The sequence below is a fragment of the Oncorhynchus clarkii genome, chromosome 8 (genome assembly GCF_045791955.1).
Source record: "Oncorhynchus clarkii lewisi isolate Uvic-CL-2024 chromosome 8, UVic_Ocla_1.0, whole genome shotgun sequence".
Taxonomy (NCBI): domain Eukaryota; kingdom Metazoa; phylum Chordata; class Actinopteri; order Salmoniformes; family Salmonidae; genus Oncorhynchus; species Oncorhynchus clarkii.
Genome location: NC_092154.1, coordinates 10,900,992 through 11,173,491, shown reverse-complemented (window position 1 = coordinate 11,173,491; position 272,500 = coordinate 10,900,992). Strand labels below are relative to the sequence as shown.

General features: G+C 43.1%; 3 protein-coding genes across 7 annotated transcripts; 1 reads left to right on the top strand and 2 right to left on the bottom strand.

Annotated features, from left to right (window-relative positions):
* Nucleotides 1-3,683: 3,683 nt before the first annotated feature.
* Nucleotides 3,684-9,630, bottom strand: LOC139415503 (major royal jelly protein 5-like). Of its 3 annotated transcripts, XR_011634963.1 has the most exons (6): nt 9,577-9,630; nt 8,715-9,122; nt 6,970-7,074; nt 6,399-6,504; nt 5,471-5,566; nt 3,684-3,881 (listed from the first exon to the last, which is right to left on the bottom strand). XR_011634963.1 is itself a non-coding variant. In XM_071163609.1 (3 exons), exons 2-3 carry the CDS (start codon nt 9,051-9,053, stop codon nt 6,988-6,990), a joined length of 426 nt encoding a protein of 141 aa, XP_071019710.1. In that variant the 5' UTR covers nt 9,054-9,122; nt 9,577-9,630; the 3' UTR covers nt 6,911-6,987. The 3 variants fall into 3 exon arrangements, 1 of the variants encoding a protein (XP_071019710.1); XR_011634964.1 differs by lacking the exon at nt 6,399-6,504; XM_071163609.1 differs by lacking the exons at nt 3,684-3,881; nt 5,471-5,566; nt 6,399-6,504 and having other exon boundaries at nt 6,911-7,074.
* A 36,792-nt stretch (nt 9,631-46,422) lies between these two features.
* On the top strand, nt 46,423-232,688 carry LOC139414938 (kinesin family member 26Aa). Of its 2 annotated transcripts, XM_071162584.1 has the most exons (15): nt 101,907-102,149; nt 113,188-113,652; nt 126,757-126,917; nt 188,007-188,202; nt 199,143-199,352; nt 201,903-201,996; nt 204,094-204,356; nt 205,232-205,415; nt 210,824-210,983; nt 211,806-211,968; nt 213,668-216,815; nt 217,607-217,803; nt 219,259-219,279; nt 220,289-220,439; nt 230,380-232,686. In XM_071162584.1, the coding sequence occupies exons 2-15, from the start codon at nt 113,350-113,352 to the stop codon at nt 230,568-230,570; spliced, it is 5,442 nt and encodes a 1,813-aa protein (XP_071018685.1). In that variant the 5' UTR covers nt 101,907-102,149; nt 113,188-113,349; the 3' UTR covers nt 230,571-232,686. The 2 variants fall into 2 exon arrangements, with proteins under 2 accessions (XP_071018686.1, XP_071018685.1); XM_071162585.1 differs by lacking the exons at nt 101,907-102,149; nt 219,259-219,279 and adding an exon at nt 46,423-46,665 and having other exon boundaries at nt 230,380-232,688.
* On the bottom strand, nt 52,869-61,976 carry LOC139414939 (uncharacterized). 2 transcript variants are annotated; one of them, XM_071162586.1, is made up of 6 exons: nt 61,755-61,976; nt 60,787-60,932; nt 55,508-55,569; nt 55,200-55,307; nt 54,923-55,021; nt 52,869-54,589 (listed from the first exon to the last, which is right to left on the bottom strand). In XM_071162586.1, exons 1-6 carry the CDS (start codon nt 61,863-61,865, stop codon nt 54,444-54,446), a joined length of 672 nt encoding a protein of 223 aa, XP_071018687.1. In that variant the 5' UTR covers nt 61,866-61,976; the 3' UTR covers nt 52,869-54,443. The 2 variants fall into 2 exon arrangements, 1 of the variants encoding a protein (XP_071018687.1); XR_011634917.1 differs by lacking the exon at nt 61,755-61,976 and adding an exon at nt 61,543-61,623 and having other exon boundaries at nt 54,373-54,589.
* Nucleotides 232,689-272,500: the final 39,812 nt, after the last annotated feature.

Here is a 272,500-nt window from a genome sequence, read left to right as displayed (position 1 = left end):
TGATACCTTGTGGGGCGGACACAGCGAGACTCAACTTATACATTGTGGGGCGACCACAGCGTGACTCAACTGATACCTTGTGGGGCGAACACAACGAGACTCAACTTATACATTGTGGGGCGACCACAGCGAGACTCAACTGATACCTTGTGGGGCGACCACAGCGTGACTCATCTGATACCTTGTGGGGCGAACACAGTGAGACTCAACTGATACCTTGTGGTGCGAACACAGCGTGACTCATCTGATACCTTGTGGGGCGAACACAGCGAGACTCAACTGATACCTTGTGGGGCGACCACAGCGTGACTCAACTGATACTTTGTGGGGCGAACACAGCGAGACTCAACAGATACCTTGTGGGGTGAACACAGCGTGACTCAACTGATACCTTGTGGGGCGAACACAGCGAGACTCAAGTGATACCTTGTGGGGCGACCACAGCGTGACTCAAGTGATACCTTGTATGGCGAACACAGCGAGACTCAAGTTATACCTTGTGGTGCGAACACAGCGAGACTCAAGTGATACCTTGTGGGGCGAACACAGCGAGACTCAACTGATACCTTGTGGGGCGACCACAGCGTGACTTAAGTGATACCTTGTGGGGCGAACACAGCGAGACTCAAGTGATACCTTGTGGTGCGAACACAGCGAGACTCAAGTGATACCTTGTGGGGCGAACACAGCGAGACTCAAGTGATACCTTGTGGGGCGAACACAGCGAGACTCAAGTGATACCTTGTGGGGCGGACACAGCGAGACTCAACTTATACATTGTGGGGCGACCACAGCGTGACTCAACTGATACCTTGTGGGGCGAACACAACGAGACTCAACTTATACATTGTGGGGCGACCACAGCGAGACTCAACTGATACCTTGTGGGGCGACCACAGCGTGACTCATCTGATACCTTATGGGGCGAACACAGTGAGACTCAACTGATACCTTGTGATGCGAACACAGCGTGACTCATCTGATACCTTGTGGGGCGAACACAGCGAGACTCAACTGATACCTTGTGGGGCGACCACAGCGTGACTCAACTGATACTTTGTGGGGCGAACACAGCGAGACTCAACAGATACCTTGTGGGGCGAACACAGCGTGACTCAACTGATACCTTGTGGGGCGAACACAGCGAGACTCAACTGATACCTTGTGGGGCGAACACAGCTGAGACTCACTCTGGTGCAATAACAGCAGCACTCGCTCTTTTGCACACCGTGAATGTAAATTATACAGAACAAGCATCGTAAGTGGACACATGTTATTTGCTAAATTGCATGACACTTAACGTAATTGGCTAAATGTGCTTTCTCTCTTCGTCTTTCGAACAAACAAGCTCGCACACACACACACACACACACACACACACACACACACACACACACACACACACACACACACACACACACACACACACACACACACACACACACACACACACTGACCAGTTCATCCTGGCCTGGCAACACATCATGTCCTCCAGACTGGTTCTGAAGGCCAACACAGCCATCACCTCACTGGCCACAGACCCACTCAGCTGTTCCTGCTGCTTGGACTGTTAATACATCATCTAACGATACACCTACAGGCTGAGTCCCTGCAGAGAGGTTAGGTTACCTCCCATTCCATTTACAGTGCATTCGGGAAAGTATTCAGACCCCTTGACTTTTTCCACATTTTGTTACGTTACAGTCATATTCTAAAATTGATTACAATGTTTTTCTTTCTTATCAATCTACACACAATACTCCATAATGATAAAGCAAAAACATTTTTACATTCAAAATAAAAATAAAACTTAAAAAAAACTGAAATATCAAATTTACATAAGTATTCAGACCCTTTACTCAGTACTTTGTTGAAGCACCTTTGACAGTGATTACAGCCTCGAGTCTTCTTAGGTATGATGCTACAAGCTTGGCACACTTGTATTTGGAGAGTTTCTCCCATTGTCCTCTGCAGATCCTCTCAAGCTCTGTCAGGTTGAATGGGGAGCGTCGCTGCACAGCTATTTTAAGGTCTCTTCAGAGTTCGATCGGGTTCAAGTCCGGGCTCTGGCTGAGCCACTCAAGGACATTCAGAGACTTGTGCCGAAGCCACTCCTGCATTGTCTTGGCTGTGTGCTTAGGGTTATTGTCCTGTTGGAAGGTGATTCTTCGCCCCCAGTCTGAGGTCCTGAGCGCTCTGGAGTAGGTTTTCATCAAGGATATCTCTGCACTTTGCTGCATTCGTCTTTGCCTCGATCCTGACTAGTCTCCCAGTCCCTGCTGCTGAAAAACATCCCCACAGCATGATGCTACCTCCACCATGCTTCACCGTGGGGATGGTGTAAGGTTTCCTCCAGACGTGATGCTTGGCATTCAGGCCAAAGAGTTCAATCTTGGTTTCATCAGACAAGAGAATCTTGTTTCTCATTGTCTGAGAGTCCTTTAGGTGTCTTTTGGCAAACTCCAAGTGGGCTGTCATGTGCCTTTTACTGAGGAGTGGCTTCTGTCTGACCACACTACCATAAAGGCCTGATTGGGGGAGTGCTGCAGAGATGGTTGTCGTTCTGGAAGGTTCTCCCATCTCCACAGAGGAACTCTGGAGCTCTGTCAGAGTGACCATCGGGTTCTTGGTCACCTCCCTAACCAAGGCCCTTCTCCCCCGATTGCTTAGTTTGGCCGGGCGGCCAGCTCTAGAAAGAGTACCAAAACATGAAAAAATGAAAGGGGTCTGAATACTTTTCGAATGCACTGTACCTCTAGTCAAGCATGACCATTCACAGTTGTTTCAGGGGATATTTAGTGTCTGTGTGATACATTGGTATATTCACTGTGGCACGATTAGGTGACTTTTTTCAATTCATCACATCCTCTAGCCTCGCCTCCTTCTCAAAGGGCATTGGAAGAGAAGATCCAAATCTCCACCCCTCGGACCTCCTCATCCAATGCCTTTAGAGAAGGAAGTGAGGAATAAAGGAAATACAACTGAGGCTCATGTGCCCTTAGGGTCTGTGCCAACCCCAGTGTGGTGGTGGTCTTGCCCTCATCCAGTGTAGTGGGTGTTATCCTGCCAAGAGGATGTCAGAGGTCAAGGGCAGTTACAAATTCAATGTAGTGCCATTTGGCATACAATATGTGCCCTTCGATTCACATGCCAGACAGTTCTTTGGGATAGAGGCCAGTACACATTGGCTAGTTCTTCTGTCTGTCAATAAATGGTGTGGGGTAATGATTGGATTAGAACAAGCCACTCTCCCAATGCTCTTGTTTCCCCAGACAGACACACACGTTTCACTCACTCACAGGCACTCGTCTCAGGGCGCAAGTCTCCCCTTTCCAAACATTGTGTATGAATCAGAATCCATAGCTAGTCATTGTTGTTCAATCTTTTCCTGTCTACTTTGCTGAGGCCATATGGTTGTTTTAGTCTGTTTACTTGACGTTGTTTAGTAGGCCTACTTTGTCTGTCCGTATAATTATTCCATTGCTGACATCTGTCTTTATGTCGTGATCCATGCCCATGCTTGTTTGTTATAATTATTTATTCTCACACAGACATGTTTAATAAAATGACACATTTAGTTTATTTTGATTGTATTGTACAAACGTTGGCATAAGTGTGTGTGTTTGTGTGTGTGTGCATGTGTCTATGTATATGTGTGTGTTTGAGTGTATGTATGTGTTTGAGTGTATTCGTGTGTGTAATGACCTTACCACGTGACCATCACGTATTTCCCATCAGGCTGTGCCTTGAGGAGGTCCATAACCTCCAGACAAACTTTGGCTCGGGTCGTCCCATAGGGCTCCACCTCCCCTGAGAAGAGGCCAACCCTGGCCAGATAGCCAATTGTCTTTGGTGTGCAGGAGTGTCTGATCACGGCATCACTGAAAAAGATCACAGTAGCTAGAGCATGTGGAGCGCTTCTCTCATAAATGACAATATACTGATGTAGGCCTACAGTGATGCCAATTCTCCCCTGTTCTCTTTACTAATGTGGTTGTATCCTTATGGTGACTACTGCTGTTCCTGGTACGTGTGTTGGGACTTGGTCCTTGGTTACTGTTCAATTCATACTGTGGGAGCAATTTAAAGATATAACTACAACGGTTGTATTGACTGACTTAGTAACTGTCTGACTGTCTGACTGACTGAGTAACTGACTGACTGACTGACTGACTGACTGACTGACTGACTGAGTAACTGGCTGACTGACTGACTGAGTAACTGACTGAGTAACTGGCTGACTGACTGACTGAGTAACTGACTGTCTGACTGACTGAGTAACTGACTGACTGACTGACTGACTGAGTAACTGGCTGACTGACTGACTGACTAACTGACTGAGTAACTGGCTGACTGACTGACTGACTGACTGAGTAACTGGCTGGCTGGCTGACTGACTGGGTAACTGGCTGACTGACTGACTGACTGAGTAACTGGCTGGCTGGCTGACTGACTGGGTAACTGGCTGACTGACTGACTGACTGAGTAACTGGCTGGCTGGCTGACTAACTAATTGACTGATTGACTGATTATCACCGGGTCACCTTTATGAAACCCAAATTAACTTGAGATAAATGTAAAAGGCACAAGTCTTCTAAAGTGAAGACTATACCAGAGATATCAAGACTATACCAGAGATATCAAGACTATACCAGAGATATCAAGTCAAACCAGAGATATCAAGACTGTACCAGAGATATCAAGTCAAACCAGAGATATCAAGTCTATTCCAGAGATATCAAGACTGTACCAGAGATATCAAGTCAAACCAGAGATATCAAGTCTAAACCAGAGATATCAAGTCTATTTCCAGAGATATCAAGACGATACCAGAGATATCAAGTCTAAACCAGAGATATCAAGTCTATACCAGAGATATCAAGGCGATACCAGAGATATCAAGTCTATTCCAGAGATATCAAGTCTATACCAGAGATATCAAATCTCTACCAGAGATATCAAGTCTATACCAGAGATATCAAGACTATACCAGAGATATCAAGTCTATCCCAGAGATATCAAGACTATACCAGAGATATCAAGTCTATACCAGAGATATCAAGTCTATACCAGAGATATCAAGTCTATACCAGAGATATCAAGTCTATACCAGAGATATCAAGTCTATTCTAGAGATATCAAGTCTATACTAGAGATATCAAGACTATACCAGAGATGTCAAGTCTATACCAGAGATATCAAGTCTATACCAGAGATATCTAGTTTATACCAGAGATGTCAAGTCTATACCAGAGATATCAAGTCTATACCAGAGATATCAAGACTATACCAGAGATATCAAGTTTATACCAGAGATATCAAGACTATACCAGAGATATCAAGTTTATACCAGAGATATCAAGTCTATACTAGAGATATCAAGACTATACCAGAGATATCAAGTTTATACCAGAGATATCAAGTCTATACCAGAGATATCAAGACTATACCAGAGATATCAATTCTATACCTAGGTTGAGGTTCCTGTGGCTTCAGCTTAGCGTCGGAAATGTTCCACTTTCCTGGCTGGTACGTCTTGAGAAACCACTTCACACTGGACATTGTTCTAGAAATGACAAAGAAAGAAAATACAAGATTAAACATATTTTTTTTTCACCCCCAAAAATATGTTCAACAGCTAAAGTGATAATATAAACGTCCTCATTTAAAACTACAAAAAAAAAAGAGTGGTATTTTTTTTAGAACTGTAAGTGAACATGGACCTTTATGGGGTTTGTGTTTCTGATAGAACCATTACAACTAAATTAGAAAACAAGAAAATTACTTCCTAAGTGAACATTGATCTTTATATAGGTGTGTTTCTGATAGAACCATTACAACTAAATGAGAAAACAAGAAAATTACTTCCTGGGTAAAACGAGACACTCAAAAGCAATTAAAGAGAAAGACAGTGATGTGTCCCAAATGGTACCCTACTCCTTATTTAGTGCACTACCTTTGATCAGGTCCAATAGGGAATAGTGTGCCATTTAAGACGTACCCAGTAAATGCATAACTAGCACCTCCCTTTTAGTCAAAGCCCCAAGGCTTAATCTCAGTAAACAATAGTAGATTTACTTCTGTTTGTTGGCTGCATGAAAAAAAGAACAGCCATAGAGGGGTTCACGTCAAGATAATTATGTGACCATAAAATAGACAATTAAAAATTAGTCCAATCTTTTATCATGTGTGGGTTTTAGTATCATTATCTTAGAGAGGAAAATCAGGAAGGTAATTGTCCCCCATGGCTCAAAACGAGTGACTGTGCATTATATTATTAAAGTATGAATTAGGCTGTTTGAGAAGGTTTGAATCCTAAGCAACCTGCATACACATTGTTTCAAATACAATAGGCCAACATAGCTACTGTAGTAGGTTAAAGCTGTGTGCTTAAAAACCTTGGTAGAGCATGGGTGGAGTAGCCATGAATTTTCATTTCTTTTTTGGCTTCAGACCAATGCCTTCTTCTCACTTCATTAACCTTCTTGGTAGTCTTAAACAAATCTACTTTGAAACAAAAGTAAACATCTTACACACATGGTTATGGGCTTAAAAAAAGAAGACACCTGTTGAAATGTATTACATTTTGAGTTTGCATCCCAATATGAAACTTTATATACATCACAGAAGACTGAAATATAACATAACCATTTGACAAAGAAACACTGGATTTTCAGCTTATTTTTGAAAAAGTATTAGGAATGAATTATTTAAAAAATCTTAAATACTATTCCACCCATGAGGCCACTAGAGGGCGATATGGTCATTTGACTTCAAGAAGCATACATATACACAGCATCATTAAAAAAAAAATTTTTTTTTTTTTTTTTTTTTTTTACACTAGAAGGTGATTTTCTGTTAAAAGTGCATTACACAACATTTCTACATGCAAAGCCAGATTTGTTTGGAGTAACCAAGTCTGCCATTGACAGTGCTATTACAACCTTTAATGTGGAGTGTGACCCTCACCTGTCTAGCTAATGCGCTCTATGCAGCTGTTAGGAGTACTGTACAGTGGATGAAACATTCTCCCAGGTCGCCCGAGAGAGCTTCACCACATTGATACTGGTCAGCCTGGGAACACACACACACAGACAAATCTATAGCAACACATTTCACATGCAACGGATGCTAGGAATAGGTAGAGAAAGGCACACCTTCGGAGATGTCATGTCTGACATTTCAAAGTGGAAATTACAAACCTTGAATACCCTACAAGTTTGAAGGAAAATTCTCAGCAATAAAAGAGTGATCAAATTAAGGTCCGACATCGGAACAGTATATGCATTGCACGTGTATCATCAGTCTCACTCTTTATGTCTGTCTCTCTCTCTCTCTCTCTCTCTCACACACACACACACACACACACACACACACACACACACACACACACACACACACACACACACACACCTTTGACAAATTTGATTTGACACACACAAGCACACACAAAACAAATGTAGACTGGGCCAGACACACACACTCCCACAAACTGAGAGCTTCCTGAAATGTTCTAAACTCATAATAGACAGAAGGTGTTTTGGGGACAATGGATTGATATTGGGGTCTCCTCTGGTTTGAGTGATAGCATCTCCCCAGAGCTGAGGCAGAGTGTATGACTTGCAGAACAAATCACTACTCCCCTAAGCTGTGGACAAGGAATTGGTTTTCCTCATCACTCGCTTTCACAGTCTAAATTGCAGCAGCCCCATTTCCAAGCTCTCCCACAAGCTGAGAAATGATTTGTACAAATGTGCTTTAACACTATCCTTAAATAGTTACTGATGTCAGCAGGTCATGTGACTCTCAGGAAAAGAAAGGTCAACAGAGTTCATTATGCTAATAGTTAGCAGGAATTGGAAGTGCAGTATAATGACATGTTTTTGTCTTCGATACAATCTACACTGAGCGTATGAAACATTAAGAACACCTTATAATATTGAGTTGATTGTGAGAGGGTGTGACCGTGTACCTTAATATTAGTAGTAGAACTAACAGTACTAGTATACTAATAGTACTAAGAATAGTAGTGGTGGTCGGTGTCATTTAAGATGAGGGAGGAGGATTTGTTTTTTAATGAGCATGGCCTTATTTCTATTACAGCATATTAGATGATTATCATTCATATTTTATTTACCCAGCTCAATGTAACATCGATAAGTTTTAGGTTACTACATGATACTCCAATGTTTCCTATACCCAACATGAGGTTGCTACAGCCTAGCCTATGAATGAAAGTTTACAATGTATGTGCACACAGGACATCCTGTGTAAGTCTATGGAAGGGGGTGAGAATCAGGTTCCTCCTAGGTTTGTATTAAAGTCATTACACCCAGAGGAGGACGGAAACTAGCTGTCCTCCAGCTACACCACGGTGCTAACCCAGAGAGTGCTGTTGAGGCGACTGTAGACCTTCATTGCAAAACAGTGTGATTTAATCAATAATTTGGTAAAGTAAATATATTTAGTATCATTTTATTTAAAAAGAATAATTTTGTTGGAATATTTTTATGAAATTCACTGAGGGGGAAGGTCCTCCCCTTCCTCCTCTGAAGAGCCTCCACCGAGTGGTAGTATGTTTACATGTTAATATAGATAGTAGCGTATAAGTACCCGGCTTCCTGTCAGTCAGTTACTCACCCATCCTTACTCACTCACATAATTCCATTCACTCACCCATCCGCATCCTTCTCTGGGGTCACAGCATTAGGCACCTTCTCTGTGTCCATGGGGTTGATAGAGTCCAGGTGCAGCTCTGTGTCCATGGGGTTGATAGAGTCCAGGTGCAGCTCTGTGTCCATGGGTTTGATAGAGTCCAGGTGCAGCTCTGTGTCCATGGGGTTGATAGAGTCCAGGTGCAGCTCTGTGTCCATGGGGTTGATAGAGTCCAGGTGCAGCTCTGTGTCCATGGGGTTGATAGAGTCCTGGTGCAGCTCTGTGTCCATGGGGTTGATAGAGTCCAGGTGCAGCTCTGTGTCCATGGGGTTGATAGAGTCCAGGTGCAGCTCTGTGTCCATGGGGTTGATAGAGTCCAGGTGCAGCTCTGTGTCCATGGGGTTGATAGAGTCCAGGGAGGGGCCTCTGGGTTCTCATTGACCGCTACAATGCAGGCTAAGGCAGACCTGTCCATGCCAAGATTTTAAAGCGGTGGTCAGGGATTGGTGAGGAATTGCTCGTACATACTAATAACATAGCCCTATTATTACAATGCTGATCAAATCATCTTCACATCTAGGGGTTAAGCACCATATCAAACTTGTTTAAAAACTGTATTTTGAATGCTTTACAAGGCCTATATATTGTTTGCTTAGCTAAAGGATTCAATGGCCTTCTGGGGCAAATGTGGCCAAAGCTGTATCCATATCAATGTTTTTGTTGTTGTTGTTGTTGTTTTTATTTCTAACTGTGTGTGTGTATTTGAATAAACCGAACAAAGAATGAGAGCTTCTCCGTTCTTGTTCGTCTATTCAAATACACACCACTCTGGCAGTAAGGGCATGAATGTAAAAACATACACGTAGAACGCCATTACAACACTGGTTCTAGTAGCTGTATTTCTAGGCCAGTTCTACTCACCTCATCCGCTGTGGCAGTCTGGCAGTCAGACATGGTTGGCATTAATTCCAATCTATGGAAATGGTGGCTGTGATTAACATTAGCATGGTATTCTCATTGCAAGTGTAAAGAGAGGAAACCTCATAGTTTGAAAACTAATCAACGCTTCCAAGCTGCTTAGCCCCACATACTTTGAGTAGGCGGCGTCAAGTAGCCTAGAGTTAGTAGGGAAAAGCAAACAAATTAAACTCACACCTTCTAGCGAGCAAACAATCAACACATTTACCTAAAAGTCATCTGAAGAAGTGTGGGAGAAGAAGAAGAGAAAGACCCTTAAGAATTACAGAAAATTTATTGAAGACACTCTTGGAATAACATGAAGGATACACAAAAGGGCTTTTCACACTACTGACCAGAGCTGAACTCAGCCCAACTGAAACAAGCTGTACTGAGCTGACCCGGCTACGCCTCCAACACAGTTGCTGGAACTGTGCTGGAAAGGACATCATGAAAAGAACATATCCAAGCCTGGAAGATACAGTTTGGGTTAGTGCGAAAAGGGTAAAAGACACACCTGCAACACTACCAGACCTGGCCAGAAGCCAGGGAACTGACCCCTCATCTAGGGGTCCAGGACCCTAGACGAAGGGTGAGGACCCTAGACGGAGGGTGTTGACCCTAGATGGAGGGTGTGGATCCTAGACGGAGGGTGAGGACTCTAGACGGAGGGTGAGGATACTAGACGGAGGGTGTCGACCGTAGACGGAGGGTGAGGACCGTAGACGGAGGGTGAGAGCCCTAGACGGAGAGCCCTGTTGACCCGTGATGGAGGGTGTGGATCCAGGACCCTAGACGGAGGGTGAGGAACCCTAAACGGAGGGTGAGGACCATAGACGGAGGGTGAGGACCCTAGACGGAGGATGGGGACCCTAGACGGAGGGTGGGGACCCTAAACGGAGGGTGTGGATGGAAAAGGAAAGCATGGCTGACAACTGAGAACAATTGATAACATCACAAGTGCCATTGTTACCACAGCTACAAATATAGAGCAAGCTATATCACTGCAAACCTTTAAAACATATGAATGAAGATATGAAGAGTGAGAGATGGAGAGATGGTAGATGGAAAGATGAAGAGACGGAGAGACGAAGAGATGGACAGATAAAGAAATGAAGACATGGAGAGATACCCAGATGAACATTTTATTTTAATTTGATCACATTGTGATATCAAGTTCCATCCCATCTGAACAGGCATTTTTCTGAGTGTTATTTCTACCTCATGGTGTGGAAATATCACAAAAAAACAGTAAATTCACATTTTTAAATGCACTGGCCCTTTAAACAGAAACCCAGAGGTTGTGGAAGTGTCGAGGGCCTTCCCATTACTGGGTCTACTCCCAGCCAATCAGAATCCATTCTGACATGGGAGAGTGTGGAATGTTTTTGGAATCATACCTTGTTTTCCTCCTCCTTTGCTACCAGAAGTGGCTACCTTTCCCTTTCCTAGGAGTAGGAACATGGGTAGCTTTCTCTTCAGGAATGAGCCAAGTCAGTATGCTTGCTTTCACAAACGTTACTGAAAAGCCTGACCCTCTGCTCTCGCACTCACTCTTCCTCTTCCTCTCTCTCTCTCTCTCTCTCTCTCTCTCTCTCTCTCTCTCTCTCTCTCTCTCTCTCTCTCTCTCTCTCTCTATATATATATATATATATATATATATATATATATATATATATATATATGCCAAGGAAAACAACAACCAAAGCATGCCAAGAAAAACAACAACCTCCTGTGAGAGCTCCGCTTTGAACAGAGATGAAAGACCTTGGCCATGTTCATTAGGCACCAAACGGGAAATAAACAGACTGGAACAGTGAGGGACCTCCTGCGCTTATCCAGTCAGAAATGCCAATTTTACTTAACTGTTGAAAAGCATTTTTTTTTAATCATTGTGTGTCCTGATGAATACTGTCCTGCTAACCCTATCTATCGCCTTCTGTGCTGAGTGGACTATAGTCATATAAATTGGACTCGGAGTCTGACTCAAATCACAATTTTGGTGACTTGAGACTTGACTTGATACAAAATCCAACTTGACAGTTGACTTGGACTTGGAGCCTCAAGACTTGGCTTTGACTTGAGACTGATGACTTATTATCTGGCCAGGTTTGATATGTTTTGTCACTCATTTTGTGGCACAGAGTCTACGTGGATTACTCTCCATGCAACCAGAAACAGTAGCCTCAGCATAGCTCCTGCAGGAAAAGAAATGCTAGTAAGACGCCCAATCGGCACTCTGATTGGACCAGCAAAATGTCAATCAACACAGGTCGGGTGAGCTAGCGAACAGATTGCCGATTTCCTATACAGCTATATATATATATATATATTTACCTTTATTTAACTAGGCAAGTCAGTTAAGAACACATTCTTATTTTCAATGACGGCCTAGGAACAGTGGGTTAACTGCCTGTTCAGGGGCAGAACGACAGATTTGTACCTTGTCAGTTCGGGGTTTTGAACTTGCAACCTTTCAGTTACTAGTCCAATGCAATATGATCGGGTCAGTAGTGGGAAAAGCACCCAATGGTAAAGATACCTTCATAGAAAATGACTCAAGTAAAAGTGAGTCACCCAGCAAAATTCTACTTGAGTAAAAGTCAAAAAGCATTTGTTTTTAATTATCCTTACGGATCAAAAGTAAATGTAATTGCTAATATATACTTAAGTATCAAAAGTAAAAGTATAAATAATTTCAAATGTCTTATATTACGCAGGTCAGATGGTACAATTTGCATGTTCTTTTAATTTACAGATAGCCAGGGGCACACTCCAACACTCAGACATACTTTACAGATTAATCATTTGTGTTTAGTGAGTCCAGCAGATCAGAGGCAGTGAGGATGACCAGGGATGTTCTCTTGATAAGTATTTTATTTATTTTATTGTTGTCTCTGTATTTATGTATTTATTTAACCTTTATTTAACTAGGCAAGTAAGTTAAGAACAAATTCCTATTTACAATGAAGGCCTACCAAAATAGAAAAGGCCTCCTGCCGGGACGGGGGATTGGATTAAAAATACAAATAAAATACATATATAGGACGAAACACACATCAATCAGTATGTGAACTGGACAATTTTCCTGTCCTGCTAAGGATTCAAAATGTAACGTGTACTTTTGGATGTCAGGGAAAATGCATGGGGTAAAAAGCACAATGTTTTCATTAGGAATGTAGTGAAGTAAAAGTACAATTTCTCCAAAATATAAATTGTCAAATAAAGTACTGATACCCCCAAAAACTACTTAAGTAGTACTTTAAAGTATTTTTTACTTAATTACTTTACACCACTGAATCGGGAGCAGCGCAAGCGTTACATTGCAGGGAGAGAGGATTTCCATAATAAATAAATATCCAGCTCCAAAAATGTTTTGGTGATCAAGAATATGAAATGTTTACTTTGCAAGCTCACCAGCAATGGGGCAACAAGTACTAGCAATGGGCATACTGGTCTTTTGATATGTAGCCTAACAATTGCTTATAATTATAATAATTTACTTATAGAGCTTGCATTTGGAAAGTGGTGTTAAAATGAATTATTAATGTGGCAAAGACGCACCATAGAATTGGAGCGATTTTTTTTCTGTTGTTGAAATGTTTGCTGTTGCTTTCACACATGTAAACGCATAGGCCCTACCTACATCTATATTCCATCTAATACTACAATATTGCTAGCGATTCATCATTCCATCCCCGTACTGTTTATTGCACGACGTAGACATTTCTGTTTCATGTTTGATAGGCCTACGATACATTTTCATTAGCCAACCATTTATTACCCTGCTCTGAGTGGGCGCAATGTTTATAGTACACATTACTTTCGCTAAAGTCACGAGGTAGAAGTTCTGTGTATTTAATTCAATGTATGGTTTCCTTTGTTCATAGTTACAGTATTTCCCTTTCGTGGGTTGTGCCGGATTTCCGTGTGTCTGTTGCCACGTTAAAATCAACTGAGAAATCGTAAACCTCCGACTGACGCCTTCAGTGCGTTCAAAACAACAGGGAACTCGGAAATAAACGAGCTCCGACTGGGAAACATCGATTTGAACGGTCATCCAACTCGGAATTCTAACTCGGGAACTCGGGCCTCTTTCGAGAGCTCTGACTTTCCGACCTGAAGATCACTGACGTCATGATTTGACATCGTATTGTTCCGAGTTCCCAGTTGTTATCAACGCGGCATAAATCCTACGTGTCTGTCATTTTTGTTGCGCGTAATAGGAGCGCGCGCCTCTCAGTGCGCATAGAAATAGGCTACGTGGCCAGCGCTCCACGCTTGACCCGTTCTACTTGGGACTCGATTTGAGAGTCGGACCTTGTGACTTGAGACTTGCTTTTGACTCTAATAATAGTGACTTGGTCACACATCTCTGCTTCTGTGTGTACATTGCAATAAATGAGTCAGTCTGACCTACCTTTGTACAGTGAGTGTTTCATAACAGGGCAACGCCAAAGCCTCATTGTTGACCACTATGGATGTTAATAATCCCACTACTACAGCCAACACACACATTCAATAACTAAACTAGATTTACTGGGGTGTATTTTTTTAATTATTATTATTCAGGGGCAGAACGACAGGGGCAGAACGACAGGTGGGTGCAAGAGTTATTTTGAGTCACAGAGAAACTGTTGCTGAAAAAACAACTTGATTTTCCATGAAATCTCTGGAAAAACAAATTAATCAACACTTTGCATATTAATTATTAGGACGATTAAGCCATGACTTGAAGACTGCTAAAAAACTGTTTTCTCAATCAGTTTTTGCCTCAGCTGTACTGTATGTGCAGTTTTCTCAAAACCTTTTTGACCCCATTTCAAATGTATCTTTGTATTAGTAGTACTCATTCAAAGGAACAGAACACACTTACAAAATGGAGCCATGACGCGAATTGTACATCAAAGCCAGAATATTTTAGTTACATATTGTTTATTCATGTGTTATCAATTATTATAAATATTATAAAGGATAATGCTTAGAATGCTTAGAAATGCTTAGAAATTTTTATAAGTGTTCACAAATAATCACAGCTAACCTTCAAAAGAGACACAATTAGCCTACTTGTAAAAAGAGTGTTCAATCTGGTTCTTACATATAAACAGAACTCCATTGCCTCTGGTTTTGCTTGGTTTCAATGCCTTTCTTTCTCATGTGCTGTCATCTCCCACTCCTGCTGTTCGATAGAGATAGTGGCTCTGTGTTGTTTAAAGAACCATGGCGCCCTCCAGTGTTAATTTACTGAATTACAATGGTTGTTCGAAGCAGTTTCTATATTTCTTTGGTTATGCAAATATTTGTTTATTAGGTCATATTAGGCCATTTAGAATAACTTCATTTCATTTCTATATAAGGTGTATATATTAATTTGGCTATGTGGTCTTATGATTTGGATGAGAATAGGCCAATTACGCCTATGTGGGTGCCGGCCCAGATAGGTTAATTGGGTAGGAAGTAATGCCTGCTAGCGATGGCAAATGTTTGGGATACCGAGAAGGCATACCTTATTTATATATATATTTTTACATTTTTAAAAATGTATTATTGAAATCTTTGTTTACCTTGCACTTATCATTTTGGAATCTATTATAAAACATTTAAAGTTTTATTCTTCAAGCCATTGGATTCTTGACTTTCACTGGGATTTTGGATGTGCGATCTCAAATCTTTCAACTGGTGTCCCCATGGGTATTTGAAAGCCACTACAATGGTTATCTGGGGTGTATTCATTAGGAACCAAACCAAACGGAAGCGGGACCTAACTTGAATTTGGCTAATAGAAACTCGTTTTTACAGTAAAACCCTTTTCCGTTGCGAACTGTTTTCTACGGTGTGCACTAATGATTGCACACTTGGACTGTCTTATAAAACAGGTTGAGTGACATATTTAACTAGGAAAGTCAGTTACTAAGAACATATTCTTATTTACAATGATGGCCTACCCTACACAACACTGAGCCAATTGTGCACCAACCTGTGACTCCCAATCACAGCCAGATGTGATACAGCCTGGAATTGATCCAGAGACTGATGTGACACCTCTTGCACTGAGATGTTGTGCCTTAGACCGCTGCACCATTCGGGAGCCACATAGACCTACATAAATTACCAAATATGTTTCAGCCTTTGGATAGATATTAACGATTGCTTCAATAGATCAATAAATTACTCTTAGTGTCAAATGTGACACAAACAGTGCAGTAGGTTTTCCTACACACAGATTCATAGGATTCCAAATAAAAAAACTGACATGTTGATGTGCATCAATATAAAAACAAATTATCAAGTTAAATTTCAAAAGAGTAATCCACACTATTGTCTTCATCAACTGACGATTGTTGTCAAGTTTGTTGTTCAAAAGGAGTCCACTAGATGGAAACCAAATATTAGAAATGAATGTTTCCCGGTTTTAACCGAAAGGAAAATCTGTAAACAGATAAACACACAAAAGAGACTTGGCTGGGATAAATAATTATAAGGGTACATAAAAACAGTGAAACTGAGAGATCTTTCAATTTAATTAGAGATTTAAAGAGTCCAAGATACCCTTTGTTTGGACCAAATGCATTCCCCATTCCCTTAGTCTGCTGGCTCAATAACCTTTTTGCTCCCACAGCTCTCTACACCCCTCCAAGGAAAAAGTGGGAGTGGAGAGAATTTCTCATTAGCCAGCGTATTGGATCAAATGACTTTAGGTTTGTATTGATTTGCTGACCGGCTGGCTGTCAAGGTAAAATCACAGCTCAGACTCCCATGGCTGTCATCAATACTTCAAAAAGTAGATTCCTCAAGCCCCTCGGCTTTACTGGGGTGCTGCTAGGCCAAACAATAGGCAATACCAGGGATTGACCATCCCCTTCAGGCCTTGTCTAAACCAGGCATCTCAGTAGCCCTGTCAGTTAATTGGCTAATTATGTATTTATCAGAAGGGGCAACATTAGGCGTACAGGCCACAATAATGTGCTATGTTGTTGAGTTACTCCATACAACGTACTGTAAAGCTTTCCAAGATGTAGTGAAACTCCATACAATGTACTGTAAAGCGTTCCAAGATGTAGTGAAATTGCAACCTGAACTGATCAACTGGCTGGAAATTGTGTTGTAATGTGGTAAAACAATAACAATGTGTGCACTATAAACCAATAGTTGCTATGGAGTTGGTGCGTCAGCCTAATTCCTGTTATCAACATGTTTCACGTGGTAGAAGGACGATACCACAGGTTTTTTTTTACAACCAGGCAGTATGCAGTACCTTCTCTGTGAAACACAAAGATGGAGGATTCTGATTCCTACTACCCAAGAAATTTACTGGAGGGGGGCCATATTATCACTGGAGGGAGGTCATATATTGGATGGAGGAGTCATATTTTTGCTGGAGGGGGGCTATATTTGGTTGGAGGGGACCATATATTGTCTGGAGAGGGGTCATATTGGTTGGAGGGGGGCTATATCTTGGTTGGGGGGGGCATATATTGGTTGGAAGGGGGGCCATATATTGGTTGGAGGGGGGCCATATATTGGTTGGAGGGGGGCCATATTTTGGTTGGAGGGGGGCCATATCTTGGTTGGAGGGGGCCCATATATTGGTTGGAGGGGGGTCATATATTGGTTGGAGGGGGTTCATATATTGGTTGGAGGGGGGTCATATAGTGGCTGGAGGGGGGTCATTTATGGTTGGAGGGGGGTCATAAATTGGCTGGAGGGGGGTCATATAGTGGCTGGAGGGGGGTTATATGTTGGCTGAGGGGGGGCATATGTTGGCTGGAGGGGGGGGTCATATCAAATAAAATAAAATTTTATTTGCACCTACACATGGTTAGCAGATGTTAATGTGAGTGTAATTAAATGCTTGTAGAAATAATACATTAAAAAAAACAAAATACTACACAGCTTCCTAAGAACTCGAATATGCACACTAGGTTCTCATTGGCCCTGTCAGGTAATTGGCTAATTCAATTTTATCAGAAGCTGTTGTTTTTAAACTGATCACTCTACAGTCGTAGCCAAAAGTTTTGAGAATGACACAAATATTAATTTTCACAAAGTTTGCTGCTTCAGTGTCTTTAGATATTTTTGTCAGATGTTACTATGGAATACTAAAGTATAATTAAAAGCATTTCATAAGTGTCAAATGCTTTTATTGACAATTACATGAAGTTGATGCAAAGAGTCAATATTTGCAGTGTTGACCCTTCTTTTTCAAGACCTCTGCAATCCGCCCTGGCATGCTGTCAATGAACTTCTGGCAGCCCCTTCTTGCATAATCAATGCTTGGAATTTGTGGGGTTTTGTTTGTCCACCTGCCTCTTGAGGCTTGACCAAAGTTCTCAATGGGATTATGGTCTGGGGAGTTTCCTGGCCATGGATCCAAAATATTGATGTTTTGTTCCCCGAGCCACTTAGTTATCACTTTTGCCTTATGGCAAGGTGCTCCATCATGCTGGAAAAGGCATTGTTCGTCACCAAACTGTTCCTGGATGGTTGGGAGAAATTGCTCTCGGAGGATGTGTTGGTACCATTCTTTATTCATGGCTCTGTTCGTAGGAAAAATTGTGAGTGAGCCCACTCCCTTGGCTGAAAAGCAACTCCACACATGAATGGTCTCAGGATGCTTTACTGTTGGCATGACACAGGACTAATGGTAGCGCTCACTTTGTCTTCTCCGGACAAGCTTTTTCAGGATGCCCAAAACAATCAGAAAGGGGATTCATCAGAGAAAATGACTTTACCCCAGACTTTACCTTTGCAGAATATCAGTCTGTCCCTGATGTTTTTCCTGGAGAGAAGTGGCTTCTTTGCTGCCCTTCTTGACACCAGGCCATCCTCTAAAAGTCTTTGCCTCACTGTGTGTGGAGATGCACTCACACCTGCCTGCTGCTATTTCTGAGCAAGCTCTGTACTGGTGGTGCCCCGATCCCGCAGCTGAATCAACTTTAGGAGACGGTCCTGGCGCTTGCTGGACTTTCTTGGGTGCCCTGAAGCCTTCTTCACAACAATTGAACCGCTCTCCTTGAAGTTCTTGATGATGCGATAAATGGTTTATTTAGGTGCCATCTTACTGGAAGCAATATCCTTGCATGTGAAGCCCTTTTTGTGCAAAGCAATGATGACGGCACGTGTTTCCTTGCAGGTAACCATGGTTGACAGAGGAAGAACAATGATTCCAAGCACCACCCTCCCTTTGAAGCTTCCAGTCTGTTTTTCAAACTCAATCAGCATGATAGAGTGATCTCCAGCCTTGTCCTCGTCAACACTCACACCTGTGAGAGAATCACTGACATGATGTCAGCTGGTCCTTTTGTGGCAGGGCTGAAATGCAGTGGAAATGTTTTGTGGGAACTCGATTCATTTGCATGGCAAAGAGGGACTTTGCAATTAATTGCAATCGATCTGATCACTCTTGATAACATTCTGGAGTATATGCAAATTGCCATCATTCAAACTGAGGCAGCAGACTTTGTGAAGATTAATATTTGTGTCATTCTCAAGACATTTGGCCATGACTGTACTATCTGCAGGTGTCACGATCGTCATAATAACACTCAGACCAAAGAGCAGCGTGAAATCTGTTCGACATCTTTTATTTGAAGTGAACCACACAAAACAATAAAGAATAAACTAAACGTGACGTTCTGGAGTGCTCACAGGCAACAACACAAAAACAAGATCCCACAAAACACAGTGGGGAAATGGCTGCCTAAATATGATCCCCAATCAGAGACAACGATAAACAGCTGCCTCTGATTGGGAACCATACCAGGCCAACATAGAAATAAAACAACCTAGGTTGCCTACCCTAGTCACACCCGACCTAACCAAAATAGTGAATAAAAAGGCTCTCTATGGTCAGGGCGTGACAGCAGGTGAATCAACGTCTGCCCTGGGTTGTGTTCATCAGGGCACGCGTCTTGCAAAATGACTTGCAACGGAAAATGAAAACGTTTTTGTTATTAGACAAGTTCAGATAGTAGCTCCCTGTTTTTGAGTGTTTTGTTCTATTTCATGCCTACTGAACACAACCCTGTATGTTGAAAAATCTATTCTTAGAAACTTGAGGATGTCTTAGTTAATGGGAGCACCTTGTCTGTCCTCTCCAGGGCTGTTGACAGAGGAATGTGAGGTGCGGTTGTGAGGCTTCCTTGCACTGTTTCCCTTGGGTAGCACTGAAAAACACTGAGTAGTACTGTTGCCCCTGAGTAACACTGAGTAACACTGTTGCCCCTGAGTAACACTGAGTAGTACTGTTGCCCCGGAGTAACACTGAGTAGTACTGTTGCCCCTGAGTAACACTGAGTAGTACTGTTGCCCCTGAGTAACACTGAGTAGTACTGTTGCCCCTGAGTAACACTGAGTAGTACTGTTGCCCCCGAGTAACAGGGGCAACAGAGTAACACTGAGTAATGTCGTTGCCCCTGAGTAACACTGGGTAGTACTGTTGCCTTTGAGTAACACTGATTAACACTGAGTAGTACTATTGCCCTTGAGTAGCACTGTTGCCCCGGAGTAACACTGGGTAGTACTGTTGCCCCTGAGTAACACTGGGTAGTACTATTGCCCTTGAGTAACACTGAGTAACACTGTTGCCCCTGAGTAACACTGGGTAGTACTGTTGCCCCTGAGTAACACTGAGTAACACTGTTGCCCCTGAGTAACACTGGGTAGTACTATTGCCCTTGAGTAACACTGAGTAACACTGGGTAGTACTGCTGCCCCTGAGTAACACTGAGTAACACTGTTGCCCCTGAGTAACACTGAGTAACACTGAGTAGTACTGTTGCCTTTGAGTAACACTGGGTAGTACTGTTGCCCCTGAGTAACACTGGGTAGTACTGTTGCCCCTGAGTAACACTGGGTAGTAATGTTGCCCCTGAGTAACACTGGGTAGTACTGTTGCCCCTGAGTAACACTGGGTAGTACTGTTGCCCCAGAGTAACACTGAGTAGTACTGTTGCCCCTGAGTAACACTGAGTAGTACTGTTGCTTTTTAGTAACACTGAGTAGTACTGTTGCCCCTGAGTAACACTGAGTAACACTGTTGCCCCTGAGTAACACTGGGTAGTACTATTGCCCCTGAGTAACACTGAGTAACACTGTTGCCCCTGAGTAACACTGAGTAACACTGTTGCCCCTGAGTAACACTGAGTAACACTGGGTAGTACTGCTGCCCCTGAGTAACATTGAGTAACACTGTTGCCCCTGAGTAACACTGTTGCCCCTGAGTAACACTATTGCCCCTGAGTAACACTGTTGCCCCTGAGTAACACTGAGTAACACTATTGCCCCTGAGTAACACTGTTGCCCCTGAGTAACACTGTTGCCCCTGAGTAACACTGTTGCCCCTGAGTAACACTGAGTAACACTATTGCCCCTGAGTAACACTGTTGCCCCTGAGTAACACTGAGTAACACTGTTGCCCCTGAGTAACACTGTTGCCCCTGAGTTGCTCTCTGTTCATGTCATACAAAGCACCGGTTCCAATACAAACTGCAGGCATTTACATTAGTTGGATGACGTGAAAATAGAGCTCTTTAGCCATGCTGGGGTGTGTCATTGAAATGAGAATGCATGAGCAGAAAGGAAGGCCATACCTACTGTGACATGTAGTTGTGGATCTTTGTTGTTATGGGGTTATTCTGCTTCCCTCGGGGCCCTTGTCATGAACTTCACCCAGTACCAGGACATGTTAGCCAAAAACCTGGTTGCCTCTGCTAGGAAGTTGAAACTTGGCCACAAGTGGATCTTCCAGCAAGACAATAACCCCAAGCACACATCAAAATCCACAAAGAAATTGTTAATTGGCCACAAAATCAACATTTTGCAATGGCCATCTCAGGCTCTGGACTTGAAACCCATTGCAAACCTGTGGTTTGAATTGAAGAGGACAGTCCATAACTGCAGACAAAGGATCTGTAAGGGTTCTTACAACATTAAGCATGAACTGATTTCTCTATGTTGAGAGCTCACTGCAAGATGAAACTGTGCAATCGCTATGGTGTCCAGTTTCATTTGCCATATTGTAAGCAGAGCTTCGAGGTTCACAGTCAGGGGAAATCGATCCTTTGTCTGGATAGGCCAGAATATGTGAAATGACGCTCCCTATGCAAATGACGGAGCGATATGAGAGCTGAGAGCGGCATGCGAAGCGGGACAACCAGAACTGTCTTGGAGTGCACAGCAAAATGATGTTGCACCGTTCACAGAGTGCTCTGTACTGAAAAATGTCAGTTTTGTGAGTTGGAGAACCTATTAGAAGTGACCTTAGACCTAGTCAGCAGCCATTTGAATAGTGTCTGTGCATCGTTCAGAGGATGCTGGGCAGAAAATGCTCTGTCATCTGTAATATGGTGCCAATTTTGTACTGTCACTAAGTATGATCATATTTATTTCAAAGTTATTAGAACAATTGGAACAGTGTTGTCCGGGTTAGGAGAGGGTTTGGTTGGTGTAGGTCGTCATTGTAAATAAGAATATGTTCTTAACTGACTTGCCTAGTTAAATAAAGGTAAAAAATACACAATAATAACTGATGGGGTTGTTTATTATCAATGGGCAATATGCTTTGAATGTGGAATACTTGCTCAATGTACCAATCATTTCACATTCCTGACCCTTTCATGAATGCCAGAACAAGGCAATGCGAAACCACTGTGTGTAAACTCACATTCGCAATCAAGCCTACAACACACGACACAATCCCACCTAAACCGATCGCATCCCCTGACAATTTGGGCTGCCACCATCCCCCACTGTTACCACCCCATCACCCACCCTTCTAATCCCATTCGGATATATAAACCGTCCATCCGTTCCGTCGTGCCACTTTAATCACTAATTAAAGAGGCAGTAAGATGGAGTTGCCCCTGAGTAACACCAGTGGTAGGGGGAGACAGATGGGACATTACCCAGCTTTAAACTGTCAATTTAAAAGTGCATTTAAAACCCAATGCATTTCCACTTGCTTTCGGTGCACATTTGGTTCCGAATCGCTGAATGGCCCACGCAGGTACAAATGGAGAGTATTCATTAGTGCACACTGTAGCAAACCATAGCAAAACATTTTTGTAATGAAAACAAGGGTTTTGTTATTGGACATGTTCAGGTTAGTCCCTTCTGCCTGTTTCGGGCCTATTCGTTTCCATTTGGTTCCTTGTGAATACACCAATGTTCTCCTCAAACAAGCGCAGTTGGCTCAGAGAATGAATAGAATGTGAAAACGTGATTGTTTCCGCCTCGGGTAGATCTGCCCCTGCGGCATTCCTACAATAGTTCTTTGTTTTTTGTTTTAGTTTGTTTTAAAGGCAGTAATTAGGTTGTAGAGGGGGTTTCAGTCAGAATCTGTTCAACCTGTTCGGCATCTGTCTGTTGAGTTGTCAGAAAGATACACGTATCCTCTTATGCAAAATCAAAATAAATTACCATTTTGTTGTTAAAATCAAGTACAGTGCTCATTTGTGTATGTGTATTTGTACAGTACAGGTGTTTAAAAACGTTTCATGTCATAAGGAGGAGACCAAGGCACAGCGTGATAAGAATACGTTCTTCTTTTATTCCACAAATGCCGCTAATCGCCACGAGTGCTGACAGGAACTACACATAGACAATAACCCACAAAAACCAAAATGGAAAATGGCAACCTAAATAGGATGCCAAATGAGAGACAACGATAAACAGCTGCCTCTGATTGGGAACCAATTCAGGCCACCATAGACTTACATTTACCTAGACAAACCAAAACCCCATAGATGTACAAAAAACCCTAGACAAGATGAAAAACACACATACCACCCTCGTCACACCCTGACCTAACCAAAATAATAAAGAAAACAAAGATAACTAAGGTCAGGGCGTGACAGGTGCATTTTATGCATTGGTGAATTTCAGCAGGTTACAACAATGATTATGGACTTGCCATTGTTACATCACTTGCAATAAAGATTCATCTTCAGCACGCCTTCACTTTCTCTACACTGCTATAATGTAGACCCAGTGCTACATTTCAATGTGAATTGAATTTCTCTCCTTGAATGTAAATATAATCCCAATTTAGTTTCCTAACACAGGGTTGACTTGTGAAACCTTGTACTAACAAATAGGCCTGTTTTCATAACCTGTTTTTACCACATCGCTACCTTCAAAAGGAATGCTGCTACTGTATACGTTATCATTTGGAACAAAACTTTTAGCATACAGAAGATTATTTTGACCCGTAGATATCAACACTTCTAAGTATATTTTTTATGGTGTAATTGGTTTATAAGTGGAGTCCGGGCTATCGCAGAAACGATCTGTCAAATAGTCAGATAGACATGTTACCTTATTATTGGAAAGTCGTCATTCACTTTCAGCACATCTGAAATTCAAAATGAGACACTGAAAACTTTTGTTGGTCTGACAACCTGTGCCAAAGCACAACAGAATAATACATACAGCGTTTGTGATTAACCCGTGTGCACGTTTGAATTAGCGAGATTCTTCGTGTGAATTATGTTTTGTCCTCAAATACACTGATAACATGCATCGCTTGTCAATAATATAGGCACAATTCACAGTTGAGATAAGCACCAATCATTCACTGATGTCAATTGGAGACTGAAAATACTGCCCATACAAAAGGACCAAACATTACTCAGAAACCTACATTCCAAATGTTCACCCCTCCCCTCACCAATGGTTTCTCTTCTCTGCCAGTGCCAGTACAGCAGGCCTGGCGTTGGTTGGCGTTGGCAGCCCTTAGTGGTGACAAAATGACAAGGTTACGAGGAATGCCTAATCAGAGACAAAGGGGAGCTGTAGCTGAAACCTGAATCCTCGCCCCACCATCCGTAAAAATCCAAGAGGGAACGTTTTAAATCTCCCGAGTTGGCAACCAGCCAGAATCACTCTTGTTACGGTTGTCCAGGTCTTCACCACAGAGAGGTAATGGGCCTTTAACGGTTGACTAGATGACATCACTCTTGGTCTACTTTCCCCTGTAATTTATGGGATTGATGTTGGGCAGATGATCTACTTTATTTTCTCAAATTAAAACAACATGCAATGCAATATATTATATACAGTACAGGTAGTATCCAGTTTATGATGTTGGATATTGATGTTGAAAATATATGATGACAGACATATACTGTAACATGTCCAAACATTTTACTGGAGAATGGGAAGAAGGGGATGAATGGGATAACTCGAGGAGGAAGAGGATGAATGGGATAACTTGAGGAGGAAGAGGATGAATGGGATAACTTGAAGAGGATGAATGGGATAACTCGAGGAGGAAGAGGATGAATGGGATAACTTGAGGAGGAAGATGATGAATGGGATAACTTGAGGAGGAAGATGAATGGGATAACTCGAGGAGGAAGATTAATGGGATAACTTGAGGAGGAAGATGAATGGGATAACTCGAGGAGGACGAGGATGAATGGGATAACTTGAGGAGGAAGATGAATGGGATAACTCGAGGAGGAAGAGGATGAATGGGATAACTCGAGGAGGAAGGGGATGAATGGGATAACTTGAGGAGGAAGATGAATGGGATAACTCGAGGAGGACGAGGATGAATGGGATAACTTGAGGAGGAAGATGAATGGGATAACTCGAGGAGGAAGAGGATAAATGGGATAACTTGAGGAGGAAGGGGATGAATGGGATAACTTGAGGAGGAAGAGGATGAATGGGATAACTCGAGGAGGACGAAGATGAATGGGATAACTTGAGGAGGAAGATGAATGGGATAACTTGAGGAGGAAGAGGATGAATGGGATAACTCAAGGAGGAAGAGGATGAATGGGATAACTCAAGGAGGAAGAAGATGAATGGGATAACTCGAGGAGAATGAGGATGAATGGGATAACTTGAGGAGGAAGAGGATTAATGGGATAACTTGAGGAGGAAGATGAATGGGATAACTCAAGGAGGAAGAGGATGAATGGGATAACTCGAAGAGGATGATGGGATAACTCAAGGATTAATGGGATAACTCGAGGAGGAAGAGGATGAATGGGATAACTCGAGGAGGAAGAGTATGAATGGGATAACTCGAAGAGGAAGAGTATGAGTGGGATAACTTGATGATGAATGGGATAACTCGAAGAGGAAGTGGATGAAGAACACGAAAAGAAGAATCACATTTCATACAGATGAAGTATTTTTTCGCACGTGTCACAGCACATCACAGCGTGCCTCACTCACCAGGGTCACAATCCGTGAGAGAAAACAAATGTTATTTTCCTGTTGATGATGGCATTTGTTATTTCAATGTAATGCAGTAAAATACGTTTCCCCAGGCAGGTGCAACATGCTGTGCTGTGATGAGTATCAAAACAAGTATCTAATGATGAATACAACAAAGAAAAAACATTACGGAACCAAGCCATTAAACACTTTATCCCCCTTCCAGGGGTTCAACACATTCCGCTAAGAAGTGGTGCAAAGCCATTGTGCATTCCATTTCCCCATATACCACTACCAACATTCCTTATGGCCTCTGTGTCCTCGTAAAACATCAGCCACTTAATATCCAGATGCCAGCTTCCACGCTCTGAGATGAACTGGGGGGGCTTCCACACTGGTAAATTACCCACAGTCTGTTGGGAGACACTGTACTGGCATATGGGATGTTAAAGTGTGGCACGGGTCATAAAAGCGATATCTGCATTATGTTCCTCTAAGGTTAAATAACATTTAGTGAGCAAGAACATGGTTTGGTATGGTTAAATGTGGGTTGTTGTTTGGTTGGTTCTTGAATGTAGTTTGAATGTTGCATTTTGGTTGTGTGTTGATTGCGAGCAGAGATTTCTACCAGATCCACAGCATGAACTGATTCGTCCGGAGTGCAGGCACCTTGTTGGCTCTGCATCTTACACACAGACACACACTAACACACACACACACACACACACACACACACACACACACACACACACACACACACACACACACACACACACACACACACACACACACAAAAGCACACACAGATGTACGCACATCTATACACATACACACAACCCTCCACAGCATCACTTCAGATCTCCAAACGGGTTTTGTTCGCCAACCCCTTATGGTTCATGAAATGCAATCTTTTCAGCTCCCAATTGTCTTCACATTGCAAAGAATGGGTGCCATTTAAACCGGGTGACCAGGTTTCCGGGATCAGTCAAAAACTTCACTAGTAGAATGCAAGATTGGGTTCATGTACTCAGCAAAACAATGCACAGTATACATTGTGAAAACAAGGAACTAGTCAGTAATAATCGGAGAGCTACAGATGTAGGATCTTAAATTGAGCCAGTTTGCTACAGCAGGACAATAATCCTGCAGCAACAGGAAATGTGAGTTATTATGTGGATTATAATGAATTAAAATGTTGTAGGGGTTACTACATTTTTCATTTCCTCTGAAATGTCTGTGTAAATTACACTTATCAGAAGCCTTTTTTTAACCTAAAATACACTACAAGTTTTACATTTTCTGCATTACAGGAAAATTCTCCTGCTACAGGGTTATCAAATTTAGATCCTACATCTGTACAAAGCTGCAAAGAGCTAAATATGTAAAGTATCTTCCTACAGATTGCTCAGCAACATATCTGAGTAGACACCACATACATTACCTGTATCAGGGATATGGCTGAAACCCTTGAGGGTGCCAAGCATGAGATCAAAACAGATCTAGAATAGAGAATTATAGATCAGGGAAAGACAATGATATGTGGAAAAAGCTTTACTTTACCAAACAATTGGTCACAGTAATTAGAGGGCATGATCTAATGTAGCAATCTGGTAATAGACTAGTAATACCATGCTAATTATAAGTTTGAAATGGACATATGCGGCTAAATCAAAATCTGTGAGCCATTGTAAAAAAGCAATAGTGTCAGCATGTATGACGAAGCCCAAATCATAACAATTAGAAAGATCTGGGCAAACAGAAGAGTTGAAGGTATTGCACTTACATAATCATAAACCCTTTTTGCTAACCACAGAGGTTTTCTGGAAGACAACTCTGTCTCAGTGATCACTAATAAAATAATAGATATAGCAGTGCCGCCTTAGAGCGCTTGGCCCGCGCTACCGTACCTCCTTGACCGTGCAAATACCATATTGAAATATTGATCATTTACTTGACATGCGCTAACAGAAAGACTCCTTAATCTCAGATAAAGCATGAGAAGGAACGGAACAGCGCCCCTCTGTCTCTGTATGTGTAAACCATGTATCTGATTCTGTCTGGACAAAAAGAGTATGGCATGTCATATTATTTCTGGCCAGATACATGGGTTACATATATATATAGTAAGACAGTGCGGCGCTGTTTCGCTCACTCGGATGCTTTCTCCCGTGAAAGATGGTATAAACATAGTCAATGGTAGGCTTCGATGGGACTCCTATAGCTCATCTCTTGGCAGCAGCACTGTAGACTACGGTCGTGACGTTGTATTGATTAATGTGACAACTGCTGTTCATCGAATGATTAACGGTTTATAATTACGTGATTAAATGAATAGGTCATTATTAACCTGGGGCACCATGGGAAGGTTTTGGCTTTATCGAGTTTTTATTTCCACAAAATAACTCAAAGAATATCAGAATATTGATTTTACAACAGTCGCTAATTAATCGAATCTGCACAAACCTGAGTCTCACCAAATAAATCTGTAGCACACCAATTTAGTTAATTATTTATTTGCTAACAAGCTAAAATGATAATAAAAGACACATACAGTTGAAGTTGGAAGTTTACATACACTTAGAGTCATTAAAACTCATTTTTTAACCACTTCACAAATTTCTTGTTAACAAACTATGGTTTTGGCAAGTCGGTTAGGACATCTACTTTGTGCATGACACAAGTAATTTTTAGAACAATTGTTTACAGACAGATTAGTCTGGTTCATCCTTGGGAGCAATTTCCAAATGCCTGAAGGTACCACGTTCATCTGTACAAACAATAGTACGCAAGTTTAAACACCATGGGACCACGCAGCCGTCATATCACTCAGGAAGGAGACGCGTTCTGTCTCCTAGAGATGAACGTACTTTGGTGCAAAAAATGCAAATCAATCCAAGAACAACAGCAAAGGACCTTGTGAAGATGCTGGATGAAACAGGTACAAAAGTACAGTGGGGCAAAAAAGTATTTAGTCAGTCACCAATTGTGCAAGTTCTCCCACTTAAAAAGATGAGAGAGGCCTGTAATTTTCATCATAGGTACACTTCAACTTTGACAGACAAAATGAGAAAGAAAATCCAGAAAATCACATTGTAGGATTTTTAATGAATTTATTTGCAAATTATGGTGGAAAATAAGTATTTGGTCACCTACAAACAAGCAAGATTTCTGTCTCTCACAGACCTGTAACTTCTTCTTTAAGAGGCTCCTCTGTCCTCCACTCGTTACCTGTATTAATGGCACCTGTTTGAACTTGTTATCAGTATAAAAGACAACTGTCCACAACCTCAAACAGTCACACTCCAAACTCCACTATGCCAAGACCGAAGAGCTGTCAAAGGACACTAGAAACAAAATTGTAGACCTGCACCAGGCTGGGAAGACTGAATCTGCAATAGGTAAGCAGCTTGGTTTGAAGAAATCAACTGTGGGAGCAATTATTAGGAAATGGAAGACATACAAAACCACTGATAATCTCCCTCGATCTGGGGCTCCACGCAAGATCTCACCCCGTGGGGTCAAAATGATCACAAGAACGGTGAGAAAGAATTCCAGAGCAAAATAGCCCGCCTCCGTGGCCTCTTTAGAGCGGGTCCCGAATGGACGGGAGATTCCGTCAGCGCCGGACAGGCGGGGGACTCCGGCAGCGCTGGACAGGCGGGAGACTCCGGCACCTCCGGAGTGAAGGGCGATTCTGGCATCGCCTAGCTGACTGACGGCTCTGGCAGCTCTTGGCTGACTGACGGCTCTGGCGGCTCTTGGCTGACTGACGGCTCTGGCGGCTCCTGGCTGGCTGACGGCTCTGGCGGCTCCTGGCTGGCTGATGGCTCTGGCAGCTCCTGGCTGACTGACGGCTCTGGCGGCTCCTGGCTGACTGACGGCTCTGGCGGCTCCTAGCTGGCTGGCGGCTCTGGCGTCTCCTGGCTGGCTGGTGGCTCTGGCGGATCCTGGCTGACTGGCGGCTCTGGCGGCTCAGGACAGACTGGCGGCTCTGGCGGCTCAGGACAGACTGGCGGCTCTGGCGGCTCAGGACACACTGGCGGCTATGGCGGCTCAGGACAGACGGGAGACTCTGGCGGCTCAGGACAGACGGGAGACTCTGGCGGCTCAGGACAGACGGGAGACTCTGGCGGCTCAGGACAGACGGGAGACTCTGGCGGCTCAGGACAGACGGGAGACTCTGGCGGCTCAGGACAGACGGGAGACTCTGGCGGCTCAGGACAGACGGGAGACTCTGGCGGCTCAGGACAGACGGGAGACTCTGGAGGCTCAGGACAGACGGGAGACTGGCGGCTCAGGACAGACGGGAGACTCTGGCGGCTCAGGACAGACGGGAGACTCTGGCGGATCAGGACAGACGTGAGACTCTGGCGGATCAGGACAGACGGGAGACTCTGGCAGCGCTGGGCAGGAGGAAGGCTCTGGCAGCGCTGGACAGGCGGGAGCACCTGTAGGGAGAAGACGGAGAGACAGCCTGGTGCGGGGGGCTGCCACCGGAGGGCTGGTGCGTGCCGGTGGCACCGGATAGACCGGAGCGTGAAGGTGCACTGGAGCTCTTGAGCACCGAGCCTGCCCAACCTTACCTGGTTGAATGCTCCCCGTAGCCATGCCAGTGCGGCGAGGTGGAATAGCCCGCACTGGGCTGTGCTGGCGAACCGGGGACACCATGCGTAAGGCTGGTGCCATGTACGCCGGCCCAAGGTGATGCACTGGAGACCAGGTGCGTAGAGCCGGCTTCATGGCACCTGGCTCGATGCCCACTCTAGCCCGGCCGATACAAGGAGCTGGAATGTACCGCACAGGGCGATGCACACGCACCGGGGACACCGTGCGCTCCACCGCATAACACGGTGCCTGCCCAGTCCCTCTCGCTCTCCGGTAAGCACGGGGAGTTGGCTCAGGTCTCCTCCTGACTTAGCCACACTCCCTGTGTGCCCCCACCCAATACATTTTTGGGGCTGCCTCTCGGGCTTCCAGCCGCGCTGCCGTGCTGCCTCCTCATACCGGCGCCTCTCTGCTTTCGCTGCCTCCAGCTCTGCTTTGGGGCGGCGATATTCCCCTGGCTGTCCCAGGGTCCTTTGCCGTCCAGAATCTCCTCCCAAGTCCAGTTCTCCAAATATCGCTGCCACTCCTGCTGCTGCCCGTTACCACGCTGCTTGGTCCTCTGGTGGTGGGTGTTTCTGTAAGGGTTTTCAGAGGTGGAAGAAGGATCGGACCATGCGCAGTGTGGTAAGTTTTCATGATGTAATATTTAATGAAACGAACTGAACACTGAAATACAAAACAATAAACGATGTGAACAAAACGAAAACCGAAACAGTACCGTGTGGACCAAACACTCACACGGAAAACAAACACCCACAAACCAAAAGTGAAACCCAGGCTACCTAAGTATGATTCTCAATCAGGGACAACAATTGACAGCTGCCTCTGATTGAGAACCATACTAGGCCGAACTCAAAAACCAACATAGAAAAACTAACATAGACTGCCCACCCCAACTCACGCCCTGACCAAACTAAAACAAAGACAAAAACAAAGGAACTAAGGTCAGAACGTGACACCAATCCACAAAAGTGGAGACAAATTTGACCCCAATAACTACCATGGGATATGCATCAACTGCAACCTTGGGAAAATCATCTGCATTATTATTAACAACAGACTTGTACATTTCCTCAGTGAAAAAAATGTACTGAGCAAATATGAAATTGGCTTTTTACCAAATTACCTTACAACAGACCACATTTTCACCCTGCACATCCTAATTGACAAACAAACAAAACAAAACAAAGGCAAAGTCTTCTCATGCTTTCCTGGCATGAGGATCTGCTATACAAATTGATGGAAAGTGATGTTGGGGAAAAAACATACGACATTATAAAATCCATGTACGCAAACTACAAGTTTGCAGTTAAAATGGGCAAAAAACACACATTTATTTTCAAACGGCCGGGGGATGAATGAATTAGCGAAGGCACTAGAATAGTCTGCAGCACCCTACTAGAATCTGAAGTCAAATGTCTACTGTTTGCTGATGATCTGGTGCTTCTGTCGACAACCAAGGAAAGCCTACAGCAGCACCTACATATATCTTCTCCACAGATTCACACCTGGGCCCTGACATTAAATCTCATTAAGACAAAACTTATGGTATTCCAAAAAGGTTGAGTTGCCAGGACCACAAATACAAATTCTATCTAGATACCATTACCCTAGAGAACACAAAAAACTATACATACCTCAGCCTAAACATCAGCGCCACAGGTACCTTCAACAAAAATGTGAACAATCTGAGAGACAAGGCAAGAAGGGCCTATTATGCCATCAAAAGGAACATCAAATTCGACATACCAATTAGGATCTGGCTAAAAAATACTTATAAAACTCATTGCTCTTTATGGTTCTGAGGTCTGGGGTCCGCTCACCAACCAATAATTCACAAAATGGAACAAACACCAAATTAAGACACTGCATGCGAATTCTGAAAAAATATCCTCAGTGTACATTGTAAAACACCAAATAATGCATGCAGAGCAGAATTAGGGTGATTCCCGCTAATCATCCAAATCCAGAAAAGAGTTGTTAAATTCTACAACCACCTAAAAGGAAGCGATTCCCAAATCTTCCATAACAAAGCCATCACCTACAGAGAAATTAACCTGGAGAAGACCCCCTAAGCAAGCTGGTCCTGGAGCTCTATTCACAAACACAAACAGACCCCACACAGCCCCAGGACAGCAACACAATTAGACCCAACCAAATCATGAGAAAACAAAAAGATAATTATGCTGTAAGGCTGTATCGTAAAAAAATAAATAGGAAAGAGGGAACGGTTCTGAATACTTTCTATAGCTATAGTGCCTTCAGAATGTATTCAGACCCAATGACTTTTTCCACATTTTGTTACGTTACAGCCTTGTTCTAAAATGTATTAAATCGTTTTTTCCCCTCATCAATCTACACACAATACCAGATAATGACAAAGCTAAAACATTTTTTTTTTGCTAATTTATAAAAAAGTAAAAACTGAAATATCACATTTACATAAGTATTCAGACCCTTTACTCAGAACTTTGTTGAAGCACCTTTGGCAGCGATTACAGCCTCAGGTCTTCTTGGGTATGAACATACAAGCTTGGTACACCTGTATTTTGGGATTTTTTATTTGATTTAATCCATTTTATAATAAGGCTGTAATGTAACAAATGTGGAAAAAGTCAAGGGGTCTGAATACTTTACGTAGGCACTGTATAAATAAACATGGACACATACCAAACTCTTTGTCAGTCATTGTCATGGCTACTTTTACTACTGTCATGGTGAATTTTTTTATTTTTTTATTATTGGAACAAGGGAGACAAGTTTCGCCCTACCTTGTTCTCTCACTATGTCCTTTTAAAACGTGTAAATCACCTCTTTCAATGACACCTGACTACATGACTGCAATTTCCCCATCAACCTTTCTTTCTCTAACTGACAACTATCACAAACGGAATGCTGTCGGTACAGTTCGAAGTAAACCTAAGACAAACAATAGCGAATCTGACGCAGGCAGACAGGCTTATTGATTGGCTTATTCACAGGTATTGTAAGGGCATCAGGCACCATGTTATATCAGACTAATGATGAAATGTGTGGTATGAGATGCCATGGCAGGGGTGATATAAAAGATTTCCAATATCAAATGTGAACAACTAATGGATTCAAATGAAAATCCACTGTAGCTGTCCAATGAGAATTGCTATAAGACAAATTATATTTAATTAGATCCTTGTGAAAACTCATCTCATATTTTGACTTCTAATTAACATTGCAATTATAAAATCACCGCAGGTTGAGCCACCTGCTGACACCATGGTAACACCATGTGGTAAATACTTTGCCTTAGAAGGGAAACCCCCATTCTATGTTCTATGTACTTTGCAGCCTTCTCCCTTTTCTACTGCTTCAGTGCATCATAAGCAGTGTTTTTCTTTCGTTTTTTTCTTTAAGTGAATTATTTTATTGATAACTTTTGTGCAGTATCTTGTATTTCTTGCAATAAATAAAATCTATACACAAAACTGCTGACAATCTTGTAAGGAGGTTTAGGGGAATTGGACAGCATAACCATCTATTAGCAAATGCTAGCAAACCCCATACCTGACTGTACCTGTTTCCAGATCTTGATGCCTTCTTGGAAACAAGAGACACTCATGACACAGACAGATACTGTCTGTGCCCTGCTCTGTCTCTCCTGAAGCCGTGGGTGGTATGACTTCCTCCTCCGAGCTGCAGGTTCAACTAGCTCAACTAGTATCACAGACACTGACAGGAATTCTCACTGGGTGATTGGAAACCATTGAAACAAAAATTACTTGCTGATAGCAACACCCTCTCCAAATCAACACTATGTAACTGACATGATATGTCAACATTCTTTTTACATTATTTTGGTTGGTGGGGGGAACCAACCATTAAGTTGGTTGGTGCCCTCTATTGTTTTCATTAGTGATGCTGCTTAACAAAATCATGTGTCCTCCAGATATACAGTGCATTAGGAAAGTATTCAGATCCCTTGACCTACTCCACATTTTGTTAGGTTACAGCCTTATCCTAAAATAGATTTTTAAAATTATCCTCCTCAGTCTACACACAATACCCCATAATTACAAAGGAGAAACATTTTTTTGTACATTTACATAAGTTTTCAGGCCCTTTACTTTGTCCTTTGTTGAAGCACCATTGGCAGCGATTACAGCCTTAATTCTTCTTGGGTCTGATGCTACAAGCTTGGCACACCTGTATTTGGGGAGTTTCTCCCATGCAGATCCTCTCAAGCTCTGTCAGGTTGGATGGGGAGTGTTGCTGCACAGCTATTTTCAGTTCTCTCCAGATCAGGTTCAAGTCTGGGCTCTGTTTGGGCCACTCAAGGACATTCAGAGACATGTCCCGAAGCTCCTGCATTGTCTTGGCTGTGTGCTTAGGGTCATTGGAAGGTGAACATTCACCGCAGTCTGAGGTCCTGAGCGCTCTGGAGCAGGTTTTCATCAAGGATCTCGCTGTACTTTGTTCCGTACATCTTTCCCAGTGGTGGAAAAAGTACCGAATTGTCATACTTGAGTAAAAGTAAAGACTCCTTAATTGAAAATGACTCAAATAAAAGTGAAAGTCACCCAGTAAAATTCTACTTGAGTAAAAGTCTAAAAATGTTTGGATTTAAATATACTTAAGTATCAAAAGTAAATGTAATTATTAAAATATACTTAAGTATCAAAAGTTAAAGTTAAAGCACAAATAATAAATACAAATCCTTAAATTAAGCAAACCAGATGGCACAATTCTCTTCTGGCACACTCCAACACTCAGACATAATTTACAAACAAAGCATTTGTGTTTAGTGAGTCTGCCAGATCAGAGGCAGTGGGGATGACCAGAAATGTTCTCTTGACATGTGTGTGAATTGAACCATTTTCTGTCCTGCTAAAGGCCTGATTGGTGCAGTTGTGCTGGATTTCTGTAAGGGAAATCACAGAGGAACTCGAGAGCTCTGTCAGAGTGACAATCAGGTTCCTGGTCACCTCCCTGACCAAGGCCCTTCTCCCCAAATTGCTCAGTTTGGCTGGGTGCCAGCTCTAGGAAGAGTCTTGGTGCTTCCAAACTTCTTCCATTTAAGAATGATGGAGGCAACTGTGTTCTTGGGAACCTTCAATGCTGTCAAAGTGTTTTGGTACCCTTGTGCCTCGACACAATCCTGTCTCAGAGCTCTATGGACAATTCCTTTGACCTCATGACTTGGTTTTTGCTCTGACATGCACTGTCAACCGTGGGACCTTACTGTACATAGACAGGTGTGTGTCTTTCCAAATCATGTCCAATCAATTGAATTTACCACAGGTGGACTCCAATCAAGCTGTAGAAACATCTCAAGGATGATCAATGGAAACAGGATGCACCTGAGCTCAATTTTGAGTCTCATAGCAAAGGGACTGAATAGTTATGTAAATAAGGCATTTCAGTTTTTTATTTGTAATACATTTGCAAAAATATCTAAAAACATGTTTTGCTTTGTCATTATGGGGTATTGTGTGTAGATTGATGAGGAAAAAATTGTTATTAATCAATTGCCTTAATCGACATCCACGGCAACCATGAAGCAGATTTTGGGAGATTAACTACCTTGCTCAAGGGCAGAATGGCAGATTTTCCCAGTTTGCCGGCTCCAGATTCAAACCAGCGACTTTCAGTTGTTGACTCAACACTCTAAATCGCTAGGCTAGCCACCTCACTCTCAGAAATACGTAGTACTGATAGCTTTTACTCAGTCAAATGTAACAAATAACTACATGTTTTATAAAGAACTTTGCAAACCATAGTCTGGCTTTTTTATTCCGGTTTTGGAGCTGTGGCTTCGTCCTTGCTGAGTGGCCTTTCAGGTTATGTCGATATAGGACTTGTTTTACTGTGGATATAGATACTTTTGTACCTGTTTCCTCCAGCATCTTCACAACGTCCTTTGCTGTTGTTCTGGGATTGATTTGCACTTTTCGCACCAAAGTACGTTCATCTCTAGGAGACAGAACGCGTCTCCTTCCTGGGCAGTATGACGGCTGCGTGGTCCCATGGTGTTTATACTTGCTTACTATTGTTTGTACAGATGAACGTGGTAGCTTCAGGCGTTTGGAAATTGCTCCCAAGGATGAACCAGACTTGTGGAGGTCTACAACTTTTTTTCTGAGGTCTTGGCTGATATCTTTTGATTTTCCCATGATGTCAAGCAAAGAGGCACTGAGTTTGAAGGTAGGCCTTGAAATACATCCACAGATACACCTCCAATTGACTCAAATGATGTAAATTAGCCTATCAGAAGCTTCTGAAGCCATGACATCATTTTCAGGAATTTTACAAGCTTTTTTAAGGCACAGTCAACTTAGTGTATGTAAACGTCTGACCCACTGGAATTGTGAAACAGTGAATTATAAGTGAAATAATCTGTCTGTAAACAATTGTTGGAAAAATTACTTGTGTCATGAACAAAGTAGATGTCCTAACTGACTTGCCAAAACTATAGTTTGTTAACAAGAAATTTGTGGAGTGGTTGAAAAACAAGTTTTTTAATGACTCCAACCTAAGTGTATGTAAACTTCCGACTTCAACTGTATGCGTATCTTGTCTGATTTTGAGATAATGGTGATAGACACATTTGACAGTCGATGAACCCAGCCTGGTCTCATAGACTGGACGTAACATTGTAAATGTAAATCCAGGACACTCAAATGAGTATGATCCGGTATGGTTACATAAGACAGATGGTTACTAAAGGCAAAGTATGAAATTGGTGATGGACATTCACAAATGAATATATCCCATACAAAACGTATCATACTAAAAGGAGTGTCTCGGATTTACGTACAGGATAATCCAAAATGCTCTGAGACCAGGTTGGTAAACCAAATCCTATAACGATGATTAACGTCGCCAGACAGAAGTAGGATCTCCCTCACAAATATTCTAGGACTACGGACAGACCCACACGAATTTAGCTGAAGCATACAGGTGTGTCCTCTCTGGCTTTAGACCGGTTGGACAGGTAAACAGAAGGCGACCTTGGAATGCCCCTGCCCGCGTGAATGGACCTGAGCTTGACTGGTCGGACCGGTAAGAGCTTCATTCCTTACTGGATCATCAGACCTGTTTGAACAGTCAACCACCAAGTTGTATAGATAAATAGAGCACCTTGTTGGTGAGAGGCACAGTCGGGATTTGAGAGCTGGAATTCACTGTCTCCAGACGAAGGTGAAGGTACTAATTCTGTACTTTACTACAGGATGCCAACTTTAGAAAACCTGGATTTGTGATATTTTTCCTCTTTTTTTTGTGCATGTATTTTTGTGCCTGAAGAACATTAATGATTGTACCTCTTTGGTCCAGTGGTTCTTGACAGTTCAACAGTATTTACCGAAATTGTGAAATGTTTAGGACCACTCGATCAGCGCAAGGGAACTTTCTACCCCAGCCGTTGAACTTTCGTCACTCCAAAAAAGGACGTTTCCAAAGACCAACGGGACAACAGAGGTAGACTGCTGTATAGGCCTATCTGTGAAGTTTATTGACACTGTCCACTATAACATGTTTGTTTGTTTTTGAACGCAACAGTCACTGTTTAAGACGTGCTACAATTATTTGCAAATGCATTATCAGAATAGGTTAGGACGGTTTTTTGTATGGGCCTCTCACAGTAGGTACACATTCTATTTATTTTCCCCATACTAGAGTAGGCCTATTTGTATAGGAACATAATGTATGCTTGTGAATGTTTATGTTTATTGATTTACAACATACATTTAACTATTGTAAAGTGAATTGTTATTTTCTAAATAAATGTAAAAAAATTGGTCAATAAGCCTAAAATTATTTTTTGTTTGTTTCTATAATTGCATGGTTGAAGCAAAATGAGATGTATTGTCTGTGTCTAACCCTTTCCATTGTACCCATTTTATGTCTTTGCAAGACAATATAATGTTGCATCTAATAGTCTACAACATGAATCTATGTTGTCCAAGCCTCAGGGCCTCTTTAAAAAACCTTCTGTCCACATTAGCCTTTCTGACACAACAAGGGCTTCATTTTTTTCTTCATAAACAAGCGAATTGCCGATGGTTCATTGGGATACAGTCCGCTTCCCCTCTCATGTCAACGGGTTAAACAGATATTTCTGGATCACTGAATGTCGAGTGCGGTCGTTTCTAGTTACCACAGCTGCAAGGCAAGGTATACCCCACCTATTTCTACAATATGATTTTAAACCATTTTCTACCAGACACTCTTACAGTATTGAGTAGATACATTTTTGTACCTTTTCCCCCATCGTGGCACCCCATGGGAATCAAACTCACAACACTGGCATTACCATGCTCTACCAACTGAGCCAAATCTAACCCTAACATTTAAACGTTTTTTAAGTCAGTTAAGAAGAATTTCTTATTTACAATGACAGCTTACCATAGACAAACACTAACCGGGACAACACTGGGCAAATTGTGCACCGCCCTATGGGACTCCCAATCACAGCCAGTTGTGACACAGACTGGAATCGAACAAGGGTCTGTAGTGATGCCTGTAACACTGAGATGCACCACTCAGGGGCCTGTTAACCACACCGCTAACCTTATGCATAACCTTAACCTTATTTGTATTCATGAACTTTTATGATAGGCTTCTAGACAATTTTGACTTGGTTCAGAGCAATGAACGGCGAAAGCCTGAAAGCTTACGGACACGCTCTGTTTTGACCCTGGGACATTCATGAGGACATTATACGCACCCTGGGACATTACACGCACATGCACGTGCGGAGGCAGGCAACCACTCACACACACACACACACGAATACACACAGGTGACTTACCTTTTTTCGAAAACTGCAATCTTTTTGAAAACCTTAGCATATTTCTGGACAAATTCGAAGGTTAAATATTGTTGTACTATAGCCTAGGTCTATATGCCTACTGTGGATATAGGCTACGATAGAGACCACATTCCTCAACCATAGTGCCTACCTCTCTTGTCTTTACTGTCTGACGTCAAACACTCATTGTAGATTAATGTTTTTTTTTAATGTTTAAATGGATTCAGCCAAGCGCGGCCTTCAACCAACCAAAACCCCAAGGGTTAAACCCGATGAATTAGAATGGAAAACAGCCCAGCCAAAGGGCCTTCCATCATCATACCTTGCAAATAGAACTTGGAAAAAAGCTAAAACTCCAAGATCTGCACCCTTGACACGGTCCACGGACCAAATGATTGCACCCAATTGTTTTTCCATTTGTACCAGTCAGTCAACTGTCTCCAAATGGCTTTTCTGTGGTAGGCTGTCTGGTGTGAATGAGGGTCCAAATCACAGGGAACATTAAGAAATAATGTTGTTGTCATCTCAAAGCACCAAGTGTGATTATATAACTGGTTTGGAATTTATTTCCATTTAATTTTACGTTTCACCTCACTTCCCACTTTCCATTGCGCATGGAGAAAAGGCCTTAAAACGATGATTAAATTCTAAAATGGATAAGAAATAACATATGGAAAGACTGGGGACAGTTTTTGCAACAGGCTATCAATCAAGGGTACATGAATAGAGAATAGGTTGGATTTACCCCACAAGCTTTCAATTTCCCTATAACTGGGCCAACAAATACCTTTAACCTTAGGCCTACATAGATGTGGTAAAGAGATCAATGGTATGCAGACCGAGGAGGACAGAATGACACCGGATTGGCGTACATTCAAACAAATCTTATTTTACAAAGTGGATATTCATCAAATCTGTCATGATTGATGTATTGTAACAGGCCCACAATGTGGTTACTAAAGTCAGATTTGGATACATGTTCCTGTTTTCACTGCATAACATTTAGAAGTAGTCCCTTTTCAGGTTTAGAAGAAGTGACTGCTAAATTCTAACTCCCCGTTCATAAAAACTGGTACTGTAGCATAGCTAGCATAGAGAAATCGGTGGTAGTAGCCAGTTGTTTTTAACTGTAATGCAGTTGATTGGTGATGATGACATGAACATGTCCAATTTTTACCTCAACATAGTGTGATATAGCCTACACATATAAACAACAGCCTAAATGTTGGCTAATTTTGCTGGGGGGACAATGAGGAGATTCGGGATCTTTCCCCTACAGCATCTTTCCCCCAAGCGTTTCCATGGCATTTCCATTGTTTTGGTCGAATTCCATTTAACCTTTATTTAACTAGGCAAGTCAGATAAGAACAAATTCTTATTTACCACATCTATAGGCCTAACCTACAATGTGACTCTCTTGTTGTCTAAAATAAGTGAAACAGTCTAAATCGATCGACAGAAGCAAACATGACCTTTGGCTCTATTTTACCAACTGTTTCACTGTGCTTTCTTTCCCGAGGAGAAGCTAAAGGTTAAGAAGTTGGACAAAACATTTCTATCCAGAGCTTCTCTTTGTATTAATTAAAGGGAAATACTTGACTGGCGAGATTACACAGGCTGGTTAACATCTGAGATGTCCCGTGGGACACTTTCTTTGGGATTTTCGTCACCTTTCGGGGCAGACCAAGCCTGCTCCCACAGATGGGTGCCCATGTAAAAAAATTTTTTTTTTACAATGGCATATAATGATTGCCTCTGGACCCTGACAATTCCTTAAAATATAATTTCTAAGGCCTCGATCCAAAAAAAATTGAAAATATTGTTCATACAAATGTTCCTTACAAAAGACTTAAAACTGAAGCAATTTCGATTTCCAGGAACTGAGGTAAAAATTCAATATCCAATTGAAAGCTGCATTTTCCTTGCAGCATCGCGTTGCAGAGGCAGTTGTAGTGCATTCTGTGTGGTGCATACGTTGGATTTATTATGCATCAAACTGAATGTATATATATATATATATATATATATATATAACAAAATAGATGGCATGAGGGAGGAAAATGGACATTGGAATGGAGTCGTTGAAAAGATGGACAGTTGTCTTTACTGTACTACAGGAACTGATTCACATCCCATTTAAATACATGAAGAAATCCAGAGATTAAACTGTTGATTTAGGCTGGACAGAAATGGTAGCAGAAGGTGAGTGTTGAACTTTTGTTGCACACACATCCAGATGATGATGCGTACTATTTTGCGCAAATGTATATACTGTCTGTGTGTTCTAGGCATAACCCTCTTGACAGGTGTATTGCTGTTTGAAAGTGTGTTTAACCTATGGTTTGACACTGGCATAGGCCTAATCCAAATACTGGCATAGGCCTAATCCAAATACTGGCATAGGCCTAATCCAAATACTGGCATAGGCCTAATCCAAATGAAAGAATGCGAGGAAAGGAAGTGTTTTCAAGTTTCTCTGGATTGTCTCATTGATTGTGGGTGGTATATGTAGGTGAACACGTAACCTAAATTCATGTTAATATGCATGCATGGCTATCAGTTTATTGGATCTCTGCTTTTTGGCCAACATTTCCAAAGGGATGCGAGAGACTTCACCACAGCACCCATTGATATGAAATTCAATCGTCCCTCTCACTCCTCTTAACTATTCTGCTGGTTAAATCAATGCATGCATACAATTGTGATTGGATCCCTAGTCTAGACACGTCTTAATCTCAAAGGGTATAGGCCTATAGTTCTCCATATGGAAAAGAGTATCTGGAAACAAGCATATAACTCTGACCAAAGGCACAAGCCTCAGTTGTAGTCTTCCTTAATCAGCTACAGGCATCATTCAGCACTAACTACATATTACTCCTTCATAAAGGGTCACACATTTCCAACTGAAGGTTTCACTTTATTAAAAGCCATTTAGTCAAGGTCTTACAAGGAGAGTAATTGACCCCGGCTTCTTGGAACAATCAGACAAACCAACCCCTAACTTCTGGGAGATGAAGCAATAGAGCACATTTGACAGAAAGGACTTTGTTTTCGCTCATAATGGCCGCCTGGTTATCTGAAACGAGCTTTCTGTGTTCAGAAGATAAGATTTTTTTATTAGGCGTCAGGATGTAATGTCTTACAATTCGCCTCTAAAGCGCCAAAGAAAAATAGACGTTATCTACTCAATTAAGCATTGTGATGAAGTCACTCGTGGATATTCCTCCATCTCTGGCAATACAAAAAGCCCCGTCTGCCCTGATAGGATTGAAGTCATTTTCCGTTTTATCTGTGGGTCAGGTGGCTTTGGCGTGCATCAATCAACATAGACGCCCAGAAAAACAGGTTGTTAAAAAACCCACACAAGGAGAACGCTAATGGGCAACCCCTACATGAACCGGTTGATTAATTTCAGAGGCCATCTCCCTATGGGTAGGTAAAGGTTATCCACCAAACAGGCACATAATGATGGTCAAATAAAGGTGAAGTGGGCTATGACTAAGCTAGAAGGGCTGCGGCGCATAGGTAGGTAGGTATATTACACGAATATGAAAACAGATGAGAGCGCACTACTGTCACTTTTAAGCAAGTACAGGCCTACACCATATAGGACTACGAAGGCTAATATTTTTCTTTAAAAAAATAATCTAATGAAAACATCAGGCGATCTCTACGGCACTGACAACAGAACAGTCTAATGTTGTACTCATTTCAAAAAGGTTGGTCATTTTGTCCCATGACTGCCGATCTATGCATTGAAATATTAAACTCAAGAAACATAGTTGCATTATTACATTACTTATGCTTGAGAATATGAAATCAGTCTTCCGACCAAAAGGACACACACACACACACACACCAATAGAGCAATGGAGACAAACCAATATTAATATGTCAATAGACGACATGAGAGCTTGTGGGGGCCTATGTGTCCGCTGGTGTGGCCACCGAATGCGGCGTGAGCGCGCATTCAAAAACCAGCGTTTGAAGACGCTGAGTGTGAGTGAACGAGTGAATGGCAGGGGGCGGATGCTTTCAGGTGGTCCACGCGTGGTACGCTCATATGCTTTCATTTGGGACTGATGGAATGAGCGCGACCGAATATGATCCGATTCCAGCGCCACTGTGAAAGACATGATAGCCTACGGACTTGGGATATGCAAATGGTTTGTTGTGGAACTTTCGGAATCGGACAAGAGAAAGCTGCTTTTGTCATGATGGGAATATAACGTTGAAAATATGAGATGATGCCTGGTGCGTGTCGGTTTAACATAATTATAGAGACTTGAGGGACTTTCCATGGCTTTATATAATTCCGCTGGGACCTCCGAGGTGGAAAAAACGATGTCCACATATGAGGATCTGGGTGCGTTCTATGTGGATACCGATGGCTATCCACATGGCTATATATTTGGATATACCAGTCATCTAATGCGAAGAAAAGCTCAGGTAAGCTCAAGACAAATTTAAAATATTGCATATGCAACTAAGGTATTGCAAGTGGTTATATTTTGTTGTTGACTGAATGTTAAAGAAGTCTGCGTCTTTATCTGAAGATACGTTTACTTTTGTTTGTTGATGACTCGCCGACGTTGTCCAAGATTCAGCACGGTGAACAGCGCTCGTTCTTCCGTGGATAAGATGTTACTTCGTTGTCGTGATGAAGTTAACACAGACGGGCTACGAAAATATACTGTCAGAGTAGGTTATCATGTCTACGAAAGTATACTGTCAGAGTAGGTTATCATGTCTACGAAAATATACTGTCAGAGTAGGTTATCATGTCTACGAAAGTATACTGTCAGAGTAGGTTATCATGTCTACGAAAATATACTGTCAGAGTAGGTTATCATGTCTACGAAAGTATACTGTCAGAGTAGGTTATCATGTCTACGAAAATATACTGTCAGAGTAGGTTATCATGTCTACGAAAGTATGCATCTGAAAGTTAGCAAAAGTTTTAGTGCAACATGCATAAAGCCTATTGATAAATGTCGGTTACACTAAAAGGAGTCACGAGACCAGACTTTCCATTTTTTTGCTGAACACCTTTTTATATACTGGCGCTTTTGAGTGGAACAAACTACCACAGCAACTCAAAGCCATGCCACCCATAACTTCATTTAAAAATAATGTCAAGAGCTGGCTAATGATCGAGCTATAGAAGAAAGGAAAACATTTCTGTATGTAGTAATACTCTAGACTATGACAATGTCGTCCTTTGTTTTGTTATGTTATCTGTGTAACCAATGTATGCCCAGTAGGCTAGGTATACTGTGTAACCTAGGATTACTACGCTTATGTTTCTACTTGTTTTTTTTTTTTACCATTTAAGAGGACCACAGTGGAAATACGTGTTCAAACTTGTTTTGTGTCATCCTCGATGATTGTAAATGCATTATCCGCATGTGTGGCTGTATTGTGTTTAACATTGTCAAATACATCAATATTTCTATTGTCAAATCAAACTAATTAGTCATTTTCAGTAGACTTGTCTATCCACGCAACAGCAGCAGTTGTTTGACGATAATGCATATGAGAAACACAGATAGGCTACGGACGTGCTGTCATCACTCCTATGTCAGATATCAATGTCTGTACTGTGAGCGGACATCAACAGCCTAATCTATAACGAGTAATTGTGTCAGATAATGGTCAGGTGAGGGCGCCAGAGCAATACGAACCAGGGCCTTCGTCTTGTTATAAGAGGTGGTGTTAGCAGCAATCCCAACCCGAGTACAATAGCCTACTGTGGGGCGAGCGTGAGTTCTTGACTATAAATCATTTCGATCACACAGGCGCACAAAATACATCCAAATGATTTCTTTGTATAGGGGACTTGACTGTAAACGAGTAGCTTCGATAATCCTTCCGACCAAGCACTCTCCATCCTCATTGTTGGAAATGTGCGGACTTTGTTATGCAAATGCATGCAATTAAAATGTCGATCACAAAGCCTAGCAATTTTTTAAAGATGTCGTTCATAAATTGAAACAGTAGCCTAATCCTTGTCATCAAGAGTGAAAATAAGTGCTGAACGTTTTGGCAAAGTAATATGAGGTTTATTCCAGTCAACCAATACAAATTATACAATTGAATCTCCATTATGATCTATTTTAGGCCTATGTGCAGTCATTGTGAAACTGAACTTGTTTGACAGAGCGCCCCATATCCCCTAGTCAAACGTCCCATCACAAAGTTAGAACAAGTTGAAACGGAGAGCTCCACCCATCCATCCCATGTAGGCTAGTGCTTCATCCGAACAGTCCACCAAATTGAATTCTGCCGCTGTCAGACGCGCTGTGGGTATGAGTTAAACTGCCAAGGGACTACTGCAAGGACTATTTTATCACCATACATTGTTCTGGGCGATTTACCAAGATATGGAAGGGCCAAATCGTCACCAATAAATGTGGGAACTGTAGGCAATAGCGTTAGATAGGCTGGAGGTTCGATCGAAAAAGTGTGTGAGTTGGTAGCATAGACGAGATGTACTCACAGTATTGGAATACGGCTCGAGGACGCAAACCAGACTACAGGAGATATACGGTGAGGTCCCTTGAGTAAATCGATGGATGATATTTCAGATGTCTGAGATGAGTTAACTATACAACTTTATTTGCTATTGCATTGTGTAAAGTAAAATATCAGTCCCTGACTACTTTTGTTTATATGGAGACCTTTGCATATCACTTTTAAGGGGCAATCAGATACATACATTTTTGTACTTCTAAATGAATTACATATATATATATATATATATATATATATATATATTACCCATTGATTTTGCAAGAACGTAACTTATAAATGCCTCATGAGCTTAGTTCAACTGTCATACCCCATCAGAACCCCAAATTTAAGCCTTTACTACTTTTGTTTTGTAAACAAACACTGTATAGCCTGAATACATGATTAAAAACATGATTTAATCTGATGGATGGCCACTCCTACAATCCAACCATAGCTGTGTCTATGCATTTGAGAGTGGCTACGTTTCTTCAGCCACATTCTGCAGCTGTTTACCAAATCAGTGGCGGGGTAACCGGCTGCTTTGTTGTTGTTTGAAGTGCAGATTGCCCCTTTAACCTATCACCTTTATCCTAATTTCTCATTGGGGGGGGGAGTGTCTGTTGAGTGTGATTACCACCACCATTACTATCAGTTACAATCCTCCATCATTCAGGTGTGCATATGTGTTTTCGCTATATTGGTAACTTTTGGTAACTTCCCTGTTTTATAAGGTTGTTGAGGGAGAGACCCTGATATCTCTGGGAGTCAAAGCAAGGAGGAGGCTTCAGTCGGCGCCGGTGGAGGAAGTCGAATGCGGCGGCCGGCCGAACCCTGAGGGCGCTGGGTCAGTGTCTGTGACGGAGTTGAGTCACTACGGGGAAAAGGGAGAAGGCGAGGGGCCCTTGTGCCAACGATGCCAGATCATCGCTACAGAGCTGAACAGGCAAGCGCTTGCTTTGGCCGATCCTGCGTCCCTGAAGGTTTGTAACCTTGAACGCTCCCCTCTTCACCAATAAACAACTACTTAAGGCAACCGTCCCAACAGTGTAGTCGGACAAACAATTCTGCTTTTATATATATCTTTTTTTCATGGTTTTAGGCTTATAGATGCTGTAACTGCATGGTTTAAACACCCAGAACAAAAGCCCAAGTAGGCCTACAGTTAAAAGATTATAACTTCAGATAGACATGTCTTTGGTTCAGATAGACATGTCATTGAGGTCTCCTGAGTGGTGCATTGGTCTAAGACACAGCATCCCAGTGCAAGAGCCCTCACTGAAGCACCTAGTTCAAATCTAGTCTGCATCACATCTGGCCATTATTGGGCGGTGCACTTTTGGCCCATCGTTGGCAGGTAGGGCGTCATTGTAAATAATAATTTGTTCTTAACTGACTTGCCTAGTTAAATAAAGGTAAAATCATTTTAAAAAATTGGTTCAGATAGACATGTAGCCTATGAATGAAACGCACACAAATACCAGATAAATCTACAAAACAGCTGATGTTACAAATTATTTTTTACCTGTAGGCTATATCACAACCTGGCTATTGCTTTGAGGAAAAAACAGGGCATAAAAGGCTGCTGGTGTCCCATAACCTCTCATGGGCCTATCCCATGATTTCCCATGTGACTGCCATGGGACTTTTGCATAAGAGTTATTTTTAAGGCTTAGAACCACGATCATAGGACAATGTAGAAGTGTGGAGAGGCATTTGATACTGAGGTCTTTTGTCAGGTTTGTATTGCTGAGAATAATCCTCAAAGTGCACTCCTGTCCCAATTGTGGTCGGGGACATTGCTCTTGGGCCTGTTGCCAATAGTGACAGCGCTCTCTTCCCATCCTATCAGAGCAAAAGTAGAACTTGGCGGATTCGCTAGATGCACCCAGCTATGATACAGTATGCGCTGTGCTGTGCATGTGTGTGAGAGATAGTCACAGAGGAAGTCAGAGAGTGAGAGAGAGAAGCAGAGAGTGATAGAGAGAAGCAGAGAGAGAGAGAACAATAAGCAGAGAGAGAGAGAGAGAGAGAGAGAGAGAGAGAGAGAGAGAGAGACAAGGGCATAAGCAGAGAAAGAGAGATAGAGATTGTGAGAGAGAGAGAAGCAGAGAGAGAGAAAGATAAGCAGAGAGAGAGAGAGAGTGAAGCAGAGAGAGAGCGAGAGAGCGAGAGAGAGAGAGCGAGAGAGAGTGAAGCAGAGGGAGTGTGTGTGAGAGAGAGAGAGAGAAAGATAAGCAGAGCGAACGAGAGAGACACAGAGAGAGAGAGAGAGAGAGAGAGAGATGCATAAGCAGAGAGAGCAAGCGAGAGCGAGAGAAAGTTTTGGTAACATTCAGACTACCTACAGACTATCAGTAACATTTCAACTACTAATCCTAACCCTTATCCGAGCGAGAGAGACAGAGAGAGAGAGAGAGAGAGAGATGCATAAGCAGAGAGAGCAAGCGAGAGCGAGAGAGAGAGAGAGTGTGTGAGAGAGAGAAAGAAAAGCAGATCGACCGAGAGAGACAGAGCGAGAGAGAGAGAGAGATGCATAAGCAGAGAGAGCAAGCGAGAGTGAGCGAGCGAGCGAGAGAGAGAGAAAGATAAGCAGAGCGAGGGAGAGAGAGAGAGAAATAAAGTTTTGGTAACACTTTATTTGGATAGTCTATCTGTAGATGCTCTTCAGACTACCTACAGACTATCAGTAACATTTCAACTACTAATCCTAACCCTAATTTTAACCCTTATCCTAACACTAAACTTAACCCTTACCCTAACCCTAAACTTAACCCTATCCCTGGCCCTAAACTTAATCTTTATCCTAACCTTAACCTTAACCGTTACCCTTAGGCTCATTTATACTTTGTCTATCGACATGTCTGTAGACAATTAGTGTGCGACAAGTGTCGTTGGTCAAAACTACATTTAATGTATACTCTGGTGGACTGTTTGTAGACCGTCACTGCGACTGTCGGTTTCCTTGTCGCAGACAGATGAAAAAGTTCAACTTTGACCTGTAACGACTGTAACGACCCTGGGTTTATAAGCGCGGATATCGACTCTGCCGCTTGAGCATGCTTTTGTGGCACAGTCAATAATGCGCTGAACTTCGGGCTAGAAGGTAGAGGGTTCGGGACCTGCTCCCTGCTGTTTCATTGCAAGACTATAAACACCAGGAAATATTCCCACGCAAAACAGAGAGATATGACCCCCCCCCCCCCCCCCCCGGATAGTCGCTCTGTAGAGTGACTACAGAGCGACTATCCGGACTATCCAGACTATCCCAATAAATGGACCAGATTTTTTGCCCTGCCCATTGAGACAATGGACCCATCCAGTTTTCAGAACTTGAACAGTTCACACCCTGGTAAAAAAAACTCTGTCTTCTGTACTTGTCAACACATTTTCAAACTTGCGCACTTCCTATGTCTGACCTTCTCCTCCTCTACCATGGTACATTTTAATGTAACCCGCTTTGGCTTACATGCATGTGATTTCTCCTACTCTTAGCAGTCAAGATATTCCCTATTATAAATACATTACTGTTGACCAGTGGCCATAGCTAAATGTAATGCACTATGTAGGGAACAGGAGGCCATTTGGGACGCGACCAAGTTATTTGCCCAGCATATAAAGGGGACCTATAGTCAGCACTTTGAGCTCATCATCATGAGCGATGGCTTTCATCGGGATCCCCATCAGCCACGGAAGAAGGAAGTGCTGAACATCAGAAATGGAGCCAGTCATGTCCATTATTATTATTATTATTATTAAGTGTATCCAGATAGTGTTCATAAAACGCCACTCTTCCGTACGTTGTCCAGGGCAGTTTTATGTTCACCTTCTGAGAAAACCGCTTTGGTTATGGAGTTAGTCGAATTTTTGAATAGGATTTGACAGAACATCTTCAAGCTGAATTTATCACCATTTACCACACACTTCTCAGTAACACACCCCACTGGGCACACACTGGATGAGGGTATAATATAATATAACCCGAGTATAATTGAATATAGTATAATATAATAACAATATATCCCAAGTTTCCCTTGGCTCTTTTGTTAGATCATGTGGAAATCCATGCCAGATCACGCTCGCTCTATCTGTGAGATCGGCATGTCATTCCCAATAACCAAATCTGAAATGAAGTCCACCTTGACTCCACGCTGTAATGGTGGTACGGGCCGGCATACTCTCTCATGGGGCGTGGGTTTCTGCCCATGCGTGATGGTATAGGGGCATGTCATGTATCAGGCAGAGATTTGATTATCACCCCCCTCCCTGGGCCCATGGATAGTTTAGTCTGGGGAGCGCCATTTTGTTTCCGGGAGCTCCAATACTGTACCATGCCATTGCATTGTGTGTGCTGTATGTATCGCGCTGTTTACTAAATCTCTGTTTAAGTTTGTCCTCATGGAAATTGTTCAAGAAAAGTTACAATATTTAAAAAAAAACAGCTGCAGATTAGAATTGAATTCATCCTATATATTTTAAATATTACAATGCATTTGTTCACAGCGCAATTGCGGATAAAAAAATGTTGCCCTGGGCATGTGCCTAACTAACCGTAACCCCCAGGTCATTTGGCTTGGTGTGATGTAGTTTCAGCTCATACCTCATGGCCTGCCTGCCTGCCTCAGACTATGGCTGGATTTCAATGGCTTTTTCTCCCTCCTTTACTTTGTGACCATTGGTATCAGTTTGAACCAAATTGCTTTTTCACCCCATCATGTCATTTTAGATCAGTGTTCAAGGAAAAGAGATGAAGACAAGAGCCTATTCTAGATTATTGGGAAATGGCCTACAGCGCAGTCTGTGTCAGAATGGCACCAGCCACATTGAAGGGATGGCTGTTTCCTTGAGTCTGTTTAGTCCTCACTTGGTTTTCATGTTTCCACAACTTTTATATTATAAACACAGGGTCGTGTAGTTGTCTATACACAGGGTCGTATAGTTGTCTATACACAGGGTCGTATAGTTGTCTATACACAGGGTCGTATAGTTGTCAATACACAGGGCCGTACAGTACACAGGGTCGTATAGTTGTCAATACACAGGGTCGTACAGTACACAGGGTCGTATAGTTGTCTATACAAAGGGTCGTATAGTTGTCTATACACAGGGTCGTATAGTTGTCTATACACAGGGTCGTATAGTTGTCTATACACAGGGTCGTATAGTTGTCTATACACAGGGTCGTATAGTTGTCAATACACAGGGTCGTATAGTTGTCTATACACAGGGTCGTATAGTTGTCTATACACAGGGTCATATAGTTGTCTATACACAGGGTCGTATAGTTGTCTATACACAGGGTCGTATAGTTGTTTATACACAGGGTCGTATAGTTGTCAATACACAGGGTTGTATAGTTGTCTATACACAGGGTCGTATAGTTGTCTATACACAAGGTCGTATAGTTGTCTATACACAGGGTCGTATAGTTGTCTATACACAGGGTCGTATAGTTGTCTATACACAGGGTCGTATATTTGTCTATACACAGGGTCGTATGGTTGTCTATACACAGGGTCGTATAGTTGTCTATACACAGGGTCGTATATTTGTCTATACACAGGGTCGTATAGTTGTTTATACACAGGGTCTTATAGTTGTCTATACACAGGGTCATATAGTTGTCTATACACAGGGTCATATGTACTGTATAGTTACACACGTGTGAGAACTATGAGTTTCTTTAGAAGTTGGAGAAGCCATTTGTCGACGGGCCAGTCTTTGCTCAGAAGTTTGTGGTTGGAGAGCTCTAGGGTCCATAAAATTTTTTTACAAATAAATTGCATAGACCAAGGTCTGAGCATCAAATTGAATTTACTTAGCTTACTTCAACTGTTTCCCAGGACCTCCAAACTATAAACAGTTCAGATGGTGTCTTAGGTAGAGGGATATGACTCATGTATCATATTTAATTGTCAACACATGTGCAGAATTTTTCTCAACTAGAATGATATCATATGAAAGGGAGTGTGAATGTATCCACTCTCTCCTTGATGTTTACTTTTACCTAGTCATAGTTATATACAACAGCAAGTGCCTCATTGTCTTTGAAAACAATGCCAGTCGCGGAGTGTTAATAACGGAGGACAAAGAGGAATTGAGCCTTGTTGATCTTCGCTCTGCGCTGAAAGTCTATTCCTTTAGACATCTTTGGTTCAATTCAATCAAACCCGCAGTGCACTGCAGTATTTAACTGTGATTATGCTACCGCCACCATCCTGGTAGCATAATTAGTATAACTCATGTAACTACAAACATTTGTTTACAAACAAAAAACTGGTTTCTCATGACATCATGCCACCCTCAAGCTCTGGGAGAAAATGCTCCCACTTTACCCAAGCTCCCACCAGGCAACCACCTAGAACTGTTGGTGTTGGTTTTCAACCCTGCCTTGTCTGAATGCCACCGTTGAGAATGGGGAATGTGTTTTGCCATAGATTAGACAGGGATGGCATTTCTCATAGGGTGCTGCGGGTCCTGGTCGGATGTTATCGGCTTCTTGGCAGAGAAAAGTAGCATGGGTTTGTCCAAGATTGACCAAGTTGTGATGTTAAGATTGCCAACATCCTCATGGGAAACATACTGGAATATATGCAGGTGCTTGCTAGGAGTCCAAACACAGAAGGTTTAGAGTCTTAATGTATTAAAAACAAAAACAAAGTGAGAAGTAGGCATTGGTCTGAAGCCTAAAAAGAAAGGAAATTCACATGAGCAACACACTACTCCACTCAAGGTTTTCCAGCACACAGCTTTGACCTACTGCAGTAGTTATATTGGTCTATTGTACTTCAAACAATGTGTATGCAGGTTCCTTAGGATTCAAACCTTCTCACACAGCCTAATTCATCCTCTTAGGAGGAGGTGTTCCCACAATAATGTCATTTGTACCGCATACAAGTTAAATTATCGGATTCTTCACACACCACACTAACCCAATTGCACTAACTTTTCAAGCTTGTTTTTTTAGTATATGAAAACAAGCTTTCTTTTATACTTCCAAGACCATCATGCCTGATTGAGCGAGCTGTTTTTTCTTGTAGTAATGTGGTGCCTGCCTGTATTTCCTTAAAGCTCTTTATTTAGCACGACGTAGGTGACAGGTAGCCCTAACAGTTAAGAGAGTTGGGCCAGTAACCGAAAGGTTGCTGGTTCGAATCCCAAAGCTGAATACAGTAGGTGAGAAATCTTTCATAGTTTTGATGTCTTCACTATTATTATATAATGTAGAAAATAGTAAAAATAAAGAACAACCCTTGAATGAGTAGGTTTGTCCAAACTTTTGACTGGTACTGCATATTATTTTAATAGCAGGACACGAGTGTCGCAGCGGTCTAAGGCACTGCATCTCAGTCCAAGAGGCGTCACTACAGTCCCTGGTTCGAATCCAGGCTGCATCACATCCGGCTGTGATTGGGCGGCGCACAATTGGCCCAGCGTTGTCCGGGTTTGGCCATTATTCCAATGAAGAGTATGAATTAGGCTGTTTGAGAAAATTTGAATCCTAAGAAACTTGCATACTTGCATATTATTTGAAGTAATAGACCAACATAGCTACTGTAGTAGGTCAAAGTACGGTAAATCTGCAGATTTTGAGGTGGTGAATCGAATGTTTCCCAGGACAACGGTGGTCTTCTCTGATATCGCGCAGCGAAGGAGCTGGATGTTCGATTGGGACCAGAAGATAAACGTGCATAGAGAGGGCCCGGCCCGGCGCTCCGTCAATCAGCTTGTCCATTTCAGGGAACACAATCCACCACAATGCCATTAAGCAATGTGTCCCTGGGATGTACCGTAGGGGTGGAGAGCATTTTTAAGCTAGGACTCCGGGACACAGGCAGGAGTGCTCCACTATAGGTGGCCGAAATGCACAATAGCGTTGGGTGCCAACCAACGATAAACACCACAGAATAAGAGGCGTGGTGACAACGCCAGTAACTAGCTAGCTAGGGACACTGTAGATAGTGTCCCAGTGTCCCCCCCCCCCCCCCACCTGTCAGGCATTATTTTCCCACAGTTCTGTTAACGAGGGCAGAAGTTTGGCAGGCGTTAGCGATGGATACTGGGTGCTAGCTAGCTAGGACTCTGGTACACAGCAGGAAGAATAGGTAGCCAGCTAGCTAACTATAGCTAGGACACTGGTAGACAGTATCCTTTGCCCCCGCCTGTCGATCACTGTTTCCGCAGTTCTGTTAACAGTGGCGAGGGCAGGTGTTTGGCAGGCGTTAGCGAAGGATACTGGTTGCTACTCCGGTGCACTGCTGGCAGGATAGGTAGCTAGCTAACGATAGCTAGCACACTGGTAGACAGTGTCCTTCGCCCCCACCTGTCGGACTGCTTTCTGTCACTTCTGTTAATGACGGTGAGGGCAGGTTTTGACAGGTGCGAGCAAAGGACACTGTGTGCTCTGGCATACAGTAGGCAGGATAGGTAGCTAGCTAGCACACCGGGAGACAGTGTACTTCGCCCCCGCCTGTCAGCATTGTTTTCCTGCAGTTCTGTTAACAACGGCGAGGGTAGGTGTTCGGCAGGTGGCCGCGAAGGACACTGTGTGCTAGCTAGGGTTAATTCTCTAAAGGTTGAAACACTGTTTGACTGTAGGAGAAATATGTTGTCGAATGGTCCCATGGTGGCGATATACCAACCATTAAAACAATGAGTATGAAAAAATACAAATCTATTTCTAAATATAATTTTTTTAATCTATTTTTTAAATGTATTATATGAAAAAATACATAATAGGCGCCACTTGACATTTTGACAATTAATCGGCCTTATTACTCGCTAGTTGTAATTTACTTATCATCTCTTCTAAAGTCTTCTTAAAATCAATCTTGTCACTCAGCAATTCGATCACTTTCGACAGGTCCAGAGTTTTGCTGTTGTCCTGTGTCGGATCTGGACAGGAATCTATGCCGCAAATTATGACAGTCTGTGAGTAAATGAACATTTACATCATCACAAGGATACAACATTTAGTTTTCCCCAGAAGCTACTTTGCAGTAAGGTATTGCTTATTTCTCCCCATATGGGTGCATCTTCCTGAACAGCATGCAAAACAGCACGTTGTTGTTGGCCTATCCAACAGTGTCAAAGCACAATGGCAAATCTAATTCGCTAGCTTATCATGCAGTTGGCGCTTCATTGATAACATTGCAAACTTTGGTTGAATCATTCTAAAATGGTAGCTTGGTCGCTGAAAATAATTTCTGGTGAAAACTCTAGGTAAGGTAAGATGCTTACCTTTCTGTGGGTTTGTGAACACAGCTGGTGGCAAATTGAGACAGTCCACCTGTTTCTTAAACACTTCCTGTTCAGCAGAGGTCAGCTCCTTTCTCTTGCCTGTTCATCACAGGGAATAGCAAATATATTATGAGCCAGAGGGCCCAAAGGAAACATATTTTCAAATACATATAATCCACTTATTGTATATCATGTCCCATTAGTTAAGTAGTAATACATTTTTAAACAAGACTATAGTACTGAATTTAGCATGATAGTTGAAATGTAATGTTCTTACTGAAGATAGACAGAGTGCTGTATTTGCTAACCAATGACAACTTCTGTTGGACAAGGAGGCAGTCAGGGCAGGTATTCAGGTAGGTCAGGGAATAGGGCAAAGGTCCCGCTATGGCACACACACACACACACACACACACACACACACACACACACACACACACACACACGCACACACACACACACACGCACACACACACACACGCACTTTTTTTTAACATGACATACCACATTGATTCACTATCCTTTAGTGCAAAGTTATATTCTTATTTTGATGATTAGTAATAGTATTGTTATGTCTTTACTCACTTGAGGTAAATGTGTTGTTCTCCATGGTCATTTCACTGGTCATGCTAATGCATTTGCCTCCACTGTTGAGTAATGAACTGAGATGAATATACTACAGTATTCAACTACAAATTAAATTATAAAAAACACATTCATCACATTACACTCAAAACACATTTATCTAAGTTGTCTTTGTTCTGAGAACATTCCTAATGTCACACAATTTGACAACCTTCGCAGTAGAGGTCAACCGATTAATCGGAATGGCCGATTAATTAGGGCCGATTTCAAGTTTTCATAACAATCGGTAATCTGCATTTTTGGACACCGATCATGGCCTATTACATTGCACTCCACGAGGAGACTGCGTGGCAGTCTGACTACCTGTTATGTGAGTGCAGCAAGGAGCCAAGGTAAGGTGCTAGCTAGCATTAAACGTATCTTATAAAAACAGTCAATCTTAACATAATCACTAGTTAACTACACATAGTTGATGATATTACTAGTTTATCTAGCTTGTCCTTCGTTGCATATAATCGATGCGGTGCCTGTTAATTTATCATTGAATCATAGCCTACTTCGCCAAATGGGTGATTTAACAAGCGCATTTGTGAAAAAAGCACTGTCGTTGCACCAATGTGTACCTAACCATAAACATCAACACCTTTCTTAAAATCAATACACATGTATATATTTTAAACCTGCATATTTAGTTAATATTGTATACTTCCAGCGCCAACAGAGATGGCCGCCTCGCTTCACATTCTTAGAACTATGTAGTATTTTGTTTTTTTTTACGTGTTATTTCTTACATTGTTACCCCAGGTAATCTTAGGTTTTATTACATACAGTCGGAAGGAACAATTGGATATAAGAGCAACGTCAACCCACCATCATTACGACCAGGAATACGACTTTCCTGAAGCCGATCCTCTGTTTTGCCCACCACCCAAGACAATGGATCGGATCCCAGCCGGCAAACCAAAACAACGTCGCCGTAAAAGGGGCAGACGGAGCGGTCATAAAAAAATTGGCTGATTAATCGGTATCGGCTTTTTTTGGTCCTCCAATAATTGTTATCGGTATCGGCATTGAAAAATCATAATCGGTCGACCTCTAGTTCCCAGAGTATACCCAGCAAACCAAAACTGATTCTGTGAATGTTCCCAGACCATTTTATTAAGTTGTGTGAAGGGTGTAAGAACATTCCCCTAAATGTTGTAATAAAGCAATCTGTCCAGTTGTGTTGATGATTATAGAATGTTGGTATTTATGTGGAAAAAACATTCCTCTGATGTTGCAAGAATGTTAACAGAACATTCATTAGGTTATTTTAAAGTTTACAAAACATTTCATTATGCTGTGAGAACAATGTGGGGACATTAGCACTCACAATCGTCGTCACGGAAATGACCGGACCAAGGTGCAGCCAGGTATGCGTTCATTCTCATTTATTATAAATGTCGCCAACAAAACAAGAAACAACTAAAACGAACGCGTATTGGCAGCCTGGTGCGTGGACCTGCCATAGGGCTTACCAGGCTGCGGAGACATACAGGAGGCCTGGTTCTGGGAGCAGGCACAGGACTCACCAGGCTGGGGAGGCGCACTGGAGGTCTCGAGCGTAGAGCCAGCACAATCCGTCCTCGCTGGATGGTTACTTTCGCCCGGCAAATGCAGGGAGCTGGCACAGGACGCACTGGGCTGTGCAGACGCACCGGAGACACAGTGCGCAGAGCTGGCGCAGGATATCCTAGGCCAAAGAGACGCACCGAAGGCCAGGCGCGCTGAGCCGGCACCATCCGTCCTGGCTGGATGCCCACTCTAGCCCGTCCAATGCGGGGAGCTGGAATGTAGAGCACCGGGCTGTGAACACGTACTGGAGACACCGTGCGCTCTAGCGCATAACACGGTGCCTGACCAGTACCACTCTCCCTACGGTAAGCAAGAGGAGTTGGCTCAGGTCTGAACCTTGACTCTGCCACACTCCCCGTGTGCCTCCCCCTTAATAATTTTTGTGAGCTGCCTCTCGTGCTCGCGTCGATGGCGTTACTCCTGGTATCGCCGTCGTTCCTCCCTTGCTGTTTCACCTGTTTCCACGGCAGGGTCTTGTCCCTTGTCATAACCTCCTCCCATGTCCATGAGGTCCTCCACTCCTTCTTCTCCCGGGCCCAGAAACCCTGCTCCTCCTGGCCACGCTGCTTGGTCCTTTGGTGGTGGGTAGTTCTGTCACGAACGTCGTCAGGGAAATGACCGGACCAAGGTGCAGCGTGGTGAGCATACATTTTCCTTTATTAAAAATGTCGCCAACAAAACACAAAAAATGACCGTGCAGCTTACTAGAGCTATACAGGCCACTAACAAAGACAACTACCCACCAAACACAGGTGGGAAAAAGGCTGCCTATGTATGATTCCCAATCAGAGACAACGATAAACAGCTGTCCCTGATTGAGAACCGTAGCCGGCCAAAACATAGAAATAAAGAAACTAGAATGCCCACTCTAGTCACACCCTGGCCTAACCAAAATAGAGAATAAAAGCCTCTCTATGGCCAGGGCGTGACACATCTGTAATCATAAAGAGCTTTGGAAGCCTGGTTATGGCACATATTTTGCCTTGAACAGATGGTCAGGGAACCAGAACATAATGACAATTAATTTGTAGACTGCATATTAACCGTAAGAAGCCCAAACATATACGTGTATAATATTTGATTAAAACAATAATTTCAAACCTTGCTTGGAAATAGAAGCTGTTCAGGAGCCTGTTGGTGTCAGACTTGATGCTCCAGTACCACTTGCCATGTGGAAGCAGAGATAACAGTCTATGGCTTGGGTTGCTGGAGTCTTTAACAATTTTCCTAGCCTTCCTTTCACACCGCCTGCTATAGAGGTCCTGGATGGCAGGGAGCTTGGCCCTGTACTGGGCTGTCCGCACAACCCTCTGTAGCGCCACCCTCTGCTGCCAGTCAAGATGCTCTCAATGGTGTAGCTGTAGAATTTTTGGAGGATTTGAGTGTCCATGCCAAGTCTTTTCAGCCTCCTGAGGGGGAAGAAGGGTTGTCATGTCTTCTTCATGACTGTGTTGGTGTGTGTGGACCATGTTAATTCCTCAGTGATGTGGACACCGAGGAAACTCTCGACTCGCTCCACTATAGCCCCGTCGATGTGAATGGGGGCAAGCTCGGACCTCCGTTTCCTGTAGTCCACGATTAGTACCTTTTTCTTGCTGACGTTGAGGGAGATGTTGTCGTTGTCCACCACGGTTGTGCTATCAGAAAACTTAATGATGATGTTGGAGTCGTGCGCTGCCACGCAGTTGTGGGTAAACAGGAAGTGCAGGAGGAGAGTAAGCACGCACCACTGAGGGGCCCCCGTGTTGAGGGTCAGCGTGGAAGATGTGTTTTTGCCTACCCTCACCACTTGGGGACGGCCCATCAGGAAGTCCAGGATCCAGTTGCAGAGGGAGGTGTTCAGTCCCAGGGTCTTTAGCTTAGTGACGCGCTTAGAGGGCACTATGGTATTGAAGGCTGAGCTGTAGTCAATGAACAGCATTGTCCAGGTGAGAGAGGGCAGTGTGAAGAGCAATCGAGATTGCGTAATCGGTGGATCTGTTGGGACTGTATGCGAATTGAATTGGGTCCAGGGTGTCTTGGATGATGGTGTTGATGTAATCCATGTGAGCCAGCCTTTCAAAGCGTTTCATTGCTACAGATGTGAGTACTACAGCCATAGTCAATTAGACAGGTTACCTTGGCATTCTTGGGCACAGCAACATATTAATAATATTCCACCCATCAAGCCACAAGAGGGCGATTTGGTCATTTGACTGCAGGAAAGGGCTACAAAATCTGTAACTATGTTTGGACAATACCCTAATATAATGATGTAAGATGATTGAAATGGCATTTGTTTAAAAGTTTGGCAACTTCAAGCAGTAATGTGACACTACACATTAGCAGAACATTGCACCAATGTTTTCACAATTTTTTAAAACTTTGATACCATTGAGAGGGTGGCATGTAGCCACATTTTTTTTGCACCAAGGTTTTCACAATTTTTTAAAACTTTGAGACCATTGAGAGGATGGCATGTAGCCACATTTTTTTGTGGCAGTATATTGTAAAAACATTACAGAAACATTACATCCCTGGCAACCTGTGGTAGTTTTTACAGATGTTGTGAAGAACATTTTAGTAAATGTTAGGAGAACATTTACTAAAATGTCTCCCTTTCACCTAATATATCATCTGATTTATTTAAAAGGCACAGTACAGTAAAGAAACTTGATTTTCCTATGTTTTATTTACAGTATATTTCCTCACTGAGGTTGGAATAATACTGTGAAATTGTGAAAATTATGATAATTCCCTTTTAGTGTAAGAGCTGTTTGAAATGACCGCCTGTAATTTCAGCCTGTTTTGGTGGGATGGAGTTTTGGCATGGCTGGTGACATCACCAGGAGCTAAATTAAATAGACCAATAAAAATGAGTTCCACTCCCCAGTCATAGCAAAATACTTGCTTTAGAAATTGCTTGTGGAGAAGATTTTTGTATATTTGAATTGAAAACAATTACAGTGAGGTACTTCATTGTTAACCAGAAATGATTTTATATTGAGATTAAAACAGCTGCATTGGATCTTTATTAAAAAGGTAAACTCTTCTGATATTTCTTTCATTAGTCCACTGTTGATACAGTCCCACAATGTTTTGCATGTCAGCAGTCACGTTTTCAAGATATTGGATATTCAAGCTATTCATTAAGTAATGTGTCATCGGCCACAATATCATGATGATCAAAAATGCAAAAATAATAATTTTGTTTAAATGTTTCAAGAAGTCCTCTGAACTCCCATAATATTATGAACTATTATATTAACATTAAAATAACTATGTGTGAACTTATAGGACATTTTCTGCTAAGGTAAGGAAATAGTAAGAAAAGTTTTTTGTGTGAAGTTCCTAAATGTGCTGAGAATGTTCCAAAACAAAACAACTATCCTGCAACATTCCCAGAACGTTGTGGGAAGGTATGTAACCAAAAATAACCGTAGGACAACCACACTCTCACCATGCTCTAAGAAACATAGAGTGTTTTGTGCTAGCTGGGTTTTCAAGTGTTTGTAGAAGCAAAGACGGGGGTCATTTTTACGTGTTACAATTACAATTTGTGTTACAACGATGTTTGTTATTATTTCATTTTCAACACGTTTTTCACATTCACATTTCTGGTACGGTGTGCATACAGTCAACATACAATAAACATGAAGCGCATTGAAAGTGAATCATTTTCTTACATGTTTATCATCTGTAATTCTTTGACAGTGTTGTTCTGGAGCCCAGGAGAGATCTGAAGCCAGCCTGTGATCCATTCTTTTGCAGCATACTCCCTGCCGCCAGGGACCTCAGTGCTCTCCGCGATAAAAATCCACTTACCCAAAATCTGCAAGATATATAGGACCCAGAGATACTGTATATACCAGTGTTTCCCAAACTGTTTATAATCCTGTACCCCTTCAAACATTCAACCTCCAGCTGAGTGCCCCCTCTGAGTAACCTCTCTGGCAAAACTTTAAGAAGAAAAAAAGTATTATATATATATATATATATATAATAAAAAAAATATTTTATATATATATATATATATGAGACTTTTTTTTCTTACATTTCTTATATATATATATAATAAAACAAGTATTTTTTATATATATATATATATATATATATATATATATATCAGACTTTTTTTTCTTACATTTTTGCCAGAGGTTACTCAGAGGGGGTATATGGCATACCCCCGACTGCATTGCGCGTACCCCCTACCCCAGTTTAGGAATACCTGGTATATACCGAACAATACAAACTTAGATGGATAAAAGCAGTAGTTAGATAGGCAGGCAGAAAGACAGATTTTCTAACCAAATGTCTTAACAGATAGATAAACAGATACAAATGTATGGATAGATAGACAGACAGACAGACAGACAGACAGACAGACAGACAGACAGACAGACAGACAGACAGACAGACAGACAGACAGACATAGTACTAACATGGTTCGTGCTGTTCATCTTTAGGGGTCTCAGTAGATCCTCACAGGATGGACAGACAGACAGACAGACAGACAGACAGACAGACAGACAGACAGACATAGTACTAACATGTTCATCTTTAGGGGTCTCAGTAGATCCTCACAGGACAGACAGACAGACAGACAGACAGACAGACAGACAGACAGACAGACAGACAGACAGACAGTACTAACATGGTTCGTGCTGTTCATCTTTAGGGGTCTCAGTAGATCCTCACAGGACAGAGGAGCTGCCAGTCCCACTGAGAGAAGGCTGAGGACAGAGATGACACACAGGACCAACATGTCTGACTCCTTGTCACTAGAGTATATCTCCTGTAGTCTACTTGAAGCCTCGCTATATCTTCCTATGTCTGCCCTGTGGTGCACTAGCTGGATTAAACAACAGTGCCAGGGCAGCAGAAGAGTGCCAGTCTTATACCCATGAGGTTGCCCTCCCCTGGCCTGTGTACTCTGCAAACCATGTCTGTTTATGGGAACAGTTTCTGTTTGCATTGGCTTTCCCACCATTGATAAATAATTACTGGGCAAATAAGGCTTGGATATTAGGTAGGTAGCCTAGCGGTTAAGAACTTTGGGCCAATAACCGAAAGGTTGATTGTTTGAATCCCCGAACTGACTAGGTGAAAAATAGGTTTATGTGGCCTTGCGCAAGGCACTTATCTCTAATTGCTCCTGTAAGTCGCTCTGGATAAGAGCGTCTGCTGAATGTAAAAAAACGTAAATATTAGAAATGGAGTCGTACTGAGAGCAGAGCACACAGTGCTTCTGAGAGTGGAGGAGTGTGTTGGGCCACAAGACTTTGACCGCCCCTTTATTTTGCCCAAAACAATGTAAACAAAGTAGAATCGTTCCCATTATGCAAATACTTCACATGAATGTGAATTTATTTATGGTAAATGTATCTATCTTGTTTCTTTTCTGCTTGTATATTTTACAAATAGTCAGTTATCGCAAAAACAAAACCACAAGAATATGAATAGTGAAAACAACATAATCAAACACACTAAAAATAATAATAGATTGGCCAGTCATGATAACATTATACTACAGTTTTGATGCTGAGGCCAGTGGATTTATGGTGTGACGTCTGTCTGGTCAGATGTTGCATGAACTTTGGATCAGTGTTTCATGTTTGGTGTTTCATGTTTCATGTTTGGTGTTTTATGTTCGGTGTTTCATGTTTGGTGTTTCATGTTTCATGTTCGGTGTTTCATGTTCGGTGTTTTATGTTCGGTGTTTCATGTTTGGTGTTTCATGTTCGGTGTTTCATGTTCGGTGTTTCATGTTCGGTGTTTCATGTTCGGTGTTTCATGTTCGGTGTTTCATGTTCGGTGTTTTATGTTCGGTGTTTCATGTTTGGTGTTTTATGTTCGGTGTTTCATGTTCGGTGTTTTATGTTCGGTGTTTCATGTTCGGTGTTTCATGTTCGGTGTTTTATGTTCGGTGTTTCATGTTCGGTGTTTCATGTTCGGTGTTTCATGTTCGGTGTTTTATGTTCGGTGTTTCATGTTCGGTGTTTCATGTTCGGTGTTTCATGTTCGGTGTTTTATGTTCTGTGTTTTATGTTCCATGTCAAAATCATCCCAATGTCTCTACACTTGATTGTGGAACGCAATAAAGTTACTTTAAGATGATTTGGACATGGGAAACTATAATACTGTTTAGGGGATACTGACTTGCCTTGATTTTTTTGGGACAAAAATGCTAAACAGTTGCCAAGTAAACACCAGACAGTGGTCAGGTAAACCAAACCAAAACATGGATTGCTGTCTTACCTTGTCCATAGACTGCCTACAGGTTAAGGAAACTAATATGCCATTTTGTAATTTGGATGAAATATCCCTTTATTAAGGCTAACATGTTATTTGAGAATATTTTTTTACTTTATTTATATTGACCTGTTCAAAAGCAATCGTGTTTGAAACTGGTTATGAACACACCTAGAATAGGTTGTTGCATTTATGTCATAATGTAAAACTATGCTAACGTAGAGAATGAAAGACTCTCTTTGAAATAATCCCACTGAATGGTATACGATACACCCAGAATAGAGAGGTGAAATATCATTCAACACTTAGTTGAAGTAAAGCCAACTCATTTTCTATCACTAGGATATCTGTCAGTAGAGCCCCACATTTAAACATCCAGCTCAGTGAAACAGTCGTTTCTTTTTCATCTCTTTCAAGCAGTGAATAAGCAAAACTTTTGTCTTTTTTGTCAGTGTTGTATTGGACACGTCTGTGTCTTCTGTCAGCCATCTTGGACAGAACTTAACTGGCTGTCTGCTTAGACTCGCCTGTCAGTTGTCTCCACAGACGACAGACCACTTAGCGTTGTCATGCCAATATGCTAAGTCTTTTACAAAAGAGAGAGGGGGGGTAACAAATAAGGCTTTTGCTAGATGGCTGTCATGACTCGACGTCCCAATTTTTCTGCATCATCCTGAAAGGACTCAAATTACTGCAGACATTTGGGTGGCAGCTGTGAAAGCACTCAGACTTTTGTATGGGAAAGTTCTAGAAAAAACATTTCAAGGCTAGCCACTACTTAAAACTCTCCACCAAGCAAAAACATCTTACAATGACTCAAATACATTATATCACAACCGTATGAAGATCGTCTTTCATTTATTTTTTACGAAGCCTGTTAAACAAACCTTCCTTTGAAAATGTGTGTGTTGAGGACTGAAGCAGTACACAAATATTATCCTGTAACAAATAGAGCAATGGGTGGTTGGAGTGAAATGTTTATTTTTATTTCTTTTTTATCTACTGTAGGCAAAACCCTAACCCGGACGACACTGGGCTAATTGTGGGCCGTCCTGTGGGACTCCCAATCATGGCCAATTGTAATACAGCCTGGAATCAAACCAGGGTCTGTAGTGATGCCTCTAGCACAGATGCAGTGCCTTAGACCGCTGTACCACTCGAGAGCTCATAATAACCAGTGACTCAGTAATTTAGCATTTCATCAAAACCCCTCAGAGTCAGGCGGTGATAATTACTTAGAGAGAGAGAGAGAGTATCAGGAGGGGAAACTGAGAGGTGCTGAACCATATCACAGTGAACTATATAGTGGGAGTGAAGGCCAAAATGTCTGCTTACTTGTCTGCCAAAGTGATTGTGTAACAAATAACCCATGTCGTGTTTGTGTGTAGATCTCTGTTTATGTGTCACACCACTGGCCTCTGTGAGGGGTATGACCCTATCTTGCTGCCTCAATGTTTTGGCCCCACCGAAATGACTGGTTTCATAAGAGCTGGTGTTGGGTGTGTGGGGGTAGGAGTGGGCTCTCCTGAGTGTGTGTGTGTGTGTGTGTGTGTGTGTGTGTGTGTGTGTGTGTGTGTGTGTGTGTGTGTGTGTGTGTGTGTGTGTGTGTGTGTGTGTTAGACCCAAGGTGACTGTTTGGGGCATCGCCAATGAAAACAACAGATAGGAGCCTGTACATGGGGGTCAGTGATTACTCTGGTAGATGAGTATGCCTGGGAGACATGCAGTACCAGCATGAATGACAGACAGACGGACGTGGAGACAGACATGGAGACGGGCCTCAACAACTAGCCTGACTAGTATTCAAGAGTTAATCTTTGTGTGTGTGTGTGTGTGTGTGTGTGTGTGTGTGTGTGTGTGTGTGTGTGTGTGTGTGTGTTTGTGTTTTTGTGCACGTGTGTGTGTGTGTGTGTGTGTGTGTGTGTGTGTGTGTGTGTGTGTGTGTGTGTGTGTGTGTGTGTGTGTGTGTGTGTGTGTGTGTGTGTGTGGCGGAGAGAAAGGCACAGAAAGGTTTGTGCCGTAACAGATTATTTTGCCCCAAACATAACGCTGACAGTTGAGTTAAGGAGGGAAATTCATCTCTACAGTTTTCAGACCTTCTAAAAAGTTAATCAAACTCTGGTCATAGGACTAACAAACTGTTTGTGTGTATCTGTCCGTATGCATTTGTGCCTGCACATACTGTGTGTGTGTCTGTGTCTGTGTCTGTGTGTGTCTGTGTGTACTGTCGTGTCTCTACTATGGTTAAATGAGATGAAATGCTATTTTCAAATCGATTACCTAACGTTTGATTGATTACGTGATTGAATTAAACCATTAATTAAACAATTAGCTTGTTAAGATCCTGGGGCACCACGGAAGAGTTCGTTTATATAGAGTGGCTATCTCCCAAATCCACTCTTAAAGATCTGAAGATATTTTATATCAATAGCAGTCAATCATGAATTATTCTTTACCTTCTGTCAGTCTCATCTGAATGTCGTAAAATTGTTAGTTATCTGCACGAACCCTAGTTTCCATAATGAATCAGGAATATGTAAATTGGCTTAATTATTTATTTACTAACTAACTAAATAATCATAGAAATACATAGCAAGCAAACAGTAGATATTGGTTACTAAGAATGATAGGAAAGTCCTTAGTGGGCTAAGACGATATGAACGCTTGATAGACAAAAGGGAAGGGGTGGGACTGAGAAAGAGCGGGAAAGACAAATGGATTCATTACACACAGTCTATAATTATATTCATTGATATGCTAATCCTTTGCCCATGCTCATTCAAAAATAAATTGCAATCCTGTCCGTCTACTGGTTATTTCATCTGAGTCTTTTCTGGTTAACTTTCATTGAAGTCACAAAGTCTTTCGTGGTTAAAATGGCTACTTCAGAGTACCATTCAGAAATGTTCTATTAGAATAGATGCTTTGGCGGTTGTCTGTATTGTCGTTCTAGACTTACGCGATTTCTAGCTGCAGAATAGTAATTATACGTCTAAGATTTGCTCTTATTCTGTAGTGATCAATCGTCTCAGAGTTTAACCATTTCCATCCGTGTAGCCAATGCTCCACGTGGTATAGTCTTGTCCTTTGGTAGAGTTATAGTTTAAACCACTTCACAAACCAGCGTCACCTGGTTTGTTTTGGTCTTAGAAATTCAACCATTTGCAACCTTAGCTTACACTGGGGTTTGCGTGGTCTGGTGTGAATTTCATCAGGAGTGGGTATCAGTAGAAAAGTGCGGTCCATGACGCCTAATGTGATGTCTGGGCTCACGGGGGTGTGGCCACTGACTAGTTAATCTTTATATGAAAATCCATACTCTCATTTAGAAGGTTGACATCACATTACATCTTCATCTTTAGATGTAAATCAGACAGCTGGGAAAACTACACTTTAAGAGAAACAGTTATGTGTGTTTCCTGTCCTTCATGAGATCACAAATGAAACACACTCGTCATAACTGTCCCTTAAGTGTCCACGGACAATTCCCACACTCTCAAAAGATTAAGAGTTTGGCCAAGTCTCTGTTCTGGGAGACTCTCTCCCTCAATACTGCATGGTAGTCGCTACCCAATATTTACGACCGGGGGTAATAAACCTGGGTTAGGAGTGAGAGTGGAGAGAGTGGGGAAAGCTATGATCTACATCCAGAAAGGGCCACGTCATGACAGTGCCTTTGTGTAGGAATGTGTTTGTGTGCACATAAGTGTGTGCTTCAGACTGCTGTCTGGACAGCAAGCTCCTATAATCAAAGGTTAGAAGGGACACAGACATTCCCAGTAGATCTAACAAGGTTTCATTACATCTCTCCAAACCTTAGTGTAAAAGTAGAGTACATAGTAGGTCTCTGACACAGAAGTCAAGCCCATTAATTTCTGCCCAATACACCAACACAACAACAAGCATTGTGGTACAGAGGAGTTGGCTGACAACCTCACAAAAATGATCTGTGAGCATCGATGTGGCTGGAAGGCAAGCATTGTTATGATTCTGAACAGTCAGATAGCTTGCAACAATGACAAGAAGCTGACGTGGGGAATCGTAGGTGGCTCGTTTCAGCTCGTTGTATCTTCTTATTTGATACCATGTCTTGTTTTGAGGTGTTTTGACATAATGTCTATTGTAATATGGCTAAAATTGGCCGGCTAGTTAACCCATAACTGTAATGATGTACAATGTCTTCAGAAAGTTTTCACATTTTCCAAATGTTGTGTTACAAAGTGGGATTAAAATGGATTTATTGTATTTTTATGTCAACAATCTACGCAAAGACAAATTCTAACGTTTGTAAAAAAATATATAATGACAAATAAAACACTAATATATCTTGATTAGATAAGTATTAAACCCCGTGAATCAATACATGCTAGAATCACCTTTGGCAGAAATTACAGCTGTCAGTATTTCTGGGTAAATCTCTAAAGAGTTTTACATACCTGGATTGTGAAACATTTGCCTACTATTCGTCTCTAAATTCTTCAAGATCTGTGAAATTGGTTGTTGATCATTGCTAGATAACCATATTCAGGTCTTGCCATAGATTTTCAAACAAATTTAAGTCAAAACTGGTGACTGTAACTTGGATGAAAGGTGAATTAATCTCCCAGTGTCTGGTGGAAAGCAGACTGAACCAGGTTTTCCTCTAGGATTTTGCCTGTGCTTAGCCCCATTCCATTAGTTTTTTATCCTGAAAAACTCCCCGGTCCTTAATGATTACAAGCATACCCATAACATGATGCAGTCACCACTATACTTGAAAATATAGAGCGTGGTACTCAGTAATGTGTGATTTGCCCCATACATAAAACATTGCATTCAGAACAAAAAAATGTATTGCTTTGCCACATTTCTTGCAGTATTACTTTATGACCTTGTTGCAAACAGGATGCATGTTTTGTAATATTTTTATTCTGTACAGGCTTCCTTCTTTTCAATCTGTTAATTAGGTTATTACTGTGGAGTAACTACAATGTTGTTGCTCCATCCTCAGTTTTCTCCTATCACAGCCATTTAAATCTGTAACTGTTTTAAAGTAACCATTGGCCTCATGATGAAATTCCTGAGCAGTTTCCTTCCACTCCGGCAACTGAGTTGAGGAAGGACGCCAGTATTTTTGTTGTGACTGGGAGTATTGATACGCCATCCAAAGTGTAATTAATAACTTCAGTTTACAGATAATTGTATGTGTGGGGTACAAAGATGAGATAATAATTCAAAATAGTTAAACACTATTATTTTACTCCGAGTGATTCCATTGAACTTATTATGCGACTTGTTATACACATTTTTACTTCTAAACTTATTTAGGCTTGCCATAACAAAGACCATTTAATTTCACCATTTCATTTTTAATTTATTTTGTAAACATAATTCCACTTTGACATTATGGGGTATTGTGTGTAGGCCAGTGACACAACATCTCATTTGAATCCAATTTGTATTCAGGCAGTAACACAACAACATGTGGAAAAAGTTAAGGGGTGTGAAGACTTTCTGAAGGCACTGGTATTTGAGAGACAACAAGTGCTCATTGTGAAAATGTATTTATGTTTTCAATAAACATTGAGACTACATTTATTTAAAAACAATTATATATACAAGTTGCAAAAAAAAGTATGTGAACCGTTTGGAATTACCTGGATTTCTACATAAATTGGTCAAAAAAATTAATCTGGTTTTCCTCTAAGTCACAACAATAGACAAGCACAGTGTGCTTAAACTAATAACACACAAATGATTGTATTTTTCTTGTCTATATTGAATACATAATTTAAACATTCACAGTGTAGGTTGGAAAAAGTATGTGAACCCCTAGGCTAATGACTTTTCCATTGCTGCACATCTGTTCGCAACAGTTCCACAGCGCTACTGGCAAAATTTTCAGTGAACAGATTAAACTAAAGTTGAGTTGTTTGGAAGGAACACACAACACTATGTGTGGGGGGAAAAGGCACAGCACACCAACATCAAAACCTCATCCCAACTGTAAGGTATGGTGGAGGGAACATCATGGTTTTGGGCTGCTTTGCTGCGTCAGGGCCTGGACAACTTGCTATCATCGACAGAAAAATGAATTCCAATGTTTATCAAGACATTTTGAAGGAGAATGTAAGGCTATCTGTCCACCAATTGAAGCTCAACAGAAGTTGAGTGATGCAACAGGACAACGACCCCAAACACAGTAGTAAATCAACAACAGAATGCCTTCAACAGAAGAAAATACGCCTTCTGGAGTGGCCCAATCAGAGTCCTGACCTCAACCCCATTGAGATGCTGTGGCATGACCTCGAGAGCGGTTCACACCAGACATCCCAAGAATATTGCTGAACTGAAACAGTTTTGTAAAGAGGAACGGTCCTAAAATTCCTGACCGTTGTGCAGGTCTGATCCGCAACTACAGAAAACATTTGGTTGAGGTTATTGCTGCCAAATGACTGGCAACCAGTTATTAAATTCAAGGGTTCACATCGTTTTCCCACCCTGCACTGTGAATGTTTACACGGTGTGTTCAATAAAGACATGAAAACATATAATTGTTTGTGTGTTATTAGTTTAAGCAGACTGTTTGTCTATTGTTTTGACTTAGATGAAGATTCGATTACATTATTTGACCAATTTATGCAGATATCCAGGTAATTCCTAAGGGTTCACATACTTTTTTTTGACACTGTCTATACAGAAGTTTGGTCACACCTACTCATTCAAGGGTTTTTCTTTATTCTACATTGTAGAATAATAGTGAAGACATCAACTATGAAATAACACATGCTTTTCTAACAGTCTTGAACACAGATGTGCATCTGTTGGTCACAGATACTGTACCTTAAAAATGTAGAAAATAGTAAAAATGAAGAAAAACCCTTGAATTTTTGACTGGTACTGTATATATAAACGCAACATGTAAAGAAGGCACGACAACGCATCTTCCCCTTCAGGAGGCTGAAAAGATTTGGCATTGGCACTCAGATCCTCAAAGTTCTACAGCTGCGTCATTGAGAACATTTTGACTGACTGCATCACTGCTTGGTATGACAACTGCTTGGCATCCGAACGCAAGGCGCTACAGAGGGTAGTGCGTACAGCCCAGTACATCACTGGGGCCGAGCCCCCTGCCGTCCAGGACTTCTATACCAGGCGATGTCAGAGGAAGGCCCCTAAAATTGTTAATAGTCATAGACAATTCTATCTGCTACCATATGGCAAGCAGTACAAATTCACTAAGTCTGGAACCAACAGGGCCATGAACAGCTTCTACCCCTGAGCCATAAGACTGCTAAATAGTCCAGGTAGCTATTGGATAACTATTTAAATATCTGTATTGACTCATCTCTGTTTATTATCTATCCTGTTGCCTAGTAAATTTATTCCCACCTATATGTGCATACTTACTTAAATTACCTTATGCCCCTGCACATAGACTCAGTACTGGTACCCCGTGCCAAGTCTACACCAGTTTTTTACGAAGCATGTGACAAATATTTGATTTTATTTGATTATAGAGAATCAGCCTGTCCCTTGGTTCATCCATTGGGTATATTGAGGCTCCCACCCCTCAGGTGGTGGGATGGGATCTACTGGGGGAGTCTTGTCAATATATTAGTGACACTCATCGCAATGTTTGCTCTGTCGGAACATACATTGATGATGAGTGAAGTGTTAAGCTGATGTGGGTGTAAGAGGAAGTAGTCACATGCCTTTTTCCCAACACTGTAGCAACCTTAACTCAACACCTAGCGATCTGGTCGAAAGGTTTGTATCTCTTGGCGTAGTCGCTAAGGTGTTGGGTTGACAGTAATGGGAGACGAGTTCCAGTCCCTGTTAGGGCTACCCCCAAATTCACCATAAATTGAAGGCTATTGTCAGAGATGATCCCCATTGGAATAAATGGGATACCAGATGCTGTTGTACTATTCATTTAATCTGACGTTTACAAAACCTTTACAATGTTTGGACCATACTAATGGTACCATGAGCTGTACCAGGGCCTGTATTTTACTTGAACCTTTAGTCCCAGGTTTAGTTACAAACAAAGCTACGGTGACTAAGATAAATCTATTTTGCATTTGTGTCGGACCTGGGCGTCAATTTTCATAGTTCATCCCTGTTACTTCAATGACCAATACAGGACATCACACCAACGCTAAATCACTTTACACCTTCCTGTCCTGATTTCTCACCATCACTCCTGGCTCTTTCTCTCAACACCCACTCCCTCTCTATACCCCTATCTGCCTCTCTCTCCATCCCTTCCTATCTCTCTATCTGTAATCTTCTCTCTGTTTTGACTCGCAGTGCCACAGGAGGCGCTGTCGTCTGTCCTTCCTTACTTCAGTTACCTCAGCTGTAGTTTAGGTGTGGATTCAGTGATGTGTGGCTTTGACTTTCTGGTCTGGTTTCAGGTTCAGACAGTATTGGACTATTCATCATTGGAAAACAAAGATCTAGACAGAATTGCTTCCTTACTACAAGCTTACTCTGGTGTAATAATGTACACTGATCAAAAATATAAATGCATAATGTAAAGTGTTGGTCCCATGGTTCATGAGCTGAAATAAAAGATCCCAGAAATGTTCCTATACGGACAAAACGCTTAAATCTCTCAAAGATATAAGCGTTTGTTTACCTCCCTGTTACAGACCATTTCTCCTTTGCCAAGATAATCCATCCACTGACAGGTGTGGCATATCAAGAAGCTGGTTAAACACCATGATCATTACACAGGTGCACCTTGTGCTGGGGACAATAAAAGGCCTTTCTGAATTGTTCAGCACGATAATGCACGGCCCCATGTCGTAAGTATCTGTACACAATTCCTGGATGCTGAAAATGTCCCAGTTCTTCCATGGCTTGCATACTCACCAGACATGTCACCCATTGAGCTTGTTTGGGATGCTCTGGATCGACGTGTACAACAGCATGTTCCAGTACCCGCCAATATCCCCACAGCGACTTCGCACAGCCATTGAAGAGGAGTGGGACGACATTCCACAAGCCACAATCAACAGCCTGATCATCTCTATGTGAAGGAGATGTGTCGCGCTGCACGAGGCAAATGGTCACATCACTCACTGACTGGTTTTCTGATCCATGCCCTTACCTTTTTTTTTTAAGGTACAGTATCTGTGACCAACAGATCTGTGACCAACAGCACATCTGTATTCCTAGTCATGTGAAATTCATATATTAAAATCCATAGACTAGGGGCGAATTAACTGATTTAAATTGACCGATTTCCTTATATATGAACTCTTTGAAAAATCTTTGAATTTGTTGCATGTTGCATTTATATTCTTGTTCATTGTACATTGGAAAAGATGGCATCTGAGATGTAATCCTATGTAGGCTGATGATGGTGAGGTCAAGAGAAGCCAAATGAAAGGAAAGACGTTTAGAGATTCTAGCGTAAATCCTTTGGTAACATTATTTTCTGTACATTTCTGTGAAGATTTCCATACTGTACGTAATTCACTTTTCTCATGCATATGCATACACTATGTATCTGTGTACATGTGTATCCGTATCTCTCCACATAACCTCACCCTTTTCTGGTCAGGCATTCTGTGGGCATCCCCATGCAGAGTGCTGCTCCACTGTTCTCTGTGCACCCAAGGACCCCTGTGGAGTGAGCAGCTGAGAGTGTGACTTCATCCCCGGAGGCAGAACGTGGAGACTGGCTCAATCAGCCGGAGCGAGCTCGCGCTGTGCTCAACTTCCCTTAGCGATCTTAGCCTTCACGCTAACATAGCCAGAGCAAGAGCCCAAGACCTGTCAAAAAACATCTCTCTCAAAATGGTTGCCCCGAACAAGCTACGGTACTGCGTGAAGAAGTGACTTATAAGAAAAAGTCACTATCTGGTAGCCTAATAGGCATCTTCTCCCTCCGAGGAGTCAAAGTGATTTTTTTTCAGTAACTTGACGAATGTCTTTTAAAAACACAAAGCCCAGGCTGTAGATATAAGACCATATTGAGTCATTAGGCTTTTTAAATGGTGAGTCATTCTATTGTATTACATTGCCCTCTACAAGACGACAATATTACATTAATACCACCATGGCTAGTAGTTAGTGATTATCTAACTAGTGAGAAGTATTGGGGTAGAACATTTCAAAAGGCTATGGAGGTCATTTGTGCCTCTTCTGTACCTCTGCAGCCTCTTGTGACTGATGCAAGAACATAGCCAATTTCCCAGTGCTTTAAAAAAAACTACTTTTCACACCTTAATTGCATGCAATTACAGAAAAAGGTTGACAAGGAAGCTGCTTCCTGGGTAGACACTCTCAACCTTTATTTTTCTCTATATGTCTATATCTATCTCTCCTCTTGTCTCTCTCTCTCTTCTCTCTCGCTCTCTTTTCTATTCTCTCTCTCCTTTCTATTCTCTCTCTCTCCTCACCTCTCTCTCCTTTCTTCTATGGCCTGCATACTCACCAGACATGTCACCCATTGGGTTTGTTTGGGATCTCTCTCTCCTTTCTCCTCTCTCTCTCTCCCCTCGCCTCTCTCCTCTCTCTCCTCTCTCCTCTCGTCTCTCCTTTCTCGTCTCTCTCTCTCCTTTCTCGTAGCTCTCTCTCTTTCTCTCTCTTTCTGACACTTTTTGTTTTGGTTTCACACACAGCCATCCTGTGGAGTTACCTCCTCTGCCTTTGTCTACCTCGCTGAGGTCTGAGTAAAAAACAGTTGACAGAACCCAATAATTCAGCTAGGCAGGGGCTACACACACACACACACACACACACACACACACACACACACACACACACACACACACACACACACACACACACACACACACACACACACACACACACACACACACACCTACCTCCTACTTCCACTAAGGTTGTCCCAGTGTGTTTTATGGCACGGCTGCTGCATTAAACTAGACAGCGTTAATCTGGTGTCAGGGGGCAGTATAGACACAATAATCTATCAAAGTGATCTCTCACATAGAGAACATACACTCTCGTGTGTGAAGCCTATCCTCTTGAAAATAATAGTGTTCAGTGGTGCTCGTTTGTTTGTTCGTTTGCGTGTGTGTGTGACACAGAGGTAGGGAGGGGTTTATATATATATATATATGTATGAGGACCCTGAATAGGTTCATACTGAAGGATTAGGCTGAATACAAGGCTGAAAAAACGTGCAACAGGGTTAAAGGAACTACTTTGAATGGGGCATAAATCCATACGAGCCATGTGCACTGCTTCACACAATGCTGTACATTATGCTACAACGGCACATCAGCAACAGCATTGTAAACGCCTGTAAATGCCTCGGGATATTTGGGGGGGTTTCAGCAGTGGCAGCATTTTGTTTTGGTGGCATGGAGGAAAACACTTGCACTCAATCACCAGTCATGCTGCTACTTAAGGGAGGTTCCTCGACAGACCCTCGGGCCTGATGGGACACTCTTGCTCGATGCAAGTCCTTTCTTTGTCCACCCCTGTCCATACAGAAGCATATCTTTCTAAATGCACTTAGTGTCTTAGGTTTTGACGGGAGCATGCTTGGATGGGTTCACCTCAAGCGTTAAAGGTTGTTCCCCTTTGACGTCTTTGTTTGCCTTGTAATGCATCCTGGGTATGCAGCCTCTGACTTTGCCCTGTCAGATGCACAACATTGGCGTTGTTCATCTTCCAAGGCTGTGGATTTCGATTGACATGAATAGCAGGTAACAAACTCTAATACATCACAGAGAATCAACAGACACATTAAGCTGAGCCTTTTTGATGTTTAACAAAAGCTCACACCTAACATTTATCTATCGCACTGCCGTGTTTCCAATGTGTGTGAAGGAGAGTAATTCAGCTCAGCCCGGCTTCCTCTGGATCTCTGTGTCTGTCACACCACTGGCCTCTGTGAGGGGTATGCAAAGGACCTTGGCTTGCTGCCTCAGCGTTTTGGCCCCACCGAAATGACAGGGGTTTTATAGGAGCTTGTGTTGGGGGTGTGGGGGTAGGAGTGGGCTCTAATGTGTGTGTGTGTGTGTGTGTGTGTGTGTGTGTGTGTGTGTGTGTGTGTGTGTGTGTGTGTGTGTGTGTGTGTGTGTGTGTGTGTGTGTGTGTGTGTGTGTGTGTGTGTGTGTGTGTGTGTGTGTGTGTGTGTGTGTGTGTGTGGGTGGGAGGGTGGGTGTGTGTGTGTGCGCATGTGTGTTTGTGGGTGGGAGCGTGGGTGCGGAGGGTTTGTGTGTGTGTGTGCGCATGTGTGTGTGTGTGAGAGAGAGAGAGAGAGAGAGCGCTCACGTGTGCGGACACCCATGGGCTTCGCTTGGTCGGATACACCTTCACTAAGGATCTTCTTACTCCTCAGCTCAGCTCTTCTATTGTCACTGTTTGTTCTCTCACTGCAATGGCTTCTGGGAACCTTGCTGTCCCTGCCTGCTGAATGAATGCTGGCCGTGCTCTTTTTGTGTTCTTCCGTATACACAACACCCAAGGACAAGGTTGCAGTGACCCACAGCCTGTACACGAGGTTTGGAGAACAGCTGGGCTGCTGTTGGGTCATCGTCCCTTGTCTCCCATGGAAACTGTTTGGAACCCAATTGGAGTGAATTTAATTAAAATGTTCCATCAATGCAACAAAATGACCTAAATTGCAATTCATGATTCAAAATGCTGTTTTTAATCAAACATAGGAAGATTTTTGTTCTGAGTTATCTAATTGAATTTCCTTAATTTGCTCTAGTATAAAAATGGAATTGTGTAAACCAGAGTGCTCAGGGTTGGGTGGGGCATAATTTACGCAGCGTTCTTTTTCTGTCAAGCTAGATGCTTGGCTTCACAGTTTCAACGGTGCGCTTGAGCAACGGCCATGTGAACCGCTTAATAGGTTGACCCCGCTGTGTGCGACCGGTGACTCGCAGATTAAGAGCCTATCAAAATGCATTAGCCCTGGAGCCAGAATACTTTGATTGGTCCAGATCAGTGAGTCATGCACTGCTCGTGGTAGGTCCGTCAATTAATCGGTCCATAAAGTCTCCCTCAGCCATTACCACTGTTCGTCAGGACTGTTCTGAGAGCAGTGATGGGTCTTTTAATTGCCACTCCAGTAAACAGTTGTTGAGTAACAAAGATGTCAGTAACAAAGTCGCTGGGTTTTCCCCCCGCATAATTAGTTACAGTTTAGGTGGCTGTTAAACAAGGTTTGTCTTACACTACATGATCAAAAGTATGTGGACAGCTGCTCGTTAAACATCTCATTCCAAAAACCATGGGCATTAATATGGAGTTGGTCCCCCCTTTGCTGCTATAACAGCCTCCACTCTTCTGGGAAAGCTTTCCACTAGATGTTGGAACATTGCTGCTATAACAGCCTCCACTCTTCTGGGAAGGCATTCCACTAGATGTTGGAACATTGCTGCTATAACAGCCTCCACTCTTCTGGGAAGGCTTTCCACTAGATGTTGGAACATTGCTGCGGGTACTTGCTTCCATTCAGCCACAAGAGTATTAGTGAGGTCGGACGATAAGGCCTGGCTCACAGTCGGTGTTCCAATTCATCCCAAAGTTCTTGTGCAGTCGTTGCTTCCAGAGGCAGTTTGGAACTTGGTAGGAAGTGTTGCAACCAAGGACAGACAATTTTTACATGCCGCGCGCCTCAGCACTCGGCGGTCCTGTTCAGTGAGCTTGTGTGTCCTACCACTTGAGCAGTTGTTTCTTCTAGATGTTTCCACTTCACAATAAAATAACTTACAGTTGACTGGGGCAGCAGGGCAGAAATTTGATGAACTGACTTGTTGGAAATGTGGCATCCTATGACGGTGCCACATTGAAAGTCACTGAGCTCTTCAGTAAGGCCATTCTAATGCCAATGTTTGTCTATGGAGATTGCATGGCTGAGTGCTCAATTTGTTTACACTTGTCAGCAATGGGTGTGGCTGAAATAGCCGAATCAACTCATTTGAAGGGGTGTCCACATACTTTTGTATATACAGTGTATGTCATGTGATTGACATTGTTTTGATATACAATACCAGTCAAACGTTTGGACACACCTACTCATTCCAGGCTTTTTATTTAGTTGTATTATTTTCTACACTGTGAAGACATCAAAACTATGAAATAACACATGGAATCATGTAGTAACCAAACAAGTGTTAAACAAATCAAAATATATTGTATATTTGAGATTCTTCAAAGTAGCCACCCTTTGCCTTGATGACAGCTTTGCACACGGTTGGCATTCTCTCAACCAGCTTCATGATGTAGTCACACGGAATGCATTTCAATTAACAGGTGTGCCTTGTTAAAAGTTTATTTGTGGAATTTCTTTCTTTCTTAATGTGTTTGAGCCAATCAGTTGTGTTGTGACAAGGTAGGGGTGGTATACAGAAGATAGCCCTATTGGGTAAAAAAAACAAAAAAAAACTGGAATGAGTAGGTGTGTCCAAACTTTTGACTGGTACTGTATATCTTTTTAAAGTATTATCACCAGTTGTGCAGCTTTTATAGTGTCTTTTTATTATTTTGGTGGAAATATCTATATAATATTTGTTGTGAATCCCTGCTAGATGAGGTTTCTAGGACCTCCCTGACATATTTTCCACCACACATCTATAGCTGAAAAGACGACTAGCCCAAAAGGGGGCCGAGTTACGTCCATCAGAGATCAGTCAATCCAACATGTCGCCTGTGATTGCTGGTGCTGTCATCTCCATGGTTACACTTATGACGGACAGGGGCTTGACCCCGATGCTACCGGTGTCTCTAGCTTGTCTCCTGTAGTTTCCACAGAATTGTAGACTGCGTGAGGTAGAGGCGGGTAGGTGGACCCACCTCTGTGAGGTCATTCGTTTACCCATGATTAGGGCAGATGATTGGCGGCGTGCCGGCTGGGGTGCTTTCAAGGGGTTTATTTGTGCGAGTGTATAAACGGGAGGGTTACTGACAGTCACTGCCAAAATTAACAAGATGGCTCTCATTTTCCAGGTAAACTTGACAATAATTTAGGGGAGTGGAACGCGCATGAAGGGCGGTTTCAGGTTTGATGATAGCGGTGCCAAAAAAGAGACACAAAGAAAAGCTAACAGGTGTTGTGTCTGTTCTGAAAAAAACTGAAGTTACCTCAATGAAATGAACAAAAGTCTTACATCTAAGGTGGACTCTTACACATGTGGTTACAGCCAATGCTGGTGATTGTTCTGAATGTTCATTATAGCATCTTGCCTCCGGGTTGTTTGTATGGACTATTGAGTTGTTGTGGAGGATTTTCCTTTAATTCTTTCACTAATATGGCTTTAAAACAATTATGTTAAGTGTTTGATGAATGAACTTCTGTTCCTGTTTTTTCTCCCTTAGTGTTAATCCAGTTCCTTTATCAAATCGGCTTTCAGGAAACACTTTAGTTTGAATGTTTTTATATAAATCAGATGATGCAAGGCTCTGCGGGAACTGGACACTTGGCCTTAAACACGATAGGAACGGTTTTACACTTTGAAATGGGCAATTCCACGGCCAGAGTGATGCAGATGACAGGGGGAATGCCTTGTGATGCTCTCCGTGAGTGTTTCCAAGGACGAGGCACGAGTGAAATGACGAGAAAGGAGAAAGCAAAAGAAGAACACACAGAGGGTACAGAATTAGAGTGATTCAGGGGAATGGAGAGAGTGGCAGTGAGAGGCTGAGACATTGGAGAGGAGACAGAGGCTGAGGTAGAGAGACAACTAGTCAGGCACGACAAAACAGACAGAAGGGAGAGCAACAGGGATAGAGAGAGAGAGAGAGAGGAAATAGAGAGGGGCGAGATGGAAAGGTCTGTAATTGCTACCATCAGAGCCTGTCATTAACCTGGGGCTGAGGGGAGTGAGGTGGGGGGGGGGGGGGGGGGGGGGGTGTCTAGTCTGGATGTGGCTGCCAGGACCTAGGGGGTTTGGGGTAGGGATGTGGAGGGAGGATAGGGGGCTGGTGGGGTGTTGGAGGTGGATGAGGGAAGAAGAGTGGAGACAGCGAATGAGTAGACGATAGATAAGCCAGGGCCCGAAAACTCCAGCATTTGACTGACAAGCTAAGTGAGCCGTGAGGCAGATCAATGTTGCCCCGTTTTCATGGTCTTAATTCTGGACTGTCAAAAAGCCCAAAACTCCATCATCACTCTTCCCTCCCTCCTCTTCCATCTATCCCATCCGTGGAATGAATGGGCCTTCGATCGGTCCCAGCCTCCATCTGTCTTTGATAGGGGACATTGAGCAAAAGTCTGTGTGCACAGAGGCGGACAGAGGTGAAAAGAGGATAGGGGGGCTGTGGAGGATCTAAAACACATGCTGGTGTCCCTTTTTCTATATGTTCTCTTTAATGCGTGTGAGAGAGAGTGCATCTCGGGGAAAATAAAGTGATGTTTAATCAGTGCACATTCAATCTTCAATTTAATAACATTCAATAACATTTTATTTGTATTAGTCATTTTATTTTATACAAATATACAATATATGGAGATGTCACCTACCTACACACCCAACCCTCCCTAACCCAACACACCCTACCCTCCCTAACCCCCACACACCCTACCCTCCCTAACCCCCACACACCCTACCCTCCCTAACCCCCACACACCCTACCCTCCCTAACCCCCACACACCCTACCCTCCCTAACCCCCACACACCCTACCCTCCCTAACCCACACACACCCTACACTCCCTAACCCAACACACCCTACACTCCCTAACCCAACACACCCTACCCTCCCTAACCCCCACACACCCCCACACCCTACCCTCCCTAACCCAACACACCCAACCCTCCCTAACCCCCACACACCCTACCCTCCCTAACCCCCACACACCCTACCCTCCCTAACCCCCACACACCCTACCCTCCCTAACCCCCACACACCCAACCCTCCCTAACCCCCACACACCCAACCCTCCCTAACCCCCACACACCCAACCCTCCCTAACCCAACAGACCCTACCCTCCCTAACCCAACACACCCTACCCTCCCTAACCCCCACACACCCAACCCTCCCTAACCCCCACACACCCTACCCTCCCTAACCCCCACACACCCTACCCTCCCTAACCCCCACACACCCTACCCTCCCTAACCCCCACACACCCTACCCTCCCTAACCCCCACACACCCTACCCTCCCTAACCCCCACACACCCTACCCTCCCTAACCCCCACACACCCTACCCTCCCTAACTCCCACACACCGTACACTCCCTAACCCAACACACCCTACCCTCCCTAACCCCCACACACCCTACCCTCCCTAACCCCCACACACCCTACCCTCCCTAACCCCCACACACCCTACCCTCCCTAACCCCCACACACCCTACCCTCCCTAACCCCCACACACCCTACCCTCCCTAACCCCCACACACCCTACCCTCCCTAACCCAACACACCCTACCCTCCCTAACCCCCACACACCCTACCCTCCCTAACCCAACACACCCTACCCTCCCTAACCCCCACACACCGTACACTCCCTGACCCAACACACCCTACCCTCCCTAACCCCCACACACCCAACCCTCCCTAACCCCCACACACCCAACCCTCCCTAACCCCCACACACTCAACACTCCCTAACCCCCACACACCCTACCCTCCCTAACTCCCACACACCGTACACTCCCTGACCCAACACACCCAACCCTCCCTAACCCCCACACACCCTACCCTCCCTAACCCCCACACACCCTACCCTCCCTAACCCAACACACCCTACCCTCCCTAACCCCCACACACCCTACCCTCCCTAACCCCCACACACCCTACCCTCCCTAACCCCCACACACCCTACCCTCCCTAACCCCCACACACCCTACCCTCCCTAACCCCCACACACCCTACCCTCCCTAACCCCCACACACCGTACACTCCCTGACCCAACACACCCAACCCTCCCTAACCCAACACACCCAACCCTCCCTAACCCCCACACACCGTACACTCCCTAACCCAACACACCCAACCCTCCCTAACCCCCACACACCCTACCCTCCCTAAACCCCCACGCACCTTACACTCCCTGACCCAACACACCCTACCCTCCCTAACCCCCACACACCCTACCCTCCCTAACCCAACACACCCAACCCTCCCTAACCCTCCCTAACCCAACACACACCCTAACCCAACACACCCAACCCTCCCTAACCCCCCAACACACCCTACCCTCCCTAACCCAACACACCCAACCCTCCCTAACCCCCACACACCCTACCCTCCCTAACCCACACACACCCTACCCTCCCTAACCCAACACACCCAACCCTCCCTAACCCAACACACCCAACCCTCCCTAACCCCCACACACCACACTCCCTGTAACCCAACACACCCAACCCTCCCTAACCCAACACACCCAACCCTCCCTAACCCCCACACCCTACACTCCCTGACCAACACACCCAACCCTCCCTAACCCAACACACCCTACCCTCCCTAACCCCCACACACCGTACACTCCCTGACCCAACACACCCAACCCTCCCTAACCCAACACACCCAACCCTCCCTAACCCAACACACCCTACCCTCCCTAACCCCCACACACCGTACACTCCCTGACCCAACACACCCAACCCTCCCTAACCCAACACACCCAACCCTCCCTAACCCCCACACACCGTACACTCCCTGACCCAACACACCCAACCCTCCCTAACCCCCACACACCCTACCCTCCCTAACCCAACACACCCAACCCTCCCTAACCCAACACACCCAACCCTCCCTAACCCCCACACACCGTACACTCCCTAACCCAACACACCCAACCCTCCCTAACCCCCACACACCCAACACTCCCTAACCCAACACACCCTACCCTCCCTAACCCAACACACCCAAACCTCCCTAACCCCCACACACCCTCCCCTCCCTAACCCAAAACCCCCAACCCTCCCTAACCCAACACACCCAACCCTCCCTAACCCCCACACACCCTAACCCTCCCTAACCCAAAACCCCCAACCCTCCCTAACCCAACACACCCAACCCTCCCTAACCCGACACACCCAACCCCCCTAACCCCCACACACCCTAACCCTCCCTAACCCAACACACCAAACCCTCCCTAACCCCCACACACCCTAACCCAAAAACCCCAACCCTCCCTAACCCCCACAAACCTAACCCTCCCTAACCCAACACACCCAACCCTCCCTAACCCCCACACACCCAACCCTCCCTAACCCAACACACCCAACCCTCCCTAACCCCCACACACCCAACCCTCCCTAACCCAACACACCCAACCCTCCCTAACCCCCACACACACCCAACCCTCCCTAACCCCAAACCCAACACACCCAACCCTCCCTAACTCCCACACACCCTCCCACCCCTAACCCCCACACACCCAACCCTCCCTAACCCAACACACCCAACCCTCCCTAACCCCCACAAACCCAACCCTCCCTAACCCAACACACCCAACCCTCCCTAACCCCAACCCTCCCTAACCCCCACACACCCAACCCTCCCTAACCCCCACACACCCAACCCTCCCTAACTCCCACACACCCTCCCACCCCTAACCCCCACACACCCAACCCTCCCTAACCCCCACACACCCAACCCTCCCTAACCCCCACACACCCTCCCACCCCTAACCCCCACACACCCTATCCTCCCTAATGGCTACACACCCTACCGTTCCGCTGGCGATAGGTCGTATGAGCAGGGGTTCAAATGTGATGTAATGAAGTTCCGCCATTTTAGGATACTTTGCATATTATGGTGGACTGAATGTAATTCTGTAGAAAATGACCATTGCCATTTCTGGGGACGGTTCCATCACCTATGATAGGCTGCATCGTACATCTCTATTCTAGCCATTCTGTAAGGTGCTGTATTCATTTTCTTAGTCAACCTTGTGTTCTGTTTCTTTGTGTTCTTGAACGTAGCCCTGTTTCTTTGTGTTGAACGTAGCCCTGTTTCTTTGTGTTGAACGTAGCCCTGTTTCTTTGTGTTCTTGAACGTAGCCCTGTTTCTTTGTGTTGAACGTAGCCCTGTTTCTTTGTGTTGAACGTAGCCCTGTTTCTTTGTGTTGAACGTAGCCCTGTTTCTTTGTGTTCTCGAACGTAGCCCTGTTTCTTTGTGTTCTCGAACGTAGCCCTGTTTCTTTGTGTTCTCGAACGTAGCCCTGTTTCTTTGTGTTCTCGAACGTAGCCCTGTTTCTTTGTGTTGAACGTAACCCTGTTTCTTTGTGTTCTTGAACGTAGCCCTGTTTCTTTGTGTTCTCAAACGTAGCCCTGTTTCTTTGTGTTCTCGAACGTAGCCCTGTTTCTTTGTGTTGAACGTAACCCTGTTTCTTTGTGTTCTTGAACGTAGCCCTGTTTCTTTGTGTTGAACGTAACCCTGTTTCTTTGTGTTGAACGTAGCCTGTTTCTTTGTGTTCTTGAACATAGCCCTGTCTGTCATTTTTGTTCATTGTTTTTACCTGTGTTAGTTACTCACCTGGTCTCATCAGCTCCTTATTTAGTTCAGTTCATTCTGTTTGTGCCTTTGTGAGGTATTGTTCCTTATGACTCTACTAAGCCTTTTCCCAGCTTGTTTGTGAGAACCAGTTATAGCCTTCAGTCCTAGTTTTGATTCACCTGCATGTTTGCCTACCTGTGCATGACCTTTGCCTGCCTGTGACCACAATTTCTGCCTTCTGCGAAGGAGAAATAAACACCTGCCACGCTCTGCGCGTGAATCTACACCTTTTTCTCCCTGGGTATTCATTACACATTCCTTATGACTGTTGTCGATAAGGAATGAATAAGCCCAATAGGTTCATGTTGATGTGAAAGCACCATCATTCAGCTCAAGTAGCCTTCACTCAAGTACTCACTTTACTTCAAGTTTTACAATCACGTATATCAAGCTGTCTTCATCCCCTGTGGGTACAAGGCACTTAAAGTCACACCTCCTTTCACAGCCGTCATCATCCCTTCTCTCTTTCCCAATCCCTCTACTGCTAATAGAAACCAATTTGTAAGGTCTTAGTTTATGCTTTTTCCTTGACCACTACCACAACAACACCATCAAATGGCCTAGCCATTAGCAGTGAGTAAGAAGCATTGGAGACTTCAGTCGACTCTGTTCTGTCTGTGGTGACATTTCTCAACCTGCTTTAAACTTTTGGTCTCTGTGAGTGCCGCTGACTCACTTTTGGTCTCTGCCAGTTGCCTGCTTCAAAATCAGCCTCGTTGTCACCTAACCCCCATTACCACGCTCTCATACTTTCTGCCCCCTTATCTTCCCATTGCCTCAGGCGGTCTGGCTGTTATGCCCTCAGATTGGATGTCATCAGTGATGCCTCAGATTAGACCGTTGGCATTTGGGGTTTATGTTGCGGCTGTTTTGAGGAGATAACAAGATGTTTTTTCACCTACTTTTTGATCTGTTAAACATGGTCTTAGATGTTGCAGTTTGGGATGCTGGCCGAATTTCAGCGGGCGATGCTCAAATGTTTCTGCATACTTTGTTGCACAGTGTCAAATGACCCGAGTGTCGGTGAAGTCATCAGGAAGGTGGCTCGACAGGAAAGTTCTGCAGTAGGCCCACATGCAATCAATCCTTGTAGTTATAGTTAGCACATTGTATATGTACAGGTGAAGTCGGAAGTTTACATACACCTTAATCAAACACATTTAAAATCAGTTTTCACAATTCCTGACATTTAATCCTGTTAAAAATTCCCTGTCTTAGGTCAGTTAGGATCACCACGCTATTATAAGAATGTGAAATGTCAGAATAATAGTAGAGTGAATTATTTGATTTCTTTCATTACATTCCCAGTGGGTCAGAAGTTACACTCAATTAGTATTTGGTAGCCTTCCATAAACTTCCCACAATAAGTTGGGTGAATTTTGGCCCATTCCTCCTGACAGAGCTGCTGTAACTGAGTCGGGTTTGTAGGCCTCCTTGCTTGCACACACTTTTTCAGTTCTGCCAAAAATAATTCTATGGGATTGAGGTCAGGGATGGCCACTCCAATACCTTGACTTTGTTGTCCTTAAGCCATTTTGCCACAACTTTGGATGTATGCTTGGGGTCATTGTCCATTTGGAAGACCCATTTGCGACCAAGCTTTAACTTCCTGACTGATGTCTTGAGATGTTGCTTCAATATATCCATATAATTTTCCTCCCTCATGAAGCCATCTATTTTGTGAAGTGCACCAGTCCCTCCTGCAGCAAAGCACCCCCACAACATGATGCTGCCACCCCCGTGCTTCACGGTTGGGATGGTGTTCTTCGGCCTGCAAGCATCCCCCTATTTCCTCCAAACATAACGATGGTCATTATGGCCAAACAGCTATATTTTTTGTTTCATCAGACCAGAGGACATTTCACCAAAAAGTCCCATCTTTGTCCCCATGTGCAGTTGCAAATCGTAGTCTGGCTTTTTTATGGCGTTTTGGAGCAGTGGCTTCTTCCTGGCTGAGTGGCCTCAAGGTTATGTCGATATAGGACTCGTTTTACTGTGGATATAGATACTTTTGTACCTGTTTCCTCCAGCATCTTCACAAGGTCCTTTGCTGTTGTTCTGGGATTGATTTGCACTTTTCTCACCAAAGTACGCTCATCCCTAGGAGACAAAACACATCTCCTTCCTGAGCGGTATGACGGCTACGTGGTCCCATGGTGTTTATACTTGCGTACTATTGTTTGTACAGATAAGCGTGGTACCTTCAGGCGTTTGGAAATTGCTCCCAAGGATGAACCAGACTTGTGGAGGTCTACAATTTCATTTCTCTTGATTTTCCCATGATGTCAGGCACTGAGTTTGAAGGTAGGCCTTGAAATACATCCACAGGTACACCTCCAATTGACTCAAATTATGTCAATTAGCCTTTCAGAAGCTTCTAAAGCCATGACATTATTTTCTGGAATTTTCCAAGCTGTTTAAAGGCACAGTCAACTTAGTGTATGTCATTTTCTGATCAACTGGATTTGTGATACAGTGAATTATAAGTGAAATAATCTGTCTGTAAACAATTGTTGGAGAAATGACTTAAAGGCACAGTCAACTTAGTGTATGTCATTTTCTGATCAACTGGATTTGTGATACAGTGAATTATAAGTGAAATAATCTGTCTGTAAACAATTGTTGGAGAAATGACTTGTCATGCACAAAGTAGATGTCCTAACCGACTTGCCAAAACTATAGTTTGTTCTCAAGAAATTCGTGGAGTGGTTGAAAAACTAGTTTTAATGACTCCAACCTAAGTGTATGTAAACTTCATACAACCTAAGTGTATGTAAGACTTATCTGTATATATCATTCAGATAGGGTTTTCACACATAACATCTTCATATTGTGAAAGCTGAGAAGGAGATGAAATAGGCTCAAACATTCTTCGACTTCAATGTAGTTGGGAATATTTTGAATTACTCCTATGCCATTTATATCAAATCAAAATAAAATTGTATTTGTCAAATGCAACAGGTCCTAGACCTTACAGTGAAATGCTTACTTACAAGCCCTTAACCAACAACGCTTTAAGAAGTGAGTAAGTGTTAAGTAAAAAATAGATAAATAGAAAATAAAAGTAACAAATAATTCAATAGCAGTAGTAAAATAACATTAGGAGTGTATACATCAACACACATTGAAATGCTATAGGCCTCTTCTATGAGTGTCTCTTAGGAACTCCTAATGGCCGAATACCGTCCCCGTTCCGTGTCAGCTCCTTTCACAACTGCCTCACATTGGCTTTGTGGGATCCTTCCTCAGTCCCCTTTCACCAACCTCTGAAAATGAAGTAGCCAGTAAACAAACAATCCAGGCCAGTCTCGTAGAACAGGTGAATTTGTTGTACATTTAGTAATTTAGCAGACACTCTTATCCAGAGCAACATACAGCAGTGAGTGCATATGTTGTCATTCATACTGGTCCCCCGTGGGAATCAAACCCACAATCCTGGTGTTGCAATTGCCACGCTCTACCAACTGAGGCACACAGGTCACCTTAGGCTGCAATGCATATATTTACACTATGATCATAACCAACATTTATTTTCTGTTCATGCCTTGACACTACAAACTCTTTACGATCAGAGTCTCTTTAATACAAGATCTTTTACATGTACAGGAAATCCTGAAGTCGTTCTGTTAGCGCTGTCACCAAGTAGCGAAGACACTAAGTAGTCAAACTTTACCGTTCTGGGGAAGTAGACAAAACAACACTTGCCTTGGTGTATTATATTATATTATATTATATTGTCTCTTCCCAGATGTCAGAATTGCCACATACATTTTTTTTTAGAATTTGTATTTTTCTATAGATCTTTCTAAGGAAGCTAGCGGTCCAGTCAAGGTGGGATATGAGTCTAGAAGTGAGGTGAGGATGTCAACATTTGACACCAGAAGACATATCCTGCCTATATTGTCGACACAAAGAGTTGTCCGTGCTATTATGGCCCTGCTTCCTGTCAAAACAGGAAACCGAAAGGGGCAAAAGGGAGGATAGGAACGTGTTGTAGGCCTATTTGAAGTGTAGTCGGCTCGAGGTCCATAGTGTTCTGCTTTGACCTTCCTGGCTTTAAAAACAAGTCCATAAAGGCTGGGTCTTGCTGCTGGGATACACCTGATGGGGATGTTTTCATCTCTCCACCACAGCATGTCGGAATATTTCACCCCTGCTTTTGACACTTGTTTTCTTTTTGGGAGAGATTCCACCTCCCAGCCCAAAACAGAGCCTAGGATCAGGGGGATTTGGAGTGGAACATACGCTGGCCCGTTGACCACTCTTGTCAGCATTTGTTTTGATTGTCCGTTTAGGAGGGGAAGGCCCTGTTAGTTGGGTTTGATGGTTTGATGGATTTTTTCCACGAGGCTATCTATTGCTTGATAACCTTGATGCATGTTAGTTTTTCCTCAAAGTTCTGTCCTGTTTTTACAGCCCACATTGTTTATTAGCTTTTGCCCACCAGGGACAACAATTGTGTCAACACCTTACAAGTGGGTTAAAATAGTTTGGCATGTTGGCAGTGGCACACTGGCTGCCCAATGGGCAACAACATAGAGTGCAGTGAATTGTGTGGCAGCCAGCGTAAGAGGTTACAGCAGGCGTGCACTGACATTGACAGAACTGTGTTGGCATTAACCCGAACTAATGTTTTAAATTCGATAGACAGAGGGAGAATAACGCATGACGAGTTCAACAAACGCTGCTAATTATCAGGCGAAACACAAACCGTCTGGAAAAATGACGACAATGCTTTGCTGCTGGCAAATACGCCACGGCTGTGCCGGCTTTGCCTGAGGAGGAACTGTCCTAGAATATCAATGAGGCATTAGTTTAGCTGGTGTGTGTGTGTGTGTGTGCGTGTGTTTGAAGCCTGTGGTGTTTGATGTTGTTTGCCATGGCCGTCTGTTTGGTTGAGGCATTCATGGTTAAGCAGATAGGGTTGTCCTCATGGGCCCTCTTCTCTGGCCTCTTGCTGTGATTGATGTTACTCACAAACCCATAATGCACTGGCTCATGGGTTCATGGTAGCGTTACACTTATAATATAGATTCTCGTGCTGTGGTGGTCTTATCGAGTGTTAGGTATTGTATTTCAGCAAGGAAGTAGCCTGTCATACATAATGAAAACTGCAGTGGTTCATGTTTGTTCTTAAGAGTATATAAACGACAGTATAGTCCTTCGCCGTCTAAGCATAACTTGGAGGAGTTGGAATCCGATGAATTGAGTGCACAACCTACAGTGGGGAGGAGTATTTGATACACTGCCGATTTTGTAGGTTTTCCTACTTACAAAGCATGTAGAGGTCAGTCATTTTTATCATAGGTACACTTCAACTGTGAGAGACGGAATCTAAGACAAAAATCCAGAAAATCACATTGTATGATTTTTAAGTAATTAATTTGCATTGTATTGCATGAGTATTTGATGACCTACCAACCAGTAAGAATTCCCGGCTCTCACAGACCTGTTAGTTTTTCTTTAAGAAGCCCTCCTGTTCTCCACTCATTACCTGTATTAACTGCACCTGTTGGAACTCGTTACCTGTATGAAAGACACCTGTCCACACACTCAATCAAACAGACTCCAACCTCTCCACAATGGCCAAGACCAGAGACCTGTGTAAGGACATCAGAGATAAATTGTAGACCTGCACAAGGCTGGGATGGGCTACAGGACAATAGGCAAGCAGCTTGGTGAGAAGGCAACGACTGTTGGCGCAATTATTAGAAAATGGAAGAAGTTCAAGATGACGGTCAATCACCCTCGGTCTGGGGCTCCATGCAAGATCTCACCTCGTGGGGCATCAATGATCATGAGGAAGGTGAGGGATCAGCCCAGAACTACACGGCAAGACCTGGTCAATGACCTGAAGAGAGCTGGGACCACAGTCTCAAAGAAAACCATTAGTAACACACTACGCCGTCATGGATTAAAATCCTGCAGCGCACGCAAGGTCTCCCTGCTCAAGCCAGTGCATGTCCAGGCCGGTCTGAAGTTTGCCAATGACCATCTGGATAATCCAGAGAAGGAATGGGAGAAGGTCATGTGATCTGATGAGACAAAAATAGAGCTTTTTGGTCTAAACTCCACTCGCTGTGTTTGGAGGAAGAAGAAGGATGAGTTTACCCCCAAGAACACCATCCCAACCGTGAAGCATGGAGGTGGAAACATCATTCTTTGGGGATGCTTTTCTGCAAAAGGGTACAGGACGACTGCACCGTATTGAGGGGAGGATGCATGGGGCCATGTATTGCGAGATCTTAGCCAACAACCTCCTTCCCTCAGTAAGAGCATTGAAGATGGGTCGTGGCTAGGTCTTCCAGCATGACAACGACCCGAAACACACAGCCAGGGCAACTAAGGAGTGGCTCCGTAAGAAGCATCTCAAGGTCCTGGAGTGGCCTAGCCAGTCTCCAGTCCTGAACCCAATAGAAAATCTTTGGAGGGAGCTGAAAGTCCATATTGCCCAGCGACAGCCCCGACAACTGAAGGATCTGGAGAAGGTCTGTATGGAGGAGTGGGCCAAAATCCCTGCTGCAGTGTGTGCAAACCTGGTCAAGAACTACAGGAAACGTATGATCTCTGTAATTGCAAACAAAGGTATCTGTACCAAATATTAATTTCTGGTTTTCTGATGTATCAAATACTTATGTCATGCAATAAAATGCAAATGAATTACTTAAAATCATACAATGTGATTTTCTGGATTTTTTCCCCCACATAGTTAAAGTGTACCTTTGATACAAATTACAGACCTCTACATGCTTTGTAAGTAGGAAAACCTGCAAAATCAGCAGTGTATCAAATCCTTTTCTCCCCACTGTATATTGCTTTTCAAGGTTTTGACGCTGAACTCTAAGAATGTGAGGCAAATATAGAATCGTCAAGAACTCCAGTGTGTGAGAAATTCATTTGAGGGTTAGAATGGCCCTATCACTGGCTCGTCCTTTGGAGTGATGCAAGATGAAGCTCTTACTGTGAATGTCACATGTCCTCTATAGTGACAGGAGGTGTCAAAGACGTCAAGGAGTCTGGAAACGACCTTGAGGAGAGTGCTGATGGCCTATAGAGTGTCAGAGCTGGGCTGCATTTGAGTGTCTGTCTGTCTATCTAGAGGCTGTGGGTGGAGTGGATTTTCCGGAAGAAGGAAAATCTGCAGGCTATGCTGACATTCCTAGCTGACATATCTAGCACTGAAGCGGGGGGTGAGTCATCAATAAATAGTGCAAATAAAGAAATTAACACTGACTAGTTTGTGATAGTAAAGATGTTTGTCCTCAATTTGAATCAAGACTTGATGTGACGCTGAATTAATTTGACAAAGTGGGGTATCATTTTAATGGGAAATGTTTCAGTAACTTAACTCAATCAATCAATCAAATTTATTTTATATAGCCCTTCGTACATCAGCTGATATCTCAAAGTGCTGTAACTCTAGTGTCCTTAGTCACCCTGACAAGACTGTGTCAACAATTGGTTTAGTCAGGGTGACATGACATAGGTTATCCTTTGACAGCCTACACAAAATGCCAAGAAACAATATATGCACCTGGACAGCTGCATAAATACTGTATTTCTATCTAACACTTAGCACCTCTGCTCAAATTTTTTTTTTTTAAACTGTGTTGTATTTATATATTTGGTTATAGTTCCCCTCCTGTAGCAGCTGTAAATGTACATTTTCTCCCGAGAAGACTATCAGTGCTTTAAATGGAGTTGTTGCCTACATTGTAATTGTGTTCCTTTTAGATATCAATTTGAACAAACATGAAGAGAAAATCATACAGTACATCTACTTGGGAGGAGATTATTTCAGCACTGCTTATAAAATAAAATATCTCAGTCGACTTATTCGAGACGCTTCCATTGATCAATGTACTAATTTGCTTCCCTGATAAGCAGGTTTTTAATCCTAATTATTCTTTGAAGTGTATTTGATATTGTGAAAGGGAACTGCTTCATATCCTCCTCAAGCTCTAATTACCACATATATTACAACTATTCTCCTTTGTCCGTTCAGGCGTTGACGAATAAGTCAAATCTTTCTTTTATATCTGGTTTTCATCCCTCAAATGAATTCAGCCCCAATTAGCAACTTTTTTTTCTCTCTCAGGTGCTTGTTGCACAGGTCACCTTTTTTGTATGGAAAGTGACCCTACCTTGTCTGCTAAAAGCTCTGTCTGTGCCGCCTGTCTCATTTGAATGTAAAGTGGACCAGCGAAAGTGGCTCCCTGACTCTGTTCTTTATGGCAGCAAGGCTGGGGGCCATTGTCAATCTCGTGCCGGCAGACAGATTGTGACTGAGCGACCATTGTCACCATGTTTGATAGGTTGAGCGCCTGGCAACAATAAGACCCCATTTGCTCTCAAATACGAGGATCATCACCTTCTGAGCTTTCGCAATATGAATACATTATGTATGAAACCCTATCAGAATTCTATCTACATGTACAATGTACTAACTACAACCCATATTTTACGGTGCATTCGGCATTACGTTACAGCCTTATTCTAAAATGTATTAAATCTTGTTTTCCTCATCAATCTAGACACAATACCCCATAATGACAAAGCAAAAACACATTTTTAGATATTTTTGCAAAAAACCCCTGAAATATCAAATTTACATAAGTATTCAGACCCTTTACTTAGTATTTTGTTGAAGCACCTTTGGCAGCGATTACAGCGTCAAGTCTACTTGGGTATGACGCTACAAACGTGGAACACCTGTATTTGGGAAGTTTCTCCCATTATTCTCTGCAGATCCTCTCAAGCTCTGTCAGGTTGGATGGGGAGCGTCGCTACACAGCTATTTTCAGGTCTCTCCAGAGATGTTCGATCGGGTTCAAGTCCGGGCTCTGGCTGGGCCACTCAAGGACATTCAGAGGCTTGTCCGCTCCTGCGTTGTCTTGGCTGTGTGCTTAGGGTTGTTGTCCACCCCAGTCTGAGGTCCTGAGCGCTCTGGAGCAGGTTTTCATCAAGGATCTCTCTGTACTTTGCTCCGTTCATCTTTCCCTTGATTCTGACTAGTCTTCCAGTCCCTGCCACTGAAAAACTTCCCAACAGCATAATTCTGCCACCACCATGCTTCACTGTAGGGATGTTGCAAGGTTTCCTTCAGACGTGACGCTTGGCATTCAGGCCAAATAGTTCACACTTGGTTTCATCAGACCTTTAGGTGCATTTTGGAAAACTCCAAGGGGGCTTTCTTGTGCCTTTTACTGAGTGGTGGCTTCTGTCTGGCCACTCTACCATAAAGACCTTATTGGTGGAGTGCTGCAGAGATGGTTGTCCTTCTGGAAGATTCTCCCATCTTCACAGATGAACTCTGGAGCTCTGTCAGAGTGACCATTGGATTCTTGATCACCTCCCTGAGCAAGGCCCTTCTCCCCAGATCGCTCAGTTTGGCCGGGTGGCCAGCTCAAGGTAGAGTCTTGGTGGTTTCAAACTTCTTCCACTTAAGAATGGAGGCCACTATTTTCTTCAGGACCTGCAGACATTTCTTGGTACCCTTCCCCAGATCTGTGCATTGACCTCATGGTTTGGTTATTGCTTTGACATGCACTGTCAACTGTGGGAGCTTATATAGATAGGTGTGCCTTTCCAAATCAGCTCAATTTCGAGTCTCAAAGCAAAGGGTCTGAATACTTATGTAAATAAGGTATTTCTGTTTTTTAGTTTTTATAAATTTGCTAATAAGGCTGTAACGTAACAAAATCTGGAAGAAGTCAAGGGGTCTGAATACTTTCCGAATATACTGTATAATGGATTGACTGCAATGCAAATAATGGTACTTTAACTTAGCATGAGAGTCAAGCTAAACAAAACCGCTACGCATACCTCAACATTAACATTAACAGGGTCAGATGGCTTTCGCAGTGTTGCTGCTGTTAACAAGCAATCAGCAGCAGCCAATCATATCCAGCGCGTGTGCAATTCCATCAGCCAGCCCTGCCTAGTGTGCTACCGGTGCTAACACTCAACATCCATGTTTACCTGTCTTCACTCCTGAGCTGCATGGGATTGAACCTGCTGTGAATCACAGCGTTGCCCCGGACTTGGGAAGTGGAGGAAGGCGAGGCGGAGGGGTTATAATTTCTGAATAGACGGATCTCATATCTGGGGTTGTGAGTCACCTTACCCCATTATGACTACCATTAGCTTTGATAAAAGGCAGGACGTGACTGTAATAGGGTGTAATGGCTCTATTAAGATGCTCCATTAGCGTCCTCCCCCCTCTTCTTATAGTCAATTACGTCTGTATCATTATCATCGTTATCCTTCCGTCGCCTTGTTTCTTGCTGTTGCCTGGATTTGTGTGACAGTCGAGCCGTATATATTGCTTGTTCAGTCAAACCAGGGATGCCGTACTTTCATATGTCTATCAACTAAAACTGCACTGAATTGCTCAGTTTATATGCCGTTTTTGATTAATGGATTCCATTTCCATTACAACAGGTTGTATTGTATAAACATGTCCTTCATGCACTTACTATAGTTGGCAACATTGTGCTCAGTACATTTAGGGTACTGCAATGTTTTATCGGAGCTCGAGGCTAATTGGTATCCATGCACAGTTTAAGAACCTACACATTAGGAGAGAGAGAGAGAGAGAGAGAGAGACTTCAGGGGGTCCTCAGTATCTACATCCTGCGCTGAGGCAGTGCCTCCAATGAAGTTCGATGAAAGAAGGATTCTCAGAATAAACAAGGAGAGTGGTCGTCTTTGAGTGATGGTATACTTATGTCATAATGATTCAAACTCAATTCAAATGTGTAGTCATCTACCCACAACAAACACGGTAGTCATCCTTTCGGTCTCACACTGGCCCAACGCCACAGTTCTTCTAGGGGCAGTAAAGAACAAGGAAAGGGTGTGCCCCATTGTGCAAAGTACTTTAATTGGAATTTCCTCTGAAACTGGAGCCACAGTGTAAAACATCCTTTGGTCAATATGCTCTTTAAACGCATCAATGGGTGGTTTTAAGAACACAACAGACCACAATGTGAATCTGTGGGATTGGCTTGTTTCCTGTTTCTTTCATATCTTGCTAAAAGGAAGGAAGATGGTTATTCAATTATCTTAAGACTTCTGCTAGGAACCTTTCATGTGGACAGTCCTGTTAACCCACTGGGAACACACTGTTTGAATCAACGTTGTTTTAACATGATTCATTTATAAACGTATTGGGACCCTGGCTTCAATGTGGAAAATACATTGGGACTTGAAGAAGTCATCAACCAGTAGTGTTTTCATCTCATTTCAACCAGCGTTGTAAACATTGAAATTAGGCTAAAACATACATTTAAATACATTGACTTTACCTGTCTAACAGGTTGTTGCTTCAATATAATCTCAACATAATCATCGGAATTATGTATACGTTGAAATTGCGTAAAGTTCCACCTAGAACCTAACGCAATTCAATATCCTATATTCAGTATACATACAGTATATTGAGTGGTTGAAAATATGTTGAATTTCATATTTGATTCAACATTTTATTTGACCTTGTTTCAATGTTGATAGAATGGTATGTTTGAATAAACGTCATTGTTTCAACGTCATGCTATCAACCTAAATAAGGAGGTATATTGAAATAGAATGTGAAGCCACAGTCCAATGATTTCTGCCTGTACAGTGACTCCTACTGGTAATGCACTTTGTGGAGAAAAAGTCTACCATTCAGATGCCTTCCTGAACCCTGCTTAGCTTCAGAAACGAGCTGTGTTTGATTTAGCTGACATCACATCTATAAACGTATCAGCTTCCATACTCATTTACATAGACTACCTAAATAACATTGAATAGTTGAAAGTAACCTCTAACTTTTCTTACACAAGGTGTATGTGGGAAAAAAAACATTGGAGTGAGGTTGGGTTTATGTAGGCTGCATTGACTTCTGATTTGCCATGTTTAATATCATGGAGTAGGTTTACATGTACACCTATGGATAGTCAGATTAATATAATAGTTTGTTTAAAACGTTTACATACTGTACATAGTTCTGATGATTATGTTGAAATTACATTGACGTAACAAGCTGTTAGTCAGGTTAAGGTAATGTATTTAAGTTAAAGTTTTATCCTAATTTCTATGTTTACAACGCTGGTTGAAATGAGATGAAAACACTACTGGTTGATGACTTCTTTCAAATCCAATGTATCGTCCACATTGATTCCACATCACACTACGTTGACAAATGATGTTGAAACAACGTTGATTCAACCGGTGTGTGCACAGTGGGTTGGGTCTAGGTGAAATTGTAAAATAAGTAGATTTTACAAAAGGAGTGTGGGCAAATTGAAAAGGCGACAATCCTTGTCAACAGAGGAGGTCTGCTGAACATAACTAACATGCTCCGGATTTTGTTTGGAAATTCTCTCTCTGTTTAGAAGTGTTTCGAAAAGAAGGCTGGCCATTCTACACATCCTGCGCACCTCTTTGTCTGTGTGGAGTGAGCCTCTCTCTCACGATGTGCTGTCTGTTTAGGGACTTGGGTCTCTGCTTTGCCCAGCTGGAACCTGTCCTCCCCTGAGGGCTTTCAGGCCGCTGTGCTGCACTCTGCCAGAGCGCTCGTACACATTTGTTAGCATATAAACTACAAGCCGATCGCTTTGCTGTTGCACACGTCTCCACTGCACTCAAAAGTGATTTATTTTCCAACTGTGGGAGGGAACCTTTGAACGATTGGTCATTTCAACTGTAGTTGGGGTGGTTACGGTATATCTTCCACATTTTCTCTTCAGCTACTTTTTATTATTTTATCATTTATGTGATGACACTTGTTTATGATGAGAGAAGGAGTGTCGGGCAATACAGTCAAACAATGAAAAACTCCATTAGAAAATGACACTTGGCATTTGCCTTGACGGCGGCCACCAACTGTAGCGGTGCTGCCAGAACATCAGTCACAGTCCAAGTATAGCCGGAGATGGAGTGACACGTTTGACAAAGGACCCTCCGGCGAAGATCCCCTCTCCCAACTAACCACCCATCTCCCCCCATTTCCCCTAAATCCTGTGTGAGGTCTACCGGTTGTATGGCGAATTGTATATTGTCTTCTCTGACAGTATAAGTGAGGGTTTCAGTACCCCCCCCCCCCCTCCCCCCAGCACCGCAGAGCTTTTGGACGGCTGCCAGGGAGTTCTACACAGCGTTTTTAATTAGGATCTGGCTGGCCCTATGAATATGCACAACATGGCTGCTCTATGTTTCGACTATGATGTGGGGGTGGCTGGGGAGCGAGGGGTGGGTGTGTGGGGTGGGGTGGTTGGCATTATGGAATTCACCTTCCTGTTTGCAGTGAGACCTTGGAGCTACAGGCAAAAGAAAGGGGAAAAAAACACTGGTATACCAGGACACAACCAATCATCCAACAATATTAACCTGTCTGTGTGTGGCTCTGACCCACTTTCTCAAAGCCTGAACTTGTTCTCTTTACGGCACACAATGAATTGCATTTCGCTGCACCTGCGATAACATCTACAAATCTGTGTACGCGACCAATCAACTTTGATTTGATTTTAATTCTATTTTACAATCGACTCAGTCTCATAATAGCTTACCACATTGTGAAAAGGACCTGTCAACATTAGAGAAGACATCTCCTGAAGTGCACCTAGCTAATCCCCAAAACCCTCACAAACTCATCCATCACCAGCCTTATTCTGTAAGCTCTGGGGTAGAGCACACTGAGCTCCCATCAGCTCCCCAACAGCTCCCAACAGCTCCCAGCAGCTCCCAGCAGCTCCCAGCAGCTCCCAACAGCCATCCTTATGAAGGGGGTCCTAGATCAGTAGACTAGATGAGATTTTGATTCTTTCATCAGCTTGCTGTACAATCGCCCGTCTGCTGCTATGGGACAGGGATACCACCATGCCTTGATTAGTGACTGGTCCCGATTAATGAATAGCATTATGAGCCTGTGAGACCGGAGCGTGGGCTTTAAACCCCCAGCCAGACAGAATAAGAGCGGATACAGGCCTGTGGCACCATGAAGATGCATCTGCGGGCAGATTGCTGACTTTATGTTCGGAGCATACATTAACCCAAAACTTTGGAGCAGTTTCACTGCTGGCCAAGTTTCTCCACTGCTTGACATACTGTAGACTAACCTTGTTTCTCCACTGTGCAGTGTCCTTACAGCGCAGTGTCCTTACAGCGCAGTGTCCTTACAGTGCATACTGTAGTCTACAGCGCAGTGTCCTTACAGCACAGTGTCCTTACAACCTCGCCAAGCAGTGTCCTTACAGCGCAGTGTCCTTACAGTGCAGTGTTCTTACAGTGCAGTGTCCTTACAGCGCAGTGTCCTTACAGCGCAGTGTCCTTACAGTGCAGTGTCCTTACAGCGCAGTGTTCTTGCACTGTGCAGTGTCCTTACAGCGCAGTGTTCTTTCAGAGCAGTGTGTCCAGTGTTCTTACAGAGCAGTGTCCTTAGTGTCCTTACAGAGCAGTGTCCAGCAAAGCAGTGTCCTTACAGCGCAGTGTCCTTACAGTGCAGTGTCCTTACAGCGCAGTGTCCTTACAGTGCAGTGTCCTTACAGTGCAGTGTCCTTACAGCGCAGTGTTCTTACTGTGCAGTGTCCTTACAGCGCAGTGTCCTTACAGCACAGTGTCCTTACAGCGCAGTGTCCTTACAGTGCAGTGTTCTTACAGCGCAGTGTCCTTACAGCGCAGTGTCCTTACAGCGCAGTGTTCTTACAGCGCAGTGTTCTTACAGCGCAGTGTCCTTACAGAGCAGTGTCCTTACAGCGTAGTGTCCTTACAGAGCAGTGCCCTTACAGTGCAGTGTCCTTACAGCGCAGTGTTCTTACAGCGCAGTGTTCTTACAGTGCAGTGTTCTTACAGTGCAGTGCCCTTACAGAGCAGAGTCCTTACAGTGCAGTGTTCTTACAGTGCAGTGTCCTTACAGTGCAGTGTCATTACAGTGCAGTGTCCTTACAGCGCAGTGTCCTGACAGAGCAGTGTCCTTACAGCGCAGTGTCCTTACAGCGCAGTGCCCTTACAGAGCAGTGTCCTTACAGTGCAGTGTCCTTACAGTGCAGTGTTCTTACAGCGCAGTGTTCTTACAGCGCAGTGTCCTTACAGAGCAGTGTTCTTACAGTGCAGTGTCCTTACAGAGCAGTGTTCTTTCAGAGCAGTGTCCTTACAGCGCAGTGTCCTTACAGAGCAGTGTCCTTACAGAGCAGTGTTCTCACAGCACAGTGTCCTTACAGAGCAGTGTTCTCACAGCGCAGTGTCCTTACAGAGCAGTGTTCTTACAGAGCAGTGTCCTTACAGAGCAGTGTCCTTACAGAGCAGTGTCCTTACAGCGCAGCGTTCTTACAGAGCAGTGTTCTTACAGAGCAGTGTCCTTACAGAGCAGTGTTCTTACAGAGCAGTGTCCTTACAGAGCAGTGTCCTTACAGCGCAGTGTCCTTACAGAGCAGTGCCCTTACAGCGCAGTGTCCTTACAGCGCAGTGTTCTTACAGCGCAGTGTTCTTACAGTGCAGTGTTCTTACAGTGCAGTGCCCTTACAGAGCAGAGTCCTTACAGTGCAGTGTTCTTACAGTGCAGTGTCCTTACAGTGCAGTGTTATTACAGTGCAGTGTCCTTACAGCGCAGTGTCCTTACAGAGCAGTGTCCTTACAGCGCAGTGTCCTTACAGCGCAGTGCCCTTACAGAGCAGTGTCCTTACAGTGCAGTGTCCTTACAGTGCAGTGTTCTTACAGCGCAGTGTTCTTACAGCGCAGTGTCCTTACAGAGCAGTGTTCTTACAGTGCAGTGTCCTTACAGAGCAGTGTTCTTTCAGAGCAGTGTCCTTACAGTGCAGTGTCCTTACAGAGCAGTGTCCTTACAGAGCAGTGTTCTCACAGCGCAGTGTCCTTACAGAGCAGTGTTCTCACAGCGCAGTGTCCTTACAGAGCAGTGTTCTTACAGAGCAGTGTCCTTACAGAGCAGTGTCCTTACAGAGCAGTGTCCTTACAGCGCAGCGTTCTTACAGAGCAGTGTTCTTACAGAGCAGTGTCCTTACAGAGCAGTGTTCTTACAGAGCAGTGTCCTTACAGAGCAGTGTCCTTACAGCGCAGTGTCCTTACAGAGCAGTGTCCTTACAGCGCAGTGTCCTTACAGCGCAGTGCATTTACAGAGCAGTGCTCTTACAGAGCAGTGTCCTTACAGAGCTGTGTCCTTACAGAGCAGTGTTCTTACATCGCAGTGTCCTTACAGAGCAGTGTCCCTGCAGAGCAGTGTTCTTACAGTGCAGTGTCCTTACAGAGCAGTGCCCTTACAGAGCAGTGTTCTTACAGTGCAGTGTCCTTACAGCGCAGTGTTCTTATAGCGCAGTGTTCTTACAGCGCAGTGTCCTTACAGAGCAGTGTCCTTACAGAGCAGTGCCCTTACAGAGCAGTGTCCTTACAGAGCAGTGCCCTTACAGAGCAGTGTCCTTACAGAGCAGTGTCCTTACAGCACAGTGTTCTTACAGAGCAGTGTTCTTACAGAGCAGTATCCTTACAGAGCAGTGTCCTTACAGCGCAGTGTCCTTACAGAGCAGTGTCCTTACAGCGCAGTGTCCTTACAGCGCAGTGCCCTTACAGAGCAGTGTTCTTACAGAGCAGTGTCCTTACAGGGCATTGTCCTTACACAGCAGTGTCCTTACAGAGCAGTGTCCTTACAGCGCAGTGTCCTTACAGAGCAGTGTCCTTACAGAGCAGTGTCCTTACAGAGCAGTGTCCTTACAGCGCAGTGTCCTTACAGAGTGGTGTCCTTACAGCGCAGTGTCCATACAGAGCAGTGTCCTTACAGAGCAGTGTCCTTACAGCGCAGTGTCCTTACAGAGCAGTGTCCTTACAGAGCAGTGTCCTTACAGCGCAGTGTTCTTACAGAGCAGTGTTCTTACAGAGCAGTGTCCTTACAGAGCAGTGTCCTTACAGTGCAGTGTCCTTACAGTGCAGTGCCCTTACAGCGCAGTGTCCCTACAGAGCAGTGTTCTCACAGCGCAGTGTCCTTACAGAGCAGTGTTCTTACAGAGCAGTGTCCTTACAGAGCAGTGTCCTTACAGAGCAGTGTCCTTACAGCGCAGCGTTCTTACAGAGCAGTGTTCTTGAAGAGCAGTGTCCTTACAGAGCAGTGTTCTTACAGAGCAGTGTCCTTACAGAGCAGTGTCCTTACAGCGCAGTGTCCTTACAGAGCAGTGTCCTTACAGCGCAGTGTCCTTACAGCGCAGTGCATTTACAGAGCAGTGCTCTTACAGAGCAGTGTCCTTACAGAGCTGTGTCCTTACAGAGCAGTGTTCTTACATCGCAGTGTCCTTACAGAGCAGTGTCCCTGCAGAGCAGTGTTCTTACAGTGCAGTGTCCTTACAGAGCAGTGCCCTTACAGAGCAGTGTTCTTACAGTGCAGTGTCCTTACAGCGCAGTGTTCTTATAGCGCAGTGTTCTTACAGCGCAGTGTCCTTACAGAGCAGTGTCCTTACAGAGCAGTGCCCTTACAGAGCAGTGTCCTTACAGAGCAGTGCCCTTACAGTGCAGTGTCCTTACAGAGCAGTGTTTACACAGGTGCAAATGTATTATATTTAGTCCATTTTGGGTGTTCTTTTTTGTTTGTTTAGTTACTCCATTTATTATTATGTATTGTAGATCACTGATATATTTTTTTCGCATCACCCTTTAACATAATATTTCATTTTATGCATTTAATTTGCTGTATATGACATTTAAATGTGTATGAACCTTTTTTATAGGTGAATGCTGTGTGTGTTTAACAATAAAAGATGCAGGTAATTCTGTAGGCCTAGGTCTATGCAGCCTGAAAGACAAGACTAGGAAAACAATTTAGAAAGGGTAGAAATAGAACTACCCAACAAATATCATTTAACCTCGAAGAAAATACTGGTAGGTAATCAAATTATATATCCATTATTAAGTCCAACTCAGTGAACATGCAATTACTTTTTAACCTACAGTTGTATCATGTGTCCAAGGACATATTGGCAAATTGCCGAGACACTCGCGAGAGACAACATTCAGCAATTTCTCATACGATAGTCTAGGTTAGAATAAACGAGTGACTTCGCGGTAGAAGTGGACTTTGGATAATCTTTGTTCATTGAAGTGTCAACAGCGGCACAACTGCTGCTGGAACGCCCAACTGTCATCTGTGAATGAGAGAGGCTATGTGATTTACATTGTGAGAGAGTAGAGAGACCACTATGTTCGTCTCTGTTTAGTTAGTTTTGGAAAAGTTAAGAGAGCACGCTGAGGAACTTCTTCCCGCGCTTGGAAAAGGTCCTTGCTCGCGATTGTGGGCCCATCTGCCTGCTGGTGTTTTTGGAGAGGAATACTGTCGGGAGAGAAAATAAGAGCTGGTATAAGACCTGGTAGGGCCGAGAATTTAAGGTAAAAAAAAATACTTGATTCTCTAATGTTCAGTTCAGGTGCAAATGTTCGCTGTTTTACTTGACATTGAATGCAGTGATATAAACTATATTATAAATTGGGTGGTTCGAGCCCTGAATGCTGATTGGCTGACAGCTGTGGTATATGTATGACAAACGTTTATTTTTACTGCTCTAATTATGTTTGTAACCGGTTTATAATAGCAATAAGGCACCTCGGGGGTTTGTGGTATATACCACGGCTGTTGTGTTGTGCGTAAGAACAGCCGTTAGCTGTGGTATATTGGCCATATGCCACACCCCCTCAGGCCTCATTGCTTAAGTGTACTTAGTTGTCCATGTTCAAACATTTTATAAATTACATTTAGGTGGGAAATTATCCTTCCACGTGCTGAACCATATGCACTGCCATGTGCCATAATGATCACAGTTGAATGCAATCCTAGTATAAAGGCCTATGGCTCTATATGTGTATATAAATGTGTATATGTATAGAAATGTGTGTGTGTGTGTATGTATATATATATATATATATATATAGTTGAAGTTGGAAGTTTACATACACCTTAGCCAAATACATTTAATCTCAGTTTTTCACGGTTGGGATGGTATTCTTCGGCTTACAAGCCTCCCCCTTTTCCCTCCAAACATAATGATGGCCATTATGGCCAAACAGTTCTATTTTTGTTTCATCAGACCAGAGGACATTTCTCCAAAAAGTGCCATCTTTGTCCCCATGTGCAGTTGCAAATTGTAGTCTGACTTTTTTTATGGCGGTTTTGGAGCAGTGGCTTCTTCCTTGCTGAGCGGGCTTTCAAGGTTATGTCGATATATAACTTGTTTTACTGTGGATATAGATACTTTTGTACCTGTTTCCTCCAGCATCTTCACAAGGTCCTTTGCTGTTGTTCTGGGATTGATTTGCACTTTTCGCACCAAAGTACCATCATCTCTAGGAGACAAAACACGTCTCCTTCCTGAGCGGTATGACGACTGCATGGTCCCATGGTGTTTATACTTGCCTACTATTGTTTGTACAGATAAGCATTTGGAAATTGCTCGCAAGGATGAACCAGACTTGTGGAGGTCTACAATTTTTTTCTGAGGTCTTGGCTGATTTCTTTTGATTTCCCCATGATGTCAAGCAAAGAGGCACTGAGTTTGAAGGTAGGCCTTGAAATACATCAACAGGTACACCTCCAATTGACTCAAATTATGTTAATTAGCCTATTAGAAGCTTCTGAAGCCATGACATCATTTTCTGGAATTTTCCAAGCTGTTTAAAGGCCCAGTCAACTTAGTGTATGTAAACGTCTGACCCACTGGAATTGTGATACAGTGAATTATAAGTGAAATAATCTGTCTGTCAACAATTGTTGGAGAAATGACTTGTGTCATGCACAAAGTAGATGTCCTAACCGACTTGCCAAAACTATAGTTTGTTAACAAGACATTTGTGGATTGGTGGAAAAACAAGTTTTATTGACTCCAACGTAAGTGTATGTAAACTTCCGATTTCAACTGTATGTACTGTGTATGCATGTGTTGTTGTTTTTTTTATTTTTTTACAAATGATATGTTTCTATAACAAGGACTATATCTTTAGCCACTATGTGATGGAAGAATGTGATCAAACCTTAGATAAAGTAGAGCAAGTATTATTGTACATTTGTGTAACTTTTACATATAGGTTATTCAGTTGTAAAGACAGCTCTCCAATCCAAAATGTTTCCATGCTCTTTAACAATATTCCATATGCTACTGGTATTTAGATTTCATACTTTTGTTTTGTTTATAACCAATTGACCTTCCAAATGTATTGATTTTTGGGGGAAGAAAGTATTTGGGCTTTGTGTGGTATAAGATAGGGCTATTATTATGGTTTCCTGACCTCCATCTCTACATCTGATAAAACATGCAAAATGTAATTCTGTTGGCCTCACAGTAGGCCAAGCTCTCTCAGTAGCTGTGGGAAAGTAAGGGGCAAGGAGGTTAGAAGTCGCACAGACTCCAGCTGGTCCACTGTAGAACCACTGTACCAGGGGCCAATTTAGAAAGAATAGTCACATCTGTCTCAACAGTTTCTCAAGCATTAGGAGAAGGGAGAAAGGAGAAACACCATTGTTTTGTTGTTTAAACACCCTGGGCATCGACCGTTAACGACGCAGTACCCGCATTTGTATGTGTAGGCGTTTAGGAGTTTAAGAAAACATGGCCGCATTGTGTGGCTAGTTAACGTCTTAACTCAACAGGCTGTGGTAGGAAGTCCATAAACTGTGCAGGAGACACACTTGTGTGAGAAAGTATAGATTAGAATTTGCTGTTGTATCCTTGCTGCTGTATAGTGTAAACCTTCTATTTCCCCTCTGGTCTGTTTGTAAAGAGAAGGAAGCGGACAGAAAGCAGAGAACATGAAGACTGGGATTGAATGTATGTTGGAAATAGTAGTCTTCTCTTAGTCCCTGTCATATCAGTGTAATCAGAAACATCTCTTAGTCCCTGTCATATCACTGTAATCAGAAACATCTCTTAGTCCCTGTCATATCACTGTAATCAGAAACATCTCTTAGTCCCTGTCATATCACTGTAATCAGAAACTTCTCTTAGTCCCTGTCATATCACTGTAATCAGAAACATCTCTTAGTCCCTGTCATATCACTGTAATCAGAAACTTCTCTTAGTCCCCTGTCATATCACTGTAATCAGAAACATCTCTTAGTCCCTGTCATATCAGTGTAATCAGAAACATCTCTTAGTCCCCTGTCATATCACTGTAATCAGAAACATCTCTTAGTCCCTGTCATATCACTGTAATCAGAAACTTATCTTAGTCCCTGTCATATCAGTGTAATCAGAAACATCTCTTAGTCCCTGTCATATCACTGTAATCAGAAACATCTCTTAGTCCCTGTCATATCACTGTAATCAGAAACATCTCTTAGTCCCCTGTCATATCACTGTAATCAGAAACATTTCTTAGTCCCTGTCATATCAGTATAATCAGAAACATCTCTTAGTCCCCTGTCATATCACTGTAATCAGAAACATCTCTTAGTCCCTGTCATATCACTGTAATCAGAAACTTCTCTTAGTCCCTGTCATATCACTGTAATCAGAAACATCTCTTAGTCCCTGTCATATCAGTATAATCAGAAACATCTCTTAGTCCCCTGTCATATCACTGTAATCAGAAACATCTCTTAGTCCCTGTCATATCACTGTAATCAGAAACTTCTCTTAGTCCCTGTCATATCAATGTAATCAGAAACATCTCTTAGTCCCCTGTCATATCACTGTAATCAGAAACATCTCTTAGTCCCCTGTCATATCACTGTAATCAGAAACATCTCTTAGTCCCCTGTCATATCACTGTAATCAGAAACATCTCTTAGTCCCTGTCTTATCACTGTAATCAGAAACATCTCTTAGTCCCTGTCATATCAGTGTAATCAGAAACATCTCTTAGTCCCTGTCATATCACTGTAATCAGAAACATCTCTTAGTCCCCTGTCATATCACTGTAATAAGAAACATATCTTAGTCCCTGTCATATCACTGTAATCAGAAACATCTCTTAGTCCCTGTCATATCACTGTAATCAGAAACTTCTCTTAGTCCCCTGTCATATCAGTGTAATCAGAAACATCTATTAGTCCCTGTCATATCACTGTAATCAGAAACATCTCTTAGTCCCTGTCATATCACTGTAATCAGAAACATCTCTTAGTCCCTGTCATATCAGTGTAATCAGAAACATCTCTTAGTCCCTGTCATATCACTGTAATCAGAAACATCTCTTAGTCCCTGTCATATCACTGTAATCAGAAACATCTCTTAGTCCCTGTCATATCACTGTAATCAGAAACATCTCTTAGTCCCTGTCATATCACTGTAATCAGAAACTTCTCTTAGTCCCTGTCATATCACTGTAATCAGAAACCTATACAGTTTACACACAGTATTTGTATGTATGTCTGAGCATAACTTCCAATACTGTTTGAACACAGATGTATTGTCCTCAGAGAGTCTATAAAGAGAAGACACTCCTAACCCAGGTGTATTGTCCTCAGAGAGATCTATAAAGAGAAGCCTCTCCTAACACAGGTGTATTGTCCTCAGAGATATCTATAAAGAGAAGCCTCTCCTAACACAGGTGTATTGTCCTCAGAGATATCTATAAAGAGAAGCCTCTCCTAACCCAGGTGTATTGTCCTCAGAGAGATCTATAAAGAGAAGCCACTCCTAACCCAGGTGACAGTACTGCAGGTCTCATTCTCTACACTGTTGACACTGTCATCAATAACCATAAGTCATTCTCTCCTGGTTGTTTTACAAGTTAAGTCCCATGGTGTAAATTCATTAAGGACGTTTCCTCCAGAAGGCGTAGAAATGGGATTATTTCAAGAGGTGTACTCTGCTAATAACTATCCTTTCAATTTCAGTGTGATATTAGAAGGATAATATTGGACTGTCTTGTGTCAGTTCAAATGTGGAACCCATGTTTCAGCAGCGCCACCGTTGATAGCGTCACTGACACTTGTTGAACAACCTCACTCGCATCTTTGGTATCCCTTCAAGCAGATGTACAATATTACGCCTTTATCCTCACCTCTTAACAGACTCCGCAGTCTGTCTCTTTCAATGGGCCGTGAGACAAAGGTAATGATGAGCAGGTTTGGGGTTGTAAACTATCGTAATGTTCCCCCAAAAGCCTCTTGTCTGGAGTGTTTCCAGAGTGTGCCTGGCTGCTGCCACCCGGGTCTGGGTCTATGGACATGCAGGGCCCAGCGCAAACACACGGAGCAGAGACCTGGAGATATGCTCCTATTCAAAGGCATTGACTCATTACAAAGGGAGGTCACAACCCTGCTCTTTCTTCAGGCAAAGGACTCCGGCATCCATTTTGACGGTAGGAACCACAGCCAACGGCATGCTCTTAAATCTCTGGACAAAGTGAGAAGACCTTCCAATGGTATTGTTTTTGGGCCTGCTGTATTCAAGTGGGTATTGATGAGTCAGGGGGAGGGTGGATGGTCTTCAAGAGACTCGGGGTCTTACCGGGAGCTTACATCTGTGTGCAGGACTTTTAGAAGCTCGACAGCTGTTAAAACGTAGGTTATAGACTGACAAAAGCCAGACCGTTTTGTATCATTGTTATGGGAAATGCTTGTTATGCATTACCATACAGACACACCAGTGCTTGTTATGCATTACCATACAGACACACCAGTGCTTGTTATGCATTACCATACAGACACACCAGTGCTTGTTATGCATTACCATACAGACACACCAGTGCTTGTTATGCATTACCATACAGACACACCAGTGCTTGTTATGCATTACCATACAGACACACCAGTGCTTGTTATGCATTACCATACAGACACACCAGTGCTTGTTATGCATTACCATACAGACACACCAGTGCTTGTTATGCATTACCATACAGACACACCAGTGCTTGTTATGCATTACCATACAGACACACAAGAACTGATATACAAGAATTTGAGTCCAGACTCCAGACAGAAGGCAATAACTAACTCAATTGGGCTTTTTTAAAGTTTGGGTCCCATTGGATTTGGTTTCTCATCCACCAGTCGTGTCTCATGTGATAAGGCTGTCTATTTATGAAGAACCACTCATTCCTCTCGCATGACATTCTGCACAAAAACACGAGAGACATTCTCAACAATGTTTTTTTTTATCCCAAAAAGTTATCAAAGTCAGATAACGAACTGGTCGTTGGAACGCAGAGCTCCCTGGAGCCTTGAACAGATTGCAGCATCTGGCAAAGCCTGTCCACCAGACCCCAACCTCCTGTCAGTCCACTCCCATGCTCCCCTGCCTCAGACAAAAGCACTCAATCACCGAGCACTGTTGCTGAGGATGGCTCTTTCTACTCCTGACCTCCGGCTCACTCCAACACAACATAAACCTCAGTGACATATAGGAGGGGAACTCCCGCTCACACCCCCCGCCCCTGCACCCACGCCTGAGACACAACCGCAGGCAGGGCCAAGCGCAGTTTATTACCAACCTTAAATCAACTTTTATACAATGTCCAGTGCGAGGATAGAGAAGTTGTGCATTGTGTGTTGTTGAGGTACTGCGAGCAGCTGTCGTGAGTTCAGTGTGCGTTCAAGTTCACTGTTCAGAATCAGGACTTCTTGGGAAGGTGTTTGAATAATGATTTAAAAGGGAAACGTTTCACTCACAGTGTTTGAATGTTGGTGATGGTAATGGATGTGTTCAGCTGCGTTTATTTCCTTTATAAAAGGTGTCTAGTGATGAGTTCAGTAATCTATCCTTCATGACTACTCAACAAACTGTTGATATTACTAGACATTGTTGAACTACCCTATTCTGTAAAAAGATGTTCTCAATCGGATGTTAAGGTAGTACAGTACAGCGGGTGTTTTTCAGGTCTTTCTCTTGGCTCACGCTCATATTTACCCCTGCAGATATCTTACACCACCCATCAAGGAAGGAAACCTTTGAGCAAAAAAAATCTTTGTTGCCTGTGTTCCTCTCTGCCTCATCCTATCTTTTCTGCTAAGGAAGGATTATTTTTTTACCGATCTGAGCCCTTAGGTAGTCTCTAAATGTCTTGGTCTGAAAAGTTTTCTGTTAGAGTAACGTCCTTTAGTGATGTGCGGGTCAGATGTTTGTTCACCCTCACCTGCCCACAATTACTGTTAACCATCTGCGGATATAGAAAATGCGCTGTACAGTCAGAGATGGCGGAGATATTTTTTTGTCAGGCTTTTAGGTAGGCCTATGTTCTGCTTAGGATTTCCAACATTTTGGTAGGCTATTTGTTAGTCAACTTTTCTATAATTAGATACATGAAATACATTTGTATTGGTCACGTACACATATTTTGCAGATGTTATCGCGGGTGTAACAAAATGATTATGCTCCTAGCTCCAACAGTGCAGTAATACCTAAACAATATAAACATTAAAAAAAGAAAAAGAAAGGAATGAAGACAATTTGAAATATTAGAACGAGCAATATAAATGTATATGTATATGATTGTGTGTGTAGACATTCGTATTATTATATTCATAAAAAAGGTGAGTACAGCAGTAGTTATATAGGATGAGCCTTGACTAGAATACAATATATACATATAGGCCTTCAGAAAGTATCCCCTTCACTTTTTACACATTTTGTTGTGTTACAGCCTGAATGTAAAATTAATTAAGTTGAGATTTTGTGTCACTGTCCTACACACAATATACCATAATGTCAAAGTAAAATTATATATATTTTTATTTAAAAAACAAACATATTTATTAAAAATGAGAGGCTGAAATGTCTTGAGTCAGTAAGTAATCAACCCTTTTGTTACGGCAAGCCTAGATAAGTTCAGGAGTAAATATTTTCTTAATAAGGCACATAATAAATTGTATGGACTCACTCTGTGTGCAATAGTGGTGTTTAACATGATTTGTTTATGACTACCTCATCTCTGTACGCCACACATACAGTTATCTGTAAGGTCCCTCAGTTGAGCAGTGATTTTCAAACACAGATTCAACCACATATAACAGTGAAGTTTTCCAATGCCTCAAAAACAAGGACACCTATTGGTAGATGGGTAAAAAATCAGACATTGAATATCCCTTTGAGCATGGGGAAGTTATTAATTACACTTTGGATGGTGTATCAATACAGCCAGTCACTACAAAGTTACAGGCGTTCTTCCTAACTCAGTTGCCGGAGAGGAAGGAAACCGCTCAGGGATTTCACCGTGAGGCCAATGGTTACATTAAAACAGTTACAGATTTGACTGTGATGGCTTTGATAGGAAAAAACTGAGGATGGATCAACCACATTGTAGTTACTCCACAATCCTAATCTAAATGACAGAGTGGAAGCCTGTATAGAATAAAAATATTCCAAAACATGCATCCTGTATGCAATAAGGCACTAAAGTAAAACTGCAATAAATTTGGCAAAAAAATTAAGTTTATGTTCTCAACACACACTGTTATGTTTTGGAGAACCAATACAACACATCACCGAGTACCACTCTTGTCACGTGTGCTCCCTCTCCTGCCTTTAGGTCACCAGGCTCCTCGTTAGGGCACACACCTTTCACCAGCGTTAGCCGCATAATGACACTCACCTGGACTCCATCACCTCCTTGATAACCTGACCTATATATGCCACTCCCTTTGGTTTCTTCCCTAGTTGTCATTGTTTCTGTTCCTGTGTCAGTTCTGTGCGTTATTCGTGTGTTCTTGTTTTGTGTTATTTTACTTTTATTTATTAAAACACTCACGCCCTGAACTTGCTTCCCGACTCTCAGTGCACATCATTACAACTCTTCATATTTTCAAGCATGGCGTTGGCTGCATCATGATATGGGTATTCTTGTAATCGGCAAGGACTAGCGAGTGATTTAGGATAAAAATGTATGGAATAGAGCTAAGTACAGACAAAATCCTAGAGGAAAACCTGGTTCAGTGTGCTTTCCACCAGAAACTGGGAGACAAATTCACATTTCAGCAGGACAATAACCTAGAACACAAGGCCAGATATACACTGGAGTTGCTTACCAAGATGTCATTGAATGTTCCTGGGTGGCCTAGTTGACTGAAATCGTCTTGAAAATCTATGGCAAGACTTGCAAATGGCTGTCTAACAATGATCAACAACCAACTTGACAGATCTTGAAGAATTTTTTAAAGAATAACGTGCAAATATTGTACAATCCAGGTGTGCGACTTACCCAGACTTACCCAGGAAGACTCACAGATGTCATCGCTGCCAAAGGTGATTCTAACTCTATGTATTGACTCAGGGGTGTGCATACTTATGTAAATTAGATCTTTTTTTATTTCATTTTCAATAAATTTGAAAGCATTTCTAAAAACATGTTTTCACTTTGTCATTATGGGGTATTGTGTGTAGATGGGTGAGAAACATGTATTTTATACATTTTAATTTCAGGCTGTAACACAACAAAATGTGGCATAAGTCAAGGGGTATGAATACTTTCTGAAGGTACTGTACTTTATTTTGTATGTATTTATTTTACATTTATTTAACTAGGCAAGTCAGTTAAGAACAAATTCTTATTTTCAATGACGGCCTACCAGGGAACAGTGGGTTAACTGCCTTGTCCAGGGGCTGAACGACAGATTTTTTTTACCTGTCAGTAAAAAAATCTGCAACCTTTCGGTTACTAGTCCAATGCATACTGTATGAAGTGGGTAGAACAGTATGTAAACATTATTAAAGTGTCCAGTGTTAAATGACTATGCACATAGGGAAGCAGTCCCTAAGGTGCAGGGTTGAGTACCGGGTTGTAGCCGGCAAGTATAGTGCATTCAGAAAGTATTCAGACCCCTTGACTTTTTCCACATTTTGTTACGTTACATCCGTATTCTAAAATGGATTAAAATATTTGATTTCCTCATCAACCTACACATAATACCCCATAATAACAAAGCAAAAAACAGGTTTTTAGAAATGTTAGCAAATTTATTACAAATAAAAAAACAGAAATACTTTATTTACATAAGGTTTCAGACCCTTTCTTTATTCAGTGCAAATATTCAGGGCTTGCTGCTTCTCTTCTGTTAATACTTCTTGCCCTAGAATACTAAATTAACCCCTTGCTCACCAGAATAATGTCATAAATCAATAGAATGAATGCTTCAATCTAGTTGACATCTGTAAAGTTTTATCTTTCATCCCTGCTTCTCTCGGGCAGCAAAGATGTTTAGGGACCGGGGAGAAAATTAAATAACTCTAAACATTACATCAGTTTGGCCGCTTTTAAGGAAATAAAAGCTGTGAAAACTACCCAACATGTACATTTAAGTGGCTAAAATACTATCAGCTTTTATGATGCCGATTAAAATAGTACCTTTACAGACAGTCCCTAACCGTGGTTGAAATACTATCAGTTTTTATGATGCAGATTAAGATAGCACCTTTACAGACGGTCCCTAACCGCACATTCATTCTGTCAAGATGCTGAATTAAATAAATTATATTTCTCCACTCCTTTTTCAGAGTTAAAATGTACATTTGGTATATCATTTCACTGCAATAAATACTTAATTCTGCAGGAGTTAATATTATATTAGACTATGTGAGAGGTTATCAGTCAGCGTCAAGATTTCAGTTCGGCTATTCAACCCATCTGAACAGCACAATTCCCTTGACGTGTCATTTTGAGGTCCTCCTCTTGTGACTCTCAAATGTGTATGTCGCCTCACAATCACCACACGTGACATAGCCGGCACCGCTATCATTCTATTTTCACCACTTTTACCAAATCTTTCCCAAACATTAGGTTACTGTTCTGGCCCTCCCTTCAATTTATTTTAAACTCTCTATTTCGCAGCTTTTCTCTTATTGAATTAAACTCTGTTTTCCTTTTTGCCTCACCGGATCAACGTAAACTTTTGCTGCCCCAAATTATTTGGCAATTGCCGTGTATTTGGTGCGCTACAGTTAGGCCTTAAAACTTAGACTATGCACTAACGCCAGATAAAAATAATGAAAGAAAAACCTCAATGTAGCCTATAGATATGAATTGAGCAAGAATTGTACATTTATGGATTTTCAATGCATTGTTTTCTCTCAATATTTCATGACCCATATCCACGGGGACTGCAGGTTATGAGTCAACCCTCGCATCACATCCTTATACAGCTAACTGTTTCCTGAAGCTGTGTTGTATTCGTTGAGACTCTTGGATACCCATCTTCCATTGAGGCCATTGAGTTCATCAGTGGATATGGTAGTCATGACTACCCTAGCTCTTGATGGTGTGCACTTCTCTGTGATGGTATCCGCCTGGAGCCTGTGTGTGTGTGTGTGCTTGCATGTATGTAGGCTATGTAATGTGTTTGTCTTTTAATAGAATACTGCAATATATGTTTTCGAATAAGTAGCAGTATGGCATATCAGAAATAAGAGAAATTAACTGAAATGAAATGATCTTGAACAAACCTGAATATTTGAGATCTGACTCGTGGGTTGACTCTAATCTCGTTGTTTCTCCACAGGACCCGGGATTCGCCGTGTTCCTGTTCGACAAGCTCCAGCACCTCCAGTGTCCACATAGGGGCCCGTATGCTAGAGAGGACAGCACCTGCCAGGTCTGTGGCACTGCCCTCCACCAACTGAGACGCCTGGCCCTGCAGAAAGCCTTGGGCCTCACCGGAGACATGCCCGACCTGCATCCTGGAGCCTTCTCCTCAGGGCTGACCCCCCGCCCTGCCGCCCACAGCGTGGGCACCCTACCCTGCCAGGACTGGTCCATGGAGGACTCGCCAGCCAAGCAGCCACCCAGGTTCTATGATCAGATTCCTGGGGAAAGGTTCAGGGGGGGACTCCAGGGTTGGGGTGGGATCCAGAGCAGCTACATGGGAGGGTCCAAGTCCACGGTGAATCCCATACCACAGCACTTTCTGGAGGGAGTGTGGAGAGTCTCTCGTGTCAGGAGGGATCATCACCCTCATTCTGCTATGGTAAGTTCATATTCTCTTTTGTTTTCTTTAGGTTAGGGTATTTTGGGCTAGACTTCATTCATACAGTTTCGGTCTTTTAAGCATTATGAAATGTATTCAGACCTGTGTTTGTCCTTCATCTGAAAGCTACCCAGCAAACACTTTCAAGCCGAAATGCATGATTTTTTTGGCAAAAAAGACACCTTGAATTTGTCCTCCATTTTCATTTAAGAATGGCTACCATTTTCATTCACTTTGGTTAGTGCTGCACGGTAACAAGAATGGCTACCATTTTCATTCACTTTGGTTAGTGCTGCACGGTAACACATTCTACTTTTTTATACTCCATGTGCTATGACAAAACCATTCCGGTCTGAGAAAAGACCTTGGTTTTGCTGTTACCTTGGCAACGCAGAACAATTTGAATTGCTGTGACTCTAGAAAGAGTTAGGAGTTGTGACCAGGGTCAATGGGAAAGGACTTATTTCTCCATCCATGGCTTCTGTTAGGAGTTTGGTTGCCAAGCATGACATTTCCAGCTCTCTGGAATAGTGTGTATTTGACTGAAACTACTGTAGTTTCTGTATTTTTTTCAGGCCACTTATTAATTAGGCTTTAGACCCAGTGTCAATTTTATGGCTGGCTCTATAATCATATCATCATGATTCACACTCCTAGATCATGGCTGAGGTGTCTTGAATACCACTCCAGTTAAGTGGCATGACAGGGTTGCCACCACAGGGGGCCTTCATCTGCCTGAATGAGATGTCACCCTCTGATGATGTCATTTGGGGTGTTAATCAGGACTCGGGGGCGACATGACCAGTGTCAAGGCAGGTGCCTGCTCATAGCTCAATATAAACAGTGGAGTTGGGAGTCTCTGTCATATAACTTATTTTAGAGATGATATTTTTAACATTTACCTCATACTCCATTCATAGCAGAATAGTAGTTAGTCAGATAACTTTTAATCCACCTTGTACTGTTTTGGGCATCCCTCTCAGGACATTATCTGATCTAGAAAAATGAACTATCCATATATTGGCGAAATGAAATTAACACACCACTACATCATCTAGCCTGTACAAAACTAAAATGCCATCCCCTCTGACTCACAGTCCACTGAGGAATACAGAAGGTAAACAAAGCCGAGGTTCATATAACCGGAGAGTTACAGGCAACACAATTCAGCTTATTTTTTACACTTTTCTTATAAACAACTCTAAAGGTTGTTTGGCTAGTGCCAATTCAAGTGACGGACTGCATCCCCATGAAAAAGGATGACAGTAGTTAGAGGCTGCTGAGGGGAGGACGGCTCATAATAATGTCTGGAACGGAGCGAATGGAATGACATCAAACCATGTGTTTTATGTATTTGATACCATTCTACCTATTCCGCTCCAGCCATTACCACGATCCCGTCCTCACCGATTAAGGTGCCACCAACCTCCTGTGATGGCAGTCCAGTTAGTCCTAGGTAAACCCAGGTAGATAGATGTCGGCCATGACAATAAAGTACACCCCAAGGCTGCATCAGTAGTCATTAAACAAGCAGATTGCCCAGCACAATGCCCTTCGAGCCGGTATCACAGCCTTCCAAACACCACTTGACCTTCCTATCCGGAGATTGAACATTAGGTCATCTCCATGTGGAAGGATTATCACGCTGATGATGTCCATTGTTGACCTCACCGCCACACAAGTACCATCCATCCATGTGCCAGCTAACTCCAGTGACGGGCTGATTAAACTTGGGAACACGGGAATGGCCTCCTGGCTGCCACACGCCCCCATTCCAAGTGAGTCTGGATTCGTTTCAGACACATGGGATCTAAAGCATAACCATGCTTTAAACTGTATACCCCTCCATAGAGGCACTCCTATAGATTAGGCATCACAGTCCTGTTTGTAATGGGGTTGTAATGAGGGCCAGAAATCAATGGGGAGAGGATTGGATATGCAAATGTTGTCTGAGGTCATTGTAGAATCTACAGAGAGAATGGTCGCTATTGATCGCGGGCGAGATTTGTGAAGTGCTGGACAACGGCATTAAGTGCGTGTTGCGGCGAAGTGGAGGAGGAGGCTGTGGGTCAGAATGGGATTAATGCCAATTTCTCTTGATTGAAGAGAAGAAACGGATGAGAAACTGAGTGGTTTGATTGATTGGACGATTTGGGTGTGGAGGATGACATCGAGACGACTGATGGACCAGAGAACAGCTCTGATTGGCTTATCTTCTGTCTTTTGTGTCGATTGACAGCTACAATAGTTTTAAGTGAGGGCTGACCTCTATGCCTAATGGTAGCCTCTGATCAGAGCTTGTTTTACAGCGGATAGAACTGAGCTCTGTATATAATTACGAGATGCTCTTGTCTCCGCCCCAACAATGGGAGTCGTTGTCCCAAAGGCAGGAAGGCAGGTGACAAGTCTAGGTCCAAAATAAGCTCAAATGGCTTATTTTAGACAGATTTTTGGCAAAAGTGAAACCTCTCGCTTCTCCTCTTCCTCCCTGGAACCTCTCTACCCAGTCAGATACCTTTTAATAATGTATTTTCTGATTGAATAGAATTGCTTTGAATTTCACAATACAAGAAATGGAGGATGGTTTGACTACTATGGTAATTTGTCTCTTAACATCTCACCTGATATCCCAATGTGTGTTCTAAAAACCTAAGAAAATATTTGTCTCCTTTTGAAAACAAGAGTATGAACGTGTATCCACCCAGTATGTATTGTATAATAATGATCCTAAGTATGTTGTATGTTCATTTGCTATGCTGTTGGGACTTACAGGCAATCTGTTCTCAATGTTTATTTTCTGTGTATCTGTTAGCATCCACTCCCTCCAATGTCAACAAGTGCCTCTGTGCTGCCAAGAGTTGGACAGCTAATGCTTTTGATTGAACGTGTGCCGTTTAAGGCAGCCAATCGTATCCCCTATTCCTCTTCGGTGTCTGAAAGCAATTAGACCTTGAGCTGGCACATCGCATCCCAATTACACAAAAACCTGAGTTGGACACCTCAGAGAATTGAGTGCCCCTGTAGGGACCTTTCAGTGGACGTATGGCAGGTGTGTGTGTCTGTGAGCGGGTGGTGTGTGTGTCTGTGGGTGGGTGGGTGGGGGCCATGTGGGTGCGTGTACGTGAGTAGCTGTGGGATGTGTCTGTGGGTGGGTGGGTGGGGTGTGTGTGTATGGGTGGGGTGTGTGGGTGGGGTGTGTGTGTGTGTGTGTATGTGTGTGTGTGTGTGTACACTCAGCAGACAGTTTTTAGGTACACCACTCGTTCACAAAAATGGATCGCTCCTACAGACAGTGAGTCAAGTGGCCGTGGCTTGCTATATAAAGCAGGCAGGCATCAAGACATTCAGTTACTGTTCTATTGAGTGTTAGAATGGGCAAAATCAGTAACCTGTGACTTTGACAGTGGTATAATTGCCGTTGCCAGGCGCGCCGGGTCCAGTATCTCAGAAACGGCCGTCCTCCTGGGCTTTTCACCCAGGACAGTGTCTAGGGTTTACCGAGAATGGTGCAACAAACACAAAATATCCAGCCAGCGGTGACCCTTTGAGCCAAAACAGCTCGTTGATGAGAGAGGTCGAAGGAGAATGGCAAGAATCGTGCAAGCTAACAGGCGGGCCACAAACAGATATATAACGACGCACTACAACAGTGGTGTGAGCACGGCATCTCGGAATGCACAACTCGTCAATCCTTGTCACGGAAGGGCTATTGCAGCAGACGACCACACCCGGTTCCACTCCTATCAGCTAAAAACAACAAACAAGAAGAAGAGTGGAAAAACATTGCATGGAACATAACAGCGAGCTCAGTTTACCTGAGTGGCCTGGTCAGTCCCAAGACCTCCACCCAATAGAGCATCTTTGGGATGAGATGGAACGGGCTGTTCGCAGCATGAATGTACCGCCATCCAATCTGTATCAACTGCATGATACCATCGCTTCAGCATGGACCAACATCCCTGTGGAACGATTCCGACACCTTATAGAATGCCCCGAAGAATTCAGGCTGTTCTTGAGGCAAATGGGATCCGACCCGGTACTAGAAGGGTGTATACTCTGTATGCCTGTGTGTGGGCTGTTAATTTCAAAATGTTCTCCTCCCATTTCAAGCAAAATAACTACAGAAGCCATAGGATTTGGGAGGCCTAAGAATGAAAGATGGGTACTTGATTTAATTAGGGAGGGGGTAGGCGAGGGCACTGGAGACAAGGAGACGTGTCAGTAACGCTCTAAGGAGACACCACCCCATTCGGCCGAGCCAGATGGTTCAATGCCGTCTGCAGCCTTCGAATGCTGCGCCTACCAGAAAAGTGACTCACCAAATTCTCGGAGGAGAGGGAAAGGTGTTGGTTTATGTTGAGACTGAGAGAAACAAGGGAAGGACAAATGGAAGAGAACACAAAGGAAAAGGAAGCCAGGATCATGCCTCCCTCCTCTCTGTGCTGACAGATGGGGCCTGGTTCTCACCTGAGGTGAATAAGCACGTCTGACATCCATCTGGGAGGCTTGGCTTGGGTTGAGTGGAGGAGTGGGCACACCTCACGCATCACTGCCTTCCCCCATTTTGGACTGGGCTCTGATTATGAAGGACAAGATCAAAGATGAGGATTCAGAGAAGGGTCTGTAGTCATTTCAGTGTACCATGCTGAAATATACAGACAGAAATAGGAGTATTAATTAGATGAATATAAGCATTTTCCATCAAAGAAATTGTTCCATTCACTAAACATTGAATTTACTAAGACTAAAATGTTTGATTACTTGGAACAGAGAAGGACTAGACACATACCAACAAAGCAAGCTATATTATTAGTTTAATTTCTATTTTGTAGCCTACACCTGGGTTTTTTATCAGACTTAGTTGACAAGCAGAAAAGGATCAAGAGGGTGAATTGCCGATCAAAGATGTCTTTTTTGCACAATGTTGAAAACCAGGTGCAGACAAACAGCCTCACAATCTGTGAAAGGTTTGATCGACAAAAAAAGTTGTTTCGCTTTCTGCTTCAAATCACCAACAGGTCACTTTGAGCCAACCCAAATGGCAGGCACACTGTAGGGTTCCTCCCTCTCAATTAGTCCCATAGGCATCACATTTCGTGAGCATTTTTTTAAGCGTTTCTTGTTTCCCAGAGTGACCTTCCCGCTGTCATCAGTACCTGGGTCTGCCCTGGAACAGCCGTGCCAATATTGCACACCTCCAGGGTTGGGTAGGTTACTTTCTAAATGTAATCCATTACAGTTACTAGTTACCCGTCCAAAATTGTAATCGGTAACATAACTTTTGGATTACCCCAAATCAGTAACAGTAATCTGATTACATTCAGATACTTTTAGATGACTTTCCCGTTAAGAAGCATTAGAAGAAGACAAAAATGTATGTTACCAATTGAATGACATCTATTGCAGGATAAATCAATGTTAAAGTTTACACAGCTGGCCATATATGGATGTACATTTTACTTTATGGGTTGGTTATGTAGGCTTCTTCTAACCCATCGCTTTCTACTACATATAATAATACGATTCAATTTATATTTACATTAAAATCCAAAGTCTATCACAATTCCAGTCATTCCAATATGTTATACCCCTTGATCTTCAAGAATAGGATTCAGAAATATGGAATTATAGATGAACAAAATTGTTTAACCTGATCATAACCCCAAAACTAAGGATTTATAAGACAGCCCTACTCTGTTGTTTATGATTTTGTTGTCCTGGAAGACTGATTGGGCTCATTGATTCGAGTCGAAAAATACATGTTACACTCATGGAATGGCATGCTTTGAGCACTAGTAAAGTGAAAAATGAATACCACATGCTGCATTTTCTATGGGCCTATTGTTTACCTTTTTGTTAGTGACACTTTGATATCGTGATAATATGCAGCTCTTTAAAAGGGCAAATCCACAGATGAAAGAATTACAAAATGTCACCCCGCCTCGGTTTTATTAAAAGCTGAGGGATGGGCCTGGAGAAATGTAACCCCTCTCAGATGAATAGACAGAGCTATGGATGCAAGGACTGATCAAATGATTGTTTTAACCATGTTACGAGGTTATACAGTGTTTGTTACATTTACAATTGAACTAAGCTCATGAGGCGTTTGTGAACTGCTGTTCACAAATGCTCTCCATCCAACCAAAAAATTCAGTCTCTCGATGTGCAAAACTGATAGAGACCTACCCCAAGCGACTTACAGCTGTAATCGCAGCAAAAGGTGGCGCTACAAAGTATTAACTTAAGGGGGCTGAATAATTTTGCACGCCCAATTTTTCAGTTTTTGATTTGTTAAAAAAGTTTGAAATATCCAATAAATGTCGTTCCACTTCATGATTGTGTCCCACTTGTTGTTGATTCTTCACAAAAAATACAGTTTTATATCTTTATGTTTGAAGCCTGAAATGTGGCAAAAGGTCGCAAAGTTCAAGGGGGCCGAATACTTTCGCAAGGCACTGTATATATAATTTGTAAGTCCAAAAATGGGATAAAACTACAGATTGCCCCTTTAAGTCTATCAACAGTGTGTGAGTTTGAGCATGTGTCCATTAGGCCTATGGATATATATATTTTTTAAATCAGCATGAATTAGATTGAGCAATAAAAGCCTCACTTTTGTTCTATAGGCTGGGGTCCACACTATGCAGCTGTTATTCCATAGGCTGGGATCCACACTATGTAGCTGTTATTCCATAGGCTGGGATCCACACTATGCAGCTGTTATTCCATAGGCTGGGATCCACACTATGCAGCTGTTATTCCATAGGCTGGGATCCACACTATGCAGCTGTTATTCCATAGGCTGGGATCCACACTATGCAGCTGTTATTCCATAGGCTGGGATCCACACTATACAGCTGTTATTCCATAGGCTGGGATCCACACTGTGCAGCTGTTATTCCATAGGCTGGGATCCACACTGTGCAGCTGTTATTCCATAGGCTGGGATCCACACTATGCAGCTGTTATTCCATAGGCTGGGATCCACACTATACAGCTGTTATTCCATAGGCTGGGATCCACACTGTGCAGCTGTTATTCCATAGGCTGGGATCCACACTGTGCAGCTGTTATTCCATAGGCTGGGATCCACACTATACAGCTGTTATTCCATAGGCTGGGATTCACACTGTGCAGCTGTTATTCCATAGGCTGGGATCCACACTGTGCAGCTGTTATTCCATAGGCTGGGATCCACACTATACAGCTGTTATTCCATAGGCTGGGATCCGCACTGTGCAGCTGTTATTCCATAGGCTGGGATCCACACTATGCAGCTGTTATTCCATAGGCTGGGATCCACACTATGCAGCTGTTATTCCATAGGCTGGGATCCACACTATGCAGCTGTTATTCCATAGGCTGGGATCCACACTATACAGCTGTTATTCTATAGGCTGGGATCCACACTATGCAGCTGTTATTCCATAGGCTGGGATCCACACTGTGCAGCTGTTATTCCATAGGCTGGGATCCACACTATGCAGCTGTTATTCCATAGGCTAGGGTCCACACTATGCAGCTGTTATTCCATAGGCTGGGATCCACACTATGCAGCTGTTATTCCATAGGCTGGGATCCACACTGTGCAGCTGTTATTCCATAGGCTGGGATCCACACTATACAGCTGTTATTCCATAGGCTGGGATCCACACTATACAGCTGTTATTCCATAGGCTGGGATCCACACTATGCAGCTGTTATTCCATAGGCTGGGATCCACACTATGCAGCTGTTATTCCATAGGCTGGGATCCACACTATGCAGCTGTTATTCCATAGGCTGGGATCCACACTATACAGCTGTTATTCCATAGCCTGGGGTCCACACTATGCAGCTGTTATTCCATAGGCTGGGATCCACACTATGCAGCTGTTATTCCATAGGCTGGGATCCACACTGTGCAGCTGTTATTCCATAGGCTGGGATTCACACTGTGCAGCTGTTATTCCATAGGCTGGGATCCACACTGTGCAGCTGTTATTCCATAGGCTGGGATCCGCACTGTGCAGCTGTTATTCCATAGGCTGGGATCCACACTGTGCAGCTGTTATTCCATAGGCTGGGATCCGCACTGTGCAGCTGTTATTCCATAGGCTGGGATCCACACTATGCAGCTGTTATTCCATAGGCTGGGATCCACACTGTGCAGCTGTTATTCTATAGGCTGGGATCCACACTATGCAGCTGTTATTCCATAGGCTGGGATCCACACTATACAGCTGTTATTCCATAGGCTTGGGTCCACACTATGCAGCTGTTATTCCATAGGCTGGGATCCACACTATGCAGCTGTTATTCCATAGGCTGGGATCCACACTGTGCAGCTGTTATTCCATAGGCTGGGATCCACACTATGCAGCTGTTATTCCATAGGCTGGGATCCACACTATACAGCTGTTATTCCATAGGCTGGGGTCCACACTATGCAGCTGTTATTCCATAGGCTGGGATCCACACTATACAGCTGTTATTCCATAGGCTGGGATCCACACTATGCAGCTGTTATTCCATAGGCTGGGATCCACACTATACAGCTGTTATTCCATAGGCTGGGATCCACACTATGCAGCTGTTATTCCATAGGCTGGGATCCACACTATACAGCTGTTATTCCATAGGCTGGGATCCACACTGTGCAGCTGTTATTCCATAGGCTGGGATCCACACTATGCAGCTGTTATTCCATAGGCTGGGATCCACACTATGCAGCTGTTATTCCATAGGCTGGGATCCACACTATGCAGCTGTTATTCCATAGGCTGGGATCCACACTATGCAGCTGTTATTCCATAGGCTGGGATCCACACTATACAGCTGTTATTCCATAGGCTGGGATCCACACTATGCAGCTGCTGCTAGAGCACATTTTTCACTGGCTGTCCACTGGTTTCAAAAACAATGATTGACAGGCAGCTTAAACTTCTTGAATTCAAACATTATTGGGTTCAAATAAACATTTAGATTTGTGAACAGCCATCCACAACAACCACAATCCGTAAGGCACAAATAGTTAAATGAGAGAGTAGCATTGTTTCACATCAATGCGCTATGTACAGTATATATCAATAATAAGTGATATCCGTATCATCGTAGACTACACCACTGCTGTCATCCTTACCTCCAAGCGTTAATTAAAGTTGGATAATCTTTGGATGCCGACAGCAGTCGCACCATTGGAAGACATGGCTTGGACTGTAGCCTACAAAAGCCTATTCCTGCTCTTTTCCCGTGATCCATCAAACCCATTTGGTGTGTCATCATAGTGGTGTCTGACATCATAGTGGTCTCTGATATCATAGTGGTCTCTGACTTGTGGTCAGACTCGCTCAGGTGGAACAAACTTAAACTTGCTCCTATTTTCAATGTTGATTTGAACGTCATTGAGAAAAACAGAAAATTTACAAAGATTATATCGCAAACATCCTTTCTGAATTTAAAAGTAATCTTCAAAGTAATCATTTAGTTTTTCAAAAGTATATGTAATCTGATTGCAATATGTTTGCTGCTAACGTAACAGGTTACAGTTATCGTTTTAAAAAAACATGTAATTGGTTATTCTCCAACCCTGTTGGACAACAACCTCCCAGGGGTAGGGAAGGAGTGAGAGAGAAAGAGAATAAGAAGAGAATGGAAAAAAGAGAGAAACATTTTCTACTTATGAATGCTAAAACTACAAATCTCAAACCTCATACACTAACAACAAGGAATTATAGCAAAGCACGCTCACTGAAAAGATACTAGTCTCGTAAATGATATATTCTGAGCTGAAAAAATGTAGAATTGACTAACGGGTGAACCACAAGGCCAAACAGCCGCCATAGCACCGTATATGACCCAGTTCCATAATTCATTAAGTCATGTGACTTGACTTATTGCTTTTAGTTCCTCGAGGTGCAAAGGGCCAGTACTGTATGGATTTGTCAGACTGGTTACACCTCAGCCACCCCGGTAACATCTCAGCCACCCCGGTAACATCCCAGCCACCCCGGTAACATCTCAGCCACCCCGGTAACATCTCAGCCACCCCGGTAACACCTCAGCCACCCCGGTAACATCTCAGCCACCCCGGTAACATCCCAGCCACCCCGGTAACACCTCAGCCACCCCGGTAACACCTCAGCCACCCCGGTAACATCCCAGCCACCCCGGTAACACCTCAGCCACCCCGGTAACACCTCAGCCACCCCGGTAACACCTCAGCCACCCCGGTAACATCCCAGCCACCCCGGTAACATCCCAGCCATCCCGGCTCTTCACACCCACTGCCTTACCCTAACACCATAACCTAGCCGTAACATCATAAAAATATGGACCTCCAATTTAGACCCAAATGTAGATCTCCTGCTGGCCATTAATAGGCTACTGCTCTGCTGGCCAGCCTCTACATTTGAATTATTATAGGATGTGTGAGAGGAGTTTTTGGTAATATATACAGTCGTGTTCAGTGGGATGTGGGTGTTTGAGTGATTCTGGATCTCTGTAATCTGTTCCACTGCGAGGAAGAGACAACATTATTCTACAATCTACAGCTCGTTATCTACCCATCAGCCATTTGGGTCTGACTTCCAAGTTGCAACATTCCTCCTAGTGGCTTATTCACTGTGACTTCCATTGAAGCTCGGAAACAAAAATAGCGAAGCGTAATGCATCTGGGTTACTTGTTGCCATTATCTTATATGTAGTTTAAGCACACGCGTGTCACGTACAGGTACGCTCACTCAAACTGCCATGCTATAGAATGAGAAAAAAACGTGCTACAGCGTCTATGAGTGGCACCCTGGAGATGATTAAAACGCGAGTGTGTCACGAAGGGCACCTTTGAAGCCATACTGAAGGTGCCTCTTCCCATGGTCACATGTGTCTGTCAGACTAGTGTGCTCCTGTTAGGGGTTATATAAATAGCACTGCTATCAGGTGTAGTCGGCAGATGGTTTACCCTTGGGGTGGATAAACAAGTTACCAAACAAATACTGTTGTTGTTTGTACTGTAGACATGCTTCAACAACCATATAGATACGTATGTTTGCAGTCTTTGTGGGGGGTGATTGTGGGGGATGATTGAGGGGAGGGTGATTGGGGGGGTGATGATGATGTAACCAAAGATGATGCCAAAGATTAACAAAGAAATAACAGGTTGCTCTACCTTTTTCATAAGGTATTTAATTCTATAAATTATCTCAATGCAAATACTATATATAGATTGGGGGAAGACCCTGTTTGTTAGGAAGAACCCCCCCCCAAATACTGCTCTTTTCATTAGGATTGGAACAATTTTAAGGAAAATAGAACTTGACCTATGAGAAATGTGGTCAGGGAAATGAGTCCCTGACCACTGTTATGTTTGAGTCAATTTCACTGTTACTGCCGACAGAAAAGCAGTAGATCGGGGGTAGGCAACTAGGTTCAGTCGCGGGCCGATTTTTGTCAGAGAAGGTGGTTCGGTAGAACACAATGATAATAATTTGTACACTGCAAATTGACCACAACTAAGCCCAAAAAAGAGGTTGTATTTGATAATAACAATCATTTAATTCCTTTATTACATTGAGACACGACCACGTCTCTTTTTTTAATTCATGGGAATACTTGGGAACAGTTTCCTGAATTAAACTCATTTTACAGTCAAAAATGTCACTTTGGGGGGCCAAAATAAATCACTCCGGGGCCGGGAATTGGTCCGCTGGCCGCCTGTTGCCAGCCCCTGCAGTAAATCGAATTGCTAGCCATCAACAATTATAGTTGTCTGTATTAACATACATTTTACATATACTACTACCAGGTACTGGCCCTTCTTTTACTCAGAGACCTAGAATCACTTTAAGAGCAATAAGGGGGCATCTGTGACAATGTGGCAGCTGGGGGCATCTTGGCTGTGTCAGTGTGGCAGCTTTTTGTTGTTGACTACTTCCGTCCTCTCTCTGTGTGGCGGCGCTTCCGTGGAGGGGCGAACGGCGTGCGTCTCTGTAATCCTGTTAGCTACCGCGCCAACGCCGCAGTCAAAGAACTGAATAATGGACTCCCCGCCAAATGTCGGCACTCCGCAGACATCGCCACGATAATCCACTGTGATGAGTACAGAGTGGATGCCTGCCCCAGTTTCTTCATTTCCTTATAGACTAAAGGGATGAGAGAGAGAGAGAGAGAGAGAGAGAGAAATTAAAAGAGAAAAATGAAACAGAAAGAGAAAAATGAAACAGAAAGAGAAAGAGAAAAATGTCACATCCCCAACAACAGGTGTCACCAGAAAGCAGACAGCACATTAAGAGATGCATCTGGCTCATTTGAAAGAACAAGGCCAAATGGAGATTGTGGGAAGGGCTGTGTTGACTTGTGAACGTACAGTAGCCTATGAGATGATTGGCACAAGTGGTTTATCTCTTGTTAAATCAAATGGCATACAAACGACTGCTGTGTTTTGTCCAACACTCAAAAGTTCAGTCATTCTCATATTGCGCGTCAATCTGGTTGAATTACATATCCTATGTCATCTCATATTTTAGTCACAGATGATTAGAACAAGTGATAGTGGATGGGACTCTATCAGTTTTTCAACGCTAACCATATTGTAGCACAGTGTGAGTCGGTAATCAGGCCAAAGCTAATGACCAAAGCTAACGACCAAAGCTAATAAACTAATGACTAGCAGTGAGCAGTGAGAGTAAAGGACCAAGATTACCAACCTGCAGCTGCAGCAAATGGAGTGACAACGAACGGTAGCATTGTTACACAGGTCATTTCCTGCTGTGGAGTGGCCTGCGTGATGAGTTTTCCCTAAGCTTTTTGGTACTCCTGCTCACAAATGCAGGAGCCACATCAACCAAAGCAGTCGCTCAACTGAGTTCCCCAACAGTCTTCTCTGACCTGTGAGAGCATATTATGCAATTTGTTTAGTTTTTTTGAAAACATGCAATTATCTTGCAATGTTTGGTTTTTACTTCACTAAATGTTTTGGTTTGTTGAAAGCAAGTGATGGTCATACACATTGAAGTTGGATGCAGAATTTGTATACTTTTTTTGTCACATTGGTTGATGCTCATGTCTCTCTCTCCATCTCTCTCTCTCCCCACCCACCCACCCCCTCCCTCTTCTCTCCCTGTCCAGACGCAGGGCTTGGCTCCTGACCCATACAGGAACTACATGCCCATTGCCCCTGGGAGCCCCATCTACGACTATGCCACCATCACTCCTACCGTACCCCAGCCCCAGCCCACCCCCACCCAAACCAGCCACACACCCTCCGCTGCAGCCTCGTTCTTCATCAGGTAAGTCAAAGCCATACTTTACCCTAAAGAGCCTTGTGGGTGATATATGCATATGTAGATTTCAGAGACTTGTGAACTTGTGGCTTGATCGATGATGCAATCCACTTTGAAACTGCTGCCTCTTTCCACATATCAGGGCAGTCAATTCAGGAAGTGAACTGAAATTTCAATTCAATAATAAAAAAATGGCATATATTTTCAATGACTCATTCAATTGAAGAGTTTTTACATTTTTACATTTAAACCACTTCCTAAATTGACTGCCCTCAATTCGAATTGACCCCAAACCTGCTACACATCATACAAATAATGGTTATATCCACCTTTGTCTTGGATTGGACCCATCCAATAGGGCATATGTGACCAACATCCTCGATTCGGTCTTATGTAGCAAAATTAGAAATTCAGATTTTTACATTGGATTAAAGTAGAGACTCAGAGCTAGGAAATGGTATATCAAACACTGCTGTTGAGAAACAATGGGAAAGTAATTCTGCCTCGAAAGCTGATAAACTTCTATCCCCACTTTTGAGAAAATGGCACTTGAATGTTTTGTGTTTTGGTATTCCTACTGGAGACCTCTTCTTTGTCTACATCCATTCAGCATTGTTCACACCCTCTTATGCCTTAGCCCCACCCACCTCTTTAAGGATTCACATGAGACCATGTGCTAAACAGAGTGAGTAGTTTAGTAAACAACCACATATTTCAAGACTAAAAGTGGTAAAAGTAGTAGCCTACAATAAGTACAAACTCCAGATAAAAATCCATGTTATCTAGTCCTTGGCCTATATCCTAATCTGGCTTTGGTGCAGGTCATGTTATTCTTCACATTAACGTCTCTGGTAAACACACACTATATCAAATCAATTCTACATTTATTTGTCACATGCACAGGATTCAGAAGGTGTAAACAGTACAATGAAATGATTACTTGCATAGTAGCAATATCAAAAACAGAAAGTGTACAGATATAACTATTTTATCATTATTAGATGACCCTTACCTAGACACACTTGTCTAAATTGAATGGTCATGTGAAGGAAATGCTATAATCAACCCCCCAGCCACATCTAGCTAAGTGGATGGGTCACTGTTGTCTAGACATGTACACATGTTCATTAAATACAATAGATGGTCGTAACCACCCCCAGACATAACTGGCTATCTTGATGGGTCATGTGATCATCTCTCTTGTTTAGACATGTAGAGTCTTGTTTAGACATGTAGATAGATAGCTGGCTAGCTAAACAATGAACCGGAATAATCCCAACTCACACTACTACCAATACAAAATTGTCATAGCTGTAGTATGAATCTGCAGGTAGCTGGAACTATTTAACTCTGTTTTGTTTGGCCAGTGTTGTGTCAAGTAACATTGGTTCACACTGACCACAGAAAGTAGCCCATCACTTTATTCCAACTGATCTGTCGATAGAGTCTGCTAAATTCAGGGCCTCAATGTTGTTGAGAAATGTAGCAAAACTTTTGGCCAGGTCACAGTTGCAAATGAGAACTTGTTCTCAACTAGCCTACCTGGTTAAATAAAGGTGTTCTCAACTAGCCTACCTGGTTAAATAAAGGTGTTCTCAACTAGCCTACCTGGTTAAATAAAGGTGTTCTCAACTGGCCTACCTGGTTAAATAAAGGTGTTCTCAACTAGCCTACCTTGTTAAATAAAGGTGTTCTCAACTAGCCTACCTGGTTAAATAAAGGTGTTCTCAACTAGCCTACCTGGTTAAATAAAGGTGTTCTCAACTAGCCTACCTGGTTAAATAAAGGTGTTCTCAACTGGCCTACCTGGTTAAATAAAGGTGTTTTCAACTAGCCTACCTGGTTAAATAAAGGTGTTCTCAACTAGCCTACCTGGTTAAATAAAGGTGTTCTCAACTAGCCTACCTGGTTAAATAAAGGTGTTCTCAACTAGCCTACCTGGTTAAATAAAGGTGTTCTCAACTAGCCTACCTGGTTAAATAAAGGTGTTCTCAACTAGCCTATCTGGTTAAATAAAGGTGTTCTCAACTAGCCTACCTGGTTAAATAAAGGTGTTCTCAACTAGCCTACCTGGTTAAATAAAGGTGTTCTCAACTAGCCTACCTGGTTACATAAAGGTGTTCTCAACTAGCCTACCTGGTTAAATAAAGGTGTTCTCAACTAGCCTACCTGGTTAAATAAAGGTGTTCTCAACTAGCCTACCTGGTTAAATAAAGGTGAAATAAAAATACATAAAAAATAAATAGTTCTTGATGACTAACGTTATATCTTTAAAAACTGTGCAGTAGAAATGACTATCAACACATAATGAGCAGCTCACGTTATAGACAGAAGCATGCTGCGTCCAGACCATCCATTATCTCAGCAAATCATGGCTAGCAGGAAAGTCCCTGTCTCTTCCGTGGCTAAACCAACTAGGCTTGTAATTTCAACAGTTTTACTGGTATTTACGGATAGAATACAAGTTTGTTATAAAGCACAGGAAAGTTAATATGTTCCAGAAGGCATTTCTGCCCAAAAAAATCATTTTGATAAAAAAAGACTTGTTTACTTTCAAATGCCTCTCCTGTTAAGTAGTGATGTGCGACATACGCCTAGTTTCCTCAAACTAGTTACATGACCAGAGACTCAACACATTCCCTCCCCCCATCTGGTTGTTTTAAGGCTATATACTATATACTAAATATACTAAATCTATATACTAAATCTTTAAATGCCAATCGCGCTATAACGCAGATCTTCCTCGGTGCAGATGAAATCTAAGCCTTAGTCTCCTTCTCCACTTCCAAGGGGAAGGCAGGATACAGTCTGCCCCATTACTTATTCAGCCCTCCAGTAGTGTTCGTGTCAAAATCTCGGAGCCTTTTCCCAGGCTACCAAAATACTCTGTCGCTGCTGGCAATCCATATATATTGCCAGTATTGCTTGTAGCCCTAGCCGAAGATGTCAGTGATGGATGCCTGGGTTAGTCACTTGGAGTGGGGAGATAAGTAATTTATATATAATTTTCACACATTAGCTACTATTCGACAGCCTATGGAAATGATGATGCAGATGTTCCTTAGCTCTGGAACACGACATTGGAAACTAAAAGCATAACAACCTAAAATGAAAGCCTCAGAGTGAACTTTTCTGTCTAGAATGAAGTTTGAGCAGTCTACATGCTGACTAGGTTAACTTCCTACGTTGTAGTATTCGGAGGTTGTTTAGAGTGCATCCAGAAAGAAGGGTAAGAAGACAGAGAGAAGACAGAGACAAAGTTAATACCTGAGCGAACCTAGGAAATTTATTGAGAAAGATTTCACACTCTGACACTGAGGATATTTTCTCCCAGCACTGTGGAATAATAATCTTTATCTAGTGTAAGAGAACATACCTCAAATGTCAAGCGTAACGTTCACTCGTATGCTCCAGTTTTTATTTGTTGGACTACTATTTTCATCCGGGTGAGATTGACACACTTGTCATGAATCTTTGTCTCAGGGATTAATATAGAGTTGCTAGTTTGTGTCTGACAATTATGCGTATAGCTAATGGCAACGTATTCCCTATATAGTGCACTACTTTTGACAAGGGCCCTATGGGCTCTGGTCCACTATGTAGGGATTAGGGTGCCACTTGGGACTTTGACAATGCCTCCACACTCTTTTTCCAGTTCTAAAAATTGCAACTGTGTCTGTCTGTATTTTGACTCCGATTTTCATTGGAAACTGAAATTGATTTTGGATTTGAGTTAGACAGACAACAATAGCAGGACAAAATCTAACTACGTAAATCATAAATATGTATTCCCCTAGTTTCTTGTAGGCCTGGATGTATTAGGCTGTACAGTCAGCTGTAGTCGTGATCTTATCGTGCTATATTTCCCATCAGCCAAAGCTCTAGTTCAAAGTAGCCTACCACTTCAAAGAAAGAGTAGAACCTGCCCACGCAAAGACCACTTCGACACCATTTCAGCAGGTGGCCAGATTATCAGATAGGATCTATTTCAGCAAGTAGGCGAGGCATTCTCTACTGAAAGGTCAACAACAAGCATGGAGGAGAAGGGGAGAAGGCTGAACTGACACCCTTCACAATACCACTACTCTGGATTCTGTGCGTGTGTGTGTGTGAGTGTCTGCGTGTGTGTGTGTGTACGTGCGTGTGCTGGTTGTGAGTGCGTGCATATGGGCTCGATATTCTTTCAACGAAATCCAACAAAAGGAGGTACAAGAGAACCTATATGGTTTATATAGGTTAGGTTATAGAACCTATATGGTGCAGGTTAGGTTATAGAACCTATATGGTGCAGGTTAGGTTATAGAACCTATATGGTGCAGGTTAGGTTATAGAACCTATATGGTGCAGGTTAGGTTATAGAACCTATATGGTTCATATAGGTTAGGTTATAGAACCTATATGGTGCAGGTTAGGTTATAGAACCTATATGGTGCAGGTTAGGTTATATAACCTATATGATGCAGGTTAGGTTATAGAACCTATATGGTGCAGGTTAGGTTATAGAACCTATATGATGCAGGCTAGGTTATAGAACCTATATGATGCAGGTTAGGTTATAGAACCTATATGGTGCAGGTTAGGTTATAGAACCTATATGGTGCAGGTTAGGTTATAGAACCTATATGGTGTAGGTTTAGGTTATAGAACCTATATGGTGCAGGTTAGGTTATAGAACCTATATGGTGCAGGTTAGGTTATAGAACCTATATGGTGCAGGTTAGGTTATAGAACCTATATGGTTCATATAGGTTAGGTTATAGAACCTATATGGTGCAGGTTAGGTTATAGAACCTAAATGGTTCATATAGGTTAGGTTATAGAACCTATATGGTGCTGGTTAGGTTATAGAACCTATATGATGCAGGTTTGGTTATAGAACCTATATGATGCAGGTTAGGTTATAGAACCTATATGATGCAGGTTAGGTTATAGAACCTATATGATGCAGGTTTAGGTTATAGAACCTATATGGTGCAGGTTTGGTTATAGAACCTATATGATGCAGGTTAGGTTATAGAACCTATATGGTGCAGGTTAGGTTATAGAACCTATATGATGCAGGTTAGGTTATAGAACCTATATGGTGCAGGTTAGGTTATAGAACCTATATGGTGCAGGTTATGTTATAGAACCTATATGATGCATGGTTTATGTAGGTTAGGTTATATAACCTATATGGTGCAGGTTAGGTTATAGAACCTATATGATGCAGGTTAGGTTATATAACCTATATGGTGCAGGTTAGGTTATAGAACCTATATGGTGCAGGTTAGGTTATATAACCTATATGGTGCAGGTTAGGTTATATAACCTATATGGTGCAGGTTAGGTTATAGAACCTATATGATGCAGGTTAGGTTATAGAACCTATATGATGCAGGTTAGGTTATATAACCTATATGGTGCAGGTTAGGTTATAGAACCTATATGATGCAGGTTAGGTTATAGAACCTATGTGGTTAAATAGGTTAGGTTATATAACCTATATGGGGCAGGTTAGGTTATAGAACCTATATGATGCAGGTTAGGTTATAGAACCTATATGGTGCAGGTTAGGTTATAGAACCTATATGGTTTATATAGGTTAGGTTATAGAACCTATATTTTGCAGGTTATGTTATAGAACCTATATGGTGCAGGTTAGGTTATAGAACCTATATGGTTTATATAGGTTAGGTTATAGAACCTATATTTTTTTATATAGGTTAGGTTATAGAACCTATATGATGCAGGTTTAGGTTATAGAACCTATATGGTGCAGCTTAGGTTATAGAACCTATATGGTGCAGGTTAGGTTATAGAACCTATATTTTTTATATACGTTAGGTAATAGAACCTATATGGTGCAGGTTAGGTTATAGAACCTATATGTTAGGTTATAGAACCTATAGGGGTATGTGTAACATCCCATATAACCAGGTAGAAACTGAAATGGACAGTTGGTATGATAGGAGTATGCGGTATGAGAAACATTTTGCACAATATCATTATGTGAATAGGATAAATACTACAGAGGTGGATGGAGGATAGTGCTTTTCATAGACGAGAGCACTCAAAATGATTTCTACTTTTAAGTGCTTTGAAAGCCAGAGTAAAACTACAGAGTAAAACTACAGAGTAAAGCTACAGTGGAAAATTGGTAGGATAATAGATTTTAGGAGGAAGAAGGTCTGTGCGGGAAAAAAGCATGACATACGAGTGACATTAACAACACAGATATACAATGCCACAAAGCACACAGAAGCCGCTTCACAGAGAATTTCTAGAAAGTGCTTTCCATCACCAGTGCTGTCTCTCAAAGCCCCTCCACCCTTAAAATGTTACAGCACATACCAAAGGAAAAGCCCTTCAGAAATCACCAGGCGAGAGACAGAGAGCCTTAAGTATTAAACCTACGATCACATCAAAGTCATCCTGGGCAGCCTCTTCTAAAGACACAGAGAACGAGAGAGAGAGAGAGAGAGAGAGAGAACCACTCTCCTTTTATCTGTAAATCTTTGAAGGTTAGATTACCATTACAGTCATAAAACCTCTCTCTCCCAGCAGATTGGATTTTTGCACTGCCGAGCAGATTTTGAGAGCCATGCCAGGGCAAATGCCTGGGAGTGAACCGTCCTGCGAGGGATGGATCATCCGAAACAGATAGATCATATACCTATCTGACACACTGACTTATTGGAGATACAGTAGCTGACGCATTATACATAGGCAAGAACTTGGACGCATCCAACTGGTTTATGCACTGTGTGTGCTATAGCGCACATCTTGTTGGATTTCGGTGCATTTCAAAGAATGGGAATTCAGCTTAAGGGAGTTCTATATGGACATACACTCACCGGACAGTTTATTAGGTACACCCTTCTAGTACTCGGTCAGACCACCCCCCTTGCCCACAGAACAGCTGGAATTCTTAAGGGCATTCTACAAGCTGACGCAATGGCATCACGCAGTTGCTACAGATTGGATGGCAGTACATTCATGCTGCGAACAGCCTGTTCCATCTTATCCCAAAGATACTGTATTGGGTTGAGGTCTGGGGACTGACCAGGCCACTCAAAGTAAATGGAACTCACTGTCATGTTTCAGGCATTGTTTTTTCAATTGTCAGTTGTCCAGTGTTGGTTATTACGTGCCCACTGGAGCCACTACGTCTTGTTTTTAGCTGATAGGAATGGAACCTGGTGTGGTTGTCTGATGCAATAGCCCGTCCGTGACAAAGATCGAAGAGTTGTGCGTTCCGAGATGCCTTTCTGCACACCACTGTTGTACTGTGCTGTTATTTGTCTGTTTGTGTTGCGCCTTTTAGCTTCCACAATTCTCCTTAGCCCTCTCTCATTAACAAGCTGTTTTCGCCCGCAGGACTGCCACTGACTGAATGTTTTTTGCTTGACGCACCGTTCTTGCCCAGGAGGGCGGCCATTTCTGAGATAGTGGATCCGGCTCACCTGGCACCGACAATCATACCAAGTCTCTTAGGTCACTCGTTTTGCCCATTCTAACTTTCAATCGAACAGTAACTGAATGCCTCGATGCCTGTCTGCCTGCTTTATATATCAAGCCACGGCCACTTGACTCATTTTCGTGAACGGGGTGGTGTACATAATAAACTGTCTGGTGAGTGTATATCTGACTATATCGTAGGTGAATTTCTTCTCAGTGCAGCAAATCATGAGAAACAGCATTTGTCATTGACACATAGACCTAAAGAGAAGGGCTGCTCTGCTGTAGGACCCCATGGGCAGCCTCTACATGGACAGGCTCTACATGGGCAGCCTCCACATGGGCAGTCTCTACATGGACAGTCTCTACATGGACAGACTCTACATGGGCAGCCTCCACATGGGCAGGCTCTATATGGACAGCCTCTACATGGACAGACTCTACATGGACAGACTCTACATGGGCAGCCTCCACATGGGCAGCCTCCACATGGGAAGCCTCTACATGGGCAGCCTCTACATGGACAGCCTCTACATGGGAAGCCTCTACATGGACAGCCTCTACATTGACAGACTCTACATGGACAGACTCTACATGGGCAGCCTCCACATGGGCAGCCTCCACATGGGAAGCCTCTACATGGACAGCCTCCACATGGACAACCTCTACATGGGCAGCCTCCACATGGGACGCCTCTACATGGGCAGACTCCACATGGGCAGCCTCTACATGGGCAGCCTCTACATGGACAGCCTCTACATGGGAAGCCTCTACATGGACAGCCTCTACATGGGAGGCCTCTACATGGACAGCCTCTACATGGGAAGCCTCTACATGGGCAGCCTCTACATGGACAGCCTCTACATGGGCAGCCTCTACATGGACAGACTCTACATGGGAAGCGTCTACATGGGCAGACTCTACATGGGAAGCCTCTACATGGACAGCCTCTACATGGGCAACCTCCCCATCGGCAGACTCTACATGGACAGCCTTTACATGGGAAGCCTCTACATGGGCAGCCTCTACATGGACAGCCTCTACATGGGCAGCCTCTACATGGACAGACTCTACATGGGAAGCCTCTACATGGGCAGCCTCTACATGGGCAGCCTCTACATGGGAAGTCTCTACATGGGCAGCCTCTACATGGGAAGCCTCTACATGGACAGCCTCTACATGGACAGACTCTACATGGGCAGCCTCTACATGGGAAGCCTCTACATGGGCAGCCTCTACATGGACAGCCTCCACATGGGCAGCCTCTACATGGACAGCCTCTACATGGGCAACCTCCCCATCGGCAGACTCTACATGGGCAGCCTCTACATGGGAAGCCTCTACATGGGCAACCTCCCCATCGGCAGACTCTACATGGGAAGCCTCTACATGGGAAGCCTCTACATGGGAAACCTCTACATGGGAAGCCTCTACATGGGCAGCCTCTACATGGACAGCCTCTACATGGACAGCCTCCACCTGGACAGCCTCCACATGTCCTGTTTTGACATTGCCAGCGTGAGTACTCCTTCCTAGCACGACTTGTTTTACCACACTGCCAGCTCCAACCCGGCAAGTGGGAGGACGACTGTCACAACACTGCTTGGGTCCTGGGGTTTCGATTCCACCACGCGACTGGACAGTCTCAGAGGGAAGTCGACAGGTTCAGGGGTGAATCAGTCTGAAATATTTTAAGGAGCGGTGGCTTAGCGTCTACATGCAAAACGAAAATGATCAGGGATGCAACTGAAAGTAGAATGGGTTGTTTGTTGACCATAATGTGGTTGACGCTTCTTATGTACAGTGTAAGCAACCTGACAAAAAATGTATACAATATACTACAGTTTAATTCAGCCCTTCCATGAAAAATGTCAATGGATTTAAAATAGCAATAAACCAGTAACCTACTATAGACGAAAGTGAAGAGCCCCAATTTTCACAATCCATCCCACAGCCCCACTTCACTCCCTTCTTCATCCTCCGTCCTTCCATCCCCCTTAATTTGTTTCTAAAATACAACCCTGCTGCCATGGCAACTTGCTTTGGAGGTCCATTCCAAAGTGTTGAGGTCGGGTGCTCTCCTAGACCCCAGGGATGACCTTGAGAGAGGTAGTTGCTATTCCATATTCACACTGCATTGAGCCTTGTGCATTCAACAATACAGTACTTACAAATCCAGCATAATTGCCCCAGAGGTGGGCAGCTGAACCAAATGAAACGCGCCTCAATCTTCTTGTCTGTCTCATATCATTTGCATAATGGGCTAATGCTTTGTTTCATAGGATTATGGTATTAATGTTTGTGTGCCACGACGCCACGATATCCCCCCCATGTATTTCTACACACTGTACATTCAAAATGAGCTTTCAAGCTGTTCGCTGGAAGTAAGTGACTCTTGGTGTCTTGCACACCTGCACAGATTCGCTGACCGCCATGTCAATGGGGTAGGCTTGGCTCGTGATTGGTTAACAGGTTGGAATAAGCTACACTGTAGTTAGGTTAGTCATGGTGAATAGACATTCTGTCAGCTATAATTTGCTCATCGCAATCTCTTTGTCTTGAAGGACCAGAAACCCTTTCTATACTACACAATATAAACCTGACTATTTGCTGGATGTAGACTTGGTACTACCATTGAGATAATGGCCAGACTTATGACCTTGGACACAAGAGGTTGAGAATTATAATTGTTGAGGAACACTAGCATTAATTAGAAAGGAATATTCAATTTTGATAGAAAATTATGCTTTCATTGGCTCCCCAAAAATATGACCCCCCCTAAAAAAGCAGTACATGATCCACCTAAAATCTCTTTGTGAAAAACATCTATATGTAGGGTTTCAGTCCCGTGTCATAGATCTAATCTCTATGGAGGATGAGGCTGTTTCTGATTATATGCCAGTGGGATGCACAGGGCCGTGGCCTGTTAGTCATTTTCAGCGATGCGGGCTGACCACATCTGTTCTTTGACTGATTCCATCCTGGGCAGCCCCGCTGGTCAATACGGTTAATGTATGCAGAGACACAGGGCAGTCAGAGCCAGCTCAGCGTCTCTTACCACCACTACTGTGTTCCAAACAGACACCGAGACTAATACAAACATGAAGTACACACACACACACACACAAATAAACAGCTCATACTCTTGCACACAATGCACCTTCTAATTTCCTAATTTCATTTGGGTGCCTATCTTTACCGTTCATTTGGTTTGGGGCATATAGCTGGTTGGCGTGGGACAGGGACCGATCTTGACATTTGACTTATTTTGAGGCCTAAAAAACGTCTGACAGTCTTTAAAGCAGAGTGCCTCCAGGACCCCTTCCCTCGACACACCTTTTATAGTCAGTACAACTGCTTTAGTTGGTATCCCACAAGGGCATGTGGATGGGAACCTCTCTCTCTCGCTCGCTCTCTCTGTCTCTCTTTCTTTCCATCTCTCTCATTCTCTCTCTCACTCTCCAGCCTGCGCACTAACTGATTAATCAGTCACACCTTTCTTTACCCTGCAGCCCTCGGGCTGTTTGTGTTGATAGCCCCAGCATTGAGACTGCTGTAAATAAATAATCACACACCACTGAGTCACCCCATCCCTGCTGAAGGAAAGATTAATTACAGATGTAAAGATTTCTCCTTCTATCCTCTTCCTCCTCACTCTCTAACCTCTACGTAACTGATCGACTCTCAGGTATTTCCTCTCTCACATTCCCTCTCTCCCTCTCGCTGTGTTTTTCCCTCTCTCTAACCTCGGCTCTCTCTCTCACTCGTATTCCTCTCTTTCTCTCGCTCTGTCTCAATCTCCCGTCATCTTCCTCTCTCTGTCGACCTCTTCTTTTTCCTTGTCAGGAAACTCTTTTCAGGATGTAGAACATAGTGTTAGAGGTGATGAATACACTACACTAATTACAGTGTGTGAGAGACTTGCTGCTTGTCCCTTCGCCTCAGCTACAGGAATGAAGAGTGGTGGGACTCAAGGGTCTCTTCTCCTGTCAAGTGAGTGCCCTTGGACAGATTGCCTCTCTCTCTTTCTCTCTCTCTCTCTCTCTCTCTCTCTCTCTCTCTCTCTCTCTCTCTCTCTCTCTCTCTCCACACACCCATGCTAGGACACACATACGCTGCCCTCTGCCTTCACTGGCAGTGCTCGCTTTGATTCATCGCACTGGTTGGCTGCTGCTAGGGGAGTGCTGAGCACCTGTCAGTAACAGCTTTATAATCCACAGTAAGGTATGAGGAGGCACGGGCGCAAGGCCCAAACACACATAGGATTTATGAGTGGAAGTGTGTGAGCAGGGAAAGGGTGTGTGTGTGTGTGCGTGTGTGCGTTTGTGCTGAGCCAGGGACAAGGTCCTAGGCTATGCTGTGTGTATTGTGTGTGTGTGTCAGTGTATGTGTGTATGAGAGAGAGAAAGAGTGTTTATTGGCTGTGTATTTGTGTGCATATCAAATCAAATTTTATTTGTCACATACACATGGTTAGCAGATGTTATTGTTCTCATACACATGGTTAGCAGATGTTAATGCGAGTGTAGCGTAATGCTTGTGCTTCTAGTTCTGGCAATGTAGTAATAACCAACGAGTAATCTAACCTAACAATTCCACAACTACTACCTTATACACACAAGTGTAAAGGGATAAAGAATATGTACATAAAGATATATGAATGAGTCATGGTACAGAACGGCATAGGCAAGATGCAGTAGATGGTATAGAGTACAGTATATACATACGAGATGAGTAATGTAGGGTATATAAACATAAAGTGGCATAGTTTAAAGTGGCTAGTGATACATGTATTACATAAAGATGGCAAGATGCAGTATGTAACGGTTTTCTTGGTGAGAAGGAGAGTCGGACCAAAATGCAGCGTGTAGATTGCGATCCTTGTTTATTCAACAAACGAAACACGAATCTAAATACAAACACTACAAAACAATAAACGTAACGAAAACCGAAACAGCCTATACTAGTGTAAACTAACACCGAATAAGGACATCAAGACACTAAGGACAATCACCCACGACAAACTCAAAGAATATGGCTGCCTAAATATGGTTCCCAATCAGAGACAACGATAAACACCTGCCTCTGATTGAGAACCACTCCAGACAGCCATAGACTTTGCTACATAACCCCAATAGCTACAATCCCAATACATACACACCAACACCCCAAGACAAAACACACCACAATACAAAAACCCCATGCCACACCCTGGCCTGACCCAATACATGAAGATAAACACAAAATACTTCGACCAGGGCGTGACACAGTAGATGATATTGAGTACAGTATATACGTATACATATGAGATGAGTAATGTACGGCATGTAAACATTATATTAAGTGGCGTTGTTTAAAGTGGAACGAATTGCAAAAATCGCTGAAGTTGGAGACTTTTATCTTCCTCACCAACTTCAAACATCTGCTATCTGAGCAGCTAACCGAGCGCTGCAGCTGTACATAGTCTATCGGTAAACAGCCCACCCAATTTACCTACCTCATCCCCATACTGTTTTTATTTATTTACTTTTCTGCTCTTTTGCACACCACTATCTCTACCTGTACATGACCATCTGATCATTTATCACTCCAGTGTTAATCTGCTAAATTGTAATTATTCGCCTACCTCCTCATGCCTTTTGCACACAATGTATGTAGACTCCCCTTTTTTTTCTACTGTGTTATTGACTTGTTAATTGTTTACTCCATGTGTAACTCTATGTTGTCTGTTCACACTGCTATGCTTTATCTTGGCCAGGTTGCAGTTGCAAATGAGAACTTGTTCTCAACTAGCCTACCTGGTTAAATAAAGGTGAAATAAAAAATAAATAAATAAAAAAGTGTTTAGTGATACATTTTTCCATCAATTCCCATTATGAAAGTGGCTGGAGTTGAGTCAGTATGTTGGCAGCAGCCACTCAATGTTAGTGGTGGCTGTTTAACAGTCTGATCGCCTTGAGATAGAAGCTGTTTTTCAGTCTCTCGGTCCCTGCTTTGACGCACCAGAACTGACCTCGCCTTCTGGATGATAGCGAGGTGAACAGGCAGTGGCTCGGGTGGTTGTTGTCCTTGATGATCTTTATGGCCTTCCTGTGACATCGGGTGGTGTAGGTGTCCTGGAGGGCAGGCAGTTTGCCCCCGGTGATGCGTTGTGCAGACCTCCCTACCCTCTGGAGAGCCTTACGGTTGTGGGCGGAGCAGTTGCCGTACCAGGCGGCGATGCAGCCCGACAGGATGCTCTCGATTGTGCTGTAGAAGTTTGCGAGTGCTTTTGGTGACAAGCCGAATTTCTTCAGCCTCCTGAGGTTGCATCTACTGTAAATGGAAGGGAGTTGTGTTTGCAGTGTTTGTGCCTGGGAATGTGTGGACAAAATCCTCATTTCAATTTGATCAGATTTGTAACATTTTTGTTATGTCATAATAACATGAAAACTAGACATTGATTTGTCGCCTTACTTCTGTCCTAAAGGGTGAGCATTCATTCACTTTAGAAATGTGTGCTCATCCCTGAAAATCCACACAAATCATGCCTTGATATCGATGGGAGATTTGCTCAGAACATTGAATGACGCACAACGCTCTTAAGTCAGGACTTCAACCCAAGTTACAGTACAAAAGAGATTTAGCCAAGTCTGACATGGGCAGAACAGACTCACACTGAAGCTTGCTTACTGTCCATACGCCCCTATAGAAAAACCCAGTGAACAGACTTCAGAACTTAATTCTGTCTGCAATGTCTGCTTAGTGCCACTTTGTGGTACCTCTGTCAGGGCATGTCAGGGTGCATTAAGTACCTTTATACGTTCGGGATGGGGGAGAGATAGATAGAGGCAAGTCTGATCACAAATCAGTTTTAGACCTTACATCTCAGACGTGCACCCCAGATTCTTATCAAATGACATGAATGCGCTATAAACTGATACTAGATCAGATTTACAGTCTTTGATCAGTCTTACTGTGCAGATCTCTCAGATCTGTACATCATGTTCTTATCAGGTGACCTGGATGAGCATGACTTTAATCTAGTCCTGGATCAGTTTTGTATCTTAGACCTCCACCACTAGCTGGCATAAAATACTTTGACATTTCACTGGAGATTCAGGATGTGAGATCGTCTGTCACCTGCTGCCATTATTATTGTTAGAAATGTATTTTGGTTTTATTTTTCATACTATTCAAATTTAAACATTCCCCTTTTAGGCTCTTGCTGTTTAATTTATTCTAGGCTGGCAAAGAGCTTTAACCCTGGGAATTTGAGGCATTGAGCTAGCAAGGCTAGAGTGGTTTTAGCAATCATGTTAGTTTGAAAATGATTTGCCTTAATTCAGTGAGCTTTCGGTTGGCTGCTAGCCAGAAAGGGGCTCCCTACTGCCTCCATTCTTTCTCCCTGGCCTTTCTTTCTTTCTTTCGCTATTTATTTATTTCCTTCTATCCTTTTCGTTGGCATACATTCTTTCGTCTTTCCTTCACTTCTCCTCTCTCACCCCTTCTGTTGCCTCTGTCTTTTCTGTGTTCTGAATTCTCAATCCCCCCCTCTCTCTCTCTCCTTATCTCTCTCTCCCTCTCTCTCTTTCTCTCTCTCTCTCTTTCTCTCTCTCTCACCCTCTCTCTCTGTATCTCTCTCTCGCTCTCACTATCTCTCGCTATCTCTCTTTCTTTCTCTCTCTCTCTCGCTCTCACTCTCTCTCGCCCTCTCTCTCTCTGTATCTCTCTCTCGCTATCTCTCTCTCTTTCTCTCTCTCGCCCTCTCTCTCTCTGTATCTCTCTCTCTATCTCTCTCTCTCTCTCTCTCTCTTTCTCTCTTTCTTTCTCTCTCTCTCGCTCTCACTCTCTCTCGCCCTTTCTCTCTGTATCTCTCTCGCTCTCACTCTCTCTCTGTATCTCTCTCTCTCTCTCTCTCTCTCTATTTTGCTCTCTCGCTCTCACTTTCTTTCTCTCTCTGTATCTCTCTCTCTTTCTCTCTCTTGCTCTCACTCTCTCTCTTTATCTCTCTCTCTCTCTGTCTCTGTCTCTCTCTCGCTCACACACACCTCCCCTTTTGCTCCATTCCTCCCCCCATGTCTCCAGATCCCCCCTGAGGTACCCCACTAATCCTAGCCTTTTCTCATTTCACACTCCACGCTGTCATAGATGAATGCTAATAAGATCACCAGAGATTACCTGCTTTTCATTTTTAAAAAGCCTCAGTGCTTTAACCTCTATTGAAGGGTTGAGCAGCATGAAAAAACCACGTCTACAGTAATGAGCCTCATCCCTGTGTTACGGATAGACAATGAGCTAAACAATGAACAGTGCAACGGCAATGAATGGGCGACAGGCAGTCGACACAGAACCTGTGCATGTTATGTCGGCTGGATATCGGAATATCGGAATCTTTACGTACCTCCGTTGATTCTTGTAGGCATAGTCATATTCATCTCGCTGCATTCTGAACAGATCATTTTATTGTATGAGTGTATGAGAATAGCAGTGAAAGAATGGTTAACTAATTGTTTGGCTAGTATGATCCCGCAGCAGCTGTACCTCCCTCCCCTACAGTTTTCCTGGCTCACACCACAAGCATGCAAACGGCGGGTGGGCTTGTAACGTTAGATTAATGCGAGATTGATGCTGAACAAACAACCCCGGATCATATTTCCTAATTCCATACAAAGCTAAGAACAACAGGTTGGCTTCATCTCAATCACAGCTATGGAAGCCTGGGGAACGCGCCAACTGTTGACACTGTACTTTGCTTCAGAGAACCATGTAATGTGCCCCCACCCTGCCACAATCAGCCCCAGCTAGCCCTGACATGGAACCACGCTGTGGGGTCGGGCGCTATGACACAAGCCCCTTAATGGATCCCTGAATCAGCGCAACAAAAGGGCCTCCATGTCTCCTGGGTCTCAGGAATGTTTACAATAAGCGTCAGGGCCTTAAACAAACCTTTTTGACTACCAGCCACTGTGGCATGTAGATTTTTAAATCTAACAGCCAACTCAGATTTATTTACCAGCCCAAATATTTTGGGGGGATTAAATAAACACAAAAAAACACAAAACAAAACGGATGATCATGTTTAGTAATGTTTCTAAAACAAGGAATGTATTAATGGTAAGAAGGAATGTGGTATATATTTTTATTTCATTTAAAATTGTGTGACCTGAGCCTTTTAACCAAAATATCACAGACGAGACAAAAATGTTCAGCTGCCCCTTTAAGCTTACCGTGGTAATGGGGCCACTCCAGTTAAAATCTGTCTCGTAGAGGCCGACAACGTCTCTTCGCTAGCAGTGGAAGCACACTCAAACGTTGAAAAACAACTTAACTTGTAAACAAAACGATGTAAATATCCGATAAACACGAGGATAGTCTCACTTTAGTAGTTAGACCAACATTTATGCCTGTGCGCGATGCTTCTAAAAACAAATCTTTCAGCACACAGCCCCCCAGCCAGGTGGGATAGCAATAACGTTAGAATTCCTATTTCTTTGTGCATTACCAGATATGAAACAAAACGGCAAAAATACTTTGAAAACATCTACTGCAGCATTTGTTTTTAATATACTTGACTTTTTACTTTTAATGAAATGCTTGCACTGTTGAGCCCCGTGTGTGACCCCCGCCAACATGGCTGGTGAATTAGACATTCTTACCCGCCAATACCAAAATCTACCCACATTTGGTGGGTCGTGGGTGGCGGGTGTTCATTTTAGGCCCTGGGAGGTGGCCTAATAGTACAACGCCACGTCAAAGCAGCTGTCCCAGAGAATCAAGACAAAGGCCTAAACAGGGGGCCAAGCAGTGGCCCATACTGGGTTTGGCAGGTGTTGTGGACACCGGACGGGAGACCTTCTCTCGCAATTATCGTTGAAATGCCATGGCGGCAAGGTCACAAGTCAAAATCCCCTTTCTCCGCTCAATGGCATCTGACATCATATACATTAGCTGTTACGTGCTGTTCATGGTAGAGGGAGCACAGAAGAGGAAGGAGAGGATGGGAGTGTTTTATAACACAGAGGAAGAAAGAGAGCATTGGAGGGATCTAGAACACAGAGGAAGAATGAGAGAATGGGAGGGATCTAGAACACAGAGGAAGAAGAAGAGAATGGGAGGGATCTAGAACACAGAGGAAGAAGAAGAGCATGGGAGGGATCTAGAACACAGAGGAAGAAGAAGAGCATGGGAGGGATCTAGAACACAGAGGAAGAATGAAAGAATGGGAGGGATCTAGAACACAGAGGAAGAAGAAGAGAATGGGAAGGATCTAGAACACAGAGGAAGAAGAAGAGAATGGGAGGGATCTAGAACACAGAGGAAGAAGAAGAGCATGGGAGGGATCTAGAACACAGAGAAAGAAGAAGAGCATGGGAGGGATCTAGAACACAGAGGAAGAAGGAGAGAATGGGAGGGATCTAGAACACAGAGGAACAAGAAGAGAATGGGAGGGATCTAGAACACAGAGGAAGAAGAAGAGCATGGGAGGGATCTAGAACACAGAGGAAGAAGGAGAGAATGGGAAGGATCTAGAACACAGAGGAAGAAGAAGAGCATGGGAGGGATCTAGAACACAGAGGAAGAACGAGCGAATGGGAGGGATCTAGAACACAGAGGAAGAAGGAGAGAATGGGAAGGATCTAGAACACAGAGGAAGAAGAAGAGCATGGGAGGGATCTAGAACACAGAGGAAGAAGGAGAGAATGGGAGGGATCTAGAACACAGAGGAAACAGGAGGGAATGGGAGGGATCTAGAATACAGAGGAAACAGGAGAAATGAGAGGGATCTAGAACACAGAGGAAACAGGATGGAGTGAGATGGTTCTGGAACACAGAGGAAACAGGATGGAATGGGAGGGATCTAGAATACAGAGGAAACAGGAGGGAATGAGAGGGTTCTGGAACACAGAGGAAATAGGATGGAATGGGAGGGATCTAGAACACAGAGGAAACAGGAAGGAATGAGAGGGATCTAGAATACAGAGGAAAAAGGAGGGAATGAGAGGGATCTAGAACACAGAGGAAACGGGAGGGAATGAGAGGGATCTAGAACACAGAGGAAACAGGATGGAATGGGAGGGATCTAGAACACAGAGGAAACAGGAGGGAATGAGAGGGATCTAGAACACAGAGGAAACAGGATGGAATGAGAGGGATCTAGAACACAGAGGAAACAGGATGGAATGGGAGGGATCTAGAATACAGAGGAAAAAGGAGGGAATGAGAGGGATCCAGAACACAGAGGAAACAGGATGGAGTGAGAGGGTTCTGGAACAGGATGAGGATGAAGGAGGTTGTGTCAGTTTCCTCATTGCCCACACCTTATTTGATATTAATTAATTCCCCCTGATAAAGGAAATGCAGGGAGTCCCAGATAATGGAAATATGCATATTTTTTTTTACATGAAAAGGGACTCATATAGTATTCAGTTTCAGTCGGGATCAAAACCGGAGACATGAAGGAGGCGATACTAGAAGACCCTCCATAATTCAACAAAACTACAGTATCTGTCTCGTCTCAGTTGGGGGGAGACATATGGAATCTCTCATTCACTCCTCACGACACTCACCATGAGCAAGCTTGTGGAAATGTTTAGGCCAAGCATCTGGATGTGTTTGATGGATCTCTCAGGAAACGCGTGAGGTTTCACTGAAGGCCAGAACAGTTTTAGAGGAATGATGGGATGGATGGAGGGGTGATGAGAGCCCCAGTTTCTGACACATCTACACAAAATGTCCAGCACTGATTTGTGACCTGCTTCCTGTGCTGTCTGGATGATGGAGTTATTGTTGAGAGGTCAAGCTGCTCGTTCCCACAGAGCTCAAGACAACAACACTAAAACCAATGCAGTTTCCTAACCTCCTCATAGTGAAGTGGATGTTCTGGGAGTTTTATCTTTCATTGTTTCAGATCTCACCTCAACATTAGCATGGAAGACCTTAAGTTTCAAGTTTTAATGTCACATCACTGTTTGTGAGTGGGTGTGTAGTCAGTGGGTGTGTAGGTGTGGGTGTGTAGTCACTGGGTGTGTTGGTGTGGGTGTGTAGTCAGTATAAATGTACTCTATGTGTGTTGGTGTGTAGTCAGTGTAAATGTACTGTATGTGAGTGGGTGTTTAGTCAGTATAAATGTACTGTATGTGAGTTGCCCAATATCATATGGAAGGCCTTTGTCCAACCTCGTAGACTCTGACCAGGCAAATGCAGGCAAATGACCTAGTGGCCTCATGGGTGGAATGTTATTCAGATTTTTTATAATTTCCTAATTAATAAACATAATTTTTTTTAAAGCCGCCAAAAATCCTGTGTTTCTATGTCAACCGGTTTTGTTATTTGTCTTCTGTGATGAAAATAAAAAGTAACGCTGGACTACAAACTCTAAATCTAATACATTTCAACTCTATATCTGACATGGTACAGGTACATTCTTTTTTTAAAGCCCATAACCATGTGTGTGAGATGTATACTTTTGTTTCAAAGTCAATTTGCTTAAGACAACAAAGAAACACTCTGTGTGACCCTGATTGGTTAAGAACCAACCAGCAGCATAGCTATAGATCGCAACCAGCTTTAAATGTATCTTCATTACTTAATTCGACCACAACCATAATCCGTTTGTGCACAGCTCCTGGACGGACACAAAAACTGACACAACAGCTGGAGCTCCCTTCCACTGCATGGGAAGAGAAATAGAACAGACACCCACATCAATCCAACACCCCTCCTCTCTATGTCTCCATTTGTCCCCCATACCCCTATGGCCTTGGTCAGAGAAACCACTTCTATACCATGTCTGCCAGAAACTTTAAGACACAACAGAGCTCTCGTGTTCGCGTGGCATCTGGGTTATTTCAAGGCTTCCATCCAGCTAGCTGTTGAACATATATCACAGTCTGGGTAATGCATGCATGTCACGCAGCATACATCAGACTGTCAATCTGTGGGGGCTCGTGTTTGCCAGAAGGCTAGGACGACGATATGGGTTTCATCACGAGGGACATAATGGTGGACAGAAAAGACGAGCTGGCTGGTCAGGATTTTGCTGTTTCTAAACCTCGGTTTTGGAAAGTGCAACCCTGCCATTGAGAACATATTTGTACTACAATAAAAAAAATCCATAAAAGAAGAAATCAAAATGAAGGAAAAAATGGCTCCATTAAAAATATAGTTTGTGAAAGGATTTTTTCTCTTTTCGAAATGCAATTTACACAATATATGACCTCTGCTAAAAGTCTATATCGGTGTATTAAGACCAGAACTGACTCTACTGACTCTAACTCTACTGACTGTACTAACTCTACTGACTCTAACTCTACTGACTGTACTAACTCTACTGACTCTAACTCTACTGACTGTACTGACTCTACTGACTACTAACTTTACTGACTCTACTGACTCTAACTCTACTGACTGTACTAACTCTACTGACTCTAACTCTACTGACTGTACTAACTCTACTGACTCTACTGACTCTAACTCTACTGACTCTACTGACTCTACTGACTCTAACTCTACTGACTGTAACTCTACTGACTGTACTAACTCTACTGACTCTAACTATACTGACTCTACTGACTCTACTAACTTTACTGACTCTACTGACTCTACTAACTCTATGAACTACTGACTCTACTGACTCTGCTAACTACTTACTATACTGACTCTACTAACTACTGACTCTACTGACTCTAACTCTACGAACTCTAACTCGACTAACTCTACTGACTCTACTAACTCTACTGACTCCACTAGCTACTGACTCTACCAACTCTACTAACTCTACTGACTCTACTAACACTACTGACTTTACTAACTACTGACTACTGACTCTACTTACTCTACTGATTCTAACTACTGACTCTACTAACTCTACGAACTACTGACTCTACTGACTTTGCTAACTACTGACTCTACTGACTCTATTGACTCTACTAACCCTATTGACTGTACTGACTCTATTGAGTCTACTAACTACTGATTCTACTAACTCTACTAACTATTGACTCTATTAACTCTACTAACTCTACTAACTCTACTGACGACAAACTACTGACTCTACTAACACTACTGACTCTACTGACTTCACTAGGTACTGACTCTAATAACTCTACTAACTCTAATGACTCTACTAACTCTACTGACTCCACTAGCTACTGACTCTACCAACTCTACTGACTCTACTAACTACTGACTCTACCAACTCTACTAACTACTGACTACTGACTCTACTTACTCTACTGATTCTAACTACTGACTCTACTAACTCTACGAACTACTGACTCTACTGACTTTTCTAACTACTGACTCTACTGACTCTATTGACTCTACTAACCCTATTGACTGTACTGACTCTATTGAGTCTACTAACTACTGATTCTACTAACTCTACTAACTATTGACTCTAATAACTCTACTAACTCTAATGACTCTACTAACTACTGACTCTACTGAATCTTCTGACTGCTAACTACTGACTACTAACTCCAGTGACTCTATTGACTCTGACTCTACTGACTCCAACTCTACTAACTACTAACTCTACTGACTCTACTGAGTCTACTAACTACTGACTCTACTGAATCGACTGACTTACTCTACTGACTCTATTGACTCTACAAACTCTACTGACTCTACTAACTCTACTGACTCTACTAACTACTGACTTTACTGACTACTAACTCTACTGACTACTGACTCTACTAACTCTACTGAATCTGACTCTTACTCTACTGACTCTATTGACTCTGACTCTACTGACTCTATTGACTCTGACTCTACTAACTCTACTGACTCTACTAAATCTACTGACTCTACCAACTACTGACTCTATGAACTACTGACTCTACTAACTCTACTGACTCTACTAACACTACTGACTCTACTAAATCTACTGACTCTACTGACTCTAACAACTACTGACTCTTCTAACTCTACTGACTCTATGAACTCTACTGACTCTATGAACTACTGACTCTACTAACTCTACTGACTCTACTAACACTACTGACTTTACTAACTACTGACTCTACTGACTTTGCTAGCTACTGCCTCTACTAACTCTAGACTCTACTAAGTCTACTGACTCTACTAAGTACTGACTCTACTGATGCTACTAACTCTACTGACTCTACTGACTACTGACGCTACTAACTCTACTGACTCTACCAACTCTACTAACTACTGACTCTACTTTCTCTACTGACTCTACTAATGCTACTGACTACTAACTACTGACTACTGACTCCACTAGCTACTGACTCAACTGACTCTACTAGCTCTACTAACTCTTCTAACTACTGACTCTACTGACGCTATTAACTCTTCTGACTCTACCAACAATACTAACTACTGACTCTACTGACTCTGCTAACTACTGACTCTACTAAATCTACTGACTCTACTAACTACTGACTACTGACTCTACTGACTATACTTGCTCTTTTGACTCTACTGACGCTACTAACTCTACTAACTACTGACTCTACTAACTACTGACTCTACTGACACTACTAACTCTACTAACTACTGACTCTACTGACTATACTAACTCTACGACTCTACTTGCTCTTTTGACTCTACTGACTCTCCTGACTCTACTAACTACTGCCTCTACTAACTCTACTAACTGTACTGACTCTATTGACTCCAACTCTACTGACTCTACTGACTACTACCTCTACTGACTATACTAACTACTGACTCTACTAACGCTACTGACTCTACTAACTACTGACTCTATGAACTCTACTGACTCTACCAACTACTGACGCTACTGACTCTACCAACTCTACTAACTACTGACTCTGCTAACTACTGACTCGACTAACTCTACTGACTCTACAAACTCTGCTGACTCTACAAACTCTGCTGATTCTACTAACTACTGACTCTACTGACGCTACTAACTCTACTAACTACTGACTCTACTAACTACTGACTCTACCAACTACTGACTCTACTAGCTCTACTGACTCTACCAACTCTACGAACTACTGACTCTGCTAACTACTGACTCTACTAACTCTACTGACTCTACCAACTCTACTAACTACTGACTCTATTAACTCTACTGACTCTACTAACTCTACTGACTCTGCTAACTACTGACTCTACTGACTCTACCAACTCTACTAACTACTCCCTCTGCTAACTATGGACTCTACTAACTCTACTGACTCTACTGACTTTACTAACTCTACTGTCTCTACTGACTCTATGAACTGTACTGACTCTACCAACTACTGGCTCTACCAACTCTACGAGCTACTGACTCTGCTAACTACTGACTCTACTATTTCTACTAACTCTATTGACTCTACTGGCTCTACCAACTCCACTATCTACTGACTCTGCTAACTACTGACTCTACCAACTCTACGAGCTACTGACTCTGCTAACTACTGACTCTACTAACTACTAACTCTACTGACTCTACTAACTACTGACTCTGCTAACTACTGACTCTACTAACTCTACTGACTCTATTAACTCTGCTGACTACAAACTATGCTGACTCTATTAACTACTGACTCTACCAACTCTACTATCTTCTGACTATGCTAACTACTGACTCTACTAACTCTACTGACTCTATTAACTCTACTGACTCTACAAAATATGCTGACTCTACTAACTACTGACTCTACTGACGCTACTGACTACTGACTCTGCTAACTACTGACTCTACTAACTCTACTGACTCTATTAACTCTGCTGACAACAAACTATGCTGACTCTGCTAACTACTGACTCTACTAACTCTACTAATGCTACTGACTCTACTAACTACTGACTCTACTGACTCCACTTCAAACGCAGTGCCTCTTTGCTTGACATCATGGGAAAATCAAAAGAAATCAGCCAAGACCTTGTAAATTGTAGACCTCCACAAGTCTGGTTCTTCCTTGGGAGCAATTTTCAAATGCCTGAAGGTACCACGTTCATCTGTACAAACAATAGTACGCAAGTATAAACACCATGGGACCAGTGTTGTCCTCTGGTCTAAAGAAACGAAAATAGAACTGTTGGGCCATAATGAACATCATTATGTTCAGAGGAAAAAGGGGAAAGCTTGCAAGCAGAAGAACACCATCCCAACCGTGGAGTGGCAGCATCATGTTGTGTGGGTGCTTTGCTGCAGGAGTGACTGGTGCACTTCACAAAATAGATAGCATCATGAGGTAGGACAATTATGTGGATATATTGAAACAAGATATCAAGACATCAGTCAGGAAGTTAAGCTTGGTCGCAAATGGGTCTTCCAAATGGACAATGACCCCAAGCATACTTCCAAAGTTGTGACAAAATGGCTTAAGGACAACAAAGTCAAGGTATTGGAGTGGTCATCACAAAGCCCTGACCTCAATCCTATAGAAAATGTGTGGGCAGAACTGAAAAAGCGTGTGCGAGCAAGGAGGCCTACAAACCTGACTCAGTTACACCAGCTCTGTCAGGAGGAATGGGCCAAAATTCACCCAACTTATTGTGGGAAGCTTGTGGAAGGCTACCCAAAACTTTTATCCCAAGTTAAACAATTTAAAGGCAATGCTAACAAATACTAATTGAATGTATGTAAACTTCTGACCCACTGGGAATGTGATGAAATAAATAAAAGCTGAAATAAATCATTCTCTCTACTATTACATACTATATTTCACATTCTTAAAATAAAGTGGTGATCCTAACTGACCTAAGAAAGGGAATTGTTACTTGGATTAAATGTCAGGAATTGTGAATAACTGAGTTTAAATGTATTTGGCTAAGGTGTATGTAAACTTCCGACTTCAACTGTAGCTGCATAGACCATCATTGGTCAAACCTTAGAGGCAGAGAAAGGAAGCAGTCAGTCTGAAGTCTTGGGCGAGCAGCTGCCTATTCTGACTGGTCCCCTTGTTGAAGTGACAACATGAGAGAGGGAGAGTGGAAGTATAGAAGTGTCCTGAGTGGTTAACAGGAAGAATCTGGCAAGGTATTTAGCTGAAACCCAAAGCCTGATGGGGGATTGTGAAAGCTAGTGACAACAAGCTAGTGGCTGTGGTCAGGGTGGACGAATTGCTCTTGCTAATTTGACAGAGTTGAAAAGGAGTTCCATTGACACAAGACAAATGTCTAGGACCATATATACCCTACGAAGCCATTTACTCTTCTCATTTTCCATCCCTCATCTGAATTAACTCGTCTTTTGTCTTAAAGGACATGACAGATGTAAAATCATGTGAGTGTGCCGTGCGGATCCTTGATCCTTGGTGATGCTTCAAGATAGAGAGCTCTATTTTAGCACTAGCATGCTGACCAATGACCTCATTAGTACTGACTCAAAGGGAAAGAAGGCTAGCGGTAGCTACTTTAACTCTATTGAATGTCATTGTCCTTTTTACACTGATATTTTCCCAAATGCAAGGTCCATGGCTGACATACATAACCGCCAGTGGACCTGGCTTCTCCTGGGTGCATTCTGAGGCAATTTCTACCAGTCATAATGGTTCAAGTCTCATGCTGGACGAGGTAAAAGAAGACAACACTACGTACAGTACATGGTGGCTTTGATATGATCACAGTTTCTAGTAATTCTGCAAGACATTTTATGAGCAATTCATTTTTCACATTTAGCATAATGATGGTTTATGTTACTAAAGGAAGTTCAAGGACATGCTTACACATTGTATTGGAACAGCGTATCTAACGCTCTGAAGTAAACTGTTTCAGTTTAAAACTGTGCAGGTGGAGATGCTTTGAATCCTGGTTACCTCACGACCAAATATGTGATATTACATCCGTGTGTCTAGCATGCGCAGTGCTCTCATCATAGTTTTAGAGGTAGTACTGGTCTTCCATTTCTATTAAAGAATCAAATTGTCTAAGAATCCTGAGCCACGTGCTGATTAATCGACTCATGCGGATATTAGTGTCCCAAAACACCCTGAACCTCTGTCTGTCTACTGCTATTGTTTGCTCTTTGTAAGAGCATTGGTTTATCCTTATAAACTGTCATCCATCCAACTCAATCCATCCAACCCAATCCATCCATCCATCCAACCCAATCTATCCGTCCAATCCAATCCATCCATCCATTCAACCCAATCTATCCATCCAACCTAACCCAATCCATCCATCCATCCAAGCCAATCCAATCCATCCATCCAACCATCAACCATCCATCCATCCAATCCCATCCATCCATCCAACCCAATCCATCCATCCAACCCAATCTATCCATCCATCCTACCCAATCCATCCATCCAAACCATCCATCCAACCCAATCTATCCATCCAACCCAATCCATCCATCCAACCCAATCCATCCATCCATCCAACCCAATCTATCCCTCCAACCCAATCTATCCATCCAACCCAACCTATCCATCCATCCAACCCAATCCACCCATCCAACCCAATCTATCTATCCATCCAACCAAATCCATCCATCCATCTAACCCAATCTATCTATCCAACCCAACCTATCCATCCATCCAACCCAATCCACCCATCCAACCAAATCCATCCATCCATCCAACCCAATCCATCCATCCAACCCAATCTATCCATCCAACCCAATCCATCCGTCCATCCATCCAACCCAATCCTTCCATCCATCCAACCCAATCTATCCATCCAACCCAATCTATCCATCCAACCCAATCTATCCATCCAACCCAATCCATCCATCCATCCATCCATCCATCCAACCCAATCTATCTATCCATCCAACCCATTCAATCCATCCATCCATCCATCCAACCCAATCTATCCATCCAACCCAATCCATCCAACCCAATCCATCCAACCCAATCCATCCATCCATCCATCCAACCAACCAACCCAATCTATCCTTCCAACTAGAGGTGGACAGATTACGATTTTTCAATGTCGATACCGATTCTTGGAGGACCAAAAAAAAAGCCGATACCGATGAATCATTATTATTTGTAATAATGACAATTACAACAATACTGAATGAACACTTATTTTAACTTGATATAATACATCAATAAAATAAATTTAGCCTCAAATAAATAAGGAAACAAATAATAAATAATAATAAAAAATGTTCAATTTGGTTTAAATAATGCAAAAACAAAGTGTTGGAGAAGAAAGTAAAAGTGCAATATGTGCCGTGTAAGAAAGCTAACGTTTAAGTTCCTTGCTCAGAACATGAGAACATATGAAAGCTGGTAGTTCCTTTTAACATGAGTCTTCAATATTCCCAGGTAAGACGTTTTAGGTTGTAGTTATTATAGGAATTATAGGACTATTTCTCTCTATACCATTTGTATTTCATTAACCTTTGACTATTGGATGTTCTTATAGGCACTTTAGTATTGCCAATGTAACAGTATAGCTTCCGTCCCTCTCCTCGCTCCTACCTGGGCTTGAACCAGGAACACATCGACAACAGCCACCCTCGAAGCAGCGTTACCAATGCAGAGCAAGGGGAACAACCACTCCAAGTCTCAGAGCGGGTGATGTTTGAAACGCTATTAGCGCGCACCTCGTTAACTAGCTAGCCATTTCACATCGGTTACACCAGCCTAATCTCGGGAGTTGATAGGCTTGAAGTCATAAACATCGCAATGCTTTAAGCACAGCGAAGAGCTGCTGGCAAAACGCACGAAAGTGCTGTTTGCATGAATGCTTACGAGCCTGCTGGTGCCTACCATTGCTCAGTCAACTGCTCTATCAAATCATAGACTTAGTTATAACATAATAACACACAGAAATATGAGCCTTAGGTCATTAATATGGTCGAATCCGGAAACTATCATCTCGAAAACAAGATGTTTATTCTTTCAGTGAAATACGGAACCGTTACGTATTTTATCTAACGGGTGGCATCCATAAGTCTAAATATTCCTGTTACATTGCACAACCTTCAATGTTATGTCATAATTACGTAAAATTCTGGCAAATTAGGCGGCCCAAACTGTTGCATATACATTGACTCTGCGTGCAATGAACGCAAGAGAAGTGACACAATTTCACCTGGTTAATATCGCCTGCTAACCTGGATTTCTTTTAGCTAAATATGCAGGTTGTGTGTATCAATATGTGTATTGATTTTAAGAAAGGCGTTGATGTTTATGGTTAGGTACACATTGGAGCAAGGACAGTCCTTTTTCACGAATACGCTCCACATAGATTATATGCAACGCAGGACACGCTAGATAAACTATTAATATCATCAACCATGTGTAGTTAACTAGTGATTATGGTTGATTGATTGTTTTTTATAAGATAAGTTTAATGCTAGCTAGCAACTTACCTTGGCTTACTGCATTCGGTTAACAGGCAGGCTCCTCGTGGAGTGCAATGTAATCAGGTGGTTAGAGCGTTGGACTAGTTAACTGTAAAGTTGCAAGATTGAATCCCCGAGCTGACAAGGTAAAAATCTGTCGTTCTGCCCCTGAACAAGGCAGTTAACCCACCGTTCCTAGGCCGTCATTGAAAATAAGAATGTGTTCTTAACTGATAAAGATTAAATAAAGATGTAAAAAAATAAATAATAGTAATAATACATTTAAAAAAAAATTAAATCGGCCAAATTGGTGTCCAAAAATACCGGTTTCTGATTGTTATGAAAACTTAAAATCAGCCCTAATCAATCGGACATTCCGTTTAATCGGTCGAACTCTACTTCCAACCCAATCCATCCAACCCAATCCATCCATCCACCCCAATCCATCCATCCCAATCTATCCATCCAACCCAATCCATCCAACCCAATCTATCCATCCATCAATCCCAATCTATCCATCCAACCCAATCCATCCAACCCAATCCATCCAACCCAATCTATCCATCCATCAACCCAATATATCCATCCATCAACCCAATCTATCCATCCATCAACCCAATCTATCCATCCACCCCAATCCATCCAACCCAATCTATCCATCCATCAACCCAATCTATCCATCCATCAACCCAATCTATCCATCCAACCCAATCCATCCAACCCAATCCATCCAACCCAATCCATCCAACCCTATCCATCCACCCCAATCCATCCATCAACCCAATCTATCCTTGATATAAACCCTAGATTAACTGTCTCTGACCTCTCTATATAAACCCTTGATTAACTGTCTCTGACCTCTCTATATAAACCCTTGATTAACTGTCTCTGACCTCTCTATATAAACCCTTGATTAACTGTCTCTGACCTGTCTATATAAACCCTTGATTAACTGTCTCTGACCTCTCTATATAAACCCTTGATTAACTGTCTCTGACCTGTCTATATAAACACCTGATTAACTGTCTCTGACCTGTCTTTCTGACCTAATGTTATATCGTCCTCTTGATAATCTGTTGTTTTATGTCAGTGATACACTGAAAGATATAAAAGGTACATACAAGCACATCACTCACTCACTCACTCACTCACTCACTCACTCACTCACTCACTCACTCACTCACTCACTCACTCACTCAGTCTCTCACTCACTCACTCACTCAGTCTCTCACTCACTCAGTCTCTCACTCACTCAGTCTCTCACTCACTCAGTCTCTCACTCACTCACTCACTCACTCACTCACTCACTCACTCACTCATGTGCACAAGTACAGTTCATGTGGGCACACACATACTCATACACATACATGTGAACACACGCATACACCCACTAACCAAATGTCTTTGAAGTCCGGGTAGAATGGGAAGGGGGCTTCTGTCATCTCAGGAAGTATTCATGCAGTGTGTCTGAGGAGCACGCAGACGATCACCAGCAGTTTTCACAGCAGCTGTGTACCGACACTGCAGGAAGGGGTGGAAAAGAGGCTGGGCTGAAGAGGAAGAGTGAGCAAGTGAGTGCATGAGAGAGGGGGGAAGGTGAGCGAGACAGAGGGAGGGAAAGACTAGAGAGGGGAGAAGAGAGGAGGAACGCTTGGACTACTGCCATTGTTTCCCAGCAACAGCGGGAACAGGAATGTACTCTTTCCCCACCTCCCAGTGGGTTTTCTCTCGTTTCTTTCCCTCTTTTCCGTTCATCCCTCTCCTGGAGTTGCACCGTCTCCCAGTGCCTTACTGGCAGGAGAGAGAGGAGGAGCGGAACGGCGAGGCGTGAGAGCGCTGCAGAGGTGGAGACTGAAGGGTTACCAGAGCGAGAGAGAGAGAGAGAGAGAGGGGTGAAAAAGAGGAAGAGGGAGTGGTTAATGAGTGAATAGGGATTGAGAGAAGGCAGGCAGGAGTGCTTAGATGGAGCGAGAGAGGGAGAGGAAAACCGCAATAGAGAGAGAGCGCTATTGGAAGGTGTGTGTTGGGAGTTTACACTTGGAGAAGAAGATCGCAGCGAAGAAGGGGAACAAAAAGGGAAGGTGTTAATATAAGACCAGAGGAGAAAGAATGGAAAAGTGAAAGACCAGATGTTTGTCTGTAGAGCTGTGATGACAGAACTGCAAAACGTTTGTAATCCAGGAACAAACTGAGAGGAGGCACTTCTACTTTCTGGACTGCGTTTCTGTACCTGGGAGGATTTTACTGGCCTGAGCACATTGTCATCACACTGCGCAAAGGTGACTATTGGCGAAAAAAAGATGATCGGTCTCAAGGTTGCACCAAACCGTATTCTACTCTTTCCTCAATCAGCTAAAATCACCTAAAACTTTGGCGGACCCTCTTCCCCCTCGCCGGGACCACTGTACTCTCAGCCACGTTTGCCGCCACTGACACCCGTTGCCATGCGTCAGCCCCACCTCTTCCAACTTCACCGGTTTCCACAACTCCCTCTCCGTTTGGAGCGTAATCATTTCTCCTCCCCCCTCATTAAAAACTATCCCACCCCTCCTGAACAGTCCTCGCTCGTCGGGACTATGGAATACACCGGCTCTATACTGTGATGATTATGAGAAAGCACAAGTATCGTCACGTCTACAATTTGTGGCTAGGAACTCAGAGTAGATAATGGATTGGAGAGAACTGTGAGTACTGTGGTTCTGTCTCTTGCGAATGTCTTATTTACTTCAATTTCATTGAGTTTTTTTTTCACTTTGTATTTAATTTCCATCCTCATATTCTCATGTTGTTATGATAGTACATTATGAATGATGGGAAATTCAAACTATCAATGTTGACACTCACAATTTTTTCTGATGGGCAGTTTTGCGCTCCAAAATGGTTTACTTTACCCTCGTTCTATGCTCAAAAAGCTCTGCCTAGCCCCCTGGCCTAAGCCTGCCTCTTCATACTTATCATTAAGAGGTCACTTACTGAACTTTGACCCCTACTACACTCTCTCTCTCTTTGGGTGGGGGGTGGGGGGTGGGGGGGTCATACTCTTAACTCTTATCCACTTCAAAGTATTCCACCCCTCTGTACTTTGCTGACTACACTATGTTTACGACTAGTCTCAATGTAGGGTAGTAGGGAAGAAGGGTTGAACGGGTGGGCGTGTCTTGGTGTAACCACCCAAGTGAGTCTCCTCGCTTATGCCATGCTCTGCTAACACTGCCGAGCAACAGGAGTGTAGATAGAAGTTACTAGCCCCTAACCGCTGACACAACATCAGATATTTTTCATCCTCCAATTGGTTATGGTTTGAATTGTAGAATAAGGTAATCCAATCCTAGATCTGAGATTCAGTGGACCTCTCCTACCTCGAGCCAAATTACATGTATAGGGAGGGGCTTGTAGCTGAGACAGACATCTCAATTAGCCAATGGGGATACCTCTGTGTTGAGTGATCGGGAGCAGGGTGAAGTTGCCCCCTAGACCCTGATATTGGGTCAGTTTAGCATTTTCCCCGCTATTGGTTTAGGATTGGGAATATGGAAGCTGATCCTAGATCTGTACCTAAGGGAACCTTCACTCCGGAGCATATGATCCCACAGGGGCGAGGACACGTGGTATTGATAGTGGCTGAGTCATTGGCCTTTTCTCAATTGGATTTGCTCAACCCCTGTCTTCTCTCTCCTCCTTCCAATCGTGCCTTATCTTGAAAAATGTCAAAGGTAATCGAGGAGAGGTGGCGAGGAAGAAGCAACGTGGATGAAAATGCACTTGTTAGTTCTACAAGAGATTTTATAGATGAGTAAAAGGATAAGTAGCATATCATTTTTTTAAATGTTTGCATGCTTTTCTCCTTTGAGAAAACAACAATTGCTTCAAAGGGGATGTGGCAGATATCAAAACTCTTCCGTGAAGGACTCAGGTAGGACACGCACGACTATCCTCCATGAAACGTGGCTATCGAGGTGGGGATGACTCTTCCGTTCACCCACTAAACAAATTGACATTCTCCTCGGCCACTCAACCACTTTCCCGAGGAGAGAATAGAGACCAGAATGAGAAAAAGGCCCTTCGAGGAGCTGCTTGGTCTGCTGACACACCCCACAGTCTGGCTCATGCTGCGTGCTCTCTCATCTCGAATAGTAACGAATAGAGCTGATATGATTCTCGATCCTACATGACAGAGAATCATGTCTGTTCTACTTTTTTTTTTTGAATTTTACCCCTTTTTTCTCCCCAATTTTGTAGTAGCTACTATCTTGTCTCATCGCTACAACTCCCGTACGGGCTCGGGAGAGACGAAGGTTGAAAGTCATGCGTCCTCCGATACACAACCAACCAAGCCGCTGCTTCTTTAACACAGCGCACATCCAACCCGGAAGCCAGCCGCACCAATGCGCCGGAGGAAACACCGTGCACCTGGCCACCTTGGCTAGCGTACACTGCGCCCAGCCCGCCACAGGAGTCGCTGGTGCGCGATGAGACAAGGACACCCCTACCGACCAAGCCCTCCCTAACCCGGGGCGACGCTAGGCCAATTGTGAGTCGCCCCACGGACCTCCCAGTCGCGGCCGGTTACGACAGAGCCTGGGCGCGAACCCAGGACTCTGATGGCACAGCTGGCGCTGCAGTACAGCGCCCTTAACCACTGCGCCACCCGGGAGGCCCTACAACATGTATTTCTATCTGACATTCTGTATCAGTGAGGTGAAACTCTCAGTCTGTTGCAAATAGAAACATGACGAATAGAGCTTATATGATTCTCGATTCTACATGACAGAGAAGCATGTCTGTTCTACAACATGTAGAACATGTACAACATCTATCTAAACCAGTCATAACACCTTTAGGAAACCAGTCATAACACCTTTAGGAAACCAGTCATAACACCTTTATGAAACCAGTCATAACACCTTTAGGAAACCAGTCATAACACCTTTAGGAAACCAGTCATAACACCTTTAGGAAACCAGTCATAACACCTTTATGAAACCAGTCATAACACCTTTAGGAAACCAGTCATAACACCTTTATGAAACCAGTCATAACACCTTTATGAACAAATTGGATTCAAGATCATTAATATTAATAAGGAGTTTTCAAATAAGGTGTTAATGAAGCATGTCAATTCTACATAATATACTTACATCTGAAAATTCTGTAACATTTGCACCCTTTTGAGTAGGCCCCTGGTAGTATAGTGTGGGTGGGTCTCTTGGTAATATAGTGTGGTGGGTCTCATCTTGGTAATATAGTGTGGTGGGTCTCTTTGGTGGTATAGTGTGATGGTCTCTTTGGTGGTATAGTGTGATGGGTCTCTTCTTGGTAATATAGTGTGGGTGGGTCTCTTGGTAATATAGTGTGGTGGGTCTCATCTTGGTAATATAGTGTGGTGGGTCTCTTTGGTGGTATAGTGTGATGGGTCTCTTCTTGGTAATATAGTGTGGTGGGTCTCTTGGTAATATAGTGTGGGTGGGTCTCTTCTTGGTAGTATAGTGTGGTGGGTCTCTTCTTTGTAATATAGTGTGGTAGGTCTCTTCTTTGTAATATAGTGTGGGTGGGTCTCTTCTTGGTAATATAGTGTGGTGGGCCTCTTTGGTGGTATAGTGTGGTGGGCCTCTTTGGTGGTATAGTGTGGTGGGTCTCTTCTTGGTAATATAGTGTGGGTGGGTCTCTTCTTGGTAATATAGTGTGGTGGGCCTCTTTGGTGGTATAGTGTGGTGGGTCTCTTTGGTGGTATAGTGTGGTGGGTCTCTTCTTGGTAATATAGTGTGGTGGGTCTCTTTGGTGGTATAGTGTGGTGGGTCTCTTCTTTGTAATATAGTGTGGTGGGTCTCTTCTTGGTAATATTGTGTGGTGGGTCTCTTGGTAATATAGTGTGGTGGGTCTCTTCTTTGTAGTGTAGTGTGAGTAGGTCTCTTGTTGGTAGTATAGTGTGGTGGTTCTCTTGTTGGTAGTATAGTGTGGTGGGTCTCTTGTTGGTATAGTGTTTGTGGGTCTCTTGGTAGTATGGTGTGGGTGGGTCTTTTGGTAATATAGTGTGGTGGGTCTCTTGTTGGTAGTATAGTGTGGTGGGTCTCTTTTTGGTAGTATAGTGTGGTGGGTCTCTTGTTGATAGTATAGCGTGGTGGTCTCTTGTTGGTAATATAGTGTGTTGGGTCTCTTCTGGGTTTCATAGTGTGGGTGGGTCTCTTCTTGGTGGTATAGTGTGGGTGGGTATCTTTGTAGTATAGTGTGGTTGGGTGTCTTTGTAGTATAGTGGGGGTGGGTCTCTTAGTCTTATAGTGTGGTGGGTCTCTAGTTGGTAGTATAGTATAGTGTGGGTGGGTTCCTTTTTGGTCTTATAGTATGGTTGATCTGTTGTTGGTAGTATAGTGTGGATGGGTCCCTTCCTGTTCTGATAGTGTGGTGGGTGTTTTTTTGGAAGTGTATGGTGGAATGGTCTCTTCTTGGTGGTAGTATAGTGTTGGTGGGTCTCATTTTGGTAATTTAGTGTGGGTGAGTCTCTTGGTAGTATTGTATGGGTGGGTCTTTTGTTGGTAATTTAGTGTGGGTGGGTCTCTTGGTAGTATAGTGTGCATGGGTATCTTGGTATTATAATGTGGGTGGGTGTCTTGGTAGTATAGAGTGGGTGGGTATCTTGGTAGTATAGTGTGAGTGGGTCCCTTCTTGGTAGTATAGTGTGGGCGGGTCTCTTCTTGGTAGTATAGTGTGGGCGGGTCTCTTCTTGGTAGTATAGTGTGGGTGAGTCTCTTGGTAGTATAATATGGGTGGGGTCTTTTCTTGTTACTATAGTGTGGGTGGGTCTCTTGGTAGTATAGTGTGGGTGGGTCTCCTTGTTAATATAGTGTGGGTGGGTCTCTTGGTAGTATGGTATGGGTTGGTCTCTTCTTGGTAGTATAGTGTGGGTGAGTCTCTTGGTAGTATAGTCTGAGTGGGTCTCTTCTTTTTAATATAGTGTGGGTGGGCCTCTTGGTAGTATGGTATGGGTTGGTCTCTTCTTGGTAATTTAGTGTGGGTGAGTCTCTTGTTGGTAATATAGTGTGGGTGGGTCTCTTCCCAGTGTTGTGGTTGTGGAGAGTGGAGCGCTTTGTGTGAGTGGGCCCAGGGGGAAATGGGGTAGATGTAGGGGGGATAGTGAGGGGATGGGGCTTTCACAGACAGTCAAGGTGATTGAGGTAAAGGCTTTGTCTTCAAAGGTGGATGCTGTGGATACCACCCCTTATTCCTCCTCATTTTCCTCTCTCTCGCGCTCCCTCTCCTGCCCCCCCTCCCTCTTATATGTCCTTGTTCGCTCTCCCTCTCCTCTCTCCTGCTCCCCTCTCCTCTCTCCCTGTCTCTCTCTCTCCTGCTCTTCTCTCCCCTCTCCTCTCTCCTCTCTCCTGCTCCCCTCTCCTCTCTCCCTGTCTCTCTCCTGCTCTTCTCTCCCCTCTCCTCTCTCCTGCTCCTCTTTCCCTATCTCTCTCTCTCTCCTGTTTCTCTCTCTCCCTCTCTCTCTCTCCTGCTTCTCTCTCCCCTCTCCTCTCTCCTGCTCCCCTCTCCTCTCTACTGCTCCCCTCTCTCTCTCTCTCCCTCTGTCTCTCTCTCTCCTGCTCCTCTCTCCCCTCTCCTCTCTTCATCTCTCTCCCTCTCTCTCTCTCCTGCTCCTTTCTCTCCTTCTCCCCTCTCTCTCTCTCTCTCTCTCTCTCTCTCTTTCTCTCTCTCTCTCTCTCCTGCTCCTCTCTCTCCTGCTCCTCTCTCTCCTGCCTCTCTCTCTCCTGCTTCTCTCTCTCCCTGCTCTCCTCTCTCTTTCTAAACAAACACTGCCAATATAATGAACTGTAGATGTACATGTAAATGTCAGCGTCTTTCTCCCCAGATACAGCGTTATGTTCACTTCAGAGTCCTCTGTTGGCTTTATTAAAAAACGAACATTTACTTTGCCTTAACATACACATAGACTGCATAATAAGGCTGTCACTGTGCATTTGGTCCTCTTCATTTTCAATGTCCTCAATGGCTCCCTATTCCCTATAAAGTGTACTCCTTTTGACCAGAGCCCTATGGGAGGGAGAGAGGGAGGGAGGGTGCAAAAGTAATACACTATATGGGGAATAGGGTGCCATTTGTGAGGCAGACTGTTTCAGCTGCAGCCCTGTCCCTCAGGATCAGTTTGGCGCCGATGAGTTCTGTTGCCAGCACTGCACTGTCTCCATCCTTTCTGTCTGACACACACACACACACACACACACACACACACACACACACACACACACACACACACACACACACACACACACACACACACACACACACACACACACACACACACACACACACACACACACGCGCAATCACACACAATCTATTCTCTCCTAGTGGGACCTGAGCTTTCAGTTCCACAGACACACACACATGCAAACACTCGTAAAATACATACCCTCACATGCAAAGACACCTCAGACACGCACTTTCTTACTCACACAACTCATTCCCTTTTTTGTCTGTGTGTTATCCACATTGTATTTCAAGCACAAACACCCTAACACACACACACAAACACACACACACACATAAATGTGAGCTTACACCTGCACACCACACACACATACACACACACCACAGACACAAACACACACACCACACACACATACACACACACCACACACACATACACACCCACACACACAAACACAGCACAGCACACATAGAGGCGATTCCCAGGGGAGCTTCGTGCTGTGTCCTTCATGGAGGGTGTGATTACACGGTGTTCCCTGATTATGTTCTCGTGAAGTGTCTGAAAGAGACGAATGGAAAGGAAAGAGGAAAGTAAGGGACAGAGAGAAAGAGGGACAGGAGGGAAGTGAGGAGTAAGAGTACAGATGCGCTGAGAGCGGAGTTTCTACATCGACCCCCTGCTGGGACAGACACAGACTAACCCACTCTCTCTCTTTCTCTCAATTCAAGGTGCTTTATTGGCATGACATGCATTATGTAAAACTCAAAAGGGCATTCCAAAACCCTCTCGTTCGCTCTCTCTCTCTCTCTCTCTCTCTCTCTCTCTCTCTCTCTCTCTCTCTCTCTCTCGATCTCAATCCAGAGCTCACTCTCACAGTGCCCCTGCTGGCGAACAGCTAGAACTGAACCCCCCCGTGGGTTGACCCAGACGAATAAAGTGTGGGTTAAGTTGATGGATGTGGTTTGTACGCAACCTGGATCTTCTATCTTTCATTCATGGCTTAACTGTCAACGCTGGAGCCTAGCGATATGTCTTCATATACCTCCAGACCTATTATTTTCCACTTTCTCTAACAGCATAACACACTGTTCCAATCCCTGGACTTTCTCTAACAGCATACATAACACACTGTTCCAATCCCTGGACTTTCTCTAACAGCATACATAACACACTGTTCCAATCCCTGGACTTTCTCTAACAGCATACATAACACACTGTTCCAATCCCTTGACTTTCTCTAACAGCATACATAACACACTGTTCCAATCCCTGGACTGTCTCTAACATCATAACACACTGTTCCAATCCCTGGACTTTCTCTAACAGCATAACACACTGTTCCAATCCCTGGACTTTCTCTAACAGCATACATAACACACTGTTCCAATCCCTGGACTTTCTCTAACAGCATAACACACTGTTCCAATCCCTGGACTTCTCTAACAGCATACATGACACACTGTTCCAATCCCTGGACTTTCTCTAACAGCATACATAACACACTGTTCAAATCCCTGGACTTCTCTAACAGCATACATGACACACTGTTCCAATCCCTGGACTTTCTCTAACAGCATACATAACACACTGTTCCAATCCCTGGACTTTCTCTAACAGCATAACACACAGTTCCAATCCCTGGACTTTCTCTAACAGCATACATAACACACTGTTCCAATCCCTGGACTTTCTCTAACATCATAACACACTGTTCCAATCCCTGGACTTTCTCTAACATCATAACACACTGTTCCAAACCCTGGACTTCTCTAACAGCATACATAACACACTGTTCCAATCCCTGGACTTTCTCTAACAGCATACATAACACACTGTTCCAATCCCTGGACTTTCTCTAACAGCATACATAACACACTGTTCCAATCTCTGGACTTTCTCTAACAGCATACATAACACACTGTTCCAATCCCTGGACTTTCTCTAACCTCATAACACACTGTTCCAATCCCTGGACTTTCTCTAACATCATAACACACTGTTCCAATCCCTGGACTTTCTCTAACAGCATACATAACACACTGTTCCAATCCCTGGATTTCTCTAACATCATAACACACTGTTCCAATCCCTGGACTTTCTCTAACATCATAACACACTGTTCCAATCCCTGGACTTTCTCTAACATCATAACACACTGTTCCAAACCCTGGACTTCTCTAACAGCATACATAACACACAGTTCCAATCCCTGGACTTTCTCTAACAGCATACATAACACACTGTTCCAATCCCTGGACTTTCTCTAACAGCATAACACACTGTTCCAATCCCCGGACTTCTCTAACAGCATACATGACACACTGTTCCAATCCCTGGACTTTCTCTAACAGCATACATAACACACTGTTCCAATCCCTGGACTTTCTCTAACAGCATACATAACACACTGTTCCAATCCCTTGACTTTCTCTAACAGCATACATAACACACTGTTCCAATCCCTGGACTGTCTCTAACATCATAACACACTGTTCCAATCCCTGGACTTTCTCTAACAGCATAACACACTGTTCCAATCCCTGGACTTTCTCTAACAGCATACATAACACACTGTTCCAATCCCTGGACTTTCTCTAACAGCATAACACACTGTTCCAATCCCTGGACTTCTCTAACAGCATACATGACACACTGTTCCAATCCCTGGACTTTCTCTAACAGCATACATAACACACTTTTCCAATCCCTGGACTTCTCTAACAGCATACATGACACACTGTTCCAATCCCTGGACTTTCTCTAACAGCATACATAACACACTGTTCCAATCCCTGGACTTTCTCTAACAGCATAACACACAGTTCCAATCCCTGGACTTTCTCTAACAGCATACATAACACACTGTTCCAATCCCTGACTTTCTCTAACAGCATAACACACTTTCTCTAACATCATAACACACTGTTCCAATCCCTGGACTTTCTCTAACATCATAACACACTGTTCCAAACCCTGGACTTCTCTAACAGCATAACACATAACACACTGTTCCAATCCCTGGACTTTCTCTAACAGCATACATAACACACTGTTCCAATCCCTGGACTTTCTCTAACAGCATACATAACACACTGTTCCAATCTCTGGACTTTCTCTAACAGCATACATAACACACTGTTCCAATCCCTGGACTTTCTCTAACCTCATAACACACTGTTCCAATCCCTGGACTTTCTCTAACATCATAACACACTGTTCCAATCCCTGGACTTTCTCTAACAGCATACATAACACACTGTTCCAATCCCTGGATTTCTCTAACAGCATAACACACTGTTCCAATCCCTGGACTTTCTCTAACATCATAACACACTGTTCCAATCCCTGGACTTTCTCTAACATCATAACACACTGTTCCAAACCCTGGACTTCTCTAACAGCATACATAACACACAGTTCCAATCCCTGGACTTTCTCTAACAGCATACATAACACACTGTTCCAATCCCTGGACTTTCTCTAACAGCATAACACACTGTTCCAATCCCTGGACTTCTCTAACAGCATACATGACACACTGTTCCAATCCCTGGACTTTCTCTAACAGCATACATAACACACTGTTCCAATCCCTGGACTTTCTCTAACAGCATACATAACACACTGTTCCAATCCCTGGACTTTCTCTAACAGCATACACACTGTTCCAATCCAAACCCTGGACTTTCTCTAACAGCATACATAACACACTGTTCCAATCCCTGGACTTCTCTAACAGCATAACACACTGTTCCAATCCCTGGACTTTCTCTAACAGCATAACACACTGTTCCAATCCCTGGACTTTCTCTAACAGCATACATAACACACTGTTCCAATCCCTGGACTTTCTCTGGACTTTCTCTAACAGCATAACACACTGTTCCAATCCCTGGACTTTCTCTAACATCATAACACACTGTTCCACCCTGGACTTCTCTGCATTAACACACAGTTCCAATCCCTGGACTTTCTCTAACAGCATACATAACACACTGTTCCAATCCCTTGACTTTCTCTAACAGCATACATAACACACTGTTCCAATCCCTGGACTGTCTTCTCTAACAGCATACATAACACACTGTTCCAATCCCTGGACTTTCTCTAACAGCATACATAACACACTGTTCCAATCCCTGGACTTCTCTAACAGCATACATGACACACTGTTCCAATCCCTGGACTTTCTCTAACAGCATAGCATAACACACTGTTCCAATCCCTGGACTTTCTCTAACAGCATACATAACACACTGTTCCAATCCCTGGACTTTCTCTAACAGCATAACACACAGTTCCAATCCCTGGACTTTCTCTAACAGCATACATAACACACTGTTCCAATCCCTGGACTTTCTCTAACATCATAACACACTGTTCCAATCCCTGGACTTTCTCTAACATCATAACACACTGTTCCAAACCCTGGACTTCTCTAACAGCATACATAACACACTGTTCCAATCCCTGGACTTTCTCTAACAGCATACATAACACACTGTTCCAATCCCTGGACTTTCTCTAACAGCATACATAACACACTGTTCCAATCTCTGGACTTTCTCTAACAGCATACATAACACACTGTTCCAATCCCTGGACTTTCTCTAACCTCATAACACACTGTTCCAATCCCTGGACTTTCTCTAACATCATAACACACTGTTCCAATCCCTGGACTTTCTCTAACAGCATACATAACACACTGTTCCAATCCCTGGATTTCTCTAACAGCATAACACACTGTTCCAATCCCTGGACTTTCTCTAACATCATAACACACTGTTCCAATCCCTGGACTTTCTCTAACATCATAACACACTGTTCCAAACCCTGGACTTCTCTAACAGCATACATAACACACAGTTCCAATCCCTGGACTTTCTCTAACAGCATACATAACACACTGTTCCAATCCCTTGACTTTCTCTAACAGCATACATAACACACTGTTCCAATCCCTGGACTGTCTCTAACATCATAACACACTGTTCCAATCCCTGGACTTTCTCTAACAGCATAACACACTGTTCCAATCCCTGGACTTTCTCTAACAGCATACATAACACACTGTTCCAATCCCTGGACTTTCTCTAACAGCATAACACACTGTTCCAATCCCTGGACTTCTCTAACAGCATACATGACACACTGTTCCAATCCCTGGACTTTCTCTAACAGCATACATAACACACTGTTCAAATCCCTGGACTTCTCTAACAGCATACATGACACACTGTTCCAATCCCTGGACTTTCTCTAACAGCATACATAACACACTGTTCCAATCCCTGGACTTTCTCTAACAGCATAACACACAGTTCCAATCCCTGGACTTTCTCTAACAGCATACATAACACACTGTTCCAATCCCTGGACTTTCTCTAACATCATAACACACTGTTCCAATCCCTGGACTTTCTCTAACATCATAACACACTGTTCCAAACCCTGGACTTCTCTAACAGCATACATAACACACTGTTCCAATCCCTGGACTTTCTCTAACAGCATACATAACACACTGTTCCAATCCCTGGACTTTCTCTAACAGCATACATAACACACTGTTCCAATCTCTGGACTTTCTCTAACAGCATACATAACACACTGTTCCAATCCCTGGACTTTCTCTAACCTCATAACACACTGTTCCAATCCCTGGACTTTCTCTAACATCATAACACACTGTTCCAATCCCTGGACTTTCTCTAACAGCATACATAACACACTGTTCCAATCCCTGGATTTCTCTAACAGCATAACACACTGTTCCAATCCCTGGACTTTCTCTAACATCATAACACACTGTTCCAATCCCTGGACTTTCTCTAACATCATAACACACTGTTCCAAACCCTGGACTTCTCTAACAGCATACATAACACACAGTTCCAATCCCTGGACTTTCTCTAACAGCATACATAACACACTGTTCCAATCCCTGGACTTTCTCTAACAGCATAACACACTGTTCCAATCCCTGGACTTCTCTAACAGCATAACACACTGTTCCAATCCCTGGACTTTCTCTAACAGCATACATAACACACTGTTCCAATCCCTGGACTTTCTCTAACAGCATACATAACACACTGTTCCAATCCCTTGACTTTCTCTAACAGCATACATAACACACTGTTCCAATCCCTGGACTGTCTCTAACATCATAACACACTGTTCCAATCCCTGGACTTTCTCTAACAGCATAACACACTGTTCCAATCCCTGGACTTTCTCTAACAGCATACATAACACACTGTTCCAATCCCTGGACTTTCTCTAACAGCATAACACACTGTTCCAATCCCTGGACTTCTCTAACAGCATACATGACACACTGTTCCAATCCCTGGACTTTCTCTAACAGCATACATAACACACTGTTCCAATCCCTGGACTTCTCTAACAGCATACATGACACACTGTTCCAATCCCTGGACTTTCTCTAACAGCATACATAACACACTGTTCCAATCCCTGGACTTTCTCTAACAGCATAACACACAGTTCCAATCCCTGGACTTTCTCTAACAGCATACATAACACACTGTTCCAATCCCTGGACTTTCTCTAACATCATAACACACTGTTCCAATCCCTGGACTTTCTCTAACAGCATACATAACACACTGTTCCAATCCCTGGACTTTCTCTAACAGCATAACACACAGTTCCAATCCCTGGACTTTCTCTAACAGCATACATAACACACTGTTCCAATCCCTGGACTTTCTCTAACATCATAACACACTGTTCCAAACCCTGGACTTCTCTAACAGCATACATAACACACTGTTCCAATCCCTGGACTTTCTCTAACAGCATACATAACACACTGTTCCAATCCCTGGACTTTCTCTAACAGCATACATAACACACTGTTCCAATCTCTGGACTTTCTCTAACAGCATACATAACACACTGTTCCAATCCCTGGACTTTCTCTAACCTCATAACACACTGTTCCAATCCCTGGACTTTCTCTAACATCATAACACACTGTTCCAATCCCTGGACTTTCTCTAACAGCATACATAACACACTGTTCCAATCCCTGGATTTCTCTAACAGCATAACACACTGTTCCAATCCCTGGACTTTCTCTAACATCATAACACACTGTTCCAATCCCTGGACTTTCTCTAACATCATAACACACTGTTCCAAACCCTGGACTTCTCTAACAGCATACATAACACACAGTTCCAATCCCTGGACTTTCTCTAACAGCATACATAACACACTGTTCCAATCCCTGGACTTTCTCTAACAGCATAACACACTGTTCCAATCCCTGGACTTCTCTAACAGCATACATGACACACTGTTCCAATCCCTGGACTTTCTCTAACAGCATAACACACAGTTCCAATCCCTGGACTTTCTCTAACAGCATACATAACACACTGTTCCAATCCCTGGACTTTCTCTAACATCATAACACACTGTTCCAAACCCTGGACTTCTCTAACAGCATACATAACACACTGTTCCAATCCCTGGACTTTCTCTAACAGCATACATAACACACTGTTCCAATCCCTGGACTTTCTCTAACCTCATAACACACTGTTCCAATCCCTGGACTTTCTCTAACATCATAACACACTGTTCCAATCTCTGGACTTTCTCTAACAGCATACATAACACACTGTTCCAATCCCTGGATTTCTCTAACAGCATAACACACTGTTCCAATCCCTGGACTTTCTCTAACATCATAACACACTGTTCCAAACCCTGGACTTCTCTAACAGCATACATAACACACAGTTCCAATCCCTGGACTTTCTCTAACAGCATACATAACACTCTGTTCCAATCCCTGGACTTTCTCTAACAGCATAACACACTGTTCCAAACCCTGGACTTCTCTAACAGCATACATAACACACTGTTCCAATCCCTGGACTTTCTCTAACAGCATAACACACAGTTCCAATCCCTGGACTTTCTCTAACAGCATACATAACACACTGTTCCAATCCCTGGACTTTCTCTAACATCATAACACACTGTTCCAAACCCTGGACTTCTCTAACAGCATACATAACACACTGTTCCAATCCCTGGACTTTCTCTAACAGCATACATAACACACTGTTCCAATCCCTGGACTTTCTCTAACAGCATACATAACACACTGTTCCAATCTCTGGACTTTCTCTAACAGCATACATAACACACTGTTCCAATCCCTGGACTTTCTCTAACCTCATAACACACTGTTCCAATCCCTGGACTTTCTCTAACATCATAACACACTGTTCCAATCTCTGGACTTTCTCTAACAGCATACATAACACACTGTTCCAATCCCTGGATTTCTCTAACAGCATAACACACTGTTCCAATCCCTGGACTTTTTAACATCATAACACACTGTTCCAATCCCTGGACTTTCTCTAACATCATAACACACTGTTCCAAACCCTGGACTTCTCTAACAGCATACATAACACACAGTTCCAATCCCTGGACTTTCTCTAACAGCATACATAACACTCTGTTCCAATCCCTGGACTTTCTCTAACAGCATAACACACTGTTCCAATCCCTGGACTTCTCTAACAGCATACAACACACTGTTCCAATCCCTGGACTTTCTCTAACAGCATACATAACACACTGTTCCAATCCCTGGACTTTCTCTAACAGCATACATAACACACTGTTCCAATCCCTGGACTTCTCTAACAGCATAACACACTGTTCCAATCCCTGGACTTCTCTAACAGCATAATACACTGTTCCAATCCCTGGACTTTCTCTAACAGCATACATAACACACTGTTCCAATCCCTGGACTTTCTCTGACAGCATAACACACTGTTCCAATCCCTGGACTTTCTCTAACATCATAACACACTGTTCCAAACCATGGACTTCTCTAACAGCATACATAACACACAGTTCCAATCCCTGGACTTTCTCTAACAGCATACATAACACACTGTTCCAATCCCTGGACTTTCTCTAACAGCATAACACACTGTTCCAATCCCTGGACTTCTCTAACAGCATACATGACACACTGTTCCAATCCCTGGACTTTCTCTAACAGCATACATAACACACTGTTCCAATCCCTGGACTTTCTCTAACAGCATACATAACACACTGTTCCAATCCCTGGACTTTCTCTAACGGCATAACACACTGTTCCAAACCCTGGACTTTCTCTAACAGCATACATAACACACTGTTCCAATCCCTGGACTTCTCTAACAGCATAACACACTGTTCCAATCCCTGGACTTCTCTAACAGCATAATACACTGTTCCAATCCCTGGACTTTCTCTAACAGCATACATAACACACTGTTCCAATCCCTGGACTTTCTCTGACAGCATAACACACTGTTCCAATCCCTGGACTTTCTCTAACATCATAACACACTGTTCCAAACCCTGGACTTCTCTAACAGCATACATAACACACTGTTCCAATCCCTGGACTTTCTCTAACAGCATACATAACACACTGTTCCAATCCCTGGACTTTCTCTAACAGCATACATAACACACTGTTCCAATCCCTGGACTTTCTCTAACATCATAACACACTGTTCCAATCCCTGGACTTTCTCTAACATCATAACACACTGTTCCAATCCCTGGACTTTCTCTAACATCATAGCACACTGTTCCAATCCCTGGACTTTCTCTAACAGCATAAATAACACACTGTTCCAATCCCTGGACTTTCTCTAACATCATAACACACTGTTCCAGTCCCTGGACTTTCTCTAACAGCATACATAACACACTGTTCCAATCCCTGGACTTTCTCTAACATCATAACACACTGTTCCAATCCCTGGACTTTCTCTAACAGCATACATAACACACTGTTCCAATCCCTGGACTTCTCTAACAGCATACATAACACACTGTTCCAATCCCTGGACTTCTCTAACAGCATAACACACTGTTCCAATCCCTGGACTTCTCTAACAGCATAACACACGGTTCCAATCCTTGGACTTCTCTAACATCATAACACACTGTTCCAATCCCTGGACTTTCTCTAACATCATAGCACACTGTTCCAATCCCCTGACTTTCTCTAACAGCATAAATAACACACTGTTCCAATCCCTGGACTTTCTCTAACATCATAACACACTGTTCCAGTCCCTGGACTTTCTCTAACAATATACATAACACACTGTTCCAATCCCTGGACTTTCTCTGACAGCATAACACACTGTTCCAATCCCTGGACTTTCTCTAACATCATAACACACTGTTCCAAACCCTGGACTTCTCTAACAGCATACATAACACACTGTTCCAATCCCTGGACTTTCTCTAACAGCATACATAACACACTGTTCCAATCCCTGGACTTTCTCTAACAGCATACATAACACACTGTTCCAATCCCTGGACTTTCTCTAACAGCATACATAACACACTGTTCCAATCCCTGGACTTTCTCTAACGGCATAACACACTGTTCCAATCCCTGGACTTCTCTAACGGCATAACACACTGTTCCAATCCCTGGACTTCTCTAACAGCATAACACACTGTTCCAATCCCTGGACTTCTCTAACGGCATAACACACTGTTCCAATCCCTGGACTTCTCTAACAGCATAACACACTGTTCCAATCCCTGGACTTTCTCTAACAGCATAACACACTGTTCCAATCCCGGGACTTTCTCTAACAGCATACATAACACACTGTTCCAATCCCTGGACTTCTCTAACAGCATACATAACACACTGTTCCAATCCCTGGACTTTCTCTAACATCATAACACACTGTTCCAATCCCTGGACTTTCTCTAACAACATACATAACACACTGTTCCAATCCCTGGACTTTCTCTAACAGCATACATAACACACTGTTCCAATCCCTGGACTTCTCTAACAGCATAACACACTGTTCCAATCGCTGGACTTTCTCTAACGGCATAACACACTGTTCCAATCCCTGGACTTCTCTAACGGCATAACACACTGTTCCAATCCCTGGACTTCTCTAACAGCATAACACACTGTTCCAATCCCTGGACTTTCTCTAACAGCATAACACACTGTTCCAATCCCGGGACTTTCTCTAACAGCATACATAACACACTGTTCCAATCCCTGGACTTCTCTAACAGCATACATAACACACTGTTCCAATCCCTGGACTTTCTCTAACGGCATAACACACTGTTCCAATCCCTGGACTTCTCTAACGGCATAATACACTGTTCCAATCCCTGGACTTTCTCTAACAGCATACATAACACACTGTTCCAATCCCTGGACTTTCTCTAACATCATAACACGCTGTTCCAATCCCTGGACTTTCTCTGACAGCATAACACACTGTTCCAATCCCTGGACTTTCTCTAACATCATAACACACTGTTCCAAACCCTGGACTTCTCTAACAGCATACATAACACACTGTTCCAATCCCTGGACTTTCTCTAACAGCATACATAACACACTGTTCCTAACGGCATAACACACTGTTCCAAACCCTGGACTTCTCTAACAGCATAACACAATGTTCCAAACCCTGGACTTTCTCTAACAGCATACATAACACACTGTTCCAATCCCTGGACTTCTCTAACAGCATACATAACACACTGTTCCAATCCCTGGACTTCTCTAACAGCATAACACACTGTTCCAATCCCTGGACTTCTCTAACAGCATAACACACTGTTCCAATCCCTGGACTTCTCTAACATCATAACACACTGTTCCAATCCCTGGACTTTCTCTAACATCATAACACACTGTTCCAATCCCTGGACTTTCTCTAACAGCATACATAACACACTGTTCCAATCCCTGGACTTTCTCTAACATCATAACACACTGTTCCAGTCCCTGGACTTTCTCTAACAGCATACATAACACACTGTTCCAATCCCTGGACTTTCTCTGACAGCATAACACACTGTTCTAATCCCTGGACTTTCTCTAACATTAAAACACACTGTTCCAAACCCTGGACTTCTCTAACAGCATACATAACACACTGTTCCAATCCCTGGACTTTCTCTAACAGCTTAACACACTGTTCCAATCCCTGGACTTTCTCTAACAGCATACATAACACACTGTTCCAATCCCTGGACTTTCTCTAACGGCATAACACACTGTTCCAAACCCTGGACTTCTCTAACATCATAACACACTGTTCCAAACCCTGGACTTTCTCTAACAGCATACATAACACACTGTTCCAATCCCTGGACTTTCTCTAACAGCATACATAACACACTGTTCCAATCCCTGGACTTTCTCTAACATCATAACACACTGTTCCAATCCCTGGACTTTCTCTAACATCATAACACACTGTTCCAATCCCTGGACTTTCTCTAACAGCATAAATAACACACTGTTCCAATCCCTGGACTTTCTCTAACATCATAACACACTGTTCCAATCCCTGGACTTTCTCTAACATCATAACACACTGTTCCAATCCCTGGACTTTCTCTAACAGCATACATAACACACTGTTCCAATCCCTGGATTTCTCTAACAGCATAACACACTGTTCCAATCCCTGGACTTTCTCTAACATCATAACACACTGTTCCAAACCCTGGACTTTCTCTAACAGCATACATAACACACAGTTCCAATCCCTGGACTTTCTCTAACAGCATACATAACACACTGTTCCAATCCCTGGACTTTCTCTAACAGCATAACACACTGTTCCAATCCCTGGACTTCTCTAACAGCATACATGACACACTGTTCCAATCCCTGGACTTTCTCCAACAGCATACATAACACACTGTTCCAATCCCTGGACTTTCTCTAACAGCATACATAACACACTGTTCCAAACCCTGGACTTCTCTAACAGCATACATAACACACTGTTCCAATCCCTGGACTTTCTCTAACAGCATACATAACACACTGTTCCAATCCCTGGACTTTCTCTAACAGCATAACACACTGTTCCAATCCCTGGACTTTCTCTAACAGCATACATAACACACTGTTCCAATCCCTGGACTTTCTCTAACAGCATACATAACACACTGTTCCAATCCCTGGACTTTCTCTAACAGCATACATAACACACTGTTCCAATCCCTGGACTTTCTCTAACAGCATACATAACACACTGTTCCAATCCCTGGACTTTCTCTAACAGCATACATAACACACTGTTCCAATCCCTGGACTTTCTCTAACATCATAACACACTGTTCCAAACCCTGGACTTCTCTAACAGCATACATAACACACTGTTCCAATCCCTGGACTTTCTCTAACAGCATACATAACACACTGTTCCAATCCCTGGACTTTCTCTAACATCATAACACACTGTTCCAAACCCTGGACTTCTCTAACAGCATACATAACACACTGTTCCAATCCCTGGACTTTCTCTAACAGCATAATAACACACTGTTCCAATCCCTGGACTTTCTCTAACAGCATACATAACACACTGTTCCAATCCCTGGACTTTCTCTAACATCATAACACACTGTTCCAAACCCTGGACTTCTCTAACAGCATACATAACACACTGTTCCAATCCCTGGACTTTCTCTAACAGCATACATAACACACTGTTCCAATCCCTGGACTTTCTCTAACAGCATACATAACACACTGTTCCAATCCCTGGACTTTCTCTACACATACATAACACACTGTTCCAATCCCTGGACTTTCTCTAACATCATAACACACTGTTCCAATCCCTGGACTTTCTCTAACATCATAACACACTGTTCCAATCCTGGACTTCTCTAACAGCATACATAACACACTGTTCCAATCCCTGGACTTTCTCTAACAGCATACATAACACACTGTTCCAATCCCTGGACTTTCTCTAACAGCATAACACACTGTTCCAATCCCTGGACTTCTCTAACAGCATACATGACACACTGTTCCAATCCCTGGACTTTCTCTAACAGCATACATAACACACTGTTCCAATCCCTGGACTTTCTCTAACAGCATACATAACACACTGTTCCAATCCCTGGACTTTCTCTAACGGCATAACACACTGTTCCAAACCCTGGACTTTCTCTAACAGCATACATAACACACTGTTCCAATCCCTGGACTTTCTCTAACAGCATAACACACTGTTCCAATCCCTGGACTTCTCTAACAGCATAATACACTGTTCCAATCCCTGGACTTTCTCTAACAGCATACATAACACACTGTTCCAATCCCTGGACTTTCTCTGACAGCATAACACACTGTTCCAATCCCTGGACTTTCTCTAACATCATAACACACTGTTCCAAACCCTGGACTTCTCTAACAGCATACATAACACACAGTTCCAATCCCTGGACTTTCTCTAACAGCATACATAACACACTGTTCCAATCCCTGGACTTTCTCTAACAGCATAACACACTGTTCCAATCCCTGGACTTCTCTAACAGCATACATGACACACTGTTCCAATCCCTGGACTTTCTCTAACAGCATACATAACACACTGTTCCAATCCCTGGACTTTCTCTAACAGCATACATAACACACTGTTCCAATCCCTGGACTTTCTCTAACGGCATAACACACTGTTCCAAACCCTGGACTTTCTCTAACAGCATACATAACACACTGTTCCAATCCCTGGACTTCTCTAACAGCATAACACACTGTTCCAATCCCTGGACTTCTCTAACAGCATAATACACTGTTCCAATCCCTGGACTTTCTCTAACAGCATACAAAACACACTGTTCCAATCCCTGGACTTTCTCTGACAGCATAACACACTGTTCCAATCCCTGGACTTTCTCTAACATCATAACACACTGTTCCAAACCCTGGACTTCTCTAACAGCATACATAACACACTGTTCCAATCCCTGGACTTTCTCTAACAGCATACATAACACACTGTTCCAATCCCTGGACTTTCTCTAACAGCATACATAACACACTGTTCCAATCCCTGGACTTTCTCTAACATCATAACACACTGTTCCAATCCCTGGACTTTCTCTAACATCATAACACACTGTTCCAATCCCTGGACTTTCTCTAACATCATAGCACACTGTTCCAATCCCTGGACTTTCTCTAACAGCATAAATAACACACTGTTCCAATCCCTGGACTTTCTCTAACATCATAACACACTGTTCCAGTCCCTGGACTTTCTCTAACAGCATACATAACACACTGTTCCAATCCCTGGACTTTCTCTAACATCATAACACACTGTTCCAATCCCTGGACTTTCTCTAACAGCATACATAACACACTGTTCCAATCCCTGGACTTCTCTAACAGCATACATAACACACTGTTCCAATCCCTGGACTTCTCTAACAGCATAACACACTGTTCCAATCCCTGGACTTCTCTAACAGCATAACACACGGTTCCAATCCTTGGACTTCTCTAACATCATAACACACTGTTCCAATCCCTGGACTTTCTCTAACATCATAGCACACTGTTCCAATCCCCGGACTTTCTCTAACAGCATAAATAACACACTGTTCCAATCCCTGGACTTTCTCTAACATCATAACACACTGTTCCAGTCCCTGGACTTTCTCTAACAGCATACATAACACACTGTTCCAATCCCTGGACTTTCTCTGACAGCATAACACACTGTTCCAATCCCTGGACTTTCTCTAACATCATAACACACTGTTCCAAACCCTGGACTTCTCTAACAGCATACATAACACACTGTTCCAATCCCTGGACTTTCTCTAACAGCATACATAACACACTGTTCCAATCCCTGGACTTTCTCTAACAGGCATAACACACTGTTCCAATCCCTGGACTTTCTCTAACAGCATACATAACACACTGTTCCAATCCCTGGACTTTCTCTAACGGCATAACACACTGTTCCAATCCCTGGACTTCTCTAACGGCATAACACACTGTTCCAATCCCTGGACTTCTCTAACAGCATAACACACTGTTCCAATCCCTGGACTTCTCTAATGGCATAACACACTGTTCCAATCCCTGGACTTCTCTAACAGCATACATAACACACTGTTCCAATCCCTGGACTTTCTCTAACATCATAACACACTGTTCCAATCCCTGGACTTTCTCTAACAGCATACATAACACACTGTTCCAATCCCTGGACTTTCTCTAACAGCATACATAACACACTGTTCCAATCCCTGGACTTCTCTAACAGCATAACACACTGTTCCAATCGCTGGACTTTCTCTAACGGCATAACACACTGTTCCAATCCCTGGACTTTCTCTAACAGCATACATAACACACTGTTCCAATCCCTGGACTTCTCTAACAGCATAACACACTGTTCCAATCCCTGGACTTTCTCTAACAGCATAACACACTGTTCCAATCCCTGGACTTTCTCTAACAGCATACATAACACACTGTTCCAATCCCTGGACTTCTCTAACAGCATACATAACACACTGTTCCAATCCCTGGACTTTCTCTAACGGCATAACACACTGTTCCAAACCCTGGACTTTCTCTAACAGCATACATAACACACTGTTCCAATCCCTGGACTTCTCTAACAGCATACATAACACACTGTTCCAATCCCTGGACTTTTCTAACGGCATAACACAGCATAACACACTGTTCCAATCCCTGGACTTTCTCTAACAGCATACATAACACACTGTTCCAATCCCTGGACTTTCTCTAACATCATAACACGCTGTTCCAATCCCTGGACTTTCTCTGACAGCATAACACACTGTTCCAATCCCTGGACTTTCTCTAACATCATAACACACTGTTCCAAACCCTGGACTTCTCTAACAGCATACATAACACACTGTTCCAATCCCTGGACTTCTCTAACAGCATACATAACACACTGTTCCAATCCCTGGACTTTCTCTAACGGCATAACACACTGTTCCAAACCCTGGACTTCTCTAACAGCATAACACAATGTTCCAAACCCTGGACTTTCTCTAACAGCATACATAACACACTGTTCCAATCCCTGGACTTCTCTAACAGCATACATAACACACTGTTCCAATCCCTGGACTTCTCTAACAGCATAACACACTGTTCCAATCCCTGGACTTCTCTAACAGCATAACACACTGTTCCAATCCCTGGACTTCTCTAACATCATAACACACTGTTCCAATCCCTGGACTTTCTCTAACATCATAACACACTGTTCCAATCCCTGGACTTTCTCTAACAGCATAAATAACACACTGTTCCAATCCCTGGACTTTCTCTAACATCATAACACACTGTTCCAGTCCCTGGACTTTCTCTAACAGCATACATAACACACTGTTCCAATCCCTGGACTTTCTCTGACAGCATAACACACTGTTCTAATCCCTGGACTTTCTCTAACATTAAAACACACTGTTCCAAACCCTGGACTTCTCTAACAGCATACATAACACACTGTTCCAATCCCTGGACTTTCTCTAACAGCTTAACACACTGTTCCAATCCCTGGACTTTCTCTAACAGCATACATAACACACTGTTCCAATCCCTGGACTTTCTCTAACGGCATAACACACTGTTCCAAACCCTGGACTTCTCTAACAGCATAACACAATGTTCCAAACCCTGGACTTTCTCTAACAGCATACATAACACACTGTTCCAATCCCTGGACTTTCTCTAACAGCATACATAACACACTGTTCCAATCCCTGGACTTTCTCTAACATCATAACACACTGTTCCAATCCCTGGACTTTCTCTAACATCATAACACACTGTTCCAATCCCTGGACTTTCTCTAACAGCATAAATAACACACTGTTCCAATCCCTGGACTTTCTCTAACATCATAACACACTGTTCCAATCCCTGGACTTTCTCTAACATCATAACACACTGTTCCAATCCCTGGACTTTCTCTAACAGCATACATAACACACTGTTCCAATCCCTGGATTTCTCTAACAGCATAACACACTGTTCCAATCCCTGGACTTTCTCTAACATCATAACACACTGTTCCAAACCCTGGACTTTCTCTAACAGCATACATAACACACAGTTCCAATCCCTGGACTTTCTCCAACAGCATACATAACACACTGTTCCAATCCCTGGACTTTCTCTAACAGCATAACACACTGTTCCAATCCCTGGACTTCTCTAACAGCATACATGACACACTGTTCCAATCCCTGGACTTTCTCCAACAGCATACATAACACACTGTTCCAATCCCTGGACTTTCTCTAACAGCATACATAACACACTGTTCCAATCCCTGGACTTTCTCTAACGGCATAACACACTGTTCCAAACCCTGGACTTTCTCTAATAGCATACATAACACACTGTTCCAATCCCTGGACTTCTCTAACAGCATAACACACTGTTCCAATCCCTGGACCCTGGACTTCTTCATCATAACACACTGCATAACAGCATACATAACACATCCAATCCCTGGACTTTCTCTAACATCATAACACACTGTTCCAATCCCTGGACTTTCTCTAACAGCATACATAACACACTGTTCCAATCCCGGGACTTTCTCTAACAGCATAACACACTGTTCCAATCCCTGGACTTTCTCTAACAGCATACATAACACACTGTTCCAATCCCTGGACTTTCTGTAACAGCATAACACACTGTTCCAATCCCGGGACTTTCTCTAACAGCATACATAACACACTGTTCCTATCCCTGGACTTCTCTAACAGCATACATAACACACTGTTCCAATCCCTGGACTTTCTCTAACGGCATAACACACTGTTCCAATCCCTGGACTTCTCTAACGGCATAATACACTGTTCCAATCCCTGGACTTTCTCTAACAGCATACATAACACACTGTTCCAATCCCTGGACTTTCTGTAACAGCATAACACACTGTTCCAATCCCGGGACTTCCTCTAACAGCATAACACACTGTTCCAATCCCTGGACTTTCTCTAACAGCATATATAACACACTGTTCCAATCCCTGGACTTTCTCTAACATCATAACACACTGTTCCAATCCCTGGACTTTCTCTGACAGCATAACACACTGTTCCAATCCCTGGACTTTCTCTAACATCATAACACACTGTTCCAAACCCTGGACTTCTCTAACAGCATACATAACACACTGTTCCAATCCCTGGACTTTCTCTAACAGCATACATAACACACTGTTCCAATCCCTTGACTTTCTCTAACAGCATACATAACACACTGTTCCAATCCCTGGACTTTCTCTAACAGCATACATAACACACTGTTCCAATCCCTGGACTTTCTCTAACATCATAACACACTGTTCCAGTCCCTGGACTTTCTCTAACAGCATACATAACACACTGTTCCAATCCCTGGACTTTCTCTAACATCATAACACACTGTTCCAATCCCTGGACTTTCTCTAACAGCATACATAACACACTGTTCCAATCCCTGGACTTCTCTAACAGATTACATAACACACTGTTCCAATCCCTGGACTTTCTCTAACGGCATAACACACTCTTCCAATCCCTGGACTTTCTCTAACATCATAACACACTGTTCCAAACCCTGGACTTCTCTAACAGCATACATAACACACTGTTCCAATCCCTGGACTTTCTCTAACAGCATACATAACACACTATTCCAATCCCTTGACTTTCTCTATCAGCATACATAACACACTGTTCCAATCCCTGGACTTTCTCTAACAGCATACATAACACACTGTTCCAATCCCTGGACTTTCTCTAACATCATAACACACTGTTCCAGTCCCTGGACTTTCTCTAACATCATAACACACTGTTCCAATCCCTGGACTTTCTCTAACAGCATACATAACACACTGTTCCAATCCCTGGACTTCTCTAACAGCATACATAACACACTGTTCCAATCCCTGGACTTCTCTAACAGCATAACACACTGTTCCAATCCCTGGACTTCTCTAACTGCATAACACACTGTTCCAATCCCTGGACTTCTCTAACACACTGTTCCAATCCCTGGACTTTCTCTAACATCATAACACACTGTTCCAATCCCTGGACTTTCTCTAACAGCATAAATAACACACTGTTCCAATCCCTGGACTTTCTCTAACATCATAACACACTGTTCCAGTCCCTGGACTTTCTCTAACAGCATACATGGCACACTGTTCCAATCCCTGGACTTTCTCTGACAGCATAACACACTGTTCTAATCCCTGGACTTTCTCTAACATCATAACACACTGTTCCAAACCCTGGACTTCTCTAACAGCATACATAACACACTGTTCCAATCCCTGGACTTTCTCTAACAGCATACATAACACACTGTTCCAATCCCTGGACTTTCTCTAACAGCATACATAACACACTGTTCCAATCCCTGGACTTTCTCTAACAGCTTAACACACTGTTCCAATCCCTGGACTTTCTCTAACAGCATACATAACACACTGTTCCAATCCCTGGACTTTCTCTAACGGCATAACACACTGTTCCAAACCCTGTACTTTCTCTAACAGCATACATAACACACTGTTCCAATCCCTGGACTTCTCTAACACCATAACACACTGTTCCAATCCCTGGACTTCTCTAACAGCATAACACAATGTTCCAAACCCTGGAATTTATCTAACAGCATACATAACACACTGTTCCAATCCCTGGACTTTCTCTAACAGCATAATACACTGTTCCAATCCCTGGACTTTCTCTAACAGCATACATAACACACTGTTCCAATCCCTGGACTTTCTCTGACAGCATAACACACTGTTCCGATCCCTGGACTTTCTCTAACATAATAACACACTGTTCCAAACCCTGGACTTCTCTAACAGCATACATAACACACTGTTCCAATCCCTGGACTTTCTCTAACAGCATACATAACACACTGTTCCAATCCCTGGACTTTCTCTAACATCATAACACACTGTTCCAATCCCTGGACTTTCTCTAACATCATAACACACCTTCAATCCCTGGACTTTCTCTAACAGCATAAATAACACACTGTTCCAATCCCTGGACTTTCTCTAACATCATAACACACTGTTCCAGTCCCTGGACTTTCTCTAACAGCATACATAACACACTGTTCCAATCCCTGGACTTTCTCTAACATCATAACACACTGTTCCAATCCCTGGACTTTCTCTAACAGCATACATAACACACTGTTCCAATTCCTGGACTTTCTCTAACATCATAACACACTGTTCTAATCCCTGGACTTTCTCTAACAGCATACATAACACACTGTTCCAATCCCTGGACTTTCTCTAACGGCATAACACACTGTTGCAAACCCTGGACTTTCTCTAACATCATAACACACTGTTCCAATCCCTGGACTTTCTCTAACATCATAACACACTGTTCCAATCCCTGGGCTTTCTCTAACATCATACATAACACACTGTTCCAATCCCTGGACTTTCTCTGACAGCATAACACACTGTTCCAATCCCTGGACTTTCTCTAACATCATAACACACTGTTCCAAACCCTGGACTTCTCTAACAGCATACATAACACACTGTTCCAATCCCTGGACTTTCTTAACAGCTCTAACAGCATACATAACACACTGTTCCAATCCCTGGACTTTCTCTAACAGCATACATAACACACTGTTCCAATCCCTGGACTTTCTCTAACAGCATACATAACACACTGTTCCAATCCCTGGACTTCTCTAACAGCATAACACACTGTTCCAATCCCTGGACTTTCTCTAACAGCATAACACACTGTTCCAATCCCGGGACTTTCTCTAACAGCATACATAACACACTGTTCCAATCCCTGGACTTCTCTAACAGCATGCATAACACACTGTTCCAATCCCTGGACTTTCTCTAACAGCATAACACACTGTTCCAATCCCTGGACTTTCTCTAACAGAATACATAACACACTGTTCCAATCCCTGGACTTTCTCTAACATCATAACACACTGTTCCAATCCCTGGACTTTCTCTGACAGCATAACACACTGTTCCAATCCCTGGACTTTCTCTAACATCATAACACACTGTTCCAATCCCTGGACTTCTCTAACAGCATACATAACACACTGTTCCAATCCCTGGACTTTCTCTAACAGCATACATAACACACTGTTCCAATCCCTTGACTTTCTCTAACAGCATACATAACACACTGTTCCAATCCCTGGACTTTCTCTAACAGCATAATAACATCATAACACTGTTCCAATCCCTGGACTTCATCTCCAATGCCTGGACTTTCTCTAACAGCATACATAACACACAGACTTTCTCTAACATCATAACACACTGTTTCAATCCCTGGACTTTCTCTAACAGCATACATAACACACTTTTATTTTTATTTTTTTATTTTACCTTTATTTAACACACTGTTCCAATGCCTGGACTTTCTCTAACCTTCCGGTTACTAGTCCAACGCTCTAACTACTAGGCCGCCTACACTGTTCCAATCCCTGGACTTTCTCTAACAGCATAACACACTGTTCCAATCCCTGGACTTTCTCTAACAGCATAACACACTGTTCCAATCCCTGGACTTTCTCTAACAGTATACATACAGTGCCTTGCGAAAGTATTCGGCCCCCTTGAACTTTGCGACCTTTTGCCATATTTCAGGCTTCAAACATAAAGATATAAAACTGTATTTTTTTGTGAAGAATCAACAACAAGTGGGACACAATCATGAAGTGAAACGACATTTATTGGATATTTCAAACTTTTTTAACAAATCAAAAACTGAAAAATTGGGCGTGCAAAATTATTCAGCCCCTTTACTTTCAGTGCAGCAAACTCTCTCCAGAAGTTCAGTGAGGATCTCTGAATGATCCAATGTTTACCTAAATGACTAATGATGATAAATACAATCCACCTGTGTGTAATCAAGTCTCCGTATAAATGCACCTGCACTGTGATAGTCTCAGAGGTCCGTCAAAAGCGCAGAAAGCATCATGAAGAACAAGGAACACACCAGGCAGGTCCGAGATACTGTTGTGAAGAAGTTTAAAGCTGGATTTGGATACAAAAATATTTCCCAAGCTTTAAACATCCCAAGGAGCACTGTGCAAGCGATAATATTGAAATGGACAGCATACATAACACACTGTTCCAATCCCTGGACTTTCTCTAACAGCATACATAACACACTGTTCCAATCCCTGGACTTTCTCTAACAGCATACATAACACACTGTTCCAATCCCTGGACTTTCTCTAACAGCATAACACACTGTTCCAATCCCTGGACTTTCACTAACAGCATACATAACACACTGTTCCAATCCCTGGACTTTCTCTAACAGCATAACACACAGTTCCAATCCCTGGACTTTCTCTAACAGCATAACACACTGTTCCAAACCCTGGACTTTCTCTAACATCATGACACACTGTTCCAATCCCTGGACTTCTCTAACATCATAACACACTGTTCCAATCCCTGGACTTTCTCTAACAGCATAACACACTGTTCCAAACCCTGGACTGCATTAAACACCATTGAATTTCGACTTCCACTCCCCCTCACTGCTGACCTTAATCATCTGTCTGAAGAGGGCTGACATGAAGCAGCTGTCTTGTTGACAGGGGGAAAGTAGCGCGGCTGTTTGAAGGCAGGCCAGGGCAAAGTGTTCAATGTGCAACAGTGACAGCTGAAAGGAGACGAGGACGTACTCTGACCCCCCTCTGGCATGAGTGTGTGTGTGTGTGTGTGTGTGTGAGTGTGTATGTTTGTGTCTGCCAATAGGTGCGTCTCCAACAGAGTGTGTGTTTGTGTGTGAACCTTTACTTATGCAGACTGAGAACACCAGTCGTACTTAGTTGCAGGCATGATGACAGCATAATGACCTTGGATTCCAGACAGCCGATCAATACTGTCCAAAATGTGTCTGTTCACTCTTGATAATGTTTTATAAAAGTCTTAAGGACACGACCTAGCTGTGGAATTATTAAGTCAATACTGCTCTCCGATATCGGGCTCTGAAGCCTTTGAGATATTAGGAGTTTGCTTTTTGATGTGTGATGTATGGAGCAACCTTTTGAAGTGTTTTACAGCCTAGTTTATAGGGTATATACTAAAAAGTGATTGGCCATGAATATGCTCCTTTCAACATGGCCGCTATCTAAAAAAGGCCTCAAGGGTGTATGCATATCAAGGGAACCTACTTGTTCATTTCAAGTGTTAAATCATCCTCAAGTAAGGTGAACACTGGCATGAAGATTTCTGAGAACCGCTGGACTGCCCCACACTCTTTATCATAACTCGTCTTTCCCTCTCCACAGGGCCGCCCAGAAGCTCAGCCTCTCGTCCAAGCGGAAGAAGCCCCAGCAACCTCAGCTCCAGTCTCCACCCGAACCTGCCGAGCCCCTGGTCTACACAGGTGGCTTCAGCGGTGCCCTGCAGCTGTCCCCACCTGCCGTGCCGCCATGCCTCCTCCGGGCCGGTTCAAAGGTCAAGGACACCCCGGGGATGGGAAAGGTAGGACCGTTTGGGATTGTGGACTTTCTTTCATTTCGACTTTGGTATCTTTTTTGCTTGATGGTAAAATTGTTACCATGTGGAGTCAGTGGCATGGTATCGTCAGGTATCAGGTAGTGTAGAGTAACAGACTGGTCTGGTCATAGGACTATGTCATTGGTGTAACATACAGTTGAAGTTGGAAGTTTACATACACCTTAGCCAAATCAAATCAAATCAAATGTATTTATATAGCCCTTTGTATATCAGCTGATATCTCAAAGTGCTGTACAGAAACCCAGCCTAAAACCCCAAACAGCAAGCAATGCAGGTGTAGAAGCACGGTGGCTAGGAAAAACTCCCTAGAAAGGCCAAAACCTAGGAAGAAACCTAGAGAGGAACCAGACTATGTGGGGTGGCCAGTCCTCTTCTGGCTGTGCCGGGTGGAGATTATAACACAACATGGCCAAGATGTTCAAATGTTCATAAATGACCAGCATGGTCAAATAATAATAATCACAGGCAGAACAGTTGAAACTGGAGCAGCAGCACGGCCAGGTGTACTGGGGACAGCAAGGAGTCATCATGTCAGGTAGTCCTGAGGCATGGTCCTAGGGCTCAGGTCCTCCGAGAGAGAGAAAGAAAGATAGAATTAGAGAGAGCATACTTCAATTCACACAGGACACCGGAAAGGACAGGAGAAGTACTCCAGATATAACAAACTGACCCTAGCCTCCCGACACATAAACTACTGCAGCATAAATACTGGAGGCTGAGACAGGAGGGGTCAGGAGACACTGTGGCCCCATCCGATGACACCCCCGGACAGGGCCAAACAGGACGGATATAATACATTCACACTCAGTTTTTCACAATTCCTGACACTTAATCCCATTAAAAACTGTTTTAGGTCAGTTAGGATCACCACTTTATTTTAAGAATGTGAAATGTCAGAATAATAGTAGAGAGAGTGATTTATTTCAGCTTTTATTTATTTTATCATATTCCCAGTGGGTCAGAATTTTACAAACACACATTGCCTTTAAATTGTTTAACTTGGGTCAAACATTTTGGGTAGCCTTCCACAAGCTTCCCACAATAAGTTGGGTGAATTTTGGCCCATTCCTCCTGATAGAGCTGGTGTAACTGAGTCGCACACGCTTTTTCAGTTCTGCCCACAATTTTTCTATGAGATTGAGGTCAGGGCTTTATGATGGATATTCCAACACCTTGACTTTGTTGTCCTTAAGCCATTTTGCCACAACCTTGGAAGTATGCTTGGCGTCATTGTCCATTTGGAAGACCCATTTAACCAAGCGTAACTTCCTGACTGATGTCTTGATATCTTGTTTCAATATATCCACATAATTTTCCTCCCTCATGATGCCATCTATTTTGTGAAGTGCACCAGTCCCTCCTGCAGCAAAGCACCATCACAACATGATGCTGCCACCCCGTGCTTCACGGTTTGGATGGTGTTCTTCGGATTGCAAGCTTTCCCCCTTTTTCCTCCAAACACAATGATGGTCATTATGGCCAAACTTTTTGTTTCATCAGACCAGAGGACATTTCTCCAAAAAGTACGATCTTTGTCCCCATGTGCAGTTGCAAACTGTAGTCTGGCTTTTTTGTAGCGGTGTTGGAGCAGTGGCTTCTTCCTTGCTGAGCGGCGTTTCAGGTTATGTCGATATAGGACTCGTTTTACTGTGGATATAGATACTTTTGTACCTGTTTCCTCCAGCATCTTCACAAGGTCCTTTGCTGTTGTTCCGGGATTGATTTGCACATTTCGCACCAAAGTATGCATCTCTAAGAGACAGAACGCGTCTCGTTCCTGAGCTGTATGACAGCTGCATGGTCCCATGGTGTTTATACTTGCGTACTATTGTTTGTACAGATGAACGTGGTACCTTCAAGCATTTGGAAATTGCTCCCAAGGATGAACCAGACTTGTGGAAGTCTACTTTTTTTCTAGGGTCTTGGCTGATTTCTTTTGATTTTCCCGTGATGTCAATCAAAGAGGCACTGAGTTTGAAGGTAGGCCTTGAAATATATCCACAGGTACACCTCCAATTGACTCAAATGATGTCAATTAGCCTATCAGAAGTTTCTAAATCCATGACATCATTTTCTGGAATTTTCCAAGCTGTTTAAAGGCACAGTCAACTTAGTGTATGTAAACTTCTGACCCACTGGATTGTGAAACAGTGAATTATAAGTGAAATAATCTGTCTGTAAACAATTGTTGGAAAAACGACTTGTGTCATGCACAAAGTAGATGTCCTAACTGACTTGCCAAAACTATAGTTTGTTAACAAGAAATTTGTGGAGTGGTGGTAAAACGAGTTATATTGACTCCAACGTAAGTGTATGTAAACTTCCGACTACAACTGTAGTTTTGACTCCTAATGTTATAATTCGTAGTGAGTTTCATTGTTTTCTCAGAAGAGCCCGTTTGGGATGTCATTTGGGCGTGGGTGGGCGTGGTTTATACAAAGGACACTTTGCTGAAGCCTGTTTGTTATGCTGGTGTTACGCTGGTCTAAAGTAAAAGGTCAAGATAACATCTCCGTTGTGGGCTTGTGTGCGAGACCCGTCTCGCCGATTCCCAGGCCGTTGGCATTTTATGAATCCCGGTCCATATGAGATGAGAGCATTCCTCTCATCGAGTGAGTGACAGGCTGTATCAGTGGGTAAAAATTGTGAGTATGATTTGGAGAGTGAGGAGAGTGGTCAACGACATTCGGAGGTGATAATCTGTGTGGAGAACATTCCGCTCACAGAATGGGGGTCGGTTTGTGAGAAAAAAGTGTTTGAAAAAGTTTGTGTTTTGAGGGCATGGGTATTTGTGTGAATCAGTGCGATGAGAGGCCTAGGACCAAGGTGGGAACATTTTGTTTAGGGGAGATTCCTTTTGCAAATCAACTGCATTTTTGTGAAGCTAAATCAACTCACCTTTCTACTATTGACTAAAGACTCATTGTCCTGATTGACTAAGACAATGGTGTGTTGATCTAATGCAAAACACAAAATCACTCTCAGATACCCTCAAACACACGTACTGTACTCAGATTCAGCAACCAATCTAACAGAATGTCTGTTAATCTATGAGTTTGCAGAAACAACATTTTCTGCTGGATTACAACGAGTCTAGATGAGTAAGTGTAGGTGTTTTGGTCTGCTACTCTATCTGACAGGGAGTGTATAAAGTCATGCTCATTGGAAGCCATGAATTTTCATCTACGTAGACAGCCAAGCTGCTCTTTTTCCGCATCTCACCTCCTCTCTCACCTCCTCTTCTAGTTGTTGATACGCTTTCACACTGTCAGATACAAGATGAAGAGCTGTGTTTTTCCATTTTTACAAGTTTCGAGTCGACATTTTTTTCAGCGTAGTTAGCCGCTCCGCTTCATGGATTCCAAGCAGAGGCAGCTCATAGCAATTTATAACCTGAAGTTAGCCCGTAAACAACTAGTACTTCTGGGCTTCACTGTAAAAAAAAATATTTTCAGGGTTGTTTACGAGACTAGACATTACGTAATGTGTTTAGGGACCTTAGTACCCCCCCCCCCCCCCCCCACACACACACACATCTCCTTCCTCCCTCACACCTTGTGTAAGCAAGCATTGGGTTTAGTCTCGTTAATGCTCAGCTCTGACTTGGCTGCGGATCAAATGAGTAGCCGTCAGAGTTCATTGTCAAATCCAGCGCCAGGCCTGTGCTGCTCAGTGGAGATTACACAGCGTGAAGCGATTATCCTAAAGTGGATTAGACACGGGTCCTGATACAGCCCCTCCCTCCTCGTCTCACAGGCCAGCCAGTAGACTGACAGGTGGACTACAGCATGAGAGGTATTGGCTTATATGTCCTTCTATCCCCTCACAACAGCTCCCCGCTATATGGACAATGCAGGCTTCTGGAATACCTTCATTCGGACCAAGGTGCACAGTTTATGTCCATTGGGTATGGGCATGTATCTTTGATTCCATTGTGAATGCTGACATCATGGTGAAGTGCACCATGGTTGTCTGTCTGTGGGCCAATTTGGCACCTCCTCATTCACCATGGAGCCCAATGGGCTGCCTGAGTGGCCCTGCTCCTGGAGGCCAAGTGATTCCTCACTCCCTGGGAGCCCATGGATGTGGTGCCAAAAGCTGCTTGAAACTGGCATGGATGGCCACAGAATGACCCCCCCCCCCCATAATGCCAGCCCCCCGCCCCTTTAGCTTCAGTCACGCTGGTTGGCCATTCGATTTATGTCTTGGAAGTATTGACATAACTGGAAATCTCTGATTGGATGTTTCTCTAAATCAGAGTTTTGGTTTGGAACCTAATCATTTTTTGTAGACCCATCAATCCCCCACATGACTGGTTTGTGCTACTGTACAGGCACCAGATGATTGGCCATTTTACTTATGTCTTCAACTCTTGAAAATAACTCTTAATCTCTGATTATAATTTTAATATGAACGTTTCTCTCAATCATGGTGGTGTTTTGGCCCAAAACTTAAACGTTTTCCCTTTGTCTCATCATTCTCCCCACAAAGTACGACGAGTTAATGTGACTGTACAGGCAGTTGCAGATGGGAAGGCTATAACAGCCTATTCCTTTACTATTCACTGTGGGGGATGAGGTGATGTCTCTTCGGTATCTCCTCATTACCGCTGTTCAGTAAGTCAGCAGGAGGGCTAACATGAAAAGAGCCAGAAACGCGATACCTCTGTGATCCTATCATCTCACATTCTGAGTTCTGTTAGGCGTCTCGTCTTCAAGACTGCTGCTGTCAGGAGTTCTGCGTAAACTTTTTGAAGTCGCTAATCGTACATCTGGGGCACAAAGTTGCAAAATTGTTAATGAGCTCCGCATCAAGGAAGCAGAGGAAATAATTTAATGAGGCCCAATGAGCTCGGAAAGCGTTGTGGCGGGCTGTAACTCTTGAATATAGATGTATTTTTTGCTGCTTTGCAGTTCTTCGCCCTACAGCCAAAAATGGTGGTTCCTTCCTGGGGAAAGTGTTTCAGACTTCACACTGTGCCATTATTATTTGTTTACACAGTATTTTCTGTTACTGTTGTTACTACTGTTAGTTCTACTACTGTTACTGTTACTACTGTTTACTACTGTTACTGTTACTGCTATTACTGTTAGTATTGTTACTGTTACTGCTACTGTTACTACTGTTACTACTGTTACTGCTGCTGTTACTACTGTTATTACTGTTACTGCTGCTGTTACTACTGTTACTACTGTTACTGCTACTGTTACTACTGTTACTGCTACTGTTACTACTGTTACTGCTACTGTTACTACTGTTACTATTACTGTTACTACTATTACTGGTACTGTTACTACTATTACTGTTACTGCTATTACTGTTAGTACTGTTACTACTATTACTGTTACTACTGTTACTACTGTTACTGTTACTGTTACTACTATTACTGTTACTGTTACTGCTATTACTGTTTGTACTGTTACTGCTACTGTTACTACTGTTACTGTTACTACTGTTACTACTATTACTGTTACTGTTATTACTGTTACTACTGTTACTGTTACTGCTATTACTGTTAGTACTGTAACTGTTACTGTCACTGCTACTACTGTTACTGTTACTGTTACTGTTACTACTGTTACTACTGTTACTACTGTTACTGCTACTGTTACTACTGTTACTGTTACTGCTGCTGTTACTACTGTTACTACTGTTACTACTGTTACTGCTACTGTTACTACTGTTACTGTTACTACTGTTACTGCTACTGTTACTACTGTTACTGTTACTACTGTTACTGCTACTACTGTTACTGCTACTGTTACTACTGTTACTGCTACTGTTACTGTTACTATTTTTACTGCTACTGTTACTACTGTTACTGTTACTACTGTTACTACTGTTACTACTGTTACTGCTACTTTTACTACTGTTACTGTTACTGCTACTGTTACTACTGTTACTGCTACTGTTACTACTGTTACTGTTACTGCTACTACTGTTACTGCTACTGTTACTACTGTTACTGCTACTGTTACGACTGTTACTGCTACTGTTACTACTGTTACTGCTACTGTTACTACTGTTACTACTGTTACTGCTACTGTTACTACTGTTACTGCTACTGTTACTACTGTTACTACTGTTACTACTGTTACTACTGTTACTACTGTTACTGTCACTGCTACTGTTACTACTGTTACTACTGTTACTATTGTCACTGCTACTGTTACTACTGTTACTGCTACTGTTACTACTGTTACTACTACTGTTACTACTGTTACTACTGTTACTACTGTTACTGCTACTGTTACTACTGTTACTGTTACTACTGTTACTGTTACTACTGTCACTCTTACTGTTACTGCTGATACTATTACTGTTACTATTGTTACTACTGTTACTACTGTTACTGTTACTGCTACTGTTACTACAGTTACTGCTGCTGTTACTACTGTTACTACTGTTACTGCTACTGTTACTACTGTTACTACAGTTACTACTGTTACTACTGTTACTACTGTTATTGTTACTGTCACTGCTACCACTGTTACTGCTTAAATAGGCAGGGCTTTGGCTGTGTTTACACTGGCAGCCCAATTCTGATAATTTGCCACTCATTCACCAATCAGATCAGATCTTTAGCCAATAATTGAGCAAAATATCAGAATTAGGCAGCCTGTGTAAACGCAGCCTTTGAGAATTGAGATCTGTCAGGACCGGAAGGAGGTATTGGGTGAAGTGATGTGGGAGGGGTGGAGCTAAGAGATGAGAGAGCAGAAAGAGGAAGAAAGAAGGGTCAAGGGGAGGAAGGGGAACCGTCTGTAGATGGAGGCATACATGATTTGGCACAGTCGATTCCAATTCAATATTGTGTTTCATCTTATCAATAAACAAAGTCTACATTTTGAAAAGAGGGCACCCACACATCGCTGGGAAGCTTTGAAACCAGTCTTAAATGTCCGAGCTGACCTGTTGTCTGAAATACAGTATGTAATGGTCCCCCATGGGGATGCAAATGAAGGAATGAAGAAAATATGTTGTCGGAATGTTGAATATGTCTAGTTGATAGCTAAACATTGTGTTGCGGAGCGTAAACTAGACTCATTGCAATGCACGCTCACGGAAATCCTCAGCACAATACTCCTTTGACGAGCTGCCTAACCCCAACCCCAACGCTCGTGGGAAATAGAAAGCCGAACTTCTCGCTCGATACTACGTAACATGTGAGGGAAGACTATTGTAATTCAGTCCTAGACACAGAGACCCTCAATGTCAGGGGATTGAATTCTTAATCTATCTGTTTGCTGCGGTTGTAAATGCTCAAGCTGTTTGTAGTTACACTGCAGGAAGCGGGCCCTGGTGGTTAGGCTATAAAAATCTGTTTACAGTGAGTGAATGATAGCAATGGAGAGGCATGTTCTTTCAAGCTCTAGCAGGTTGTGGTGTTGGTTCTCTCGTCTTTAATTGCTTGTATGTCATTGTTCGGTGAAATGTTTGGGGACTATAGTAGACAATAATGACATGGTATGCTCTTTCTACATTTTTGTAATTTAGCAGACACTCTTATTCAGAGCGACTTACACTAAGTTAATACATTTTCATACTGGTCCCCCCTGGGAATCGGACCCACAAACCTGGTGTTGCAAGCACCACACGCTACCAACTGAGCCACATGTGGACACATGTTTCACTTTCTCTCTCTCTGCCCCTCTCTCTCTCTCTCTCTCTCTCTCTGCCCTCTCTCTCTCTCTCTCTCTCTCTCTCTCTCTCTCTCTCTCTCTGTCTCTCTCTCACTACCTCTCTCTCTCTCTCTCTCTCTCACGTTCTCTTCATCTCTCTTCATCTCTCTCTCTCTCTCTTCATATCTCTCTCTCTCTCTCTCTCTCTCTCTCTCTCTCTGTCTCTCTCTCCCTCTCTCTCTCTCTCTCGCTCCCTCTCTCTCTCTCTCTTTATCTCCCTCCCTCTTAATCGGTCTCTCTCTCTCTCTCTCGCTCTCTTCATCTCTCTCTATCGCTTCATCTCTCTCTCTCTTCATCTCTCTCTCTCTCTTCATCTCTCTCTCTTCATCCCTCTCTCTTTATCCCTCTCTCTTCTTATCCCTCTCTCTCTCTCTCTCTCTCTCTCTCTCTCTCTCTCTCTCTCTCTCTCTCTCTCTCTCTCTCTCTCTCTCCTTACCCCCACCACCGGGGTGCCAAACCTTTCAGCACTATTTGAAATGAGAGGGGAAAAACCACCGGTGTGTGTCCATGCTGGCTTCCGTTCAAATCAAATTAAAACTCCTCAACCTTTCCCTCTGTCTGTCGGCTGTCTGGAGCATACAGAGCAGGGGGTTTTCTGGGTCAAATGGGGCTGCCCCCGCCTTGGGCGAGAGAGAGAGAGACAGAGAGACAGATCATACCCCCCCCCCCCAAAATGCTAACCTCCCCTGTTATTGTAATGGTTAGCAAGTCTTGGGGGTATATTTGTCGTCTGTAACTTTCTCACTCATCAAAATTCATGATTCTTTCAGGATTATCTGTATTCATGGTAGCATCCACATGAATGTAGAAGTGTTTAGAAACATATTATATTCTTATTTATAATAAAAGTGACTCCAAAATGACACAATACATTATTCACCATTCTATTTACCATTTCTATTGGACACAAAATAATCTGGAACACAACCAGAACGAACAGCAAATACACCCAACAATGATGTAATCAGTGCATGCTCTGATATGAATATGGGTCCCCTATGCTTTTGGTCCCCTAAAATCCAAAGTGCTGGAGTACAGAGTCAAAACAACTAAAAACATGTCACTGTCCCAATACTTTTGGAGCTTACTGTATATAACTGATCTATCTGGAAGAGTAGCACTGTCAGTGGTAATGGAAGACTGGCTACTTGAGTCAGCCAATCAGAATAAACCTTCACTCACACATGCAGAGTTAAAACTCATGTAAGAGGCTTAATGCCGCCATGAAAGGAACTGATTTGAATGTATTAATCGCAATTAGTGGTTTTCAATTCATCGGGGTTTGTTCAAATTATGACACATAATTAATATGCATATTTCATGAGTGGGGAGCATTGTGTTGCTCGCTGAGTGACACGTTAATTGATCAATTTGATTTATCGATTAGGATGATGGAAAAGGCAAAACCGAAAGAGGAACTTTAATCCAGAAACTGTAAATGTGTGCCTATTGTTGAACGCAATCCAAATGGAGAGATTTAATCAGGATAGACACAGCACTTCTATATTGGGAGCGATTTGGAACATGCTATATTTTATGAACAAGATGAATTTCGTGATACAGATGTTGGGGGTGGCACATTTCCAGGTCACTAGACTGAGTCGCTAATGATAACGGTGGTAGAATGTCAACAAACTCGAAGCACGTGGAGCGCAGCCAAAATCAGCAACAGCTTAACTGCAGCCGACGGCATATATCATTTTTTTTATCACTTCATTTACTTAGATTTGTTGCCACAGGTTCTGCTGGGTATTGAACATCACCAGACATTATAGCAAATTAAATGATAGTGTATTTTCATTTGTTTTCATTTTGTTATCCTTTGAACTGTTAGTTTTACTGTGATTTGGTACTGCAGGTATATTATAGCCAACAGATCAGGACTAAACTGTTCTGTCAAGAACTACACGTCATGAACTGTAAAAGAAAATAATTTAAAATCCTCCGGTTGAGTTTTTCTTTTGAATTGACCAGATTGATAAAAGGCTTCTGGTCTTCTTTGGTCCATCCATTCCTAGTGGTGGAGTGAGTTAGAGGTTAAGATACGCTTGCCTTGGTCAGGGTCACATCGTTTTCAAAACTGCTGCCGCCCCAAGATTGTTATTGGTTTTGAACTTAACCTCCCCTTCAGAATAAACTGCAGATTCAGCTGCTATTTGATGGGCACAATAAAAACCCTTCGGAGAATGGGAGCTGTCAGAGCTGACCCTACACTACGCTACACTAGCCTGGTCAGTGTTTAGCCAGCTGCTGTGGGCTTTGACACCGTAGCTGGAAGACTGAGCTAAGTACTTGCTGGACTCGTAGAAAACAAACCAGCTTCATTCCTCACGAAGTGTTGTTGTTTTGGTTTGATACTACAGTACCCAAGTCAATGACATGCTAAGGTCAGGGACAGCCTCTTCAGTCTGGAGAATCCCCACATGTCACTGGTGGGATATTCCTGAGCCAGAGGATGAGGCAGGAGGGAGAAGGAGTGGGGAGTACGGGAATCGGAATATCCCCATGCTGCCAAGTCGCACATCCAAGTCTCAGCAAACGGGGCGGCAGGGTAGCCTAGTGGTTAGAGCGTTGGACTAGTAACCGGAAGGTTGCAAGTTCAAATCCCCGAGCTGACAAGGTCGTTCTGCCCCTGAACAGTTAACCCACTTCCTAGGCCGTCATTGAAAATAAGAATTTGTTCTTAACTTAAATGAAGGAAAAAGAAAATAAAAAACGTGAAGGGTAATCCTTGGCAAGGCAACTGAAGAGTGTTAGCGTAGCATGCATTCTCGTTGATGCTCGGTGATGTTGTTTCCATTCATGCTACACCATGACAGGTTAAGTTATCTAAGTACACAAGGTAGTGTCACAAAGCTAATGGTAATTGAGGTATGCTAATTAGCGTTAGATTTAGTGCCTCAGTTTAGTGTTAGCAGGACCAGGTGAATTATCATTAGCATAAAGCAGTAAGCAGGTGTGTTGTGTATATAGTTTTACACTTAACCTAGTAATTTCTCTTGATATAGAAACACCTGTATTGGCAAGGCTGACTTGACCTTTCTGCAAAGTGAGCTTTTGATTTTAAAAAGTCACTAGGAAAGGATGAACTTTAATGTCCCTGAGTGCAACATTGTCTTAGACATGCTACTGTATACCAATATAAACACTGTTCATTACACACTCAACATTATACATTGACATTTTTGGGCGGGGGGGTTGGACGTTGTTTTCTCTCTGCAGGTCAAAGTGATGGTGCGCATCTGCTCTGCCCAGGGCTCCAGCAACACCTCGGAGTCCAGGTCATTTCTAAAGGTGGACGCCCGCAAGAAGCAGCTCACCCTCTGCGAAACGTCCGCTAACTGCCACTCCAGTGCTGCCCAGAGGCGCGCCGCCGCAGCCGCCCCCAAGATGTTTGCTTTCGATGCTGTTTTCTCCCAGGATGCATCACAAGTAAGCCACAGACACTCTCCCCAACCCCGCTGCCCCTATCCTCACATCTGTTCTCGCCACTGTTCTTTATACATCACCCTGGAGACCTACAGGTTGTGCAGGCTTTTGTTCTTGCCCAGCATTAACACAATTTCAACTAATTCAACTAACTGATTAAACTAATGATGGGCCTGATGATTAGTTGATTAGCTGAAACAGGTGTGTTAGTGCTGGGCTGGAAAAAAAAGCCTTCCCACTCTGTGGATCTCCAGAACCTGCGTTGACGAACAGTAGTGTTGTATGATGTTCTTGATATGATGAGATGTCCAAGGGGGAGGAGGGTGGGAAAGTGACCACCGCTCCTATTTTTGGACTTGGGGGTTGGGAACAGGCTAAGCAGTTGGTCCCTTTAAAGTCAAAGTGCTTTGAATTCCAGCCAAGCTTTCTAAAAATACATATCTAATTGCACAGTGCATGGTGGTGGGTGGGTGGTGGTGGTGATGGTGGTGGTGGTGGTGATGGTGATGGTGGTGGTGATGGTGATGGTGGTAGTAGTGGTGATGGTGGTGGTGGTGGTGATGATGGTGGTGGTGATGATGATGGTGGTGGTGATGATGATGGTGGTGTGTGGTAGGTGGTGGTGGGTGGGGGTTTGTGGTGGTGGGTGAAAATCTTTATACTCTCTTTGGATAATTCATTCCAATCATTTAAAAGTTAACAGTGGTGGTGGTGGGTGGGTGGTGGTGATGGTGGTGGGGATGGTGGTGGTGGTGGTGGGTGGTGGTGGTGGTGGTGGTGATGATGGTGGTGGTGATGATGGTGGTGGTGATGTAAGTGGTGGTGGTGGTGGGTGGGTGGGTGGTGGTGATGATGGTGGTGGTGATGATGGTGGTGGTGGTGATGATGATGGTGGTGGTGGGGGGTAGGTGGTGGTGGGTGGGTGGTGGGTGGTGGTGGTGGTGGTGGTAATGATGGTGGTGGTGATGATGGTGGTGGTGGTGGGGGGTAGGTGGTGGTGGTGGTGGGTGGGTGGTGGTGGTAATGATGATGGTGGTGGGGGGTAGGTGGTGGTGATGGTTGTGTGAGGATATAGCCCTGAACCAGAAACCAGCCCCAGAGTGCAGGGGAGAAAGAAACAACAAACCTTTCTGCCTGCACCAGTTTTAGCTGCAACACGCGCTGTGCTACAGGTTAGAGGGTATCCTGTCAGACAACGTCAGCCTGATGATTGGTGACCCTACCCTACTGCTCAAAGGAGAGGCGGCTTTGAAGAAGAAGACTTCAGAGTTACTGTCGAGCTCCTATTAGAACACTGCCAGTCAACCTGCACACACACACACACACACACACACACGCACACACACACACACACACACACACACACACACACACACACACACACACACACACACACGCACACACGCGCGCACACACACGCACACACACACACACACACAGCAATAGTGCCAGAGTTTGAACACTTCATCATGGAGGCTTTGTGGCTCTGCCTGTCTGCTATGGGATTGATCAGAGAGAGAACTGAGGCTGCTATGGGACTGATCAGAGAGAGAACTGAGCCTACAATGGGACTGATCAGAGAGAGAACTGAGCCTGCAATGGGACTGATCAGAGAGAGAGAGCTGAGAACGTTAAACGTTATATGTCCATATTATGCAATGCAGGTCTACTCTGCATCCTCGAAACAGGCAGAGTCATGCGATTGCCAAGCGAGGCAGCATTACCTAGGCCAGCAGGTCCCAACCCAATAAAATATCTTGGTGGTCAAATTTGGTAAATTGTAGTAAGTGAATGTAACAAAATAAATGTATCTGTATTATTATTAACAATTGCATTGTGAAAATGAATTAGAAAATCTTTGTAATACCATAAATACTCTGACCGTTAAAGGAATGAAATCATAAAAATCAGCGGACCACAGGTTGAAAACCACTGACCTAGGCCCTATAGCTGCAATGTGCTGCCCTATCTGCAAGTTCTGCTACTGTGAATACAGTGGACGGGTCATTCATATTAAAACAACAGAGAGAGATTTGCAACGTGATGCAACGTGTAGAAATACACTGCAACCTACGAACTCTCGCCCCTAGTGCTTTTAGGTCTTAGAAGTGTTTGCGTTTGATATGCATTCAAAGGGTTGTAGATGGCCCCTCCTTGTATGTTTGATATGCATTCAAAGGGTTGTAGATGGCCCCTCCTTGTATGTTTGATATGCATTCAAAGGGTTGTAGATGGCCCCTCCTTGTAAGTTTGACATGGCGCGGTGCTTTTTTTTCCTGCTTGGTTGTGTTTGCCTCTTTGCTATTGGGATGTCCTGTGATGTGAAATGATCTGATCTCACAAACAATGTTCTGCACGCAGAGACTCAGTCACACTGAGGTGTGATATGCTGTGTTGTCGTTGGCTGAAATGATCTGTGCTTTCTACTGATAGGCTGAGGTGTGATATGCTGTGTTGTCGTTGGCTGAAATTATCTGTGCTTTATACTGATAGGCTGAGGTGTGCTATGCTGTGTTGTCATTGGCTGAAATGATCTGTGCTTTCTACTGATAGGCTGAGGTGTGCTCGGGGACGGTGGCGGAGGTCATCCAATCGGTGGTGAACGGTGCAGACGGCTGCATCTTCTGCTTAGGCCATGCCAACCTCGGTATGACCACACACACACACACACACACACACACACACACACACACACACACACACACACACACACACACACACACACACACACACACACACACCTATGCCCTTGAAATAACGAATGACGGCCCATTAATGTGTCAAACAGTTTAATTTCCTGTTTTCACACCTCAAGAAACAAACTAGATGACTGACTGAACAGAGGTCCCTGTTTTAATTGACTCAACCATTGTGGGTCCCTACCCCCCTTTCCCATTAGGAAACCACTTCACGGATTTCATTTCCTGGTGGGAGTCCCAATGATTGTTTACAATAGAGCAGAGAGATGGAGAATCCCCTTTTGTTTTGTCTGCCTTATTTTAAAGCCCTCTTTGAGTTTGTGTGGAGAGCTTTGAAGGACAGGCAGAGAGAAGGAAGGCAGCGGCCACTTCAGTATAATGTTGTAGGATGTGTGTGTGTGTGTGTGTGTGTGTGTGTGTGTGTGTGTGTGAGTGTGTGTGTGTGTGTGTGTGTTGTGTGTGTGTGTGTGTGCTCGCGCGCACGTTTTTTTGAGAGTGGGAAAAAGAGAGAGAGAAAGAGCTTTATGCAGCTTTTTGTTTTCCATCTGGTTGTTAGACCAGTCTGTCCTTTTATCTAGTCCTTTGTTTCTCCTCCGGCTGTGTAGGTCTGCCAAACCCACTGATGAGGACTTCAGATCTCCCGTGTTGTTTGTTATTAACTTCTACTTCTGCTGTTACTTCTTTTACTGCTACACATATTTATATTTGATCCACATCCCTAGACTTCACTTAACCCTATTAGTCACGAGATTCCAGTATTTCATTTATCTGACGTTGGTTTTTCTCCATGTCCAGCCTCAATACTTAGCCTCACGATGAAGTGTTTTACCATGTTCTTTTCAGGACAACCAGGTCTGTAAGTAGAACACAAAATAATTTGACATAAACAGTTGCATTCATTACTTTTATGGATATGAATAGAAAAACAAGGTCCACCAAACCAAAAACCAGGTAGAAATGTATTTATATGAATGTTGTTGTTACAGAAATTGTTTGCTCTCTGGGACATTTATATCCAACTAGTCAATGACAACTGTGTGGAATTTGGAGTTTGTGACAGCAACTATGTGAGCTTGTTACAGTATTATAGACACTATGTCCTGAGAACCCCTTACCTCCTAACGAGTCTTGTGTAGCTGGTGAGCATCATAGAGCAAAACATGTGCGTGTTCGTGATAGTCTCAGCTTTTCATAGATTAGCTTAGATAGCTTTAATAGTTTGTAGCTCAAACCATTCAGACTCTATAGACGTTTTTTGTATGAAAGACCCGGCCCCGGTCCCCTTCGGGATCCGCTCTTGTCTCACAAACACCGCTCTAGCTCATCTCCCATTAATCACACAGACTACACATGGTCGCTATCTACGGATGCACGAGAAATACACTCATCAAATGGTAGAACCCAGTAGTCTGTAGCTCAAACACACACTGTTTAAAATGGGTTCGAAGCCTAAAGATGCCCCGGCGATACGGTGGGACTCATTGGGTGAAAACATTTTGTCAATCCAGTCTTTTATCTACTTCAACATCAGACTGCACTCATAAACCTGTTTTTGATGTGTCTATTCCTATTTGAACTAGCTATTTCCTTTATGAACAAATATATAACTATAAACAACCTTTGACAGTTTTTTTTACCTTTATTTAACTAGGCAGGTCAGTTAAGAACAAATTCTTATTTTCAATGACGGCCTAGGACCAGTGGGTTAACTGCCTTGTTCAGGTGCAGAACAACAGATGTTTGTTTACCTTGTCAGCGCGGGGATTTGATCTTCCAACCTTTCGGTTATTAGTCCAATTCTTTAACCACTAGGCTACCTGCCCACCTGCTGTTTTGGAGAGCAGACTTAAAATCCGACAGGCCGGTTTACAAGACACAGATTTAGTCTAGCCAAGGACTAAGATGCACTTTCAATGGAGAATCTCAGTTGAACATGCCTTTTAGACCAAAACTATAGGCTTAGTCCATGTCTGAGAAAACAACCCAACAAGTATAACAAGCGCACCACTCACCACCTCAAATAACCTCTGAACCCTCCTCCACAGGTAAGACGTACACCATGATTGGTCGGGACTGCTCCACACAGAGCCTGGGTGTGGCTCCCTGCGCCATCTCCTGGCTCTTCAAGCTCATCGAGGAACGCAAGGAGAAGGCCGGGGCACGCTTCTCGGTCCGCGTGTCCGCCGTGGAGATCTCCGGCCGGGACGAGGCGCTGACCGACCTGCTGTCCAATGTGTCCACAGGCAGCCTGCAGGATGGCCAGTCTCCGGGGGTGTACCTGCGCGAGGACCCCATCTGCGGGTCACAGGTACGGAGCTCGTTGGCTAGTGGGAGTGTGTGTGTGTGTTGGCTTTGGGTGGGGAGCTCTAGAGAAAGCATTTTAATAGTTTGTGACAAACCTAGAATAGGCTATGTTCAGCTATATTCTGACTTAATATCTAGAATTTGTGCTTACTTTGTGTGCTCCTTTCTCAACAATAAATCACCCGTCATTGAATGCTTCAATTCTTTAGCTACCTGGGCTCTTGTGATGCCGCTTCCACCTGACTTCCTCAGACAACCTCTCTCCCTCCCTGGACCCTCTCTCTCTCTCACCTCTCCCTCCCTTTGTGCGCATATCTGACCTCCTGATCACCCAGGAGACTCCCTCCGCCGGGCCAGAAATGTGTGCTGTTCGCCCAATTAGCTAGACCCTTCTAATGCAGTCTCTTTTCATCTCTCTCATTTCACTCTCCCCCCACCCCCACCCCCTCTCTTCTTTTCTTTCTTTATGTCTATGGCTGTCTGTCTTTATTTCCCTGTCCGTCTCTCACATGTTCTTTTCTCACCTGTTTGTGTCTCTCTCTCTCTTTCATCTCGTTCATTATGTGTCTGTGTGGGAGTCTCTCTTACTCTCTTAATTCATCTCCAATTTTCTCTCCCTCTCTGTCTTTACCTTTCTAGCAACTCTCTCTGTACCTCCCTCTTTCTCTCTCGTGCACTCTCTCTCTCTTTATTTCTTTCTCTCTCTCTCTCTCTCGCTCTCTCAATTCAATTCAAAGGGTTTTATTGGCATGAAAAGCTTTTACAACAGCAGGAACAGTAGGAGGTACAGTACTAGTCTCAATAGTATTAGTATGAATTGTCTCTTTTCCTCTCTTTCGTTCAGTCTCCCTCATTTTTCGTCTCTCTTCCCCCCCTCAGCTACAGAACCAGAGTGAGTTGCGTGCGGCCACTGCAGAGCGGGCAGCCTACTTTCTGGACACAGCCCTGGAGGCACGAAGCACCAGCCACCCTCCCTGTGATGAGGAGGAGAGGAGAAACTCCCACATGCTCTTCACCCTCCACATCTACCAGTACCGCATGGAGAAGAGTGTCAAAGGAGGAAGTGAGTAGGGTGCCGGTGGCTGTGTGTCGGGGGAGAAGTTGGGGATGGTTGGTCTGGTGTGTGCACTTAGTACACCTGGGTCAAATAGGTATTTGTTTTCTTTCAAATACTTGGTTTATATATATATATATACTGCTTGGTTTGACTTGCCTGGCACTATTCAACCAATGGAATTGCCCAGATAGTGTAAACCCACCAGAGCACACTGGGCAAGCAAAACTTTTTCTAGCGAGTTAATTTGACATTCAATATGCAGTCTACCCATGTATGAATTTCATCAGTCATCAGAGGTTACATAATGAAGGAGGATGACAGTTAAATATGGTGTCTTATTCATGTGATGACAGCTAAATATGGTGTCTTATTCATGTGATGACAGTTAAATATGGTGTCTTATTCATGTGATGACAGCTAAATATGGTGTCTTATTCATGTGATGACAGTTAAATATGGTGTCTTATTCATGTGATGACAGTTAAATATGGTGTCGTATTCATGTGATGACAGTTAAATATGGTGTCTTATTCATGTGATGACAGTTAAATATGGTGTCTTATTCATGTGATGACAGTTAAATATGGTGTCTTATTCATGTGATGACAGCTAAATATGGTGTCTTATTCATGTGATGACAGCTAAATAGTGTCTTATTCATGTGAAGACAGTTAAATATGGTGTCTTATTCATGTGATGACAGTTAAATATGGTGTCTTATTCATGTGATGACAGCTAAATATGGTGTCTTATTCATGTGATGACAGTTAAATATGGTGTCTTATTCATGTGATGACAGTTAAATATGGTGTCTTATTCATGTGATGACAGTTAAATATGGTGTCTTATTAATGTGGTGACAGTTAAATATGGTGTCTTATTCATGTGATGACAGTTAAATATGGTGTCTTATTCATGTGATGACAGCTAAATATGGTGTCTTATTCATGTGATGTTAAATATTGATCTGGAGCTCCACATTGACCACCATATTGATGCAGATAAACCTTTGAAAGATAATGACGTCTTTAATTTGCTCGACGCTCAAAGGAACCACTCTGATCAGCACAATGAAAAACCCTTGCCCTTTTATCTGGAGAACATATTTCACATGCATCATTAGTATGTTAAGGCCTGCTGGAAAGGCTAGGCCATCCAGCAAGTCTATTATCTCTCTCTCTCTCCCGCTCTTCCTCTCTCTCTAGCTCTTCCTCTCTCTCTCGCTCTTTTTTTCCAATCCAACTTGTATTAATTAGCTTCATTTGGAGTTGCTGATAAGGCCTTAACAGGAATACTAACAAGGAAGGCTAGCTCATTTTCATTATACGCTGCCCTAGCCTACCTGTCATCGCCGCATCCTCTACATTAGCTGCTGTCATTAGTATTTCACACTCCCTTCGCTGCAATGCGGGGGTAGACACGGCACACGCTGTCCAGAGCCAGAATACATTTCAATAGGTAATGAGGCTTGAGTCCTCTTTCTGGGAATGTTTATAGAGCGGCACATAAAAGGGGAGGCTAGTTTGCAATTCCCGGGTACCGGGGAGGGTTGTCACTCTGGAGCGCAGGGGAATGTAAATCTTGCTGACGCTAGGTTAATCTTCAACCCCACCACTGTATTAAATCAGGACACCGTTCGGGTTACTCTTAATGATATGAGTCAAAGTTTTCATACCACTGACCTAGATGAGCTCAAATGGGAAGGAATCTGTCCTCTCAACCGTAACTATGTATTTTATCTGTGAGCAGTTAAAGTGCGAGCCTTTTTGATTGTCACTTCTGAGCCGACTGTCCATAACTCTTGATTCATAGATACACACGGCGAGGCAAGGCATAACGTGACCACGCCCAGAGTAGGATACAGCCGTAGGGTACTCCCTTCACTCCTTTGTTAAATTGCCTACTTTAATCATAACTCGACAACGGCTGTTTTTTTTTTTTTTTTTACATTCTACAAACATTTTGTATATGCTTGATTGGTCATTTTAATATAATTCCATGTCGTCTTAATCAACAAATGACATCATACCAAAAAAACACTTGAATTCTAAACGTAAAAATGTTAACATGAACAGCTAGACTGTCGCATGGAATGTATGTCTCCATTATCAGTCAAAGAGCCTATCCCAACAGAATTTCTCCAACTATCTAACTAACCCTGCTCTTAAGATGCCGGAAAGCTGTTTCATATTGTTTTTGTTTGAACAATAGTAGGAGAAAACACCACCAAATGAAGTTTCCTCAACTTCCCAAGGACCAGGTTAGACAAACCTCATGGTTTCAGGCTATTCGCCGCAATGTTGATGGAAAGCTGTGGGCTCCGGTTACTCAATACATTTATACGTGTGTTCGAAGCACTTCATCACTGGTAAATTCGTAACACTTGTTTGTATCTAACTAGCTATGTGTATTGCATAAAGATTGCTAATCATCTTGTAGTAAGGACTAGTGAGCTGTATCCTAACAAAAAAACAGCTATAATATTCTTCTGCATTTGGCTATTTATGCAAACCTGGATATTCCGCTGGTTTCGGTCATTTGGTAGGGTTGTCTCCCCAGCTGGTCTGGGGCAAGATGAAAGGACATATAGGCAAGCCAACAAGAATCATATTTTCTAAATACTTAGACCGTCCAAGGGCAGGAAAAGACTGGAAGTAGTTACTTGACATATCTGAGAGTAGCGAATTAGATCGAGATGTTGTTAAACGTTAGACAGTTAAACGTCAGCTAACCGGTGAAAAAGCTAAAGAAACAGTGATGTAAGTATAATGCAACAGCTTTCCTAGCTTTACTGTCAGTGTTAGCAGGTCGGGTAACAAATTAGTGGCAGAATGAGTATAGTGCATCCGCTTTCCTAGCTTTACTGTCAGTGTTAGCAGGTCGGGTAACAAATTAGTGGCAGAATGAGTATAATGCAACCGCTTTCCTAGCTTTACTGTCAGTGTTAGCAGGTCGGGTAACAAATTAGTGGCAGAATGAGTATAATACAACCGCTTTCCTAGCTTTACTGTCAGTGTTAGCAGGTCGGGTAACAAATTAGTGGCAGAATAAGTATCATGCAAATAATTTGTTGTTGTGACAGCCAAGTACAGTGCCTTCGGAAAGTATTCAGAGCCCTTGACTTTTTCCACATTTTGTTACGTTAGCCTTATTCTAAAATTTATTAAATTAAATTTAAAAAAATCCTCAGCAATCTACACACACTACCCTATAAGCCATGAGGTCGAAGGAATTGTCCGTAGAGCTCAAAGAAAGGATTATGTCAAAGCACAGATCTGGGGAAGGATACCAAAAAATGTCTGCAGCATTAAAGGTCCCCGAGAACACAGTGGCCTCCATCATTCTTAAATGGAAGAAGTTTGGAACCACCAAGACTTTTCCTAGAACTGGCCACCCGGCCAAACTGAGCAATCGGGGGAGAAGGGCTTTTGGTCAGGGAGGTGACCAAGAACCCTATGGTCACTCTGACAGAGCGCTAGAGTTCCTTACAGAAGGACAACCATCTCTGCAGCACTTCAGCAATCAGGCCTTTATAATAGAGCGGCCAGAAGGAAACCACTCCTCAGTGAAAGGCAAGACAGCCCGCTTGGAGTTTGCCAAAAGGCACCTAAAGACTCTTAGACCATGAGAAACTAAATTCTCTGGTCTGATGAAACCAAGATTGAACTCTTTGGCCTGAATGCCAAATGTCATGTCTGGAAAAAACCTGGCACCATCCCTACAGGGAAGCATGGTGGTGGCAGCCTCATGCTGTGGGGATGTTTTTCAGCGGCAGGAACTGGGAGACTAGTCAGGATCGAGGGAAAGATGAACGGAGCAAAGTACAGAGAGATCCTTGATGAAAACCTGTTCAGGACCTCAGACTGGTCGAAGGTTCACCTTCCAACAGGACAACGACCCTAAGCACACAGACAAGACAACACAGGAGTGGCTTTGGCACAAGTCTATGAATGTCCTTGAGTGACCCAGCCAGAGCCCGGGCATGAACCCGATCAAATATCTCTGGAGAGACCTGAAAATAGCTGTTCAGCAACTCTCCCCATCCAACCAGACAGAGCTTGAGAGGATCTGCAGAGAAGAATTGGAGAATCTCCCCAAATACAGGTGTGCCAAGCTTGTAGTGCCATACCCAAGAAGACTCAAGGCTGTAAGGTGCTTCAACAAAGTACTGATTAAAGGGTCTGAATACTTATGTAAATGTGATACTTCATGTTTTTATTTTTAAGGAATTAGCAAACATTTATAAAAAACAGTTTTTGCTTTGTCATTGTGGGGTATTGTGTGCAGATTGATGAGGGGAAAAAAATATGTAAATCATTTTAGAACAAGGCTGTGACATAACAAAATGTGGAAAAAGTCAAGGGGTCTGAATACTTTCTGAAGGCACTGTATGTCAGTAACGAGTGAAGCTGCTGAAAACATTGAAACAACAACAAAAAGTGTCAGTAGCTTGCTTAGGATGACGCCAAAGTTAGGCTAATTACATGGGAGTAAGGGGAAAACCCTCCTCGGGTGCGTGGTCACGTTAAGCCACACCTCGACGTGTGTATCTATCGGGCCACCTCTGTCAGGCCCCTATGTCTTTTTCATTGTGTTCCACTTAAAATCCCTGCTGTGCTCAGTGGGTTCAGTGCCCCCTGAAAGTGTCATTCAGTGTATCGGTCATTTAGCACAAAGCTAAATGGGGGGATGTGAAGTTTGAAGTGGTCCATTCAATGTGAACTCCTGAGCTTGTTTTTATTTTGGTGCTCTAGTGAAAGTTCAGGTTTTATAATTTACCATCTTTCCTTTTTTTTCTCTCTTTTTTTAACCCCCTTTTTCTCCCCAATTTCGTGGTATCCAATTGTTAGTTGTTACTGTCTTGTCTCATCGCTACAACTCCCAAACGGGGTCGGGAGAGACGAAGGTCGAGAGCCATACGTCCTCCGAAACACAACCCAACCAAGCCGCACTGCTTCTTAACACAGCGCGCATCCAACCCGGAAGCCAGCCGCACCAATGTATCAGAGGAAACACTGTATCCTTGTCTCATCGCGCACTAGCGACTCCTGTGGCGGGCCTTGGTGCAGTACACGCTGACCAGGTCGCTAGTGTGCGATGAGACAAGGATATCCCTGCCGGCCAAACCCTCCCTAACCCGGACGACGCTAGGCCAATTGTGCGCTGACCCATGGGCCTCCCGGTCACGGCCGGCTCTGGGGGCACAGAGACCACCTTAAACCACTGCCACACCCGGGAGGCCCCCATCTCTCCTCTTTTTCTCTCAATTTACCTCTCTCACACTCTCTCTCTCTCTCTCTCTCTCTCTCTCTCTCTCTCTCTCTCTCTCTCTCTCTCTCCTCTCTCTCTCTCTCTCTCTCTATCTCTTTCTGTCTTTCTGTCTGTCTCTGCTGTTTTCTCCCTCTCTCATAAAGTGTCTGGCGGCCGCAGTCGTCTGCACCTGCTGGATCTGGGCAGCTGTGAGACAGACATACGTCGGACTCGGGAAGGAGGTGGAGGCCAGTGTCTGTCGCTCTCTGCTCTGGGAAACGTCATCCTCGCCCTGGCCAATGGGGCCAAGCACGTACCCTACAGGTATGTCTGAACATGAGGGACAAACGCTAGTGAATAAAGATTTTTCACGTACCCTACAGGTATGTCTGAAAACGAGGGACTAACGCTCTTGAATATGATATTTTTTTTAACGTACCCTACAGGTATGTCTGAGACGAGGGACAAACACATTCAGATGCTCGTGAATAATTGTTTTTTTCACAATGCCAATCTGAATGTGTCTGCTGTGTCTGTGTGTCTGGCTTTGTGTCATGGCCTTTTTATCTCTCTCCATTGTTCTTCCCACCTGACAGGAATAATCTATGAAGCCCTATTAGCCTGTTTGGATGAGAGAGAAGTTGAGGGAATTAGCGAAGCACCAACGTGGGAAATTATTGACAGTGTTATGGTTCAGCGAAAGGGTGTATTCTGGCTTCAATGAGATGAGGGGGTTTGGATTGTAATATAGAAGATTTGAGTCTGTGAAAAGGAATATGTGGAATGAGATGTTTTTACTTGAGTCTCAGACAAGATCAGCTTTATTTATACACAGTATAGAGTAGGGTGGGCTTAATGAAAATGTTTCTTGTCTATTTAAAACTAGTTTTCATGGAACCTTTCACAAATTGCCCTACTTACAGACAGAACATGAGAAGGTAGTTGAAACGGAAAGTGGTAGTTGAAAATGGTAAATGAGATCTCGTTCCCGCCGCCTTTTGCCTGTCTATGCCTAATCCTTTGGTACAATTAGGAATGGTTGCTGTGATCCTGGGAGGTTTAGAGGGGAGTGAGTTATGGCTACAAGGATCTGGTGCTGGTCCTTTTTTGGGGGACTAACGAGGGGATCTCTGATGTATTATTCAGGGATAGCAAGCTCACCATGTTGCTGAGGGAGTCTCTGGGCAACATCAACTGCCGAACCACCATGATAGCACACATCTCTGACTCACCAACCAATTACATGGAGACGCTCACCACTGTGCAGCTGGCCTCGCGTATCCACCGCATGAGGAAGAAGAAATCCAAGGTAGTAACATATAAACAAGGCTTCCTACTGGGGGAAAAACTGGTTGAATCAATGCTGTTTCCAAATCATTTCAACCAATAAAGTCAGTGTGACGACGTTGAATCAATGCTGTTTCCAAATCATTTCAACCAAAAAAGTCAGTGTGACGACGTTGAATCAATGCTGTTTCCAAATCATTTCAACCAATAAAGTCAGTGTGCCGACGTTGAATCAATGCTGTTTCCAAATCATTTCAACCAAAAAAGTCAGTGTGACGACGTTGAATCAATGCTGTTTCCAAATCATTTCAACCAAAAAAGTCAGTGTGACGACGTTAAATCAATGCTGTTTCCAAATCATTTCAACCAATAAAGTCAGTGTGTCGACGTTGAATCAATGCTGTTTCCAAATCATTTCAACCAAAAAAGTCAGTGTGACGACGTTGAATCAATGCTGTTTCCAAATCATTTCAACCAATAAAGTCAGTGTGTCGACGTTGAATCAATGCTGTTTCCAAATCATTTCAACCAATAAAGTCAGTGTGCCGACGTTGAATCAATGCTGTTTCCAAATCATTTCAACCAAAAAAGTCAGTGTGACGACGTTGAATCAATGCTGTTTCCAAATCATTTCAACCAAACAAGTCAGTGTGACGACGTTGAATCAATGCTGTTTCCAAATCATTTCAACCAATAAAGTCAGTGTGCCGACGTTGAATCAATGCTGTTTCCAAATCATTTCAACCAAAAAAGTCAGTGTGCCGACGTTGAATCAATGCTGTTTCCAAATCATTTCAACCAAAAAAGTCAGTGTGCCGACGTTGAATCAATGCTGTTTCCAAATCATTTCAACCAAAAAAGTCAGTGTGCCGACGTTGAATTGATATGGAAAACTGATTGGATTTGAAAAAAGTCATCAAGTCATCATGGTAAGGGAACTTTGTATTTAAAAAAAAAAAACTAAACCTAATTAAAAACCTACATTTGAACCTAAATCCAATGACAGGTTGACATTTTTGGTTGATTTCACATTGAATTCACATTAGTTGACAACTCAATCAAAATGTAAATCAAAACTAGATGTTGAACTGACGTCTGTGCCCAGTGGGTTATGTTTTGAATTAAAGTGTGTGTGAGAGTGCGGTCATCTGTATCCAGAATGTGTACGTGAGTATTGGGTCTTGCATCCATTAAGATTTGGATCAATACATTCATATTACATTCTTTGCATGGTCTTCATAGATACAGACTTTATTCCTCAAGCATCCTTTGGTATCGCTCAATTAGAGAATGTCTGAATTGTTTGAATGATTTCCCAGGGTAATAATGACTCTGCCATAGAAATAATTAAATCTATTAAGCTCATCTGTATTTCTTCCAAAGGAAGGGCTGCTACAGCGATCATTTTCTCAGTGTCTTCTGCCATGTAATCAATACTAAAGAGCATCCAATGTATGCCCTGAGATTTGGAAAGCATACCTTCAACATAATTAGGCAGATTGACAGCATCTACTTATATTTTATAGATCAGGACACCATAGGATACATCAAATTCTTTTTTACATACATTTTCATGTAGCCTTTGGTTTGCACTTTTAACCTTGAATGGTATTGGGTTCCAATAAATTGAAAAGTCTAGGAATTGAACACTGTTTATAATTCAGCTATTGAATCCCTACCGCAGACAAGATTTGAATGTGTCTTCTCTCTCCTGCTTACAGTATGCATCCAGCTCCTCTGGTGGCGAGAGTTCCTGCGAAGAGGGACGAATCCGCAAGCCACACTTGAGACCCTTCCACCCACGAACTGTGGCTCTTGACCCCGATATGCCCACATTGCTGTCCAGTGACCCGGACTACTCATCCAGCAGTGAGCACTCCTGCGACACGGTCATCTACATCGGGCCTGGTGGGGCCACCATTTCAGACAGAGAGCTCAGCGACAATGAGGGCCCACCTTCCTTTGTTCCGATCATCCCCTCGCTGAACAGGAAGCGCGGGAAAGACACCCAACGCCCGGAGGTGGAATACTTCAAGTGCGACACGTTTGCTGAGCTCCAAGAGAGACTGGAGTGCATTGATGGCAGCGAGGGCCCAGCTGCCTTCACTGGGGAGGGCAAAGGGGCACAAATAGCCCAAAGGACCAATAGCCCAGAGGAGACTGTGTCCCCCAAGACTGTTAAATCCCCCTCCCAAAAGCCTCTCGTTAGCACAACAACCACCAACACAGCTCCCGCTAAGTCTGAGCAGGAACATTCCAAATTGTCCTTAGATGGAGGGGTCCCAGAGAGTCACAAACGGACAAGTGCAGATGGGGAGAAGGTTCTGGCCTGCGTGGTTAAGCCCAGCGTTTTGTTGCAAGACTCAGAGCCTGTGGTGCGAGAGAAGGTCTACCTCAACAAAGGGCCTACTGTACCTAAGCCTTCTGCCTCTCCTTCTTTGCCAAGATCCTCCAGAACACCCTCTCAGGGCCTGGATGCTATCTGCCGTGCACCCCCTGTGGGCATGAGTCAGCAGGCCCTAAGGCAAGGACAACATGGGGGGTCCCCGGTCCTGGAGAGGGCCCATCATGGCAGGAGTCCCATGGAGATGAGCCACCTTCGGGCAGCATTGAGGGGCAGATGCCTGGAGAGAGATGTCCTGAGGACCACGATCACCCTGCAGCAACCCGTGGAGCTGAATGGGGAAGACGAGCTGGTGTTCACAGTTGTGGAGGACCTACCCATAGGACTGGTCCCAGACAATGGGCGGCCCTCCAGCATCATCAGCTTTAATAGTGACTGCTCCCTTCAGGCCCTGGCCTCAGGCTCCCGTCCTGTCAGCATCATTAGCAGCATCAACGATGAATTTGATGCTTACACGGCTCAAGAGTGTGCATCTGGGGTGAGCTCAGCCTCACAGGAGGAGATGTTTGCCCATCATGGTAGCAGACAGTCTTCCATTGGCTCCTGGCCGAGTGAAGTGAGCGTGTGCTCCTTGGAGAGCGACGGCACCCATTCGACAAGTAGATTCTTACAGAGGGCTAAGTGCATGGTACCGGAGAACACCTCCATATTGTCCTCCCCTGGTATATTCCGTAGGGAGCCGTTCTTGCAGCATGGTACCAAGAGCTCCCTAAATGACAGTGGTGTCTGCTTCTCTGAGTTGGACAGTGACCCCGCAACCCCAAGCAAGCTCTCCCTAACTAAGTGCCCACCTTCTCCTGACTCTACCAAAGCATCTCTCAGAGCAAACACTCTGAACACCTCAGCCTCTTCTCAGAACCCACACCATGCTGTTCACTCCAGTCTTCCCAGGAAAACCAAACCTACCTCATCAGTTGCCCCAAGCTGCAGCAGGCAGGAAGGCAAGCAAGATGATCTCTGGTTGCGAGGGGGCGGCCATTCGGATCCTAGAGCGACTGAATCCACTGTGGCGAGTAAGCCACCCAGAAATGGCGTGAGTGGCCTCCCTTCCAGGAAGCCGGGAGGAAACAGCAACAGTGTACCTCGACCGCCGAAAGCACAGGTATCCTCCACGACTCAGAGGGTGGTAGACGGTTGTGAAAAGTCCAGCAGCAAGAAAGCAGAGACCATGAGCAGGATGCCACAGCTCAGGCGAGGCGCCACCACTCTTGGCACAGTGTCAGTCCCCCACAGTTCCCCTGAATCAAAATGGGGCCGCGATGGTAGTGGTAGTCTGAGATTCTCCTCTTTGGGAAAGAAGGCAAATGGACAGAAAAGCAGCATGCTTCCAAAGTCCGGCTCTATCTCTCCTCCTGCTCCACCTGTTCGCAAATCAAGCCTTGATCAAAAGACAAGGATAGTCTTATCTCCTAGTGCCTTAAGGGCAGCCAGCGACGCTGCAAGGTCCTCATTGCCTAAAACATCAGTATCCGAGGAGGAATTTGATGTTCGATTCAGAGGGGATTTGTTTAGCTACAAAACATGCAGCTTGAAGGCTGACCATGGCTCAGCTAAGACAGCGTCAAGCCTGAAGACACGAGGAGCCAAAGGCGATTCTGGAAGGTACTATGGTAGCCTAATGTCCTTGGAGAGAAGTGACAGTCTAACCTCAGTGAGGTCCAGACCTGGCCTGTCGAGAGAGAATAGTGGCATTAGTTTAGGAGACAATGGAAAATCCAATAGATCAGTGCCAAAACTTGGGGTTCCCACCTCCACTACTTCCACATCCACTGCTACCTCTCCACCTTCCTCTACCACGTTTGCGACGTCAAGCAAGTTGGGACAGCTCAAAGCTAATGTCAACCCCAGGGCCATAGTTGCCAGTGGATCAAAGGCTAGAACCTTGTCTGCCAGCAGTTCCAAGACCCTTAACTACTCCACCAAATCTGATGATGCGCCAACCGCACGCAATGCCAGCCTACCTCCAACGGGGAAACCTCCAGCTCGTTCTTTGGCAGGGACCAATGGTAATGGCAAGCCTGGCAGGGGCACTATCATGGGCACCAAGCAGGCCATCCGGGCTGCCAATAGCCGAGTTAGTGAGCTTGTGGCGGGAAGCCCAAGGAAACATCTAAGCAGGGGTTCAGGGGACAATGCCAACGATAGCGGGGCAAGCGTCAGCGGATCCCCTGTCAGCACGCCGCTGCCCTCGCCCTATAGCAAGATCACAGCCCCGCGGAGGCCCCAGCGTTACAGCAGCGGGCACGGTAGTGACAATAGCAGTGTGCTCAGTGGGGAGCTTCCACCGGCCATGGGGCGTACTGCGCTCTTCTACCACAGTGGGGGCAGCAGCGGGTATGAGAGCATGATCCGGGACAGCGAGACCACAGGCAGTGCCTCGTCAGCCCACGACTCCATGAGCGAGAGCGGGGTGTCCACCTCTAATAGGAGTAGAGTGTCTAAATCACCCAAGAAGAGAGGCAATGGTGAGTATTAGTTACACTGAGAGAGTTCTGTATCAATATCCAGACAGCTATACCACATCAATCACCACTCATGATCTCATAAAGTTGTACTTGTGAAGTAAGTGTAATGTTATTTAATTTAGCGCCCCACAATATTCCAATTTAACAATATACATATTAAAATAGTGATATAACTTTTCTTTGAAATCTGTAAAATAAAATACACATACAATATTTTCTCTAGTTTTCTCACTAGTAGATTATTTATATTCTATTGAAAAGTGTTGCTAGGTGACAACCCTGGTGCTAAATACAACATTACATGCATGCTGAAGCGAGTAAGAATGCATGTATTCATTCACTCTAATATCATGTATGAATTTGCCTTGCACATGGATATCTCACATTTAAATATCTATTTTTCCTAAACCTATGAATATATATTTCGATGTACAGTATGTACTCCACCTAGCATTGTCATGAATCTCCATTCAAGTGTAGTATCTGAAGTGACAGCGTATCCGGCTGCAGTGTACACTCATAACAAGAATTCGGTCTATTCAGATTCATGTGCCCATCCTCCTTAATTCATAACAGCAACAGATAGGGTCTAGTGCCTAATGCATATGTAATCAGTGCTAGCCCAAGGTTATGTGATCCCAGCTGGCTCTATGGAAGTCTGCTATCAGTCTGTGTCTTGGCATGTTTTTGCTTCATGCATATTTCAAGGCAGTGCCGCACGTGCTAGGATATTGCTGGTGTCCATATCCAACTCCAATGAACTGATCACTCCCTTCACCCACTTGCTCCAGGCCTCCAGCGGCGCCGTCTCATCCCTGCTCCCCTGCCGGACACCTCCTCCCTGGGCAGAAAGGCTGGCGTTCCAGGCCAGTGGGTGGACTTGCCCCCCTTGGGTGGGACCCTGAAAGAGCCCTTCGAGATCAAGGTGTACGAGATCGACGACGTGGAACGGCTGCAGAGGAGGCGAGAGGGTGCCACGGGGACAGAGGTTAGAGATTCTCCATCTGCTTGCTTCTTGGCGTTCTAAAGTGGTGTGTGTGTGTGTGTGTGCGTGCGCAGGCGTGCATGCGTATGTACACAAATTAGCCAGACTGTAGACTCCAGAATATTTTGACTTATTTGTCTGGGAATGTTATTTAATTTGCTTTTTTCCCTCTCCTTACTTGCATAAATGTTGTGCATGTCACACCTGTTCACCTTTTGACCTCACCAAAGGACAAAAGGAATTCCCTCCAGTAATTGTCTACTTTATAAATAACATTTCAAGATTATCATGGCTGCGTAACAGGCATGGCTCCCCTTCGCAGTGGGCTAAAATTAAGGAGGACAGTCGGGTTCATCAGCCTCAACTGAACATGCCCCAGATTAAAAAACTATGGGTGGAGGAAGCCCAACGAGGAAGAGAGGAAACTAGGGGTAGAGGAAGCCTGATGAGGAAAAGGGGAAACTAGGGGTGGAGGAAGCCCAATGAGGAAGAGGGGAAACTAGGGGTGGAGGAAGCCCAACGAGGAAGAGGGGAAACTAGTGGTGGAGGAAGCCCAATGAGGAAAAGGGGAAACTAGTGGTGGAGGAAGCCCAATGAGGAAAAGGGGAAACTAGGGGTGGAGGAAGCCCGATGAGGAAATGGGGAAACTAGGGGTGGAGGAAGCCCAACGAGGAAGAGGGGAAACTAGTGGTGGAGGAAGCCCAATGAGGAAAAGGGGAAACTACGGGTGGAGGAAGCCCAACGAGGAAGAGAGGAAACTAGGGGTGGAAGAAGCTCAACGAGGAAGAGGGGGAACAAGGAGGGGAGTAAACCCAAGGAGGAAGAGGTGAAACTAGGGGTGGAGGATGAAGGTTGGACCTGCTATCTGGGCCCTCACCTGATTTCTCTTCATGGGCCTCTCCACTCTCCATGTCCACGGGTCATTAACCATTCCCACCAGTGGGACCCAGTCACCCAGTGAATAGTTTAGGACCAAATTACCCAGCGAAAAGTTTAGGACCCATTCACCCAGCGAATAGTGTAGGATCCAGTCACCCAGCAAATAATGTAGGACCCAGTCATCCAGTGAAAAGTGTAGTGGGTAAAATACATCAATTCTGCCTGATGGTGCTTTGATATATTTTCAATTAGGAAAAGATGATCTTCAATTCGTCTTTTAGAGCCTGTCATCCCGAGCTCCCCAAAATGAAGTATTTTAAGTGTGTGTGTGCAATGTGCATGTAACTGTGTGTGTGTGTGTGTGTGTGTGTGTGTGTGTGTGTGTGTGTGTGTGTGTGTGTGTGTGTGTGTGTGTGTGTGTGTGTGTGTGTGTGTTTGTGTGATTAATTGCATTTCAAAGTGCATCCATTTAGATTGTGTATTATCTTTGCATTAGCGAATGTTAATAATGTATTTTTTTCTGCTCTCTCTCTCTCTCTCTCTCTCTCTCTCTCTCTCTCTCTCTCTCTCATCTTGCAGCCATTCCAGGATGTGGAAAAGGTTTGTTCATTAAACTCGATGGATGTGCCTTGATTATTAGATCATGTGCTAAAATGGAAGATGCATGAAGCATGGAATTAATTCATTCTGCTATGCCTTGTGAAATAGACACATTATATTGTGGCACAAATGTGTCCAAAAACAAATTTTGTGCAAAGCCAATAGTGCAAAAGCAATTGACCTCGCTTGTAGTGATGAAAACAACAGTTCCAACTAACAGTTCCTCCAGGACTTCGAGGTGTCTTTTGCTTTTTTTCTGTGGGCTAAAATGCTGGATTTTGCTGCAGCAATTCTGACATGTTGCATGACAATTTGCGAGGATTTTGCCAAATTTGGCACAAAATTGCGCTGACGGGGTAAATGTTTGTTGACCTGGGGCTTGATTGAACCACTTTATGTGGTAAAAGTGCGGTGATTGGTTAAAATTGCGAACCCTCTTTTTGTGATGCAGTGATGGGACTGTTGTTTGCTGTAATATCGCAGTGATTTGACTGGTTTATGTGGTGATTGCGATCACAGAATCCTGGAGGGACTGAACTAGGAATAATCTGTTCTGTTATTCTACCTTTCAATAACTTGGTACTGGTGACTATGTCTACACCTAATCCCTGAGCTCAACGTTTGTCCTGGAGATTAAAGCAAAGCGAGAGATTAGCGTGGATGCTAATTTTATTTATCCTAATTAACCCCAGCAATGGACAGGGGGCTAAATCTCCACAGGTTAAACCTCCCTCTCCCGTCTGTGAGCCTCCTCACGGCACACAAACTCCTAATCGAAGCATCCGGCTAAAGATACTCTCTCTCTCTCTCTCTCTCTCTCTCTCTCTCTCTCTCTCTCTCTCTCTCTCGCTCTCTCGCTCTCTCGCTCGCTCTCTCTCGCTCTCTCTGTTTACTTCCCTCCCTCCATCCAAGTCAGGGTTTCTCCAGAGGGAGCACACTCAGCTCCTTTCCTCCACTCGTCTTTTGTCTCTCTGCTCACTCCATCCATCCTTGCCATTTACTCTCACAGGGACTGCTGTACTTCAACGCAAGACTGAGGATGCTGGAGAAGAGGCAACAGCGGATCAGGGAGCTGAGGGCCAAGCACGAGAGGTTGAGTGGGGAATTGGAGGATGCCAAGAGCAGGCTGATGCTGGACCCTGGCAAGTGGACCGGAGAGTGTGAGTAGCTTACTACAGAAATCTGGTGTACTATTTCAAGTGTGCTTAAAGTGTACCACCTTGTTTTGTAACTGGGTTGTGTTAAAGATGGACTTTTATCCAACAGTCAAAGCAGCATTCAGCTATTCTATTCTATTTTACACTACATGGCCAAAAGGATATGGACACCTCTTCAAATTAGTGGAGTCAGATATTTCAATCTCACCCGTTGCTGACAGATGTGTAAAATTGAGCACACAGCCATGTAATCTCCATAGACAAACATTGGCAGTGGAATGTTCCGTACTTAAGAGCTCAGTGACTTTCAACTTGGCACCATCATAGGATGCCACCTTTCCAAACAAGTCAGTTCGTCAAATTTCTGCCCTACTAGAGCTGCCCCGGTCAACTGTAAGTGCTTTTATTGTGATGTGGAAATGTCTAGGAGCAACAACAGCTCAGCCGCAAAGTGGTAGGCCACACAAGATCACAGAATGGGACCGGCGAGTGCTGAAGCGTGGAAAAATAATCTGTCCTCGGTTGCAACACTCACTACTGAGTTCCAAACTGCCTCTGGAAGCAACGTCAGCACAAGAACTGTTAGTCGGGAGCTTCATGAAATGGGTTTCCATGGCCGAGTAGCTGCACACAAGCCTAAGATCACCATGTGCAATGCCAAGCGTCGGCTGGAGTGGTGTAAAGCTCGCCTCCATTGGACTCTAGAGCAGTGGAAATGCGTTCTCTGGAGTGATGAATCACACTTCACAATCTGGCAGCCCGGCGGATGAATCTGGGTTTAGCGGATGCCAGGATAACGCTATCTGGCCGAATATTTAGTGCCAACTGTAAAGTTTGGTGGAGGAGGAATAATAGTCCGGAGCTGTTCTTCATGGTTCGGGCTAGGCCCCTTAGTTCCAGTGTAGGGAAATCTTAACGCAACAGTATGCAATTACATTCTAGATGATTCTGTGCTTCCAAGTTTGTGGTAACAGATTTGGGAAAGCCCTTTCCTGTTTCAGTATGACAATGCCCCCGTGCACAAAGCGAGGTCCATACAGAAATGGTTTGTTGAGATCGGTGTTGAAGAACTTTACTGACCTGCACAGAGCCGTGACCTCAACCCCATCAAATACCTTTGGGATGAATTAGAACCTAATCGCCCAACATCAGTGCCCGATCTCATTAATGCTCTTATGGCTGAATGGAAGCAAGTCCCTGCAGCAATGTCCAACATCTAGTGGAAAGCCTTCCTAGAAGAGGCTGTTATAGCAGCAAAGGGGGGACCAATACCATATTAATGCCCATAATTTTGGAATGAGATATTCAACTTTTGGCCATGTAGTGTATCTGTTGTTTGCTCATGTCTTTACAAATGATTGTTACTTGAAATGTAGCTTCGTGCTAATGAATAACTGCTGACTGACTGACCATGACTGCTTCTCTTATAGAGATGTATACCTCTTAGTCTCACGCTCAGCTTTCCTACATTTAGCCTCTCTGAGGCTATTGTAAGTGGACAACAAAGTTGCGTAACTAGCTGATGATTCCAGGCTGTGCTAGCCTCTGTTGGAGTTGGGCCACACAAGAAATATCTTGAACATAATAGTAAACAAACCCTTCCAACACTGTAGGAGCAGCTGATCTCCCAAGCTCTTCAATATGACATCTGGCCCAGTTACTACAAGGTTCTCTATGCCCTATGGCAGTGCCATTGCACTCAATGAAACGTGGACAAATGTATTGTGCAGGTGTCAAGCAAATCTGTGTGGTTGATGTCATTGTGACCTTGTAGTTATCACTACTTGTGGTCCATATTGGGCCAACAGCTGAAACCACTCTCGCATACATAAACACTAACATTGTCAAAGGAAGCGACATTGGCCAATAGCTTTTTTATTTTGTGATGGGTTTGATTCTCTTAGGTTCCTTTCTAGAGTAAACTGTTAAAGTGGTAAAAACTATTTTCTGCCATTGTCAATGTGGGAAAACACTTTTAGGGAGGCACTTACAGTATCTCGCACACAGACTAAGGGCAAGCGAGTGGATCTGTTCTCCAAATAGACAAAACGGCAGAACAAGGAGGCTATTTCCAGTTGAGCGGTGCAGGTCGCCGAAGGTTCGCCAGAGAAGATCCCTTCCTTTCTAGCTGAGCTCTATCCATTATAATCTATTTCTGGAAGCTTCTTAACACACCAAAAGCCTCCAGGTCTTCAGCAAGGGAAAGAGGCCACAGTTTTTTGGAGGTATAATAATAATTTATTTTTATTTTTTTCTTAGGGGATGAATCAGCTTAAATATTGCGGCTAGATTGTTGCTTCCATCAATGTTATTGTCTGCATCGTTTCTAATCCCCCATATATTTTTGGGGTAAATATATATATATATGTGTATATACAGTGCCTTGCGAAAATATTCGGGCCCTTGAACTTTGCGACCTTTTGCCACATTTCAGGCTTCAAACATAAAGATATAAAACTGTATTTTTTTGTGAAGAATCAACAACAAGTGGGACACAATCATGAAGTGGAACGACATTTATTGGATATTTCAAACTTTTTTAACAAATCAAAAACTGAAAAATTGGGCGTGCAAAATTATTCAGCCCCTTTACTTTCAGTGCAGCAAACTCTCTCCAGAAGTTCAGTGAAGATCTCTGAATGATCCAATGTTGACCTAAATGACTAATGATGATAAATACAATCCACTTGCGTGTAATCAAGTCTCCGTATAAATGCATCTGCACTGTGATAGTCTCAGAGGTCCGTTAAAAGCGCAGAGAGCATCATGAAGAACAAGGAACACACCAGGCAGGTCCGAGATACTGTTGTGAAGAAGTTTAAAGCCGGATTTGTATACAAAAAGATTTCCCAAGCTTTAAACATCCCAAGGAGCACTGATAATATTGAAATGGAAGGAGTATCAGACCACTGCAAATCTACCAAGACCTGGCCGTCCCTCTAAACTTTCAGCTCATACAAGGAGAAGACTGATCAGAGACGCAGCCAAGAGGCCCATGATCACTCTGGATGAACTGCAGAGATCTACAGCTGAGGTGGGAGACTCTGTCCATAGGACAACAATCAGTCGTATATTGCTCAAATCTGGCCTTTATGGAAGAGTGGCAAGAAGAAAGCCATTTCTTAAAGATATCCATAAAAAGTGTTGTTTAAAGTTTGCCACAAGCCACCTGGGAGACACACCAAACATGTGGAAGAAGGTGCTCTGGTCAGATGAAACCAAAATTGAACTTTTTGGCAACAATGCAAAACGTTATGTTTGGCGTAAAAGCAACACAGCTGAACACACCATCCCCACTGTCAAACATGGTGGTGGCAGCATCATGGTTTGGGCCTGCTTTTCTTCAGCAGGGACAGGGAAGATGGTTAAAATTGATGGGAAGATGGATGGAACCAAATACAGGACCATTCTGTAAGAAAACCTGATGGAGTCTGCAAAAGACCTGAGACTGGGACGGAGATTTGTCTTCCAACAAGACAATGATCCAAAACATAAAGCAAAATCTACAATGGAATGGTTCAAAAATAAACATATCCAGGTGTTAGAATGGCCAAGTCAAAGTCCAGACCTGAATCCAATCGAGAATCTGTGGAAAGAACTGAAAACTGCTGTTCACAAATGCTCTCCATCCAACCTCACTGAGCTCGAGCTGTTTTGCAAGGAGGAATGGGAAAAAATGTCAGTCTCTCGATGTGCAAAACTGATAGAGACATACCCCAAGCGACTTACAGCTGTAATCGCAGCAAAAGGTGGCGCTACAAAGTATTAACTTAAGGGGGCTGAATAATTTTGCACGCCCAATTTTTCAGTTTTTGATTTGTTAAAAAAGTTTGAAATATCCAATAAATGTCGTTCCACTTCATGATTGTGTCCCACTTGTTGTTGATTCTTCACAAAAAAATACAGTTTTATATCTTTATGTTTGAAGCCTGAAATGTGGCAAAAGGTCGCAAAGTTCAAGGGGGCCGAATACTTTCGCAAGGCACTGTATGTGTATATATATATATTCATACGCATACACATATATATACATACAGTTGAAGTCTGATGTTTGCATACACTTAGGTTGGAGTCATTAAAATAGTTTTTCAACCACTTCACAAATTTCTTGTTAACAAACTATAGTTTTGGCAAGTCGGTTGTGCATGACACAAGTCATTTTTCCAACAATTGTTTACAGACAGATTACTTCTCTTATAATTCACTTTATCACAATTCCAGTAGGTCAGAAGTTTACATACACTAAGTTGACTGTGCCTTTAAACAGCTTGGAAAATTCCAGAAAATTATGTCATGGCTATAGAAGCTTCTGATAGGCTAATTGACATCCTTCAAGTCAACTGGAAGTGTACCTGTGGATGTATTTCAAGGCCTACCTTCAAACTCAGTGCCTCTTTGCTTTGACATCATGGGAAAATCAAAAGAAATCAGCCAAGACCTCAGAAAAAAAAAATGTAAGTTCCAAATGCCTGAAGGTACCACGGTCATCTGTACAAACAATAGTATGCAAGTATAAACACCATGGGACCACGCAGCCGTCATACCGCTCAGGGAGGAGACGCATTCTGTCTCCTAGAGATGAACGTGCTTTGGTGCGAAAAGTGCAAATCAATCCCAGAACAACATCAAAGGACCTTGTGAAGATGCTGGAGGAAACATGTTTAAAACTATCTATATCAGTAATATGAGTCCTATATCAACATAACCTGAAAGGCCACTCATCAAGGAAGAAGCCACAGCTCCAAAACCGCCATAAAAAAGCCAGACTGCGGTTTGCAACTGCACATGGGGACAAAAATCATACTTTTTGTAGAAATGTCCTCTGGTCTGATGAAACAATAATAGAACTGTTGGCCATAATGACCATCGTTATGTTTGGAGGAAAAAGGGGGAGGCTTGCAATCCGAAGAACACCCTTCCCAACCGTGAAGCATGGGGTTGGCAGCATCATGTTGTGGGGGTGCTTTTGCTGCAAGAGGGACTGGTGCACTTCACAAAATAGATGGCATCATAAGGTAGGAAAATTATGTGGATATATTGAAGCAACATCTCAAACATCAGTTAAAGCTTGGTCTCAAATGAGTCACACAAAATGTGTGGGCAGAACTGAAAAAGCGTGTGCGAGCAAGGAGGCCTACAAACCTGACTCAGCTACACCAGCTCTGTCAGGAGGAATGGGCCAAAATTCACCCAACTTTTTGTGGAAAGCTTGTGGAAGGCTACCCAAAATGTTTGACCCAAGTTTTAAACAATTTAAAGGCAATGCTACCAAATACTAATTGAGTGGATGTAAACTTCTGACCCACTGGGAATGTGATGAAAGAAATAAAAGCTGAAAGAAATTATTCTCTCTGCTATTATTCTGACATTTCACATTCTTCAAATAAAGTGGTGATCCTAACTGACCTAAGACAGGGAATATTTACTCGGATTAAATTGTGAAAAACTGAGTTTAAATGTATTTGGCTATGGTGTAAGTAAACTTCGGACTTCAACTGTACATTCACATACATAAACATATACATATAGATCTTCATTATAAAAGTTTAAACACTGTTTCCCATGCTTGTTCAATGACCCATAAACAATTAATGAACATGCACCTGTGGAACGGTCGTTAAGCTTACAGACGGTAGGCAATTAAGGTCACAGTTATGAAAACTTAGGACACTTAAAAGGCCTTTCTTTCTCTGAAAAACACCAAAAGAAAGATGCCGATGGTCCCTGCTGATCTGCATGAACGTGCCTTAGGCATGCTGCAAGGGGACATGAGGATTGCAGATGTGGCCAGGGCAATAAATTGCAATGTCCGTACTGTGAGATACCTAAGACAGCACTACAGGGAGACAGGACGGACAGCTGATCGTCCTCGCAGTGGCAGACCACGTGTAACAACACCTGCACAGGATCGGTACATCTGAAGATCACACCTGCGTGACAGGTACAGGATGGCAACATCAACTGCCCGAGTTACACCAGGAACGCACTATCCCTCCATCAGCGCTCAGACTGTCCGTAATAGGCTGAGAGAGGCTGGACTGAGGGCTAGTATGCCTGTTGTAAGGCAGGTTCTCACCAGACATCACCGGCAACAACGTCACCTATGGGCACAAACCCACCGTCCCTGGACCAGACAGGACTGGAAAAAAGTGCTCTTCACTTACGAGTCGCGGTTTTGTCTCACCAGGGGTGATGGTCGGATTCGCGTTTATCGTCGAAGGAACGAGGGCTACACCGAGGCCTGTACTCTGGAGCGGGATCGATTTGGAGGTGGAGGGTCCGTCAAGGTCTGGGGCGTTGTGTCACAGCATCATCGGACTGAGCTTGTTGTCATTGCAGACTATCTCAACGCTGTGCTTTACAGGGAAGACATCCTCCTCCTCACCCTTTCAGCAGGCTCATCCTGACATGACCCTCCAGCATGACAATGCCACCAGCCATACTGCTTGTTCTGTGCATGATTTCCTGCAAGACAGCAATGTCAGTGTTCTGCCATGGACAGCGAAGAGCCCGGATCTCAATCCCATTGAGCACGTCTGGGACCTGTTGAATCGGAGGAACATCCCCCAGGAATGTTCGGGAACTTGCAGGTGCCTTGGTGGAAGAGTGGAGTAACATCTCACAACAAGAACTGGCAAATCTGGTGCTGTCCATGAGGAGGAGATGCACTGCAGTACTTAATGCAGCTGGTGGCCACATCAGATACTGACTGTTGCTTTTGATTTTGATCCCCCCTTTGTTCAGGGACACATTGTTCCATTTCTGTTAGTCACATGTCTGTGGAACTTGTTCAGTGTATGTCTCAGTTGTTGAATCTTGTTATGTTCGTACAAATATCTGCACATGTTAAGTTTGCTGAAAATAAACACAGTTGACAGTGAGAGGGCGTTTCTTATTTTGCTGAGTTTATATAAATAATATAATATATAAATAATATTGTTAGTGTTACACCCGAAAACATTACAAAAGTAAACAGCCAAAGGGAATCAGGAGTCACATTTACTGATTCCCGTCACTTTTTTCACACGGACATGAAGAAACCAAAGTAGCTGAATTCCAAAGTAACCCACCTCATGACTTTACTACTATAGAGGAAGAGAAAAATACATTTGAAATCCTTGTCTTTGCAAAAATCCTGTGCGTGTGTTCTCACGTGTGCAGATGGGTTGGGGGTGGCATGTGTACCGGTATGCGTCTTGAAATCAATAAGGCATTATTTTCCCTCCGCTACATCTCCAAACCCTATTTCCCTGAGATGTTTCCCATTGGTTTAGGGACCGCCGGTTGGTCCAAGCCCATGATGGGAGCAGTCAAGCTATATAAATCATTCTTTCATCCTTTCATGTTGTGATTATGAGGGTAGTGTGTCTTGAGCAGCTTCCATCAGACATACCAGCATATCCAGCCCTGTCAAAGACATGTCATCATTAATCTTTATGTCCCTGTATGACTTTTAAAGCTGTAAAAGGTGTGACGATGGATGAGCGGTCACAGTGGAGCGACACAGTTATAGAGATTAGTAGAAGTACTGTATCACATAGTGAGCCGACCTTGTTTATAGTGCATCATGGGATACACTGATAGCAGGCTTGGGGTAAATTCCAATAAATTATATCTCTCTCATTCATTCTCTGATCTCTCTCTCTCTCTCTCTGATCTTTCTCTCTCTCTACATCTCTCTCCCTTTCTGATCTCTCCCTCTCAACTTCTCTCTCTAACCATGTCTGGTGTATATTAGTAGGTAACATGTTAGAATAGGGGGTAAACAGTGTCTTGTAAAAGTATTCATCCCCTTGGAGTTTTTCCTATTTTGTTGCATTACAACCTGAGTTGAAATTGATCTTATTTGGATTTCATGTAATTGACATACACAAAATAGTCAAAACTGGTGAAATGAAATTTACTAAATAAAAAACGGAAAAGTGGTGCGTGCATATGTATTCACCCCCTTTGATATGAAGCCCCTAAATAAGATCTGGTGCAGCCAACTACCTTCAGAAGTCACATAATTAGTTAAATAAAGTCAACCTGTGTGTAATCTAAGGGCACCACCAAGCAAGCGGCACCATGAAGACCAAGGAGCTCTCCAAACAGGTCAGGGACAAAGTTGTGGAGAAGTAAAGATCAGGGTTGAGTTATCAAAAAATATCCAAAACTTTGAACATCCCACAGAGCACCATTAAAACCATTATTAAAAAATGGAAAGAATATGGCACCACAACAAACCTGCCAAGAGAGGGCTGCCCACCAAAACTCACAGACCAGGCAAGGAGGGCACTAATCAGAGAGGTAAAAAAAGAGATCAAAGATAACCCTGAAGGAGCCGCAAAGCTCCACAGTGTTACGCCCTGACCTTAGAGAGACATTTTATTTCTCTATTTAGTTAGGTCAGGGTGTGATGTGGGGTGGGCATTCTATGTTCTATTTTCTATGTTTTGTATTTCTTTGTTTTGGCCAGGTATGGTTCTCAATCAGGGGCAGCTGTCTATCGTTCTCTCTGATTGGGAACCATACGTAGGCAGCCCTTTTTCCCACCTGTCTTTGTAGGTAGTAAACTTTGTTTGTGGCACATAGCCCTTAAGCTTCACGGTTGTGTTTGTATTGTTTTTTGTTTTTGTCGGCGTCATCCTAATAAAAAGGAATATGCACGCTTACCACGCTGCGCTTTGGTCTACTTCATTCGACGGCCGTGACACACAGCGGAGATTGGAGTATCTGTCAATAGGACCACTTTAAGCCGTACACTCCACAGAGCTGGGCTTTACAGAAGAGTGGCCAGAAAAAGGCACTTGCTTAAAGAAAAAAATATGGGAGACTCCCCTAATATATGGAAGAAGATACTCTGGTCAGATGAGACAAAAATGCAGCTTTTTGGCCATCAAGGAAAACCCTATGTCTGGCGCAAACCCAACACCTCCCATCACCCCGAGAACCTCATCCCCACAGTGAAGTCTCATGCTGTGGGGATGTTTTTCATTGGCAGGGACTGGGAAACTGGTCAGAATTGAAGGAATGATGGATGGTGCTAAATACAGGGAAATTCGTGAGTGAAACCTGTTCCAGTCTTCTAGAGATTTGAGACTGGGACGGAGGTTCACCTTCCAGCAGGACAATGACCCTAAGCATACTGCTAAAGCAACACTTGAGTGGTTTAAGGGGAAACATTTAAATGTCTTGGAATGGCCTAGGCTAAGCCCAGACCTCAATCTAATTGAGAATCTGTGGTATGACTTAAAGATTTCTGTACACCAGCGGAACCCATCCAACTTGAAGGAGCTGGAGCAGTTTGGCCTTGAAGAATGGGCAAAAATCCTAGTGGCTAGATGTGCCAAGCTTATAGAGACATATCCCAAGAGACTTGCAGCTGTAATTGCTGCAAAAGGTGGCTCTACAAAGTAAAGTATTGACTTTGGGGGGCTGGGGGTGAATAGTTAATCACGCTCAAGTTTTCATTTTTTTTGTCTTATTTCTTGTTTGTTTCACAATATAAAATATTTTGCATCTTCAAAGTGGTAGGCATGTTATGTATATCAAATGATAAACCCCCCCCAAAAAAATCATTTTTAATTCCAGTTTGTAAGGCAACAAAATAGGAAAAATGCCAAGGGGGTGAATACTTCCGCAGAAGTAATTGAAAGTACCCCTTTTTTCAATAATTTAATTGGAATTTCTGTTTGACCCCAACACTGACTTATTGCGCCTCGGATCACCCAATATAGTGAAACGGCATTAGGATAAGCTTTTTACCACAGATATGAAAATTCCCTGTACCTACATGATGTATGGTCAACAAAATGTCAAGAGTGGCTACATCTTTTATCTGTTTTTTTAATTCTGTACAGTTAATTCTGAACTTTTCTTGTACATCTGATGGCGTTAGCTACTGCTCATCGCTGATGCTAATATCTCCATCTTTCTCTCTTTTTCACCCTCCCCCCCATAGTTGAGGTGGACCCCGATCTGGACAAAGAGTCCCAGGAGTACCTGGAGGCTTTGGAGCAGGCCACGGGCGAACTGGAGTACTGTGTCAACCTATGCAAGTCGCATGTCATGATGGAGACCTGCTTCGACATCGTGGTGTCAGCGACCGCTGTCACGCAAGGGGGGCAACAGAAAGGAGGTGTGGAGGTGTGAGAAAGCTAGAGCAAGTGAGAGAAAGTCGACGTGAAAGGGCAACGGAGCAAAACAAGCGCTTCAGAGCCTGAGAGACTGATGATAGAGCCAAAGGAGGAGAAAAGGCGGATGGGAAAGAGGACTAACGTGAAAGTCAACCGGTGTAGGTTACAGAGGTTATTATATGAATGGATAAAGGAACAGAGGTGCAGGTGTGCTTACTTGTACAGTAGAAAAAGCCTGGCTTCGATCAGAGTACAATTAAATGGAACTTTGGACAAACATTCTACGTTTCCTGGGGAGGAAGGAAAGATCTAACCGAGGACGACCGAACACCTTTGTCACCGTCACCAGAATGTGCCTTGATCAGACTGATTCCAAGGGAATATCATTTTTTTCTGACCAGTGTTAGTCTTAAAAACCAGCTTACCCGAGCAAACTCTAAATGTATTCCTTATGAGAAAAATTGTATTTTGTATTGTATTGTTGTATAGTGTATTTATATGATTACAAAGTATGTAAAAAAAATAATATCTTTTTGGGTATGATGAAAAAACAAACCATGAATAAAATGAGAGAAAAGCAATAAGTTGATCATTATTGCATACCCGAACCTTTGCCTTTCTTTGTGTTAAAAAATGTTTTACAGCCTTCTCCGCCAGTAGTGAGAAGTTCTGTTGGCCAATGAGTTTCCTTTGAGTAAGGACAAATGTTCCGAATGTCTGCGCTAGTAGAAGGCTGTCAGGATTGATTTGAGCTCAAAACTGACTTGCGGTTGTTTATAAGCTCAGTTTGCAGTCAGTTGTGCAGAAAAATGTACAGTCCATACGGAATGGCATTGTCTCTTATAGTTACCGTCATCTTGCGAGATTCTGATCTGCAGAGAGAGAGAGAGAGAGAAATTGAGAGAGAGAGAGAAACATTCCCAAAGGTCTTTGCAGAAGTCTTTGACCTTGTGGCGTTTAACTAATGTGACCGGTGGCAGCTCGTAAATCAGCCAGTTGCCATTTAAGTGCCCAAGACTTGATTCAATGCCCAGTTCTGCAGTGTGTTAAAGAGAACAATGTTGGAAATCTGTGCCAGATTCTGGACACAATTTCACTCATTTCTACCTGCTTGCAGTGTAGGGGTATAAACATATTGTATTTGTTTTGAAAGCTACCCTTTTCATAAAATATATACATTTATCAAACATTTCACTTGATAACAAGTCAATTTCGGGGCTGGATTGGTGATGGAATTGACCCAACTCTAGCTGAGGCATGTCCCATGGATATCCTTGTGAATGAACTCACAAAATATGAAAGAGGTTTGAAATGTATGCCTAAACTTGTTTCAATCAAGTGGCTATGTGAAGGAAGCACAATGTGATGTCTGCCTCCGTAAGGGTTAGAGGTGAGAAGCCAAAAGGATGACCTGCCAACAGCCAATGATATGAGGAAACTAGTTCTGACTATGCATTCCAACCCCTTTTCACCCACCAATGTGCAGTGAGTCTAATACCACAAATACCACAGTGCTGGGTTATTCACTATATATATGTTGCACTGTTGCTTTTTGTCCTAAATGCTGAATGTTTGTTTATCTCAAATGGTTATTTGGTCCTCCTGCAAGCCCTATGTTAGTACGTCATCTCTGAGAACTTCGTATCAATGGGCTCAATGGGCCAGATAGGGCATAGATGCATTTCCCTCTGGACTGTCAAGAAGTCAAACAGTTACCTCTTGCTGTTTCAAGTGTTTTCCTTCCCTTGAAAACATATACTGTACGTCCGTGTTAGATTACCTCGGTTAAGAGGTGGAAACCATCTAATGAAAATATACTCTTCTTTTGTCCTACCATGGAGGAAATCTCAGGCCCTTTTTAGAAGTTGCTGCATGAGATCAATCTTATAATTTTCGTAACAAACCTTGGTATTCAGTTTGAAAAAAAGTTTTGCCAAACAAACACATTTCTGAGATGTGTTGACCAGGTAATATAAGATCTTTAATATATAAACCCTTTTTCCTATTGTCTTTGGTTTTATACTGTACAGTTTTCTAATAATTTGTAAAAAAGTAAAAAGAAAGGAAATGTATAGTATTACAGTTTGCATTGATTCATACGTGTCAATAAAGGATCTTAATCCTCTTGTTTCTAGTAGACTGTGGGAATCAAAGTTATTTACTTATTGTTCACTTCTGATACAGAAGAAATATTCTGAGCGAACCATCAGTGTGATTTCCTTTATTTGCAATTGATTACATTTTGGCCTAAGAGTACAATTTATACTTTGTGTCACGTCCATATCATGGACAAGCATCCTATCTACATCAAACAACATTATCTCTCTATGCTAGCATTTCAGACATTTTAAATTATCTCGCTGATCAATTTGCCCAAGCACCTGGAAGCATTTGCATATGGGACCAGAGAAGAGAACGCACATGCTGCATACACGAAGTCCTGCTGTTTTTATAATTAGTCAGACAGGATCCAGCCACAGTTTGTCTGCTAATTGCTCAAATGTACACTCTACTGTATGATATCGTCTGAATACACTAGCTTCTAGGGCCCTGTTCGATTACTGTAAAATGCACCCTTCCTTCCATGATTCCTCGAGGTAAGAACAGATCTATAAGCGATTGGATATGTGTAAGAAAGGTTACCACCCAATTACTTTCACCAATCCAACAAATTCAGATCTCTGATTACTTCAAGGAAGGTAGGAAGGAAGTATGCATTTCTAAAGTTTTCCAAAAAAGGCCCGTGATACCCATGGTATCAAACCGCTAATGCTACAAATTGCTTTTCTTATCTCAGAGAGATTGAATTGCCATTCATCACATCCAAAAACACTCTTGACTGATTTTCACTTGCTAGGTACATCCGAAAAGTTAGAGGATTCACTACAGTTAAGTTTTAAGATACACATTCTTGAAAATGGACTGGCCAAAGAAATAACACATTTTTTGTGTATTAATGTTGCTGTTTACTTTTCCTTGCAGGGGGTTGGAATGGAGTACATCTCTGCCACAGTGGTCGTTGGAGCAGTAAGATGTGCATATGGAAGTTAACGTGGGTTGCTTTCAAGGCAAAAAGACAGCAGCCTTTTCTCTAAATGCAGAGTTTTTGATTTCCAAAAGCAGCAGGGAAATGTTGGCTGACACATACTGCCCTCTCTTTCCCTTCTATATAGGAGTGTACATGAGACGTTCATTTAATGGTCCACACCTCTGGCAAAATAAATGTTGAGTTTTCTTTTCTTTTATGGGTGTCCAGTGAGCAAGGCTGCTCCAATACGAAGTCAAGCATACTGTATCCTCTGAATATAAACCAATGTTTTATCAAGGTGACAGATAGTATGCTTGTCTCGATACAGCTCATAAACAAAATGTACAGCATTTAAAGGGTGACTGCACTTCCTGATTTGACCTCATTTTAGATTTGGTTCATTAAGAAATGCTAATGGCCATGACTGAATTCGAAGATTAGTTTGTTTTGGGGACGTGGTTTGATGTGGGTGTCTCGTGTGTGTGTGTGTGTGTGTGTGTGTGTGTGTGTGTGTGTGTGTGTGTGTGTGTGTGTGTGTGTGTGTATGCGTGTGTGTGTGTGTGTGTTCGCAGGTGGGATGAGTTAGCCCAATTAGCCTATCTCCTGGGCTAGTTAGGGACCATCAAAAATTGTACAATGTAAATAAGACAATATTTTCATGTTGCACTTCTTTTCGTTTTCTCAAATGCTTTCAATTGTTTTGTTTGTCACATTTGATCCACCATAGAAACAAAATAGCTAGAAACACTTCCTCAAAATAGTCAGAATAAAAACAGTCAAGATAAATCAAGAAATCTGTCATTTATTTTGACGTTTCTGCTGAGGAGGTCTTAGTCGCGCAATTTTACATCTAGCTAAGATATTTGGTGCAGTATTTCTCAAGTGAAAAAATGTGAAAACTAGTACTCTCTTGTAGAATGACAGCAAACAATTAATGTTCCCACTCCTACTAGGTGTATTACTGTCACAGACGAATGGGTGTAGACTTTGGCTACTGAACTTGTTGTGAGCAAGATCAGCCGAAGGCCAAACCGAACAAAAACATACAAAGCTTTACTGTGTCTCCAAGTGGCCACACACCTCTCCAAAGTGTGCACAGTTCTATTTCACCTTTATTTAACCAGGTAGGCTAATTGAGAACAAGTTTTAATTTACAACTGCGACCTGGCCAAGCTAAAGCAAAGCAGTGTGACACAAACAGCAACACAGAATTACACATGGAATAAACAAACATACAGTCAATAATACAATAGATACAGTATATATACAGTGTGTGCAAATGAGTTAAGATATCCGGGGTAAGGCAATAAATAGGCCACATTGGAGAAATAATTACAAATTAGAAATTAAACACTGGAGTGATAGATGTGCAGAAGATGAATGTGCAAGTAAAGATACTGGGGTGCAAAGGAGCAAGATAAATAAATACAGTCTGGGGATGACATAGATGGGCTATTTACAGATTGGCTATGTATAGGTGCAGTGATATGTGAGCTGCTATGACAGCTGGTGCTTGAAGTTAGTGAAGTAGATATGAGTCTCCAGCTTCAGAGATTTTTGCAGTTCGTTCCAGTCATTGGCAGCAGAGAACTGTAAGGAAAGGCGGCCAAAGGAGGATTTGGCTTTGGGGGTGATCAGTGAAATATACCTGCTGGAGCGTGTGCTACGGGTGGGTGCTGCTATGGTGACCAGTGAGCTGAGATAAGGCGGGGCTTTACCTAGTAAAGACTTATAGAAGACCTGGTGCCAGTGGGTTTGGCGTTGAATATGAATTGAGGGCCAGCCAACGAGAGCATACAGGTCGCAGTGGTGGGTAGTATATGGGGCTTTGGTGACAAAATGGATGGCGCTGTGATAGACTGCATCCAATTAGCTGAGTAGAGTGTTGGAGACTATTTTGTAAATGACATCTCCGAAGTCAAGGATCGGTAGGATAGTCAGTTTTACGAGGGTATGTTTGGCAGCATGAGTGAAGGAGGCTTTGTTGCGAAATAGGAAGCCGATTCTAGATTTAATTTCTGGATTGGAGATGCTTAATGTGAGTCTGGAAAGAGAGTTTACAGTCTAACCAGACACCTAGGTATTTGTAGTTGTCCACATATTATAAGTCAGAACTGTCCAGAGTAGTGATGCTGAACGGGAAGCAATCAGTTGAAGAGCAAGCACTTAGTTTTACTTGAATTTAAGAGCAGTTGGAGGCCACGGAAGGAGTGTTGTATGGCATTAAAGCTTGTCTGGAGGTTAGTTACCACAGTGTCCAAAGAAGGGTCAGAAGTTTACAGAATGGTGTTGTCTGCATAGAGGTGGATCAGAGAATCACCAACAACAAAAGCGACATCATTGATGTATACAGAGAAGAGAGTTGGCCTGAAAATTGAACCCTGTGGCACCCCATAGAGACTGCCAGAGGTCTGGACAACAGGCCCTCTGATTTGACACACTGAACTCTGTCTGAAAAGTAGTTGGTGAACCAGGTGAGGCAGTCATTTGAGAAACCAAGGCTGTTGAGTCTGCCAATAAGAATGCGGTGATTGACAGAGTCGAAAGCCTTGGCCAGGTCGATGAATACGGCTGGCGGTCATGATATCATTTAGGACATTGAGTGTGACTGAGGTGCACGGATGACCAGCTCGGAAACCAGATTGTATAGCGGAGGGATTCGAAATGGTCGGTGATCTGTTTTTTTAATTTTTTTGTTTCTCCCCAATTTCGTGGTATCCAATTGTTTAGTAGCTACTATCTTGTCTCATCGCTACAACTCCCGTACGGGCTCGGGAGAGACGAAGGTTGAAAGTCATGCGTCCTCCGATACACAACCCAACCAAGCCGCACTTCTTCTTAACACAGCCCGCATCCAACCCGGAAGCCAGCCGCACCAATGTGTCGGAGGAAACACTGTGCACCTGGCAACCTTGGTTAGCGCGCACTGCGCCCGGCCCGCAGCAGGAGTCGCTGGTGCGTGATGAGACAAGTATATCCCTACCGACCAAACCCTCCCTAACCCGGACGACGTTAGGCCAATTGTGCGTCGCCCCACGGACCTCCCGGTCGCGGCCGGTTACGACAGAGCTTGGGCGCAAACCCAGAGTCTATGGTGGCACAGCTGGCGCTGCAGTACAGCGCCCTTAATCACTGTGCCACCCGGGAGGCCCGATGGTCTGTTTGTTAACTTGGCTTCCGAAGACCTTAGAAAGGCAGGGTAGGATAGATATAGGTCTGTAGCAGTTTGGGTCTAGAGTGTCTCCCCCTTTGAAGAAGGGGATGACCGCGGCAGCTTTCCAATCTATGGGAATCTCAGACGACAGGAAAGAGAGGTTGAACAGGCTAGTAATAGGGGTAGTAACAATTTCGGCAGATCATTTTAGAAAGAGAGGGTCCAGATTGTCTAGCCCGGCTGATTTGTAGGGGTCCAGATTTTGCAGCTCTTTCAGAACATCAGCTATCTGGATTTGGCTGAAGGAGAAATGGGGGAGGCTTGGGCAAGAGTGGGGGGTGCAGGGCTTTTGACCGAGGTAGGGGTAGCCAGGTGGAAAGCATGGCCAGCCTTAGAAAAATGCTTATTGAAATGCTCAATTATCGTGGATTTATTGGTGGTGATAGTGTTTTCTAGCCTCAGTGCAGTGGGCAGCTGGGAGGAGGTGCTCTTATTCTCCATGGACTTTACAGTGTCCCAGAACTTTTTTTAGTTTGTGCTACAGGATGCAAATGTATGTTTGAGAAAGCTAGCCTTAGCTTTCCTAACTGCCTGTGTATATTGGTTCCTAACTTCCCTGAAAAGTTGCATATTGCGGGGGCTATTCGATACTAGTGCAGTACGCCACAGGATGTTTTGTGCTGGTCAAGGGCAGTCAGGTCTGGAGTGAACCAAGGGCAATATCCGTTCCTGGTAAAAAAAATAAAAATTATGGGGCATGCTTATTTAAGATGGTGACGAAAGCACTTTTAAAGAATATCCAGGCATCCTCTACTGACGGGATGAGGTCAATATCCTTCCAAGATACCCGGTACTGATACTGTTGAAAAAAAATAAAAAGGCCTGTTGGATCGGCGGGGCTCCGTATCAGCAGTAAAAGGGGTCCAGGCCAATTGGCAAAATAGGTATTGAAGCCCAAGGAGTGGCTGATGGACCTCTTCAGCTGGCCGGGAGATGGGCCTAGCATAGGCTAGCTCCAGGCTAATTAGTGCTTGCTTCCCCGCCTCCACACAGTTACTTTTGTTGTTTACGCAATCCAAAAAATGGCCCATTATAAATCAGGTGAGCATCATTTGAAAGTTTGTTCTATTTCCAACATGACTAGCTATGTTATAAAGACTATCTAAGAGTGTTAGGCTTTCACAAGGCAATTCAGAGAAACATGTGGTAATACTGTACTCATGGAAAGGAGTCATGAGTACATTAAGGGGCGTGTTCCACTGCTAATGTTCTTCACAATAGACAAACATAGGCTCATTCTGTTCAGCACAACCCAGGGTATGACGCCATGACAGCTTGTAACTGTACATCAAACATAGTGGTCATAAACGTTGACACTGTATATGACATGAGTTTATGACATGGAAATGTGAACTGGCTTGCTTGTATGACATCAAAGCGGTATTTGTTATAATCGTCAACGTCTCATCTTTCAAAATACATAAATTCCTCTTAATTTTCAGCATTTCCTTCACTCAGACAACCAAAAAATAGCAAAAGTTGCCCAATTAGCGGGAGGGATGGAGGCAACCTTTTGTCGCGTGGTGTGCTCAAGTTCAGAACGGCTGTCAGTCAAAACCTATACAGGGTTGTGAAGTGCAGAGCCTGACCTTTGACGTGATTTTCAGCATGTTACTGTACAGCCACCATTCCATTTTAGGCACTTATCAATGCCCAAATCTGTCATTTTCAACACTTATATAGGTACGAGTGAAAATCGCTACGGCATTCAAATTTCGGGCCATTGTAATTGTAAAATCTTGTCCCATGTACATTGTGTAATTTACAGATGGTCCCTAACTAGCACCATAGGGATATCCAAAGTCAATCCAAAGTCAATTTACCACAGGCATTATTATCGGGTCATGTATAGCTGCCCCACAAATTGATGATAATTTGTGGGCATGTGCGCAGGAGTGAATCAAACCAAACCTTAATTTACATTGTGATGCAATCATCACCACAAGTCTCACAAAACTCAGTTTGGGACGAGACTGACTTTATGACCAAAACTATCCTATTTACCCTTTGTAGTCAATTTTGACAGAATAATAAATGTTTCTGACTCATATCGATGCCACATAGGCTGATTTCTGAACGAGAAGCTGTTTTTTAGGGGCAGTGGCTCTTTAAAGACAGAAATGTGCATCCATTCTGGACAACCTTTATTTTATCCTTTACCCCTCTCACACAGACCTGCCAACAGACCTGCCCACAGACTTGCCTACAGACCTGCCAACCTACCTGCCCACAGACCTGCCCACCTACCTGCCAACAGACCTAACAACAGACCAGCTAACAGCCAACTAAGGACATAAGAACAGATAGGCTTCAGTGAATATCACTTCATACTTTTAGTTAGTAATTGTTTTGAAAATTAGAGTTCCCACATTACCACGTGTGCTGAGCTAAAACGTTCCTCAATGTCCTTGTTCTAATCCAACAGTGGGCAGGCACTGGGCAAGATGCCCATTTGCTCTGTGTGCTTTCGAGAGGGTGCCTTGGGTCTGATCCCGAAATTATGTTGTTGTCTGCATCTGCTCTCACATTAAGTGAAGGTTCTTGAAATGTGCATTTCAGAATAGTTTTAATAAACACTGGAGTAACATAATGGATTTTCAGTTGATGTTCAAGTATTTACAACATCCTCAGCAAGTAATTTTGTCTTCAGGTTAACCTCTAACCTGAGTCAGTGTGAAAAACATAATGTGTTGCTTTTACTGGCCATTCAAGGTTTACGGGAGATTGAAGATAGTCTTTTTTTTTTTTTTTAAACACCTTTACATTTATTCAGCTTTTAAAGGCAACATGTTGCCATGGAAACACACATAACATAACTGTTAGTCATATGTCATTGTGAGCATCTATTTTTCCTTCCATTATTAATGACCCCCCCCCCCCCCCACACACACACACACACACACACACACACACACACACACACACAGACAGGCAAATACAAAAGCTTAAAATACAGATAATATCACCTATACCCTGTCTCTCTTTGAGATGTTAATAATCTGTGTCTTTGTGTCCCCTATATAATACCCTGCTAACCTGTTCACTTTTAAAGCCTTCACTATAACAAAAGCACTTACCGTTGCCAGTCAAGCCCGAAAAAGTATAACCAATACTCTTTAACAACATACATTTATTATGTATCACTGTTGAGTGTAACATGATTTAATATGGCACTTTACAGACAGACATTTGAGACAGAGGGATCAAACATGTTATGGTGTAGATTAATCTAGCTCCCTTTGGTGAAGTCTTATAGATGTGTAGACATCTATAATGTGCAGTACAGCACTTCCAGTGTAACCATTTACGTTACACATCAGTGTATAAGCATTTACAAATAAATTCAATGGATTACAGTAATACTGAGTATAGAACGTCTTAATGACTGCATGTCTATGCTAAGAAGGAGGCTACTGGATTTATCCATAGCATCTGTCTCGAAGTGGTTATATGTAGATCAAATACAGCTTGGAAGAATGTGACATTTAGATTGATTTCAAAGCTCAACAGAGACGCCCCATCTCTCCAAACAGTCCCAATCGACATCTATCCTGCTGGCCCATCTGTCAAGAGACAGGCGGGGCCCGCAAGCTGCTCGGAAATGCCATCATACCAGTATTGTTGTACAAAGGCAACAGAGATGATAACTATATAGAATAGAACCAGTTGAAAACTACATTTGACTTGAAAGCGTATACCTTCAATCCTGCAGGGGACTAGAAGGATTTTCAAGGATAATTTATTTTATAAATGCTGTTTTCTCAGGGCATTATGGAGTCTGATCACACATAGGCCACCATATGTGAATAGCTCTTCATTATTCGCCATGTAACCTATTTTATGTACGGTGGCTCAGTTAGTAGAGCATGGCACTTACAACGCCAGAGTTGTGAGTTTGATTCCCCTGGGCGACCAGTACAAATAATGTATGCACTCACTACTGTAAGTCAGTCTGGACAACAGCATCTGCTAAATGACTAAACATTTAAATGTATACATTTTAGGACCTCCTCAGCCAATAGTCAATGCTCCTTAAAGGTGTCCTAAAATGTACACCATGCAAGTGCTCTTGGCTAACATAACACACAAATGACTCCCACCCCTTCAGGCAAAACAAAGACCTAAAATAGTGTTACTCAACTTGTAATAAGTTGTAGATAATGTTGTCACATTTCTTTCTTTTTAATTTTCTTACATCTCATGGTAATTTGTCAGTGTTTATGTTGCATGCTGAGCCACAAGCTTGCATAGGGTTTTAGGGGATGCAAATAAACTTGGCCTCAGGATTTCAATTTCAAATTAGAGCTAGTGCAATGGATAACATCCACACTAGATTTGGTGCATAATTACCTCCGTGAGGAGACGCTGCAGGCTTTTTCAGGAGAAACCATATTGTTTGGAACACTATTTTTATTTCATTTAATATTTATTTGAGAATGAACGCGATTGGAGAAAAAATGTTGAAGAAAGTAAAATAAACTGTAATTTGTGGATTGGTGATGAATGAAGGATTACATATTTTGGGGCCGACGCCCAGGACATTTCTTTGAATGCTGACATTATGCTATGCAGTAAGTTCAATATCTTCAATAGTAATACTGCACTTTCTGGATGAGTATGTTTGTGGTGTATGTTATCATGAAGTCAACTCAGATCTGTTGTAAGTCGTGTCCATTTATAACACAGTCTAGTGAACAAAACTATTATTGTGTGAAAACATGCAGAACTCATGGATGTCCTCTATATCCTGAAAATATATTACATTTGACCAACTTAAACAGCTGCCATAGAATGGAGAGATGTATGATTGATGAGTTCTTGCATAGAAAAGAAAGAGGGTAGCGAAGAGAGATACTGCTAGAACCACTGTACTAGTCATGGTGCAGAACTGGAAACATATTGAGAAACCTGTTAAACTCACAATTTCGATTAAGCCATTTGTCTTTTTATCATTTGCTTGGCTGACTTGAGTGACTGGAGCCTACCTCCTGATGATAGCGGTCCCTGGGACCATCGAAGTTGACAGGGGAGAAGATGCCCAGATTTATTTTCAGCTTCGACGTCATGTTAAAGCCAGTACAGTGACAGTCACTTCAGCACAACCTCTCTCCACCTTTATTACCGGGAGCACTAAAGCGTGTTGTTAATCTGCATGGTTCTGTGATGATTCTATCAGAAGGTTGATCAAACGTTACAGGAACTGTACTAATATAACATGTTGTAGCTCTGAGTCTCTACTTTTATCCAATGTCAAATACACCACTTCAAATTTTGCTACGGTCACATTTATCATTCCTAATGGTAGTGATCAGGAGTAGGTTTATTTATGGTTTGGATTCTGTTTGGGCTTTACATAAAACTAACAGCATGCCACTGTTAATGTTATCTCATGTCCTACGCTTTATGATGTCATCTGGCCTTTGCAAAAGAGTTGATCATATAATTAATTGTATGTTAGCCTTGGATTCATATAATCACCCACCTATGAGCTATTGTTACAGTACACCAAATACTAAAATTCAGATCTATATAACACTGATGTAGAGAAGTCAAAAATACTTTTATAGGCCCAGAGGTGGTCCCGTTTTACGAAATTATTCTGACTGGTGTAAAGATCCACCTGATCTTCTTTTCCAACAAACAAATGAAGAAGACATTCATTTTGTTTTGGAAGCCTTTTTCCTTCCAACAAAGCTGCACCTTTTAGGAATAGTGCCATTCCTCCTCGTCATATGTAACGCTTGACTAGTGCAGGGTTAGAGACTTCACTCTGTGAGGGGGCTCTGAGGAGGAGGAATGACTGTTACTAATATGAATTCTGTAAACTGGGGCCTGTCTGAATCCTAATATAGTGTTGATGTTGTGCAGACACCATCTGGTTTGGAGGTCAAGACGGAGACTACAGGGAAGAATCCTAGGCCCCTTCCTGCATCCTGGGAGCAGAGTCATGGATTCATGCGAGTGGCAGTGTCCTTGGGAAGGCCTAGTGCATTGCCTCCGGCGGGTTTTCACCTCTCACTCCAGACTCCTTTTCACCCCATTTCTCACCTGATTTACTTATCATAAAGGCACATCTCAATAGGTGTTCCAGATATCCTTATGACATGGCACAGGGAGAGGGGCCTTTTCTATTTTCTTCTCTATTGTTCCAGCGAGCAAGAGGGTAGCCAATGACATCAGAGGCCATCATCAGACTACTCCTTGAAGTTCGCAGTTGAGTCTAAAAAAACAATATTTAGCTCAAAACATATTTTTTCTCCCCTTAAGCGTGTGTACATTTATATGTGGTATGTTGTTTATCAACAGGAAAAGTTCTAAAATAGCTGGAGTGTGTCTTTAAGGTCTCTTTTGAGAGGATGAGCTACCCTTTGAGATAAGTAGAGCTCGTATTGATGGGATATTGAGAAAGATGGGCAGAAGTTGATCGCATTTCATTTTGAATTTCACTATGCTGCAGCAAAGGTCAATAAATGGAAGGCTGGAGATCGGTTGCGCTTAGCTGGCCACGTCAATTTAGCTAATTCCAGGAAGTTTAGGATTAGTGCCGGTAGTCTATATTTAGCTAGCACGCTGCGCATCACTCTAGTCTCCACTCTATATATAGGCGACTGTGTACACCATCGCTTTGGAATTTGCATTCCTTCCCACTGTCACGGCTTTCTTCCTGGGAAGGAGAGGCGGACCAAAACGCAGCGTGGTTATAGTTCATGGTAATTTAATAAGATAACTCAAACATGAATCAAAACAATAAATGTGAAAACCGTAACAGTCCTAACTGGTGAATAAAACACAAAGACAGGAAACAATCACCCAGAAAATACCCAAAGAATATGGCTGCCTAAATATGGTTCCCAATCAGAGACAACGATTAACACCTGCCTCTGATTGAGAACCACTCAAGGCAACCATAGACTTTCCTAGACAACTAAACTGAACACAACCCCATTAATCTAATAAACAACTAGACAAGACAAAACACATAAATAACCCATATCACACCCTGGCCTAACCAAAATAATAAAGAAAACAAAGATAACTGACACCCACATAGGAATTGGCCAGTGCATTATATTTTTTTCTTCTCTTTGCAGATCATGTTCAATTCAGCAAATCTTCGGCTCTTGCAATTATTTTTTGCATTTATAGACGAGAGAAAGTGCTGTACCATCTGTGCAAGGTAAAACTTGATACATATTTCAACGTGTTCTCTGCAACATTCATCTCATCGCCATTTAATGTGCTCAATTTAGAAATAATTCTACGAAAGCCAAGAGTTTTGTGGGCGGTATATACAGTCAATGAACATAAACGGGACGATTGTGAGGGTTGTCTAGCTGTCTGTCACCTTTTGAGTTACTCTCTCGCTTCGAGAACAGCGGACATTTCTTACATTTCACATCATAGAGAAAATAGGGAGGGATCCCAACTCACTCAGGGGTGACAACGTGATTGAGACTTTTCCTCCAATAGCTGTGCCTCAGTGGAGGAGGGGCCACGAGGGGCTAATTCAAAATCTTCCCTCATCGTTTGTGCTGACACGAAAGGGAGAGGTGGCTATGATTCGTTCAACAAGTAGGTAATCCTGTAAAATGAGCAGTGAAATTATTCATTCATTTTTTTTGTGACACGTTTTTTGCTTGGATCAACAGCACCTCTGGTTCCTTGAGTAAAGCGTATGGAAATGTGTCTGGTCCATGTCAAATGCTTATCAGTTTCAGTTTATACCAGAGTATCTGAAAACTCGGCTAAACTACAGTGATCAATGAATTGACAAAAACGCATTTTATATTTCTCTGTCTCAAACCAGTAAATGTTTTGTCTGAACCATACATAATCCAGGTTAGTGAGTAGTTTCATGTTATATTTAATTTATACTTTATTTAACTAGTCAGTTAAGAACAAATTCCTATTTACAATGACGGCCTACCACGGCCAAACCTGGACGATGCTGGGCCAATTGTGCGCCACCCTATGGGACTCCCAATCACAGCCGGATGTGAGACAGCCTGGATTCAAACCAGGGACTACAGTGACGCCTCTTGCACTGAGATGCAGTGCCTTAGACCGCTGTGCCACTCGGGAGCTCCTGTAAGAAATGTGAAATACGATACTTTAGCTGTGGAACGAAAGACTCTGTCTTCATGTGAAATCCAACATTTGGATAATGGAAGAGTCCACACAAATACAAGCTGTGTTTGATGGTTCCCTCCACCCTCTCCCCTTATTCAACCATCCATGTTCTCCCTCCCTGAAAACAACTCGGGTGTCTGTCTTAGAAAGCTTTGTCCTGGAGCAATTTCACATTTCTTAGATATGCCCATGTCTAGTGGAGACTCCCTGTCACGTATTGTATTGGTTTTACAGATAGAATTGAAACACAGGGGGACTGGTTAAAGGACTAACATGAGTTCACTATTTTACAACTTGATGTTAGACTACTCACCCTGAAAGTAGTCTATAGGCCAGAAGAAACTATAATCCATGGTTCAGTTATATTTAAACAGTCACTACACACTTTAGCCACCACAAGCTAACAATCAATGGAAGTAATGGGGGCATGTGAGCATTCCACATTTAAATAACATCAAACCAAATATGGAGTTGATTTGAATTGATTTCAGGTGATTTTAACAATCTTTTTTTTAAAACATGCTCACATGCCCCAATCACTTACATTACAAACCATTAATACATCATCTATCACAGTTTTGGTATGGTGACATCCACATGGAAGTGACTGGAGTTTATGTATGTAATAACGTTTTACTTGAGCCCTCAATCATGGAAGAAATATGAATGTGTCTGGGAAACTTTGTGTCCCATGTTGTGGGATGCTTAAGTAGGCTGTATTTAACACTACCGAGCTGAAACGCTAACTTGAAATACACTGAACCAACAAAATACTGGAACGAGGGAACGTCCTCTTTGTCTGTTGATTTTCAAAAATAGTTCTATTCAATCAGATCCACTTTAGCCGACATCCGCAAAGCAGAGCTGTCAAATCCACAAGTGGCTCCTGGCATTATACCTAAAGCGGACATTGCCATTGGCTGCATGGAGTCGGATTATTCATCATTATTCAGTCATTATTTTGTTCAGTGATTTTCATTTTGAGTCTAATTATTTAATTATTTCTGAACTTCTAACGTGAGTGGGACAGGTGTGGCTTTCGTGACAACGATCAAGAGCAGCCACTCTGTGACTGCTCCAACACAGTTACACCTCCGACACATCAGCTATGCGGGTGCTGGCTATCACCAGTTAAAGCTAGATCTGATTGAATCTAGGCCCATGGTTGTTCCTGAATGGATCTTTCCTTGATTCTTCACATCCTCTCTCCTCGCCTTCATCTTAAAATGCATTGGATGTCCAAGGGGAGGGTTAGAGATGGAGGTGGAGAGCTTGGGCTTTTTCCTCCATATGGTTAGAGTTGGAGGTGGGTAAAGAGGACATGAGAAATCGAAGAGAGGCAAATTGAGAAGAGCCCTCGTTTTATGATAAAATGTGCCCGAGTAGCCGCTCAGACACTCTCTTCTCTCACCTCCGCGTCCTGCCGTCGTCAATACATTTTACGAGTGCAATGAAGGACAACCTTTTTTTTACAGAGTGTTGTAATAATTAAAGCTGTTTATCATTGTTAATGACCGACCCTGTGGAAATGAATGTGTGAACCATATGCCTACAGCCCATTCACACGATAACATTTTCAATCACTTAGATTTACTCGCCTTATAACGTTCGTTCGCAGAATGCACCGGCCATGTTTTACCACAGCTAATGAGGTATGTAACAATGGCCGATAGTGTTTCACATTCATAAAGCCCTTAATGTATTAACTAGTATTGTCTTTGTCTCCTAAACTGCCATGTTCCTTCCTGTCTACACTACAGTGAACATACTGTATCTAAAACGTGACAGGTGAGAAGTCTCCACTTCTTTTTTACTAAACTAAGACCCTTTTCTCCTCCTCTTAGCATGGATATCCTTTCTCTGATGTGTCTCTGACAGCCATGATGACTTTGTGATTGTGCGACCAATCAAAGACAGTCCAATTTTGGGCCTGGTGTCCGTATCCCCGTACACCCCTCTACTTCTTCTGCAAATTACCCGGTGACTGGCACGCATCTGTGACAGGTCCCCATCACTTCCTGGTGCCTCTCTTTCATTGGCTCAAGTGGGAAGGGGTGGAAATGGGGGGCCAAGAATGATGGGACTAATTGCTCCATGTCAAGGAATGAAAACTACCGCGCCTCCACGAGTTAATCTCGTCAGAGACGGCACGTGTCGATCAAACACCAGGCGAAGAGCAGCGGGGCCATCGCCCTGGCAACCGTTGCTGGGGCAGTTGGTCAGTCGTCCACGCCTTGGGCGCATTGACTGAGCCCATCGCTGTTTCTGGCTTGTTTGAATTCACTGGGAGACTACATGCATGCATGTGTGTTTGTGTGTGTGTGGGTTAATTACTCATTAGCTGTCAGAGATAGCATAGGATGAATGGACGTCTTGTAGAGAGAGTCAGATGGGTTTGGGAGCATCCTGCAATATTACCTGTCCAAAACGAGCTCACTGACCTCTCCTTATGCTTGCCAGATTAGGGAGAAGAGTGTCTAATTGGTGCACTAATTGGAAAATAACTAATTAGAAAAGATCATTGGAAATTGCGCCGGAAAGCTTGCTTTTATGTAGTCGAAATCTGATAAGGTTTAGAATGGTCTTTCTGCAACCTGTTCTCGATAAGTACACCCTGTTCTGGATACGTACACCCTGTTCTGGATACGTACACCCTGTTCTGGATACGTACACCCTGTTCTGGATACGTACACCCTGTTCTGGATACGTACACCCTGTTCTTGATAAGTACACCCTGTTCTCGATAAGTACACCCTGTTCTTGATAAGTACACCCTGTTCTCGATAAGTACACCCTGTTCTCGATAAGTACACCCTGTTCTCGATACGTACACCCTGTTCTTGATAAGTACACCCTGTTCTTGATAAGTACAGTACATGTGGTTAATAGAAACAAAAAAGTAGGCTGGCAGCTTCCTGCGCACAAGTGTCAATGTCAAGTCATTCAACCAGTAGCAGTCATATGTGGGGGAAAAAATATATACAAAACATGGAATAGATAACTTCCAACTGAGACAGAGTATTAAATGCAGTTATTGAGGATTTCAGCATCATTACATCATTTCCATTTGAATTTCCATGTTCTCCAAATAAACAGAATATTAAAGAATACATCCATAAAGAGAGGGGGAAAAAAACAAATGTAAAGGCTCTGTCTTTGCACGTGTGATTTCATTGTAATGTGCTTAATTTCAACACATTTCAGTTGCCATCTGTTTCATTTTTGGTCAATCACTGGGGAAAGTGAAGGAGCCAACACCATCTTGGAGAATGCATAATGAAGGGTGTGGCAGGAGGCCAGTTTCACAGGTGAACTATGTGACAATGTGATGTGGGGGCTTCATCCCAGCTGTTTCCGTAAAATGCACCATGGTTGTATTCATTAGTACACACCGTACCAAAATATTTTAAAACAATGTACAACGGAAAATGAAAAGGACATTTCTTGTTGGACAATTTCAGGTAGTCCCTCCCTGTTTCAGTTATTATCCATCATTATTCCCATCAGATAATGCCCCTGCTCGGATACTAGTAAAATACATGATTCTTCTTACCTTTCTCTAGGTGTAACAGTATAACTTTAGACCGTCCCCTCGCCCATACCCGGGCGCGAACCAGGGACCCTCTGCACACATCAACAACAGTCACCCACGAAGCATCGTTACCCATCGCTCCACAAAAGCCACGGCCCTTGCAGAGCAAGGGGAACTACTACTTCAAGGTCTCAGAGCAAGTGACATCACCGATTGAAACGCTATTTAGCGCGCACCACCGCTAACTAAGCTAGCCGTTACACAGGTAATCATTGATTGAATAGGTGAAAGCAAAGTTTCAACTACACTCCATTCAAATGATGCAGATGTCACTGTGAATATGCACTGTTTGCTTGAAACCTGGATTGATTGTGATGTAGCATCTTACAATGGAATCATAAGGGAAAGGCTTTTGAATTATTTTTGATATGATCATACATAATCATGATATATGATTCTTTGTACATACAGTATCTCTAATTGAAATGAATGGAGAAGACAGGTGGAAGTGAAATGGGGAGGAAGGAATAGACAAAGCATGTTTAAGTGTCCTGACTCCTGACTCCTGACAACGCCTCAACTTGACTATGTCATTAAAGAGTGGAGAAAAAATGTCACACCTTGTCCGTTAGCTGGACGTTTGTATGAGATGCTATGTTAATTAGCAATTTTATGATGTTTTATGACACAGTCTAAACCAAAGCTATTTTAATCATCTTCAATTTATGCTTACTTAGCACTCACGTCGTCGACCTTCTCTTATAGGGACATTCTTCAATTAACAGAGCCAGTTAACCACTTGTGATGGACACATTAAATATGATTGCCTGTAAATTATTATCGGTTGCTAATGTGGAAGGGAACAAAAGAGGACTGAATTGCACCAAATGGCACACATACATCATAAAATCTCACAGGCTTAATTTATGCCCAAATGTCCATGTTAAGATTATTGCTTTTTCTAAAATGGCCATCATCAACCCACCTTTGTAATAGCCAGTGAAGGTGAATCACTGATTTGGTGTTTTGTTAAAGTACCAGTAAGACCTTCCCTCTTCCTTCTGCCACCACTCATTACTCACAAACATTTGGTCCAATCAATTTATTGGCTCTTGTTTCAGTGTCAGTTACAACATGCAAGTAATTACGCAAGAAAGAGCATTTGATATGGAAAAAAGTGACTTGAGTTCACTATAGGTTGACTGAACTACATAATTACATGACTAAAACACTCATTAATATTGTCACATGCTAGATATGTTTAATCTCTATTCCAGCCTCTAGATCGAAGAAAAAAATGAATACTTTATTGTCCATTGCCTCTTTTCAACCCAACCCACCACACACTGTACCCACCTATCAATTCACTTCATTGGTCCACCTCTACTCCTCATTGGTACACCTCTACTCCTCATTGGTCCACCTCTACTCCTCATTGGTCCACCTCTACTCCTCATTGGTCCACCTCTTCTCCTCATTGGTCCACCTCTACTCCTCATTGGTCCACCTCTACTCCTCATTGGTCCACCTCTACTCCTCATTGGTCCACCTCTACTCCTCATTGGTCCACCTCTACTCCTCATTGGTCCACCTCTACTCCTCATTGGTCCACCTCTACTCCTCATTGGTCCACCTCTACTCCTCATTGGTCCACCTCTTCTCCTCATTGGTCCACCTCTACACCTCATTGGTCCACCTCTACTCCTCATTGGTCCACCTCTACTCCTCATTGGTAACCTCTTCTCCTCATTGGTCCACCTCTTCTCCTCATTGGTCCACCTCTTCTCCTCATTGGTCCACCTCTACACCTTAAGGGGCTTCAGCCCAGCTACATCTACTCATCATTATACATGAAACCTACCGGACCCTGGAAGAATACTGTCGCCTGTACAGACGCATCTTCGCCGCTTGAATCCTCCTGTATCCATCACCTTATTAAAAACCCTCCTTTGTTTTCTCCTTTTATTCAAGGCCATGTTGCCTCGACTCTTGCTTTAATGTCTTTATCTATCAAATATACCTCCTTATAACCCCAACCTCTTGCAATCTGCTTCAAAAATAAATGTTATCCTTCTTCTCAGGGAAAATAACGTCCCCCATCATTTGTTTTAGGGGTTGGTTGTGCCATGGCAACCGAGATTAAATGTTTTTTATTGACTCATTTGCAAGTAAATTAGCTTGTGTTCTGGAGGCCCGTGAGCAATCTATTTTCGTTCTCCCTCCCACGAACACGGGCCGTCAACACATATTTCCACCATCTTAATTATTGTTTGTCACCTGACCTGCCACCGTGGAAACTGTTGCCGTCAATTAACCGTCAACTGTTTTGGCGGCACACCTCATCGACTTGTGCCCAAGGTCTGATAGCAGGTGAAATTTCTGCTGTCGCTCTTCAATAAATATGCTTATTTATTATTCAGAGACCTCTCTGACTTGGCAATGTATGACTGCAGGGCCCTCGCGCTATAACAAAGGGATTGGGTGATGACTGCACGATTTGGAGTCATTTGCAACTAGTTAGCAACTATAGCTATATGCCCTACAGGTAATCTTCAATGATTTGAGCTACCAACAAATAAGGGAAATCTTTATAAAACTAGAGAAAAAGAGCTATCTTAGAAACCTTAACATTATTTTTTTTTGTCCCTGACAAATGTTAGATTAGAGAGAAAGCAAAGACATTTTCTGATATATTTGTGAGTTAGTAAAAAATGTTACTGATGGATTAATAAAATACAAAGGGGTTGACTAAATTGTCACACTTTTTCAAACAATATTAATCAAACTCTTATGCGCCAGCAAATGTTGTTTCAGGGCCTGTCTTTCTAATGGTGCAGATCTATCAGGATCAAAGCACCGATATGAGTGTGAAATACAAACACATAGTGTCACGGATCCCTCCAGAACTGTGTCATTATGCACACCTGGTCCCCATTTCCCTGATTGGGATTGTATAAATGGGCTGTCAATTATTGTTACAATGTCCGTTGGTCGTACTAGTGATGGGCAGTTCACAAACGATTCGTTCTTTTTGAACGACTCTTTTTACTGACTCGAGAGTCATGTTTAGTCTTTTTCTGAGTGACTCGTGCATTTTGTCGTTTGTTTGACCTGCTGGCCATAATAAGTACAGCAGTATTAATACGCGCTCCTCCGCCTCAGTGGTCAACAACTGTAAAATAGATCACACTGCAGGCAGCGCAGAGAAGAAATATACATGTTTAGAACTGAGAATTGATCACATGGTGCAAGAATGAATCTAATGAATTTATTATTGAGTGTTATGACAGACACTGTTGAACCAAAACATACACACAGTTTCTGCTCAACAAACTCGAACTCCAGAACGAATCGTCTGGGGTGCTGCAGTTCCCGAACTATATTGTGCTTATCCCTGCAGTCAAGCAACACATTCCGCCAAGAGTCATTCACAATCTAGTCCAGTTACGGCAACAACTAGACCTGATATTAAATGAATCAAGAAAGTATCTTATTTGTATGTCTATCAACAAGCAATCAACAAATGTACTATATGAACTGAAACTCAAAAGAGATTTGATTCTACAAACAGCTCGTTCACATGTCGTTCACATGAGTTTCAGTTTTAAAGCAACCTTTTACAAGTCTCAGTCACAAATGAAAGCTCCAATAAGCCCCTTATGGTGAACTACATGTGAACGAGCTGTTTGTAGAATCAAATCTCTTTTGAGTTTCAGTTCATCTATTGCAGGTAGGGGGTCCTGTGTTCTCTGGCATTACTGACTCAAATGAATGAAATTGACTTGTTCTTTTTACTGAACGAGTTGAAAAGTCAGTAAAAAGAGCCAAACTTCCCATCACTAGTTCCTACACTGGGCTTGCCATTGCCATGGCTTGCCATAGACTCAGTATTAATCTGCCCTCAGTAATTTGGAGTCAGCGCTGAATTGCATTGATCCCCGTCTTTGCTCATCTGTGCTAATCTGTTGACAACTCCCTCGACGGCTGAACTCTTACCCCTGTGCCAATGCTACCTAATAGTAGGTTAACTGATGCTAACTAGAAACCAATAACTAATACTAGCTTAGTCTAACCAGAGCTAGCCAATCCTAGCTACGCTACAAATCTGCTGGCTTCAGTGATTGAAAAAGAGGGAGTGGGCCTTAAAGAAAGGGGTGTCGTCCCCCCCCCAAAAAAACACAGCCTCTTATGAATATGGATGATGTGGCAAGTCCCACTCGTATCTTTACTGTGCCACAAGTCTGCGTAAATCACTCCATCGTAAAAACCCGCGGCTTCGATAACCACTGGGCACGGTGCCAACTGATTAAAGAGCTTGAACCATAAAAATACGTAGACATGTAAAACGGGGGACTGTGTTGTGGTTGCACACGTTTATAGCACCTTATTGTGTGTTTTGGAGCCATAGTCGGTTTAATTAGAGCAATTTGTTTGTTAATCGTTATTTGAGATTGAATTTGAATGAAGTAACAAATCATTATGTATCGTTTACTTAAGAAGCAAGTTCAAAAATCGAATCAAATCAAATCAAATTGTATTTGTCACATGCGCCAAATACAACAGGTATTTAAAAAATACAAAGCTACAATGAAATAACAATAACGATGCTATATACAGGGGATACCGGTACTGAGTCAATGTGCAGGTTATAAAGTTATTGTAATGCTTAGTTGTAATGTTTAGGATTAATTTACTCTGTTGCATGCTGGGTAGGAAAAAGGGTATCACTCATGTTGTTGTTTCTGACTTGGAGGATGCTCAGCAGTGGATTTCACACCTTTTCTCTTAAAACTGATTGCCGACCTCCGTTGACTCTGTTGTACTTCAGGCCTGTCTATTTTTGTTGCCTTAGTTCCCTTGGGTGCCATGATACTTGATTTGCACAAATTTTTATTTTTCCTGTCTCTTCTAACAAAGCTGTACATGATATGCTGTATGTGTTTGTTAACTTACTGTATGCTGCAGCTCAGATTTTGGCTTTCAGATCAGACTTAGGAAAATTGAGATGAGCCATACAGCAGAACTGTTGCAGTAGAGTAAGGCTTGGGTTCCATATTGTATGATATTGTCATTTTGTCCGTCGTAACAGGAATTGGAATTGATTTTTGAAGGAAAAGGAAAAATATCGAAACAGCTGTCACTTGTGGTCACTGAGTTTGTGGAATTAATGTTCACTGTGTGTGTGTGTGTGTGTGTGTGTGTGTGTGTGTGTGTGTGTGTGTGTGTGTGTGTGTGTGTGTGTGTGTGTGTGCGTGCATGTCTCTGTGCATGTCTCTGTGCATGTGTGCCCATTCTCTTTTCAATCAGTCAAAGCAATTAACCATAGCAAGCTGTTATTTCTTTGATCACAAATCAAGCCTCAAATACATCATATCCCCTTGAGATATGGAAACCACAGGAGCAAGCATCAGCATCAGTACCACCGCCACACCTGTTCATTTCCAGAGGGAGTACAACATTAAAGGTTCAACAAAAGATTAAATAAAGATTAAGAGACTGATAAAAATGTTCCAAGTAAGTTTCTTGTCCATAATTTCACTTCTAAAAACAACAGGTGCACTTTTGATACATATCCAAATGTCCTTGTTAAATCTGACGATTGTTGTCTGTTACTGCAATCACCATGGCAAATATGCCTCAGATGTGTCTCATGCTTCATCTGTGTGAGAGCCTCGACTATTTAGACTGCTTATAGATGGTAAACCAACCGCTCAATCCCAAGGGCACAGTTTTGCTTAGAAATAGGAGCTGTAGACGGCTCTATTGTGCTCCTCGTTTGAGTTCAAATCCGTGGGCACCTATCACACAGCTCTGGCCCTTTGGCACTTCGTCCCATTGAGCAGGATAATGTCTTTGCTTTCCAACTGGTTTGGTCTCCAAAATGGGAGCTTGCTGGGCTCTTGCAAATGTGAACATGCCCTGAGAAGGATCCACGTGGAGTTGGGGAAATGGCTCTATCCGCATGGGGACAAGGTCAAACGTTTTGTTCTTCCCTCTATAATCAGTGATGTCTGTGCGTTGCTCTACACTCCTCTTTCTTGTCACGCCATCCCACTGTTCTAATAAACGAAGCCCAGAGGAGAAGCTGAATGCTCGATCATGTAAAAAAATACCTAATTTCCAAACCGTGGCCTAATCTCCTTGAGCTGTAAGACATTATAGGACTTTTGTCTATTTGCATTAAACAGAGTCAGGGATCATTGAATCGCAATGCTGTGGTAGATACAGCAGCAATACATTTTTTGACCAGGAATAGGGGTGTACCGGCAGGTCCCCACTACTCAGACATCAAACGGACCTAGAAATGTAAGGAGGTCTTTGGAGTGAAGGGGGGTGCTGCAGTGCCAGAATAAAAAAGAGGGCAGGGGAGCTTCCTGACCCAACATGAATATGAAATATGCCCTGGTTCCTCTGAAGACTTGGAAGCCCCTCTCTCTCTCTCCTGCTCCCTGAGTTCAAATGGGCCTCCCCCAGCAAGGGGGAGACGTCCTCGCTGCAAAGACAGGGCCTTTGTCTGCTTTTCAAAGCCCAGAGTAGACATGTATAAGTCCGGGAGAATTGGAGCACAGGGTTAAGCAGGCGGTGAACAGGGCTAGAGGACAATGCTAGAGACTGGGTGGTGGATGAAGTGGTGCGGAGGTTCTCTGGTATTTGTCGCTTCCGCCCTTCCGTTTGTTGGTCTCCGTGGTAACGAGAGGGTCACAGGTCTGACGGGTGTCACACTAACGAGGTCTCTCCTGCTAATGATCCCCCCCCCCACCTCTTGGGCTGGAAAGAATCTTGTTTGTTTTTTTTGTCCTTAGAAATTATAGTTTTTAACAATCACTTTGACACTAATTTCAGAACCTTGTGGTCCTTTTTCAAAACTCTAGACACAAAACTCAAAACGGTCATCACTTGTAACACAGGCTGTCCAATGTTCAAAACATTGCGTTGTGCATTCCTATTGTCAAAGAAACATTGCACTTGCAGAATCATTGGTTCAAATAACTAATTTGTCATGAAATACCATGGGAAAATTCATTTAGATCACGCACACACAAGATACCGATAGTTTCACTGTGTAGTTGTTCATACAATCATTAGATATTGTAGTACAAAATATGTGATACATGTTTCATTATGCTACTGCATGTAAATACATCACTGTAAAAGGACTAGTAGAGAGAATACTACAGACACAGTGGAATCATTGAACAAAATATTGCATATATTGAAGAAATACAATAAAATCATAACAGGTTTCTTTGAATCAAAGCAAAAACAATTAGCTACAACAAAAGAAATAACAGTTAAAGGTCAACTGCAGTGTTCCTCACCTGGCTTACTGTAAAACATCACTGCAGTGTTTCTCACCTGGCTTACTGTAAAACATCACTGCAGTGTTCCTCACCTGGCTTACTGTAAAACATCACTGCAGTGTTCCTCACCTGGCTTACTGTAAAACATCACTGCAGTGTTCCTCACCTGGCTTACTGTAAAACATCACTGCAGTGTTCCTCACCTGGCTTACTGTAAAACATCACTGCAGTGTTTCTCACCTGGCTTACTGTAAAACATCACTGCAGTGTTCCTCACCTGGCTTACTGTAAAACATCACTGCAGTGTTCCTCACCTGGCTTACTGTAAAACATCACTGCAGTGTTCCTCACCTGGCTTACTGTAAAACATCACTGCAGTGTTCCTCACCTGGCTTACTGTAAAACATCACTGCAGTGTTCCTCACCTGGTTTACTGTAAAACATCACTGCAGTGTTCCTCACCTGACTTACTGTAAAACATCACTGCAGTGTTCCTCACCTGGCTTACTGTAAAACATCACTGCAGTGTTCCTCACCTGGCTTACTGTATAACATCACTGCAGTGTTCCTCACCTGGCTTACTGTAAAACATCACTGCAGTGTTCCTCACCTGGCTTACTGTAAAACATCACTGCAGTGTTCCTCACCTGGTTTACTGTAAAACATCACTGCAGTGTTCCTCACCTGACTTACTGTAAAACATCGCTGCAGTGTTCCTCACCTGGCTTACTGTAAAACATCACTGCAGTGTTCCTCACCTGGCTTACTGTAAAACATCACTGCAGTGTTCCTCACCTGGTTTACTGTAAAACATCACTGCAGTGTTCCTCACCTGGCTTACTGTAAAACATCACTGCAGTGTTCCTCAACTGGTTTACTGTAAAACATCACTGCAGTGTCCTGGCTTACTGTAAAAATCAAAACAAATGATTGATTACTGTACTTCTATATTTCCATCAACCCTGTCTTGTGGATTTGGCCACAGGTTCTCATCCACATCACAATGGATGTTTTCATTAGCCAAACATCTTGGGAAGAAACTTCGGGCGAATCCAGGCATGACACTGGTCTTCTGTGATGTCATTGCATGGTGAATCCAGGCCTGACACTGGTCTGCTGTGATGTCATTGCATGGTGAATCCAGGCCTGACACTGGTCTGCTGTGATGTCATTGCATGGAGAATCCAGGCCTGACACTGGTCTGCTGTAATGTCATTGCATGGTGAATCCAGGCCTGACACTGGTCTGCTGTGATGTCATTGCATGCGTCATCCATGGCCTGGAGAAGGGTGGCTTGTTCGTGAGGGCGCCTATCATATACCTTCCACCTCCATGTGGAGAAGAATTCCTCAATCGGGTTAAGGAAAGGAGAGTATGGGGGTAAGCACAGGGTGGTAAATTGTGAATGGGCCTGAAACCATGCTTGCACCATTTGAGCATGGTGGAACCTGACATTATCCCACACAATGACATAGGTCATGCCATCAGCTCTACAGACTTGATTTAGCTCATCAAGGACGGTTACATTCGAACAGCGAATCATGTGGAGGCCTGCAACTCAATATATAGAGTATATAGAGAGAGCTTTAGATGTTGTTCAACCAAACATTAGAGCGGGCAAGATGCGTAATCTAAGCAACTTTGACCGTGGTATGATTGTTGATGCCACACATGGTGATTCCAGCATCTCAGAAACAGCTGCCTGCCTGGGATTTTTACGTACAACAGTCTCTAGAGTTTACAGAGAATGGTGCGATAAACAAAACACATTCAGTGAGCGGCAGTTCTGTGGGCAAAACCACCTTGTTAAGGGGAGAGGTCAAAAGAGAATGTCCAGACTCATTCAAGCTAACAGAAAGGCCACAAACGCTCAAATAACAGCTGTTTAAAACAGTGGTGTTCAGAAGGGCATCTCTTAACATACAACACCGTGAATAATTCAGGCTGTTGTGGAGGCAAAAGTACTAGATAGGTGTACCTAATAAAGTGGCCGGTTAGTGTACAGTAATGTCAAACATGGTCTGGAAAAGTGGTACATGGGACCATAGAAACAGTGTCTGATAAAGAATGATGATGAAATATTACAGCCATAGATAATGTAGTCCAATTGGTTCATGTTCCACTGTAATTGGTGTCAATGGATCTCGTTATCCTGAAACTTTCATGATCTAAACATGGAATATCGTTTGTCAGTTTCCATAAAACTATGCATTAAGAGTAACGCAACAGTTACTTATCATTTTGAGCAGTGGTATCAATTGATAGTTAGATCACTGTAATGAAATGAATAGACAGTCATCTCAGATGTAATGTGTGAATTGCATTTTGAAATGGTAATACTTGGATGTTAAGTTGTTGTGTCATTTTGAACAGGTGATTTAAGTTCAATTAACAAATGATCTTAGCTTTATGTGTATTGTATCCAAGCAATTGGAAAAAGTGTTAAGAGTTTTGAAAAATGTGTATCTTGATCATTGGTTGTGCCAAAGTGATTTTAAAAAAATGTAGTAGGTGTGTGTGTGTGTGTATGTATGTGTGTGTGTGTTTGTGTGTGTGTGTGTTTGTGTGTGTATGTTTGTTTGTGCATTTGAGAGACATTTGCACTCACACATTAAAACATGCACTTTTATTTTCATGGTGCATTCACAAACACTGGCATACCCACTGTTGGACAATCATACACACCAGACGTACGCTCTCCCTCTCTCTTTCTGTCACACACACACATACACACCAGACGTACGCTCTCCCCTCTCTCTTTCTTTCACACACACACATACACACCAGACGTACGCTCTCCCCTCTCTCTTTCTATCACACACACACATACACACCAGACGTACGCTCTCCCTCTCTCTTTCTGTCACACACACACATACACACCAGACGTACGCTCTCCCTCTCTCTTTCTGTCACACACACACATTCACACCAAAGGCCATGAGCTGGGATGAGCTCATGATCGTTAGCGTTCATTATTTTAAAAGGTAAATGAGGATGATGCAATGACGAATATTTTCTCCTCAAGTGAAATCATTCACTAGGGAAATAGGAGAAGTCCCAACAACAAATCATTCAAGGATACAGGAGAAGTCCCAACGATAAATCTTTCACTAGGGAAATAGGAGAAGTCCCAATGACAAATCATTCAGGGAAACAGGAGGTCCTAACGACACATCATTCAGGGAAATAGGAGAAGTCCTAACGACACATCATTCGGGGAAATAGGAGACGTCCCAACGACACATCATTCAGGGAAATAGAAGAAGTCCCAACTACAATTCATTCAGGGAAACAGGAGAAGTCCTAATGACAAATCCTTCAGGAAAGTAGGAGAAGTACCAACGACAAATCATTCACTAGGGAAATAGGAGGTCACATCATCCAATAACAAATCATCCAATAACTGACAAGGAGATTTAGTCATCATACTAAACTGAGATCCGGTTCATTCTGATTGGGTAGATGTCGGGAACAAAATATAACTGATTATTCACCTTATTCTGGAAGGTCACAGTGATCCGGCAACCTACTCGTGACACTAGTGTATGCTAGTGGTGGGAGGAGAAAGCGGCAAAAGTGGTACTTTTAGTTTACAACTGCCAGGTCGCAGAGACCATGTTCTCAACTGGCCTACCTAAAATAAATAGTTTTACACTGACAGAATCACACAAAATCCTCAAATCCATCAACATGACAAGCATTACATGTTCAGTATGAGGCTGCAACATTAATTGGAGGAAGAGGAGGTAGTTTTTACAACAGCAATGTTTTTAACACCAACCTCTACGACGTCAATCTGATTGTACCTGTGGAGCCCCATACGACCTGCATCCACCTCCTAAAGACAGTCTTTGAAGCTCGGGCTCAAAGCGTTGAACCTAAAGAAATCACCAAAACGTCCCCTTGTGTGCTCCTACCACTTCTTTGACAAGAAGCCTACAGTGGAGCACCCTTACCCCCAAAAATGGCTTGGCTACAATGCTCCACTCGTGAAGAAGTGTCGGGCGTTGGTCAGGTAAGCCAAATGCTTGAGCAGTTTGCCTGCTCTCATTTTGTGTCTCCCTCTTCTATCTATACACAGTCTCATAATAGCATGGGTTAAAGTTGTGTCAAAAGTTCTGTTGATCCACAAATACATGTTCACGTAACCAATATATCATGACATTCTCAATTCAGCTTTCATCCAACAAAACGTTTAGTCTAACTGCTCTAACTGCTCTGCTAACTGCAATGTTTAGCCTGACTATTTTATCATTCTGTGTCTTTCGTCTATAAAAAGAACGAAGAAAATAGGCTATAAACATAAATTACAAGACCAAGTAATGAAGAGGTTGATCACACATATAATCTGATAACTCTGTCATAACGTTAGCCTATGGATTATGGTAACTGTCACCACAACACATGTAGGCTGCTTGTGTGCTCTAATCGCTTATGTTAATTCATGCTAGACATAGAAATGCTAGTGACTTTGCTTATTAGCTGACCTTCCACAAAATTGAGGCTGCATGACTTTCCAAGGCCAGCGATGCAAGCGCATCCTGCTGTCTCTACTGATCCGTTGTTGGATACAAGTACCCAAACAGAGTGGTAAGAGCTGCTTCGTTGGCTGGACTGAACTTTGACCTTCAAAAAAGACCAATCCTTTTCCCTCCTTCCCCAGTGAAGCCATTTGTGTGTGTTCCCAAATGTTTTGTTTATGTTTATTTGTTAAGACGTGTTAATGATGCGTGTTTTTTATTTATTAGCTAGCCACCACTCTGAGGTAATAGCATTGCTAGCATTGACGGAAGTTGTAAAACGGAACACAAACACAATCGCGTTCGAATGGAACTGGGTCAAATGGGCGGGGCTACATAACGCGGACAGGGCAGCGGAAAAACAAGGATCTTGTGCCTTTCTTTGGCAACGGAACCAAATATTGGAGTGATCTCTGCTACAGTTGGGCTCAGGTAAACAGATCTCAGGTCAGATTAAATATCCAACCCTTTTTTTTACTGATCTCTGACTCTGACCTTGGTATCCACTGCTTAGATTACAAGCTCTAACGCCCTCCTATTCACAGATAACACAGATAACACAGATAACACAGGCACGGCTTATTAGCTTGATATAGTAGTGGTTAGCATTTTGCTCTCTACACCCACCCCCTCTCTGGATCTTTCTCAATGAATCTTTACTCAATTCCGAGCATCCTCTCTCCTCGCCTCCTTCTCAAACCCTTTGGAGAGAAAGGCCATCAGGAGAGGCACCCTTGGACCTCCTCCAATATCGTTGAGAAGGAGGATGCAAAAAATTATGGAAAGACAAATTGAGATAGAGCCCCTCTCTCTGGCGCCTCCTGATGGATGAGCTGTTCTAGCTCATTGCCTGCACAGGACCAGATAAGGGTGACTTAAAGTCTTCATCCTCCCACCTCTCTCAGGGCTCCCTCAGTCCCAGCACAGACAAATTGAGTAACTCCCTGCCGGCAGAGCGAGGCACTTTTACGGCTGCCGACCATTAATCAACGTCCCAACGATTGGTGCAAATCTCCATTGTCAAGCTGATAGTGAACTCACAGCGTAATATTTTGTGGGGAAATGTACCTTATAAGGGCTGAATTCCTTCTGCATTTTTGTATTTGGAATTATTTTTCAAGGTACTATATTTTACGCCTGTAAATTGTGTGGCAAATAAGGAAAAGTGGTGTTGGTTCCTATAAGAAGTAGACCTAAACAATTTAGCCTTTTGCTGGAGGGGAAGGGCTACACAGCCCTAGTCGCATTGTAGACATAAGCTTGTCTATTCACATTTTCACACTTTTCCCCAAAATGTCAAGGCCTTCACATTTGATAACCTGGCTCGAAGTTCTTTGAAATAAAATGGGTATTTTACAATTGTGTGAAATGGTATTATCACATACGGTTTCATCCCTCTGTTACTCTTGGTGGACAGGTCTTAACAGCCATCTTGGGGACCGGTCAGTTTAGTCGGTGAAGGTGCCTCCACTCCCTCCCCTTCACAGTTGAGTGGTCGCCCCTTTTCCGTATCGATCCTAGGGACCCCTCAGAAGACATCATTATCTGCCGCCTCAGCGAACAGGTTGATTCTCCACAGGGGGCCCTGTTTGTGTGTGTGTGTGTGTGTGTGTGTGTGTGTGTGTGTGTGTATCACCAATCTTTTGGCCTAAATGTACCAATGGTTTTCCTGTTCAAGGCCCCAATGACTATGTTTTTGACAGCATTCTGATTCATCATATCTAGCTAAGTACATTATCGTATTGTCTGTAGCTTACCTGTTTTGAACTAAATTACATGTAATCCCGTTACAATATGCTCTTACTCCTCCACATTATTTTGTAACAATAGCATAATGTCTTGGGCATAATCTACTTTGTTGTCCATGTCATTTTGTACTAGTTCCACAACCACGCAGACGGATTGAAACAGGCCTAAAGAAAAACTGCAAAGTCGTCCTGGGAATCCATTGTGAAGTCATCCTGTGAATCCATTGTGAAGTCATCCTGTGAATCCATTGTGAAGTCATCCTGTGAATCCATTGTGAAGTCATCCTGTGAAACCATTGTGAAGTCATCCTGTGAAACCATTGTGAAGTCATCCTGTGAATCCATTGTGAAGTCATCCTGTGAATCCATTGTGAAGTCATCCTGTGAATCCATTGTGAAGTCATCCTGTGAATCCATTGTGAAGTCATCCTGTGAATCCATTGTGAAGTCATCCTGTGAATCCATTGTGAAGTCATCCTGTGAATCCATTGTGAAGTCATCCTGTGAATCCATTGTGAAGTCATTCTGTGTGAATGACTCATCCATTCTGAATGACTCATCCTGTTCAATGAGGAAGTAATTTCCTCCTCTGTTTGTTTTGTTCCTCTGCTGTCTCCTATCAACACAGAGCAAAGAGAAGTGATAGAGAAGATAAAGTAGCCATTAACGCTGACACGTATTCCGGGAAGGAGAGAAAAAATAACTTTAGCATTCCCTCCATGTCTTCCCCTCCCCTGTCCCCCACTATCTCCGTCTTGCCGGTACCTCAATTACCACACCGAAAAAGATCTGTCCAGGGGTTCAGAACAGGGATAGAGATAGAGAGAGAGCAGGCGAGAGAGATCGAGCGAGCCTGAAAGATTCAGTCACAAGTTTGATCAGATATTCTGGACTCCCTCACTATGCTATCTTAATAGGGTTACCTCCAATGTGTAAGCCAAGGAATTATACTTTTCATTATTCTAAATCTCCCTCAAGTCTCCCAACTGGGCCATACTTCCTAACATTAGAAAAAGTTTATGTTTAAGTTCAATGTCTAGTTTAAGCATCAGCCAAATAAAATCATTAATTTAGTGTCACATGATAGAATGCTACATTGTAGCTGGTCCCATCAGGTAACATGAAACACGTTAGCCCTCTGCTAACCTCACTAGGTGGCAGTGATTATTTCCCGTACCAAAATTCCTCATCAGCCTATCAAAAATCTTAAAACTTTTTCTCCACAAACCAAATAGCATTTTTTTTTTAAATAGGTCAACTCACCACGAGAGGGATAAAATAAAATATATGTAGGAGGATGGCTGAAGAGTGAAAGAGAGAGAACATTGATGCCAAACAGGAGAGAAAAGAAAGAAGGTAAAGTATTGTAGAGCGGTGTGCTAAGGAAAAGCCACTGACTGTGGGGCCACATTGATCCTCAGCACACTGTGTTTGCTACCATGGGAACAGCTGAAACCCCCGTCTGACAGTACTGTAGTATGACTTCTGGATCTATAGTACCTTTAACCACCATAGCCCCCTCCCTTTTCACACACACACACACACACACACACACACACACACACACACACACACACACACACACACACACACACACACACACACAGGAAAACACACTCACACATACACACGCACACATACATACACATACATACACATACACACACATGCACACGCACACACACACACACACACACACACACACACACACACACACACACACACACACACACACACACACACACACACACACACACACACACACACACACACACACACACACTCACACACACACACACACACACACACACAGGAAAACACACTCACACATACACACGCACACATACATACACATACATACACATGCACACGCACGCACACACACGCACATGCACACACACACACACACACACACAAACACACACACACACACAGGAAAACACACTCACACATACACACGCACACATACATACACATACATACACATACACACACATGCACACGCACACACACGCACACACACACACACACACACACACACACACACACACATACAAACGCACACATACATACTAGAGGTCGACCGATTATGATTTTTCAACGCCGATACCGATACCGATTATTGGAGGACCAAAAAAGGCCGATAGTGATTAATCAGACAATTTTTAAAATTTATTTGTAATATTGACAATTACCACAATACTGAATGAACACTTATTTTAACTAATTTCAGAACCTTGTGGTCATTTTTCACAACTCTAGACACAAAACTCAAAACGGTCATCACTTGTAACACAGGCTGTCCAATGTTCAAAACATTGCGTTGTGCATTCATATTGTCAAAGAAACATTGCACTTGCAGAATCATTGGTTCAAATAACTCATTTATCATGAGATACCATAGGAAAATTCATTTAGATCACGCACACACAAGATACTGATAGTTTCACTGTGTAGTTGTTCATACAATCATTAGATATTGTAGTACAAAATATGTGATACAGTGGGGCAAAAAAGTATTTAGTCAGCCACCAATTGTGCAAGTTCTCCCACTTAAAAAGATGATAGAGGCCTGTAATGTTCATCATAGGTACACTTCAACTATGAAAGACAAAATGAGAAGAAAAAAATCCAGAAAATCACATTGTAGGATTTTTTATGAATTTATTTGCAAATTATGGTGGAAAATAAGTATTTGGTCAATAACAAAAGTTTATCTCAATACTTTGTTTTATACCCTTTGTTGGCAGTGACAGAGGTCAAACGTTTTCTGTAAGTATTCAAAAGGTTTTCACACACTGTTGCTGGCCTTTTGGCCCATTCCTCCATGCAGATCTCCTCTAGAGCAGTGATGTTTTGGGGCTGTTGCTGGGCAACACGGACTTTCAACTCCCTCCAAAGATTTTCTATGGGGTTGAGATCTGGAGACTGGCTAGGCCACTTCAGGACCTTGAAATGCTTCTTACGAAGCCACTCCTTCGTTGCCCGGGCGGTGTTTTTGGGATCATTGTCATGCTGAAAGACCCAGCCATGTTTCATCTTCAATGCCCTTGCTGATGGAAGGAGGTTTTCACTCAAAATCTCACGATACATGGCCCCATTCATTCTTTCCTTTACTCGGATCAGTCATCCTGGTTCCTTTGCAGAAAAACAGCCCCAAAGCATGATTTTTCCACCCCCATGCTTCACAGTAGTTATGGTGTTCTTTGGATGCAACTCAGCATTCTTTGTCCTCCAAACACGACGAGATGAGTTTTTACCAAAAAGTTATATTTTGGTTTCATCTGACCATATGACATTCTCCCAATGTTCTTCTGGATCATCCAAATGCTCTCTAGCAAACTTCAGACGGGCCTGGACATGTACTGGCTTAAGCAGGGGGACACGTCTGGCACTGCAGGATTTGAGTCCCTGGCGGCGTAGTGTGTTACTGATGGTAGGCTTTACGTTACTTTGGTCCCAGCTCTCTGCCGGTTATTCACTAGGTCCCCCCGTGTGGTTCTGGGATTTTTGCTCACCTTTCTTGTGATCATTTTGACGCCACGTGGTGAGATCTTGCGTGGAGCCCCAGATCGAGGGATATTATCAGTGGTCTTGTATGTCTTCCATTTCCTAATAATTGCTCCCACAGTTGATTTCTTCAAATTAAGCTACTTACTTATTGCAGATTCAGTCTTCCCAGCCTGGTGCAGGTCTACAATTTTATTTCTGGTGTCCTTTGACAGCTCTTTGGTCTTGGCCATAGTGGAGTTTGGAGTGTGACTGCTTGAGGTTGTGGACAGGTGTCTTTTATACTGATAACAACTTCAAACAGGTGCCATTAATACAGGTAACGAGTGAAGGACAGAGGAGCCTCTTAAAGAAGAAGTTACAGACCAAATACTTATTTTCCACCATAATTTGCAAATAAATTCATAAAAAATCCTACAATGTGATTTTCTGGATTTTTCTCATTTTGTCTGTCATAGTTGAAGTGTGCCTATGATGAAAATTACAGGCCTCTCTCATCTATTTAAGTGGGAGAACTTGCACAATTGGTGTCTGACTAAATACTTTTTTGACCCACTGTACATGTTTCATTATGCTACTTCATGTAAATACATCACTGTAAAAGGACTAGTAGAGAGAATACTACAGACACAGTGGAATCATTGAACAAAACATGACATTTATTGATGAAATACAATAAAATCACAACAGGTTTCTTTGAATCAAAGCAAAAACAATTAGCTACAAACAAAAAAAACAGTTAAAGGTCAACTGCAGTGTTCCTCACCTGGCTTACTGTAAAACATCACTGCAGTGTTCCTCACCTGGCTTACTGTAAAACATCACTGCAGTGTTCCTCACCTGGCTTACTGTAAAACATCACTGCAGTGTTCCTCACCTGGCTTACTGTAAAACATCACTGCAGTGTTCCTCACCTGGCTTACTGTAAAACATCACTGCAGTGTTCCTCACCTGGCTTACTGTAAAACATCACTGCAGTTTTCCTTACCTGGCTTACTGTAAAACATCACTGCAGTGTTCCTCACCTGGCTTACTGTAAAACATCACTGCAGTGTTCCTTACCTGGCTTACTGTAAAACATCACTGCAGTGTTCCTCACCTGGCTTACTGTAAAACATCACTGCAGTGTTCCTCACCTGGCTTACTGTAAAAAAATCACTGCAGTGTTCCTCACCTGGCTTACTGTAAAAAACTAAACAAATGATTGATTACTGTACTTCTATATTTCCATCAACCCAGTCTTGTGGATTTGGCCACAGGTTCTCATCCACATCACAATGGATGTTTTCACTAGCCAAACATCTTGGGAAGAATCTTCGGGCATGGCGAATCCAGGCCTGACACTGGTCTGCCATGATGTCATTGCATGCGTCATTCATGGCCTGGAGAAGGACGGCTTGTTCATGAGGGTGCCTACCATATACCTTCCACCCCCATGTGGAGAACAATTCCTCAATCGGGTTAAGGAAATGAGAGTATGGGGGTCAGCACAGGGTGGTAAATTGTGGATGGGCCTGAAACCATGCTTGCACCATTTGAGCATGGTGGAACCTGACATTATCCCACACAATGACATAGGTCATGCCACCAGCTCTACAGACTTGATTTAGCTCATCAAGGACGGTTACATTCCAACAGCGAATCATGTGGCTGCCTGCAACTCAATATATAGAGTATATAGAGAGAGCTTTAGATGTTGTTCGACCAAACATTAGAACGGGCAAGATGCGTAATCTAAGCAACTTTGACCGTGGTATGATTGTTGATGCCACACATGGTGATTCCAGCATCTCAGAAACAGCTGCCTGCCTGGGATTTTTATGCACTACAGTCTCTAGAGTTTACAGAGAATGGTGCGATAAACAAAACACATTCAGTGAGCGGCAGTTCTGTGGGAAAAACCACCTTGTTAATGAGAGAGGTCAAAAGAGAATGTCCAGACTCATTCAAGCTAACAGAAAGGCCACAAACGCTCAAATAACAGCTGTTTAAAACAGTGGTGTTCAGAAGGGCATCTCTTAACATACAACACCGTGAATAATTCAGGCTGTTGTGGAGGCAAAAGGGGGTCCTATCCAGTACTAGATAGGTGTACCTAATAAAGTGTACCTAATAAAGTACAGTAATGTCAAATCTGAAAACATGGTCTGGAAAAGTGGTACATGGGACCATAGAAACAGTGTCTGATAAAGAATGATAATGAAATATTACATCCATAGATAATGTAATCCAATTGGTTCATGTTCCACGGTAATTGGTGTCAATGGATCTCGTTATCCTGAAACTTTCATGATCTAAACATGGAATATCGTTTGTCAGTTTCCGTAAAATATGCTTTAAGAGTAACGCAATAGTTACTTATCATTTTGAGCAGTTGTATCAATTGATAGTTAGATCATTGTAATGAAATGAATAGACAGTCATTTCAGATGTAATGTGTGAATTGCATTTTGAAATATTAATACTTTGATGTTATGTTGTGTCATTTTGAACAGGTGATTTTAGTTCAATGAGCAAATGATCTTAGCTTTATGTGTATTGTATCCAAGAAATTGGAAAAAGTGTTAGAGTTTTGAAAAATTAACATTTGGATCATTGGTTGTGAGTTTTGTGTCTAGAGTTTTGAAAAATGACATCTAGGTTCTGAAATTAGTGCCAAAGTGATTGTAAGAAACTAATATAATACATCAATAAAATCAATTTAGCCTCAAATAAATAATGAAACATGTTCAACTTGGTTTAACCTCTCTGGGATATGTGGGACTCTAGCGTCCCACCTGGTCAGAAACCAGAGAAAATGCAGAGCGCCAAATTCAAAGAAATTACTATAAAAATCTAACTTTCATGAAATCACACATGTACAATACCAAATTAAAGCTACACGTGTTGTGAATCCAGTCAACATGTGTCACGAGTCCGACCAAGGGTGGCTCCCCTTCCCGGTCGGGTGGCGCTCGGCGGTCGTCGTCACCGGCCTATTAGCTGCCACTGATTGTCTTTCCTCCCCCTCCTTGTATGTTTATTGTTAGCACATGTTAGTGAGTCATTAGTTGGGCTTTATTAGACAGCCGGTCCGCCTGTTTCTTTGTGCGGGAGTAATTACAGTTTTAGAAACTTCAGAGTGTTTTCTATCAAAATCTACCAATAATATGCATATCTTAACTTCTGGGGATGAGTTGCAGGCAGTTGAATTTGGGCGTGCATTTCATGGTTAATATTGCCTGCTAACCTGGATTTCTTTTAGCTAAATATGCAGGTTTAAAAATATATACTTCAGTGTATTGATTTTAAGAAAAGCATTGACGCAGGACACGCTAGATAAATTAGTAATATCATCAACCATGTGTAGTTAACTAGTGATTATGATTGATTGATTGTTTTTTATAAGATAAGTTTAATGCTAGCTAGCAACTTACCGAATTCGGTTAACAGGCAGGCTCCTCCTGGAGTACAATGTAATCAGGTGGTTAGACTGTTGGACTAGTTAACTGTAAGGTTGCAAGATTGAATCCCCGAGCTGACAAGGTAAAAATCTGTCGTTCTGCCCCTGAACAAGGCAGTTAACCCACCGTTCCTAGGCCGGCATTGAAAATAAGAATGTGTTCTTAATTGAAATGCCAAGTTAAATAAAGATTAAATAAAGGTGTAATTTTTTTTATTGTTTTTTAAATAATAACAAAAAAAAAATCGGCCAAATCGGTGTCCAAATATACGATTTCTAATTGTTATGAAAACTTGAAATCGGCCCTAATTAATCGGCCATTCCGATTAATCGGTCGACCTCTAATATATACATACACACACACACGCACACACAGGAAAACACACACACACACACACACACACACACACACACACACACACACACACACACACACACACACACACACACACACACACACACACACACACACACACACACACACACACACAAGAAAATCCCTTGTCTTGTGTATTATAGCGATGGAGATGTAAGTACAGTATGCTGTAGACTACGTTGTTAGATTTATGTTTATGCATTGCTTTTAAAGCATCAATATAAAATGAATTTCTTTGACAAAAGCCAGAGAGGACAATGGATGGTACTGTTCTTCACCCTCCCGCTCACATCCTCCCCTATCTGTACATTCTGTCACCTTCCTCCCCTATCTGTACATTCTGTCGTCTTCCTCCCCTATCTGTACATTCTGTCATCTTCCTCCACTATCTGTACATTCTGTCATCTTCCTCCCCTATCTGTATGTTCTGTCATCTTCCTCCCCTATCTGTACATTCTGTCATCTTCCCCCCCTATCTGTAAGTTCTGTCATCTTCCTCCCCTATCTGTAAGTTCTGTCATCTTCCTCCCCTATCTGTAAGTTCTGTCATCTTCCTCCCCTATCTGTACGTTCTGTCATTTTCCTCCCCCACTGCTTGGGTTCTCCTACATAACTAATCCCAGCCATGGAAGAGTTCTTCTCTTTGAGCCCAGCGATAGCATCCCTCTTTGCTTCTCCACCACACACACACGCACATGCACGCTCGCGAACACACACACACAGACACACACACAGACACACACACAGACACAGACACACACACACACACACTCGCACACACACACACACACACACACACACACACACACACACACACACACACACATACATATACACACATACATACATACATATACGCACATACATACACATAGACACACATTCAGTCTCTCTCAAATACACACATAACATTCAGAGATCACACACACTTTGCCACACACACACACAATATTTTGCCTCTCTCATATACACACACAGTAGACAGACATGCAAGTCTCTCTCCCCCCTCTCTCACTCTCTCTCTCACTCACTATCAGAACCTATTTCAGTGTAAAGACTAAGACTGTGTTGTTATACTGTATGTTGTTTGTGTGTACTCAAACAAGAAAGGAACACAAATGCAAACGTTTTTGTTTCATGTTTATATATACTCAATACATGTCAAACAGCATACTGTAAGCACACAGTCAATAAAAATGCAAGCATACAGTAAATATATTTTGCATATGCAAAAGAAGAAAAATAGGCCTATTTGTAATACTGTATTGTATGTTAGATCAATTTCTTCAAGTGCAGTTGCAAAAACCATCAAACGCTATGACAAAACTGGCTCTCATGAGGACCACCACAGGAAAAGAAGACACAGGGTTACCTCTGCTGCAGAGGATAAGTTCGTTAGATTTAACTGGACCTCAGATTCCAGCCCAAATAAATGTTTCACAGAGTTCAAGTAACAGACACATCTCAACTGTTCAGAGGAGACTGTGTGAATCAGACGTTCATGGTCGAATTGCTGCTAAGAAACCACTACTAAAGGACACCAATAAGAAGAAGAGACTTAATTGGGCCAAGAAACACGAGCAATGGACATTAGACCGGAGGAAATGCTTCCTTTGGTCTGGAGTCCAAATAGGAGATTTTTGGATGCAACCGTCGTGTCTTTGTGAGATGCAGAGTAGGTGAACAGATGATCTCTGCAGTGTGATTCCCATCGTGAAGCATGGAGGAGGAGGTGTGATGGTGTAGGGATGCTTTGCTGGTGACACTGTCTGTGGTTATTTAGAATTCAAGGCACGCTTAACCAGCATGGCTACCATAGAATTCTGCAGCAATACACCATCCCATCTGGGCTTAGTGGGACTATCATATGTTTTTCAACAGGACAATGACCCAAAACACACCTCAGGCTGTGTAAGGGCTATTTTACCAAGAAGGAGAGTGATGGAGTGCTGCATCAGATGACCTGGCCTCCACAGTCCCCCAACCTCAACCAAATTGAGATGGGTTGGGATGGATTGGACCGCAGAGTGAAGGGAATGCAGCCAATAATTGCTCAGCATATCAGGGAACTCCTTCAAGACTGTTTGGAAAATCATTCCAGGTGAAGCTGGTTGAGAGAATGTCAAGAGTGTGCAAAGCTGCCATCAAGGCAACATGTGTCTATTTGAAGAATCTCAAATATTAAGCATCTTTTGATTTGTTTAACAATTTTTAGGTTACTACATGACTCTATATGTGTTAGTTCTTAGTAGTGATGTCTTCACTATTAGTCTACAATGTAGAAAATAGTAAAAATAAAGAAAAACCCTTGAATGAGTAGGTGTGTTCAAACTTTTGACCCGTGGTGCATGTGGTGGTCGTCTTTCAGTTCTACAAAAACAAAATAGCCTGCAGTACATTAAACAAAACAGTAAAACAGTATACAAGATACACATGTTACAAAGTAGCATAGCTACCAATTTCATACATACAGTAATACATGAAACATTGACTTTGTTTCCCCTTACAGTATGTATTGGAATCTACAGTCTTTACTGTGCTTTATGTTGGACTCAAGTAGTAAAAGTAGTAGAGAGGTCCAATGTCTGCAGTACGTACCTATTCTCATTTTGGAACGTCCGGATGATGGATGCTACAGTGACGAGGCTCAGATTGGGCTGCACTCTCAGCCAAGCCTCTCTCAAGGTCAAACCTGGGTTGACCACATGGTCCACTATAGTCGCCCAAATGTCATTAGAGATTACTCTCCTTGTTCTTGGTCGTCCTCCACCTCTACCTCCACCTCCAGTTCTATCTTCACCTCCACTTCTACCCCCACCTACACCTCCACCTCTACCTCTACCACTACCTCCACCTCCACTTCTATCTTCACCTCCACTTCTACCCCCACCTCCACCTCCACCTCTACCTCTACCACTACCTCCACCTCCACTTCTATCTTCACCTCCACTTCTACCCCCACCTACACCTCCACCTCTACCTCTACCACCACCTCCACCTCCACTTCTATCTTCACCTCCACTTCTACCCCCACCTACACCTCCACCTCTACCTCTACCACCACCTACACCTCCACTTCTATCTTCACCTCCACTTCTACCCCCACCTACACCTCCACTTCTACCCCCACCTACACCTCCAC

What these genes read in the sequence shown, in the direction of transcription:
- LOC139415503 (XM_071163609.1), bottom strand. Translation starts at nt 9,053, where the DNA reads ATGGACACAGAGCTGCACCTGGACTCTATCAACCCCATGGACACAGAG. An exon ending in ACCCCATGGACACAGAGAAG is followed by an intron (nt 7,075 to 8,714) that starts GTGCCTAATGCT and finishes GTGTGTTCCCAG; the next exon opens with GCTGACCAGTATCAATGTGG.
- LOC139414939 (XM_071162586.1), bottom strand. Translation starts at nt 61,865, where the DNA reads ATGTTGGTCCTGTGTGTCATCTCTGTCCTCAGCCTTCTCTCAGTGGGA. An exon ending in AGATGAACAGCACGAACCAT is followed by an intron (nt 60,933 to 61,754) that starts GTTAGTACTGTC and finishes TATATCTTGCAG; the next exon opens with ATTTTGGGTAAGTGGATTTT. An exon ending in GAACAACACATTTACCTCAA is followed by an intron (nt 55,308 to 55,507) that starts GTGAGTAAAGAC and finishes TGTGTGCCATAG; the next exon opens with CGGGACCTTTGCCCTATTCC.
- LOC139414938 (XM_071162584.1), top strand. Translation starts at nt 113,350, where the DNA reads ATGCCCGACCTGCATCCTGGAGCCTTCTCCTCAGGGCTGACCCCCCGC. An exon ending in ACCCCATCTGCGGGTCACAG is followed by an intron (nt 204,357 to 205,231) that starts GTACGGAGCTCG and finishes TCCCCCCCTCAG; the next exon opens with CTACAGAACCAGAGTGAGTT. An exon ending in TGAGGAAGAAGAAATCCAAG is followed by an intron (nt 211,969 to 213,667) that starts GTAGTAACATAT and finishes TCCTGCTTACAG; the next exon opens with TATGCATCCAGCTCCTCTGG.